The 255,422-nt window shown below is 44.0% G+C and overlaps 4 protein-coding genes and 2 long non-coding RNA genes across 25 annotated transcripts; 1 reads left to right on the top strand and 5 right to left on the bottom strand.

Moving 5' to 3' along the window:
* Nucleotides 1-11,405: 11,405 nt before the first annotated feature.
* Nucleotides 11,406-75,755, bottom strand: FNIP1 (folliculin interacting protein 1). Of its 3 annotated transcripts, none has more exons than XM_064724813.1 (18): nt 75,582-75,755; nt 48,542-48,668; nt 39,990-40,133; nt 35,712-35,812; nt 35,388-35,462; nt 34,814-34,905; nt 32,308-32,391; nt 31,235-31,306; nt 30,258-30,393; nt 29,535-29,736; nt 29,076-29,161; nt 22,874-23,020; nt 20,824-20,993; nt 18,090-19,515; nt 17,565-17,733; nt 15,875-16,072; nt 15,420-15,535; nt 11,406-14,605 (listed from the first exon to the last, which is right to left on the bottom strand). In XM_064724813.1, exons 1-18 carry the CDS (start codon nt 75,668-75,670, stop codon nt 14,527-14,529), a joined length of 3,513 nt encoding a protein of 1,170 aa, XP_064580883.1. In that variant the 5' UTR covers nt 75,671-75,755; the 3' UTR covers nt 11,406-14,526. The 3 variants fall into 3 exon arrangements, with proteins under 3 accessions (XP_064580883.1, XP_064580884.1, XP_064580885.1); XM_064724814.1 differs by lacking the exon at nt 75,582-75,755 and adding an exon at nt 55,251-55,914; XM_064724815.1 differs by lacking the exon at nt 32,308-32,391.
* A 3,797-nt stretch (nt 75,756-79,552) lies between these two features.
* MEIKIN (meiotic kinetochore factor) lies at nt 79,553-90,387 on the bottom strand. Of its 4 annotated transcripts, none has more exons than XM_064725058.1 (14): nt 90,059-90,387; nt 88,614-88,701; nt 88,313-88,391; nt 87,263-87,323; nt 86,207-86,347; nt 85,666-85,785; nt 85,366-85,405; nt 84,050-84,111; nt 83,174-83,268; nt 82,633-82,806; nt 82,215-82,295; nt 81,571-81,726; nt 81,155-81,284; nt 79,553-79,814 (listed from the first exon to the last, which is right to left on the bottom strand). In XM_064725058.1, exons 1-14 carry the CDS (start codon nt 90,300-90,302, stop codon nt 79,768-79,770), a joined length of 1,518 nt encoding a protein of 505 aa, XP_064581128.1. In that variant the 5' UTR covers nt 90,303-90,387; the 3' UTR covers nt 79,553-79,767. The 4 variants fall into 4 exon arrangements, with proteins under 4 accessions (XP_064581128.1, XP_064581129.1, XP_064581132.1 ...); XM_064725059.1 differs by having other exon boundaries at nt 79,625-79,814; nt 90,128-90,387; XM_064725062.1 differs by having other exon boundaries at nt 79,625-79,814; nt 89,942-90,060.
* Nucleotides 90,388-90,892: 505 nt separating this feature from the next.
* Nucleotides 90,893-148,511, bottom strand: ACSL6 (acyl-CoA synthetase long chain family member 6). Of its 5 annotated transcripts, none has more exons than XM_064725263.1 (21): nt 148,382-148,511; nt 121,561-121,781; nt 119,873-119,987; nt 119,021-119,085; nt 118,517-118,618; nt 118,296-118,395; nt 117,452-117,630; nt 116,556-116,588; nt 115,533-115,584; nt 110,577-110,650; nt 107,530-107,607; nt 104,971-105,105; nt 103,738-103,872; nt 101,902-101,997; nt 101,009-101,081; nt 100,517-100,605; nt 99,840-99,956; nt 99,458-99,601; nt 98,627-98,728; nt 97,587-97,658; nt 90,893-95,552 (listed from the first exon to the last, which is right to left on the bottom strand). In XM_064725263.1, the coding sequence occupies exons 1-21, from the start codon at nt 148,428-148,430 to the stop codon at nt 95,412-95,414; spliced, it is 2,172 nt and encodes a 723-aa protein (XP_064581333.1). In that variant the 5' UTR covers nt 148,431-148,511; the 3' UTR covers nt 90,893-95,411. The 5 variants fall into 5 exon arrangements, with proteins under 5 accessions (XP_064581333.1, XP_064581332.1, XP_064581336.1 ...); XM_064725262.1 differs by lacking the exon at nt 107,530-107,607 and adding an exon at nt 107,664-107,741; XM_064725266.1 differs by lacking the exons at nt 107,530-107,607; nt 148,382-148,511 and adding exons at nt 107,664-107,741; nt 137,333-137,365.
* Nucleotides 148,512-184,188: 35,677 nt separating this feature from the next.
* Nucleotides 184,189-186,209, top strand: LOC135453698 (uncharacterized). The gene is made up of 4 exons (XR_010441926.1): nt 184,189-184,361; nt 184,449-184,478; nt 185,137-185,265; nt 186,122-186,209. It is a non-coding gene; the product is annotated as an uncharacterized LOC135453698 (long non-coding RNA).
* LOC135453696 (uncharacterized) lies at nt 186,129-191,707 on the bottom strand. 2 transcript variants are annotated; one of them, XR_010441924.1, is made up of 3 exons: nt 191,554-191,659; nt 191,188-191,469; nt 186,129-186,225 (listed from the first exon to the last, which is right to left on the bottom strand). It is a non-coding gene; the product is annotated as an uncharacterized LOC135453696 (long non-coding RNA). The 2 variants fall into 2 exon arrangements; XR_010441925.1 differs by lacking the exon at nt 186,129-186,225 and adding an exon at nt 190,879-190,927 and having other exon boundaries at nt 191,554-191,707.
* An 8,696-nt stretch (nt 191,708-200,403) lies between these two features.
* On the bottom strand, nt 200,404-226,969 carry P4HA2 (prolyl 4-hydroxylase subunit alpha 2). Of its 10 annotated transcripts, XM_064724936.1 has the most exons (17): nt 226,786-226,906; nt 225,707-225,817; nt 220,118-220,210; nt 218,338-218,434; nt 217,078-217,229; nt 215,495-215,632; nt 214,439-214,678; nt 212,576-212,787; nt 211,639-211,815; nt 208,154-208,224; nt 207,823-207,922; nt 206,848-206,901; nt 204,454-204,513; nt 204,320-204,385; nt 202,151-202,219; nt 201,650-201,746; nt 200,413-200,913 (listed from the first exon to the last, which is right to left on the bottom strand). In XM_064724936.1, the coding sequence occupies exons 3-17, from the start codon at nt 220,197-220,199 to the stop codon at nt 200,843-200,845; spliced, it is 1,686 nt and encodes a 561-aa protein (XP_064581006.1). In that variant the 5' UTR covers nt 220,200-220,210; nt 225,707-225,817; nt 226,786-226,906; the 3' UTR covers nt 200,413-200,842. The 10 variants fall into 10 exon arrangements, with proteins under 10 accessions (XP_064581000.1, XP_064580999.1, XP_064581001.1 ...); XM_064724930.1 differs by lacking the exons at nt 204,320-204,385; nt 226,786-226,906 and adding an exon at nt 226,915-226,969 and having other exon boundaries at nt 200,404-200,913; XM_064724929.1 differs by lacking the exon at nt 204,320-204,385 and having other exon boundaries at nt 200,404-200,913; nt 226,786-226,917.
* Between the last annotated feature and the right edge of the window lie 28,453 nt (nt 226,970-255,422).

The raw sequence follows: 255,422 nt of genomic DNA on the forward strand, positions 1-255,422 counted from the left end.
GATTTTTCCTCGAGGGCTTTTGTTCCATATATAGATTTTTTTTCCTGAAGAGTCAAAGCCATGTACACAGAAGCAATTGCAGATCTCTTTGTGATAGTCAAACACTTACTTGTCAGCCTTTATCAACAATACAGAACCAAATGGGGAGCCTGACACCTTTTAAATGTGGGGATGGAACACTTTACTTACATTTTACCTTCAGTAACAATTTTCCTTGCTTTTCATGTTCACTGGCACACATCTGTGATGGTCTCTAATGTGCTGAGTGCTGTGAATGGACTGGAAATTCAGGGAGCCTCAAGATTGAAAGATTTTAAGATTTTATTAACATGCAAAGGGAGGGAATGACAAGCCCCAGCTGCTCCCAAGAGCAGCCTGAGCCATAGCTCAGCTGCAGGCAGTGACAATTTCCTAAGTCTTAGTCCCAATTGAAGGACACATCTCTCAGCTGAGGGCAATTTGTGGGGTGTCCACAGGAAAGGCTTCATGGAGGACAGGTGGAAATTCTGAAGTAACAAATATTTGATGCTTGAGGATGCACAATGTGTTGGGAACAGGTCACCCTGACCTTTGTGTCATGTAATCCTTGGCCAGTGCTTATGGAGTCCTGTTCCCAGGACAATCTGAAAAGGAAACAGCGAATTGGGTTATTTGCTATTCATTTACCAAGGTTTCTGTGAGCACAAAGGCAGGCATTGATGCACTCTCTGAAGGATTGCAGTGAGGACACTGAAAGCTGTTTGTGTTGAAGGAACGGTGGCTGTCCCGTGACACTGACATGTATGTTCTCATCTTTCTCATTTCCCGTCCTTGTCTGCATGGGAAACAGCAGGTATGGAGGAGGGCATTCCTGTCCCCTGCCACTGCTGAGTGACTTGTAAGGGTCCATCCAGGGCCTGCCACCCCCCTAAAGGAGTTACCAAGCCCTGATGAATGTGAGTGAGTGGGATGAGGAAAAAAAGGGCTCCTGCCAAATCACCGGAGCATCCAAACTGCCTGGGGCACGGTGTAGTGTACAACATTATCAACAAGGAATAAGAACTGAAAAAGAACCATTCAAAATAGTTACAAAATAACATCTAAACCCCAGCTGCTTTGCTCCAAGCCACGAGTTGGTGGCTTGCTACACACCACACAGTGGAACAACTCTGTCTGAAACAGTCTCTTGTATCAATTTTTTGTGTGTTTTCTGCCACTTTATTTTTACTACACACAACCTACAGATATGTGATTCCAGTCCCAGCACTTTGTTGACAAAACCCAAAAGAGCATATGGACCTGTCTAGATATTGGAGGTATCCAGAAACAGTATACAGATGTCCATGCTCAAGCCTGAAAAAATTAAAGATGGGGGTGGCGGGGGAGAACCTGCCCTGACAGCAGGCAATCTGGAGTCTGGTGACTCCTTCATTTGCATGTTCTTTGTTGCTAAAATCAGGTTACAGCTTCAGCTGAAAGATTTTCTTCATTTGTTGTCGGAAACACCATGCCAAAAACCATTAGAAAGTGGAAGGTGGGTAAAAGAATGGGTTGGGCACAGATAAAGATGAAGAATTAATTAAGAAAAAGAGCAATCTTGGCATGGGAAACTCTCCACCAGTAATCTGGTATCAGTTGCCAATTTAACATATCTTATTCCCATTAATTTTTCAGGGATGTAAAAAGCTGTACAACTATAAGCTGCAAGAAGATTTCACAAACAGTGAGGATTTTGTGTGTGTGACCTGTTATAACCCAGAGAGAACATGCAGTGGGATTTGTATTTTTCTACTGAGTAGCTATTTTCAGAGGCAAAAAGCCAAGCACTTGCATAACTCAATGTGACCATTCTGTGTATCTGTGGCATTTGTTACTGGACAACACTTTGACCGACAATGTTGAGCTGGTAAAAGAATGGGGCCTGCCTACAGAGAGCAGCCAGTTTAAATATGATAAAAATTAGAGTAAATAGGATCTCAGTCCTTCCCCTTTTTTAAGTAAATTGAGTAATTCTCTGAGCATGTGAAAAAATAATAAAAAACTTCTCTTCTGCCAAGGAACAAGCCAACGGTCTAGACTTTCTCTTAACTGGAAATCATCTGGATTAAGAAACTGTGAATAAACGCCTGACAGGCAATTTCACTGCTTTATGCAATCAAATACACTCTTGTCATTTGTGAAATCCTATGAGAAATATTACAGCATTTGAGTCAAGACCAGGGCTGGGGAAGACTTGCATTTCTTCCCGTTCTCTTGCTGCTGCTGTTAAGGTTCTTTGCAACCATGAGCTTTGCTATTGTAGCCTGGACCACAGTGGCGATTCAGGCAGCATCAGATCAGCTTTCCATTGTTTGCAGACATTTGGTGCATTTGTGGGAAGATACAGGTCCCTGTGTTTGTGTTTTTGTGCCTGTGTATAAACTATAATTTGATTACAAAGAACTGTTGCACAGTTTAGTAGACTCAGTCCAGGCCTGGGAGCCAGGAATGCTCGGTGAAGTCATTGCAAAGCTATGAAGGCCAAAATTCCCTGTATCATCCTCTGGTTTTAGTCACATTTGGATGCTGTCAGGGTTATTTTTTTGATGAGGAGGGGATAAACAGCTCCTGCTGACATGAGTTAGCAAGAGCTCAGTTCCTCCATGCTCTTAAACTGGGCTCCCTCACCTTGAAGCACTCACTGTCAGGGGCAGCTGCTTTATCATCTGTCTTTGCAGGATGTCATGCATCCTTATGATTCCTTATGATCTCTTCTTTGACTTTTAGTGACCCTACAGAGCTAATGAAATGTTTAGCTCCCCCATCCAAGCACAACCATATGGATGAGATGATATCAAGAAACTCACTGAAACCATTACATCTCAGGCATGCGGAATTTCCAGAAAGTTCCTGTTTTCAGCATTCAGTTTTAGTCTTCAAATGCAGAAGCATACAGCCTGCTCACATGATGACAGCAGCATAATAGAACAAACTGTCTTCTGGCAACAAAATCCTCACTATTTTTAACTTTAGAAAGATCTGCAGATGACTCTTCCACTCAATGTGGTTTTCCTCCCTTCCTTCTAGAGACCCTGCCCTTGGTAACATACAGTAATTCTGTGTTCAGGGATATTGATTCCTAACAGTGTCCCAAGCCTGTGGTGGCCTCTTCCCACCACCCAGAAGCTCTCCTGCATCAGACAGCTGAGATGCTCCTGCTCAGAGACCACTAGGGTCTCTCTTACCTTCATGCTTCAGAAAGTTGGGACATCCAGGGAGATGGCTGGGAATCTGCAAGGGAGGGACACAAGTGTGTACCCAGAGGAACAGCCTCACCAGAGCAGAGCAGGAGCTGAAGGTACAGCACCAGACAGAGCCAGCAGAGTTAGGCTCCTCCTGGAAGACCTGCTTACTTGTCCATACACCAAACAGGGAGGAACCCTCACAGCAAACCCCATCATCCCACCCTGAGGGGCTGCAGCATCTCCCAGCTGGGATTTCACCCAGGCTGTGTCCAAAGCACAGCAACTCCTGGAGTGTGTGTAGTCTGCAGGGGGGTAAATGTGAGGGGAGAGGGATGTGATACTTCATCCTGTGCTTTTTCAGTAGATGGCTGTACTGGTTGTTTTTTTAAATGCTAAAAGCACAACCAAACCTTGAATGAAAGGAAGCATTGTGTATGGAGCACAGGAAGAATTTCCTTTACTGTAACTGACAGGGAGAAAAGGAAATAAAAGCAGAGCAGCAGTTAGATGAAGGTCAGATGATTGTATGAATCAGAGGGTGATGCAAGTTATCAGGGCACAGCTGAGTACTCCGCCCAATAAAACAGATGTCACCCAAGCACACAAATACCACTTACCTGTCACTGCTTACCCCTGTGCAAGTAGTCTTCTTCATCAGAGAGGACTGAGGTTTTTTAGGAAAATATTTATTAGGTAGGATAGCAGTGATGGCATTAAGGCAGATGCAATTTCTTAAGATTTTTAGGCATTTCACTCCATGTAGCTGAAAGCTGAGACACAAGGAGGTGATAGAGGCTGCTGTTGGGGTATTTCCAGATTTGTGCCTGGAAATGTATTTGCAATTTCCATTGAAAAGGGAAACACAATGAAATTCCTGCAGTGACCTGCTTGGCCCATAGGAAGCACAATGACTTCCAGAAAAACCCTGACACCAAAAACAATCAAGGAAATATAATTTTCAATAGCTGCATTTGAAATTACTGTACAAGTAGAACCAGGAACCTTTGACTTTTCTAGAAAGCTGAGTGGAGCTGCCCTCCAAGTGCCCTTACCTCCCCTCCATGTGTCAGGGATACTCTCAGTGCCATACCAGCACACTAAAAGCCATGGATAGTACCAGCAGGTAACTCCCTACTTCTTTGATTAAAAAGTGACTTACTTTTTTTCCCAGAGCTTTTGCCAACAATGTGGCAAACATTTTCCATGGCAGTCCACTGTATTGGAACAGTTGGATTTCATTGCTATCTTTATCCAAGGCAAAATTGCCTTTGCAGTAGAAGTGTTTTCTTTTTTATAAACCATTGCTGTAGTAGTTGCTACTTTGTGAACCATCATTGAATCTCACACTAGGAGGGTGTTACAAAAGTGCTGCACTTTTGAAGGTACCAAGAGAAATGGAAACAGTTTGTGGGTTTGCAGTTAAGGAGACCCTGAGCAGGAACCACCCCACAGCTTTTTCCAGTTGTGGTCTAAAGAAGGATGTGCACACACATGGTAAGGAATCTGCAATCAAAATTGGCAAGAGTATTGCAGTAAGAAACTGCAGAGTTCTGCAGCACCTTGGGCCAGGGTGGGAATCATCAGTAAAGCCATGTCCTGGGGTGTGGCAAGATTGTGAGTGGAGACAGGTTCAAGGACACCCCAAACCTGGAGGTGCAGTGATGGTGGTCCAGCAGATGAAGCTGTCAGTAACTCATACAATAACAAAATCACAGAATGGTTTGGGTTAGAAGGTACCTTTAGAGGTCATCTTCTTCCAGCCCCCTGCCATGGCAGGGACACCTTTCACTAGACCACGTTCCTCAAAGCCCCATCCAACCTCACCTTGAACACTTCCAGGGATGGGGCAGACACAGCTTCTCTGGGCATCCTGTGCCAGGCCTCACCACCTTCACTGCAGAAAACTTCTTCCTTGTATCTAAATGAAATTTACCATATTTTCATTTAAAACCATTTAGTTTAAACACCATGGGCAAGGAGGGGGTGAGGGCTCTGTTGCAGAGTGTTTCCCTCACTGAGATAATGAGACCACCACACGCTCCAGCAATGCTGCTCTGCTGCCTCTGGAGTTGACAGCCTGGCCAGGAAACAGCCAAATCACACCTAATGAGCTTTCATGCTTTGACTGTAAGTGATGAAGGCAGAGGATAGAACTTCTGATGGAAGACATTTCCTCCAAACCTGCCTCTGTTGTTCACATCCTGAAAAGTGGGAATTCACTCCATATTTCTGAGACTAATCACTTGCACTGGACAAACCCTGCATGGGCTTCAGCAGAGCTGTGATTCCTTCACTGGAAGGATGAGCTGCTGTAGGAGCTTGTGATCCAGCAGGGTCAGCATCTTCCCAGCCAGCCAACCTGGGAAAAAAACAGACAAGGAGGCAAAGGTCAACCTCAAAATATCTGAAAAGTTGTATTTAGGTCAAGGATTATCTTCCCCTGAAAAATGTGTGTCTGAATTCACAGCTGTGAAGAGCTGCAGTTGCCAGGAGCAATGGGGATTCTTACAGCCCAAGAAAGAGCCCTTGATTTTAATACTAAATCAGATCAAGTCTACAGTTCTTTAAAAACTCTGTTTCCATGGGAAGGGCCTGCTTTTCACTAACCTATAATTTAAGAAATAGTTTGGAGAGTTAAGCTGTATTTTGAAAAATAAATTCTCCTTCATGCTGATGGCTTTTACAGCCCCAGAACAATGTCATGTGAAATGACAGAGATCAAGACCTTTAGTTAAACTGTACAAGAAAAACAGCTTTGGAGAATAAAGTGCATGATCATTAATTATTGCAGCACAAGGAACACAGCTGTAATTTTTTTGTTTGCCCAGAATATTTCCCACAAATTTTATCAGTCTTATTGTTAATACATGAAAATAGGAGTCCTTATTTTTTCATGTCTTTTGGTAGTGATCAAAATTAGACAAGATTTCTAGTTACAGCTGCTATTAATAAATCTACTCCTTGAAAATGTGGTAGTTAATGTCTTAGGATTCAGTGCACTCAATAAGCTATTGAAAACTATAATTGCTCATGGCTGTAATTTTGAAGTAATTCTAGAAATAACTATAGAAGAAATGCTGAACATAGTCTTTCTAACACACTGAAGTTCTTCAAAGTGAATAGCATCCCTGTCAGGAAAATCAAGCACATAAACCCACTGGTACCCTCTGCCCTAAAGTCACTGTTTATGGACACTTTTGTAGCATAGAGACTTCTTGCCAGTGCCACTCCAAAGGCCCCACATGAGGATGTTTGCTCAGGAGACATCCCACCTGTGGCCCTGTGTCAGCTGGGAGCTGGCCAAGGGACTTGCTGGGGTCACCCCTGCACAGACCTGGGCTTTGCCTCCAGGCATCCTCACCACTGCACTCCCTGCTGGCTCCAGGCTGTTTATAAACCACTTTTCTGTTGGTGACATTAGTGAAAATATTCTAGAAACTCATTTGATTAGTCAAGAAAACTAAATTAACGAGCCTTTGGGAAGGAAGATGCTTATTTCTCAAGAAAATGTTCTCACCCTTCTTCCTCAGGCCAGCTACGTGCACTTCTGTAAGAAACATTGCCTTCATTTTCAATGCCACTTAAGGAAAATGTTTGTTTTCCATTAAGAACCCAGGAGAAACTCCACCTTCAGCTCTCCCACCTGGCTCCAGCACTGCCAGCAGTGACACATTCATGTGTCCCAGAGCTGCAACTTCAGCCCATCCTGCTCATGCAGGAAATGATGACGAGAGCAGCATTGGTTGCGATTGCTCCAGCACAGCAGAGCCACACGTGATCTGCATGACCCCCATTCCTCCTCAGTGCTTTCCAAAAGGAAAAAGCAGGGCCTGTCCAACCAGTGGAATGAAAGCTCGTCTTAAGGAGTTAATGAAGAAGGAAAAGCAAGTTCTAGATTAAACAGACACTCTGGTTAGTGCTAGAAACTGAACAATGGAAGCAGGCAAAGGCATGGCAAAGGACAGAATTCCACTCCCTCAGCAGTTTAGTAAGCACAGGATAGATGAAATCTTCAAACCAAAAGATACCAGCAATTAAACAATGTTTTTATGGGTTAAAAGGCAGCGCCATGGCCCTGGGATGGCCCTGACCTCTGGCACTGTGGCACTGCAGGGCTCTCCCAGCCCGTGCTCCCCTGTGACCTGTGCCAGAGGAAGGGGCTCCCTCCCGCTCACAAAGTTTTGGTTTTTTAAAGTGAAAAGGCTGAGCCAGAACAGGACACTTCCATCCTGCCACCCCTGGCTCATTCTTCTTTAAGATTTTTCTTGGTCTATAATTTCATTTCTGAAAAGCTTTCTCTAGAGAAAAACTGTTACCAAAGGGGCTGGGTTGCAGGTCCTTAAGGAAGACAGCACCAAACTGAAAGCACGAAGGTGCAGTGAGAGGTGAATCACAGCATCAATCCCCACCAGCACTCGCACTGGGCGCTCCTCTCACAGCCGGAGGACTGGCCAAAGCTGGGACATAGGCAGAGCAGCTGTGTCATAAGAAACAGGCATCTGCTTATCGCCTGTGCTGCCTGGAAATCCAGGACGCGCCTGCGGCCCAAATACTTCCTTTGGGATGTTGCAATAAGGGCTGCTGGCCGGGCCGGAATGGCTCCTCCGTGCGGCCCGGCAGCACAGCTCTGTCTGCCCCGCAGTCACGGCCGCTCGCCCTCGCTGCTGTCTGGGCACCCAGACAGTGCCTGGCTGTACTGCAGGGCTCCGACATGGAGCTCTGGGGAAACCTGGCCTTGAAACAAAGCGAGTCCTACGCCCCAGTCAGTGCCAGCAGGAAGCAGCCCCGCGGCCGGGCTCGCCCCGCGAACCACCTGGGCCGGTTGTTCCGGCCGCAGCGCACCGCGGCACTCCCTGGGTGTCGATGGGATCCGGGGCACAGCCTGCCCTGCCCACACAGCCACGGCCAGCGCGGGCATTGCTCAACCCACGGAGCTTTGAGCAACAGCGGCGGGCACGGGCAGCGCCCAGCGCTGGCGTGCGGCTGACGGGCGCTGAGGGGAAGGGCGCGTGTCCCCGCCGCGGCCTCTGAGGTCATGCCGGACGTGGGAGCTGCCGCCTCACCACGAACCACTCCCGAGTGCTGCAGGTGGCCTTTCCCTATCACCGGCATCCCAAACCGCCGGACCAGCTACTTGTGTCACCTGCCTTGACTCCTGCACCTTCTCGAACCGTAACTCCAGCGACCGGCGTGAAGAGCTCTCTGGCCCTGCTGCGGCTGGGTCTCGGAGCTCAGGCACTGATCCGCACCCTCCGAGCACATGTCTTAAGCTCTAGCTGGGAACAAACAGCTGGAACACACAGAGGCTTGGACATCAAATTCTGCCGCTGTACAAATATTTTTGGTTATGAAAATAAACAAATACATGGGAGTAACATGCTGCTTCCTGCTACTATGCTGCTTCTAAGAGACAACAAGCTGCCAGAGAGCCTGAGCAAGACCCAAGTGGGTGACATGTAGGTGATGGCTCACATGAAGCTGTTCCTGTCCAGAGGCCACACAACTGCCCAGCCCTGCAGGCCAGCAGGTGTTGCTGAGGCACAAAATGCTGCCCAGCAGCAGTGCCTCGGTGCAAGGAGAGTCACAGCACCTCTGCAACACATAATCCCTCATGCCAGCTCTTCCACCAGGTTCCCGTGGGGACCACAGCCCCATGGGATGCTCCACATCGGCACTTTCTGTGCCAGTCGGGACAGGAGCTCTCACTCCTGTTCCTCAGTGCTGAGCTGCCTGTCCCGTAATGTCTGTTCCTTCCCACTGACCACAGCAGCGGGAAAATTAACCACCCCTTTGGGAGAGCTACCAGGCCCACTGGGCACAAATGATTTACCTTCCAGCTCCTCTGCCAGAGAAGTAAGGCCACTGCTGCTGGGGAATCTGGTTCTGCTCCAGAAGCCTGGACACATCCTATAGGACTTGAACTTGTGGTTCTTTGGCAGTCAAAATAGAAAAGCACTGCTTCCAGTAAAGAAGCATCTCCAGCCAGCATCAGCAACTTACAAAAACCCTAAGTACTGCTGTATTTAAATCTTGCGGTAGCAACAGCAAAGATGATCTTGTACAGGGGGAAGATAAGAAGGCTGCAGGGATGGTGTGCAAAGTCTGTACTGCTCCTGTACTACAAAATAAATGAGGGGATGGCTGGAACAGAATGTGCATGCTGCAGCACATAAACAGAAATGTTCCTTACAGCACAGAGACTCAAAAGTCACATGTATCTCCAGGCTCTCTGCTTACTTTTACCTCCAACTACGAGGCCACTGTTTTTTAACAATAAATGTTTAAGAGAGAAGAAAGCAACAGCAGCTCAGCAAAAAGCTGTTAAGAGCTCTGTGCTTTTGTGCAGCCAACACATCAAGCTGCTTCCCACCCCTGGATCCAGAAACTGTCCTGTGGTTACTCTGCTCTAAGCCACACAGAAAATAATCATATCCTCTTCAGCAGACCCCTGGGAATAATGTGGGAGATGAGAGACGCCATGGTACTCGGGTGCCTGTGGCTTCCTTCCTGCCTTTGCCTCAGCTAAGTGAATTAGCTTTCGCTTTTGTTTCAGGAAAATAAAGGGAATTACAGAAAAGGAGCAACAATACATTAAAAGTATTGCCTAGCAAGTGCTATGTCCCAGTCTTGCTTGAAAGTTAAAAAGGAAATCAATTCTGGGCATTAACATCAGCATTTTCTGGATGCTGCAGTGATTACACTGCTGAATTTACTGCTCACATCAGTGCTGCCAAACACCCACACAGACACATGACTCCAACTACTCTTGCCATCCCCGTCAGGAGGACACCTCATGACCATCTACTCTGGTAACACAAAATTCTCTGCCCTCTGTCAGGTGCACTCAGCCCAAGGAGCCCTGCAGGAGGTCTGACAGTGCACAGTGCACATCTCAGTGTTCCATGGCAGAACTCCCAGCTAAAGCCCAGCATCTCCTGCTGCAGACTGCTTGACACCTTCAGTGCTGCTGTGCCTTGTGAATCCATCATGGAACAGGCCAGCAATAACCCCCTGTGTTATCAGTATTAAAAGGGAAGGAACCCCATGTTAATTGCTTTTGTTGACTCACCCACACAGGGCACTGAGCCACTGACACAGTGTTACTTGGGATGCCAGCAGAGAAGGCAGGCAGAGCAATTCATCCCTGCACACAGGGAAGCCTCAGGGTGGTGTTACAGGACCAGTTTAAGCACCCAAGAGTCAGTTGTTGTGGCCTTCATTCCTCTGAGAGAGGACAAATTCCATTCTTCCACACACTCCCATCATGGGCATCCTTTTACAGGACTTGGCAGGTGCAAGTGGAAATCCTAGAAGGCTCCAGTGCTGTCTGGCTGTGCTGAATGTGGGACCCACAGCATTCCATCGTCACTGCAAGACAGGGCTTGGGGACACTGACCTCAGCTCATCCCTCAGCTCATCCTGCACCTCACATGTGGCAAGGGCACCTGGGGCAGGTATGTACCAGGGCAGGAATCCATGCAGCATTTATCAAAAATAGAAGATCAGCTGCTTCAAGCAAAGGTTTCCATCTTCTGCTTGTCCTTTTTCCATTCTCTGGGAACACAGGACCTTATTTAACCTAGATGCTTTAAAGCCTCATTTATACACTCTTCTACATCTTCCTAATTGTTTTTCCTGTTGTATGATTATTACTTCAATTTTCTTGGCAGCACTGCTATCACAATTTGAACTTAGACTTAATAAAACCTTATGACAACTCCTCAATAACCTTCATTTCTGTGCAGCAGCCCAGAGAGACAGAGAAGGGATTGTCCTCAGGCAGATGGGCACAAATGAGTGACAAGCACAATGGCAAACACCTCTGTGACAAACTTCCTTGCAAGTCACTTTAGGAATGAATGTATGAACCAGTGGAAGACAATGGCTTTCTGCTTTCTGCTTATGCTTGTTCATCTCACACAAAATCAAGCATTGGTACAGAGCATAAGGACCTCCCTCCCATCTCACTATTGCCTTCTGGGGGCCAACAACATTCACAGCTGAAGGGACAGCAAGTTCAAACACCAATTCCTATTTGAAACAATTAATTCCTTACGAGTTCCCAAATTAAAATGGCAGCAGCACTGAAAGTGCCAGAATCAACACCCCAAAAAGGGGAGCTGAGAAGAGACAGGTGTCAAATGTAATATGGTTCACTCACCCACAGACTCATAGCACATGTCAAGAAAGGGACACATAAGGTACCAGAACTAAACTGACATACTGTATTTATTGCACAAATTTCCCCTAAAATTGGGAATGGTTATTATAATACAAGTGCACATCTTGGGAAATATATACAAAAACAGAAGAGATAACAAGTATGTACATTTTACCCAGCATTTTACAAGTACCACCATCTAAATAATTTAGAGAAAGCAAAAAATTGTCATAAAACATTTCTAAGAACTAATAGGGAAAACATATGCAAGGTGTAAAATCTGTTCTTTTAAACAGTTTTTTGTTCTTAGCAGCCCAGTGTTTGCCAATTGCAACAAAATCAAATTTGCTAATTTGTGTGCCTAGTATAATTAGGTTTCAGCCAGAAAATTAAGACATGTTAATAATGGAGATTGGGAGTAGTGGAAAAAAATAAATCAAACATTAGTTTTCTATTCACATAAAAGAATAGTGATATATTTTAAAAAGTCAATTCTATATCCTGTAAAAATCCCTTTTCGTATTTAACAAACGGACATACGTACCACATTGTTCACGTACCCAAAAAGTTCATTCACAGGAAAACTTCCCATCACACAAGGGTTTGGTTGTGTTCTGCCCACAACACTGCTGAGAGGTGGAGGGGCTGCTGCCATGCCAGGAGGGACTGGCACTGTGGGAGGATGATGAGGAAGCTGCATCTGTGTCTGCTCCACCTGGGGCTGACTGAGCACACCATAATGCCATTACTGGCTGGTGCTGGGCAGAGGGCAGCAGAGAAGGTGCCACTCACAGCCACCTCCTTCTCCTCTCACATCAGTCATCACTGCAGGCCTGCAAGGGCCTTTCTGGAGAGTCAAACCCATTTCAAAGTGACCCCAACAATTTGCACAATAAAGGCTGAAATGAGGACCAGTATTGCCCTGTAAGGATCACTGTGAGCACAGTCCTGGGGGATGCCAGGGTGAGGGGGCAGCTGCCCAGCTCTCTGGGCACCTGCTGTGGATGAGCTCACCCACAGCACCCTCCTCTGCCAGCTCCAGCAGCACAGACACTGCCAGGTCACTGTGCCAGTCTGTGCACAACATGGTATCCAACTACTGCCCGTACCACGTGTCCTAGCAAAGAGTTAAACATCCATGTTCTGAGTGCAATCCTATATTTCATTAGAATTGTGTTTACACAACTGGGCCCCTGTTTTGTGCTCATTCCAAAAGCCAGATGTAATATAATTGTGTGGCAAGGAAAGGACATTTGAAAAATGGGAGAAACAAATCCTTGGATCACATATTAAACACGAGGTTTTCCCCTGCAGCAGTCAGCATTAGATTTTATATACAAAAGAGTTTCCAATGACACTGCCTGTATGAATGTTGGGGTCACTTCCTGATGTAGACTCAATCCTACATGGAAGGGAGGAGTGGGTTTGCCACGTAGATCTCCCTGAAACAGAGTTTTAGGTGACAGATTTTAAGTAGTACTGAAAAACTACTCCAGGTGAATCCTGGCCCCAAAGAAGGAAGGGAGGAGAGAGGTGGGGCAGGAATCTCTCCTATTGTTTTCAAGTTTATCAAATGGTTAAAATAAGATTTGTACTTAAAGTAACTCTGCAAACAACAATAGCAGGCGTGCTGTACTATTGAAAAGATGATTACAGAATGATGTATTTATAGAAATTTTATAGAGTTCAGCGTCCAGGTGAATACGTGTCTCCTACTTGTGTGGATAATCCATGAATTTCAATATGCTAAACCTAACAGATGAAAACAGAAGCTAAAAATCAGCAACATTAATTGGCTGCTAGGACAAATATGGAAAGCAAAGCCTAGAATGAAGTGTCCAGTTAAACTGAGGTAGTAGAGCCTTCGAAAACATAATCCACCTCCCACTGTCTATTTACATTACTTACACCAGGTTGGGTCCATCAGCTACTCGTACAGCTATTGTATATACAATGACAAACCAGTGATGGCTGAGTAAAAGAGAAATGCTGAGAATAAAATAAACAACATTTCCTGCTGGTAATTACACAAGTGAGTAGAAAAGGGATTAGAGTTATCTGCAGCAAGGGTATATTTGTCAAAAAATAATTTGGATATTATTACACTATGGTGTAATCAATGTTCTTGTTTTTTTGTTTGTTTTAAAAAATGTATCAATTTGTTACCTGAGCAATTAAGGGTAATAGTCTACTCATTCTTTCCCCAATGCTTTGGTACAATTATTTCTAGTTCATTATTTCAATAGCTGACTGACTGCTGTAAAAAGAATATGATGGTCCAAGATTTTATATATCATAAAAAAGTTAGAGGTAATTGTCATGTCATTCTGGGGAACCCATGGGGAAATTTCAGCCAACGTTCTCTTTAGATTATTTTTGTTTTTAACATTTTGATTACGTTGACGAAGAAAAGCATCATTTAGTATAAAGCAACATTTAAACATTATAAACATTTAATACTGGTTACAGCATCCAGCCAAGAATCTCCATCGCTAGTTTGTCTGTTGGCCTCTTCCTCCGTTCTCCCTGTCACCCTCTGTCCCCCACTATTTCCTCTTCCCAGGAGAAAGATCATAAATAAATTCTGTAGCTGACTGTCATTAATAAGCTCTTTACAAAAAAACCCAGGCCTCTGCCCCGTTATTCCTCTGGGAAGTATTCAGAATTGGACTATGATGTGAAAAAGTAGAAGTTGTTTACAAATCATTGCAGCTTGAGAATTACAGATCCTAATGTGATCCTCATCAGCTGCAGCCTGGCTGAAGGCAGCTGCTCTCAGTTCAGTTTATAAGGGGTGATGGCATCATGTATTTCTCAGAGCAGTTCTTCCTCCATTCCCCAGTGTAAGTCACAGTCAGCCATTGTGGCAGAAACTGCTAAAAAATGCATCTCTTCAGCTTTGCTAAAATCTCCACTTTTCTGTGGTGGAAATCGTGGGCTTACTCAGTTTTCCTTTCTCCTTTCTTTATCCTTTTTATAAGTTGCTAAGTGGGAGAAGAGAAGTCTCCAACTGTTTGCACACCATGCAGTCATATATGGAGGTGCTGCAAGCTCAACAAGCAGTTTGTTTTACTTGCTGCAAAGAGAAAGGAGCCAGAACAAGTTGTCTTCCACTTTGTTTCCAGAGAAGCAAAAAAGTCAAAGTCTGTGGCCTCTGGCATTTTAAAGCAGGATCTGGGCAACGTACGGAGAGTGAGTGCTCGCTACAGCTGCCAGCAAGGGGAGGTCGCTGGATTCAATCCTGAAAGGAAGCAGAAGAGTCATGTTTAATCCAGCCTGAAATGTCACTGGGCTGAACACGTGTCAGAACCCACACTGCCTGCTCGAGCCCCAGCACTTGCACTGGGGCCATGGGTTACACACTGCAGCTGCCAGATTGCTCCTCCCACCCCTCCAGATGTGCCTGCTCCCACAGTGTCAGCACTGCCTGAGCTCCCACCTGTCTGCTGGGGTTTTAACCAGGCCAACAAACTGGTGAGGAAGCAGATGGGGGAAGGAAAATTCCTGCCTAACTTCAGAGTAAAGGGAATAATAGTTGGGGGACACAGTTCAGGAGCGGAGGACCAGCTAAAGCCGCTATGTCCAGCACCACACATGCTCTGTGTGCCTTCCTGCTCACACTGCACTCCTCTGCAGGAAAACATATCAGAGCCTTCCTACAAACACCCCTTAAATAGCTCCTCTGCCCATGCCCCACTCCCACAGAGAGGTATTATGTGCCTTACATGACACAGAGAGTGTTTTCTGCCATGTAGGGAAAGTCAGCCTGGAGGAATCAGGTGCCCCATGCTGTTCAGTGACGACTGACCAGCTAAGAAGGGAGTTTGATAAGCTCCGGAGTGCTGAGCCCATCCTCCTGCCCGCAGGGAAGACAGAAAGGCTGGGGGATCCTTGTGACTGAGCAAAGCCTCAGGAGAAGCCTAAAGCCATGGGTAACTTAGGAGTTCCAGTCCCACTTAGGAATCCATTTTGCCATGCTTAGGAACAAGCCCAGGCGCAGGGTGTGGCACCAGGACACCCAGGGTAGCACTGCTGGGACAAGGCTGTGACCATACCCCAGCACCACGCCCAGCTCCTTGACATGGACTCTCATCTGGCCCTTGAGATACTCGGACAGCATCTTGCTTTTGAAGTAGAGCTCCTGCAGCCGATCTTCCAGGTGCATCACACACTAAAAAAAGCAAAAGGAGTTGTGTCAGGGAGAAGACAGAACCAAACCAGAGAGTACAGATCCCACACCCCTGTTGACTGTTCTGTGGCTGTGTCTAGGTGAGATATTCACGGGCAGGACTTTCATTTTTGAGCAGAAGCCTTTGATTACATGTTAAATCAAAATTAATGAGGCAGCTGTTTTGATTAGAGTGGCATTTCAATAGGCATCACAAACAGCTATACCAGAAGTTGCACTGGCTATGAAAACAAACACTAGGCAGAGCCTTACGTATCTCTAACCTGGGAAGTTAAAGGGTGCTTCAAAACCATTGCCCTCATGGTTTCCATTTAGACTTACAAAGTTTGGAGATAAATTATGCTTGTAAAGCTGAAGAGTGGAATGAAGCAGGTTGGAGACAAGACTGGAGACTAACACTTCTTTTCCTAGTTTGTTCTCAATCATTCGCCTCTGGCTACTGGCCACTTGCACCGTCCACTTGTCCGTGTCTGCAATAATGCACACAGCTTCTGCAATGGGCTCGTCCAGAACAGGGTGCTAGGAACAAAAAATGAAGAGCAGAGCCCCAAGAATGACAAATGACAGCACTCTTTTCACAAAACTTTTCACAGAAATACCCATCCTGGATATTAGGAGAGCATTGCTGGATAGCAGGATAGCATCCCAGACACTGCTTCACCTAAAATACATTTGCCCACTTTGCATTCCATCCATTAAAACCAGCAGGGTTTTGTGAACAAGGCACAGTCTTAGAAGGATAGTGACTATTTTATCTTTCCTTACAGGCTTTAAAGCATGTCACTGGCTGACAGTAACATCTTTTGGTATTTGATATAAAGAATTCAAACACATCTAAAGTGTATTTTAAACTCCTAAAACTGAAAGCACCAGAAATCCAACTTGCTGTTTAGTGTGTTAATGAGGTCAGATTATCCCCAGCTGTCACAGGTTTTCCTTCACGGGAGGCCAGCAGAGGGAGTTAGGAACCAAGCCTGTGCCTTGCCATTCCCCCCTGCTGGCGTTGCACCGCTCCAAAGCCACGAAAAAGGCTTCAAAAAAGGATCTTTGGAAACCCACTGTCCTTCCCTAATAAATTTTCTGGGCTGAACTGTTAGCAATTATCTGCTTCCAAGGAGTCAGCAAGGGCATGCAGAGAATGGCTGCAGGTCTAATGCACACTGTTGAAGTGAGTAGGGAAAAGAGGACTTTTTGGAAGCTCTCAGGAAAGTGGCTGCTCAGCAGCCTGTTTTTCCTTATTCTCTGGAGACTAAACTAGATGGGAGCAGATGCCACACTTTCAGTGACAGCCTGCTTTCTACTTCTTTCCTGGTAAAAGGGGGAGGAAATACCACACTTCCTAGTCATGGCCCAGTTCATCTAGGGAAAAACTGCTGTGGAGGAGAGATGATCTCCAACACGTCAGAAGCACAAGTTCCCTTCAGACCATTATCTTTGCATTGGTTTCTCCTTTTCCAATGAGGACAGTGCTGTTGGACACATGGACTACCATCCTAAAGAAGGAGCAATGTCTCCAAAACACTGAGCATTTGTGATGGAGAACACATTCTGCTGCACAAGCAGCAGCACATGAGTCAGACGTGCAGGGACAGAGCAGGGAGCAATGAGAGCTTCTGCACCACTGCAGAAGGACTCTGTGCCCAGGGAGAGAGGCACAACCTCGGAATATGGGCTTGTTTAACATCACTCCATCCTGTGGGGACACAACCATCAGCTGCCAAGCTACAGGAGACAGTGACAGAACTCAGCACTGAGATCCATCTTCCCAGGGCACAAGCCTCCCAGCTGGCTTCAGTGGGAGCCTCACCGTTCATGCTCCAGAACTGCAGTGGAATATCCACGATTTTCAGATACATTAATTGAGAGAGGAGAAAAATTGGTGACCTGGGACTGGAGAAATCCGACAGGAGCTGTGACAGGAAATATTTCCACTTCCAGCAGGTTTGTACCTTCACAAACATTTATCTTTCCCTACTGTGAGAAATACATTTACCAAATATAGCTTAATTACCTGCACAGCATGAGACAAATCTGACACCAAACAGTGCCTCAGCTTTTCATCACTTCCTATTCCTTGCAAAACAAAGTCAGGGACGTAAGAGGAACAGTAGCCTCCTAATAAGGATCTTCCAAAATTGGCAATACTGGGCTGGACAGAGTTGACTTCAACTAATTTTGACCTGCAAGAAAGGCATATCAAAAAGATGTACAACAGTAAACAGTAAATTCACCTTACATAGGATGCATTTCTACGTTTTTCATATCTCTTCCAACTTGAAGTCAAGCACTTTTAAAAAAGTTTACAGTCAGCTTTTGCAGTCAGCTTGTCATGGAAGCAGAGAATACAAGCCAAGATCACAATACACCATTAGTATTTTTTTCCAGACAACTGATCTCTCAATATTCCTCAACAACCAGCAAGCTCAAGAGACACTTTTCCAACCCCTGATGCCAAGTTAGGCTACAGTCCTCCAAATAGGTGACATGAGAAGAGGCTCCATCTTTTTAGGCTGTGTTAGTGCTGAACAGTACTTACCCAGGGAAGGGAATCTCATATTCCTCTGCCCAGTCTTCTTGCTCTCCTCCATAATAGTTACTGCCCAGTCTGGTTAGATCATGGCCTGTATCCTCACTCTCGCTGTCACCCAGGGCACTGTCTGAACTCTCATTTCTTGGAATGTCCCAATCAATTCCCGGGGCCACTTTTTTCTCTACGTTTTCCCTGTCCCCATGGGGGACGCGAATAGAGATTTTCTCTCTTTGGTCCTGCTCATTAAAGCAGTTTTTGTAGGTCTCTTGTCGAACAGAGTCCATAAATTTACAAAATTCACTAGGTGGTTTGCAAGCCTTTGTACAGAGCTTTTTAGAAAATTCTAAACTACTGTTGTGAGCAAGAAGGTTTGCAGCTGCTTGCCCTGGAATATCATCAGTAGTCTGGGTTTCAACTGAACTGTCATCAGTGAAATATTCATCAAACAGACTCATGCTCTCAGCACTGTATGGGTTTGAGTTCCAGCTCTGATGCTCACTAGCAACTTGAGGAAAGGGTTCAGCTGTCCCACAGTCTCTATTTTGGTCCTCAACAGTTTGTTTAGCTTCACAGTTCTGATCAGCAGACACTCCTGCCTCCGCTGCTGGCGGGCTGTGATGCCTGGCAATTTGTTCCACTACTGCCTGACTTCTCAGTTCAATGTCTGAGTCAGGTGACATGGAATCTCCGATGAGGAAAGTCACCTTTGTCTGAGCCTCGGCAGCGCTGCAGGGGAACGTGTCCATGAAGAGCTTATCAGGTGGCTTCTTCTCCACAGCAATGCCAGGTGTCCTTGTGCCCCCTCCTGCCTGGCTGCCCGCCTCCAGAGCATCCTCACTCCTCCATGTGCTGCCTGCTGGCTCCAAACAAGATTCTGCCCCCACACATTTCTCGGGTGAAGCTGACCCTGTGCACACCACAGTCTCCAGTTTGGCATCCAGGCAGGGCCTTGGCTGTGTCCCATCCACGGCATCTTCCTGGCCATCCTCAGGAACAATGGTTCTGTTCTCGTCTGAAGAAGATTCCAGCTCTACCTTAGGAGTGCTTTGCATGTCTTCTCTCTCCTGCTGTGCAACACCTTCTATGTTCTGTGCGAGGGAGATGGGACATTTGCAGTATTTACAGCTGCAGTTGGGAGCTCTCATCTCTTCAGACTCGGTGGGGAGCAAGTTGCCCCTGTTCTTGTGCATCGTGACAAGCACGTACTCAGACTCTTCCACTTCTCCTTTCTCCAGCGTGGTAGTGATCACAGTGCCAGGCATGACAATGGCCTCATCTTCCCCATTTTCCAGCAGGTGTGTCTCTTGAAGTTCAGAGCATCTGATGAAGTAAGTGAGGAAATAAAGCAACCTCTGGACGAGGTCATGTCTTTTGCCAACCACGACTGTTTTCGCTAATCTCACAGGTGATCCAATGGCCCCATACAGGTCACCTAGGACAGGAAATTAAACACACAATTATTTGGAATCTTTACAATAATTTATTCTTCTAACAGCCAGCTGTTGGGCCAGTTTTCAAAGGCCAGGTCTATAAGAGAGAAATACTGAAGCAGTAGAGTTAAAACAGCTATGCTGTATTTTGTTTTCAGTAAGAGAATCCCAAAGATGCTGTTGGTATGATCTGTAAGGTGAGCCACTGGTCAGGGGGACATCTGATCCCACACATCAGGGAGCATTCACACCACCTCACTCCAGCTTTGGAGGCTCATCTCCTGGGATCCTTATACAGCCATGGCACAGAGGAGGCGCCTGTGCCAAATTATCCTGGAGAGTCTGGAAAGTGGGCTGGACTTTTACCCACAAAAGAAAGCTGTAAAAGAAACAAACCTATGCCAGGAATGAGGACAAAAAATGACCATGACAGGTGTATGGCTGAAGCCAACCTCCTTCTCTTGCCCTCCTTGAGTTCTGCCATGGCTTGGATGGGGTGCTCTGGCTGTACTGAGTCACCTGGGCAAGTGGCTGTGTGCTCTGGAGGTATCAGGGCACTGCATGACTGCAGGGCTGAGGGGACAAGGAGTCCTCTTGAAGGCCACCCTCACCACCTCCCTCAAGCCACATGAGGCCTGAAATCAAGTTTTCTTGCCAACACCCTGGCCATTCCTACCTGTACAGAAATAGGACAACCTCACAAAACCCTCCTCACCTTCCCTAATCAAATCCTATGACTGAGTTTGTGTGGAGAGCAGGACAACCTGACCTCCCCTGCTCTTCTCTCCTGGGCAATTATCAGACAGTGTGACCAGCTACAGCACTGACTGGGCTCTGAGACCTTCCCTGGGGCTTGCCAAGCTTTGACTTCCTGTTCTGCTTCACCCTGTTGTATTAAAAGTATGTTCACTTCTGATCAAAAGATGAATTTTCTTGATTTTCTCATTCCAGAATGAGGTTTAGTGATAGTGGCATCTCAAAACATAAAAACAGATTTTCCCTACAGTTGGAGGAGGACCAGAGGAGGCCTGGAATCCTCCCCCAGCACCAGAGCAGGGAACCTTAAGGGACCCAACACTGAGGACTAAAGAGGGCTTTACTTTTTGGCCAACATTTTTTAATGGATAATACCTTAAAAACTTAGAGCATAAAAAACCACAGTGACCACCTCTAAGCTTGAAACACACTTTTCTCTCATTTTGTATTGAAAATAAATAACCTGGGAGGGGAGTAAGCAGCATGATAAACCCCACCTCATGCACTCCCATTTCTGTAAAGCTGCTGGGGGTTCAGAGGTATTTGCCACCTACCAAGCTGAGCCCACAGTGGGTTGTAGGGATGAGTTTTGGCCAGCATGTCCACACTCTGGGAAGAATGCTTCTCCAGGAAGATCCTTATTGGTGGTTGGCCATTGGGCATGACAGTGGGGACCCAGGCCAGGTGGTTGGTCAGCACTGCAGTCAGCAAAGCTGGTAAAAACCTGAAAGCAAAATGTTCAATATGTTTTTTCTTTTTCCAGAGATACAGTCAAGATGTTAAACTGACAGCAGCTCTAGTCTATATGGATCAAGGATTAAAGAAACAAAATCAGCAGAGATCATCCCTTCAGTCTTGGTTCCTTGGGGAGAGACAGGGTGGCTGGACCCTCCCTCCCACCCTGGCAAAGCTCTTTTTTAGAACACACATTTAAAGTAAAATGAAAAATTTTACCTTTGTGGCATCTCACTCACTCTGTTTGGCAACAATTATAAGACTTCCTATTTTGCAAGTTTTATGTTGTAAAACATCTCAAAACCAATTAATTTCACTCACTGTAAGAAAGCAGTGGCACTGTGTGGCCCCTGTACCCCAAGGAGATCCCAAACCCCTTGTGACTGTGGATGAGAAGGAAGACTATTGCCACCAAACCTGTAAAACAGCTGGGTGCTGTGTTCTTTCACCTAACTATTGTGCAATTTCAGCCCATACCCCTGCTCCTTTTCAAAAATAACCCCCACAAAGTTCTGTAGCTCAGCCAGAGAAGCTGTGTTCCTATGCTGGCAAAACAGTTTTCACTGGCTAAGCAGCTAAGGTGAAAAAACTTCCTGAAAGACATGAACTATCTGATTTACTGCAATGATGGAGCAAGGTTTCTGCTCTGTGGAGTCTTTCCAGTTGGTTTTCCTGGCAGGAGCTTGGCCCAAGAGGCTCCACACACCAACACATGGTGCTGTTGGCCACAGTGGCTCATGTGTGGGGAGGAAAAGAGCCAAATGTCTCAAAATGGTGTTATTTGAATAATTTACAAACATCAGGAACCCTACAGCTTCCATGCAGCCACACCACAGACAGCCAAAGGAGGAGAGATTTAAAACTAAATTGGGAAGGATAAAGGGCTTAATTTTTCTCTGTTTTCCATCACTTAAAATCTATTATATTTAAAATAAAGAGAACGAACCCAAATAAATGACTATTTAAATGTAACCAATATGTACAGAACTCAATGGCAGGGATGAAAGGAGACAACCCCAGCAAAGACATCCACTGAAGCAGGAACTGATCTTTAGAAAATACATCTGCACCCCTCACAACTCCCTGGGGTTTGTCCCATTGCCCTGGGGCAGGAGCAGGCAGACCACAGTGAGCACTGTCACCATCTCCTCAGGGGACAGAAGGGATGACAAAGGTGGTGGCAGAGCTGGAGGACGGCAGCAGCAGCCCCTTCCCACCCTGACCAAACATCTCATCTGCAGGTGCCATCCCCACCCAAACTAGGTTTGTGCTCTTTTTAGGACTGTAATGGAGATAAACCCTTTAAAAACTTCCCCTGCTCATGCCCTGAGGAAAGGGGATAGTGTTGACAAAAGAGTAAATTTATCAGATTCTCCCCAGTTTATCAGGAACTTTCTTTCTCAGTTTTCAGCATCTGCTCACAGCTGGGGCCTGAGGTCAGAGAGGTGAGTGAGCACTAAAGAGCACAGCAGTTCTTTAGTGGCATTTTAAAATGACATTTAAGGTTTGTGGTCTGACAGTATTACAGACACAGCTCTTCCTGAATGTATAATCCTGCTCATCACATGATAACTGATTCTGAAAGATAAGTTAATGCATTTTGTAAGGTATCTTCACCCCTTTCCAGATATCCACACATATCACACACTTCCTATGGACATGTTTCAGATGTTCAGCCTCTATCAAGATTTAGAGATTGTGAGGAAGCAGGAATTTAATGAGATAATTTCTTATTTGTTTCAGAAAGAAGGTATTTATGGATGGCCTTTTGATTATTTGATTATCAGGATTTTAATAACTAATTCAAAATTGGTTTGAAACAAAAAGGCACAATCACACATGTAATTTAGAAACTAAAATCCACCATACTGATTTTTAGAAGCATTTTCCATCAAGAAGGTGAACTCCTTCATGAAGCGATGGCACAGCTGGTTCTTCTCTGGTGTCCCTGACATCATGGTGAGCCAGACAGGCTCCCCAATCCGTGGCATCGTGTAGAGATTGCAAATAGTTGTTCTAGAAAACAAAACCAAAAAATCCAGGAGGTTAAAGAAAAAAACAAACAAAAAATCCAAACAAAAAACCCATCAGCCCCCAAAAAACCAACCCAAACAAAAAACCCCAAACAACAACAAAAAGTAGAAATCCCAGCTTAAAAGAATTCTGTGCAACATTTAGATCCAGCTCTCATTTCTATCAGAGACAAAATTTCTCTCAGCAACCATTCTCCAAGCCATGTTGTTCATTAAATAGCACAAATTCACCCTTGAACTCAGAGAGCTGAACCTCACAGGTTCCTCCTGCATCCACCTGACCTGATCCCAAACACAGCAACATTCCCTGGCAAAAGTCAAGAGCTGCCCTGCTCTGAATGGAGAAGGAATGGATCATTTCTTCTTATCTCCCTGCTTGTTCTTCATTTCATTTGAAATAAACTTCTGCTTTATTTATGACTAGGACAAGACTGTATGTATCTCACTTATAAAAATACCTTAACTTCCTCCTTGCTTTAAAAACTTGCTGAATCTCCAGGCCAAACCTATGAAGTGTGGGTGTGTAGAGCAGGGAACCAGTTCACATCTTTAGCTTTAAATAGAGAGGATGACAGTAAAGGCACCCTGTGGCTGTACCTATTACACACTCACCACATCCTTTTTGACTCTACAGAGGACAGTAAATGTATGATTAAAATTTTGCTCTGCAGTAAAATACCAGATTAAAATCCCTCAGATTACTGTTAAATATAAAGAAGCTATAGTTTAAAGCACAAAGCCTACATTATGACACTATGGGAAGCTGTATTTTTAACACAGTAAAAATGTAAGCCTGAAAAAGCCCAAAAGGACATGGGCAATGACTGATCAATTCAGGTTTCTTCCTGGCTAATGCACTACTTTTTCTAGGCAAAGTATTTTTGTTTTAAAAGGCAAAGATATACATTACCCCATTATCCCTAGCACCACCCCTGACTTATTAAGATCTTATATCTTCTTTTTTATAGCTATAAAAACTTCTGAACTTCTATTGTATCTTGATATATCTTCTCTGGATATTGTGGTCTCAGAATTTACAGACACTTCCAGCAGCAAAGCTGTGCAGAGTAGGCAGGCAAACACACTGGAGCAGCAGCTGCCAGATCCTCCATGGCTGAGTGTTTAAAGTGAAACTCCCAGAAGGGAGAGCTGCAGCAGCAGCAGCTCAGCCCATCCCAGCCTGGGGAGCAGGGAGGCACCCCCAGCCCCTGGGCACAGATCAGCTGGGTGCAGACCCCAGGGCTGGTCCCCAAAGGGCAGCAGAGGTGACTGAGCTCACCAGGGCTGCTCCTGAAGGAAGAAGGTGAGGGGGCAATGGCTTTCTCTGCTTTACTTTTCCTTACAATTTTCATCAAATACAAAATCCATTCTCTGTGTTCACAACAGCCAAAATCAACCCTGTCTTCTTCAAAGGTTACACCTTCAAATCCTCCACTGCCAGAAGCACGATGAGAGCGCCACAAAAGAGTCATGTGCTGGAGAGAGGCACAGCTGAGTTACCTCTGCCCTCCCCAGAGGCTCTGCTGGGCCACTTTGGAGCAGCCTCACCAGCTGCTCCCTGTTACCCTCTGCTGCTGGTCCTGTCCTAGGAGGGAAACCCAGCGTGGTGAGAGCTGAGCACCAGTCCTGCTGCCCAGACAGGAGTGGGGCACACAGCCAGGGACACCAGCCCTGCCTCTGGGGCACCAGAGGGTCTCCAGCAGCACAAACAGGCCTGGGGTACTGGGGGTTCGTTCCTCTGCAGGGGTAACCTGGGACTGGGGGGTTTATTAGGGGAAAGCTTTCTGTTCACAGCCCATTAACTGGAGCAGATGTTAAAGATGCCAAAAAAAAAAAAAAAAAAAAAGAAAGCTCAAGTCCACAGATCTCAAACTCAAGGAGTTTCAAAGCTCAAAACAAGTATAAAAACTTACAACCCCAGACACAGCTGACCTGAGAAGCTGAAGATAAACAGCACAACTTAATGTAAAACACAGTTTATTTCTCCATCCTATGCAAACTAACCCAAGACAAGCCTCTTGCAGCTCGGCTGTTTTGAAAAAAGAAACTACTTCTATACTAAAACCAACATATTAAAATACTTGTTTTCGTTGAAAAGATAGCCCGAGTCTTGTGACTCGTTATTTACTATTCTGGTAACCCTGGCTGCATCTGCAGCTGATAGTGTTTCCTCCGAGCCAGATCAGATTGCCCTGGCCCCTGGCCAGCAGGCATGTGACTGCAGCACAGGGAACCCTCAGCCAGCCAAGGCAGCAATGGCACACAGACCAAGGGCAAGGATTAACTGCTTCCCAGCTCTTCAAGCACCCAGGGAAGCTCTCCTGCCAGATAGCAAAGGGCAAAAACGAAAACAAAACAAAAAAACGACACGAAGAAACCCTCCTCAAACACTACGGGGAAGTTAACAGGATTTTAAAAATAACAATCATTAAAAACTCACTTGGCCACTCTCCTCATAGCCATCTGCAGCAGCACCCCCTCCCCTCCCTCCCTCCCCACACACACACACCAGCATGTGAGGGAAAGCTCAGTTAATGAGAGACTCTGCTCTTTTGAGGGTTCCAGTACATTTAAATTGGTTTATATTTGGAAACGCCTCTGGGAGGCTGAACTCCAGCCTGGAGCTTCCAGGCACCTTGGCCCCAGCAGTGTAGAATTGAGCACAGGGGCCAGAGTGCCCCTCAGGAAACACCTTCACATCTCACAGGGTTTGAGAGCCAGTGAACCCAGCCTGGCCAAGCAAAAAGGAAGCCCTGAGCCAAGCCCAGCTCAATTCCTCTGGGGTCTGCCTGCCCTGAGGGCACAGGTGGCACCAAGGTGAGCAGCCCTATCCCACAGACACCACAGCACAGCTGCTCCACCCTCACCCTCATACACCCCCAACCACCCTGGCTTTCAGAACCAATTTTCAGAACCAATCAAAGACATCTTTCCCTGGTGCTGTACAAACCAAATGAGCCAGACAGCTCCTCATGGACGAAAGCATCCTGCTACAGCCCCCTATTCCCCAAGGAAAACACACTGGCCCTCAGCACTGTGCCCCCAGAGCAGCTCTGCTATTTAGGAGCCACAACATAATGGCAAAGAGAGAAAACAATCAGTTGTTTATACAGCTTAATTCACATACATTTGTTTCCTACCCTCATTCCATCCTTCCAAAGATGATTTTTCCTTAAAAAGGAATAGCAAAACAAAGGCATCCCCACTGCAGGGAATGCAGGAGCGGGGCTCCCCCACAACTCAGTGCCCGTGCTGGCACCACTGAGCACACTCAGTTCACAGCAGCATAAGCTGTTTAAAAATTACTGGCAGAAAATGGGATCAAATCTGTCTGCCAGAGAGCAGAGAGGTGTTTCCCCAGGCCCTGCCATCAGGGTTTCCTTGCCAGCCAGCATTTGTGCCACACAGGTATTAGTCACATGCATAATCTGTGTTATCAATGTGCTGCGCTGGCCTCAGGGACTGGGGGAGCCAAAATGTTTATGCAAGTACAGTAGCTTATTTCCTAAGTCATGTGTCTGCACAGCTGACATCCACAGAGAGTTCTAAGCCTCTAAGTCAAGTGTTAATAGCTAAACCCATCCGTGCTTTAGAAAATTAAAAATTGCTGTAAAGTGACTAATGATGCAAAGGTAGGCCTGGAGCTGGGCACCAAACTGATGGCAAATTTATCAACAGCCTCCACTTGCAGAAGCAGCCTGGGCCTTTGAGAGAAGGCAGCTTTGTTTTCCAGCTTTGACCCAGCTCCCTTTTTGCAGGCAGTGGAGTGACCTACAGCCCCTTCCCTGCAGAGGGGACTCTGGGATGACATGCTTCCTTTCCTGATCAGCAGGGCAGCACATCCCCCATGCCCACTGCTCTGAGGTTATTCTGATCACCAGATGAGGGCACATCAGCTACTCTTGAGCACCTCTGAAAATCTGTGGGGAGGTTAAACAAAAACAAACAAAAAATATTCTCCTTAAAACAACCAGACTGCAATGAGTTAAACCAGCAACAGGATTACATTTTAGAATCACCAGCCCACTGAAGTCAGCACCCTTCTTCCCTCCAGCACAATTTGCTAAGAGGACAGGAATCAACACAAGTCTCAGGTTCACCAAAGGACTCGTCTCCTGACTTCCCCGTGACTTCAGTGGGAAAGCAGACACCTAAAGAGATAATAGTGTCCTAAATGGGTTTGCTGAACCTGTGCCAAAGCATCTTTGCATCCAGCCTTTGGTATTTAAATATACCTCTCTCTTCTTACCAGACACATCCTGCATTGCTTTGAAAAGCAAGGGGGTCCTGCATGTCACAGAAATGAGGATGACATGCATGTCACACATGTCACAGGGGCACAAGGACCCTGCCCAGGGTACCAGCTGTTGCCCACCTCTGAATGCAATCCCTTAAAAAAACCCAGCAAAACCCAAAATTGCCAAAGGCTGCTGCCCCAGGAAATTCATTTCTATGAAATTAAACTGGATTTAATTAACTTCATTACACTATTAAAGAGCAATATTTATATCACCATGGAAACCTCTGCACAGAACTGGTGGTTCAGCTCCAAGTGCTGGTTATGCAATGGCCATGTCATGGGAATGATCCCAGCTCCTGGTGAGCCCTGAGTGCCAATCTTCCTGTGTCTGCTGGGCTACAGTGCTTCTTCCTCACCCCATCCCAGCTCAGCACTGCTGAGCTCCCTCCAGGAGGGAAAGCCAGCACAAGGGATTTGCCCTGTGTTTTCAGGGTTTTTTTCCTGCTTTTGACTTGGGATAGGTGCCCCTCCCCTCCCTCTGGAACTGTTTAACTTGGAAGGACAAAGGAGAACGGGCAAAGTCCGCTGAGTGTATCTTGAGGGGGAATGTTTTGGGGGAAAGGTTTGGAAAACAGCTGGGGAGCTGGTGTTAACAGAGGGTGGGAAGGCACAGAAATGGCTCAGGGAGAGACCTGGGAGGAGAGGCAGGGCAGAGCTGTGGGAGTGGAGGAATCATTGTGGCTGCTCCGAGTTGCTGAACTTGTCTCAGGCCCCTGGGCTGGATCAGTGGCTCCCAGCAGTCATGAGCTCCCTCTGCTCCCTCTCTTGGCACAGCTTATCCCATCCACAGGCCCACGTGCTCCCTATTTTCTGCCTTCTGTCCCTACAGGACATATCCTCTGCCCTTCCTTGTGACTGCCTGGAGGTGAGCTTCTAAAAAAATTGAAAATACACTGTGCCTTCATCCTGCAGCACCACCCAATCCATGGCATTCAGGTAAGAAAATTGTGGAAAAATAAGTGAGCCCTCAGGATCCTTCTCTGTTCAGTAAAATACATCCTGATGTCAGAAATTTCTTTTTATAACATCAGAGAGCTGTCTTCAATAATGTCTCTAAAAAGTAGCTCTACAGTGGTTGTAAAAGGAAGCACCCTGCCACTCCCATCTGAGAGGAGATGAATCACTCCAAGCAGATGGATTTCATCTTAACTCCCTCCCCATGACTTCAACTATGGAAAGAAAATACAGCTAAATGCCAGGGATGTACTTATCTGTGTTACTTTGTATAATAACTATTGAACAGAGAGGCTCTGCAGGTACCAATAGCCAGAGATTACAGCACTGCATTTGACTGTGGGAAAAGACAGCTCTTCTCTTTCCTAACAGTTTTTCTGAAACACCTTTGGAGCACAGCTTAGAGAGGGGTGAGCTTTGTCACACATCAGGACAATACACACTAGAGGAGGATTTCAAAACAGGACTTTGCAATGCTTTTCCCCCTCTCAACAGGCCACAAAAGACCATTTAGGAGGTCACTGGGAGCTTTCTTATCACCTAAAGCACAGAAAACCCTGAACATCTGTGTCCTGTTCACCCAGGACTGATGGACACACACTTGGAAAAATCCAAAACCTCAGACACATTAGGATAGCTTGGTATCACCAGTCCTTTGCTGTACTGACTTTTGCAGGAGATTTTAGACATTTTAAGTTACTTATCCTGCACTAAGAAGATCCTTCTAAAACAGGCTCAGGTGCTTTTGAAGAAAGAGACAGAAAAGACAGGAGACGTGGCTCACCTGAACTCATTGAGGGCATCCACAATTCTGTTATATGCCAAACTCCGCTGGCTGGCATCAGCTGATCTCCGACTCATTTTCATGGCCTTGAAAGCAATCATTAAACAGATAAGTAACACACAGCTACAGGAGCACAGAAAATGGAAAACCAAGTCATGTGCTTGACTTTATCTTTTGTTCAACAGGTCATGCAAATAATTCTTTTAAGTGATAAAGTGACGGTCCAAGTGCCAACTTTCCCATCTGAGGGAAGACAGGTGAGGCACATTTGCAGCTTCTGCTTCTTTTATGCTTTTCACCATTCAAGGCATAAAAGTCAAAGTTTTAACTGCAGTGATGCAATTCCCACGCCCAACATCAACTTGATCCCACTTTTGTAACTAGCAACAGGAGTTAGAAATTAATCTGAGAGGGCTGGGAGAACATACACAAGTGCAAAAAGCCAAAGCAATTGTTTACCTGTTCTATTGCACTCTTCAGTTTGTTCATGTGACTCTCAAAAAGAGGGAAGTGTGAAAAAAAGAACTCGTTAAATTTGTTGTTTTCATCTTCATCTCTTGAGAGTGAAAAAATAACCCCAATTGCTATCTTCTTCTTCCTAACAATTCCTGGGTTTGGACCAGAGCTGTCATCTGACAAGTTGAAGCTTTCATCCATGGACCTTGGAGCAGGAACAAAAGGGAAAGTTAATGTAATCCACTGCTCAAAGTTGTACCTTGGTTTCCTGTGTGATTCAGTTCTTGAACATTTAACTTCAACAAATACCTTTTGCTTGAATGTGTTGTCAAATCATTATCGTTGATAACAATCCCTTTGTGATTTTTTACAAACAACTATTAATTGATTTTGCAATCACAAAACTCTGGAACCAGATTCAAAGTGTTTGTAGGATCAGAATATTGGTATTCTAGTTCTCTCCTATACCTGCCGAGAATTTGTGCTTTGAGTATGATATTAGGGCTTCTTATCCTGAAAACTACAGCCTACAGATTTCTATGGTGCTGAAGGCTTTCCAGTTAGTGAAAAAACATCGAATGCCATGAGGCACACAGAGACTGAAAAAGATCAGCCTGACTTACACCCTAAATACCCCAGTGAAAGCATCAGCAAGGGCAGATGCACACATGCACGAGCAGAATCAGTGGTGTGTGGCAGCAAGCAGCCCTGGCCCGGCCAGCTCACCATCGGGGGAAGACGCCGTTCTCCAGGCTGGTGGTCTGGCTGCGCCGCCAGCGCCGCTGGTAGCTGCTGGCACAGCTCTTGTTGAACGAGGAGCCCGGCGATGGGAACGGGGTGATGAGCAGGCTGCTGAGAGATGCTGCAACAACAAGAGCAATAAAAACCTCTCCAGAAAAAAGGGCATTCGGAATATAACACCAGCAACTAAACCAAGGCTCTCAGGAGATACTGATGTTGCTTCTCAAGTGCCTTCTCTTTTGCTTATCTGTGTTTCTAATATAAAAATAACCAGTTTATAATGACATTAACAAGCCATACAAGCATGACAAGGGTAGGACAGTCCTGCTGATTTACATAATAGGTAATGCACAGGATGCACCTTGCTCAGCAACCTGAGTATCAGGAAATAAATTCCTTGTGGAAAGGAGTAGTGTTGATCACATCCTTTAACAGCCTTTACAATCCTAGCCCAAATGTTCAACAACCTGAATTTGGAGGGAGGAAAGGGGTGTTGTTGAAGCCAATTCATATTTTAATATTACCATCATAGGAACACAGAATCACAGAATGATTTGGGTAGGAAGGGATCTGAAAGCTCATCTCATTCCATCTCCTGCCATGGGCAGGGACACCTTTCACTAGACCAGGTTGCTCCAAGCCCCATCCAACCTGGCCTCCTGGATTTGGAAAGGAGATGACAGCAAGTATTGCTTAGAAATGCTGCAAGCTCATTTCAATATTTAATCTGCCTTGCTTATTAGTAGCTTGTTTAATAAAAGACACTGCTGTCAGGTTACTGTGAGCTGCCCAACACACATCCTCAACACCTGCACCACCTGGACCTGTACAGAGAGGTGTCATTAATGTCACAGAGCAAACCAGAACAATCCCATTTCAGCACTACTTCATGATGTGCAGAGATCCCATGACAAATGAATATTTTTGGAGTTTACAGGGTTAACACATGGAACTGCCATTACCAGATCTTGCTATCCCGCTGTCTCTGTCCTCGTTCTGCTCCCTCCCAGGCATATCCATAGGGTTGCTGTGAACTGTAAAACAAGGAATACCAATTAGCAGGGGAATGTACAGTTCCTTTCTTGTTTGCAGATCTCCATGTAATTAATGAAACAAAAACATGCTCATTAATTCAGATCAACAGCACAGCACAAGGCCATCACCAAGAAAGGCTGCTTAGCTGAACAAACCAAAACACTTACCTGAGAAGCCTGTATAGGTTTTTCTCAAGTCCATACACCTATTTAAGTGCAAACTAAAACCAGGACTTCGTTTCTGTCCATAGATAATTTTCAATAAAATTTTACTGTACCAAGAGGATGCTGGTCACATTTGTAGTACCCAATGTATAGGCAAAACCCACCAAGACTCAAAACAAACACAACTTCATTCCTATACCAGCTTTCTCAGGTATTAGATATGTACTTTTAAAGGAATTTTGAATGCTGTCTTTAAGAAATAGATATTTTTAAGCTGTGAGCAGTGCATTGGTTGTTCAACTAAGCTGTAAGCTGTCCAGATTCACAGTCTGCATACAGACAAGATCAAAGGTGTGTCAGGCTCAACAGTCTTTAAATGTGATATATTTTACAAATATTTGTGTGAAATAAAGCTACTCAGCCATGGAAATAAGATCCACTAAAAGCAAGAAATGTCCATTTTGAATTAATCTAATTTAGCTCTAACTTTTACACTTTGGTTGAAACCAATCCAGATCAAAATAGCTTGACATCATTGTGAAATATTATCCCCATAAATATTAATTCCATATTTAAATATTTAAGTTTCCAAAACAGAACAACACAGACAATTGAAAGAGGACTATTAAATGCCTGCTGTCCTTTGGGGATTTAAGGAATGTGTCCAGAAAGGTAAGGGAGCAAACATCACTGTCCATTTTATTATTTTCTTTTTTATTATTTTTTAATTTTTTTATTAATCTGAGATCTTATTTACAGGGCTAAACTACAACTCCACAGAGTTTGTCACCCCAGCTAGACTAGCCCCACAGCACAGCACACAGCACACAGCAAACCTGCAAAGAAAGAGGCGCTCCGGATGAGGCGGAGCGGACCTTGCTCTGAGAATGCCCGCCTGGGGCTGCAAAGCTGGGAAAGACCTACACGGCAAAACGTAAAATACACATCAGAGAATGAGGTTAGTAAAGCAGAACAGTCCATAGGGAGGGGGCCAGGGCAGGGAAAGGTTTGAGCCAACATAAATGCAGAGTAACACAGGCAGGAGAACAGCTCTGAGGCTTTACCAGAACGCTGATGTGAGGGTGAGTCTCACAGCTGGGCTATACAGCATTTACAGTTTATAATAATAGACCCAGCTTTCCACTGTCTCCCATACAAGGATGGGGTTTCTCAAAGGGTTTTTTTTTTTAATTTTAAGGTTGAAAAATGATTAATTTATGCAGGCTCAAAGCCTAACTTGACCACAAACAGGAGATTCATCACAGAGTATAATGTTTGTTTTAACATCCACACTGGTGGGGTGCCTGGGAACACTGCTTCTGAAGAGGAGGAGGAAGGGGAGAAAGAAGGCAGGAATTCATCTTAGTAGAACCAACAGAATATTATAGGCTGAAGTAGTTCTGAGAATAGTCAGTACATAAGTTGAGTGAAATGATCACATAGAAAATAAATGTTAGCAGTCTCAGTAGTGCATTTTAAAAGTAATACTGAATTATAGATATACCAGGGAAACAGTGTATTTACTGTACATAGAGCCAGAAAAAACACATAAGTACTTTTAAAGAGTTAATTGCCAGTCCCTCTCCTATATTTGAGGCCCATGCTCACGCCAAGTTTTCTGATTATACAAAACACAAAGGCTGCACCTCAAAGCTCCCTTCCTTTCTCTGAGGCCTCCAGTCATTGAAGGGAACACATGACCAGGGCTGCTTTGGTTTTTTTTAACCAGCACATGTGAAAAATGCACCTTGTAAACAGTTCCCAGCCAAAACACATAAACCCTCCTCCTGTCAGCGGTGAGTGAGGAGCAGTCTCTGCTGCTGAGCACAGTTGTTGGAAATGCTGCAGTTATAGATTAACTCCCCTCCCTGCTTTAGCTTTACCTAGGGTTCCCTCTGTACTCAAATGGCAACTGTAAACAAACACTGTTGAAAACTTGTGCAGCTCAGTCACAAAGAAAACTCCAGCATCCACTTCTTGCTGACAACCTTGTGCCTCTTGCCACACACCCTCGCCCCGAGGTGCCCACAGCTCCTGCTCGGTTCTTGGGGCAGTCACCAGGGTCACCTCACAGCTGGACACAGAGAACAGGTGGCACTGGCTACACCTGAATCACTCCATGCCTAAGAGCTGCTTTATCTGAACTGGAACTTGCAGTTTAGATCACTCTAATGCTACAGCACACTCCTGCCAGGCACAAGCCACAGCGAAACCTTCAGCAGATGAAGGTGATCTCCTGTCTCTCAAATCAGGCACCACATTCACTGCAAAAATCACAACTGAAGCCTGAAAGGATGGTGGGAAATGCATTTGTAGGTTGTAAGGTTCTTACAACCTTAACTGGTTTCCCTTACAAATGGACTACTGCAAATTATTTTAATGAGGTGTACAGCTCATGAGCTTGAGCAGCATTTAAGCCCTTACCTGGGCACAGTCTTAGCAAAGTCAATGTGAAGGAAAGCAGTAAACAGCCCTAAGATCTAGAACCACCTCAGAGTCAGAAACCCATTTAAGAGTACCACAGTCATCAAATATACCCCTTACTTCCAACCCTATAAAAGCATATTTTACATACAGCAATTTCCTGGAAAGCAATTGTGAAAATAACCCCCTTATTCCACCTACAACAGACATTTGTTTGCTAAGTCAACAATCAAAATGAACAGAAAGGGAGGAGAGAGCCATGGATCGGGCTGCTACACTGGACAACCAAGCACTGAAGTCCAGTCCTATCTGCTCTACTGTTCCAAGAGGAAAAGCCCAGACCTTTGTTATCTAATGTTCATGGAGCCTCCACCCACAGGACTGAGGACACCAGATGGTTTCTCAAGACTGTTTAGCTGCTATGGTCAGCCAGAGGAGAGAACACACAGATATTCTGTCTAATCTGATCCAAAGCTGCAGCTCAGCTGTGCAAGGTTAACTGAGACTCGTACAGGACACACAGCCACAAGTGCTCAGGGGGGCAGAGTACAGTGCAGAATGAGAATTATTAATGGCAATAAAACCAGGGAACTGAGCCAGGCTGAATCAGTCCTGCCTGATCAGAGATATGCTCTTCAGGAATTTCTACAGAATGCTATTTTCCAACATTTTCTGTATTTGAACTTAAGTATATATAAATATTTCTATTATGTATTTTGTATACACATATGCAGCTGAGTATACTGAATAACTGCTAATTCCCTGAACAGTCCAAGTTATTCTTCTCCAAGCTCCATCAGCATTAATTTTCTATTACATCTTTAGCTTTTTTAAAAATTTATTTAAAAGATTTGCATGTTCTAGAATCTATGTTTACTCAATTAAAGATATCAGCAAATAAAATCTGTTTGCAATTACCTATATTCCCAAGAAGTCCATTCATAATTGTACTGTGGTCAGGCTTTAATGTATTGCTGTCTTGATTAATGAACTCAAGACTGTCCTGCAACCTATAACAAACATAAAACATATAACAAAACCAGTGATTTGCATTTCAGTAAAATAGAGAGATAGTTCATTATAGCCAAAATGAAACAGACAAGGTAAGAACACAGGATTCTACTAGAAAAAACTTTCATAGCCTAAGCCACATCTTCAGGTGGGTCGCTTGATAACAGAAAACAGATATTTTTGTAACATCTTTTTATAATATTTTTTATTTTGATGTTTTTGTATTTTTCTTCATCTTGGACTGAATCTCCAAGGTTGCAGGTAGGTACTTTTGTACCTTACAGTATCAAGCTTCACCATATCAGCATGGAAGGAATGGTTCATTCATTCCCTTAGAGCCAGCTGAGGTGAAGACACCACTGACAGGATGTAGCAAGGAGTTATTTTTTTAGAGAAAGAATCTGGAGGGTCCAAAGAAGGTCCTGTGTGTCCTTGCATTCACCTCTTTCTGTGCAATAGCCACAAAGGGCAGGGCACTCACGTGTTCAGGCTGCCGTAGATGCTGCTGCCCGTGCGAGCTGTGAACACCTTGCTGAGCATGAGCTGGGGAGGGGAGCTGAGGAACAGGAGGGAGATGTCAGTCACAAACAGTGCCAAGACAGGCTTTGCCTTCCATTTCACAGCCCTCCAGGTTTTATTGACCTTAACACGACATAACAGCCTTGTATTTCAAAAATGACATCAGACTGACTTTAAAGCAAACACAGAAATCCATTTTACTCTGCACTTGTGCCATTCAGCTCACTGTTTATAGCACTAAGGAGTGAATCTTCTGAAAACACCTGCAGCAAAAAGTTCATCTTACCGGATCTGATGGATTTTCAATGTGGAGCCCTTGTAGCTCATGGCCACAGAGCCAAACATCATCTCTCCAAGCATGTTGGCATCTGAGGAGCACCGAGAACCCTGCAAAAAATCAAACCCACCAAGGTTTGGTTTTAAGCGTTTTAGAGGCACACTTCTAGTAAGGCAACACACAAGAGAGAAAATATTCCTTATTTAGAAGATAAATATGCAAAATATCTTGCTGGAACACTGTTGAACATGGAAAGTTAAACAGTTTAATCAAGATAATGCTAACAGAGAAAGTGATCTTCACTGGCTGTAAGCTCAACCCTAAAACCATGCAACAAACCAAACCCACCTAGGTGGGAGGAAGCAGATTCCAACAGCACTGAGCCAGGGGACCAAACTTTTAACAATGTGTTAACACACCTCACTGAATTAAGCCTAAGCCTTGCTCCTGCTTGACAAGAAGAATCAGCAAGCAGTTCACTGGAGATGTCACACTGTGCAGTGGAGCCAAATTGGACCGATGTTTACTTGACAAAGACTGAGTCATAACTTATCCATGGATGATATTTTATATGGGATGAATCTCTCTCTGGTGCTTCTGTGATGGCACCAGGAAAGAGCTGCAGCATCACATTAGATGCCAGGCTGAAGTGGTGCAATTCCTGCTTCTCTGGTGGCAGGAGCTTGCTGTAAGGCACACAGGCTAAATACCAAGGAGGAAAGTCACTATGCTGCATCACTGGCTAGGGCAAATTCTGCAAACAAAACCCTAAAATTAAAAAATTACTCAGGGCAATCAACTGGAGACAACTGCTCTGCAGACAGACTTCTAATTTGTGTGTTTGCAATGACTGTGATTACTGTCCCTTTGTCCGGGGCTGTTTCACCTCCAGGCCAGCAGAGTGTAAGTGCTGGCTCTCCACTTGTACCTTGCCCTGAATAATTTAAAACGTGGTGATCGCTCCCTAACAGAGCTCAGCCAGTTCTCAAGTGAGGAGGTTTGGCACTGTGCAAAAGAGCAACACATTTCCTTCAAAGTGTGTGATAGCATGTCATTACTCCATTTCCTGGAGAGATCCTTCTAAAAGATCTCTTAAACCCCTCACAGAAACAACCCTGCTGGAAGATGCTCAGTGCATCTCCATATTCCTCTAAACAAACCAGAACCCCGAGTATTCTACACAGGACTGAAGTACAGAATGGCAGAATGGGTTGGGTTGGAAGGGACCTGGAAGCTCATCCAGTTCCACCCCCTGCCATGGGCAGGGACACCTCCCACTGTCCCAGGTTGCTCCAAGCCCAGTCCAGCCTAGCCTTGGACATTTCCAGGGGTAGGGCAGCCCCAGGTTCCCTGGGCAGCCTGAGCCAGTGTCAGACAGTGAGCCTGGAGCACCACCAAGGACAGGGTGTCCCCACCACAGACCCCTGCAGGCAGCAAGAACAGCTGAGAACATCCCACTCAGTGCTCCTGCTCACACCAGCCCACAGAACAAGGGCAGGAACAGGGAAATGCTCATCAGCCAAAAGGCAGCACACTCACAACGTTTCTCAATTTTTAGTTCTTTTCAAGCACTCTCAATTAAGCTGATGATACTTTTAACAGCCATGCTTTTAACCTCTGGAATCTATCCCTGCAAGGAGAGGGGATGACTGAAAGCAGAAACCACAACTGTAAAAACGAGGGCACAACTCCAAGGTTTGTAAGTGTTCAGTGACAGGACAAAGGCTGATCATTAGCTGGGCCTCAGTGAAATTTCCATCTCTGCCTCCCAGGACATCCCACTGCTCAGGTGCACTGTAGGCAGTACTGGAAAAACTAGAATTTAGAACCAGTCAGTATGAACCAGCAGCTCCAAGAAAATCTCAGCATAGATGTTAATGACTCCAGGAAATAACAGGTTTGCCAGCATCACAAAATCCTGTCTTAAGAACACTGCAAATTATTTCAGCCTCACGCTATGATTGTTGTTTTTAAATCTGTTGCAGATCTCCAAATGAAGGACACAATTCTGATTAAATGCCAAGCCCTTGATGTGGGTTTTGATTTCAACTTTCTGCTGTTGTGAAAATATAATTCTAAAGCTCAGTAAAAATACTTTATCTTAAAGTATTGATTTTCTTTGTCAGACAGCCAAATTAAAGTGAAAATCAGCTGCTTTCAAATTTAATTATAGGGGTTTCCCTTTCCTCTGAAAGACAGACAAGCCCTGCTGAAGGCAAAGACTGTGATAAGATGAGCCCATGGCCTGTTCAGTCTGGCATTTCCTCTACAATTAATAACAGTAATTTTATCATGCATAACCAAAGGCACATATTTCATGCATTTAGTATGGAAACACTGTTACAGCTCAGCTCTTTAGGCCTCTAATGCTGCAAAACTCAGGTCACTCAAGACCAAAGCAGAGTACAACCAACTGGGGAAAGGGGTTAAATATTAAAAACTCAAACAAAAAGTAGCCAAGGAGCATCTGGCAAGAAGGGCACAGCCTGGGGCACTGACAGCCTGGACACAAACCAACTCCTCAGGTCACAGTTTAGAGTTCCTATAAAAACTGATCATAAAATACCCACAAAATGTTTGTGATTGCACATTAGCATATTAGAGGTAGTAACATTTGCATGATTTGGAAATTACATGTCTGAACATATTTACAGCTTTTAATACTCCCTTTACTGTACATATTGTCCTGTCAATAACTAAATATATCTGTAAATTAAAAAGGCAATAAGAAAATAAGTGTTAAATATGGGACATAATTACAAATATGGAACCCTGGAACAAATCCTATTTCACCTTGCAATTAAAGTTGCTCATATATAATCAAAGTGTATTTAAACAAGAAAATATAAAATAGTATTTCAAAAGCCCCATAGTATTATATTATTTGAACTTCCATTTTATAGCCTTACAAAAAACAAACAAGAGAATTTATAAATACTCCAATAAGTAACTTCTGAGCCTACAGACACAGCAGTTAAAACATAGGAAATGCCAGGCTGAGTGAAGTCTGGACAAACTTACTCTGGCCCTTCTGCATACCCAATACTAAATTTTACTGCACATTAAAGAATTCTTGTAATTTTGTCTCTCTGCTCACTTGCTGGGGTAGCCTGGAAGGAGTCTGATGAATGCAGTAGGTAGTTCACAATAAATATGCTGTGGAAGACCAACTTCAGCTGAAAGTGTGTGGCACAGTCCCACAGCCACTGAGATTTCAGTTCAGCTCAGTAACATTTTGAGTGAGTGATACACATGAGGAAATGGGAACTTCAAAAGGAAAACTTTCCACAGCTTTAAAATGCATCCTCATGCCAAACACTAAAATTCATTTTCTTTAGTAGCATTGAGCATTGTTTGCAGAGAGCCTGCTCTGGAGCAGAGCCAGGTTCTGGGAGTGGGGGGCATGGTTTTTCTTGGGCACACAGTGCACAAAGGAGGTTGCTTTGTGCTGGAAGGGAGCTGCTGACAGAAACATCTCTTCCTTTCATAACCACAGTAAATGCCCTGCCAGGAAGGGAGGAACGGAAAACAGATCTTCAGCCACCTTACCCAAGCTGTGGAAAAGAGTGTGATGAGACAGAGAAAACAAGAATACACAGCTTGCCAAATATAGCAGGAGTTAACGTGACAGTAGGAAAGTCAGCGCTGGAAGCTTCTTCACTTCTATCTATGGGAGATTAAGACATCAGTAGTATTGTACTCCAGAGCAGGTTGTGGAGATAGCAGCTTCCCTCAAACACACAATTACTTCATTACAAAGAGTGAAAAGGGCTTAGTTCTATTTTAGGGTGGCTTAATATAAAACACTTGTGATCTGTGGAAGGAGAGATGACAAAAATATATCCGTGTCAGATGACTCTAGCTACTCTCATGGCCAAAATCTCTTATATAAAATGGAACTCAAGTGCACCAAATCCCTTAAAAAGCTGTTACACAGACCATCCTTACAGACAATGTTATTTCTCTGGCATTTGACAATGAAATAGACTACTTCATCTACACCAAGATATTTGTGCCTAGTCTGATCGCACCAAATGAGTGTTATCACCTGGGTCACAAAATGGAACAAATACCCTGGAGAAATCGCTGCCATTCAAGACATCCCAAGAGAACCAGCTGGCTGGTTTTAGACTTGATAATACCCAAAGCTGCAGTGTTAAACATTCCTGAGTCACCCAAGGTCTTGGTTCTCACTGCTCTCCACTGCCAGCCTCTCATTTCAAGTACTTTAAAACAGTCATGCCTCACCTGCTGTTAGCATCTGCCATGGAAAAAAAAGTGACTCACCTGGTATTTTGGGCATTGCTCTTTTGGATCAGAGAACGAGGAGGATGAATTGATTGAACTATCCAAGGAAGAAGAGCTGTCTCCTCCAGGCTTTAGCTGGCAACACTTCCCAAAAACTCTCACCTGAGCGTCACTGCAGAGTTTCTGAAATAAAGACAACACACGTGACACACTAAGTCCCATGACCTGAAATCATTGTTAGTATCATTGTACTTACCTGTTTAAGTAAGATATTTAGCAGCTGAAAGGCTCATGCCCCAGGAAACAGGTAATAGAACATATACCCATTTCTCTGCAGCCTGGCTGTCCAAAGGAAAGCTGAGCTCTCTTCCTTCCAATTAGCCAGAAGCCAACAGGTCACTACAACTCCATCTCCCTAAGTAGACTTTTTTAGACCCAGGATTAGGAGAGAGGGTGGTACCAAAGCATTTAAAGGAAGGATGGCAATGTCCACCTTACTCCCTGTGCCTGCCAGAGTGGAGATGACACAGGAGTGTAAGCAGCAGCTCACTATTAATTATCAAGAAAGAAAAACACAGAATTCAGAAGATTCATGTTACAAGGGCAAGTGGAGAGAAAAGATCCTATTTTTCACAGATCTCTCCCTAGCTGTGTCTAAGCCCCCTAGACTTTCTCAAGAGTGGCACAGAGGTGACACATTCCTTACGTTTTCTGTATGAGGGAATTGTGAGGCTGAAAATGGACAACACCGAAAAACACAGTGCTACAGAGAAGGCAGAAAATAGTCACAAAACTATGAAGAATCAATCCAAAAGGTAAATTTTGATAGAGATTCAGACAAAAAGCAGAGCAGAGAATAGAGTTTAGAGGGCCCAGATGGAGCTGGAACTGATGTACAGAATGGGCAGGATCTGTGTTCACGCTACACACAGAGAATTATCAATCATTAGCATGGGAGATGCTTTACTATGTTCCATTCACTACTTAAAAGCATTTGTGATTTCCCTTGAGAATGCCAGCATCCCAAGGAGAATCAGCATCCACCAAGTTAATGCAGTTTACACAGCACTGGCATTGCCAACCCTCCTCACCTAAAGATCTCAATGTATTTTTCACACGCTCGTTACACTTCAGCACACCCCCGTAAGGTTGGCATTATTTACATCTGCTGGTAGGCAGCACTAGGAGACAGAAATAGTCCACACTGCTCAAAATTCCACACTAACTCTGCCCTAAGACTTCCTTAATTACCATTTCCTACACAATCACCAAACCAGTAAGAGCAAGCTGGAAGCAAACCCTGCTGAAAGGAAGGTTTAAGGACAGATGGGAACACAGAAGTGCTGTTGTATGTCACAGCTTCATGTCTGGACTCACAGCTCCCTGCCACAAGCTTCCTCTTCATCCAAAAACATGGCCATGTCTCAGCTTTTAAGGAAAAGGCATAAAGAAAAGTGTGAGATAGCCAAGGCACACATTAGTAACTCCACAACTGCTCAATAATCAGCAATGGCTGTTGGAAAAGATGACTGGCCTGACTGCTGTGGAGGAATGGGAGGCCCATGCCTCTGTCCTAGGCTGTCCAGGTTATTTTTTTAGGGACAGGTGACTTAAATTTGGCCCTAACTGTGGCTCAGCAAAGCAGCAGAAAATGGCCAGGATATTAAAGCCCCACGTGGCAGCCTTCACTGCTGCTCCCTTAGAGAGCTGCTGCCACAGAAAGCCTCAAGGAAAAAATGTGCAGAGGAATTAGTAACAGAGGGGAGGGAAGTGTTCACTTTCCCCCAGCCCTGTCAGCTTTCCTGACACACAGCAGTGTCTCTCCTTTCCACACAGTGGAGAGCTCACTGAAATCCTGCAATATGCAGATTTGCTAATGGCTGCTGAGGATGTGTGGCTTGAGCACAGTGCACAATGGCTGGAACATGTGAACGATCATCATATGACTTCAGTAGGAGCTCGTGAACTAGAATTGCATTTTATCTCTGACACAAACAACAATGTCCTAGGCTAGGCAAGCATCATGTGATAAAACCACATACAATCCACAGGGTTACAGCAGCTTTTGCAGGCAAACCACATTTCAGCTTGCATTTTCCATCAGATGTTGAAAGTTCCTTCTAAAATGTTACAATTATAACTAAGCTTCCTTGAGACTGTAGAAATGCATTTACTGACTTTACAAGAGAAAATAAAATTCTATGCATTAAAAAGAATAGGCTGAGTTTGCAAATCAATTACTTTTACATAATTTCTTCTCATTGTCACTGTATTTTTCTGCACAGCAGCTTTTCCCAGATCCACTGGGTGGTCGGGTAACTTGCAGTAATAGTTGCCTAATTTAAATAGCAAACCAGGAAAATGGCTGTTTGGTCTTTGCAGTGGAGTTTAATGAACCAAAACTCCTGCAAGGAGTCTTTGAATGAGGTCAGAATTTTTTAGCTCTCACTTTTCAGACCCTTGTGAACAGTAAATCCCTCCTAAAATGCAGATCACTGATAAATTTTGGTGTTTGCTCTTTTACAAACTTAGCATGTGTTTAAGATGAACTCCTTGGACAATGAAATTAAGTACTTGCAGTGACCCTCCCCTCTGCAATCTCTGACTTCAAATGTCAATGAAATTTTAGATGCTACAGATCTCAAGATATTATCCATCAAAGGAGTAGGATTACTTGCATTCCCACATAATATTCCAAAGATATTCAAGCCAGGCTTCCAAAAATAAAAAAGTAACCTCATTATTTAAGAACTGTACAAGGGAAAGTTTCAAAGCTGTGAATTTTCTTCCCCATTAGACAGAGTTGCATCAAACCTGATCCCTGGGCAGGGTGGTGCTGGAGTGCTCTGAAATGCCCATTTTTGCTGGAGAGCAGAACATCTGCTGGAAGGATGCCTCTGCTCCTGGCTGCCACCCTGCTCTCCCCGCTGGGGTCACACTCTGTTCTCTCCCTGCCAGCTCACTGCAGATGCCACCCAGCTCCAAACACTTCTCGCAGTGCCAGTTCTGACATTAGAGGTCATCATTGCTGAAAGTCTTGGAGACCTATCAGGCAGATCTGAAGAAAACTTAAAGTAAAATGTCTTTACAGGGAACAGGGTACAAAGTAATTTTCTTCCTCAGTTCCTCTTCTGGAGTCTTTTTTCTCCACATCTGTCAGCAAAGCCTTTTAACTCTTTGACACAAACTCTCTGTTCTCCTCAGCAAGGGGGGAAAAACATGCCCAGTGCTGTGAATAGGAAGAGGAATTTCTGCTGGGCAGGTTTTGCTTTGGGGATAACAAGAAAGTTGAAAGGAGCCTGGTGTGTTGAACTAAATCAGAGTCTGTGTAGGTGTGTTAGGGCTGTGACTGAGTGACAGAAGGGAAAAGAAATGTCATCATATGCTTTACTCTTTTTTACCTCTCTGCAACAGCAGGTGCTCAAATACCACTGTGGTGGCAGTGATAGAGAAATCTCTATTTCCAAGCAAAGTTACTACTCTTCAAGAGATCTGTTCCTCATTTTCAAAACAGGCTTTCCAGAATAAAAAATATTTCAAAACAGATAAATTAACTCTTCTGCTATATTAATATGAGTTGGTCTGTATGTGCAATGAAATGTATGTATCCACCTAACACATGGGAGTAAACTGAACAGGCACTCATTACTCCCCTTCAAGTGCTCACGTAAAAATCCAGACATCTTTCTTAAAATGCAGCTGCCAAGTGCTGCAATTTTCCTTTATTTCTAGAGTTGTTGAGTTCCTCTATTACTCAGAGGTCAGTGAAAGAAGTCAAGACAACCCTGTGCTCCCTTACTCCACTAGTATTTTTCCATGTCTGTTTAGAGAGAATAAGCTGAGCTAAGAAGGTGGGACTTGATCTCTGTGCTTACAGCTTTATCCATCTGCTCCACTCTGCTCAGACAGAGTCCAGAGTCTCCATTTCACACAACTCACCTAAAAGCAAAAGGCTCACTATCCAATTACTAATCCCTCAAAGCAATTTGCTGTTCAACATTTATCCAGTGCTGAAGTCTGTCAGAACACGTGGCTAATCCTGGCTTGTTTCAAGCAGCATGCCATTTCTCTACTTTGGGATAAATATGACATTCAGAGTAAAAGAAATTGACACTGAAGGAGATGAAGTATCATATGACCTTTTAGAGGAATTATTCACAGATAAAGACAACTAGTGGAAGAGGTGAACTTTGCATTCTCCAAATTGAACTTCACTAAGGCACCTCTACATCTCAAATTCTGTACCCCAGGTCTCTCATTTCATCAGAACACCAAAACAAATGCTATTTCTGAAAACCTTCTTCTGCCTCTGGGTCCTGGCAACAAGTCACTGCCCTTCTCTGATTCCTTGTCTTTCCCCCTTTCCTACCACATGCCCAAACTCTACATCTCTGCTCAGCACAGTGCAGTTTGGGTCCTTCCATTTTGTTCCTCCCTTCTCTTCCTCATGGTCCCTTGACAGCCCCCCTTCCTCCCTGTACTTCAAACCTTCCTCTAGGCTGATCTTCAAACTTAGGAAATCTTTTAGCTCTTACATGTCCCATCAGCACCTCTCTCCAGCCAGATCCCCAATGTTAGCCACTCTATTGTCATAAATCCCCACTGGACAAAACAGAAAGGAAAATGAACATTAAAATGAGACAGTTAATCCCTGTCCCACTTTGCCTGCTCCAAGGGACGCCATGACCCAAGGTTCCCCTTTTCAGCTTCTTCTTTACTTCACTCCCCACTCCTCCCTCCTGGCACCATTCCTTATCCCAATCAATTACCAGCCCTTGGAGGCAAACTCCTCATCCTTCAGCTGGCCTTTGCACTCTGGCAGTTATGGGGACATAATTCCTGCACCACACAGTAAAACACAAGCCAGCCTCAGCAGCACAAGCTGAGTATGGATGCAGTGTCAAGGTTGGGAAGCCAACCAAGCACAGGGAAAGGCAGAGTGAGGCTGACAGCCCAGCACTGCCTGGGCACCTGGCTGCTGCACCTTAAGCAGGAAAAGGAGCTGCCTGTTGTGCTTATTTGAAATTCAAAGGAGGCCTGGTGCCACAGTTTTCTGAGGAGCACACCTGTGTTCACACACAGCTCCTGGCTCAGGCACTCAGTACAGCCCAGGGCACAGGGAGGAGAGCAGGGCTGATGGCACCTGGGAGCAGAGAGCAGGAGAGGAGGTGTCACAGCAAGAGGAGCAGATGAACACAGAACCTAACAGCAGAAACCAGTCATAGGTTGTAACATTATCACCTGCACATCAAGTAACACAGTCTCATTAGAAATGAGATACTTACTGCTATGAGGAATGAAAAAAAAAAACTCTCTAGAGGAGGCAGTGGCCCAAACCCACAAGCTTCCCCATAGAAGTTCTTTGATGCCCAAAAATCCAAGGGATGTGGATGCATGGGTGTGGACAGAGGCTGTTCAGTAAAGCCATCAGTAATGCCTCTTCCTCCTAGCACAGGCTGCCCTGTACAGTCAGTGTGCAAATGGCTGCTCTGGTGCATTTGCTCATGACCTAGTGCCACAGGGCTGCAAGGGGCAGCCACTCTCTCTCTGGGATACCCTGGCAGAGAGAGTGAGAACTCACACACTCCATTTTCTGATGCTTGGGACACAGCAGCCTTTCCCCTCTGCTTCCAGAGCCCATCTGATCAATAGCCCATCCCCTGGAAAGCTGGGGAAGGACCTCTCCGGCTCAGCACCAAAAAAGGTATAGGACTCACAAAGGGGATCTCTCTGCCTCCCACATGCAAAGTGCCCACAGCTGCCTGAGGCAGATCTGTGCCTGGCACAGCCTTGGGCCAACATTCCCGGTGTGGGGAATGGCCTGCAGCCCTCCTCCCTCACCAGGCTGCTGCTCAGCCTCCCTGGCACGTTTAACTCTAGCAAGGCTGGGGGAATCACCACTTCTCCTGAACAATCAGAATATTGGAATGGCCACTGCAAACTCCTGACTGCCTTCAGTGTCCTGCTGTGCAAAATCCTCCCCAAATTCTTGTCTATTTAATATTTACCTTTACTGAAGACATGAAGAGGCTGAATTAATATCCAATGAAAACAAAAGGTCCTTATTTGCGTTATAGCACATTTCCCTCACAGGTAAGATGAACCTACTAATGCTTTACTAAGGAGAGCCCCAGCTTGGTGTGAGCACAAACTCAGCAGTTTTCACTGGTCAAAAATCTAGAGCTTAATCTTTTATTTCTTGAAACATCTGTGTCTGCAAAGATTTTCTCTGATGCTCCCTAAATTTTATGACCACACCCTCTCTTACAGAATTCAAATGCCTGAGCCACATTCAACCTTGGTCCACCACACACAACTTTTAGCATATGTAGGGATTATACACATAAAACAGACCAAAATACATCTCACCTTGTCGGCATACAACTCTTAAATTATAATTGCTTTCATGTTTGATAAAAAACACAAAATGGGAACTGAAGAGCACAGCACCATAAAGCAAAGTGAAACCCTCTTGATTCTCTGTGCTAGACTGCTTTGACTTGAACCAGAACACTCTGGCCACTGCCAAGCACTCTTCCAAATGTCTCTCTCATGTTATTTGTAGATCCAGAGGTATAAGTCACATTAGAAAATGGGGGTGAGGGGGAAGAGATGCAGAAAGCCTTGCACAAAATGTGGGGTGCTGAACAGACACCCTTTTCAGAACAAAGAGTGCCCAGCCCACACATGGCTGGCTGCAAAAGGGCAAGAGTGCCTTGGAATGTGCTTAGAGCCAAGATCTGGCTTTGTATAGGCAGGGTGTGTCTTTGCTAATGAAAATCATGATAAAGAGCAGAGAAAGGAACAATGCAATTCCTTGAAAATGGCCAGTACATCCTGCTCACTGCACAAACCCACACTGAGCTCACATCAAGCCCAGCTGAAGACTCTCCTGCACGTTTTTACCAGCAAACTTTTGGTTCATGAGAAAAGTTTTGCCTGACATGACATTATCTGAATGCTGCAGAAAGCAGATACATGGCAAGCAAATGTTTCAATATATCCACTTTCAAAGAATACTAATACTATGAAAAACAAATGTATAAAGTTCCCAGAAATGACTTCTGGGTATTTAAAATGCCCTGGAAAGAGTTTTCCTCCACTAGTCTCGTGTGGAGATGGTGAGTACAGCTGTTTCCCTCCCCCTCAGCAAAGAAAAAGGGAACATTAATATGGAACCTTATCAGCTCCATTATCAGCCATTTATCCTGTGGCTGTTGAGATGCCTCAGTCAATGAGCTTTCTGAAGTAACCCAAAACAGTGAAGTTGGCAAGTACACATCTATCTTAAAGAGGTTTTAGACTTTCAAGAAATTAATTTAAATCTGGCAAGAGGATTTATACTGTAAGTTACTTTTATTAATGAAGTAATAGTGGTAACTACAGCCAGCAATTCATACCAATAAACCACTTCTAAAGATCTCCTGTCTTTAGAAACCTGTTTTCCTGGCAAGAACATCAGGAAGAACAGGAACTAACAGAACCATTCTGCAAGTTTAAATAAAAAAGAAAGATGCATTTTTAAACATTTTATGAAACTTGCTTTATTTCACAAATTCTCTCTAAAAACTAAGAAATTGGGATCTTGATTCATAGCTGTAAAAGCACTGCAGTAAGCAATGGAGAAGCCTGGAAGTTTGTGCCTGGTAAGACACAGATTCCAGAGGTTTGGATATTGGACACAGCATTTGAGACCAGGGTTAAGAGCATCAGGCTGGCAACAGGCTGGAAGAGTTTGGAAAGCTGGATGAAAAATCTTCTTGCTGTACTCCAATACCCAACAGGAAAACCAGGGCTTGGATGTAATGTGTTATTTTGTGTACTCCTGCTTACAGAAGGACCTCTGTAAGTCCTATAGGTAAAAGCAGCTGGAATCATTAATTTCAATTAATTCACACCATGCTTTCTGCTTGCAGAGATTAAAATGATTTGTGAATGTTTTTTGAAACGGTGAAAAGGAAGTTCAAAGCAGCTAAATAAGTAGTCCAGCCTTATACCACCACTTTCAGTAGCACTGTGGCCAGAAATTAATCCTCTGTCCAGAGCCCTTAAAGGAAGTATCCTCATCTGACCACATCCATTTCAGTTCCAATTAATAGATTACCATGCAAATCATGCCAAAAGGAAAACCAGAGTTTTCAAGTAACTTTGTGTGAAAAAACTGTCAGCAAAGCATACAAACAGCAATTGATAAAAGTTAACCAAACAGGACACAAGAGGACACAGGGCTGGGGGGACCTTCTGATTAAGAATGCAGACCCCACCATGGCACAAAACCAGATCAATAAATCCCAGTTCAGGCCCTGTTTCAAGTCCAGCATTGTTTGCTGCAGCCCCAGGAAGAAATCCTTCTCACTGCAAGAGCAGAAAATACATAAATCCCAGAACAGAGAGATCCCTACAGTATTTAAAACTGGTAAAAGTGAAACCCCTGAAGCCTGAATAATTTGCAACTTAACAGGCATTTAAATATAGCCCTGCATATAACCAAGGTTTAAATATCAATGTGAATAAAACAGAATGTATGCAATTCATCAATTTGGCCATTTGAAAAATACAACAATAAACATGTAAATTAGCAAAATACTCACCGACACTGAAACATCCTCTATTTTTCTTTTAGCACTGGAATCAAATAAGACATTCCGTCCTCTCCTCTCACAGTCCTGATACACGATCAGTCGGATCTGGCTTGGGTCAAACTCCGGCAAAGGCCAGCTTTAATTGAAAAAGAAAAGAGCAGAAGGATCAATTACCACAACTCTTTATTACATTGCTCTTTTTACATTATCTGTATATACAACTTGATTAAAACAGAGTCCAGAAAATTCAATGCCATTTCATCAAACCCTTTGATCCTGTAGCCAGAACTACAGCCTTTGTTTTCTTTTCTTTCCCCTACATTGCCAAATTACACTGTCATAAACTGCACCAATCCTCTACAACTGCACAAAATTATGTGTGCAGCATTACTAGATCTTGTGCTCTGTCTTGTGATGCTTTCTTCAAGTTCCAGCTATCTAAAATCAACGTCATAGAACTCAGCTTTTGTGTTTAAAGATACAAAAAACCCCAAGATGAATAATCACAGGGTGGTTTCAGAGAACCACCTGGTTCTCTCCACATCAGCCACTGTGACTCAAGGGCATGGTCAGCAAACCACACAAAGCAGTCCTAACACACCTATTCCCAAACTGGTTTCCAAGGGAAGGAGCTTTCCTGAAGCCTCAGAACCTTCCCTAGTGCCACTACTCCAGAGGAGCTCTCAAAGGGAGAACTTGCAGGGATCAGGCTTGGAAACCATTCTACAATCTCCTCTTTAAAGGTGTTTTGTAGTTACCATCTTAAATTTTCAATTTAAAAAGCCAGCCATCACTTTAAAGCCCAGCAAGCATTGTCGTCCATTGGCTTGGGAGTCCATTTTCACTGACACCATGTCAATTCTTGGAAGATAGGAAACAAGATACCTGCTGCATCCATGAAACCACCAGGGATCATCTTTCAGCTAGTTTACAAGCCATTTCCTAGATCAAGTGGAATTCTGTCTTCCTCATTCTTGGCTTTTAAACAAGCAGTGTTAGCATGAACTTCAAGGAGCCAGAAACGAGGCACTGGAACTTTCCAGCCATTAATGAAGGATACAGATTCCCAATTTGCATGAAGCTGAACATGTATTTCAGCAAAAAGACATCCATAACATGAGTTAAACCTGGCAAGTTACACTCCAAGACAACAGTAAAATTTCCTCTCCTCTAACTCAGCACCCCAAAGGTTTCCTGCTCTGCACCCATGCTTTATGTGACCAACAAGTTCTGTAACAGCAGAAAATCCATTTGATCACCAAAGCCATCACCACCTATCAGAAGTTTTTAAGGATGCTCCAGTATAGGTATACAATTTTTACAACTAGTGTAGTCCCAATGAGGTGGAACTAAGCATCAAGACATACAGTTACACGCTCTCCTGAGATGGAATCTATTTCCTAATCTGCCCATCCGCACCATTTAGCAACAAGAGAGAAAAACAGAAGCTGCAGAGAAGATGGTGTGCAACAAATGTCCAAATCAACTTATTACAAGAAAGAAAACCTTGAGCAACTTGAGCTGAAATAACTTCATGTCTAGATTTGGGGGCAAGGAGCCACACACCGTCTCATTAGGGCACCTAAAGCAAAGTGTTATCCACAGCATGAAATGCCCACACGAAGTGCAGACACCAAACTGAGCAAACTGCAGCAAAACCCAAGCACAGTGACAAACTCAGAGCTTCCACTTACTGGAGGCTCTCCTAATTAACCCCATCTTGCATTTCAGAAAATGTAAGAAAACAAAGCCCCTAGTTTGTCTCATGCCTGGGGTGTTACCAACTGAGAGGCACAAAAGGCACTAGAGCTGGGCATGGTAACTGCTCCAGAGCATGACTTTGGCTAGAAGTGAGGAGAACCACTGGATAAACTGGCTTCCTGGGAGAACAGCCTCCATATATTAAAGTGAAATCAGTGGAAGTCCAGAAACAAACATTTTCTCCAGATAGGCCACTGTGGTTCCTATAAAGAAGCTGTGTGACAATAACAATGACTTGCTTGCCAGGAGGGTGCTTTTGCTTGCTCCACCCTTGCAATGCGTTTGAATTTCCTTCACACTCAGACAAAAGCATGTCTTCCATTACCTAGTACTTTTGATATTTGACTTTGAAATTACTGGCAAAGAAGGCAGTAGCTGTTCCAGATCTTAGGAAAGTCTACTTATAAAAAGCTCCAAGAGCAGATTACACACTAAGAGGAGAGAAAGCTAAATATAAAACTCTTGCTGTATTCAGAAACATATTTGATGAAAGTAACAAGAGCTTGTTTACTTCTCAGCGTCTTCACATGACATTTCAACTTTCTCTAGACAAGCATTTAGTAGCTATTATCCATCATAATTTGTGATAATTCCAAAGAAGCGCTATCTCTGTTACATAATAGCATCCTTAAGCACATTTCAGCCTTGCAAAAACATTCCCTGGCAATAGCAGGCCACTTCCCAAACCAGAAGAGCCTTTCAGAGAGCTGGGGGAAAGTTCATTCAGACAGACAGTAAACAGAAGGCAGCCTGGCACCTCCAACTCACCCCCACCAGTGAGGGGGAAGCAGGACACAGAGCTTTGCTTTTGTTGTTAGCAGATTTAAAATACCGTTAAGCTTGATATCTGAATAGATTATCCCCAGAAACATAAAATTCCTGCATGCAAGAGGCATTCTCAAAACAAACATAACAGGGCAGCACTCCAGCGCTCCTCTTCAGCAGATGAAAACTGACCTAGATCTTCTGAATATAATTAGTTCTGTTTATAAATGGAAACTAACTTTGACATTTAACTGATGTTTTCTTGAGATTCCTACAGGAAAACCAGGAGACATAGAATGATATGTTCTAGCAATGATAACGAAAGGTGAGTCTCCATTTCCCACACTGCTCTGGAAATGACAGTTTCTTAATGAGGATTTTTTCCTGCATGAACTATCTGCCACTCTTTGATCTTGCCTTGAAACTTAGTAGAACTAAACAAAAACCCCAAAATTAACCCAGGGCAAAAAAACTCCATAAGAACCACTACCAAAAAACCCCAAATACCTTTCACCAGTAGAAGTCTTTGCAACTTTGCCACACAGTGCTGTGACCTCAGGCATGGAACAAACGAAAAATTGGTGACCATCAAATTCCTTCTGAGCAGGACACTGCTCCTGTGGAGATCTCCACTACACAAGTGGGGATTCCTCTAGAATGAGATGCTCAAAAATACCTGTTTGGAGTGGAAACCCATTGACATATATATGCTGTATAGGATGTTTCAGGAACAAAACCCAGCTCTCACACCACGACAGACTGGTAGAGGTTGGAAGGGTCTTCTGGAGGGCATCTGATACAATGCCCCTGCACAGACACTCATGCAAGTACAGAGTGCAAAAGAAAAGGAATTATTTGGGAGAGAAAGGGAAAATCCCATATTATTCATGACGGAATTATTAGAAACCAGCAACAATGAGACCAAGGTCTGAAAAAATGGTATTTTAATGCATATTCGCACTGAAGCCCTACTGTTGTTCAGCTCTTCGCTTTTTTCATCCTTTCTGCTTTTGTGCCTTTTTTACCTTCAATCACAAGGAATATCACCTGTAGCTTACACTTACAAATTCATTTCATGTTTCCTGACACCTCTACTAGAGAGATTCATAGCAATCCAGAATTCCAACTGCTCTCTAAGGATGAATTTTCTTGTGTTCCTGGAGTTTATTACCACCATCAACGTTTCTCAGCAAGAACTGAATGGCTGTAAAGTGGTATTATTTCACTCTGTGCAAGTTTTAATAGATGACACAACAGACACAGAGATCCTTAGTTACCACTCCAACAATTAAAATACAGGATTTTCCCCTGTAATTGAATCCCAGTACATTCCTTCCTCCTCATTCCCACCTAGAACATGAACACCACTTCTTCATTACATTAAAGGTTTAGCTTAGTATTATCTTCCCTCCTGGCTGAGACTACTTTTAAAACTGTTTATATTAACGTGGCTTAGATTGTATCTGGTTACTTTTTAATAAAAACAGATACTTTAGAAATCTTAAAGTAAAGCAACTGAAGCAAAATGATCAAGATATTTAGCAAGTAGGAACTGGAAAAGAGTTTTCTAAAAAGTAAGGCTGCTCAAAACCAGAAAAGGACTAAACATGTAAAAAGTAAGCTGAAACTATCAGTCAAACTATTGTTTTCCTACATCATGTTACCCATAGTTATAAAAATTGCCTGGTGATGAATCACTTGGAACTATTTTTAAATGCATCTACGCAAATGATATTTATAGTTTATGCCAGCTTATCTGTTCTGCATGGTTTACATGTTAGCACCTTTTTAAAGGGTGACAGAACAGCCCGGCGGAGCAGACGGGCCCACCTTGTCCCATGCTCCCCTCACAGGCTCTGGCAGGAGGAAACATCTTCCTTCACTGCTGCTGGGTGAGCACCAGAACAGAGGCACAGGGACTCCAGAGCTTATCCCCAGCACCTGCAGATGATTCTCCAGGTATTATCCTTGTTGCAGTGGTGCTTAGACCCAGCCAACTTGTCCTACACATCCTTTGACAGAGGCTGGTCAGTCATGAAGAGCTAACATTGCAAATATGAGACTGTTCCACTGAGGGCACTGGGATTTCAGATTATCTCCGCATTCCATGGAGATGTACATCCACATCACAGCCCACTCACCTGTACCCATACAGCCCAGTACACAGGATCCTGCAGTTACTTTGCTACAGGGAAATGTGATCAAGTCCAGAAGGAAAATGGTTCTTGCCTAATCCAACCATCCTATCAGACTCCTCTCAGCCCTGAAATGCCTTTTCCAACCAGGAATTCCCTTCTCCTGCCCAAACACCTCTGCAGATTTCTATTATCTGTTATTAGATTTTTTTTCTTTTGGCTTTGAAAAGATACAACAAAAGTTGAGTATACAGGATTAATGGCAAGGATCTTCTACATACTTTAATACCTTCTTACTGCATTTCAGTAATTCACTTATTATTTGATCATTATTGCACAAAACAGCTGCACAGACCATTCTGAAAGATCACAACTAATTTGGAAACAATGGAAACAGAACTGTAATGTGTATTAATGATGCTTGCAGCTTTGGAGGACCATCTTCTCCTAGAGGCATAGGTATGTTATTTATTTCTTTAGCAACAGCACCTGAAACACAAAGAACTTTCTCAGCATTCACAAGACAAGGATGATCCAGGCTGCACAGCTGATTTGCAAAGCTGGCATTTCAAGAGAGAGATTCCGTTTAAGTGCTGGTGACATAACACAACCATAAGGCTGCAAGGAGGAAGAAAGTTCCCTACAGTAGAGAAACTACAGGGCCTATACTTAGAAAAAATGTTGCAAGACATTTGTCTTTACAAGAGCTGAGGTCGTGCCAGGGCTGTGTGACTGCGGTGGTGAGCACTTGCTGGTTCTGCCCAGAAAAGCAGTGCTGGTGCCCTGGCCAGGGCAGCAGGGAGCCCTCGGGGCTGGCTTGCGAAGGAGCTCGCCCAGCACCCGGGGCACTCTGCCCTCTGCCTCGGTGACCTCGGCTGCGCTTCCACACCAGTCACAGGACCTGCCTTCTGGGGAGCACGGGAGGATAGACAGATGGTGGATCATCTCAGGGACGAGCACCCTTGGCTGCTTGCAGTGGTGACATGGGTTTATACCATGGAAATAATGTTTCTTTAAAATGCAAAAAAAGAAATCCAAGCCCCCTGCTTTTAATCTCTTGAAAGAGGGTGACATGCCCACAGGCACAGCAGCACTGTGGAGGTCAGCTCCCCGCTCCATCTCTAAGTCAGTCTCATTATTTACCAGCTTAGCAATCCCCACCTGGAATAGATGCACTTCTTGAGCTCCAGGAAACTTGTACTGCTTATACTAAGTACATATTGTACGCCAGGAACAAAGTACATCAGCCAGGTATTTCACAGGTAGAACAAACTTGGACCTGAACTTCAACTGCCTGCCAAGCTTCTTGGCTCTGTCCAATTCTTTATCAGTATATAAAGCTGACTTCAGTTTGTTTTCATTTTTTCTCCCTTCTAATGAGAGTCACTTGACTGTCATTAAGATACCTAATTTATACTCTAAAGTCTAATACATGAGCCAGATCCTCTTCCACAAGCAAAAAGACATAACATTGACAGGTTAGGTGCAGCCTAGTCAACACAGTAATCATAATCTGGGGTGTTATACTGAAAATAAATTGGTGGGAAGATTTTGTCAAAGCTGCGTAATATGTTGAATAACTTTGCAATTCACATACCTTGCAGAATTTACAATCACTGTTAATAATTTCATAAAATATTTTTGGGACTACTTCACTTAATGCCATTTCAAAAAGCACCTGTTCAGGTTTTAGCTGACTTAGGTACATGTATGCATGCAAAATATATGCACATACACACACAAGTTTCATGCTCTCTTGAAATACGTTTTAATTAAAACCACACACAAATGAGACACAGTTCCTTTCAGTTAAATTCACTAGCACTGAACAAAATTACATTATTCAAGCAGACTGCACTTCCCTTTGCAAAGTTACAAGATAGAATCAATTCAGGCAAAAAAAAATCACGTCCTTTAGCATAAAATCACAGTAAGAATCATAAAAAAATAAGTCTCTAGAAGATTCACATCTCTGGAAAATAAATATTTTCATCACAGGGAAAATAATAAGCTTTCAAATAATTAAAATTATCTCAAGAACTGTGCAGTGACCATACCTGGGAAGCATCTTTGTCCCCCGAGCAGCTCCACTTTTGAAAATCCCTATAAACTCCTGTTGTGCCTGGCTGCCAACTCAGGTTAATAATAGCAATGAGCCATATTCATCCAAAACCACAAGACTGTCAGGTGACATATCAAGAGGTCTGAATTTAACTCAAACAAAAGACTCTCCATGCTGCAACGCAAAGCCTTAATCCTAGCAACAGGAGCACAGAAACCACCTTAAGGACAGCAGTGTCGGGGTTTGCACCCGCCGCGTTTGCGCTGCCCCGCAGTTTCATAACCCAAATCCTGCCCCACAATTCTGCACCGCCTGGGATTGCTGCTCGAGGAAGGAGCGCCCGTCTTCTCCGCTGCTCCGTCTCTTCCAGGGCTTGCTGCAGAGGAGATCAGCGGGATTCAGGGGGAAGCCAAGCGCTGCCCTGGCAGTGCCATCCATCCATCCATCCGCGCTGCCGGCTCCGTCTCACGGCCGAGCCCCGGGCGCTGAGCCCGCCCGGCGAGGAGCGGGGGGCGCGGCACGGCGGCCTCGGGGCAGGCGGCGCCCCCGGCCCGCACACTCCCCACAGCAGCAGCGGCGGCGGCAGCGGGATGCTCCCGGCGCAGGCCGGCCGAGCCCGCGCTGACAGCCATCATGTGACACGGCTGTCACCGCGGCCACCTGCGGCCGCCAGCCCGCCCTGCACGGCGCCTTGGGAGCGCTGCTGCGGGCACGGCTCGGCGGGGAAAGGGGAACGAGGAGCCCCCGCCGCCCCCGCTCGCTGCCGCCTCTGCGGCGCGACTCCCGCATCCCGCCCGCTGCCGCTCCCCCTCCGCTCCCAACAAAGAGCGCTCTGTGCGCCCAGCGAGGGCTCATTAATATTACACGGGGAGAAACGGGCATGTGCAAGACAATTGGATGGCCACAGACGGGGAAAAACATTAAATACTCAAAATAATGGGCTGAAAGAAAACCCGAGCAAGCCGGCTGGCTGTAAACAAGGTTTCCCGATTGTGCGCCGGGTCATGCGAGGAAGGGTACCCAGACATCACAACAGCAAAGCGCGTTCTAACAAACATTAAATAGCAAAGAGCTATTTAACAAACTTTATCTCTAAACTGTGGGGGAGGAACGAGACAGATAGACGGGGAAGTGAAGAAGGAATTGGGCGTTCAAAAATGCAATGCGCATACATTAAAAGCCATCTAGTCTTGTGACAGGCGGGCTAATTACTCATACTATTAATTCTTTATGATCTTTAGATAAAACTCAAGTAATACATGATGGCAGAAGGCTACAGCATCATAGTTCTTTATTTTTTCCCCCCAGTGTCTGAAAACCTACAAGTTTTGCCAATATTTTAAATACATAAGCAGCAAAAATAGATTTATCATCAGGATCTCCTGTTCCACTGCATCCCACAACCCAATTCTATTGATGGTTCCCCTGCATCACAGAGTGGGTGAACTGGTGCACCTGTTCATGATTCCAAGACCATACAATCCCAAGAGGACAGATGTTGCTTGTCCTCTGGAATGGATTCCAAAGCAGAACACAAAGCTCTGCTACACATCTCATGGGTTAAGTTCAGGGAGAAACCCTTAATCTCTCGCCACTGCAATGGTTTTGTTGCTGTTTTATAGGATGGTAATATTTTTATGTTTGATGCTGGACAAGTGTTTTGACACAAAAGCAGCAAAACTAAAGAGAGATAAAACCATTATCTTTTCTTACCATGCTTTACAGGAAGTTTCTCATTTAGAAATGAAGAATTGAGGCCCTGATGCCACAAACACATACATTACAGACTTGGCTTTTCATATATGACTAGTGCCAGGCAATTCAATGGAATTACTCACATGAGCAACACTGGGCATGTGCTGGTTACAGGACCCATGCCTTAAGCCCAGATCTTGCCTTTAAAGCTTAAAATGCCAAGCTTTAGGAGACAAAACCAGTAACATCTGACCACTCCCAGCTACCTTCTTGATCGATCACAGTGAAGGAATGTGCTGTGCACAGTAACTTCTTTTACCTGTGTGGCAAAGGCACTACTCTCTAAAGGTTACTGATGTCAAAAGTGACCTTTTTTCTTAGACATGCAATGCTGAGAAGTGCCTCGTATTATGTAAACATTTATTTACAGGAGTAACATCTAAGGTTTCCATTTTACCTCAGGGTAACCTGATGCGTATCAAAAGAAGTGCTTTGAAAGCTGACCCAGCCTCCATCCAACAACTGACCAGGAAAAATACTGGAAGGAATTTCTCTGCAAATAGAGACAGACTCAAATTGTACAGAGAGTAAACAGTGCTTTAGCCAGATCAGTGAATATTTATTGCTTGAGGAAGGAATTCAGATATTCGATGTTTGTTTACATACACTGTCACCACTCCCCTATCCAAGAAAACACTGGAGCATCTTTAACATGAGATATGCACCATCCTCTTCTCTAGGTGTATATCCAGGCCTCTCTTTGAAAGGGTGAAGGCTTTCCTTTTTTTGTGTGTATAAAATCTGAGCTTGAAAAGCAAAGCTAGTAATATTACTCTGCTTTAGAAAAACACTCACATTCAAAAAAATGAAGCTATCAAAATCTCCTGTGATAGCCCATCACCTGCCAGGGACATATTTCAGTATCCATGCACATCCAGCCAGATGCAGATGGGAAAGATGTGGGTGATGGTGTTCAACCACATACAGCAGCCCAGAGCCAATGCAGACTCCCATGCCCAACTGGGGCTGGGGCATGTTCTGAAACACTCAGCCAAAACCAAACAGCACCAAAAATAACCACTTTCTTCACTCTAGCCAAAGGCATTTCTGAAAACACTTAAAACTAATGCAAAGGCTCATATACACCTTTTGGGTATAAATAATCTGATTTTAAACCAAACAGACAACAAAGTTTGCTCCAACCACAGGCTAAGAGTAATGAAATAATTAATTTTTGGTCTTCACTGCCTTAACAAGTTTTTTCAGTCTTTCTTCTAAAGGAAGGCTTCCCTCACACATGTTGTAAACGCACACAACAAAGAGCCAGGGAGTGAGCCAAGAAATATTTACTGCTTAGTAATGCACAAAGGTAGGAGCTGGAAGCCACACTAGATGAAAAGAGAGAAAACCAATTAGGATTTTATTTGAAATCTGACTAGAAATACTTGGATACCATTTCTCTACAAAATACTTGCCTCACTAGGATTACCACTGAGCTAGACTTCTAAACAAATGTGCTTTCTGTGCATTGTTGTATCCCTCCAAAAAATATAAAAATTCTCATTGCTGGAGAGGAAGAGTGGAGATGTTAAAACATGAACCTTCCATATATACTTGGAGCGTACTCAAACCTGCACACACAAACATAAGCCCAGCCAAAGGTCAGCAAGAGCCCAAACTATGAGAAACATCACTGCAAACAGCCCTCAGGAATTTCAAAACTTGGGTGCTCTATTCTTTAAAGGAAAACAGATTGTTAAATGCTGGAAAGAGTGCTTTTGATATCCGATTTAAAAATACACAAGTTTATAAACTCTCCATACACAGGATTCTCACTACCAGCACAAGGTCTCATGACTGGAATAAACTGTCTCTACCAGCATTGTAAAGGAGCATCAGCAACTACAAATCTGCCTATGATTTGTAACATTCTTAGAGGGTAGGACATGAAACAATTATCTCTCTTTCAAGAACATGGAGACCTCAGCAGACTGACTATCCACTGCTGTAATTTTTCACGTCATTATAAAAATGCTGAAAATAAAAATAACTATCAGAGTAGAAATCTGATGCATGGTTAGGCTACTGAAACATTTGTGCTCATTTTGTATCACATTTCCAGTTGCAATCTACTACAAGACACCAAACAAACCTCCATAATACCAACTGGTACTGCAAGACAACAGGGCATTCTCCCCCTGAAAAACAGTTCTTTTATTGTGCACACTTGGGTGTGCAGAGCAGACTCTTCTGCTGTAGCCAGTAAAAATGAAGTGTAAATAGCTCAGTGTTGTGTGTGCTTAATGAAAAGTTGGGGAGAAAAAGTTCCAATACAAGCTGCTTTTGATGAACATAGTTGGAAATAGCATAGCTGTTGGAAATAAAGACCCTCCTAAATCACCCAGAATGATGTAATGCAGCAGAGCAGGGTTATGGGGGGCAGGCTGTGTTCCCTCCTTTATGCTGGAGGGAGTTCTGGAGATGTCACGAGAGGTTCAACAATCCTTAAATCCACACACAGAACTAACTTGACAAAACAAAATCAAGCTCACAAGCTTGGATTTATCAACTGCAAAATTTGCTTACAGAACTTAATGGCGAATTGCTGCTTTTTATTTTGGAAACTGTGGATATTAATAGAAGAGACAATGAGGAGAAAAGACAAATGAGAGTCGAGGTTGACTGCAAGACCTCTCCTGTCATGAAAATGAAGACATCTCAGAGGAATCACTAAGGCTCCACTATTGTTATCAACACCAATATTAATAATAATAATAAACCCTTGAAAGATTCCTGATGGAATAAGGATGCTTTGGCTCAATACTCCTAACACTTTCCATTTTTTAATAGACAAATATTGAATTCCCTGTATTTATCTTCAGCTTAGAGTGTCTTTAAAGCTTTTATTTTCAAGTACTTTTCAGAAACCATAAGGATTACAGCAGTTTTATTCTTTTTGCACTGCTGAAAATTGAGATTATTAATATATTACTTCAGAAGACAGTAAAAGAAAAGCTGCAAGGTGCATAACCAAACTGCCCGTGTGCTCTAGCTATGCCTGACATGTCAGCTGCTTCTTGCAACAAGCATACACATCTAAATAAGCTTTTTTTTTTTTAAATCAGACAGATATATCTAAAAATAAATACATTTTTAAAGACTAAAAGACTAGAATGTAAACAGCTGCAATTTTTTAATGCCATGCTTTTTAACCTGCGAGCTGTACCAGGGTGGGCGATGCTGTGCCAAGGGTGCCAGGATATAGGGGTCCCTGCCAGGGTGCCTCCCCAGAGCCTGCTTTTTCCACCTTGAAACCCCCCATCCCAAGCAGCCAGGACACCTCCAGCCTGGAGATGCCCAAACCACTCCAGTGCCAGCACACGACAGCCACCAGACCTCTGGCTGCAGCCACTGCACCTGCAGCACAGCCCTGCAGCGACCCACGAGCCTCTGCTGTGTCAGGGTGCAGGCAGACATCTGCTTCTGCTGATTGAAACATCCTGCAATACTTGTTTTGTGAGTTTTATAAGGGGAAAAAATATGGCCTTGGTGGTGAAAGTCATCCAGCACAGGCAAGGCAGCATGGGGCTTGGAGCATTCCTTGGCTGCAAGCCACAGTCCTGTAATTGATTAAGGTGGCTGTGCTTGTGACCGAGTGATAATTGAGAGCCTAATAAATCTCCACACAAGCATTTGTCACTCAGAGATGGAAAGCAATTGTTATGGACCTTCATAACGAGCCACAAGTGGTAAAATTACAGCTAATATTAAAAATACCAAGAGAGCCCACAGATCACTGCCAACTTCCTTGCCCAACGTTCACATTTTCAGTTAAATTTCCAGGAGTGTCAAATGCACAAGGACTGTACTTTCAGGCTTTCAGCTAAATCATTCCCAGCACAAACTCAAATCATTCCAATTCCTCAAGATTATGTTGAGAACTCCCTAGTGTTCCTTCCCCCTACCCCAGATCTCATTTATCTGCAATAGGCAGCATTGCTTAAGCTGAGGTCTACGTGCTATTCTTTTCTCTGGGGGGGAAAAAAAAAGAAAAGAAAAAAGGCAGAGCCACAGCTGTTCAGTGTTGCTTGGAAAAGGAGGAAGACAGAGGTAAGTAGTTATTCTCCAAAGATTCACAGGGATCAGTGCCTGAACAGCATTTTACTCTGTCCCTCATGTGACTTTAATTAGGTGTTGATTCACTCAGTCATGAGACACAAGGAAACAGGGCTGCAAGCCCTAACGTCAAAGTAATGCCTGTTCTGCCAGTTTCTGTATTAGCAAAGCACAAAGGGGACATCCAGTTCTGAGAAGCAAAACTTGTGTTTTCTTGCCCATAAACCAATCCATCACATCATTTCAACCTTTCCATATTGAAAAAAAAAAAAAAAAGGAAAAAGAGACATATGAATTATTTCAGAGAAAGATGCTTGTGGATTCCCTGATTGTTCTTGCCTGTAAGAGCCAGGACCAGTGCAAGTGTCCACAGGGTGAGCTCCCCGGCCAGGCTCTGAAGCCCTGAGAGCAAAGTGTCCCCTTCCATCTGGTAATCCAGGTCCAAGCTGCTTCAGGATATCAGGGTTTCTTCTGGGGTTTGTTTGTTTGCTTTTGGAAAAAGAATACAAGCTATTTTTCCGTGGCTTTATTCCTGTTGTTAAGTGAATTTCTTGGCCTCCTTAGCACCAAAAAGCTTTTCTGTTATGGGGTCTGGTTCCCATAGCAACAGGCTTTAAAAATATCAAAGAAATTTTCAGGACATGGTAAACCAATTTCACAAACTGTGTATATGGTTGTAATAGGAAAAGCTGGCGGATAATTATTTATATGCACTCAGTTCTAACAAGGTTTGACATAGGGATAATCCCAAGGTGCTGCTCTCAAGCCTGGGGCTGTAGAGGACTCCAGTGGACTTTAGCTTGCTATGTTACCAGGTCATTTATCAAGATAGTCACACAAAATTAATAGATGAGGATCATTTCCCATGCAGGTGACATTTAAGCTCAGTATGTCCCTAAAATGCATTAAATGCCAAAAGCTTTTTTCCTGACGAATGCAGCCCCCTAAACCTTTGATTTTAAACACTCTGTGCTTGTAGTCTCACCCTCCTCATTTGTGTAGATTTTAGAACTTATTTAAAACACATGCCTAGTGCTGAGCACATCAGTGGGTTCACTGGGAGCAGTCAAACTACTTCCAGACTGAGAGCACATGCCTAAGCCCAGTGCTGACTCAGCCTTATTGCCCCTGAAAGCTGATGAGCTTCAACCAAAACCCCATCTCAGTTACACAGGAACAACTGCAAACTAAAGACAGAGGATGATTATACGAGCAAGTATAAGAAATTCATATCTATGGAATGAAACCCCAGGCTGCCCTATCTGTATGTGATGCTCATTAATATCAACATCCCACAAGTCCTAATGATAGCTACTCCCCAGGAATCAACAAGTGCCTGACATGAGTGTTGGTCACTTGCCACCTAAGCATCCTCCAACACCTTCAGATGTCTGATGTGGCCCAATTCTGCAATCTTTCTGCACACAGAGTGGTTACCTGCTGCCATAAGCCCCAGTAGACTTTAACCCATCTCTTTAGTTAACCCTCAAACCCCCTAAATGTCAAGTACACTGCATTTCAAAACTATTGCCAGGCTCTGAACCAGAAACAATTAGGAGTGATTTCACAGATCTGCCAAATAACACTACTGAATATTCAGGTGGACTGGATCTATCCTACAGCTGCTTTTCAGGAGGGAAGACTTTTCTAACTTGGCTCCAACCCATGCACTGAACATCCCTCCCTTACTGGCTCTACAAGTCAAACAGGCCCCTACTTAAATTGCAGAAGGCATGAGATCTTGATTTGTGCAGATATTGCCAGGGCCCCAAGACTACTGTGAGGAGCCTAGACTGCTTAATTCTCCAAGGCAAGAGTCATGCTGCTCAACTGTTTTCCAAATTAAGCATGTAAAGGTGACCTGAAACTATTTCAGGTAGATTTATATAGAGCAGACACTAAAGACATTGGTTGACTTCACTTTTATGTAACTCATAAGGACATGAGGACAAATAAAAATCAGATGCTGGAACAAGCCACAACTTCATTCATATTGAAAAAAAAATACAGACTATTAGAATGTTGGAGCAGCCTGGCACTTTCACGCAAATGCACCTTAACTGTGAGGTCCTAAATGTAAAAATGCATTTAGCTATCAGCTAAGGCCTGCTCAACTTTTACACCAAGCTTAACAAAGTGCTCTACAGGGTTTGCTCCACTGTGCTTTGCTCACTGCTGCAAGGAGCTCTGCACCCTCAGGCTTTCTGCCATCCCCTTCAGTGTTCTAAGTCACACTACACGCTCACGGTTTTGGGTTTCCAAGAATGGTAGGAATGGAAAATACAGGGCAGGACTGGCCATTGCCCAAGCTCTCCAATACAACTATCCATCTAGAGGGATTTTCCACAGCAGAAACACTGAACTGGTCAAGTATTACTGAGAACCCCACATGACAGATACATGGCAGCTTCGAGCGTCAGCTGAACATAGCCCTTACATGCCTCAGAGCTTTTCTTACTGCTAAAACCTGTTTGTGATAAAGAAAACTGCAGGTTCAGCTCAACATGCCCTCCCTGGGTATCAGCACTGAAACTCACTCCAAACACACACCTTCCTTATCACAGAGCTGAGCTGGAACACACAGTCCAAACCAGCTCTGCCTGACAGAATCAACAGAATCACTTGATAAAACCTACGTTGCTCTACTGGGAGAGGCTGTACTTAATCAAGATATATATGTATATTTAGTGTATGTTCAATAAACCCCTCTCTGCTAGTAGTAACCAAATTGATGCAAACGTAATTCCAGACACTCCCAGCCACCACAGCTTGCCAGCAGATTTCAGTCTGCCCACATGAGCATCCTTAAAATGGGGAACCCAAAGAAGCCTAGCGCTGCAGGTAACCTGCTGTGAACCAGCCACAGCAACACACAAAGCTATTTATTGCACTCCCTCAAGAGAAATGAAAGGTTCTCATGCTGGACAGCAATAGCTGTCAATGCCACCAGGACACTTTGGACTGGGTTGTTTCATTGTGGTCTTTCTAAAGAAGCTGTTCTCAAAGTAATTGCTCCCTTTGCTTTTTGTTTCCCTTTCCCTGCTCATGCACATCACTTGATGTGACCCAACAGTAACCCCAAACAGGATGCACACCACTGCTTGTGGCAGTGGAGGAAGGGACAGCACAGCACCCAGGGGAACCCTTCAGAGAGGAGAGGCAGCACTGCAGGCCTCAGAAGACACCAAGATGAGAGCAGAAGAATAGAAGGGAAAGCAAGATGGGCTTTAATTCTCTTCTTCTGTGTATGAGTGCTTGTGAGTAAATACAAGTTCCCAAAGCAGAGCAGCAAACAGGGACAGTGACAATGAGGGAGAACACTAGAAGGAACAAAAAATCCTAAGTAAAATGAATCACAGTATCACTGAGGTTGGAAAAGTCCTCCAAGATCATCAAGTCCAACCTTTGGCCAAATACCACCATGCCCACAAAATCACTATATCCTGTAAATTTTACGTATGTAATCACAGCAGCATCACACAACTGCTTCCAGCTGCACTCATACATCTACCTTTGTAACCTTCTGAACACAGGGCAACTCCAAATGCTTATATTTATACAGCATCTATCAGCCTCCAAAAACACAAAAATCTTACCATCATGGTTCTGATCTAGGAAGCAAAGGATGTGCTACATTACAGCAATTTAGGCTTGTCTACACAGTGCACACAGGGAATGAATTTACCTGTCTCACTGCTGGGGGAAACACCAGAGTCCTCCTCTCACAGACAGCAGCCAAGCAAGGCAGGCAGGTTTCTGCTTTGTGGTATCCTGATTACTGTGAGCTGAGACAGGTGCTCACACACTCAGAGCCATGGCAGCAAATGAAGACACCTGGGTGTATTTTCAAATATGCAGATGTGTGTTTTGTCTGACACAGACGAATAGATACCTACATGACACAGATCCAGCAGTGAGGTCTGTCCTGCTCCTGTGATCTCTTTTCTCCCAGTATGAATATCCTTCAGCAAAGCTCAAGGCTTTGGCACTGAAAGCCTTCAAACCCTAGTGAGGATGCTCAGTTCATAGAACTGGGCCACTTGGTAATTGTTTATTGTTTTTCTCTTTATTTTAATTTTATATAAAAACAATTTCTTGTCAAATTCCCTGCTCCCTCTATATTTTCTTCTCCTCCATCTTCTCTATCCATATAGATGAGAACAATTGCCATTACTGAATCTTACATTATCTTGCATGGGTTTTTTCTCCAGTGTGGGCATAGACTGATGTCACCTCCTGAATGCAATTCAGCTGATTTGTCCTGGTAGCTACTAATAGAAAAGATCAGTATTTAAATTTAATATACTAAACCCATGGGAGGAAAAACCCAACAAAATCCCAAACAAAAAACCAAAAACCCATAATACTTGGTGTGTTATCTTCTGACCCTAATGTGAGAAAAAGCCTTACACAACACACAAACATAAGCTACCTAGCAGTTTCTGAGCATGCTTCAATTGAATAAGGAAATCTGATGACACATTTTAAAGTAGCTACATATTCAGGCTAACCAAAATTGTTCATTTGCTGATAACTGCAGAAAAGATACTATGGGAAAAAACCCTACTAAATTTAAATAAAGTAAAATAAATTAGTCTTATTACAAAGTGATAGTTTTGCTTATCTGAAAAAAGTTTGATAAATATTTATTTATACAAAGATAAAATTCTGTTATAGTCTCAAAAGAAGTTAAAGTTGCCTTTTTTTTTTTTTTTTACTTCAATACTTATTTTGTCTGTTTTGGAAAAAAAAAAAAAAAGAGGTCAGCAGTTCATGATTAGCATCTCTTGTATGACTAGAAAATACACCCAGTTAAGAAACCATCATGCTCCTTTTCAGAGCTTCTTAGTACTCCATGCTATCAGTAGAACAATTTCCTTTTCTACTGAGCAAGTAGAGTAATTTCCAGTAACTCACAGCAGCTGAAATACGTTTAGGTACTGAAAAAACCAACCACTTTTTTCTGTCTGACTATTTAAGTTCTATGTCAGTTTGGGCTGCCTTTAAATAGAAACACAGTTAGTACTGTAAGCCAATTCACTGTCCTGACATTTGAGGCATTTCTTTAACTCTGTCTTAAGGGGTAATACTGTTATTTTTCCTGTAGGAACAAGAAAATTCTGGCAGACTTCTTCCCTAGCAGCTTCTCAGATGTTCAGATAATGCCATTCAAGCAGAACAAGCTTCTGAGAAGGAGCACACGCTTCCCCCGAGTTCCACAGCCTGTTCCCTGCACACCCAACCAACACAGCTTATCATCTGCACCCATTCTTCATTAACACCTGAACTAACACAGTTTTTCACTACAAATTTCTGGTATCAAGTTTCATGAAAAGGAGTAAACAAAGCATTCAGCTAACTCTCCAAATGGCAAGAACATTTTCTAGGTAATGCTTCACGGGGGCAGTGCGAGGAGAGTGCAAAAATACTCGACAAGAATCTCATTCATTTCCCATGAACTGCTCACACGTGATGTGCTTCCTTCTGCCCAACTGCAGTCTTCCATAATTACCCACAAACATGACAAACTAAGTGCTGAGCACACAGGCTTGGGAGGCCTGATTTTAACCTTGGACATGCACGAGACAAGAGAACCCTGGGTATGTAGCAGGCAGTGTGTGCCTTAATACTTGTCAGAAAACAAACTAATTTAGCTAACAGAGGTTTTGATACTCTGGTATTCACAGTAGTCCAGGGCTGGCCTTTCTTGAGGTCACACTACAGCTGTTCCCTGCAAACTGTGGAGCCACATGACCACTGTCTTCCTCCAACATGCCATCCTCTGGCTGTGCCACTGGAAACAGGAATGGCCAAAGTGCAGCCAGCTCAGAGCTGCACAGGTCCTCACGGGCAGGAGCCACCCAACAGCACCCACAGCATTTTCACTGAACTTAGAGAAACTCAGCTCACTCAGACTTCTGTTCTCACATTCTCCACCAGACATGACAGAAATCAATCAAAAGGTTTAGAAATTACTGAGGGGAGTGCAAGGCCAAGCACTGCAATGTGTGAGCCACCATTTCCACAGCTCCCGAGGCTAAAACAAAACAAAATAAGAAGGCATATAGCAAAGTAACAGTTCCTTTGGGCAATGCTCAGACAATTTACCTTCTCTCTCTTTGAGTGGGAAATGACACAGGAACTGTGGTGAAGATACTGCCCTGGCTTAAACAGGCACAAGGCCAGGATCTAAAGTCAGGGCTGAACTGCACTTGAAGTTTCTTCATTTATCAACTAAAACAGATGGAAGAGAACTGTAATTTGGCTCCTGTTTCTTCCCAGCTCTATATCACACAAACTGAAAGAGTAGAAGGTTTCTGGTACTATTACAAATTTTATGTTTTGCTGACATTTTAGCTGGAGCAAGGAAAAAAAACATTTGAAGGTGCTGAGAGTGAGGCACACACAGATCTGGAGGGGCATGAAACACTATGAATGTGCAGGGCATGATCAGTCCCCAGAGTAAAGGAAATGTGACTGTTTCTGTGATGTATTTGACTCAGTTTAGACAAAAATAACTAGTGGATGTTGTGGAATGATCCTGGAGAAACAGAGCAGGATCACTGCCATGCCTGAAGCTCACTGCTGTCAGCAGGGGCTGTTGCAGATCCACACTTGGGTACAGCCAACCACAGGGCACTGTTGGGCTGCTGATGTGGGCAGGGGTACCTACAGCCAGGATTGTGGCTACTGACACTGGCAACAATGCAGAATCCTCCACCTGTAGAAAATGGGTTCTTTCAAGAACCGAGTTCCAAAGACAGATGGAGATACCATGGGAGATGCCCTGATTATCAACACAAAAGCATCAGACAAGACTGTTAAATATAAAAAGTTTTTAGATACAGCCAAACTGTTTAAGTCCAAAGGCTTAATTGCTTGGTAAGAGCTATGAAATTAGAAAAGACTAAACATTTTATTACAAGCACATTTTATTTGCAGATGCATCTCACACACATGCACTGTTAATACTCTATATCTAGTTCATGTGGCAATTCACGTGTTTGAACAAGTTTCTCTGCAATGCATTGTGTTCTGAATAATAGTATCTCCAGAAGCTATCAGTTTCAGAGAAGAAAAAGATTTTTTAGGCAAATGTGCAGAATCAACAAGTAATAGCTTCAGGTGAGCCCTAAGCAACATTGTTAACCATGCATTGTTGTAAAAATAAATAAATCCTGTTCAATACAAAGACTACATAATAACCACTCACATGTCTATGAAGCAGAACATAATTGTATTGTGTGTATTGGGCAGGTATTGTTAGAAATTAATAATTGAACACAATGCTTATGGTCACATTCCTTAGGCACAAAAGAATCACATGAATTTTGTGCAAATATATTTCCCATATTTGAATATTTCCCATATATGCTACTACTCACTGTAAGGTGGAGCAGCCAGTGCATTAGCTAACTGATTACTGATTAATGAAATTATTTCCTGTTTTTGATGGGCATAACTCTTTTCCTCCAGCAGATATTTTACAGGTTAAGGTTCTCTATCTAACACCACAAATGCAAAATGTTTCAAGTCCTCAGAGACAAATTCTGCTCTTGGCTGATTCTGGAAGCACAACACAACCACACTGTGGATTCGCTGCTGCAACTGAGCTTTGCATTTTTCCTAACGTTACTCACAAACATGTGATCCTGCAGACATCCAGCTCCAGATGTAGCACTGGGAGGGAACACAACCACTGAGCATGAAACCACTGCATGCATTAGTTTCCACTTGTAAAACACACTGTTGAAGTGGTCACCTAGAGCTTTCAGCCAAAATTACAAAACAAGTTGCAGGCTCCAAGTCACACTGGTCCAGTTTATTCCAGAACAGAAGCTTGGATTCATCCGAGCTGTCACCATGAGCATACGCTAACTCGAAGCATAACAGAGCATGCACAGAGCAAGGGATAAAGCCCTTTGAAAATACAAGGACAATCAGTCAACCAGATGAGCTGATCATCCCAAGTCAGCAAGGTCTGGAACACGAGACACGTAAACACACCCTCAGTCACCTGAAAACAAATGGTGGAATCGTTTCAGGAAAGAAGACATCACAATGCACAAGCAGGTACATACACCCCATGCTCTTGGTACATCCTCATGCCTCATCACCTCACCTGGAGTAGGAGAGGGAAGAAACAGAACCCAAGGGTTTGTAGAAACACCTTCTTACAACACTTGCCAGCGTAACCCAAGTGTGAAGCACTTCCACTCAAGTACATCTATACGCACATGATTCACCCACCCCAACCTTTCCTGAAAAAGATTTCTAATTTAGAGGAAGGAGTTGCAATGCAGGAAGGGGAACCAAGAAAGTGACTGTTCCAAGGCTGCTCAGCGAGGAAGGAGACTGCAGCTATCCCCAGGCAGCCCAGGCCATGCCGCAGGGAGGAAGCTGAGCGCGCGCTGACAGCGCCGACCTCGTGATGGCCAGGACGGGCAGGGCAGCCTCGTGATGCCAAATGCTCAAGACACCACGAGCTCCCAGCCACCACAGGCTATGCCAGGAGGAAAGGCAATAAGGGTGACCCTTCACCTGTTAGCTCATTTTGTAATGAGCTTTACCTCCTTCTAACAAACGAGAGAAAAAATGAGCAGAGGGCTCTTTCACTCCACCATCCGTGTTCCCTGTTCCACTGGTGATGGGAAGAAGCCAAGGTGAAGCAAGGGCTAGGCAGAGGTCCCACCAGGGCAGGGAAAAACTTTCCAAGGCACAAAGCCAGGCAGACACAAGCACCCCAACAGTTTTCAAATTATTTCATTTTTTCTCTGCACTCACATGCACCTAGCATGCTGGGAATATCAATCCAACTTAATTCCTTCAGATCTGGTGATGATATAAGTAAATAATCACTGGATGGACTGCCAACCCTCTGATTATCACCTCCTTCAGTCACTGTACAGACCCAGGTTGCAGCACTGCTTCATTCATAGCTAGCACCTCATTTTCAAGGACATGCTGGGTGTTTTAGGAGCATCACATTCCTACCTAGAGAAGCACTGGGACACCTAGAGAATGGGCAAGGAAGGCTTGGAGGGTGGCCCTTTCAGGAGAAATTAGCAAAACTATCTCCAAGCTCCAGAGGTGCTCAGTGGAACCTTGTCGTTTGTATGTCTGTTTCCAAGATGAAAATTGACTTTAAGCACTGGAAGGTACATAAAAACTTACATGACAGGAAATGCAAAACAGATTTTGGCAAAAAGAAGTACTTTAGAAAACAGCAATATATTTCAAAACACAAGCCAAAGTCATCATAGCATAGAGAAAACTGTGCATAAATCAAAGTGAAGCATTTATTAAAACTTGGTGCACTCAAGCTAATGAATGCAACCAAAAAGCCAAAACCATACTCTTCCAAAGATTACAGAAGAGATGGATTTTTATAAAAAAGCAAAACTTAAAAGGACATTAAAGGGCAGAAATTAGCTCAATAAAAGCACAGTAACATTTGAGATGTTTAAGAATTCGAGTAGTCTTAAAAATTATGGCATGAAAGCTTTTTAAATTCATCAGATAACTGGAAAAGATAAAAAGCTGGACCTATTACAAAATGAGAGATCCAGTTAATGCTCTTTTGGAACAAAGACTTTGAGGTGGTGAAATTCCAGGAGTTTTACAAATATTGACAAAAAAACCTCACAGAATGCCAGAAATGAACAAACATCAAAACATGCTGTTTCATTAACAACAGGTTTTGGTCAGGCTGGCCTGATGCACTGCTGAGGAACAACTTTAAAAAGCCTTGTGCAGAAGTACTAGGATCAGGAATTTGCTGGCTGCGTTGCTCCCAAGAACTGACACAATTTGGCAAGAGATCTGCTTTCCTGGGCTCAGCCAAGCTGTACACAAAGCTACCTGCTCCTGAGAAAAGAGTTCTCTGGGTAAAACTTTTGACTGGAAATACCAATGTAAAGACAACTTTCATGTTCCTCCTTCACTGTACTCCAGCCTCCACTTTAAAAAGCTGCAGTAGTCTCTGGCTACACATTAATAAATGTCTCTGAGTCTCTTTGCACTTTTTTTCAAGAAATTAGCCTCTGGTTCAAGAAGCAATTATGCTTTTGTAAGAAAGCACGTACCATTTTTACTGTGCAAGAACAATAGCTCTGCAGAAGAACTGGCTCATGAAGCATCTCTGTATCAAGCTACCCATTTACAACTCTAGGTTTATTGTAATTCCCTTGATGAATGCCACTGCCAAAAATTATGTGAAAGGAAACAAATCTCAAGATATCATTTAAAGTCACTGCCACAGTGAACAGAAAGAGTCTGGGCTGATGGGGAATGCTTGCCTAGACAGATTTCAAGAAATACTACTTTACAGTCAGCCTGAGGCCAGTCCTATCTCAGGAACCTGGCAAACTATTCTCTCAATAAAGGAGCAGCACATATTACTAGAAGACCCCAAGAAAGCACATGTCCAGGACAACCAAAAATGGCTTTCTCTATCATAAAGAACATTTAAAATTATTTATTCCTGTATCTCTCCCAGGTTGAAAAACAGCTCTCGTTCTCAAAAATACCTAGATCACCAAAGCAAAGCCCTAAAGGAAGAATGTGCCCAGATACCCCATACCATTGGTAAGACCTGAAACTGGAAGGGGTTCTGTCAAGCTTGAACAATCACCACACAGCTGTACCTCTACAACAGGTGCTTTAACAAGAGCAAAACAGAGTTTGCAAACATCAGTGGAATGCCCCTCGGGGTGAGATGGTTCTTTAGAGTTCCCTAGATTAAAATAAAAAAAGAGACACTGAAGCTTTTATTGAGCTGTAGTGTAAAAAGAATTCCTGATTAATAATCCCTCTATCCTCCAGCTAGGCAGGCAGGATGTCTAGAGACAGAAGGGAACAAGTATTTGAACTTTACACATGAGATGGAAAAAATCCCCACTGAGTTCCCTCCTACATGGAGCCCCAGCACATCCCACAGCTCAGTGTTCCAAGACAATCTCTCTCCCTCTGCCCCATGCTAACAGTGCCCCAGGTCCCATCAGGATCCCAACCCTCTCCTGCAGAAACCCTGCTGCAGCCCTTGCAGCTGTATTTACCATGGGAAACGCTGCCCACACATCCTGACAAGGATATAAAGCCTCAGCCCTCTTGGTAATTTACTGAGCTTTGTGCTCAATCTACTGAGCCCATCCTGAAGAACAAAAAGCTGGTTGAGTTTTCAGTGACTTACCAGCTTCCTTTTCTCCAGAGGGCTGAAGTGGATCCCTGGAAAGCCAGGAAAGACACAGCAGCTGAAAATCCCTAACTGTGGCAGTCAGTAATGTAAATGTGCAGTGGAATGCTTTGTGTGCCCATATAATACACAGCAGAAATGCATGGCTGCTTCTGCTTAATTTAAGGAAGTTTTTGTAAGATTATTTCCATCTTACTGGAACAGAGTTTATTTATTTACTATTTTAAAGTGTATCTCCATTTTAGATACATACAGCTTACAGCTGATGTGAACACCCTTATGTATTTTTACAACAGGAATGCTTTGATTCTAAAAGTCTACAAAACTGCTTACCTGAAATTTTATTTTCCTAATAACTGTAACAGCCTGAGCCTGGGCTGAACTCTCCTGTCACCAGCAGCAGTCTGTGCCAGATGCTACAATATGGCCAAGAGATCCTATTTATAGTAAGAATTACCCTCAGGGAAAATCCACTCACATGAGTATTATTTGCAGTAGACAGCAGGTACTCTACATCTTGGAATATAAGGGCTTCATTTTTCCCTCCTAGAATACTTGCAGGTGTTTCTGTGTTTCTTGCAAACAGATTTTACCACTAAAATTTGAATATTCTTGCTCACCATCTGAATGTCAAGCTGTATCAAGAGATTTCAATCCAAGGACCAAGTCTGCAAATCACTCTGAATTAAATGGAAGAGCTAAAAAACTAACAAGCAGTGGATCTACTGTGATTTCCTAAAGTTTCTTCTGAAAAATAAACTGCATATATATATTATATTATAAATGACAAACTGGCACCTCAGCAAATATTTTAAAATTGCTAACTTACTCTTCCCATTACTAAACCTCTTAACTTCTCCAGCACCTAGTCCCAAAGGGTTTCACAGAGTTTGACTATACTTAGGCACACAAAATTTCACACACCCACAGCACAGAGAGAGATTCTTGGCAGGAAATTAAAAAAAAAAAAAATTAAAGCCCACCACAAACAAATTAACAACTAAACAAAATGTTTCACCTGAAAAGTATTGTTTTATTTTTGAAACAGTGTAAGGTCAGATAAATAGAACTGGTGAATAAGCCTGATGGAAACGTAAAATCATCCTTAAACGTTTTTTGCTATAGTAATGTCATTGCCAGAGTAATTGAGCTCTTCTCTCCAAGCACATATTATTCACAAAATATAGTAAGAGAATTTATGCATTTTTATGGTTACTCTACACAGTCTTCTCAATAAGAGACCTGTGTTTTCAAAGTGAAGACAGAAAAAAATAACAGTGCTCCAAATATTTAGGAAATACTCTGTTATTTAGACTGTAAACAGATATAATGTATCAATCCATGAAACATCACCTTGCCCTAGTGGAATTGATGAGGCTGTTGCATTCAGCTTCACTGGAACCTGCAACAGTCTAAACTCTAAAGTGCTTATTTCCAGTCTCCAAAGACTCAGGTGTCATAAATATCAGTCATTATTTTGTGTATTATCTGAAAGTTTCAGCAGGAATTGATAATCCTATCAACTTGTGATCTTAGCTATAAACTTAGCCTCATTTGGAAAATGAAGGCAGCCATCAGGTAATGTGCCTAGAGAGCATCTATATTAATCTTCAAAAATACTACTTGGCTCTCCTAAGTCAGAGCTGGATCTCCCACCCTCCCCAGAGCCTCATCAGCCTTTCCCTGCAAATTATACCTGTGGGTCCACCAAAAAAACCCAGCTGCAAATTCACCAGTTGACAATTCTTATCACAAAGTGAAACAGCACTATCAGTTTCAGACCCAGTTTGGCACAGAATGATACAGGTGACGAGGAAAGCACAGACCTTGCCAAGCACTCACTCTCCTTTCAACACGGGTGTGATTCCCACATTTCTGCCCCAGGTCTGCCCTGCAGCTGTTGCCTGAGCCACCAGTCTCTAGACAAACCCATCACTAAGGCAGGACAAAAGGCATGAACACGATACAGAGCAGTCCTAGTACCCCTTCCCTTCCCCACCAAGGGCTCTGGGCCAGTATGAAGCTGATTTGGGAAATAAGATGACGTTGACATTATTAAAATATTCTGTTTCTTAGAAAAGATCATTAAAGAAAAGGATTCACTCCACAGTGAATATCAGAGAGGTGTGAAAGCAGTTACGCATCAGTGTCTTCAAAAGTTGTGGGAGCTCCAGGTAATGTCCAGAAGCATGTCTTGACTCCTTAAGGACTCATACAGTCCAATCAATATTTTTTGAAAACCCTTGTGCTTAAAAAACTGCAGATAGACTGTTACACATTTAAACTGCTAAATACTGCAGCCAAAAGGGGTACCCACCACAGAAAATTAAGCCCATCAGTCAGAGATGTCTCTTTACAGAGCAATCCAAGGGCTGATCATTTGTAGTCAGTAAATTTCAAGGCAGCGAGTGGGAGAGAGCTTCACCACACTGTTACAAGTGCTTTAAGAAGCCTTTAACTCTTACTAATGAAGCAGATTTTATTTCCATCTAGGTGGCAAACCGCACTTTAAAACGATAGTGAAGGTTCTCTCTTTCCCAGGACGCAGACACGGCATCGCTTTCGAGCCTGACCATTATCCACGCGTGGAACAGCACAAAAGGTACCTGTTTCAAAGCAAACCAGCCCCGGCGAGCCCCGAGCCCCACAGAGCCCCCGAACGCAGCCTCTGCCCGCCCCGGCCCCTCAGGCACGGGCCCGGACCGTGCGAGCCCCCTCGGGCTGCCCTGGGGCCCCTGCCCCGCTCCCCGCGCTGAGCTTGGCCCCGCTCGGCCGTTCCAGGGCTGCTGCTGCTGCGCTCAGAGCATGACCAATTTCGCTACAAGCCCCACTCCTCTCTTCGCCAAAACTTCACGTTTTCTCCCCGTTCCTGGGGCTGCTCCCTGGGGACCTGCCCGCCTGTCGCCCTCCCCCGGCCCGCAGCATCCCCAGAGGGGCCCGCGGGGAGCGGGGCCTCACACACGCCGGGGAAGGGGAGGCAGCCGCGGGCCGGGGGGCGAGGCACGGCCCGGCGCTGGGAGCCGCGGCCCCGGTGCGGAGGCAGCCGAGCGGAGGCACCGCAGCGGCCCCGACGTGGCGGTCCCGGGGGGCTCCCGCCCCGCGCCCGCCGGAGGGGCCCGGCCGGGGCGGCCCCGCCAGGGCTCCCGCGGAGGACAGGGGACAGATCCCCCGGGGATCGGGGGTGCGGAGCGCGTCTCCGAGGAGCTGCCAATGGGGCAGGGAAGGGTCTGCCAGCCCCCGCGTCCTCCGGGCGGCGGAGGGAGCGAGGAACTCGGAGCAGAAGTTTGGGGCAAGGGAGGAGCGCGACCACGTCCCGGTTACCTGAAGACACAGTCGTCGCGGGCGTCCCTGGCCGGGGAAATCAGGCCGTGCTTCTTGTTGAAGAGCTTCTGGAAGAGGGTGGGCGGCATTTTGGGGCGCTGCCGCTGCCCCCGCCGCCGAGGCGCTGGGCTCCGCGCAGCGCCGTCCCTTCGCCGCGGCTAGTTCCGCCCGCCCCGCTCCATTCGGTGTCACAGTCATATGACAGAAATTAGTCACCCGGCGCTGCCAGGAGGGGAGGAGGCAGCGAGGGGAGGGACGCAGGCAGCGGGGGCCGGCCGCGGGCGGGGCGGGCCCCGTGGGGCGGCCCCAAGTGAACAGCGGAGCCCCGCAGAGCCCGCGGGAAGCGCCGAGCCCGGGGCAGTTCGGAGTTGTTCCCTTTCACCCGTCCCGGCCTTTCACGCTTCTCCGGCCGCAGCGTGTGCGGGGAAAGCGCCGCTCCCGCCGGGGCTCAGCCGGGGGCAGGGCCGAGGAATGCCCCGGGGGCGGCGATAACGCGCCGCTGTTGTGTTTTCCTTCTTCGGACGGAAGTTAAAGGCTGGAGGCCCAGGAAGGCGAGAGGAGGTCACGATCGAGGCATCAGATCCTTCCCGTGGCTGTACCCAGCGCCTTCGGGACTGAGCAGGGGTGCACCAGAAAAAGGTGACATCTTTTACCCCAAAACTCGAAAACCCAGCTCCTTCCCGCTCTCCTTCCAGGTACAAGAAGCGATTCTCCCACAGCTGTAGCAGAACAGCTCAGCCGAGATGCACTGGAGTCAAAACCTACAGGGAAGGTGGAACGCGTGTAGTTGATGGCAGAGGAAGCCATCATTACAGGTAAAACATCCATCCACAAAAGAGTAGGTAATAAAGCCCAGCAACTGATTCCAAAATTTAAAAAAAAAAAAAAGTGTGATGGTTTTTTTAAAATCAAAAGGATCCATGCCTTTTTACAAAACTCTTTATTTGTAATACTTAAGTGAAATAGAAACACTAGTAACAGCAAACAGTCTCCTTCAATGTCTCACTCTTCAGATACAATCCTGCTAGGAAGTTTAATTAAGGATTGACAAAACTGACTGACTCATCTGCTTTCCCTGGAAAATGGAATTAAACTAAATTAAACTAAAACAATGTATGATGTAAGATTAAATTAAGCATTATTATTTTTAAGGCATAATTTAGCACATGTGTAACGTATCTGCAGAATGATTCTTCACAATCATCCACCTGTAGGAACTTAGTTGTAGACAATTCTAACACAAAACAGGAATTAATGTTTAGGTGCATCTTTTCCCCCTTGTTCTGTATGGGAGGCACACGTGGCTGCCACACATTTACACATGACCAATCTTTACATCCTTTCACCATGTGAAAGCCTCCTGGCTTCAAGAGGAGCACGTAAGTACAGTCGCAAAGATAAAACGTCCTCAGGGAACAAAACAAAATGACAGAATTTTGGCCAGGGTATGTAACTCAGCTTTCAGTAGTTTCACAACTTAGAGCAATGAAGAATTAGCTATGTTCAAATGCATTGCAATTCAAGCTGATGGAGTCCCTTTAATGTAAGTGAACTCATGCAGACATTCAGCATATTTTGATCTGGGCCCCAGACATCTCTTCTGTGTCTGAAGATTATGAACCAAACCAGAACCATTTTCATGTAGGGCTTTGCCCTCCACTGGCCTGCACATGTACCCTTGTAGTGCTCCTGTACAAGACACATCTCCCACCATCTCTGAGTACTTGGAGTCAAAGTCTCCTAAAAGTGCACTCCAGATAACAAGAATAACTGAACAGTGTTAATGAAAAACCTCTTACAGATTTATGTACAATACATTTACTCAACATGCATCTGCCATGCACAATTCCTGCTGATAAAGGATTATCAGAGTTCTTGCATGGACTGACTCGCTGGAAGCAATTCCATTCAAGCCATTAAGACTTCATCATGTCTAGGATGTGACAGAGCAGCCCTGGTGACACTGAACAGATTCTTCTCTTGAATCACTGCACAAATAACCTCCTCAGTCCTACCCATTAACTGGCCATGACCCATAACCTTTATCTACCAATATGGAAGAGCCAGTTTCCACTCTGAATGAAATTTTATGTAGTAATTTTTCAGCTGAAAACCAAACTATGGGAAAATGCCTTTCCTTTGAGAACAGCAGAACAAGAGTAGGGATTGTCGCAGCCTCAAAATGAATTTCCTTCCCTGGGGCAAAGAGCTAGCCTGGTAATTAATTACACTTTCTCTAAGAGTCAGACAAAAGATGATAAGAAGCAGTGCTTTCATAACTGAAGGGAAAGACAAGAGATTGTGGTTCATGATATTTCTGTCCTCCTATACAGCCTCATCACATCAAGAAAAACAAAGACAAACCCCAGCAATATTCAGGCTGCTACAGCCAATTCCACAGTTACAGACCATGTTTTCCTCTCTTGTACTTTCCAATTAGTTTGTCAGTTTAAGTCTCTTTGTGTAACACTACCAAATGGCCTGGGGCAAAATAAGTGCTTTTTCCTAAGACTTCCAGAACATCCTTACAATAAACATCTTTATTGTGGACCATCCTTTACTTGAATAATCATCATAAGCATTATGATGATTATTCAAGTAAACTTACTAAATATGTAACTTTCATTTTTGCTTAAAGCTACATCAAGGAGCTCACCTCTGTCTCCTAGGGGCTCTAGATTCCTGCATAATTACTAGTGATTTAGTATTTGCAAGAACAAGGATATTGATAATTAAAAGCATACCCAACAGGACTCCAAGGAGTTATTGGCAGAACTCGTTCTATTAATGCTTAAAAGAAAAATAGCTTAATGGCATAATTTTTAACCTTGAGCCATTCAGAATGTTTATATAATACTTGTTCACAGACTAATCCAGCAGCAATTATTTGCACTTCCTTCTACCCCAGAGCAATGGGGAAAAGATCAGGGTTTGAACTTTTACAGGTATTTTCAAATGCAGTCAAACTACAGTTGTGGATTTTGTATGTCTTCTTTTAATGCTCTTTTAGGAAATACAGAACTATTTTCCAGGGTGATAACACTGAGAAACAAACTTAGACTTTTGAAAGCCATACTAGCATTTTGTAACATTGAAAAACTTCCTTTTTGTCCAGAGAAAGTCTGAGTAAAGGATATTGTAATGAGAACACTGTAGGGCTCCAAATTACTTAAATGTGCAATGAAGTCAAGCAGAAAAAAATTGTTCTTGACAGTGTTTTCTGAGACATTCAGCACATTAAGAACAACATTTATGAATTAACAATCCACAACCTGAACTGGAAGCACTGGGAATTTGAATTATGTGGACATAGTGTGAGCAGTAACCTGAAAATCCAGAACATCAATATCCATCTCTTCAAACAGTTCAGCTGTAAAAGGGTTTTTCCCACCATTGTGTTCACGTAAGGCATTTACTTGAAGTCTGAAGCCACTAGAAGGAACAATGACTGAGAGATGTGATATTACAAAACACCTGAGATGAAGCAGGAAGAACTCTGAGATGGCAGTGGCTGGGCAGTGGATATGCCCAGAATGGTGACAGTGCTGATCATTAAGAGCCAATTCTCAGAGATGATGGGGTGAAGATGACCTGTAGTCATGTTCAGAAATCAAATTACAGCAGAACTCACAGTCATCCAAAGTTCTGCAGACCTAAGCATTGAAGGAGTTTAAAGGTGGCATACTATTGACTTCTGGGTCTCCAAGAGTACATGAATGCTCTCATGGCCACTCCCAGGACATGCAGTTACCTTCACAGTCAATGTTAACACTTAAACAGAGGTCCCATCTTTAGATACTAATGCTGCTAGAGAAAACTAGAAATCTTAGCAGAGAGAGAGCCAAAAGTAATTCTATTAAAGGCATTTGGTCTGCTGTTCTTCAGTCAAACTTTTTAAAAATCTAAACAAACTGAAGAATCATCTTTATGGAATCCTTACAGAATAATGCCCAGAACAAGATCTAGCTGCTGTACAAAATCATTTAATATAAAGTATCTGAGTATTTACCAGCTTACTGAAACACGTAATACTAAATGTCAAACAACATACAATGTTGTACAAAATACAATACAATGTCAAACAACATACAACCATTATTTGCTAGTTAGGAGTTCTGTTTTACCACCCTGTCACAGCAGCAAGACAGTAATTTCTTCTGTTAACTCCTGTTGAGAGCCAAAAATCTCATCTCCGTTTATAGCAGATCCAATTCTTGGTACTCGTTATAGAATCTGGGGGGAAAAAAGGTAATAAATAATTATCAATAAAGTGGTACATTCTCACATGTAAAAGAAAGCTCAATGATCTGACCAGCTGTTCAGATGTTCACTAGATATATCCAGTGCTAGCATTTGTCTGGAAGAATGTGGATCTTGCAGATCTCATTTACCAGTGAGAAGAGGACAATATTTTTGAGTATATGTACATTCCTAATGGAAACCAGCATCATCTGAAAGACTCCTTGAGCAGAGAATAAAACATCCACAAACTCCCCATCACAGTGGAGTCTAATTCCTGATACCAGGACCCTCTAGAAAAGGAGTAAGAAAACCAAACTTTTGCTCTGGCAACACTACTTGCTGATTTCTGATTCACTTGCCCACCAAGTACAACCTGTGTTCTGTATTACCACAATTTGCTGGGCACATGACCCAGCACAATCCCAGCTCTTTGATCTGTACAGAAGCGTCAGATGACTGTCATTAATTAATACATAATTAATACATACACACACAAGCACTTCCCTGCATTCTAGGTGCTGCATATAACTGGTAATAAAGTAGGAAGACATTCGTACCTAAGAGAGTGCAAATGAAAATTTTTGTGTATTCAGTATTTTTGAAAGCTGCCACACTTATGCAGTATAAAGTGTGGCAATACTGAATTAAAATAAATGACACACAACTTACAAGCAACTTGGAGAAGAATTACTTTAAACTTTGGAAGACACGTGCCATCCAGTGGTACACCAAGAAACTTCATCAGAGATGGGAAAGGGAGAGGCTTCTACCTCTGTGTTAAGTGATGAGACAGTTTTGCTCACAGTTCTCATTTTTGTACAACAAAAACCAAGGAAGTGAATAAAGGAGCTTTCCCTATGTTAAGGGTTACAGGAAAAAAGAATAGAAACTGGTAGTTTTATGAGAAACTGGTAATTTTTGAAGAGAAACATTACTGATAACTTGAACTACTTTGGTGGAGGGGTGGTAGTGAATACCAAAGTTGAACTCAGGCTTACTCACCCTAGAAATAAAGCACAGAATAATAGTAAGGCCTTAATTCTGAAGTAGCCTACGACTGTATTAACTCCTATGCTAAAGATCCTTAGAGGAGAAAACATTAATGCAGTTTTAATAAAGTACTGTTGCACAAGAACACTATTAAGCCAGAGCTGAAATTTTCTGCATCTTTCCTTCTTTTTAGCCTTGTGATTTTTCCAAATATTCAGACTTTAAGAAAAAGCCCAACAACTCTTACACACTCAACTACCCAGTTAGCACCTGCCCAGTATAGATATACAATATGTATACTATATATCCAGGAGTATAGAACCAAGTCTGTACCCCTTTACCTTCAGGCAGTCCTTTGGGAAGGTAGCACTTTTTGGAGTTAACTGGGACTTGGTGCAGCCGGGAAGGCCTCGGCTCTGGTGACATTCTCACAATGGAGCAGATCTCCATCTCCCTTCTGTCACACTGAGGCTGGGAAGATTAATGACATTTCATTCACACAACTATTCCCACTAAGAAATGTTCTTTTAGCTTTCTTCTAGGGAAACTAGAGATTACATGCAGATTTCAAGGCAAGTCACTAGGAAACATTTAAGACTACTTGTGTATACTCAACATGCTATTGGAAAGGGTGATAGAAAGCTTCAAAGCTTTAAACATTCTCTTTAGCAGTTTTGATACTGTAAGGATTAAATATACAGTACAGTAGAAATTAGCATGACAAAACTGGATTTAAGAAGTGCAATAAAATCAGAACCTTTAAAATATTCTTTTCTTCTGGACTTTGAGGAGTCATTTCTTTTTCTGAGCTCAGAGATGCAGGAACAATTTCTTCTGAGTTAACAAAAGGACCTGTGGTATTCAGGAACAGGTCTTCCCCGGGTGAGGCTTTACACACCGGCGACAGGCTAAGCTACAGTTCCATCAAAATACAAAATACATAGGAATAACTGCCCAGTTAAATAACAGACAGCAATTCAGACTGGCTAATGCTTGTTGGCTCATGCAGAAGATATTCTATTGCTTAAATAAAAATTATTTAGGGATTCACCAAGACCCTGATATTCTCTATTTATTAATCTAGTACACACTAGCTCAAGTGTGAAGAGACAACTAGCAGTACTGTACAGCCAAAGAATTCAAACTGGCATTTAAATATCAATTTTGAATCAAAGAGTTTATGCAAGTAAGGATACTAGTGCTGGTTTTACATTACATTTGTAAAAAAGCAGAACAAATTCCTAGCTTGGGTTGTTTGGGTTTTTAAGTGTCCAGAATTATCAGTTTGTTGTGCAATTTGCAGTGTAATATATACATACACAGGCAAAAACGGAATGTGCCACAAGGAATGATTTCTTTGGTTTTAATAATTAAAAAAAAAAAAAAAACTCAGACACTCACATCTAGCTCGAGAGGCTGAGCATTACCAGGATTTTTTAGGACTTTATTTTCCTCCATGATTAGCATGGTGGAAGTCATTTGCTAAACAAAAACAGAGAAGAACTCAGTATCAGTTTCAAAGTCTTTGCTGTTTATTATTACTCTTACAGTATTCTCTTAATACACAATACTTCAAGAACTCCATTTAGAATTACTACTAGTTCTTCAGATTTAAGTACTGAATTCCTGTCATTCAGGGTTATTTTTTGGTCTTGTGATCTCCAAAATTAAAACAAAGAATCTACAAATTAGCGTACTGCAGCTCAGACATTTCAGATGTGGCACTTCCTGCCACTTTTTGTAACTTCAGTCAAGATTCACAACTCCCATTTCCATTCCATGCCAGGGTTAATCAGTGGGGCACAATGGGAACACTTACCACCACAGCATCTGTGGGTTTGCTTGGCAGAACTTCTGCTGTCAGCCCCTCTGATCGGGCTGACGTGTTTTCTGGGGCATCAAGCTGCCTAAATGATGATGAACCTTCTACAAAGGGATTAAAACTGCTTTCTTTTTTCTTCGGTCTTTTGGCTTTAGCTGTTCGAGTACCATACTAAATAGTAAAACAATTACATTTTGTGTTACAAAGGGAGCCTCTATAGCCTGGTAAGCAAAAGCCTGGTATAGCCACTAAAAAAAAAAAAAAAAAAAAAAAAGAGTTCCCCTTGTCATAGTCGAGCTCTACACAACCCATTTCAGTACCACTGACACAGCCAGTCTGAAAAGCAGTGAGCCTGGGGACAGCATGATTACTGCTCTCTCAAAAGGGAGAGGCAAGCTACATCTTCACTCTGCCCTGGCTGCAAACACCACTTTACAAGTGTAGCAGGAACTACTGTTCCTCTAGGTGGAGTTTTCCACCCATACAAGGAGGAAGTCATTTGTGCTACAACCTTGCTGATTTATTAAGAATCTTTCACCTTGCTTTCCGGTCCTAATGGTGAAGAACAGCGCATACCACTTTTTAGATCTGGAGTTCTCTCTCTTGCAGCTGTTATTTTACAGAGTTTTTTTCCTGTGACAGATTTCCAACACATTAATTAACTTTGAGACAAAGACTACTACAGCTACTCTCCACCCCATGTCTTACAAGATGGTTTCCAAAGAGGAATAATTCTAAAGTCACTCCTGTAAACACAATTTTCCCCTCCAATATAATCCTCATCTCCCCACCATCAGGACTGCTTTACCCCTCTCCCATTCTGTACACAAGGCTGCTTATTAAAATGGTCACTTGGCTATATACTGGGTAAACACTGAGACCTGCATAATCACAGCAGTCTTTACCAGAGGCAGCTTCTGATGCTATTACACTCCAAATTAAGCAGGGGGGAATTATGTGGTACCTGGACTGCAGACAGAATTGTACTGGTCACACATCAGAACTGCAGTTACATCAATGTATTTGTGAAGCTGACATGAAATTAGCTCAAGTAAAGAGCATGACACAAATAGTTGTGCTCTGGGTAAGGTAAATAAGAAATGTCAATTTTCAATGCCAATTTCACTGAGCATCATGGGTGATGCTCAGTGAAAACTGGAAAATGCAGGGTCTGAGATTTTAGTTGATTGGTTGTTTTTGTTTTCGTCTCCTAACACATTAATTAGAACCAAGTGTTGTTTGCTGGGACAATTTTTCAATTTACACTTTCCCTTCTAGAGCACAACTGAGTTTAGTCTGTGCTGGAAGACAAAGGACACAGTAAAAGCCTGGTTTAGATACTGTGCAACCATTTAAGTTTGGGTAGAATATTCTGTTCTCACAGCTAGTACAACTGCTTCAGGTCATATTTTACCTGCCAGTGTAGCTGAAACGCTTAATGCTGAAGAACTATTATAGCAACTTGACGGTCTCTTTCTAGAAGAGGAGAAAAAGAAAAGATTCTGAATGAATGTTAACATTAAAATAACCTATTAATAAGAAAATCCTAGGAAAATAGAGATTGAGTGAAATAGGATAAATCTTATTTAAAAAATATTGTTAAGGAGTTGCTTTATCACCCCTTAGAGTTATTTGATAGTTTATCAAGTCACACATCTATCTTGAGGACTGTTGCAAATCAAGACCCACAGAAGATTCACTAAATACTCAGCACTTCAGCATTCTAGGACAGAACACATTTAAGGAGGATGCAGGGGAAATTAGACTTGCAAGAAAATTCTGAATCAATTGTGTAAAGATCTGTAACAGTAAGATTGATATGCATTATGAATGAAAATGTCTGCATATAAAGACTGGAAGGAGAAGCACAAGGGTTAAAAGAAATGATGCTGTTCCCAGAAAAACACTCACGTTCCTCAGGTTTTTATGTCAGGACCTGAAGGCAGCTCTGTGACAAAGCCAACTACAGAAGACCCTTCCCTGTGATAAAACCTCACCACAGACAACTTGTCAGAGAAAAGCCAGCACCCAAAAACAGGAGGGTGTCAACAGGGTGCCAGCACAGCACACACACACACCCACCATTCTACTTCCTGGCAGATGCATTCTGAGTAAGCAAACACTATCAACAGGCAGTAACTTGGCCCAAGAGCATAGAATAAAGTCAGCAGGATTCCAAAGCAAAGGCTGCTCCCCAAATAAGCTCATAATTCCTAGAGAACATAAAAGACCTGCCCAAAACCTGATTTTTCTCTGGGCAAGCACAGAATGTCAGGCTTAATGAAGACTTGACAACAAGTAAAATATATATAGGCAAAAATGGCACCCTTCAAACTCTACTGCACAGACAAGCCTGGCCACACCACCTGAGCACACCCCTTCTTGCTGTGTCTGAATGAAATCTGACAGAATTAGTGCAATTGCATAAAAGCAACTTATTTAGTGATTTTGTAAATAAATGCCATCTCCTTCCATAAAACCTTTCATTGAGGTCTCTTGCATTGACTTCCCTACAGCTGCAAGGCCAAACTAGAAATCTGTAAGGCAAACTCTTCCCTGACCAACTTCAAATTCCACCCATATCAAAGTTAGTGAGGACACAGGTAGCTGAAACTCCACTGAAGTGTCTGCATGAGCAGAGGCTTATTTGTACTGGCCTTTCTTTTAAATACCTCTCAAAAGAGAAGAGTCTGAACATTTAGGTGCATCAGAGTCTGCTGTAGTGATTACCTTTTTGTGCGTTGGTTTGGAAAATCCTCTGGTACAGGTTCTAAAAAAAAAAACAACCCAAAACATGAAAGCTAAACTTTAAATGAAAAGGCTATGCCAGCTTAGACCAGACAATTTTTTAGTGCAAAGTAACTTATAAAGCACAATATTAGAAGCAAACACAAACCACTAGCAGGGAGCTGCTCTCCATTATGCTAACAGATGTTACATAAAATGATCATTACATATTTTATACAGGTTCCTCAACCAGAGTGAAATTTGTTTATGTTTATATCCTGAAGTATTGTAGAAAAGAATTACCTAATATTGCTGAAAGATTTGACATCTGTGGTATCTTATCAATGGCCATTGCTTTGCTGGAGTCCAGGAGAGTAGAGTTCTTGTACTTGCCAAGGTCCATAGAGTAAAAATTGCATCTTTCTGGACATAAAAGATAAAGTGCAGATTTCTTATGCTGATATTCATTGAGTTATTAAATTTGTGACCAAATTGAAAGCAAACACAATTGCAGGGCAGGAACTAAAAAGCAAAATTCAAGCACTGTCTTGGCTCAAACAGCTGCAGAAAAGTTTGGACTGAACTCACATTTGTGGGTCATTCCCAATAAATAGCTTGTGTCAACAGTGAATACTTCAGGTTTAAAGCAGGATTCAAATTACATAAGGACCTGACTCACACCAGATTAGAGGACAGATACACTGATTCCATGCTAAGCACAGGTTTCTAGCAAAGATGTGAACCTGGTGAGTCCCACCAAGGGAGGCCCCTGGTCTTTCTGTTGTAGTCTCCCCACGTTTTCTGTATCAAATAAAACTGAAAAAAAGTCACCCAAAAGTCTCACCCAAATCATCATCTCTGAATGTTTCAGGGGATGAGTAAGTTTGCAGGCTGTTGCTAGCAGAGCTATAATCTGCAGCTGAATCTTCATCTAAACACTCTATGAGGAAGGTGGAAACACCTGTGGGAAGAGTAATTTCTGTACCTAGAGAAAGAGACAAAAAACGTGGCTAAAAAAATCTGTCATCTTGTACAAACAATCAGGATTTCCTTATCTGAGTTTCATTCCTGTAATGAGCTAAATATTATCACTCATTATATAATAAGTCATAATACAGTTAAAGGGCATCCTTTGATTATTAGCATACACTACCACAAGCCAAGAGAAGAAACCTTCATTGCCCAAGGTTCACAAGGCAAATCTTAAATACACCACAAGTTTTTAGAAATGCAGGTTTGAGTAAACTGAAGAACTCATGTCCACAGCTAGCTGTGTCAATGATAAAACCAAGATCATGGTTTGTAGCAGGCTGGGCTCAAGACTGTCTCAGGTGCTGTGGGTCTCTCTGTGCTGCCAGAACCAACTCACATGAGTCCAGCCACAGGCTGCAGTAAGAGGCAGAAGTCCAGCCAGAGGTATCAGAACCTTCACTTTCTAATATCACACAGTCAGAACCTGTTATCTTACATACCAAGAGCTCTATTATCACTATAGTGCAAGGATTCCATATCACCAGAGTTTTGTACCTCCTCACTGTTTCTCGTAGGCAGCTCCTCTAAGCACTGACTGCTCCTGGTCCTTGCAGCAGCCATCTGGCTCCAGTTCCCACCAATCCACTCTCTTACAGCACTGTTCTTACTGGCTACAGCTGTGGCCTGTTATCATCAGGCCTGCTCCTAATCTTTAGTAATTGGTTCAGCTGCAACTCTTTAGGGGATAAGATTACATTCTATACTACATCATTTACCCATACTGTATCCCCCTACAAGAACCAGTACAACAACAGCACAGCACATGACCAGTATTTTTATAAAATAAAATTTTATCAGGAATTTTACATTTAGTTTATTATCAATGTCAAATATATTTAATAATATAATGTCTAGTCATTATACTCACTTGAAGTCACTTCAGCATTTTTCAAACTTCCTTTATTTCCAAATTTGATTATTTTGGAATCCTAAAATTAAAAGACCAATACAAACAACCTAAGAAAACTAAATGTAGACAAAGAAAGGCATTTATATCATCCTACATTAGCAGATGCTGAGAAAACTCACTGTCTGGTACTGCACCACTTCAGCCTGCTATTCACAGTGTAATTTGCTGTAGGATTTTTCATTAACAAATCTGCAAACTTATAGCTCTAAAATTTATCACAAATGTCGTACCACTTGATCCTGCGATCTTTGCTGGATGAGAGTGCCAATGAAGGCATGCTGACATGAATTGAACTTAGACACAACAGAACTGAACTTCACTGTCTTTTGATTTTATTTTTTTTCAGACACCAAGTCCTCACTTTCAGAATCCTACACTATTTCTGTAAATACAAACATCTACAATGTGTAGGCAATAGATTCTACAAAACTAGGCATTTTGTAAAAATGTAAATAATTGGTAAACTCTACAGAAGAGCTAACATTTTAAAGAAAAATAGTTTTCTACCAGTATCACCTGTGCCCTTTGCTGCAGCAGATTTCAGTTCAAACACCTGGTTCACTATTCTCTTGCCACTGCAGTATTAACTGTCCTGTAACACTTCTGCACCATCACCTCCAATCACTTTGTTCCAGTTTTAATAACACAAGAAAGAGCATCAATGATGTGTCAAAGGTCTGTGCCTGACCTAGAAGTGAGCAATTCTCTGGAATCACAATCTACTGACATCTCTTCCACACAACACAATTCCTACAGCCTTGCCTCATCCAAGATAATTAAATTAGTATTGATGTTTTCTCACGCTACCAGTACCTCAAACAGCTTTTATTCTGGCTAAAGACACAGAAAATGTAATCCAAAATACAGGACCAAGTTCAGCCTGAAAAATGTCTGGACTCACAGACATAACTCATAGGAAATTTTACCTGAATAGGAGAATTTAATGTGTCACATTTCTCTGATTTATCCTCCATCACTAGTAGATAAAAAGCAAGACAGCATTCTTACCTTCAGTGGTACACTGCTTTCTTCTGGCACCTCTTCTTTCCTCTTAAAGTCTGTTGTTTTCCTGCCAGTCACTTGATTGCTGCAGTTGAAGAATAGAACCAAGTTCACTCACAGAGCTACACTGCTTTAGACAAAAGCAACAACTCCAAAATGTATTTATAGGGTGTCAGTAAATAATCTGACAAACATCAGTGCTCTCATAATTCAGATTGCATTGCTCCAATTGCCATCTCACAAGACCAAACAATATCATTTACTAGCAAGTCTTAACAATAGTGTGTTTAAATGAGGTCCAGCTGACCTTTGGTTGCATGAAGAGCTCTCTTCAGTATATTCAACATTTTCTTTAATCTTTGGTAATTTTTTCCCACTGGACTTTTTCTTCAGACCTAGAGAATAAATATCTAGTTCAGTAATGATAATTTCAACATTAAAATTTAGATTATTATTTCTAATTTAGCTGTCCTCACCTTCTACACTCATAAAACTTTTTGACCCTATTATCACACACAATGTAAAATCTGAATTTACTTTTTTCAGCAGTATATCAAGACAAAATGAAAAGCAGACTTAAAGAAATACTTCTCATGTCTTGGAAACCTGTTGATTAAAAGGAAAAAACCTCACCACCCTGGAAGCAACCTTTACCTTGATTCAAAGTAGTTTGAGTACAAATCGGTTTTAAATGGTGTTTATTAGGAGTATCAAGGATTTCTACGTAAATTGGTCCTCACTGTATATAATCCCAAATGGCATTAACAACACAACTAATCAGTAACCAGCAAATTTCAGAGACATATTTTCTTATCCTAAAACTAATTTTATGAGTCATTTAGCATTGTGCTTTGCTTTCATTATCTAAAAGCTAGAAACAGTTAAATTTTCTAGAGTTACACTTTTATGACTGCAAAGGAGCGTCCATCCCCACACTAAAACCCGGGTCTGAGTCACTGCATTTCCTCAGGGCAACACAGAACCCTTCGGCTGAAGCTTCCTGGGAATTCAGGACAGGATGATATAAGGACAAGACTCATCCTTTCCCTTCTTTTTTTCAACATATGGAAGAACCTCCAGGCAGCTGGTCGCACCATCCAGTGCACTGGAGCACTAAATACATACACGAGCAGGAGCAAGGCAATAACAAATGTTTGCTGTACCCTCTCACAGCAGAGCTTTACTTTTAAATTACCAAGATCAGCCCAAGATCAAGACATCCCACGCTGGTGTTCTCCCTACTCTGTCAGGCTTCACTTAATTCCCATCCCTTCCCTTGAACTGCATTTTTTTCTTAACAGGCCTCAAATGCTTAGCTCGGTATCTGCTGCACTGCGTTCAACAACGAGGCAGCTCCTTTTCAGTAACGACTTCAAGCAATTCTTAAAATATTCTCTCTAAGCAAGACTTTTGTCTTGCCATTTCTAGACGCTCCCTTCCAACTCGATTAAATGGAGGGGAGGCACTTCACAGAAGGAAAAATTCTTCCTATTGCTAACGAGCAGTTAGAATCAACACTCCTGTTTCCAGAAGAGCAGTCTGCTTTCTCCAAGCGGTGAGGGACATGGATAACAAGAAATCACCCCCCAGCCTTACACAGGACCCGCTGCGCTGGGCACCCATGTGAGAACAAACCTTTGGGGGCCACCGAGGACGCTGCTGGCAAAAATCTTGACCTCGTCACCCTGCCTAGCATCTTTACCCATCAGAACACACCGCTGAAAGCACAGCACAGGGTCCTCTTTCTCCCACCTTTTCCCGCCGGTGCGGGCCCCGCCTCCTGCACCCCAAGCCCCGCCGCCGCCCGGGACAGGCGCTTACAGGCGGGCTCGGGCCCGCGAGGCCCCTCGCTCCCGAACAGGCGCCGCCGGCACATCTGAGAGCCGCCGGCCCGGCTGCCCGGGAGAGCGGCCGCCTCCGGTAGAGGGGACGAGCGGCGTTTCTTGCGCAGAGCCTTCCCGGCGCAGGGAGCGCGGAGCCGGCGCTCCCGCTCCATGGCAACCCCGGGCTGCCGCAGCCTCCGCCGCCCGCGGCCCCTCCGGTGGCGCCGCCCCAGCCCGCATGCGCGGGGTGGCCGTGCGGGCCCCGTGTGAGGGAGCGGCCGTTAGGAGACATCGCCCCGTGTGAGGGAGCGGTCCTTATGGGGGATCGGCCAGTGTGAGGGAGCCGCCCTCATGATGGAGCCGATGTGGGCAGGAGGAACGCGGCACACCGGACACGAGACACCTGCAGCGGGTCCGGCGGATCCGGGCATCGCCGCCCTCGCAGGGAAAAACTCCCCTGGTGAAAATGGAATCAATAAATCGTGTGTGTGTGATAATCCATGTACTGCTCTGACCCCGTGTTTCAGCTTCAGGCTGTAGACAGGAGGAATCTCGTTGCTTCGTTACCTTAAAAAAATAGAGCGTATAGAACCAGAATAATATGGGTTAAAGGGAGCCCAGATATAATCCTGTTCCCCCCTGCCAGGGCAGGGACCCTTTCTGCCACACCCTGTTCCAAGCCCCATCCAGCCTGGTTCTGGGCGCTGCAGGCATTTGTGGATTTCCAAGTGAAGGGAGATACAAGTGCACACAAAAACCGGAGTAGAGCCCATATGCTTTGAAACTTTATTGGTTTAGACACAATCTGAAAAAATACTATGCATTCCCAATTGCAATTCATATTAAACAAGCATATACATGTGGTTATATTATTATTGATTTTAAATTAAAATCGAAGCCATTACAGAAAGACTGCTGCATCTTCAGAGAACTTTGCAACAATTAGTTTTCATAGGAGATTGCTAAAATCAATCTCATGTCCCAATATGCTTTTGGTCGCTATTTTATTTTACATAATTTCTTATTTTTACAACACGTTTAGTTTAGCCACACATTCTGAATGACTTCATACCAATGGTGAGGACAAAGTACTGGAGGAACAACAGATCTTTTATAAAAGAGCTTTTATTGTATGTCAGTCCACAAGAAAATCTTATGAGCAGTTTTGAGAAAGGTGAAAATTTAGTTTTTTACAAAAGTTTCCATAGATGACTCTTTGATATACATGCTAATATACCAAAACTGAAAAATTTTTAACAACAGTTAGGATTTTTTTTTTACACAAATTTATATGTTAAATTTTACCCCCCTTCACTTTCAGTTGAAAATACAATAGGCAACACTTACCAAAATGCCTCATTTGTTGGCTGCTTTTACTTTGCTAAAATACATAACAAAAAGCTGAAATGAAGGGCTTAAAGGGACTCCAGATGCCTCAGAAAACATTTTTCTTTGGAAGAATTCAAGGGATCTAAAACTTTTTCATTTCTGGGCATCCAGATTTCTCTGAAAAGCTTCATTGTTTCACAGGTGCAAAGGTGGCATAGAAACCACCAAATGTGTAAAATATTGAAAAACATCAGTTCCAAGAAGAAACAATGATTAATTCTAACTCCCCCACCCCCCGAGAATACCAAAGTGAACTAAAGATACAAAAGGCAAGCCAATAGAATTGTCTTGAAACAAAATAAAACGCTTTTTCAATTTTTTTCTAAGGCATCAAGAGGTCTTTAAGTCACCTATTACCATGCAAAAATAGTATATTCTTTCCCATTTTACATTCATCTTGTAGCATTTATTTACATATAGATCAGCAGTTTGTGCTTTTAACACATGTAAAACTAAAAAAAACAACAACAAAAAAAAAAAAAAAAAAAACCAAAAAAACAAACAAACCCCAACTAAATTAATTAATTTTTTTCATTCCAGAGGTTAAGGTCAGATTATTTTGTTACACATGAGAATTTCATATTCATGGCAACAATGAGATGAGACTGGACTTTACTGTTGCTGATAGATCCTGACTAACAGATTGCAAAATGGTATTTTAACAATAAAAAATCACCCTCTCTGTCTCACCTGATGTGCATCAAGCATTTTAACTTGCAAATGTGCCTTTCAGGACAGAATTATTCCATGTATTTCCTGCCCACATGGGGTTAAAGACTCTGGTCTGGTTTCTGCTCACACTTTGTGCATTTTGGCAGAACAGATTTTTTCTCTGTGCAATATATCAAGCAAAGAACATACAAAATATATAACTAAGCAAGAGCTTCTTCCTGAAAAATGTATTTTATTGTGGTTTTTTATATATAAGACATTCTTCCAGTGATTCCACAGGCATAGCACCAGGCCCAGGAAGAACCAAGAATGAGTACTGCAACTCTAAAGCTGACTGCAAGAAGAGTTGCCACCTTTTAAGATGAATAACAGAAACTAATTTTGTAATTAGTTATCTTAAGGTAAAAAAAACAAATAAACCCAAAACCAAACTGGTTATTGGACAGTCATAGGGATTTGTCCTTGGTGGTCACAAGAAGTGTTTCAGTTGAAGAAAGCTCAGTATAAAATAAATATGCCTGGAATTTGAAGAGAAGCAGGATTGAGCCTAGCTCATGCTTTATGCATGTCTCTTTTTCAGGTGTTAATCTCTTACATCGTTATGATTGTGGTGAGAGAGTGACCTGCAGAGGAAAATCGGATATACAAGTATAAAAGATAGCTTTTAGTTCATTTATACAAATTTTCACAAGTTCTGAAAGCATTCACACTTTTGGTGTGACAAAAACCAACTCAGATTTTACGTCATCCAAGTGTGGCCAAGTCTGCATTTTTCCTTTCTTATTCTTTTGGTGTTCATATATTTGGCTCTAGTGCATCTTACATTTTGCATCAAATACCAAAAGAAGAATATAGATATATTATTCAGGGTCATATATGTAAAAATAACGGCCATCTAAGCTGTAAATAAACTCATATTGGAATCTTCTGTACTTATACAGAGTTTAGTTGTCTCAAAAAGCCTGAAATCACCTTAAGAGAAAAGTAAATCCAATTCAAATGGCAAAAAAACCCAGTGAAAAATAACTTTTCTCTACTTTCTTGGATGACTAGGTTTTGGGGGTTTTTATTTTAAAACTGTTGCATTAAAACAGACAGGAAATTGTACTGAATTTAATTCTCCATTGCTTTGAAGGTTGTGTATGTAATGACTGTCTTTTGGCTGATACAAAAAGGATATGAACTAAACTTCACTGAGATAAAAATCCTTTATGACTTGACCCAAAGAGCCAGATTTGCTGCAATAATCCCTATCCTCCATTGACGTGGCAAATTCCCCAGGGATGCTATTGCTGCATATATCGGTGAAAAATGATGATCCCATCAGATCTCAGATATTTCTTTACTTGGTTTGGACTGATATGAGTCACTGCACTGAAATCAAATGAGGAATCAGATGCATAAAGGGATTCAGACAAACGCACATTTGATAAATCAAACTGCCACATTCTTTGAGTCATTATGTTACTGATACAGTTTCCTCTGTATTATTCTGAAATCATTGCAATAAATCAGTCTTCGTAAAACACTAACTTATTAATTCAATTTATTTCATTTGGAAGCATGCAACAGAAGTTCAGAGAGAAAATAAGATACTGTTTACATTAAAAATTTAAACTTTTAGCTTCAGAAGTCTACAGTGGATTCCACTATAAGAGAGAAAATAAGTGTGCTTCCACTGTCCTAGCAAAGATCTAGCAGGCACAGCTCCATGCTAGCATGTACTGGTGCAACAAACATCAGCTAGTAAAAGACACAGATATTTAGGACCCTGTTTAGCAGAAAGAAGCTATCAACAGTCCAGGTATTCAAGCAACTTGACATGACAGTTTTCTCTTTGCCTTGTACCATGCTTTGTACCAAGAGAGAGCTCTAGAGTCTGTTCCTACTCCTTGTGAGACTTATCCCCTTTCTGATGACCACAGAAGTGTAAGGTTTTATCCAGACATCTTGCTGGTTATCCCAGAGAGGCCATTGGAGGTGATGCCAATGGGATTTGATGCTTCCAGATGCCTGACCATAAAGACGTTCCCTTAACAGGCCCTTCTGCCACCACATCCACTGTTCTGCCTTGCACAGCAATGGCCAACACAGCCTTTAGCCCATCCCCATGAGTCTTTTGGGGCACTATTCCTTCCCCTTCCATGGCCAGATAAAGGATAGGATGCCCTCCACTGCTGCATCTCAGGCTGGCCTTTTCCCAAACCTTTCCATTTTGCTAAGCCCCATCCAGAATCACAGCTTATTCCTTGTGCTCCATTTCTTTAGCGCTGTTTCTGAAGGGAGTTAGTCCAGCTGGACTATGCAGTATTAGCAGCATGTGAAGTAATAAATTAGGGATTGGGAGCATATGGATTATCGTGAACTCCCACCTAAAGCCACCACAGAGCCAGTGATGCTTTTCCAACCTTCTCTGAGCAGTTCAGATATCCTTGAGTGCACTGGACTGAAGGAGCCCTAATGCAGAATCTGCAAACCATGGATAAACTGTGTTTGGATGAAAAGGAAATAGAGGGAATTCTGTGCTATTGCTTCCTACCCTGTTCTTGTCATTTCCAAGTAACATGAATCCATTAGATGTAACATACTAATAGGTCTATTAAGTACAAACAGTGGGAAATTCCTTCCTATTTCTGTTCTGGTTGTTAAGTCATCGATGATTAAATCAAATCAATGTCATTTATGTCCTGAAAAATATAAAAACTATCACTTACTATATAAACCAATATCCAGCTTGAAGTTCCAAATCAGAGAAAATAGACTTTTACTTTCACCATCAGTCACTGATTATTTGAGGTAGACCACATTATTGAATTACTTATTATTTTAGTTTCTAATATATTAGGTTGTATACAATCAAATATCAACAGACATACCTGAAATTTTCCCTATTTTAACTAGAAATGTTTGTAGTTATTTAAAAGATAGGCTTCCATAATTTACTTGGTCATAGATTGAAATTTCTGCATATTTTGTGGCAATTTAGCATAACTTTTAGTAGTGCCTTACTGTATACCTAGAGTAAAAAAGAAATTGTATCACATCTGATGGCAAAAAGAAGGGAAAATATGGTTAGTGATGAAATCCTAGAAAAATGAAAGGCTCAAATGTAAGATTCAGATGCTTATCCATTTCAGCAGTGTCGTTCTGGCTCTGTAGTTTTTGAGTATTATTCTAATATTGCTATGAAGTCCATTACTCAGAAGATTCTTCCCATGATTTCAGATGGAGATGCTTGAATATAGCTCTTCTATTTGTTTTTTGAAGTAATCTCTCAGTTCTGGTCTCTTAGCCTTTAATGTTGGTGTCAACAAACCGTTTTGCACCGAGAACATATCAGAGTGAATATAAATGGCTTTGACCTAAAATAAAAGAGGAATATATTTATAGCAAAGGTTACAGGCATCACACTGAATAAACATTAATTTTTTTGCTGTGCTTCCCTCTGGTGGTGCCTCAAGTCCAGGGCACTCTTGTGCTGAGTCCCCAGGATTTCCATCCCCTGCCCACAGAAGGGAGCTCTCCAAGAGAATGAGCACATAAATTGCTTTTCTGTATGAAAGCAAGGCCAGAGCACAGTGAGGCAGTGCACAAGGGCCAGTGTGAGATCATCACTGCAGTTTCACACAGCTGAAAGGCAGTGGGGGAGAGGGCAAGGGCAGGGAGTTGTGGTAGGAAACCTCAGCTTAACCCCACTGCAAAAGCAAACAGCACTGATTCAATATTGCAAAGTTATCATGAAGCTTTTCAGGCACAAAACGTGTACATGATGATCATCTTTAGCTGATTAAAATGATACAGATCTTTCAGCCAGCGCAAATGGCATTTCACAGGGCTGCCCTTGTTTGAGGCAGTGGCTCTGAGCACAGTGGGGAGCCTGGCAGCACAGATGGGAGTGAGCTTTTCCTTCCCGTGCTGGTGTGGGGGAAAGCAGAAAACTGCTGCGTGACTGGTCAGAGCCCACTGATTTAAGACAAAATTCCCCAGCCATCTGCTGCTTTTGTGATTCCCCAAGCCAGACTGCTTTGCAGTTTGTTTGGCTGGGAGCTGCAGCAATATAGGCTGCAAATCCATTTTCCATTCCTTAGATATGTGATTCATCTTTCCCTGCAAGCATCGTGGTCCAGGCCCTGCCCCCATGCAATCCTTCATAAATCAGTGTTCACACTATTAATGCTCCCCTGTTTGCTGCACTGGCTTTCAGATCCTGGAAGCTGATGGTTATAGAAATCACACTTGTCATTCCAAACAGAAATCCAAGCTGCAGATGAGGATGGGGATGATAAAGAGTATCCCCATAAACAGAGAGGGGATTCCCATTCCATATGAATATTAGCCACAGTATCTGGCTCAAAATTTGGTTTTAAGATTACATATTGCAACAAAGATGAAATTTTGAAGCCCTTTAATTTTGAAAATGGTATCATTTTTTATTCTATTCTCTTATTATTTTATTCCAATTTTAGAAAGATGACAAGTCTTTCCTCACTACTTTATACTTTATTAATTGTAAACTGCTGGTGAAATCGATTACTTGAGGATATTTCATACTGTGACGACCATGGCAGAGGCAAACAAGGTTTATTGGCACAGACAGTTATGTGCATTAAAAATGATGCTTTATACTGAATTATTTTTAAATAAATTTCTTTTTGCTGTCATTTCATTTGCATAGGTAACTGAGGAATTAATAATAGGGTTATGTTTAATGATGCTTCTGCTCCACTCCAATATGGTGAATTACTCATTAGAATTATCACCCAGAAACAGTCTAAACAAAAGCAAAAAAGCCCTTGCTAATTATATGTAATGATTAAGATGTTTGGTTTTTTCAACTGAAATAAGCATTTGACATTTTAAAATGGGGTGGATAATTTTTCTGTGCTTTTAATTCTATGTAGACCATGGTTGATTTCAGATCTCCTCTGAAGTGTTTGTAGCTCTATTGCAGAAATATTTACACAATCAGGAAAGAACTAGTGCCCAGAATAAAGATAAAGAAACCAGCAGCATTTCCAGGTCAGGTGTAAGAGTAGTCATTAGTGACCCAATTTCTAACAGAGCTTTCAGTGGCAGGAAAGTCAGACTCCTACAGATGTTTATCTTGACCTCTGGTTTTCTGGAGATTATCCATGTCCCCAATTAAGATTTTGACCTCTGCACCCAAAACTTTCACTAAATTTAATTCAAATTTCAAACATGGATGGGAAGCAGAATCACAGCAAATACATTTTTCCAAAGGAATAAATACAGCATGCCAGCAATAAAGCTCTTTCCAAAAACATCATGTGCAGCTGCAACAAAGATTTGTAGTAACATGATAAATGCTGACAAATCCCTCTTCTATACAGACAGATGGCCTGTCTGAGCACACTGAAGGATGTGTTTCATTTTACCTGCTCAAAGGAGTGAAGCCCACTCTCCTTCCCTAACCGCACCATGTCTTCCATTATCGCCTGCTGCAGTTCCTGCATGAAAACACAGAAATTCCTCATGAGCTACCATAGCCAACCTTACATGCAATTAATGCTCACTGCTCATCAAAGTGTTTCTGAGCAAAGTTCAAGTGTCTTACTAACAGTTAGTATGTAATTAGCAAAATTCTGTTGTAATATATAAGCATTACACTTAAGTGTGGTGATGTTAAGTGTCTCCTTGGTATAAAAAGTAAGGTTCTATTTTCAAACCAGCAATGTGACATAGCTGTTAAATTTACAGTCCTTTCACCATCTGCCAGTCTTCAATGCAGAATAACTGCCCACAGACACCAGTGGAATGGTTCAGTGGCATCAGTATTTGCTGATATGATCCAATGCAGTTCCTCAGTATTAGAGAGCATGTGTTTAAGACTGAGGTCCTTTTTATAGAATCATAGAATGTCCTGAGTTGGAAGGGACCCACAAGAACCATGGAATCCAGCTCCCAGCCCTGCACAGAACAGCCCAAGAGTCAAACCACATGCCTGTGAGTGTTATCCAATTGCTCCTTGAGCTCTGTCAGAATTGATGGTGTGACCAGTCCCCTTGGAAGCCTCTTCCAGCGCCCAGCCACCCTCTCTGGGAAAAACCTTTTCCTAATATCCAAACCTCCTCTGATAACTTCAGGCCCTTCCCTCTGGTCCTGTTGCTGGTCACCACAGAGAAGACCAGCAATAAGTTTTGTTTAGTTGTCTTATTTAAGAAATCTGAGCCAACACCACCTCTCCTCCTGCTGTACTGTTGTTCTCTGCAAGAGACTCTTGCCCTCCTCCACCAGTGCTGACAGAAGTTGGTACCACCAGTCAACACATATCACTGGATCCAGGTCAAGCCTGCTGAATGCTCAGTAAGGAAATAATTCTTGTCACTGAAATTGTCATTCCTAGACAAAGTATTGTGCACACATCATGCTACAGCAAAAAATAATAATAAAAAAAGTCTGTACTGCAGATACAAACCTTATTTTTACAGAGTTCTGCATATGTTCCTTCAAACCCTCTTTTCTTTGCCCAACCTGGCATGACCTCAGAATCAGGCACCACAATTCCCACCAGGAAGGCCTGTAGGTAAAGGGGAAGGAGAGTTGCAGGTGAAAGCTGAACCACATTCCAGGCTCTACATTGAAGTGAATACACAAGTCAGCTGAATTTCTGCATGTTTACCACTTCCTGCTAACTATGTCAGTAATTTGCTAACATATTGTCATGAAGTACATTCTGATGCCTGTGCCTTTTTCTCAGATAAAAGGTTGTCTGTGACTGCATTTACCCGCAGTTTTAATACCCTCAGCTGGGTTCATTCTCCTCCTGGACATTAATAACTCACATGGCCCTGCAAATCCCAGGCAAACTCTGATGCCAAGGGAAGGCTCATGCTTGTGAGCCTTGAATGCAGAGGATGAATTGCCATGGCTTCAGAAGCTGTAAGTGTGTGTGTGTGTATAAATGTGCAAATTAACAGAACAAGATTGGTCAGAATGGGCAGGCAGTGTTGGGGCAGCAGTGACTTTGCCTTTTCCTGGCTTACCACAGGCATGGTGTCAAAGGACAGCACCGGAGACCCAAAGAGTGACACCAAAGCCAACTTAAAAGCTTGATCTTTGGTCACAGCATTCTCTAAGCTGCTCAGGGTCACACCAGCAGCTCAGTTCCTGCTTGGCTGTCAGCCAGCTCCAAAGCAGGAGGGAGACAGTGTGGTGTGATTCACTCACATTTTCCCTTCCTTCAAGCCCAGCTCTGTCTTCTAACTACTAAGAGTACAGTAAGATTTTCTGAAAGCTTGGTTTGTACCTGCAGGCTGTCTCCATGGACATAGATCTGAGCAACAGGGTCACTGCGGATGTAGATATTCTCGATCTTCTCCGGTGCAATGTATTCTCCCTGAGCAAGTTTAAATATATGCTTCTTCCGATCAATAATTTTAAGGGTCCCATTCTGTTAGGAGAAAGAAATGAGATTTCCCAGAGAAGTTATTTAACCACAGAAACTCAGCAAGCAGTGTGTCTTTAACGGAGCTTTCAATTGCCTGTTGTGCTTTCGAATGCTTATTCTGCCAAATATAAACTCAATCCTTTGTAAAGATAGACCTGCTTGGAGACCTGAGTTCAGCCCTTGAAAATTTACTTGGGATAATGCAATTGCCATAAGAACTCTGGGTGTGTCCAGTACGCACAGGTAACCATTTTCCAATGTCTCCTGTGTGAAGCCAGCCCTCCTGGTCCAGTGCCTCAGCTGTCCTCTCTTCATCTTTCAAGTAACCTTTAAACACATTGGGTCCTTTCACACAGATCTGCAAAACAACCAGGGGTGGTGATGAATTATTTTCTTATTCTGCTGTAAATATAAGTTAAGTAGTAACTCACTAAATTTGAAATATTTTAATGACTAGGCTCCATGAAACTAAAACAGATTGGGTTATTAAACTATCTATGGCTTTTTTTTAAGCAAATGGAAATATGAAGTAGGCTTTGCAAAACTGATTTGTTTGAAGTTGATTTGCATTCCATTTGCAGTTAAAAATAACAAAATTATTTCAATAAGTTTAATTTTTGTGTAGTATAAAAATCACAGCAATGTAGAGATCGCAGCAATGTAGAAATCAAAGCAATTCAGCTCTTCTTAGCTGAACTAATTCAGTCTTAGCAGTTTAAGGAATCAGGCTGAAAGTACTGCCACAGCTCCTTTTTCATTAATTCTTTGCTGCTCTATGGTTAAACTTCCATTTTCCTTTCCTGATTGCACGATGTAACCCATCAGCAACCATGCACGCTACAAAGGTCAAATGCTTCTATAAACTACTTCATACAGTGTTAACTAGTGAGAATTTGATATAAAAATGTGATTTGCTACCTCTCCTTCTCCTTTGGAAGCAAAATAATTCAGCTCTTCCACATCCTTCAATCTGATTAAGTTACAGGGCAAAGGGGCTCCTACATGACCTGGAAATCAAAGTTATCAAGTCACTTGTCATCTCTCCTATAAACAATAATTAGCATTTTATCATTAGTTACTTGCATAGTTGTAGATACACTGGATGTTCTTGCAGGAGCTGTGTCTGTGTGCAGAAATCATTCACTTAATTAAGGTTTTGCACTATTGAAACTAAATACCAACACCTCCTCTTTGGATATAAAACCTATCCTGAAATAGCACAGAGTGGTTTGGGTTGGAAGGAACCTTAAAACTCATCTCATTCCAACCCCCTGCCAGAGGCAGGAGCACCTTCCACTAGATCAGGTTTCTCCAAGCCCCATCCAACCTGGCCTTGATGTTACAGTCCATAATTTCCTAAAGGAATGTGCATTTCTTTTATTTCTTCCAATGGTGGAAGAAAATAATTACCTGATGTCCAGTCACCTGGAGTTGTAAAGGTGCATCCAGCTGTGCATTCTGTTTGGCCATAGCCTTCATAAACCTGACAAAGAGACAGGTATCTTTAAAAGATCCTAAAAGATTTTGCTATTCCAAACTGAAATCTCAAGCATTGCCCTGTGTTGCACAGTCCTGTGAGCAGGGGCTGCAGCTGCAGTGTGTGGGTGCCCATCTGCCATGGGGACACTGTCCCTGGCTTCTACTGTGTACAAAATTCCATTTACATAACTAGGAAAGACCATGGCTCTATATCATTGAAAATAGGGAGATGATGAGTTGAGCACTTAGCCTTTGATTCAGGACATATGTTACACTATGAGAGGAACTTATTAATGGGGAAAAAAAGGTATTTTTGTGGGACATTTTGAAAATCCACCCTTTATTTTTCTGACTAATTTTAGGCTCTCAAATGAGATCTCTCAGTTGCACTGGGCTTCCTCTCACAGAGAAATAATGCAGTGGACATCTCAGGTGGGTTAGGCTGATGTCTGAGGATTAACTCTCTCCATTTATATACAGAATAAAACTCGTGTAATGAAGTTCCCAGCACTTGCACGAACACATTTAATTGCACATACTCAGTTTGGTGCTGAGAGGTGGGTGGGATGAGCCTGGGGGTTTTTCTGGGAGATGCCCAAAGTGAAAATATCTCTTCCCTGTTCCTGCCATCCCAGAGCTGTTCCCACCCGCTGAGCTCTGGGTGTACCAGGACTCCGTGGCTCCCCCAAGTCCTGCTGTTTGATCCATCCTGGTACAGCTGGCCTAAATGCAGTTCTGAAGGTCTAACCCATCTCCTTTCCTAAACACCAGGTGTTCTCTTGCTAGCAGTGGATGAACATCCCTGAGCAGGCACACAAACCCACCTGGCACCCGAGGGCGGCGCGGAGGAAGCCCAGGACGGTCGGGGACGCGGGGGCAGCGCCTGTCACTATCATGCGGACACAGCCCCCAAGGCTTGCCTGGTAGGGAGCAGGAGGGAACAAAAGAAAGCATCAGAGGCTACTGCAGATGGCAAAACCATGAGCTTGCACAAAATGCTCTCTCTAGGATAGATGTGCAGGATCTCCTGCCCATGGCATGGGGTGAGAATTAGATGAACTTCAAGGAGTCTTCCAGCCCAGCCATTCTGTGGTTCTGTGATGAGGCCATCTATGGAAATATGAACTAACTCTGAAGCTTTCCTGAGGGATAAAACCCCATTCAGTGTACAGAGACAGGGGTGCTCATGTCCCTGGCAGGACAAGCTGCTCAGCCTAGGCTCCTGCAATTGCTGTGCCTGGGCAGGCTGCAGAGCTGGCTCTGGGAACTGCTGGGAAAAACAGACTCTTCCTCATCCAGTCTTCTTTGCTTATTTACACCTCACTGGTTTTAATGAATTGCCTCCCAAGCCCTCTAAAATAATGTTGTCCCTTTCTTAAGGCAGATGACCTTCAAATATTTCTGGAGGGTATTACATCAATTCCTGTGTCCTATTTCACTTCTTTCTCCTCCCCCTTCATTTCCTTTTCTTTATTCTAGAAGTAAAAAAGAAAACCCAGCACAAAAGAAAACAACTGCTGACTGAGTCTGCCCGTCTCGCCAGCCCTTGCATCAATATGCGGCCTGGCTCGCTCCTGGCTGGGTGAACTCTGCTATCTTTGCACACTGAGGACAACTAATCCACAGACCACAAGTACAGTCAGTTTCTTTAGTTAAAAATAAAGTGGCATGTCTCCAGATAAGTCATCCGATTAAAAAAATGCAGTAATTAGAGCCTCCTGGAGTAGTACAGAGCCCAGAAAAACCTGGTTTAAAGCCAATTTAATATCTTTTTTTACTGAGATGTGTGGGAAGCAGAAGGGCATTCTGATTTCTTTATTCATGGTTGCTAAACCATGATTCATGTGTGCATTTTTCTTTACAACTTTATTCTTTTCCTAGGAAGAAAAGTGGGTTTGAATATACCCAACTGCAACCCAACCCTAAGTCCAATACTATTTGTTGGGATTTTCCAGAAAACTTTGGAGCAGCATCTCTTTGATCCGTGACCTCCTTTTCATGACCACCTGTCTGAACTTCATCCCTAGATACCTTTCCTCCTCCCTCTCTCTTCTATCTGAGAGCTGCAAAAATTTTTTGGCACTCTTCCATAAATTAGTGATTTCTTGGTGCTGCTGAAGAGGGATGTAGCAAATGTCATCTTAGCTTGCCTTGTGTTTCTCCATTCCCTCTGGAAAGTTATCCCTGAGAGAACTGAAATTTTGACATTACGCATGGTGCTTAAAAACAAAAACAAACAAAAAAGGCAAAACTTCACTAGCAACAAACTGTGCTCAGTTCCCTTTTTCTATTCTATTTTCCAGTCTGTTGTTCACTATTGAGTAGTGATTGCCCACAGTTCATCATCAGGCAAGTGGACTACAATGACTTTAAGGAATCATAGAATAGTTAAGGATGGAAAAGACCTCTAAGTCTTACCACTCATCAAGTCTCACCATCAATCCAGCACCATCTTCACAACTAAACTATGTCCTCAAGAGCCACATCCACCCCCTTTTCTAACACTTCCATCACTCCCCTGGGCAGCCTGTTCCAACACTTGACAATCCTATCCATGAAGAAATTTTTTCTACTGTCTGAAACTGCCTTGTCAGAAAACCAGTCATTGCTGGAAGAAACGAGAGTTCTTTGACTTCAGACTCACTTCTTGAATCACTTACCTGTATCTTATTAAAGAAAAGTTTATCCCACAAACTGTCGTTTCTAATGATGCCGTTTCGAACTTCGGCTTTTTTCCGTCTGGCTGCAAATTCCAGAATCCAGCGCTTGAGGGATGTGTCAGCCTGGCTGAAGATCTGTGGGAGCACAGGATGGCAGATGAGGTGTCACAGAGGAGAGGGAGCACATCAACACCCTTCTCCCCATGACACCCACACAGCCAGGTGGGCACAGTTACATTTGCAGCACAGGTAAACAAGGCTACACTGGGGTTTGTTAGTGGGGAAAAAGGAATGATGTGTTTCACTCCATTCCCTATTGCACACGTGATTCCTTTGGGGGGAAAATACAGGATAGTGGTACAGGCCTCAACTGGATTGACAGGGCTGCTCTTAATATATAATTTTTGTGATAGGGTTCAGTGTAATACAGGCAACCTGAGCAACAGGGAATGAGCAACGTGAACAGGTATCAGTGGTGGCCAATGTGGTGATGGGGGCTGCATTTACCTGAGCTAAATCAGGCACCAGCACAAATTCCACTTCAACAAATGAGAAATCCCCAGTGCCTGTCCCTTAATAAAGCACAGAAGCCCTGACCTTTGGGAAAAATTACATCAGTAGCTTGTGCTTAAGCTTGTCTTTAGCAGATAAGTCTTCTGAGGAATAAATATTCCCAGCTAGTCAAACAGATTTAACATGATGACCAGACGTGCCTGTCTTAAATACCCTGCAATACCTTTACCTTAGTTTTAAAGATTTCTAATCCAAAAGCCACTGTCACATTTACGCTGCCTAAATCCTCAAAGGCTTTTTGAAATTTCTGATTTCCAGCTGTTGTTGCCACCAGAACAAGAGATTTGAGTTTCAAATCTGGCTGAAGGGCACAAAAAGTCCTTGTGCAGCCAGGTTTGACTGATGTTTCTGTGACAAAAAATATCCTGTATCTCTAGAAACGTCCCTGGTAATTTTAGTGAGAACAAGGTAGGAGGCTAGTACAGAGGGATTTCATATTCATATGGGATAGCTGTGTCTGGAGTCTGTGTAAGTCATAATACAGACTTAGACACTGAAGGAGCTATATCCATTACACAGGGTGAGAATGTGTCTGCAGCAAGGCAGAAATAGTGTCATCTGCTTGAGAAATCTCCATGGCTAAGGGAATTCTTCCACATGAGTGATAAAGGGACATAAACTCCATTGTTCCAAAAAGAGTGAAATCAAAATGCAGCTCACCTTGTCATACATTCTGTTCAGCAGCCGTGGCACCACGGGGAAGATGGTTGGCCGCAGTGCCTTCATGTCGTCAGACAGGAGGCGAATGTCGCCTTGGAAGAAGCCAATCCGCCCTCCGTGGCAGTACACTACAGACTGAGGGGAGAAAGAGGAACACATGTAACCCTTGGCTTTCAATTCCCTAAGCAAAGCATTCCTGTCCCAAGCGCAGAAGCTCCTTTTCTGAATTTCTGCTCTGCAACGTGGCAAAAATGGGACTTTGGAAATACAATAAAGTAACAATAAATTTTGCGCTGAAGAGAAATATCCAAATACTTCTGGGCGTTTTTCAGTACAAGCAATTCAGCATCTGCCAAATTTGCCACTTGTTCTGGAAGAACAAGGAATCAAAATTTTCAGAAGGGATTTCCCTTCATCCCCTGCATATGGGGATGGAGAAGTCCCAGTTAGGGTCAGAGTCTGGATCAGAATTTTCCTAAAGCCCAGCCCTGCCATAGCAGCTCACAGCATGAGGACCTATCGTTCAATACAGAAGTGCAAAGTAGGAAACATCATAAAACACGGAGCAGCAGCCTATTTTTAGATGTTAATACTTTAGTTTTGTTTAAATACAATATAAACTACGTTAGCAATACAGTGCCTGATCCTGTATCCCAGAAATAGAAGCCCACTTCAAGAAGGATGCTTGATTTGTATGGAAACTACAAATCCAGAAGCCTTGTACTTGACAACAAAGCAGGATGTTTTCCTCATCAGCAGAATGGAGCTCAACATGTGAGATGGGGCAGAGGGGCTGCTGGCCACGAGCCAGCTGGTAGCTGGTTACTGGTAACCAGTAACCCTGCCAAGGAGCCACCGCAGACTGGGTCACTCTGGCATTTTGTCACTGAACAACATTTGGAGACCAGCACTTCTCCCATGGTTTTACAGTGTATGGAGGAGAAAGTGTCCTCAGCAAGTGCCCCTGTGATGCCAGAGCTGAGCCCACCCTTTGTGAGTAGACTGAAAACTTCAGCCCCCTTTTGTGGGCTTGTCTTCCCCAAATAACTAAATAAGTTGAAAATTCCTTAAGAGACATCCACATCTTTTGTGCCATTCCTAAAAATCTGCAGTATTAACCAAATTGCTCTCACTGCTCTGTCAGACAGTTAGAGACTGTCTCCATCAGCTGAAACCACAGGAATTTTACACATGTGATGTGGGTTTAATGAAAATCACACTGCTGAATCTGTGCTTTACACTGCACATGAATTTAAAAAAGAAAGTAACCAGTGTGCTCATTGAGAATTGAAAATAACAACTAGAAATTTTTACTTTGAATGTATGATTTTAATTGTAAATTACAGGAATGAATAATGTTGGCTAAAACTAGGACACTGATGCAGTGCTTGCTGTTCAAAATGCTTTTGAAAATTACTTTTTAGCCCTTTTGAAAAAATCTATATATTAAGCTGTTTCAGATGGGAGGATAAACCTGGACATCCTTTGGAAGCTGTCCCTTTCAGTACAGCAACATCCTCTGAAATGAAAGCATTTTCAATGTTTCTAATTTCTTTCTGCCCACCCATCAGATGAATTTTGAATAATTATATTCTTGTTTACTGAACAGTGCTGGCACACTGACCAACTTGCCTTGCAGGTGGAGAAAGGCTGGGCTGTAATTCTCTAAATCTTTCATGGGCTTTTACTTCCAATTTGTGAGAGTTTTAACAGGGAAAAATATATTATTTTTGGCACAGATGTTACTAAGAAATGGGAGGTTTTTATTCAGCTGCTGGTCTGACTCAGAAAGTGTGCTTTCAGCCTGAAACAGGCCTCCCTGAGGAAGTACAGAGCTGCAACTGGATCCAGATCCAACCTTCACATACTGGATCTATTTTAAGTTTGCAGCTTCTCAGGCCAGGAGACCTGATGTGACTGTCTCACCTGACTTGCCTAACTCACCAATTGCAGCACAAGTCAAAAAGATATATGGAGTCAATTCTGTGGGCTGGCAAGAGCTTGGATCTGCCATAATTCCTGGGGGACACAGGCTCCAGTGAATGTCCACCACATGCTGCCCCACCAGGAGGATCATGTCTCACCAAGATCTCAGTTTCTTCCTTTTCAGTATCTGCCAGGTTGGGTTTTTTTTTTTTTCAGATCATGTTATTTATGCAAAAAAATCATTTTAGCTGATGTAGAAAATGGCATGAAAGTATCTTGACTCACACAACACCTCATCCCAGAGTGCTCTGAAAATCTGTCCCAGAGATTGCTCAGGTAGCAGTAGCCATGAGCTGAGTGAGCCATGAGTTTGGCTCATTGCTGAAGGACTGTTTCTCAATCCCTGAGCCAGGTGTAAGCTGGAGAGCTTGGGAAACTCTCCTGGCCTTGCTCTGGACTCACAGCCATGTCACTGAGACCATGGCTCTGGTGTTATGCACATGGCACTTCTGGAGTACAAGCCTTTTTAGTGCTACAAGATATCGCTGGTTATTTAGTATTTTATTCATTTTATTTTATTTTTTTGTTGTTGGCGTGGAAAAAAGATGATTTCCACTGACACCATGACCTTACCTGTACCATTCTCTCAAACATGTGTGCTAAAGGCAAATAGGAAATGTGTACATCCTCACAAGTAGGAGACCACTGACTCTGGAAGAAAACACAAGGAGCCCCACGAGGCCTCGTCAGTTCAGGCAGTTTCTTACCTGTATAACTCTTTCAAACATGTGAGCCAGAGGCAGGAAGGAGATGAGCACATCGTCCTGTCTCGGAAAGATCACTTTCTGCAGGTGGAGGGCATGGGAGACAGAAAGGAAAGAAACACTGACAGGAAGACAACAAGAAAGTCATAAAATAATAAAAAGAAAAATGGCACCAGAGGAGCAAAAGGGTAAAGATTGTCAAGAGAGGAGGGAGCGGCGGACACAGGGAAGCGTTAAAGCCACAGCATCATGGAGCTCAGTTAGCAGGAGGAGTAAAGAGCACGGAGATGTACACACAGGGCAATGCAGAGGGCTCTCCTTGGCAGAAGGCAGATTGTACCCACGCAGCTCTCGCTGGCAATGGAGGCTCACCCTGATGGAGAATCCCATTTTTATTCACTGCTTTCTACCAGGAGGTGCCGAGACCCTGATCTGTGCTCTCAGCTGTGCCAGGCAGCAGGATCCTGGTGCAAACCTGCAGGAGCCCCCAGGATCCCAGTGCTAACCTGCAGGAGCCCCCTGGACACCAGCAGGGATCTGCAGGAGCAGCACTTTCCCACATTGCATCCAGCCCATTCCAAAATCACAGTGTTACTAGAGTCAAAATTAGCCAGTTTTTCCTTTTCCTTGGGTTAATCATTGGTTTGAATCAATGTGTTGGAAAACTAATGATTTAATCTTAGGCTTCAAAATTACTTCTGTTAGTGTTTCTCATAATTTTAAATTATTAAAATATTATTTTAAGGGCATTATGACTATCCCACAGATGAGAAAGAAGAAGGGAATAGGGGAAGAAAAGTGACCAAAGTCTTAATTTTTCCAAGTTTTTAACTCTCTCTTGAAGGCTGGAATAAACAAAGGCCTCAAGAGCCTTACCTAATCCATTCCCCAAAATAAAATAACCTTTCTACCTGCATTTCCTAGGGAACAGCCTGCTGTAATATTATGGATTAGAAAAACTGAAAGGTTGACTACCCAATAATTTGCATCAAGGCCAGTGGTTAGTGGAAAATGGGTATAAAAATCTATCAGCTCACAGTGTTAACAGTTTATACCCACTTGCACCTCCACTGCTCAGAAGGAATCAATAGCCCATGACCTGGGATACAGTGGAGGCAGACACAGGAGTTCATGCCTCAGGGGATATTTTATTGAAGTTAACTCTGGGCTGGTCAGATTTGGGTATGGCTTCCCAGCCATCACCTACCAAAGTCAAACATCATTGACCATGGGGTGTTCTTAGCATCCCATTTCATATTATTGTGTCTGTCAGTCTCAATGAAGCCATTAGGGCCTGCAGATCTATTTATACATTATTTCAATTTGGCTTCATTTTCTGCAAGCACAGTAATGCAAAACCTTTAATATCAACCAGGGTTGTTCTTTTATTACTGCTCTAAGAGCCCAGACAAAATAATCTGGTTTTAAATCAGAACAAAATTATGCTATTGAATAGCATTTCACAGTTGGCACAGTTAAATATAAAAATGCAAACAGCTTCTTGCTATTTGAGAACAACCTTATAAAGCTTTGGTTTCTAAAAATCACTGAACTAAGCAAAACTGCCACAAGAACTTGTAAACAATAAACCCACAGAACTTCTCATTTTGTTTCCTTAATTTATACTACTTTCAAATGTTTCACACTTTATTTCATTACCGTGGTCAGACATTACCCAAATCTTGTGGATCAGCTACAGGCATTTACCCTCTGCTAGCAATACTCTGGTGACTGGAGATAAATTTACAATCATACCAGACTTGAGTCTCAATCTGATACCTTTGAGATTATTCAGGGTCCCACTCCATCAGCAAACACTAAATCCATTTTAGTGGACCAGTTCTGGAAAATGCCAAGTTCCCTCAGCTCTAAATTAGCACTGTTCCAAAATAAATGCCTGCCCATAGAAGCTCAGGCCTCTCCACACCTCAGCTCCCATTTGTGCCTCTTGCTGCCACTGAAGCTCCATGCTGAGGAGCCCCCACTGGCAATTTGTGCTGCACACTGTGGAGGCACAGTCCTGCAAACATTGGCACATGTGAGTTCAGTGGCATTTCTTACATCACATGTTGCACTTTCTTTACACCAGTGGTCCGGAAATCTCAGAAAATTCCAGGATTAAAGTAAAAAACTTCAGTAATTTCAACATCAACAATAAGACCAGTAAGGGGTATGAGATAACCAATTTTCCATCCTATGTGATTGTAATTATTTTATAGAATTCCTGTTCACTACCAGAAATTATTTAGATTTGTTTTATATAAGATGTATAAAATCCTTACTATGTAATGGTCAACTGATTTCGCTTCCTATATTGTTTCTAAACATGAGTTTACAGTTGTGTGAAACATATTATAAAGGCACTTGGCCAGCACTCTGCTGTGCTCTGTTAGAAATATGTATAACAAAAACTGAAATATACTGGAATATCAATGAAATTAACCATTAACCATTCTGGTAAAAAATCATGTATGTTCTTAAAAATATATATATATATTTATACACACATACTTTGTATGCAGAGAGGTTTCAAATAAATAGTGACATTTTTGGGCACAATGAGACACACAGAGCACAAGAGGAGCTTGAACTCCTCTTCAAGCACCAGTTGCAGCTGTACAGGGCTTGTGTGCTCTCCTAATTCTTCAAAAAAAGCTAATGAATTGATTTACAGAAGTCAGCATTGTTTCTCAGAAGCCCTTAGTGCCCTACAGAGCCTGGGAGCCAGAGCTGCAAAGAGGATTTAATGCCCTCCAGTACTGTAGATTCAGCCTTGCTCCATTCCCATGGATTTGGCCCTCTGAGCAGGAAAAATGTCATCTTTTATCTGCAAGAGCATCCTTCCAGCCCATGCAGGGCCACAGCTCAACCCACACCCCCTGCACATGGCAATGTTTTCTAGCTCAGGGTAATCACCTCTGTCACTTTCAAAAAGCCTGAAAAATCCGCCACCACGTTTCCATGGGTCAGCATAGCACCTTTGGGATTTCCTGAAAGGAAACAGAGAGGGAGTTTAAAAGATAAGCCAGAAGGTAACTTGCAAAAACTGAGCAAAAAAACAAAGCAAGAAAATTTTAAAATATTATGTTACTTCTTCAGTTTTAAAACACAGTAATTTTCACCATCATTTCTGTGCACTAATACATACCAAAAACACTTCAATACTCAAAAACTTAATAAAATGATACTGCAAACAGAAATATTTCTCTTGGAGACTTTGGAAAACAGGTTCCAGCAATAAATAGTCTAACTGCAATTTCTGAGAGTGCTCAGATGGAGCCACTCAATGAGCACAGCCATCAGACTTGGCTGGCTGTTCCAGCCTCTCTTGGGAGGATTTATTTCATCCAGATTTTGACTAAGAATGATCTTGAACACCAAGAGACACTGTTTAAAAGGCTGTTATACTCTTGCTTAACCAGTATTCTGGATAACATGAGAAATACAGAGAAGTGCAGGTAAAAATTAGGCTACAAGACCCTTTGAGACTACAATTAAGGGAAGTATGAATGAATGAATGAATAATATCAGCAGCAGAGGTGCTAAACAGCCCTAAATCAATCAGGAACCCAGCAGAGCCCCTGTGCTGTGTTCCAGAGCTGGGCACTGCCCCTGCAGCATTTCATCCACCTCCAATAGGCACCTCAGCACCACCAATATTTGCCTTTTTACACTCCTTTTACACCATGGTCAGCTGACCATGGTGCACCTCTTGCATTTCACATCTTTTGGACACAAAAACAGTGTTTGTTAAGCAAATCCACAGGCTGGAACCTCCATGTTCACAAAAAAGAGACATGGAGGGCTCTGCACATCCTCCTATCACAGCACTGTCCCTTTTCATCACCTTCCAAGGCTTTACTTGTGAAAATAAGGTGTAGCTCAGCTCAAATAAAGATTATGGGGCCAGCCTCTTTCTCTGCAACATGTTTTTAAGCAGATTGTTTTAATTCCATCACACCACTGCCACGTAGCTCCTGCTGCTCCGTGCGAAGGCAGATCAGGGGAGCTTTACCTGCAGGTGCCCAGAGTGTCCCCAGAACAGTGGGCACGAGCAGCCTGGCAAAGCTCCTCCAGTTAATGCAACAAAATGGTAAACCAGCCAGAATTTCATTCTGCCTTTCTCAGATTAGGAAGAGACTGCGGTGCTTTGTGAATATGTTTCAGCACAGGAAAGTATGTTTAATCCTCTCATTTCAGAGCAGTTTGAGGGCTGTGCTGCTAGCATGGGCACAGACATGGGCACACTCAGCACTGAGCCCTGCCAGCACCACCACCAGCACTCCTACTCAGCCTCCCAAGGAATTAAAGGCAGGCACAAACAGCAATTGTTGCATACATTTATTGCAGTAGAGTAGGATATTTTAAACACAATGTATTATACTGAAAATTCCTATTTGCTGCTCCAAGTGCCTTGAGTAATTCAGTCCCAAACACTTGCAGATGAAGATGGAGCACAGGAGGTTGGTTTGGTCCCATCTGAAGCTCAGGGGTGAAGCTGGCAGCTTTGCCAGCCATGGCTGCTCCCATGCCAACATGCTGAACCAGGCTCACAGGTGCCAAGGTTATTTTCAGCTGGGGGCACACATGGGTCCAGGCTCCAAGAAACATCCATGAACAAGTGTCAGCTGTGCATACACACCACAACTCCAGAATCACTTGTGTTACTGAGGTGTGTCCAGCCCAACACTGGTGCTCAGCCCCTGCAGTTCTAGAAGCAGCTCTGCTCCTGCAGTGTCACAGTGGAGAGGATGTGCTCAGTACTGGTTTGGAAACTCAAAACTGTGCCCTCTGGCACACTTCTTTCTGGTCCCTGCACCTTGAAAAAATTCTTCAGATGTTTTTTGGAGGATTTCAAGTGTTTAGTGCCAGGCTGGGTGGGGCTTGGAGCAAACAGATCTAGGTGAAAGGGTCCCTTGCTGTGGCTGGGAATTGGAACTAGACATGCTGTGAAGGTCTCTTCCAAGCCAAACTATTCTGTGATTCTATGAGATTTCTCAGATGTTTGACTCATTTACTCACGCCACCTCTGACTTGAATGCAGATCCAGTACCTCTGCTATGCCTGGAAACAGTGTTATCATCCTGACTCCTTCTTCTACATCCCTCTTCTCACACAGGCGCAATGCCCTGGACAGGCTGCAATGATGATGGTGTCTAAGCAGAGCAGCAGTGCTGGAGCCAGGGGAGCCTTCATCAGGAGAAATCCAGAACAAACCATGCTGTTATGGGACAGCTGCAGCTTTTTGAGTTGGGGAACTCCTGCAAGCTTTAACCTTCCTTAGTAGTTTTAAGAGTTAACCTAGCAAAAATAGGTGCTCCTTTCTATGAGCTCTTTCCCAGAATCACCACTTGAGAGAGGAGGGTTGGCAGGGATGCTGCTCTTGTATTTAAAAAAATCAATGCCATTTCTGTAACACTGCTCTTGTTTGAATTTCCTCACAAAGACAGGCCCAGTGAGTGTCCTGTTACAGAATGGATACCTTGCAATCCATCAATAACCCAGGAATGTCAAGGCCTCCTTATCTTGGTGCCAGGCTTGTTTGATAGTTCTCATAAGCAATAGCAGAACTTTTAAAAGAATAGAAGAACCTTTTCCACATTGCCAAAGGGTCTTTCAAGTGCTCCAGCACAAATGTGATGGTGTGATCCATCAGTGTTCTGGGATGCAAGCACTTTCCTCCCCTGGGAAGCTCTGGCAAAAAGGAACATGCACTGGCCATGCTGGGAGAAACCACTGGGAAGCAATTTTTATCCACCTGATCAGTGGATCCTTGAGGGAATGACAGTTGATTGATTTCTCTGGAGTAGCCAACATGAAAAATTGTATCCTGACAGTTTGGGGATATCTATATATCTTTGGCCCATTTCCAAGTGCTGATGGCTTCTTGGCACAGCCATGGAAGTTGCTCTTCTCATCCAAGATCAGTAACCTCAGCCTCTCTTTTCTCCCTGAGGAGGCATTGGGGCATCTGGTCCTGTCAAAGAAAAGCAAGTGTTAAAGTCTGCTCCTGGGGAATTCTTTGCAATTCTACAATTTTCAGGAGACAAATTCTAGAGCAGAGGTTTTTTTCACACCATACAAAAATATTTAAAGCCCTTTGGAACTGGAAAAGCCCTAGAGAATATATCCTTTGGAAGAAAATTCTAAATTTAGTCACTAAAAATTACATGGGCTATATAAAACTCTTACATCAAAGCACAATGTAGAAAACAGACCAGAGTGTTGATGCAACCTCTGGAAAAGGCAAAGAGTGATGTGCAAAGTCCTGCAGCAGCAGAGGATGGGCTCATGCATCACAAATCATTGTTATGAAATGTTCAGTTTGAGATGATTTGCAAAATTGGAAATCTCTGATTTGGATTGGAGAAGGGAAATGAACTTCCTGATTGTCCTATTTCTGTAACTCTGGCCATGCTTCTAAGAAAAGCACAAAATCGGAAACTGGCCCATGATTGCATCTGCAAATGAAAAGGAAAATCAAAAGAAACCTTCTCTATGCAGAATTTCTTATTTAGAAATAAAAATGTCAACAATAACGTGACTAGAAGAATAATTGCAGAATTTCTTATTTAGAAATAAAAATGTCAACAATAATGTGACTTGAAAAATAATTGCTCTGCACTTGAACATGCACAGAAACACACAGTGCCCTGCTGCATCCACAGCATGGCTCCTTCCATTTCCACTGCTCCCATTTGTGCCCAGCCACTTTGCACTCACTCTGTGCATGGCTGTGATGTTCATGTCCAGCACTGAGGTCAGTCCTTCCCCTTTAGGAATTCCCAGTGCTGGAACAGAGCAGAGTCACAGGCTCCTTTCCCTCAGTGCCCTGCCCGGGGCACTCTGAAGTGCAGATATCAAATCTAAGGACCATACACAAAGGTAAAATACCCAAACCCTTTTAATACATCTTGAGCTTGTACTTGGAGCTGATAAAGCAGTTGCCTACCTGGTCTGAAGCACAAGTCCTTTCTGGGATGTGGAGGATGAAGGTGTTCCCTTGTGCTCAGCCTGACCCGCCATCTGAGGAGCACCAGCAGCTCCCAGCATCTTCTGCTGAGACCAAACTGAGGATGCTTTGGTGTAGGACCAAGCATTAGGCAATCCCAAGAGCACAGGTGGATCTGGAAGAGCTGCTCCAGCAGTGCCTGGAGCATGGACCTTCTCTGCAGGCAAGTGTGAAAGCAGTGTCCCAAGCAGTGATGCCTTGTGCATCTGCCCATACAGCTTTCAGGGAGATGTTACAGAGGCTAAACTCCCAAGAAGAGGAAATTCCTGCAAGCTGATGAAGACCAGGGTCTGAAGAGAGGAGAAAGAACTGCCTCTGCTAAGAACAGGCAGGAATATGATGCTGCTCCTCTCTCCAAGAACAAGAGGCCAGCAACACACGAGTACCAGCACCAGGCTCATCCCAAACCTCTCCAGCACTTGGTGTCATGAGCAACACACAAGAGGTGGTGACAAGGACCTTGGTGAGGCTGGAGACATCAATGTGCTTAGGATACAGAGAATGGAAAGCTCTGGAACCACTTTTTTTTTTTAACATTTGCAAAAGATAAATACCAATCAACCAAGTGCGTCACAACTACACAACAAAATGGGAAGCAGAGACATGGGTGGATTTTCAGACAACTGGGAAATCATAATGGCAAAATGTATGTCAGAGAATTCAATTGAAAAATAAATATATTGTTATTTTTAATTTGCAATCTACAGAAGTATATAAACCTATATATTCTTAAATATTAAAAATGCCTAGAAATACCATTGCCATATCAGTATAACAGGAAGTTTGTATGTATTGAGGTTGGATTCATAATTAATTTCATAAGATAGTCTAACATTTCTAGATTAAAATGCCTCTTTTACCTGTAGTGCCACTAGTAAAACACACAATTGACAGATCTTCTGGTCGAGGAGGCTAGAAATACAAAAGGAGATTAAGAAAATCACATCAGTCAAATGCAGATGTGTCAGTGGTAGAGACTGTTGACATTGTAGAAACCTAAAGATCAAACCAATTATGTTTTTGCTCTGACAAGAGAAAAAAAAAGGTATAATTCCCCTCAGCATATATAACCAGGTTTCTTCAGCTGATGCAGGCTCTATTCCTCCCTTTATGCTGTCCTCCAGCTGCACCAAGAGCATGCCTTAGTTTTTGTCTCACAGTTAGCATTTTCCAATCCACCACCTGTATCTTTAGACACGTGGGACAGCTTGAGATAATTCATCAATTTCCAGGTCAATTTTGCAAACAACTCCACAACAGGGGACAAGATTCCAAAGCTGCTGATTGTTCCCATTTCCAGCAGCATCTCTGTATTCTCAGCACCGCCCCATACGTGCACTATTTTGGGTCATTAATGATTAAATAAACAGCTTGAATATCAGAAGCTGCTTTTGAGAGTTTTGTATGAATATGAGCAGCCAGTGAAAAATATCAAAGCAATTTTCCCAAAATATCCCATATAAATACTGCCAAGTAGTGCTTCTGAACTATACGAACCCCAGCAGAAAGTGAAGGGCACAGAGACATTCCAGTGCCACCAGGGTAAGGCAGTGGAATTAGGATAGCTTAACAATGGCATTTAATTACTGTCCCATTAACACATTCATAGCAGGATGAGCTATCTCAATTAAGTGTTCCAGGTAGAGGGAATAAAGGAAATACTGCACATTGTTCCCTGTGGGGGTGGTGAAGCTCTGGCACAGGCTGCCCAGGGAAGCTGTGGCTGTCCCATTCCTGAAAATGTTCAAGGCCAGATTGCACAGGACTTGGAGCAACCAAGCACCCATGGAAGGTGTCCCAGAATATGGCAGGGGGGTGGAACAAGAGCTTTAAGGTCCCTCCTGTGCAGTTGTAAGTGGGAAAAGCAACAAGCCAACACTCACCACAGGTACATGTCGATTCTCACGGCCACAGTCCTGGAAAAGATGAAAGCAACAAAAGTGATTTCCACCTTAATTCCTGCAGTGTAACCCATTTGCTAATAATCTGCAAACCACTAAGGGAGAGTGTGAGCTAAAGCAGACAAATTCCTAGGTGGCACTGAGGCCATCTTCATTATCCTGAGTTTCTTGCCTCAACTGCAGTGCCTTCCTTGGATTTCAGGTGGTGTTTGGGTTGGTTGAGCTGCATCCAGGATGTTTCAAACAAGTGTGAGGCTGTAGGCTTACATGTAGTGTGGGTGAGGGTCCATAGTGACACAGAGTCCCCAGGCAGGTACAAAGGAGAGCTGCTTTATTGCAAAAACCAGGCCTTTTTAAGGAGTTTGCCCATCATCAGTTACATAGTTTTAAAGCACAACAAACATAATTCAACCAACCACCATACAGCACAATGTGAACATGTAATTTTTATAACTTGTGAATACACAAGTTATATAACTTGTTTTCCTACCCCTATTTCAGCTGAGTCTCTTTCCCACAGTCCTTTTCTGCTTAGCTAAAGTAACTGAGCCATGACTTTACAAGGCCTTCCTTTTGTAAAGTTTTACTTATTGGTAACATTGCATGAGAAAAATGTCTCAAATAACAACCCCCTTCCCATGCTTAAATAGCAGCTGATAGCATACTTGAGGATCAAGAATTGAGATGTTGGCTCTGCTATCAACAAGGAATAACACCAAGAGGCAAGTGCACCAAGCATCAGCATTATCAGCCACAAGCTGCTCTTTTGTGCTCTCCAGACACTGAACCTGGCACACAACTCACAAGTCCTTGTGCATGGTAGTGTCTTTTTACAGATATTACAAAAAATAGTAAAAGGGGAGAGAGAGCAAACTCACCTCAACCTCCTGCATGGTCTGGATGCGAACCCCACAGCTCTTCCCTCTCTCTGTCAGCTCCTTCTCAAACGGGTCCATCAGGATGATAGACCTCAGGCCTGGTGTTTCTTTCCTCTCCACATGGTCAAGGAGTATCTTGGCTTTTTCAGGCTTGTCACAAATGACTGTGGAAATGTCAGCTGCAAGAAAAACAGCCAAACAAGCTGTTTGCAGTAAATCTTCTTTAATGCAAGACTGGCTCATAGCTAACACTATATCAGTTCTGATAGTCACTCCAGGATAAGCCAGAAATCCCAGCATACAACACATGCTTCTCTTGAAAAATGAGGAAAAAATGCAGTCTTAGGTAACCTAAGTCAATGACAAAGCTGTGGCTGACATTTATGATTATTCTGGGAGTCAGTTCAAAATACTAAAATTGGTCCCCACATGCATTAAAAAATCTAGGAGGCAAAATATCAAGCAACACAGGAGTGGGTGGACACATTCCCACATCCAGAGCAGCCCTTATCTATGGCTATGCAAAACTGGGCATGTGGAAAATGCAACAGAGGCAGCACAGGGACACACAGCTTCTCAGGAACCTCTCTAAGTGAATTTAAGACACTCAACAAGTAAAATCACAATGTGCCATCCCTGGAAGTGTTCATGGCCAGGCTGGGTGAGGCTTGGAGCAACCTGGTGTAGCGTGTCCCTGCCAATGAAGGGGCAGTTGGAACCAGATGAGCTTTAAGGTCCCTTCCAACCCAAACCATTCTTGAATTCTATGATCATCTGTCTTTTAGAAGCAGAAAATGAACCATTCTGAGCAACAGAACTGAGATCACATCAGTTTGGATGTTACCTGTGTTGACAATGTACCGAATGGCTCCAGGACCTAAGGTGTCATACAGGGGAACCACCACCATGGAATAGGTGTAGCAAGCCAGCTCAGAGATGATCCACTGAAGGAGAACATGGAAGCACAAAGGTGAGAAGGGGCCTCGAGAGCAGATATACCTTGAGAACAAGCTGACAGGTCAGGAACATTATTAATACAATATGAAGTTGGATATAAAATCTCACCTCTGGGCGGTTTTGAGCGAAGACGCCAATGAACTGCTTTGTGGATGGCTTGCAGCCCTGCTGCAAAAGGCCTGAACCCAGAGCTTCTGCTCTTTCAGCCACCTGGAATTTGGAGAGGAAAAAATACATAAAAAAAGAGGAACATAATGATACCAAATCAAGCCAAGACTTACAGGGAGGCTCTCAAAATATTGTATTTCCTATCTAAAAGTCCAATTTTTGTGTTATCATGAACCATCATTAGCTGGCTAGCAGTTGATGAGGTCGGCGATGCCCCATGGCTCCAGAGTGCCTCAGGGCTGCTTTCAGGAGTGGGCTGATGGCATGGAGCCAGCCCCTGAAAGTGACACACCCATGTAACACCTGGATGTGCCAGGGTGGGGACAGCAGGAGGCATCACATGCTGCATGAGCAACCCCCTGGTCTAACGTGCAGGCACCCCAACACCCCTTCTTGTGTTGGGCAGGGGAAGAGGACGCACAGTGGGTGCCACATCCAGCTCACCTCCTTGTAGGACAGCCACTGGTAGGGCTGCTTGGGCTTCCTGAACCCCAGGCAGGGGCCATTCTCTGAAAGACACAAGCAGAGATGATGAGTTATGGGAGGCGGTGCCAGGAGTTAACACATGGGGCCACGATGTGGGGGAGCCCTCCAGGAGTAAATCCATAGTTAATGGATTGGTTCTCACAGCAATCCCAAGCAAATTACACACACAAGTGCATCTGATGGGAGATGAGCTGCTGGGAACCCCCAAAAAGGCCTCAGTCCTCCCACTGACAGCAGCAGTTTGCCCCAAACAGCCTCATTAAAAGACACTTCTCCAAAGGTCGCATGAGCATTAGTGGCTGATAAGAGCACTCATCCCACTGCCTTTTGTGCTGCCTTTTGATTTAAAAAGGTAAAAACTACTATATTTAGCCCAGCCTACTCTGGAGGAAGGTAAAACAACACGCAGCAGTGCGTGACCAGATGAAAATTTGAGAAGTTTGAATAATTTGCTAATGGTACCTACATGCAGGAATCCATTCCTCCACACACCTACTGATTCCTTCATCTAGCCCTGTCTTGTGGGGCAGAATATGTGCAGATCTTCTGGGGTTCTTTTAATGTACCAAAAATACTAATCTGACCATGACATTGTTGCATCCAAAGAAGCAGAACACCATAAACAGCAGACATGGAAATAATTATGGAGCAGGGAAGAGTTATCATGGCTCTTTGGAGTGGGAAGTGATGTCTCAAGTGTGTGAGAGCTCTGTGACAATACCAGTGACCATGGGGTAAGAACACCTGCATGGCCTGGTCCCCACCTCTCCCAGCTTCTGCTCCTAGGCCTCCTCACCACTGTGCTCTCACCAGAGATGCTGAATCCCCTCCTGAAGACCTCGTACATGGTCCTGGCATCATCGTAGTAGTGCGTCAGCAGCTGTGGGCTGTCCCCGATCACCGAGCGGCGCGCCCCAGCCAGGCCCTGCGTGACACGAGGTGACACAAAATGACACAGCCAGCAGCACTGCCTGAGGGTGGGACATGGGGAAACCCCCACCATAAAGCAGCACACTCCCCAAATGCCAGCAAGACCTCTGTGACCACCACCTGCCCCAAGACCCACGGGGATGTGAGGGGGGGGACATTGACTTCAGCACCTCAGGGATAGGGAGAGCCCTCTGGTCACAGAGGAACACTTGACCCCTAGGGAATTAATAGGGAATTATGGATCTGGAAGTAATGGAGTGGGAATGTGCTGGGAGAAGCAACTGCTCTGGGCTCCCCAGGTCTCCAGGACTAGCACCATGAGCACTTCCACAAGGACATCCAGGCCAACATGAAAGATAGACCAAGGCAGAGCCCAGCCCCCAGTGCCATGAGCTCGGCAGAGGTGTTTTAGGAGTGGACAAGTAGAGTGAGAATGAGCAAACCAGGACTGCATGGGAGCAAAAAAAAACCCAAAAACTAAAGCCCTAATCACAGGGAAAAATTATCTTGAAAAATGTTAATTCCTCCCACCCTTTTAAAAAGCTGTTGCAATTAAAGACAATGCCGTCTTATGGGGAGCATCACAAAAGGCTTTAAAAATTCTCATCCCACTTTCAGATATTAAAATAAGTGGAGACAATACTCAGAAACATTTCTGTTCTTTAAGACAGAGCCACATCATTAAAGTAATTTGCAAGGATAACAATTAGTAACTCCTCAGCTTCTAAGCATGGGTTCAGGTTTACTTTTTCTTACTATTACCAAGTTTGCAGCACCAAATTCAGCAATGGGTGCACTTGAAGACTGCCAGGTGATCTGGTCTCATCAGCTGTTGCCTTTCAGTTGTTTCTCCCATGCAATGGCAATGCCTCTAATTTTTTGCAACAGATGGTTGAACAAAGCTAAGACCAAAATTTTACTGAAAATCTAAGAGAATAACATGTATTCTGTATTCTAGTTTTTTAGTTTACAGGAAAAGGTGAAGTGATGGGGTGAAGTGATCCCTGGCACAGTGCATTACATGGTTGATTTCAGGATGAGGTTGGGGAACTACCAAAACAAAAACAACAAAAAAGCCATTCTGGTGTGCCCTGTGGACATAGATCTGTAGAAACAGAGTCCAGAGGAGCCATGAAGGTGATTAGAGGAATGGGACACCTACCCTATGAGGAAATGCCGAGAGAGTTGGGGTTGTTCAACCTGAAGAAGATAAGGCTTTGGGGAGACCTTAATGAAAGGGGCAAAAGGGACTTTTTACAAGGGCACATAGTGATAGAACAAGAGGTAGTGGCTTCACATTGAAATAAAGTGGGTTTAAATTAGATGCTAGAAATAAATTCTCTCTTGTGAGGGTGGTGAGGCCCTGGCACAGGTTGCCCAGAGAAGCTGTGGCAGCCCCGTTCCTGCAAGTGTCAAAGGCCAGGCTGGATGGAGCTTGGAACAGCCTGGTCTAGTGCCCATGGCAGGCAGCTGGAATGAGATCATCTTTAAGGTCCCTTGAAACCCAATGCATGCTGTGACTTCCAGGCATGCAGACCCTGGGGAAAGCCAGCGGGGGTTGCCCTCACCTCGACTTCTTCCGACTGCATGCGCAGGTCGCAGGGCGGCTTCACGGCACGAGGCCGGCTGGCGAACCAGTAGGCCACGACGGCGGCGAAGGCGCCCAGGCCCACCAGCGCCGTGGCCGGCAGGTTGCGGAAGAACTGGCTGAGGTCATCGAACTCGGGCAGCCGCAGGCTCCGCAGGATCTCCTGAGCCTGCATCTTCTCCACCAGCGAAACTGCAACCTCTGCAAGAGCCACAGGGATGGGTCAGGCCGGGTGAGGTCAGGCTGCGGAGGGGCAGAGGCAGCGTGGGGCTCGGGGAAAAGGAGAACATGCTTTGCCTCATCAGCCATAGCAGACACCCTGCTCTGCTGAGCCAGGGGCTGCCTGCCAGTGGCCATCCTGACTGAGCATGTATGGAAGAGACAGAAGAAAGGAGGAAGCATGCATGGCAGGGTGAGCTGGAGCAGACAGCTCACTCCCTAAGGACAGCTGAGTACCAGTGTACAGGAGTGATGCAGCTGCAGTTTTCTGGAGCGAGATATGCTGGAAGAAGCTCTGGGATCCAGCTAGGACCCCTCAGGGCTGCCAGGAGCTTTCTCTGCCTCCCCTGAGCAGGACTGCCCAGGTAGTTGTGCTGGGCTCACAGAGTGGGAGCTGCTCCTGGGAAAGGCAAGGTCACGCTGTGGATGAGGCATCCATCTAGACTCTGCCACAGCAGGTTATCCTACTTTTCCCTTTTGCACAAACAGAAACAGCCACCAGAGAGAAGGAGCCAAACAGGTGGCTCACCGCTCCAGAGAGGTCAGGCGGTCCCCTGGGGACTCGTGTTTGGGCACTGAGTGCACAAGGAGCATTTTAAAAAACTCCTGTTTACAGTGAGAGCCCTCAGCTCCTCACTGAGGAGTCCCCAGTATCGGCCAGCCCTCTGAGGAATGAGCCAAGCAGGTGCTGCCCAGGGGGAATCCAAACAGTTCAGGTTTCCCACAGCTCTATTTATGACTTTACAAGAGTCAAGGTCTTAAAAAAGTTTTTCAGCCACATGAGCTGAGGCAGCCCTTTCCCTCTTGCCCTCTGGCCTTGCTCCAGCTTGTGGAGTTCAATGGCTTCACTTCCATGAGCGGGCCAGGACTTCCCACACAACAGCACCACTAACACAAACCTGCTTTTTTCCTCCTGGGAGCAGTGTCTGGGCTGCACTATCCTGAAAGTCCTGAGGGTCAGGACTACCCTCTAGTAGCCTTCTCCTGTGTTTGTGCCAAGCGAGCATTGGGGCTGGCACAGGCCAGGTGGTGATGACAGGGGCATCCCTTGCACAGGGCTCTGGAGAAGGTTGGTAAGTTTGCAGCCACCATAACAAACAATTAGCCTTACTCACTTTTGGGCTGTGAAATGGTGAGGGCAGCAGCAAGGGGACAGCAACACAGAGCCCATGTTCAGGGTCATACATCTCCCCCTGAGAGCTCTGGCCCAAATGTCCTTCTGGCCCCATGCTGCTCCCTGGTTCTGGCCAACATCTCACAGCCATCTCTGCTCCCAGAGAACTCCTGACTCTGCAAACGTCCGGGACCACAACCAGCCTCTTTAAGAATGGTTAAACCCCTCCAATAATCACATCCAGATGATGTTACTGGGAGATGTCCACCATCCTCCTGAGATCTGAGGACCTTTTCAGAAATTTCCACATGTGATAAAATACTGACTCTGGAACTGAATAATGTTGGTATGAACTGTGAGGGTGGTGAGGCACTGGCACAGCTTGCCCAGAGAAGCTGTGGATGCCCCATCCCTGGAAGTGTTCAAGGACAGGCTGGATGGAGCTTGGAGGAACCTGGTATAATGTAAGGAGCCCCTGGTCATGGCAGAGCAGTTGGAACTGGATGAGCTTTAGGGTCCCTTTCAATCTAAACCATTCTAGGATAGAATGATTCTATGGACTGAGACAGAGTACTGATTTCTCCCCTCAATATTTCTCAACACCAGACTATGAAAAGCAGCCTGACAAACATACTTTTACTACAAAAACTAGGAGAGCTTAGCAAGGGAGCTATTAATTTACTGCTGAATTGCCTATTTGTGCAAAAGCATTTCAGCAAGTCCCAATTAAGACAGTCTGCTCCCAGAAACAGCCTGTCCCACCAAAAGCAGCCACCCAGCTTGCTGGTTACACTGAAATCCTGGGAATTACTCTCTCAACAGCAGCCTGTAAGTGCTGTTTTGTATCCATCTGTGCAGTTAAGTTGAAAATGGAAAGCTGGGAAGGTGCCTGTGGGAACAGCACTGCCAGGGGGGATGCTTGGCTATAGCCATATACATCTGTCCTGCTTCTGTCCCGCTCCTGCCCTGTTCAGCTGCAGAGATTGCCTGGGTAGAAACAGGACCAGGCCTTTACACCCATCTGGGTCGAGGGCATCCATGGACATCCAGAGCTCATAGCATCAACAGAAGGGTCATGAGAGTCAGGGCTGCAATTTCTGTTCACATTCAATTTTGGCACTGCAGAGTTCACACAAGTTGCCTTTCACAAGAGTTAATCCTGGGTTTTGCATGCCCAGGTGATTCGTGATAAGTCCATACTTGATCTGCTCAGAGCAGCCAACCTGCCCTGGGATGGTGGCCAGGAAAGGGCCCAGGTGTGTTTGGGATGATCAGAGAGAACTGCCTCACCCCTCCCTATACCTACAGACAGAGGGGTCAGGGTGCTGGCTCACAGCCTCCTCTGACAGGTCATGACAAGCAGGTGAGCACCTCATGGTCACACGCTCTGGGAATACATTTCTCATGTGATCAGGAAAATAAATCATAGTAATTGAAACCCAGCACAGTTGGGCTGGGTTACCCATCAGCAAGGCAGTGTTGCACTCCAGACTGCACAGCTAGCAGCTGCTGCTGTCACCTCAGGCTCAGGATCAGCAGCAGGATGCTCTCCACACCCCTTCTCTACATTTCTGTTACCTTTGTGCCCCATTTCTGCTACCGCTTGGCCCCATTTCTGTTGCCAGAAGTGGATCTACCAGCCTGCTGCAATTCGTGTTCCCCACAAGCAAGCAGCCCTGGGTGCCAGCAAGCAGAGCATGGCACCCATGCATGTGGCACATGGAAACACTGACATTTCCATTTATTCCAAATGGCACTTCACATCAATGGATTTCCAAAATATTCCCATGGCAAAGAAAAGAGAAACAAATATGCAAGGAAGGACAGAAAAAAGTGGTTTGGAGAAAGGAAGGAAGAAGTGCTGGAGAAGTGCCAAGAGAGCACAGCCATGGGTAAGAGCTGGGGGTGCCTGGCACAGGGAAATTTCCCAGCCTGGGTCTGGGCTGAGCAGGACTCCTGCAGCCTTGGGGCAGCCAGCAGTGACACTGGGCTCCAGGGCACCCACCAGCCTGTGTTCACAGCAATCACCCCCAGAACAGGGCTTATTTATTTATTTTGGCAACAAAAGGCTCTCTTTTACAAATCAGTTTTCATCTTTTTCTCCTGGAAGTGATTCTGTAACTCCAGTTGGAGTTCAGTGACATAAGCCAGTGTGGGAACAGCCTCAGACTACTGGTGTGTGCCTAATGCAATTAAAATCTTACTGGTCCTGTGCAGCCACACAATCACATCCTCCCTACCATTCCATCAGTGCCTGCTTGGGAAGAACAACTCCTGTTGGGGCATCCATATCCTCCTGCCCCCTGCACTCACAGTGGGGTGGGGAAGAGGCAGGTGATCCATTTTATCCTGGAAACTGGGCAAAGTGTCCCATCACTGTCCCTTTATTCAAGCCCCAAAAACGACTATTTACATTAGACTTCCATAGCACAAAACCAAACCCAAATAAGCAGCTTTTCAATATGGCTGAGAGAATTAACAGTTTGCAGTGGGGAACTGCAAAGCAGAACCAGTGCCACGCAGTGGCTCAGAGCACAGACACCCTCTGCTTCTCCCAGAGCAAGCTGGAATATCCCTTCAGCCAGCAGTCACCATGGATCCGTGTCCTTGGCTACGGCACTGGCTGCTCACTCATTTCACTGAGGAAACAGAATTTCCAGGATCTAAAACATCTCAATCTAGACAGGCTGATTTAGAGGGATTTCACGCCAGTGAAACACTACAAGCCTTTTGAACTCTTTTCTCATGTTCAGTTCTGCAGAGCCCAGACCCTGAGATTTATAGTTGTTTTCCTGAAATGGGGTCAGTGACAGAACATTTGCACAAAGAAGCATCCAGCAAAACTTGAACCACACTCCTTCACCTTCCTGTGCAGAACAAAAAACATGCCAGTGCTCTGTGCAGAGGGCTTGGGGGAATTTGCAATAGGGATCCAAATCACAAATGGCACTCAAATTATGACTATGCACTACAAGAGAGTTTCCATTTGCCAAGGGGAAAGGGAAAATCAGCATTCCCAGGGACACATAAAATTATTAGTCAGACTGCATCACTGGAAACCATTTGTTTATTTAAATGGAAGCTGTTGCAATAATTAACATCTTCATGAAAACATGCACAGAGGCTGTCACAGCCATGCAGGCAGAGGCATTTGGGGATGTTGTGTATTGCTTGCAGAATATAATCATTCTTATTTTTCCTTTTTCCTCAGACTCCATGTAGGCTCCTGGGAGGAGCCCCTGCCATTAAATGCAGCTCGGTACCTCTGACCTTCTCCAGCTTGGCCAGGGAGCTCCTGGGACACCACAGGCTGTGAATTCCTAATCACTGCTGTAATTAAAACCAGAGAGGTGATGCCAAGTCAGCCTCTGCTCTGCAGCTCCACAAGTTTTCCCTGTGTAGGCACAGAGGATGAGAGGCTGGATAAGCCTTCAGCCCTCATCCTGAAGCCAGTGTGGGTTGGGGCTGGGCTCAGGTGAGGAAGGGGGACACTGACCACTCTGCAGCAGGAGGCTGGGCTCACATTCCTCTAGATTTTATGGGAACAAGTGATCTAATGAGATCTCCTGTTACAGACTGTGCTGTACCTCAGCCACAAAATACACAGTTCAATCCAAACCTGCAGATTTCTTCTCCCTTGTTTAATTAAACATGAAAAATTGGAAAACTCATGGCACTTGGTCACCTTTCTATTTTCAACTAGAGATCAGGTCAATTTATTGTTTTAATGATTTTACACTATAGTGTTTATGGAAATGGCAATGCCACGCTTTACAGCAGAACAAAACCAGTGTTAATTACAGAGACAAAATGCCATTACGTATTTGTTGGGCATTACAGAGAGCTACTGAAAACCTTACAGAACAATTCCCTGCTGTAAGAGAGGAAGCCAGGCAGCCTGCAGGCTTGCAAACTGCTTGAGAAAGAGTAAAGGGTGCGTTAAACATCAAGGGGAAAATAAAACCAGCAGAAGTGGGGAAAATAGGAACACCAGAAGTATCTGAAACAATGAAAGAATCGCTGAGCAGAAATCCAGTAAGCAGCCCCAAAATGAAGCAGGAGACAAGCAATACTTGGCTCACATAGTTGTGCAGGACATCTAACAGCTTCTGTCCCACATGCAACTGTGCTATAAACACATGACCACAACAGTGACCCCAAATACTTCACTGCTTGTCCTACATCCCTCCAGAGCAGCCTGGGCAAGGGTGACCCCACAGCCCTGACCCACCACACACACAGGGACCCTCTGTACTCTGCAAGGGCTAATCAGCCACACATGCAATTCAGCAATTACTAGGATTATTGATCAAACCAAGGCTAACATTACCTAAAACTTTCTGAAACCATACCTGCTTTTGCTCCTCTGAAGTGGAGGAAAATGTAGAGAACTTCTCTATTTCACTATAGCCCTTTTCTCCATTTAATGCCTCTCACCTTCAGACACATCACCCTAAGCCAATCTCTCACAGCCTCCACATGATGTATCACTGCTTTGATTTTTGGGACAGCACATTTTCATAAAAACTGTGTTTTCCATTAAAAAAATGCCCCCTACCTAACCAAACCCAGACCAAACTGAACTCCTACAGGTGCCTAATTTTACCCACTGAGCAAAATAATTGCCTCTCCAGTGCACAACCACAATTACTGTGTTTTACTTAGATCGTGCAATTCTTTGCAGGGTCAAATAATAATAGAGGACTCAAAGCCAAGGCATTTGGCCTCATTGACTGTGGTTCCACTACAACTCAATGAGTTATAATTTGGAAGGGGAAAAAAAAGAGGAGAAAGTAAAGGAACTGGTTTTGAGATAAAATTTCTTTTTTTGGATTATTATGCCAGTGCTCAGGCATCAAAAGAGAGGGTGAGAAGCAATGGATAGCAAACAAGGGAGGACAGGCCCACAGTGCCTGTGAGGCTGTGGCACTTCTCAGGGGAGCAGATGCTAAAAAAGCACCCCATGATCCAGAAATGTTATAAAAGCAGTTTATAACTTTTATATTCTATTTTTACTAACAAAGAATATCCTTCTCCCTTTCCTTTGAGAATCAGACCCATCCAATCTGTGAAACTGGCCTTTTGCCAGCATGACTATTAAAGAGCAGAGTTTCAATAGTACCCAAGCCTGTCTAGCTCAAATTGCTCTTGTGCTGGCAGAACTGCCTGGGGCTCAGTGCACCCCAAACTCAGGGTCTGGGCATGGGAGCACACATGGGGCTGCAGCAACACCACCATGGCCTGTCCCCGTGTCCCTGCCTCCCCCTCACCCTCCCTCCCACTCAGCAAGGCAGGGTTATCCACAATGGAAAAAGGCTTTGCATCCAGGTCAAGCCTTGCATCTGTAGGAGAATAAAGCAAATAAACTTTATGGCAAGGAGGGCAGCAGTGCTTTCCTGTGTCCCCTGGTGACTGAGTGAGTGGAGCACAGGGATGGATGAAAGAGACCAGTTCAGCATCAGCATGTAGTTGGGGCTGTGGTATAAACTTGGCCCAATGGTGCATTATTTTTTTGGAGAGACAGGCAGTTTCACTCAGGACAGAAGGAATGTCTCAGAGAAAAGGCTGCTGAAGTACTGGGTCCCATTTATACCCAGTATTTACACACATTATATATCTGCATGTGTGGATGTAAATGCTTGTGTGTGCATGTGCATTTATATATAAAAAGCAGAATTTCCCCCTACTCTCTGTAACTGATGATTAACAGCATTAATTGCATAATACCATGTGCCTCTAGCATTACTGTAGAAACATCTCACTCCTTAAAAAACTCTAAGTTTAAAGCAGCTGGTGCATTAACAGCCTGGCACCACATTTCCCCGTGGTTCCTGGGGACAGAGCTAATGGCAGACACAGCACTGGGCTCAGGAGCTTTGCTGACCTTCCAGCTTCCATCCACCTTCCTGACATCCCCTACCCCAAAGGCAGGGACCAGACAAAGGATGGAATCTCCAAGCAACCAGAGGAGCAGCACTGGCCTCTGCTCCCTCCTGCTCTGCACTGCTGGGAAATGTATTTGCAAAACAGAAGATCTTTGCAAGCATCCACTAAAAAGGGAAAAATGCTAACAAGGAGCTCAATGTCCTCAAAGAGACCAGTAATCACACATAAATAGAAGTATTTAAAGTATCTGAAATATCTACAGCGTATTGGTCGCTTGCCTAGAGAAATTATTCAATAAATAATTCAGTGCTATGCAGAGATCTTACTTTAGACATTTGAGATCTTTCAGAGAGCAAAATCCAGCCCCCAGCTGCCTGGAAATGCTCCTTGCTCAGAGCCATGCATGGACCACCAACCCATCCTCATCTCTCAGCACTGAGTCCCTCTTCATCCACTGATGCCAAATCCTCATGGGAAGCTCTGTCCTCCATCCCACACCTCCTCACCCACTCAGCACAGCTCAAACATGTGGACCAACATAAAAATACCTTTTGCACCCCTGAGCAGAGTGGTGTAGCAGTCCTCAGAAGCCACTATGACTCACACATATGGAAAAGCCATGACTGGGAATCTGCTCCAAATCTGCCACTCCTCTGGATAACAAAGCATCAGGAAGCCAGAGCAAGCATTTTAAGTTTCATACCAAAAGGGAAAAGCTCAACAACTCCGCTGTCTCTGAAGTCTGTCAGTTGCCTAAGGCACAGTAACAAAAAAGCTCCTCTAACTGCTGAAACATCCTGAAAAGGTTACCCAGCACCAGTGTGAGCCAGAGTCATGAGGTTTCATTGACCAGGCTAAAACCCTCAGCCTGTGGTTGCAGAGGATGGAGTTCAGATGGGAAAACCTAAATGGATATTTTTGTACTCAATATCCTCCCCATCACATTCCTCTTGTTCCCCTTATGCCAATGTAGCTTCTGTGTGCTCACCTCAAGTGAGCTCAGGCCATTCCTCCAAGCTAAAACATAACCCAGCCAGAAGGAAAAGCAAACCACCACAGTTGTGGGGTTTTCTGGCTGTCTTCAGCTCTCTGGAGCCTGCTCACAACTGTGCCAAAATCAGCACAGGGGCTGCAAAGTTCCATCTGGGGAAACCAGAGCCTGATCCCTCCCCGTTGGCTTCCCTGGCTCACAGGCAGCACAGCCCACAGGAGCATCCCATTGAGATGGCTAAAGCAGGAGAGAATTTGCCACTCAGCCTTATGGCAAAGCTTGCAGGTGGTGGCAGTGAACCCTGCACATGCTTTCTGGGCTTGTGCTGAAGTGCCACGTGCTGCTGGCATTGTCCCACAGGGCTGGAACCTGACAGAGCATTGTGGGGCTGCTTTTGCCAGGGCTGGGGCTTTGCTCTGCACACTGCTCACAGAACATCTGCAGAGCTCCCCCTTCCCAAAGGTATACTCATAAGTAATTGTCAACTTCAGTTCTCATGAAGAATGAGGTTTGTTAGGTTGGGTTTCAGTTGTTTTACTTTTTTTACTGACATTGATGGTTGATTGTCCCATATACTATATGATTCCTGAATACTCTGTGTCAGGCAGCAAACAAACAACTTAAAAATGTCATAAAAATAGTTATCTGGGGCAGAGTACAAAGAGAAGCACTGAATGGAAAGGGAGAAGGGAGCTGCACCCCTGACAGCTGGCTTGGCAGAGAGGAGATGCGAAGGTGCTTTGCAAAGAGCTGGATGGCTTGTTGCCAGGGAAAGTTTTGATGTTTGCCTTTTAATACTGAATTTAAATAAACCTTAGTACAGTCTGTAGAGGCCCTGGTCCAGCTAAGAACCCCAGTGACCTGAATGCTCTGCAGCAGTGTCGGTGCTGGGCAGTGCAGAGGTGCAGGGACCCAGGAGGGATGCACTCCCCTCCTCAGCTCACTGCCTGGCCCATTTTCAGTCTCTCCACATGAACATGCCCTAGCCAGGCTCTCTGTGGCCATCTCACCCTACAAAGCCCCTAGGCCATGGCTGGGTGGAGGCATTTGGGCACAATGCCAGGCAGGGAAGAAGGTGATACCACAAGCATGCATTGCCCAGGCTGCTGAGGGCTGGCTCTGCTGGCCCCACAGCAGGTCACTGCCACACAAGGACACACATGCAGGCAGATTCCTGCCCTGCCAGTTGCTCTTCATGACCGTTCACACCCTGCCCTTGGCTGCACCTGGAGGGTCACTGTGTGACACTGGTGACAGGGATACAGGGACAGTGATGAAGGGAGAGCCTGGCTGCTCTCCTGCTGCACACACAAACTGCAGGGGTCTGATTCCTGCTGGCAGGGTAGGATGGATGATCCCAACTCACCCCACTGCTGGACTGGGCCATGAGGGGTCCCTCACCTTATGCCCATGCTGGGGCACATGGCTGTTGGCACAGAAATTACTGTCCTGCTATAGTATATCAGAAAAAGTGGTTGGTGTATAAGCAAATCCCCACTTGGCATGACCAGATGGCATCCTGGGGCCAGGGTGGGGTCCTGTCCTCCCTGCATGGCTCCCTGACCACCACACACCCATCTCCAGCCCTGCCTGGAGCACAGCTTGTGGAGCCCACTCAGGCTGGGATGCCCCACCATATTCCAGGCCTGCCAGGGCAAGGAGTGCTCCTGAGCATCTGCCCCTTCCATCACTCCCACACCCACCCTGCCCTTCCCAGGCACCAGCACAAATATTTGTGCACCAGTCCAGGGGTACTGATCCAGCTGCAAACCTTCCTGGGTTCATTGCTGCCGTTTCTTTTGGCAGCAGCACCAGAATAAATGGTTTCTGAATAACACTCTGAGGATCCTGCCAGCCAGTTGCATTCAGGCAAGCATGGGAGTGCTTCATCCAAAGTGACACAGAAAACTAAACAAGCTCATAACAGAAAATCTTCCATAATTCTTAGGACATGACACAGTGGCATGCCCAGAGTTAATCCTGCAGGGAAGAACAGGAATGTTTTAAACACCTATTCCAAGTCAAGTGTTAACCTGCCTTGTCTCTCTGACAGCTCAGACTGGACCAAAACACTTATTTGGTCAAACTTCAATTTTGTGTTGCCTTCTGCAATATCAACAATTATGTAGCAAGTGTTCACAGCAGGGCTAAGCAGGCCAGACTGCAGCTGGCATTGACTCCAGCCATGAAGATCCTGGAAATTTGGCCTGTTGCTGTCTGCAGGAGGTTGTCTGTGCATTATCACACCACAGATTTTCATCTTCTGCTGCAGATGTAGAGAGAGACCTCACAGTTTGGGCCATATGACAGCCAAACACTGCCTTTATTATTATAAGGAGCAATTCTCTTTATGCCAATCCTACAGCTTGAAGAGCTCCAATACTTACTGACCTGCCACTGCAGTTAAAGCAAAGTCATATGAAAAAGGAGAGGCCTGAAAGGCTCTGCCAGCTCTGTGTCAAACACATGCCCATGCAGACAGTATTACAACTGTCACACTGGAAACTGAAACGAGAAAATGACATTAAAATGGGAGCATACAAAAAAGTAACAGTAGTGTCACTAACCATAACAAATAGAGTTGCATCCCTCTCTTAGAGTAATCTGACTGTAATTAGACCAGGTTAGTTAACAAGAAAGTGCCCTGCAAGTTCATGGGATCACAGATGGGTTGGAAGAGACACTGAAGATCACCCAGCCACCCCCCACACAGTGGGCAGAGATGCCCTTCACTAGGGCAGATTGCTCAGGGCTCCATCCAACCTGGCCCTGTAGCTGTAGTGCTTTTATAAAGGACCCTGTCTGCACAGATGGGAAGGAGTGAGGGGGTACCAAAGGTTAAGTCCACATGGAGAGAGCAGAGTTTTATCCAGACCCTGTGCACACAGAACTGTGACTGCCTGAATCCGCTCCAAGTTTTATCCCAAAACAAACCAGAAACTGAAGGCAGCTTTGAAAGTTGTTCAAGGCTTATTTGGCAACCTTGCAGTGCAGTGAGGGGCAAGAAAATAAAGAGGCAGGCCTTGTGCCAGAAACCCAAAGGAAGGCAAGTGCCCCCTGCCCCTGCAGGTGGGGGACAGCAGCAGGGACACAGAGGGGCAGGAGCAGCCTGATGCAGCAGCCTTGCCCTGCACAGACCTGCCGGCTCCTGCCGTGCCCTCTGCCTGCCTGGGCCCGGTGCCAGTAGCCTCCAGTCAGAACTGAAACACACTGCCTGCAAGAGCCAGAGCTTCTCAAAATAATCTCTTCTCTACTCAGGAGTATCACCATGCTTTTAAAGGAACACAACTTGATGTTTCTCTCTTGCGTGGTATCAGTAAAAGCAGAGTGATTAGTGCAGAAAGGCTCCTGGCATTAGGGACACTCAGTGCCCAGGTGCAGCAGGTTTTTCCAGGAGGCCCCACAGTGCCCACAGCCACCCCTGCAGCTGACCCACCACATGGCACAGCTCCAGGGGGAGGCAGGGACCCTCCACCTTCCAGGAGGCTCTCTGAAACTGCTGAAAGCATCATCCTCCCCTTCTCATCACATCTCCAACCTGCTCTGTCCCCAGCATGCCAAAGGGTGGGATGCAGCAGCAACAGGCACATACACAACAAAGCAAGCCAGAAAACACTCTATGTCAAGATAGGGCATTTCATGGCTACAGATAAGGTTTTCATGTTCTGTCCCTGACACCAAGGTGCACCCCCATGAGCTCTCACACCCCACACAGCAGCAGGCTCATCCCATGTGGATGGAGTATGCTCATGGTTCTATGCTTGAGGAAAGTGGGACAGCACAGCATGGAATTAGGAACATCACACACTACACTGAATGCTTGCAACCTACCACTGCTGCATAGCTTTGGCAAAGGCAAGTTTTGTCACCAGCTCCAGGAGCTCCCTCAGGCAGGGACATGCATTACAAAGAGCCTGCACTGAAGTCTGGATAGCTGAAAGTTGAGACACAGAAAGCATAGAAACCAGCAGGATGTCACAGAATTCCAGTCATTTAGGTTGGAAAAGCCCTCTAAGATTATCGAGTCTAACCATTCCCCCAGCACTGCCAGGCTTGCCACTAAACCGTGTCCCCAAGTGCCAAATCCACACGTTTGTTAAATCCCTCCAGGGATGGTGACTCCACCATTCTCCTGGGCAGCCTCCTCCAGAGCTGAAAAATTCTTCTGATGAAGAAATTGTTCTTAATATCCAACCTAAACTTCCCCTGGCACACCTTGAGGTCACTTAATCTTGTTCCTCCATTTGCTGCTTGGGAGGAGACAAACCTCCCCACCAGCTTCAACCTCCTTTGTAGAGTGATAAGGTCCCTTCTGAACCTCCTTTTCTCCAGGCTGAGCTCCCCCAGCTGCTCCTTATCCAGCTTGTGCTCCACACCCTTCCTCAGCTCCGTTGCCCCTCTCTAAACAAATTCCAACACCTCTATGTTTTCCTTGGAGTGAGGGGCCCAAAACTCAACACAGGATTTGAGGTCAACCACAACTAAACAGGTGTGCCGTGCCCCACAGAGCTCCCACTGTGGGAAACAAGCCTGGATCTGTAGGGTCAAGAGTTTGGGGCAATGAACTAAGAGGGGCAGCGTCCTCAAGGGAAGCCGCAGTGCCGGGCTCCGTCTCTGCATCCCAGTGAATTTGCCCCCACGCAGGCAGAGCTGTCCTCCCCGCTGATCCCAGGGCTGCCGGGGATGTCTCCAGCCCCAGGGCTGTCACCCCGCAGCCCACGCGGGACTGCGCCGGGAGCTCCAGCCGGAGCCGGGCAGGAGCTTTTCCCGCTAAGGCTGCTGGAAACGCGAACCGCGGGAAAATGTCAAAGCCACGTGCCAGTGTCCCCCAGGAGCTGTCCCGCATCGCCCCCAAGAACGAGCCCACCCCCCACAGCCCCGGCTCCCTCCGCACCGCAGCTCTGCCCCCGCTCTGCTTTGGCTTGGCTCGGCATCCCGGAGCCCGGCTCCGCTGGAGCCCGCGGGGCCCCGGGGATGGGGGTCCCGTGTGGAGCCCCCCGGGCCCTCCCAGACCCAGCAGAGCCCTGCCCGGACGCAGCTCCCGGATCCCCCGGCTCCTCAGAAGCACTGTGATAATAACAATGAACCCGCCGGGACTCACCATCCGCCTGTGCCGCCGCTGCCCGCTCAGCTCATGGCCGGGGCTCTGCCCTGCCGAGCCCCGCACAGAACTGCTGACTCCAGGCCGTCCCTCCCCCTCCCATCCGCAAACGGCCGAAAGAAGTTAAGCTTGGCTAATATCGGCTTAGGCTGAATTAGCGCAGCAGCAGCGGCAGCGATGCCCGCTGTAACCCTTGAGCTTCCACACCCGGCGGTGGGAGCCGCCTCCCAGAGGATAAACCCACCCTCTCCGCTCCTGAATATTGCAGTACTTTCGCACATCTCCGTCATACTGGAGGATTTACAGGCTCGAAGAAACGCTTCTGGGTGTAAAACTGTAAAACCTTTCTGCAACTGCGCAGTTTAAAATTAGAAACGGCTTTTTTTCTTTTTTTTTTCTTTTCTTTTCCTTTTTTTTTTTTCTTTAGGGAAAGTCATCATAAAAGAAAGTTTCTGACATTGAGAAAGTCTGTACCACCAGTTCAGGTCTGCTGAAATAGAAACTTCATAGGTCTGATATCGGCAGATATTTAAATGGGCAGATGGTGACAGGACAAAGAGAATGGCTTCCCACTGACAGAGAGCAGGGTTAGATGGGATATTGGGAAGAAATTCTTCCCTGTGAGGGTGGTGAGACACTGGAGCAGGCTGTCCTGGGAAGCTGGGGATGCCCCACCCCTGGATGTCCAAGGCCAGATTGGACAGGGCTTGGAGCAACCTGGTCCAGTGGAAGGTGTCCCTGCCCATGGCAGAGGGATTGGAACTGGATGACCTTAAAGGACCCTTCCAACCCAAAACATTCTGTGATGATCGAGTAGAATAAATACAAATCCCTTGAATCAATAAAATAATAAGAGTAACTATTGCCAGTAACATCATCCTTATACTGCTATATATATTAACAGAAAAAGCCCAACACCCCTGGTATTCCAGCCCAAACCAGGTTTTGTTAATTTACACTCAAAATAGCAAGAACAGAACTTTGAAATTCATTTGTCATGGTAAATTACTGACATTTACATTTGAGAGATCTGGCTGAGATACTCTCAACTACAAGAGCATTCCTTTCAACTGGAAACCACCAGACCAACAGGGTCTGATAGCTTCCAACTCCCCTCTCCTGAGCAAAGATAACATGGGTGTGCCACCCCTGGGCCCCCTTGCTCCATATCATCACTTCATTTACTGCTCATTTTTTACTGTTCAATTCCTGCTTATGACTCTGGCTGTTAGGAAGGCATTTGAGGAGTCCTCCCTTCTAGAAGCTGAATATCTGGCATTATTAACACTGAAATTATTGTTTTTCTCAACTACTTTTTTTCCTGGCTGGCTCTCCAGAACTGCTTGGCAGAAAAGGGGGTAGCAGAGGGTGAGAAGCTGACTTACTATTACCATAGTTAATAAAGTTTCTGTCTGACCTGTCCTAAATTTTACTTGTGATATTGGAGTTTGTAATAGAGAATTTTCAAAGAACACTTAATATCCATGAATGAAGAGACTGTTTAATGAGATTTCAAGCAAGATTGTAAAATATCGCTCCTTTGGGTCACATGGAGGATGTTCTGCAATCAGGCTTAATTCATCAAAGTGCCAGAGTGGGGCAGGGAGTACTAGACTGAATGGTCTGCAGGTGCAAATCAGCATCACAGTGCTGGCTTAATGGGACCTCAGCAATATTCACCAGCTCAGATTCCTGCCCCTTTGTTCTTTATGAGCCACAGCTTGACAGAATCTTTGTAGCCAGGAAAATATTTCAGGTGTGTGAACAGTTCTGGGCTGGCTGGGTGCTTCAGTGCCAGTAGCCCACAGTCTCAGCATATCTGTGTTCATGCTGAAATGCCCTAAAGGGGAGGTGGGAATCCTGATTTCAAATGAGTATTGGATTAAAACCACCATACTGTGCTATGGAACTCTTCTTTCAAGCTCCTGCTGGTAAGGGCTGGTCTTGCCTACCAAGATGAAGCTCACTATGGGCAATATGCCCTCAGTATAAGTGGTCAGACTGAGTAAAACACGTTTCATGGTAGAGTCTGACCCTTTTACCCGCTCTGTAAGTACCCTGAGCAGTAATTCCCTTTCTCTTGTTTTGCTTTCATTGCAGTACATACGCATATGGACTCACTCTCTGAAACAACCATTGGACATATCTGAGGGAGAACAAAGAGAGGAAGCTGGATGTGGGCTGCCAACTTTAAGGGAAAAATGATGCAAGCATACTTTTAAGTAATAAACTGAATAAAAGCTTTCACTCTGCCCCAGATTTTTCTGCCAGGTGATTTGCAGGGCAGAGTGATGGGGACAGGGCTTTATGGGAAGACAACCTAATTTTTTGGACTCACAGGCAAGAGAAAGCATTGAGTAGCAGGGATGTTTATACTAGTACAAAGGAAATTAGACTTCACCTTTTGTGCTAAAGTCTAAAGCCCAGTAAGACCCACTTACCAGTAAAATCAGTGGAAAGACTTCAAAGAACTTTGCTGGGATTTGGCTGAGACCTGACCCATCCAGAAAAAAAAAAAAAAAGATGTATCAGTAAATCACAGTGCATTTAATGCTCCCAGCCAGAGTCCTATAAAAGAGAGTAACCTATGGAATCTCTCTATGCTTTTCTACTTTATCAAAATTAATGAGAAACGCAGATTAAGATTGAATTTTAAACATTGCTGCTTTTAGCCAGGAGAATACAGGATAGGACATGGTGTAATAGTTTTAAACTAAAAGATGGCCAATTCAGACTAGATATAAGGGATGATTTTTTTATAAGGAAGGTGGTGACACACTGGCACAGGTTGTCCGGAGCAGCTGTGGATGCCTCAGCCCTGAAAATATTCAAGGTGCGGTTGGACAGGGCTTGGTACAACCTGTTCTAGTTGAAGATATCCGCTCATTGTAGGGGGGTTAAACTACTAGTTTACTACTAGATGAACTTTAAAGGTCCTTTCCAACACAAACTATTCCATGACTTTACACAGAGTCATCAGAGCAGCTAAATGAGGCTGTGCCACCAGGAAACCACACAGAGCCGAGATAGCCTGGGAGCTACCATTGCTCTGTGGAAGAGTTCCACTTCAAAATTCTGAGCATAACTCAAAAAACCCCAGTTGCTGCTATGGTTTTCAGGACATTCCCATAAACCAGAGTGATAGCTTCAGTTACAGAACAGAAATCCACCAACAGTATCTCTACATTCCTGAAGGCCCATCAGTGGAAAATTGTGCCTCAAGCAGAAATAAAAAAATGCCACTAATTCAAATAATGTGTAAGAAAGGGGAACTTTACTGCTTTGTGTGTCTTTTTAGTGGTCTCCTTTTCTATATCTTCTGGTCAGGTATTATGATTTTATGTTTATACAGCCTATATTTTTGACCATTTCCAAAGAGCAGCAGGAAGGAAGCATACAGCACAAACAGTGGATTAATTAAATAATTAGGAACATTAATATTATGTTACTGTGCTAGTGTTTCTGCCTCCTCTCCCTCTAGCCCTCAATTTCCTTACACCACAGGGATGCCAGCTGATGGCAAGGTAACAAAAATAAACCCAGGATGATGAATTTATTGCTTATGCATCTCTTCCCAGCTGTCATCCTCAGAACACTTTACAGGAACCCAGAAGCTCAGTCTCCACACTGCAGCTGAGCGTGGTAGGTGCAGCACACAGTGAGGTGCAGGGGCCGTGTCCTGGCCCAGTCCAAGGGGGTCTCTCCTGCATCCTGGCATGTCAGCAGGGCTGGCATCCACCAGCCAGAGACCCCAGCCACATCCCACACCCAGCTTCTGTTCCCCTGGCAGCAAGGGCCTGGCACTGTGCCGGAAAATGAGAGAAAAGGGGGGATTTGGCATCATCTCATGGAGAGTTTTTGAGAAATCTGTGGTTGGGCTGTGATTTGAGATGTCCTTAAATAGTCCAAATTAAATACTTCACTGAAGTATTTTTTTTCTCCTGACACTAATAACAAGCAGTGACATTGTTTGAATGATTTTTAAACATACGGTTTATGTTTCAGGATCTTTGTTGTCGCTTCAGAGTTTCTTATTTATTTCGTTAACTAAAGCAGCAATTAGGTTATTTTTATTTTTGTTTCTAAAAAGTTCCCTTCGCTGATGCCACATCCTCAAGCAGCCTGCACCTTTCTGTCCCTGACACAGCTGTAACTTGCTTTTGCTCTCCTGTTTTCACAAGTACTTTCAAATCACCCTGAAGACATTTCTGTCCGTGCTAAATTTTGCAAACTCTCTGCAAGTCAGTCTGTGGCTGTATTCACAGAAGTGAATTTTCAGTTCAAATGTATATGGCACATTTTTGCTGACTTTTGTCAGGGCTTTCCCTGTCTCCAGCCTCCTTCCCCATACCTGCTGCAAAAACAGCCTTAAAATCTCTTTTTCTGAATATTTTAAGCGTCCAAGATGCTGGAACCAGGTTCCAAAGGGTTAAGATGGAGGAGGCCCCCAGACGGCTTATTCTGCGGGTCTCAATGACACAGAGCTTTTGCCTTTTCAAATATATTTAACCAAATAAAGTGAATAGAGGATATGCAAATGCCTTTCCCGAAAGGAAACACAGCCGTGAATTGTTGTTGGCAGGTCAGAGCATCACACCACCCTCAGCAGCCTCTCAGCTGCGGGAGATTCGGGCTGGAGGAGGTGGCGGCACAAAAAGACCCTTTTCAGGCAGAAAAAAAAGCAGGACTCGGGTATTCCAAGGAGACAGAGGGAGGAGGTCACTGGGCATGGCTCCTTCAGCATCTCAAAGCCCTGGTTCCCTGTGAGGGTGGAGAGGCCCTGGCACAGGTTGCCCAGAGAAGCAGGGGCTGCCCCATCCCTGGCAGTGTCCAAGGCCGGGTGGGATGGGGCTTGGAGCAGCCTGGGTTAGTGGCAGTATCCTGTAGCAACACGAGTGGGTGTGCAAGGGAGACCCACAGTGAACAAAGGTTCAGGGGATGTCAGAATGCTGGCACAACTTGGGTGACCTTTTGCAAGTTGGTGCTCACAGGCCAGCCACAAGCTGCTCTCAGCTCCAAGGAGCTATTTGAACATTTGGCTGAAGAAAAGATAGTTCTGAATGAGATTGCCTGGAGTTATGGAGAAGGGTTTTACCTAAAACTGAGCTGTATTGGTATCTTGGTTTGAAAGACAGGTGTCTGCCAAGGAAGGCAGGAACCTTTCCTGGAATTCCCTCCAAATTATTATAACCTTGAAGTAAAGGAGCTTTCAGGCACAGGTAGGGGAAAGCAATAACAGCTCTTTGCCGGTGTGTGTGTGTAAGAAGGCAAACCAAGGGCAGCAGCAGCAGCAACAGCAGCCACTGCCATGAGCAGGAGCCGAGCGTGGCCTCCCCTGAGCCCAGGGCTGTCCCTGCGCTGCAGTTCCGGGCACGGCCAGCAGGGGCGCTGCTGGCTCCCGGCCGGGCAGGGGCACTGCAGTGATTTCCCCAGGCCCGCAGGGGGCGCTGTGGCGCGGGCTCAGCCCCGCTGTGCCCGGGGTGATGGTGGAGACCGGGAAAAGGGGCTTCCCTGGCAACTCCCCAGGGGCAGCCAGGCCCAGTGCCCTCCCAATGGCGAAATGTCACCATGATATTTTATGAAAAATCCCTTCGCCAGGATTTTTTCTCCTGGGGAGCTTCAGCTTCTCCCTGTTTTGTTGCTTTAGAATGTGATTTGGAGAATTGTTTATCCCAGCATGTGAATTGTCTTTATTTAATGACCAATCCCAGTCCAGCTGTGTCTGACTCTCTGGTCAGTCACGGGTTTTGATTATTCATTCTTGTCTAGCCTTTGGATGTATCCTTTCTTCTATTCTTTAGTATAGTTTTAGTATAGCAGTCTATCATATATCATATCATAATAAATCAGCCTTCTGAGAACTTGGAGTCAAATTCTCATCTCTCACCTCGTCCTGGGGACCCTCACAGCACCACAACAGCGGAACCCCGGAGCGGCGCTGGAACAGCAGAGCCCAGCACACCCACTGGCAAACAAAGTGCAGCATGAAACCCTAAGCAGTGGCAGAGGCAGAACAGCAGGCAGTCCTGGCAGGCATTGGGTGTCCGGCTAAAGTGTGGCAAAAACCCCAAAATAATACCAAAAAAATGGCCAGGGCTGTGCAGCAGCAGCTGGGCTCCCACAAGCAGCCAGGAAAGGCTCTCTCAGAGGGGCTCAGGGCCCTGGGTTTTCCCCTGGCACACCCCAGTAGATGGTGAGGGCTTTTTTCCAGTGAGGTCAGGGGTTGATAAGGTCTAACAGTGCTAATACAAGCAAAGGCTCACCCATGGTAGGAGAAGCATTAAAAGACTGAATTGTTGGAAACAACATAACTTTTAAATTTTTATTTTGTCTCTCTAGTTACGTTTGACTTGACTTTGCCTCAGAGAAAGGAATTTTCTTTAGTTTTTTTTAGATGTACTATCACTCTAAGGAGATGGGTTTAACATACCAACAGTCTGAGAGCAGCCCAAAGACACCCAGAAAGATAAAAGGCCATCAACGGAACATCAGCGGCCACCTACGAATATCTACCCTCACAGGAATATCTACCACCCTCACAGGAATATCTACCACTCTCTGCTACGGAAAGGACTGATAAGAAAATCGAAGAATCGAGATTTAATCTATATCAGAAGCAAAGAAATTTGGATCCAATGGAAAACTGAACATTAGGGCTTGCTCAACTCTTGACCAATGTCCTTTGAAACAGTGCATCTCTATGGGTTTTGACTGTATAAAGTTTGGGGAGAAATCCTGCAAAACACATGTCATGGAATGATTCTCTCTGCACACCTGGGCGATGTGTGGATAAGATTATTTCTGTGGTACATCCTGGCCAGATCAACATCCTGGCCAGAATAAATTCCCTCCTCCTCCCCGCATCGGTATATTTTGTTCTCTAAAGTACCAATCGTTATCATCTCTTGGGCATCGAATGGGACAAAATTCTCTGAGAGAAAGAAAAAAGAAGGAAAAAATCCCAATCTCCAATTTAGTAATTGGAGATGCTAAATAAAGTATATTTAACATCTCAAAAGAGGTTCTAATATATTTGTCTTTTTTTGTCCATCATTGCAAAGAATCTTACTACAAACTAAATAATATCCTCTCCACTTCTTACTAAGTACTGTTTTCTGCAGAAAAGACATTAAGTCTGCATCATTTCTGCCTTCTGTAATTTGACTGCTTAGATCACCTCCAACTAATTTCAATCAAAAGCAGAATGATTGACTGTTTCCTAGATAATTTTTCAGAGGAAAAAAAAAGTTAAATCAGTTTAGCAATCTGTGTGCTGGTTCCTGTGCCGAACAGCTCATACTTGCCCTTGGAGATGGGGGAAAAAATAAAAAGAATGCCAACTTAGCAAATGTCTCAGTGCTTTGCCCGCTGTAGCATTTGGCTGGGGCCATCTAGCAGCGAGTGGGACACCCCAGTGGTACAGCGATGTCAGTGTGGCTCCTGAAGCTGCTTTTAGGCATTTCATAGCCCTTGGAAAGGAATTGCTTGTTGCTCTGGAGGCAAAGAGGAGCAGGGCTCTGACCCTTACCATGTGCAGGCCTTCCCTGAGGAGGCTGTTCCTGAGCCCTGTCCCTCCCTGGGCACCATCACTGGCCCACAGGGGTGGGCACAGCCCAGGGGCTGCTCTGCCTTGTGCACGGGGACAGCTCAGCCCCAATTTCCTAAGAGGTGGGAGAAGGAAAGGTCATTTCAGCCAGCCCCTGTGATTCTCAGCCATGAACAAGCACAGTGGCTTGACAAGGAGAGGCAATTTTCCATCCAACAGCAGGTCAAGCAACAGCCCAAAGTGAGCCGTGGTGCCTTCTACACCCATCCATGCACTGCCTGTGCTCTCAGCAGGGAAAACTCATCCTTTCCAAAGGCAAAAGATGCCAGGCTGAAGAGGGGGCACAGCCCCAGGAGCAGACAGGACAGGGCAGATATCTGTCACGTAGGCAAGAGTCCCAGAGAAAAACAAATAGCAAGGCTATTGTTAGCAAGTCTCAACATCATGTTGGTATCCAAATAAGCAGGATCTGGATTAGTCGTATGCAAATATGAGAGGAAACTTGGAAGATTTTCCAGTAGTTTCTAGAACTTTCCCAAATGAAAATATGTTCACAACAGGGAGAGTCACACTTATGTGGAAGGATCAGCTTACATGACACCACGTACCAAGTCCCTGCCACCTCAGCACTTCTGCTTCTTGACCCAAAGTTGTACCTTAATAGTTACAGAATCATTATGGTTGGAAAAGCCCTCAAAGATCGAGTCCAATGGCTAATCCAGCGCTGCTAAACCCACCACTAAATTAAATCCCCTAGCACCACATCTACATATTTTTTGAACACTTTCAGGGATGACAACTCCAGTACTTCTCTGGGCAACCTGTTGCGATGTCTGACCACACCTTCCATTAAGAAATTTTTCCTAATATCTTTGTTCTGCCAGAGGAGGTTTGAATTAAAGTCCCATTGCAGTGACTGATCTGGCTGACAGCTTTGGTGTGGCTGTCATTCCTCTGTGGTCAAAACACAAACTCGGGAGGCCAGGTGAAGCATCCAAGTGTCTGTTCCCAGGTGTAGGACTGATGCTCCCCTCCTTGCCATCATCAAACCCCTCACCAGTGAAAGCAGTGAGGGGTCTCTTAGAATCTGGCCACTAAAAGATGGATTTACGCTGGTAACCCTTCACCTCTGCCACAGGCAACAGTGGGCAAAAGACCCTCTGCTGAGGTGGTTTTTCCAAATAACCCAGCATTTGGAATTTCTGCTCCTGGGCCAAGTGACGCACTTGGCCACAGAGGGAAAGGTCACCTAAAAACCCCCAGGTGCCTTTGGAGCTCTTACTCTCAAAGAGGTCAACTCATCCAGCGTGGATTTTGCAGCATGACTGCACAGTGCTTAGTGGAAACTCCTCACTGCCGTTCACATGCGGTGTCTCTGAGATTTTATCTACACAACCAAAGCCACTTTGTTGAGCAAATGGAAATGTGAGCTGCGCTCTTGCAAAACCATGGCACACAGGTCTGAATAAAAAGACTTTTCTTCCCTGAGCTGGGGCTTTCCTAGAGATACCATGATTTCCATTGAATGACACACTTTTTTTGACAAGTGACATTTTCTTCCTGTGGTGTGGAAGATAATGACTTGGACAGGTTGGTTGGATTTAGCTCCTTTCCATGTTTATGGGATTGGAATATCCCACACAACACAGAAGACAAAAAAACCCCGTGTGGCTGACTAATTCGGGGGTTGTGGGGGAATCACCATGGGGTCTTGCCAAAACCTTGCTGTGGACTCAGCCCAGGATAAGAAGGGGCTGCATTTTCAGCCATGCTTTTCTGAAGTATCTGCTACACACTGTAGCTGAAGCAGCTGCATCACTGCTTGCAAAAGCCCCAGCAGTGAGTAAAGGATGCTGAAGTGTGGCTGCAGCAAGGAGCTGGGGACCACCAGCTCGCAGGTGCTGAACTACCCCTGTGACTTTGGCACTCTTTCCTGACTAAAAATCCCCACTCATCCCAGTGTCTTACTTTCTCACCACCAGCTACCATGTTTTCCATAGTGCAGTCTCTGGTAGGATGGTAAAATATTTATAAATTTGCCTATGTACAGAGTGTAGGAAGAAGCGAAATGAGGCAAAGCCCCTGGTCTGCTTCCTCACCCACCTTCCCCAGGTAACCTTGGAGGCTCTGTGACAATGTTTATGGTGCAAGGAGGCTTTGACACAGCGAATGACTTGTCATCAGTAAGTCCTGGTGGCACACCACAATAAATCCAAGCCCAGCAGAACATTTCCCTGTATCATGCTCACAGAATCATCACTCAGTTCCTTGAAGTCTCCAAAAAGGATTTGCAAAGACTCTGAATCAGCATATCTGGGAATAAAAGCTCCTGGAGAGCCAATCATGGCTCACAGCAAAATGCAGGAGAGTGTGGAAAGGAGTGTGAGGATCCCTGCTGGGGATTCAAGGATTTTACATGTATATTTCAAGCATATTTATATATTTATGGCCACATGCTTTCTAATACACCTTTCTCCACTCTGTTTGAGTGGTTTCACAGGGTAAGAGGGTATCTGGGTTCCCAAGCTCATAAACCCTCCTGCACAGTGGGAGAAGAGGTGAGAGGATGGAGCAGTTTGGACCACCAGTGCCTTCTCCAGAGGGAACAGGACTGGTGAGCTGCAGGAGCAGAGGTCTGCACTGTCTGCACTGTCCCTCCTCTGAGCTGTCCCTGCTCCCGGCACTCAGAGCCCTGCAGGGACAACAGCAGGGACAGATGGGTCCCCAGTGCCAAGGACCTGCAGGGCTTTGGCTTCACACAGTAGCACAAGAGACAGAAATAGCAGTGAAGGAAAAAACCTCATTACTTGTATTGGCCCATCCCCAAAGAACGTATGCAGAGCACTTAAAAATAAAAGAACAAATTAACAGATTTTTTTTTTCATGTTGATTTCTGATCAGAAAGAGGGTGAGTAAGTTTCTTTATTTGGATCTATATGAAGAAATAATGTAGCAAAGTTAAGAACAAAGCCATGGGAAAGGAGCTGCCCTGGATGCCTGTGAACCCACCAAAGGATAACTGCCTGCATCACGTTACCCACCATCCCTTTCCATCTCACCCAGCCTTGCCTCCAGTTACCTTCAAGATATCCAGGTACTGACTGCAACTGTGCAGTGATGAAGGAAGAACAAGGTATTTCTCTGAAAGTGCTCTCAGAAATGTACTCACAATGAAACATTTAAACCCTCTGGTGATCTGCAGTGTTTGGTGACATCAAAAGGGCAATTATACCCTTATTGATGTAATGTTGTACTTCTTTGTTTCTGGCTCACTCCCAAGTCAGCTTTCCTATTTCTGAGAGTATCCAGTTAATTCCATTTACCATCTCTTTTCAAAGCTTCTCTCCTATTTTTATTACTTGAATGTAATTGTAATATCCACAGTTCTATTGTGGAGACAAGAATCAAATAAATGTCCAGATTAGTCAGGAGCAGCAGAGAAAAATTGCTATGTCCTATCTTGTCCTGTGAGGGAGCAGAGAAATCCAAATGTACCTAATCTTTCCTTTTGATAGCATCTAGCAAATGGAGCAGTACTAGAAGGATGGAAAATAAAAGCAACTAAATATACCTCAGCCAACACCATGAGCTTTGCCTCTGGTGCAGCACCTGGCACTCCACAGGCTGGGCTGAGCAGCCTTGAGCATCTCCTCTGTACACAAAGCATCACCAAGGACTCCTGTGTCACAGCATGAGAGCCAGGATCAGGAGTGGGATTGTACAAGTCCACTATAACCTCAGATGAACCTCCCAGCCCTTTGCAAACATGCACTGAGAAATGTTTGGAGATGCACTGGTGCTGGTGGGAATGGACACTGTGATGGCAGATTTCCCTTCTCGTGCCTCCACTCGTGAGTGCAGGTGCCTGGCCTCCAGCTGCTGCCAGGAGGCAAGAGAACAAAGACTTCCTTTCTGAAAGGCAGGGCTGGTAGGGCAGGCAAGAGACTCATGGCTGCAGCCACATGAAAGAGAAGAGCAGAGGAGTAAAAGCAGGAAATCCCAGAGGTTCAAGGGGTAAGGTGAGTTCTTGGACAATTTCAACCAAACCAGCAATGTTCAAGTCCCTAGGGGAATTTGCTATTAAGTTTGTGTTTTGTTTACTATTCCACTCTCTGCATCCATCAGAGCATCCAAGACTGCGCAATAGGAAACAATTGGCTTTGTCTTTCACTGACTTCTACCATTATTTCATTGAGATGAACATTATAGATCTCTTCTCAACTTGTTAAAACTTTCCTGATGGTGCCAGAAATTAATCTGAATTAAAGAAGAATGCTTCACTGGGCTGTGATGGCCAGTAAATCAGCACAGCCACTCCTTTGCAACATGACTGATGGGATGGGGCCATCAGAAAGCCAGAACCAGACATGAGAGCACCAGCTGCTGCTCCAGGGCTGAGCAGGGGCCACACTGCCAGGTCAGGCAGAGCCATTGGCTCTCTGGTGGGATCCATCCCTCAGAGATATCTCAATGCCACTGCCAAAGGCTATAACAGCACACCTCTCTTCTGAGGGCACCTGTTCTGCAGACAGAAATGTTGGGCTAAAGTCATGTCCACACTCAAATAAAGAGAACACAGCACTAAGTGAGGCCCCAGACACACACTTTGGGATAGCCAGATGCACAAGAGAGAGGAGCTGGGACACAGCAGAAACACTGAGATGTGAAGCACAGAAATCAATACCTCAGGGCCTATGTGGAGGACTGAGGGTAGGAGCTTACACAGGAGACCTGTTCCCAGTGGGTCTTGTTCTCCTGCTGTTGTCATAAACAAGCCTGGTGCAACAGTAATGTGGCTCAGAGCAGTCCTTGGGTCCTTGGGGCCCAAAACACAGTAACAAACACTTGCCCACAGCTTCCCAGCCAAGGCCTCCTTTCTGTTTCACCCATGTAATTCCCTCTGGGCCATATTTCACTGCATGAGTGTTGCTACAGTTCTGAAGCAGCTGATTTAAGCTGCTGATATAAGCAGCTGTAAGGCCAGTGCCTTTAATGAGAGCTAACAGGATATTTTCAGAGGCAAAATTCAGGCTAGCAATTTTAGGTTCCCTTTTTTTCAGTATGAAACATTCTTTTTCATAATCAAAAATAGCAAGTAGGCATAAACATAAATAATTACAATATTTTCCATTATCAACACTCCCCTCAGATCACCCACCTAACGATGCTAAGGTGTTGTCTTTTGAAATAATTTTCCCCTTTTTTTTCCTTTGTACTTCTTGGAAGTCTGCCTGTCTAGAGGGAAGCTCTTTGATACATAAAGGGGGAAATAGCACAGACATTGAACATTACCTTTCAAACAAATTCAAAGGAGTCAATTTCAAATCAGCACAGCAGATCAATTCAAGATGAACCTTTAAATACCTTACAGAAATCCTCCTGTTTCAGACTCGCAAGAATTTCCTAACGCAGACCCCCTTGGAATCGTCACTGCCTGCCCACAAAACAATGGGATCCAGCATCACCCTCTGCCCATCAGCTCACACCCCTCCAAGCGCGCCGCCCTATTTCACACACCCGCTACAGACAAAGTGCCCCAACAGATGTACCAGAGATGGACTGGTGGAACGAGCCAGCAGGACAGTTTGAGAGATATTATGTAATGCCTCCCGCCGAGCTCTCTGCACCAGTGCCACAGCGGCTCATGGTGCCGGCTCCGCCGCACGCATCACGCCGAGCATCATGCCATCCCCGTGCCGAGCGCCGCTCCCGCCTGCCTCCTCCCTTCAATCAGCTTCAATACCCTTTATCCCGGAGCACGGACGGCCATGGGGAGCCGGACGGCGGGCCCAGAGGCCGCTTCGGAGGGTTCAGGCCGGTCCCACCGTGCCGAGGCGGGCAGCGGGTCCCACCCGCTGCGGAGAAAGAAAGGAGCCGGGAAGCAGGGAGAGGGGCGGGGAGAAGGACAAACCCCGCAGCCGAGGCGGGCCGGGGGAGCACTCACCCAGCAGCAGCCAGCCGGAGCCCGCCGAGCCCAGGAGCGGGGCGAGCATCCCTGCGGCGCGGCCCCCGCGCCCCGCTCCGCGCACTGCGGCGCGCACTGCGCACCCCGCCGGCCCGGCCCGGCCCGCTCCGCCGCGCCCCGCACGCTCCCCCGGCGGAGGGCGGCGTTTTCAGCAGCCCTCCTCCTCTCCCCATCCAGCCGAGCCCTCCAGATCCCTCCTAAAAGGGGCTATGCTGCCGGCGGTGCGCGGATGCTCATCAGAACATCCCTGCCCCCTGGGATCCATGAGCGAGGCAGAGAAACTTACTCCTTTATAGCTTTATTTTCACCTTTGGCCGAGGAAATTGCAGCTGGCCGGTGACCTGCACAACAGAGGTACTAAAGATCATCAGAGATGCTGAAAAACAGCCAGCTTCATCAGCAGAGATAGCTCGGCATTGCCTCTAGACATCTCATCATCATACAGCTCGTGACTACTTAAACAAAAAAAAATCCAAAGAAACCAAATAAATTGCAATCTCTGTGTGATACTAAATACACAGAGAGAGGGGAGAAGAGCAGATTGGTGCTCTTGACTGTTTCCTGAACAAGCTAGTTGTTAAAAAACTGATGTCCCAGCTCCATGGTACATGAAGGGCTTTGCAGAAGAAGGTGTTAAAAGGGCTGCAGTAGTGGTGAGAACACATCTTGCATCCCTCTGGGAATCAGAGTGTGAGAGTGCCAGTGGAGTAAACAGGATAGGAATGCCAAAGGCTAGAAGAGATGATGTCTTTTTATTCAGCCCTTTGAGTCACTAACATGGCAGGTCTGCACAGCAGGCAAAACTGCCAGCTCCAAGCTGTGATATGCTGCTGTTTAACTCTTTGGGAACATAGGCCAAGATACACCAATACAATTCCCTGCTTGTACCAGGAGTTAGCACTAGTTCAGGTATGATTACAGCTGTGAAGGACACACATTTCCTTTGCAGATAAAAGCTTTTGGTTTTATCAAAGGTGAAAATGAAGCATATGAAAATTAAGAATTTCTATTCCATGGCAAAAAATTTTTCACCATGTGGTTTCCTTCTGATTCAATATGGGAAGGATTTAAAAAAACTTCCTGTGTACAGAAGCCCAGCAGCTGATTAAACCTGATGTAATTTGTATTAGAGCCATCACTGCCCACTTCTGAAAGCTGTTATAAAATTGTCATGTCCCTTTTAGTCAAGGGCCCTTTGTCTTTCAAGACTCACAATCTCAAGGCAGAAAATCATCATCAAGCACTCTAACAAGTGAGCTGGAAACCAAAGAGAACAGTATCTGCTTCCTCAGACTGCAATTCTCATACTAAATGCCTCTAAAGCAATTGGGACTTCAGCTACACCTTCAAGTGCCATCAAATCAAATATAACAGCTATAAACTAGGACTTGGCAAAATCATTTCTACTGTCATCTGTTTTGCCTGAGAGTGAGATAGATTATAGATTAAATATTGCACAATCTAATTTACTTAAGAACATTGGTAGCCTATTCCTGCAGCCTTCTCTTTCTTGAAAATGAAAAACAGTTTCTATGCCAATTTTTACCTGCCTCTCTGTGGCAATTTTTGTGTTGCAAGGCTGTTAGCATGTCTCATCTTCTGCAGGATCCTGGATCCTGTGTCTAAGCAAGCCCAGGCTTCTCCCTGAGCCACCAGTGTCCTTAACTGAGCCTTGCTTCTGGACCCCTGAAATCTGTTAACTGGAAATTGCAATACTGAAGCTAACAGATACAACAAAACAAATTGTCTTAGAAATATTCAAGGCCAGGTGGGACAGGGCTCTGAGCAACCTGATGTAGTTGAAGATGTCCCTGGTCACAGCAGAGGAGTTGTACTAGATGAGCTTTAAAGGTCCCTTCCAACCCAAAATGTTCTGTGATTCAGGATGTCTTGATCTTTGAGGAGATGAGTATTTTTAAATAATACTTCCTTAGGGAAGTTGAGGGATCAGAGGAAGCTGGCTGAAGAGCCAGCTCCCAAAACTTCACTGAGATTAATGCAAACAGATCTGTGCATGCAGTTGCACAATGAATCCTGGAAACATCTTTTGTTCATCTACCATAGGAGTGAAGATCATTGGCACAAAAAATCCCACCTGGACCTCCATGCCCTTGCTTTGGGGAGCCACAAGGTGTCTGCCTATGCTCTGCAAAGCAGAGCTTTCCTGACCTCAGCATCTCCTGCAGCAGCTCCTCCAAGCCCTACACAGATTAAAAAAAGACAAGTGACTTCCTGTGTTTCACCACAAACTTCCTGCCTCTCTGCAGAGTTCTCATAAACCTTTCTCTAATTCTTGACTATAAAACCTTTGCTAGTTTTCTACTTCTCTGTAACTACAGTCCAAGGCAGACTTGGCCAAACTGATTATCAAAAGGCCCATCTACAGTTTTCTGAAATTGTCCACACCTCAACAGCAGTTTAAGTGCTCTCACTTACCGGTATAATAGTAATGGATGTTCTGTCTTTGGAGATGTGACAGACACCTGTCATAATGATGCTGAAATTTTCCATGCTAGGAAACCACCCAGAATCTTATGATTCACAAAAGTGCCCCAAATCACCACTACACCAGAGCTGTCTCTCCTGCAGGGGACCTTCAGCCAGCAAGATATTAAAGCCACCGCCAGCATGACCTTCCTAATACAGCAGAGGGCAACATCAGGAAAAAATTGGCCAAGGAATCCGAGCTTACACCTCTCTGAAGTGTGTCAAGTTTTCCAATCCACCCCAGAAGCTGTTACTACCAGAACTCTCATCTTTTCTGTTTGCATCACAGCCTAGGCTGGGTTATAGGGAACAGGCACTCCATCACCTCCCCATGAATACAAGGCAGTTCCTACTTGCTCTCACAGTCAGATACAGTTACATTAGCCTAGCTGGGAATAGTTTATTTCCAGTTTAATAACTCAGTTTATTTCTTGCTTGAATACATTTATGTGTCTATCCAGTACTTCAATATAATCTATTTGACCCAAGTAACACTAATATAAAAAACCTTCAGAAGTATTCCATTCTGTTAAATAGTTTAAAAAGCATATGAAATGTATTTCGAGCTGGGATTTACATGTTTTTTATTTCAAGTTTTTCAGGCTGTCTTCATCCCCAACCAGCTGGTAAATAGTTACTATGGCAGCACCTAATGCAGAGTGACTCAGCACTCCCTCACATTCCAGTAGCAGCGCTGTCTACCCTTCTGGTTTCTTACGATTATAACCTTGTCTTCTCCTTATTGTTTCATTGCAGAATTATGATCTTTAAAGCATCATTCTTTCCTTGTGAAACTCAGCATTTATTGGTGGAATCAATGCAAGAATCTGCTAAAAAAAGATCATACCTATTGAGGATGCTATTTCTGCTTTCCTTTTGTTTTGATCATAAAGATGTTTGAATTGTTTCCATAATTTCTCAGTGTTTCTTTAGAGCTTTATATTGCTAAGTGAGTTTGTCTCATATCAAACCACAACACAACCAGCTCCAAAATATCCCTGTCTGATTGTGAGTAGAAGCTCCCCTTCCCTTTGTTAATGTTGAAAGCTTCTTGCTTTCTGTTCATGTGTTTGTTTTTTTTTTTTTTAATTTACGTTGCTTTGAAGGTTGTATTTACACCTTGGGTCTTCTCCTTTATTCTTTCTTTGGGTTTCAGTTCAACCCAGAGATGACTGGCCAACCCGTTACCATTGTTACCAAAACTCTTTGAGTGTGACCACCAGCCAATTCTTTATCTACTACAGTCATCCAATTTATCAAGTCTAAGCCCGCAAGTCATCAATTGGCAAGTCATCAAAATTTTAGAAGAATTTTTTTTATAACGGTGAAACTTGCAAAGTTTGTGGTTTCCCATCTCATGGCTGGATTTCCCCAGAGCTAGAAGGGTGTGAACTCTCCCATCATGGAGTTTTCTGTCATTGAGCTAGTTGTTTTACTGTATTATGACATTCTGGAAGAAAGTGCCTTTAAAGTGGCTGGCTGGGGATCTCAGCTGAGTTAGTTTCTCAACTTTAATTTTCTAAAATTGAAGCTGACAGATTTATGACAAATAATATAGCAAATATATGTGGGGAGAGCTAAGGTATTTTTTCAGTACACTTTATGAACATTGAGATAGTTATTTTAGACCTGGAATGCAAAAACATGTCTGAGGAAGAATAATTAATTTTTCTCTCTAGCCCTGCAGGCATCTTTCCTTTTTCCTCAGCCATTCCAAGCCCTCCCCACCCTGACGCCACGCAGGAAGCTCGAGGCCCGTCCCACCGGGTGTGCCCCTGCTCGGGTGTTTGCAAAAACAGAGAAATGAGGGATCGTGCCTGGGGCACGGCGGCTCCCCGGGGGCTCAGGCGGCACCTCCAGCACCACGGACAGCGGCAGCTCAGTAATTATCCTCTTCTTTAACAAACACTTTCCTTTCCCCGTTAAATCCCTGGCGGTTCTGAGGGACTCCCTGTTGTGTTCCACATTACTCCCAGCATCAGAGATAGCAACAATGATTAATGTGTTACCCTGGAAGCTGCAGTTGCTCCTTCCTTGTCTTCTGCTTCATCACCACCCTCCTCTTCTGCCATTTTATTTTTTCTTCCCTGTGGAAGAGAAGATATTTAAGTCCATTCTGCACCAGACTAATAGAAGCCTTTAAGTTAATAAATGCTTTTGAGATAATCACGGCCACCACTAAGCCATGCCGTCAAGATGTGCCACAGCTACACCTTTCAAATCCCTCCAGGGATGGTGACTCCACCACTGCCCTGGGCAGCTTCTGTCAGTGTCTGAGGAAATGTTTCCTAATAATCAATCTTAGCCTCCCCTGATGAAACTTGAGGCCATTTCCTTTTGTCCTGCTACTTGTTCTGTGGGATAAAAGACCAACCCACCTGGCTCCAAGCTCCTTTTGGGAATTGGAGAGAGAAAAAGTCCCCTCTGAGATGCCTTTTCTCCAGGCTGAGCCCCTCCAGCTGCTCCTCATACCCCTCAATGGCCATCTCATATAGAGGATTGTGGGTCTCTGCCTAAGGGCTGGGGCAGCAGGTGTGCTCAGGATGGGCATGGATTTATTTACCAGAGGGACAGCACACAGATCAGTGCTATCTGGCAGCCCAAATCCAGGTGAAGAGCAAGGACTGCCATGACAATAAATCTGTTTTGCATCTCACAGCCAAGAGAATGGTTCCAATTGCTGCTGAAAGCTACACAAACATGCTACAAGGTGCCAACTCTCCATATCTTCTTGGCCTTGAAGATTTAGATAAGTATATTGTGGTTAAATGAAGCAACAGAAGGTGAATCATTTTACCAAGCGCAAATTTTTGCATGTCTCATTAATTTCATAAAATTTCACCTATGCATCACTCTTAGCTGAGATCAATGACCTTAGTTCCAAAATCTTCATGGCTGTAAGGAATAGGCTACAGACAAGACCTCAACTATTCATAAGAAAACTCAGTTAACTGACTGTGAAAAACAAGGAAAAATAGAATATTTCATTTTGAGGATACAGAAATATCAACAAGCATTAGATAAGAAGTGGTTTGATGACCTAGTTTGTTCTCTTGGTTTCTGTTTACATCCGTTCATTACCATTAACTCTCTGAACCACTTCTGGTGGGGTTATTCAGGGAGTGCACAGGTGCTACTGCTGCTCTGCTGCTGCCCCAGCTGCAAAGACAAAGCAAAAAGAGGGGTTTTAGAAAAAAAACAAATCCCAGACCCGCTCTTTCTACATTACAGCAAGAAGGGAGAAAACAAGCAGTTCTATTATGGTTGTTATGGAACAAATGAAAATATCTGAGTTTGACAGAAATTATTTAATCCCACAGCCCTTCATGCCAGCTATGCTGAAATCACACTAGGAAAGTAAGTGATAGTCACTTAACCTCTTCTGGCTTAGAGGACATACTCACAGCTCAAATCCAAAAAGATCCTGTCAATAAAGCAGAGCAAGCTCTGGTCACACTTCTCTTGTGGCCAGAAGAGCTTAATGCTGCTGCAGGAAATTATGTTACACCTCCGACAGACTGGAAGCAAAGTTTCAACCTCTTTATATAGTTATAAACATACACTGTAATGACCTTTGAGCTTTCTTTACACAAAAGCTCTCCTCTTTGGATTTGGATAGTGAACAAATGCAGGTATTGTGGTTCAGCTTGCAGCTCACGAGCCACACCTCTAAAGTAAGTAAAGGACAAAGCCAAGACCTGAGCATATCCAAAAGCTCAGAACTCCTCAACTTTAGCTGGAGTTTTAAGTGATATCTAATGTATATTAAATAATTTTGCCACAGATTTTGGCTGGAGGCAGCTGAATGCTGACCTGTTCATGGCAGAGTGGTGTGGGCAGTGAGGTTGTGCAGTGGGTGCAAAGCAACTGACTGTTCCTGCTGTGAGCCACTGAAGTGTCACCCTATTATTTAAAAAGCATTCAGGCTCTTTCAAGCTGTAAGTGCTCGAATAAAGCACTGTGCCTCTCCAGCCTGTGTGAGCGCAGGCACAGAGAGTGAGCACAGGCACAGCACAGAGCCTGGTCACATTTTGCTGCTCCTCATGGCCACATTTTGCTGCTGATCCATGATGTGACCTTGTCAATGACAGCAGATTGGCAGAGCAGGGCAATGAGCTTTCCACCTTGTTTCCTCCTGTAGCAATCCCTTTTTGATTTCTGGTTTTGAGGAAGATGCCATCTGCTGTCAGTAGCTCATTCAGACAACTGGGAGAGAGTCAACTCCACTAAAAGCATCGGAAGTCAAAGAGCTGCAGAAATATCCTCATTGAGAGTGTAGGCTGAAATGCCTTTAATAAAATTTTTTATTACTATCTATCATCTCACATATTTATTAATGATTTTCTATTAGCTTGTACTCAAATGGAATATCTTTTAAACAAGCATTTGTGTTGCAGACAAAAAGCCCTTTAGCCCAGTCTATCAGGGCTTTTGATGTCATTTGCCTTCTTGCCATGATCATCTGCCAGCTGCCTATTTGTGCTGGTTTAATTAAAAGATAGAATTGATTGGTCATGAAATTTTTATAATAGCAAGGTTAAGAATTTAGAAAACCATTCAAAAACAAAGGTAAAAGAGGTATGGATATCAGAGATGAACCTTAATATGGTTTTTTAAAAATACTGTAGAAGCATCAGCAATGAGTTTGTTGCAGAGGGAAAACTCACTGTTTACCAAGGTAAGAGCAAAAGTAGCTTTTACCTAGGAGAAATAGTAGATTTTTCTAAATAGTAGATTTTTTCATTCATATTTTGAATCAAATATTATTTCTTGAAAGGGAGTAAAATAGACTGTATGGTCTAATGAAATGGATATAAGGGAAACAAATCCCAGTCTCAATGAATGGATGCAGGACTCAAAAGGGGGCATAAATAAAACCAAAGTGATGAGGGATTTGGATCAGTTCAGTCAAAGGGAAAAGTCCTTGCATGAAACAATTAATTACTCACAAGACCATGTTTCAGCAGCAGCATTTAAAGCCAGAATTAACAGTAGCAAACAGTAGCATTGCTTAATATCCTCTGCAAAGGGAGGTGGATGAAATCTGAGGAGTGGAGTGATGCCAAATACTCTCTTAATTTGAGTATGAGGCATCATAGTAGGATCTCACAATGATGAGAGATTGGGCAAGAAGATGGCACAAAAACCCCAGTGTTGGTAAGCAAAGACATGCACTCAGGAAATATAACCCAGATAGGTGCAACAGAGAATGAGTTGGCTTTTTTAATGACATGAGGAATGTTTCTGTTGAGCAAAACTCTTTATACCCTGGAGTGGTAACTCTCCCAGGTCACTGCTGCATGCAGGCACATGATGCTCTCCATAGCATAGGCTTTTATTTTCCATTTATGTCACTATTTTGAAAACACCTCTTGAATGTTAAAGCAGCTGCCTTCAAGCACTCAAGAGACCTCAAGATTTTTTCCTAGTAGAGATCAAGCCATTCCTTGGAGACCAATGTTTCCTTCTGCCTTCCAGAGGAGCAGAGTGGGAGCAGCTGGAAGTGCCAGCCAGCAGCAGTGCAGCAAAAGGCATGTTGTGCTGCCTGGGTAATGATGGTAAAGGCACTGTCTGCTGGTTGTTTAAAGTAACACACTTACCCCCAGAACCTACTTCTCTTTTCCCAAGGGTAAGAGCTATTGGAATTCAGTAGTTTTTTAGATAATCAAATGAGATCTAGAAACTATTTCTCAGTACTCAGATGTGGAAAACCAGACTGAAATCCTCACAGCAACCTGAAAATTCCCTGTAATTTTTCCTGAACAGAACAAACTGACATTGATCCATATTTGATTTCTCACCTCTGTGTTGTCACATCAGTTTTCTTGCAGCCATGGGGATGCTGCCATGGGCCCTGGCCTGCTCAGTGTGCACTGATGGGTATGGGCTGTGTGCTGCTCTCTCCATAGCTCTGTGGGGAAAGCAATCTGGGAGGCACAGAGTAAAAATATCCTGGTTGTTTGAAATGAGTTGGAAATAAATGGTCTATCTTCTTGTTTGTTTAAAACTAGCATAGCAATTCTAAACATTGATGTTCCTCTCAGCTGATCTGGAGATTCAGAAACTTCCAAAGGATGTGATTAATCTCTCAAGCAGGGTTTCTTGCAGCTGCTGGGGAGCCACAAAGTGCCTTGAGACACTTTGCTCCACAAACTCCATATTGGGCTCTTTGACCTCTGACTCTCTGCATTTTTGCCGTTGAGGAGCTGGGGTGCATCAGCAGCTCCCACACAGCCACAGGTATTTTTCCATCTCCCTGAATCCCACTGGTTGCACCAAGCTGGAGGTGATGCTCTTTCCTAGGGCACTTCCAAAAGATGCATCTTTTGCCTTTTGTGGGAAGCCTCATGTGTTAGCTGTCATTTTCTTTCTCAACAGACATATCAGTGTTTAATCTCCAGGACAACATTTTCCATGTTGACTGGGATGCTGACTCATCTTGAAGATGTCAGTAGGTTCTAAAAATAGGACCTAGTATAAAAAGATATTTAGTAAGACTGAGAACATGAAATTACTTTTTGTTTGAAATCTCTATGGCCTTATAGAGTGCAGTTCACTGAATTCTTGACCATGCTGGTGTCACTGTGACGCCACAAGGTACATTGCCTGGGATTTTGGGGTTTGGTTTACTTGGTAAAACAAACCCCAAAATTACCTGGGAAAAAATTACTTAAAAGGATTATTAAGCTTGCAAAAAATTGACTTAAAAGTTAGAAATGCTACAGAAAAACTGCCACCCAAGAGAGATCCACCCTGAGCAAAACAGATTCCACAAATTTTTCATGGGAAAAAATAGGCAAAATATAACTAAAGAAAGTTTCAAAGCACAATGTAAGGAGATTAATATATATGGTTGCATAAGCAAATTACATTTTAGGATTCAGTTTCTTAGGAATTATAGAATGATTTAGTTTGTAAAGGACCCTTAACATAAGCTTCTCAGAGTTCAACTTTGGTTCTATTTGCAATAAGGTATAAAAACTGGTCAAAGAATTCACTACACAGACAAGAAATTGGATTTGTGAAATCTTTTAGCAGGTCATTTTTATCTCAGACAAACCTGTAAAAAAACGCCCAGGTAAAATCTTTGGCTACAAGGATCCTATCAACAGCTGTGGCTTTGTGATGATAATTCCTTTCCTGAGGTTTGAAGGTCCATTCAATGGAAAATATTAATATATAAATTCACAACTACTTGTAAAAATTTATTTTTGTTTGTCTTTACAGTTACCATGCATGGGTGGCATTTTTCCTCTGAAACAGAAACCACCACATGACTTGTGAGCACCATCAGCTCACCATATCTGGGAAGAGGAGTTTCCAGTCCTGCCCACTCTCACCTGGGTCCCAGCATGCCCAAGGCTGCCTGCCACATCTGAAGGAGCTTGGAAGAAAATTCTCTGATTTTTACCCTCATTGTTGGCAGTAGTCTAATGACCATCAGATTCTCATCAAAACTTCAAGTCTGTTTGGCATTTTTAATGCAAAATATCCTGAACTACTTGCTGTACTTAAATCATTCATGTTAGCCAGGTCAGCTTCATGGACCTCTCCTGCTTTTTGTTTGGATGTATGGTTTCTGGCTTGTGTTCTTCCCTTTGTGCTATTGATAAAGTTTCTCATTCACATAGTGCTGCTGCAGCCATCTCAAGCTGATGTATTTATAAAGTAAATTATAATATGTATAAATATAAACACCCACTGTGTTTCCTACTTTGTTCACAGCCACTACAAATGCACCAAATTATTGTGAGTTTGAAAATAAGAAAAGAAAAAAAAATCAAAACCAGAAAAGCAGTGATAATAAATAGTTCTTCTATTAATGGCATAGATTGTCACAAAATGTCTTGAGTTACTTCTTGGCCACATGGGAGCAAATAGCACAAGAATCAAGAATGCCTATTTTGGGCTCCATTTTGGAGCAGTGGGATCCCAAAGGGATAGGAGGTTATGCACACAGGAGGACACATTTCCTTTGGGAAGATCAAGACTGATCCATCCATACACCTGATGTTATGGCTTTTGTTGTCACTGTCTAAATGGATCTGCCTAGACATGTCTGAGTGCAGTGGATGGTTGGATGGAAAACAGGGGAGCAGCCAGGCTGTAGCCCATTAGGAGACTCCATTTTTGCATTTACACATCAGGCTGACAAACCCCAAGACCCCAAGACAAAACCGCTCCTAAAATCTAGAATTCTTCACATGACTCTGAGCAACTTTTGCAGAGGTGCATTTCACAGCAGCAAGATTTGCATGTAGATCAGAACTGAAAGTTAAAGCTCTCATCATATCATTGCATCTTTGGTGTCTTCATTTGATCTCACAAAGGGTTTACTAATGACACAAGAAAGCACTTGCTATCTGCACTTGTGGTTTTTATGACAAAACCTCTGTAAAGCTTCCATGAGAAACTGGAAATAAAACCTAGATGAGATACATTAATTTTCTGACACAAATATTTCTCTTATTCTGCTCATGGTTCCCTTCCATGGGGAAGTGAGAGGATCTTAAGTTCCCTTCCAACCCAAACCTTTCAATGATTCTATGATTCTACTCCTTTATTCCCTCAGGAAATTTGTTAAGTACATGTAATTAACTTAATTACTTAATCAAGATGACCCAATAATTGGTCTTGATAGTTCCAGGAGAAAGTTTTATATGTTTGCAAATATATACACATTTCAAAATAAGTAATTGGAAGAAGAGTAAATAAATTGAGATTACTGAGCATGGAAGAAATGTACCATTTTGCACAAGCTCATTCCAAAGTGGGCACCCCAAAAATAACTAAATTTTCAGCTCAGTTTAGTGGGAAGCTGAGTATGAGAGTAATTCAGTGTCTTGCAGTACAACAGTTGGTTCACCCATGTTTCACCACCTGGTTTCCAGTAATCTCATCACTACTGAGAAATCAAACATTTCTCTATGTGACTGCATGTAGTGGACAGCAAGGAAGGCTGTGGGTGTGGGCCCACTTGCTACTTGGATGAGGCCTGAAACATACAGATTTTTTCACTATTTACTGTACTAACAGTGCAAGGTTAGTGCAATATGCTCTGTTCAGAGACATTAAATCCATCTCATCAAGATGAGATTCTGTTTGGAGCCAGAACTGAGGACATCCTCCCACCATGTCTTCCAGCACTGTTCTCCACAAACAAAAGAACTTCTTGGGCTTTGGACACCTTCAGGCACCTCTGAGCATACAGAAATAGCCCATGGGCTGATGAAATTGCCACTGATAACTGTACATAAATCTTCCTCTACTCCACTCTCCAATATAGGTCAACACAGCTCACTTGCCAGAGGTACCCAGTTTCCTAGAAAGGGCTTTTGCAGGTTTCTTAGAACAGACTTGTACCTTATTTGGAAGGAATTTGTTGTTTCACAGGTTGAGAAAACTGCCACAGTGGTTAAATGCTAATGATTTTGCAAAATGATCTTCCAGTTTGAAGTTTAAGGCTTTGGGGAGACTTTCTTTAAGTACAGATACAGAATATAGAATGAGCCAGACTCTGAGATGTCTCTGTAGAGGACAACCTGTTTGCTGACCATGTAGCCCTCTGTAACTGGGTTGTCTTTTTGAGGACCTTCCTTTGCCACAAACTCACAGCTGTTATTACTCATCCATTGCAGAATTTTGGAGCAAAGATTCTGTAAACCGGATGCATGTAAGAGAGCTGGTCAACAAAACACAAGAGCTGTCTTCATAAAAATATCCCTCACAGAAACTATTTAAGTAAAGTAACCATAGCCAAGTCTGCAGGATATGCAATTAATTTTCGAGCTTCTAAGGCTCTCTGCAGTGTGACTGTGGATGACTGCTGACAATCTGGGAAAATCCAGAGGACTGTGGGAATTTTTCTGGGAGTGGAGGAAGATAAACACAGCCTGGGACCAGTAGAAAGCTGAGGAGCTGCTTATAGAGCAATTAGTTCAGCCTGAGCTGTGGGAGGATCTGGAAACCAGTTCTCTATCAGTCTTTTCTACTAAAAATAAGGTGATTGATGAGCTTTCATATAATCATAGGATGATTTGTGCTGGAAGGGACCTTTAAAGCTCATCTATTCCAAACCCCCTTGAATGGGCAGAGACATCTTCAGACCAGGTAGCTCAGCACTGGCTCAGCCTGGCCTTGGATGTCTCTAGAAATGGAGCATTTTAAAGTAGTCAGTATAGAGCTGGGGGACACTGTTGCTCACAGTAAAATTGTTCTTTGATGTGGGTGAGAGTGAAGGGATTGCTGGGCTCCTGGCATTACAGGCTGGGGACTAAAATGTTGAAATGTTTGAAGGATGAAACGTTTCAGAGGATGTTTGAAATGTTTCAGAGGATGAAACGTCTTATCATTGTAGATAATTTCCTACCAAATGGAGTCAGAACAATTGAGTTTTCATAGGCAGTTTCCTGACCCAGATATAATAATAATAAAAACAGTAATAATGAACTTTTTGAATCATAAATCAGGGACAATCCTTGTCAGAATTGGGTGTGATATGCTCTTGGGAGGACAGGCATGAAGTGTAATGATTAGGGAGGCAAATGGCCAAAACACACACAGTGGCCATGCACCACTGAAGGATCACAGACATCAGTTAGGTTGGCCTGGTGCAGATTTTTGTCTTTTTTTTTTTTTCCTTTTGATTTATTTTCTTCCTGCTTCCCATTTTATAAATGTACACACTCCCTGCAGGATGTACAAGCAAGCTGTGGAGATGTAAGGCATGACATCTTATTCTGTCCAGCACATCTCTGCAAACATAATAAAGTGTCTTGTAAAAGCCTTTACCCAAAAAATACTCCCTCAGAGTGATGATGCTGACCCCAGACAGCTACACTGTTTTTCCACAGTCTCCTCAGCACAGCTATTTACTTACTCTAACGCTCTAGACTGAATCCAATAAAGTCATAGTCCTGGCATTTATCTCAGATTATCACTTCAGATTTTAACACTGGATTCTGTTGTTTCTGGCAAGCGTCCTGATTGTAGGATGTAACCAATTGTATGAGTAACTCCTTTGTACTCGCAGCCTGTTGTAAATCACTTGCTGCATCCTGAGTTTTCTTACTAATACATTTTACACTTGTTAGTTGGTTTTCAGCCAGTCTCCAGCCCTTGCCTGCACATCATGTCCCCTGCCTGGGGATGAAAGTATGTCCAGGATGGTAAAAAGTTAATCCTGAAATATGCATGACCCTGACAGCTGTACTAAATAATTTCTCTGGGAATTACCAGAGAAGTGTCATAGATTATTGATGGAATGTGGAAGGAATTATTAAGAACAGCTGAAATACTAGTAAAATTATGAGGAAACTATGGGTCACTGCTGGAAATTACCCCTGAGATGAACCATATAGATATGGAGAAACAGAGAGCTGGAAGAAAGCCTCATGATGTGATCTGATATAACACTGACGTGTGAGATATGCTTTCTCTTTTCACCTCTTACTTCACATCTTTTAAAGACCATCCAAATTCACAGTGTCATCTGTGTTTGTCATGGTGCAAGAGCTCGCATAATACAACTGCAAAAAAGAAGATTTTTATCATAGGGTTGAGTTTTCAGGAGAGGAATGTACTCAGTGAATTTGACAAAATACATCTGAAAAATGGAAAAATGCAAAATGGCATGTGACCTGAACATACCTGACCATACAGGAATGAAAGCAAAAGGAGCATCCAGTTCCCTGAGCTGGAGGTGATAAAGCACCTGCACGCAGGCTGAGCTTCCTTCCTTGTTGCCTTCCCTGAAGATCAGCTTGGTCCATCCAGAATAATGGCACAGCATGCTCAAGGGACAGTCTGATTTTAAAACTTCTTTCATTCCTAGAGAGCAATAATAAACACAAAGAGAGCAAAGCAGATCACATCATATGTAACATTTGTTTAAAAGAATTTGCTCCTTGGACTTCTGCTTTGATTAGTAGAAAAACATTTTTTGACATTTTTGTCCAAGGCTACAGCATGTTTTCATAAGCAAACTAGGTGAAAAAAAAAGGAAATTTCTGCATTAAATATATAATTTACAAGCAATTCATCATCACCTTGCAAGGTCATACCTCTCCTTGGCTGAAAGGATCTGGTCTGGGTCCAGTATTAGTCAGGATTTTCATCAGAAATATTGTATTAAAGAGAAAAGTACAGCCTAACAAAATTTCTGGATGACAGAGCATGTACTTCTACTACTGGCTCTGGAAGTGTGTTAGGTATGGGGAAAACACTGAGTAGAGGATCCCTTTCCTTCCTAGGATATGGCTACAACCTCACCCAGCACCCAAAAGTGCATCCTCAATAATCCAGGAGTGAATAAATCTCCTGGTAACACCCTGATTTGGAAACCTTTTTCATGTGTTACCTAGAACATGGAAAACTACAGCTTGGTTCCTCACTTGTAGCCCCGGGCTAAGTCAGTGAGAGATGACACAGCCATTCTGTCCAGGGAATAGTCGATCTGACCTCTCCTTGCCAGGGCTGCAGCATCCATGGTGATCTTCCTCTCATGCAACCCAGGGGACAGCTGTTCTTATGAAATCTGATTTTTTTTATATTCACAGGCCAGCAGACTTCTGAATCATTCTTTACTGAATTTCTCCACTCCATACTCATAATTAGCTTGTCCCGTGCTGCTCTACCCATATTAAATGAAGTCTGATTGCAAAATGTCTCAGTTACTGTTCAGTTTGTTTTCTCCACAGACACCTGAAAAATCTATCCTGAGGCCACAGTGCCCTTCCTAAGAACACCAACACTTTGAGGTCTCAGTCCTGACTCAGTCAGGTTGTACTATATGTACTGAATTAGACACAATTCCCTGTAGAAACTCTACTCAATAATTTTGGTAGTTTTATTATAAACGTTAAAAAACATAAATCTACTGATATTGAGAACTGTAACTCTAGTTTTCTGAGGAAACCTGAACATTTTCTTCAAATTACCTCCAAATTTTTGGAAGTGCTGAGAAACTAATATAAAGCAATATTTTAGTTTTCCAGCATCCACAACTGCATGCACATTTGTCTGCAGGTGTATGTATAGTCTATGAATACATACTCTAATAACTTCAGATAGATCCAGATATCTGTCTACACTTTATCCACACCAAAGGGTTGTACAGTTTGCCTTGGAAATACATATTGCAAAGGGGTTCAAGTTGATAGTCTATAAAATTGATGCACCAAGTACATAGACTCTTACTCATTTGGATAAAATTCCATTCTTCAGGTAACTCTTCCCCGCCTCCCCTTCAGCAAGAGCATGTTTGTGGTGAGATATTAATCATTTCCTGCATCACTGTGTATATAAAAGGAGCCCAAGGCAGAGCCACACACAGTTCACCCAGCTGAGGAGCAGAGCTGACTCTCAGAATGCTGGTCCAGGTTGTGGCTCTGCTGGGTCTGGGGGTGCTGGGCAGCTCAGCACCACTGAAGGAGGAACAGTCCAGGACTTCAGTGGGATTTATCATTCGAGAACTTCTCCAAGATATGAAGGAACTAAATTTAAATTCAGTAAGTTCCTTAAATTTGAACAACTTTTCCCTAGCTGCCCTTCTATTCCAGGTTCTATTCTGAAGTTACTGACTTCATTTTCTCTTGAGCAGGTTCCCAGCCTTGTAACTGTGAATGCTACGGTAAGCAACCACATACTTTTACTTAAAATTATTGTCTAAACTCCCCAAATTTCTTTCCCACTTCAGAATTCTAATAGCAGTAAGATAGCTTTAGAAACCTAGGGAAATGAAAAGTTTTTGCAAGAAGAGATTCTTGCAAAATTCCTGCTTGTAGCAAGCAGCTACAGAAAGCTGCTGCCAGTGCTAAAATGCTTCAGTAGTTCTCTCAATAGGCAAAGGTCTTAGATGTGCACCAGCATCTTCTTGGAAGCATTACAAATTCACTCTGATCCCTTAGTTTTAGAACAGAGTGTTTAGTCCATATCCTATACAGACCCATTCATTTCACTGACCTGTACTTTCCTGAAATCCAGGGAAAAAAAGAGTTTTTTATGGAGGCCATGAGGAACACCAATGAGAAACAGCTGCCCATCTCCTATTAAAAGTGAACAGAAGACAAATGGCATCAGTCTCTCTTTGTTTCAGGGAGAAAAGCTGAAAATTCACACCAGCAGCAATAATTGCTTTTATTTCATTAAGACAATTCTGATCCAGTTTCAAGAGAGACACAAAGGCAAGACATGAAGACCTAATGCAGAGTTGGCCCTCCTTTTCCTCAAGGAACAAATATCTCCAGAATTGAAGACATCCAAATTTTATATGTCCAGTTTCTAGAGGCACCTGCAACTTAGTTAAGGCAGTTGGGAGTTTTTGGATGCTGGCATGTTCTTAAATGAAAATGATAGATTGTACTATGATGTCCTAAATTTGGTGTCCAGTAAATGTAAAATACACAGGATCAGGGCTGGTGTTGAAAACAAGCACTTCATTCCTGTAGGTTATTCTTTTCCATGGGTATTTAAATTCCTGGGATACAATGTTTTATTTATATGCTACCAATTATTGCTGTTGAAATAACTCTTCCCTATCCCTGCAGATGGAGAGATGCATGTACAGCCACCTGAAAACCTTCATTAGCACCTTGACAGGTCTTGACACTTACAGCAAATTCATTGCCACAAAATTGACCACAATTGACACCTACAGAAACATCCTCCCCAAAGTAAGTTTGGCTTTGTGGTACTTAATAGCAAAATAATCAGCAAAGGCTGTTCAGTGATGGGGTGTGGCAGCTGGGATGGCACTGAGCTGCCTGCAGTGGACACTAGAAATTTCTTCTGAAAATGATATGATTAAGAAGGGTGTAAATACATCCACTTCCTTCCTTAGATCACACTCTGATATCTTTTCCTGTGGTAATCACAATTGCAAGGATGATAATAGTATGAAAAAACCCTCAAATGAGAGGAGAAGCTGGGACAGCTGGGGCTCAGGGCACCTGTGCTTGCTGCCAGGGGATGAGCTGTCACCCACACACCACTGCCCTGCCTTGGAGCCTCCAGGGCAGCTCACCCAGCTCTCCAAAACACACTGTGGGCTCCTACAGCCCACCTGTCAGTTCAGGTGTCAAATACCACAGGCTTCAAGGTGATATCCAAGTTACGTGGCTGAATTATGGTGTCTTTCTTTTTTAAAGGATCTGGATAAGGAATGTCAGACTGCACAAGTAACATGGCATGAGTTCCTGGACACACTAAACAAGTTCTTGAGATTGCTCTCTGAGAAAATTCAAAATGCCTAAATGGAGCAACTAGTTCCAAAGCTGAGAAGAAAAGGAGAACCTGAACTCTGTTGCAACCAAACTGTGACTCAATTAACTTATCCTCAGGAATGTGGTAGAAAAATATTTATATAGAGAGAGATACATTGTATATATAAATATATGTATAAAGAGTGATGTTATAACAGCAGCCATGTTCACTATAATGGATGAAACATGCTGATTTTTCGAAAGGCAAGCACTTAAATATTTAAATATTTTAGATAATTTTAATATTTTAACTTATGTCTTTTTCATTATGACAGAGCAGTTTTTATTTATTTATTTATTTATTTATTTATTTATTTATGAAGACTTTGAGATATTTATTGTAATGCTGCTGTATTTAAGTATTTGCTGTAGGAAACTGCTGTGTGATGGTGTGTGAGGAGGAGCTCTGGGGATGTGCTTTGGGATTGTCTATCACAATATTTGTCTCACAGTGTCCCAAGCCACAGCCCCAGGGCTCTCAGAGCTGGGTCAAAGTCAGTCTGTGGGACAGGGACAAGGCCACTGGTGCCACCCAGCCCATTCACTTCCCCTTGGCTCCTGAACTAGCTCCAGGACTGGAGATTAACTTCAGCTGTGCACTCCCACCTCCACTCCCTCCCTGAGGATTCAGATCCAGGGGGCAACTTCAACCACTACATGTTTCATTGTTGGTGAAGCAGAGCCATATCATCCAGCCAAACTAGGTAACACAAAAGCAAAGAGGTCTTGTTTGTTTTTCCTCCAGTTCACTCAGCTGATACGAGGTGTTTCCCACATCTCATGTGAGCTGAATTCTACTGAACTGAATCAGACAATACTTGTTTTCCAAACTGTTTAAGTAGCCATAGCTATGGCAGGTACTCACAAAGTGCATACCCATGTAAAGCTATCAGTTAAGATTCTGGAAGTTAATGTTTAATAAAAAAGCATTGAAGGGGAGTGTTCTGCAAGGACTGTTTTTTAAGGACTCCTGTCATGTGCCGCCTGTATTTATGTATCTGTTATTGAATGTTTGCACCTTTACAAAAATAAACAAAATTTCCTGCGTAATTTAGAGTCCTTTGTTTGTGAAGGGTGAGTGGTTTCAGTGCTGTTCAGGGGAGCTGTTTGATTTCCAAGTGGGATAGACACAACAGGTGCTGCCAGCAACAGGGGACATGTCCCTGATCAGGGTGAGCACCCCATATCTCACCTAACCCATCACCTTCCCAAGGCCCAGAGCCACCTGCTGCAACCTGGCCCTGAACTCAGCTTTACTGAGTCATGTTGTGCTTGAACTTTTAAAAAATATGTCCTCTTGTCCAGGGTAATTCATTCCTGGCTGCACCATGTCCCTGCAGCACTGTGAAAGAGGAAGAGCTTTCACTTGTCACAGCTGAGAACCATCCCCTCGCCTTCACTGGTGTGGAGAGCTCCCAGCCCTGAAAAACTAAGAAGTGCCCTTGTTCACCAAGAGGATTGGGGTGGAGGAACTGCCCAGGTGAGGCAGGAATGAACCCCCAAACAGCCAGAGACATACAGCCACCATGGCAAGCACCCTTGGAGACAGAGAATGCCTCACAGAAACCTCCAAAAATGTGCTTTTCCTGCTGGCAGCATGGTGGCCCTGGAGAGGGTTTGCTGCAGCAGGGGTTGGCTCCTATACACATCCCATCCCTTCCATGGTGCACAGCACATCCCATTTTTCAGATACACACAAGAGCAGGTGCTTTGCATTCAAACAGCACCTCCCCAGGCAAACACTGCATGTGGCAGAGCCCAGGCTTCATCTCCTGATACAGGGGCAGTGGCCTCAAAAACCTGCACAGTGGGGACACAGCCACCAGCCCTGGATGGGGGAAAGTGCCCTGACTGTCCCCGGGTACCACAAGCTGGCCAGGCTCCATGGGCAAGGTCATTGGGCATTGTTTTGTATTGAAGTCTTGTAAGAACTGGGGAAAATGGAAATCAAACCAAACCCTGAATCTGTTTACCATGATCAGAGAAATGAGTGAGTATCCAGCCAAACTCCCTGAGGTTAAACAGCCAGGAAAATCTCTGCTCCTGAGCTCCATCTCATTCAGTGCTGCACTTGTGCAAGAACCACCCTGAAGAAATCCTTCCTGAATTTAAAAGTTTTCATTAGCAATGAGGTGTTTAATATTTCAGATACATTATTTGAAATTACATTACGTGTTTTACACTAAATTTTAAATTCACCCTTTAGACAAATGGGAAGTCTCAGAATCATGGACAAGAGAAGAATATCAGGATTTTTTACAGTGGAAACATTAATCAGGCTCAGCATTCTTGGCACAGCAGTCCAGGAAATTCTGACAGACAGGAGGGAAAAGTGAAGCATTAAATAACTCCAAGTCAATACTGGGCTGGCCGCAGCAAAACGCAGCTGGAGCTGTTGCCCAGGGCAGCAGACTGCCAGGGAAAGCACCGGCGGTGGGACAGCTCCGGGCCCTGCAGCATGCACAGAGGGGGTGAGGGCAGGGGGTGAAGGCAGTGGGTGAAGGCAGTGCAATGTGGGCAGTGGAATGTGGGCAGTGGGGTGAAGGCAGTGGGTGAAGGCAGTGGAATGTGGGCAGTAGGGTGAGGGCAGTGGGGTGAGGGTAATGGGATGTGGACAGTGGGGTGAAGGCAGTGGGTGCAGGCAGTGGGATGCAGGCAGTGGGATGCAGGCAGTGGGTGCAGGCAGTGGAATGTGGGCAGTGGGGTGAAGGCAGTGGGTGAAGGCAGTGGGTGAGGGCAGTGGGTGAAGGCAGTGGGGTGAGGGTAATGGGATGTGGACAGTGGGTGCAGGCAGTGGGATGCAGGCAGGGGGTTCAGGCAGTGGGTAAAGGCAGTGGAGTGTGGGCAGTGGGGTGAAGGCAGTGGGGTGAAGGCAGTGGGTGCAGGCAGTGGAATGTGGGCAGTGGGGTGAAGGCAGTGGGTGAAGGCAGTGGGGTGAGGGCAGTGGGGTGAGGGTAATGGGATGTGGACAGTGGGGTGAAGGCAGTGGGTGCAGGCAGTGGAATGCAGGCAGTGGGATGCAGGCAGTGGGTGCAGGCAGTGGGGCGAAGGCAGTGGGATGTGGTCAGTGGGGTGAGGGCAGTGGGGTGAAGACAGTGGGGTGAAGACAGTGGGGTGAAGGCAGTGGGATGTGGTCAGTGGGGTGAGGGCAGTGGGGTGCAGGCAGTGGGTGCAGGCAGTGGAATGTGGACAGTGGGGTGAAGGCAGTGGGGCCACAGGCTTCCCAGCCATGATGCCAGCAGCACCCTGTAAAGCCCTCCATCATGGCACAGCCCTTACTCTTCACCACCCTGCCCTGGCAAGGGAGAAGTCCATTTGGCCCAGGCTTCCAGGGGTTCTACTATTATCTCTGATCCCCTGGTAGCTCCAAAATAACCTGATACCACGAAGCCAAGCAGAAACTGCTGTGCAAACAGCAATGAAGGAAATGCCTGGTTTCAGCAGGCGGGACAGTCTGACCGCCAGCACTGACAGCACCGGTGTGCTGAGCACAGCTGCCTGAGCATGATAACCCCAACAGCTTCATCACAGCTCTAACAACCCTGATAAGCATCTTGCATCATCATAATACAACAAAACACACCTGCCTTGATGTCTCAGTCAAGCGGTGACTTTGACTTTCGAGGGCTGCTGCAGATTGTTTGTATTGGAAGCAGCTTTCCCATGAACAAATGACAGTTGCATTCCTCACACCAAGGCAGGAAAAGCAGCTCTGTGAGCCTCAGCAGGGGACAAGATGTGTGAGCTGGTGGCACTGTGGGGGAAGGTGTGCTGCACAGAGCCCTGTGCTACTTTTAGAAGCTGTAGGTGTGAGTTATATTTAGCATTCCCCATTTGATAAGCAAGAAATTATTCACGGTAAAACCCATCTCCCCAACACAGTGACAGGAGCACAGACCCCCTCCAGTCTGCCAAACTGCTTTGGGGTACATACCACATGCCTAGACCTGCCTGTGTTTATGGTGAGCTCTCCAGGGTGGAAGATGCCCATCCACCCTGTGTAGGACCAGCCACAGTCTTTGGGATGCTCTCCAAATCTTTAAGGCTGGCAGCTGTCCTGTGCCACGACAGCAAGCAGGTCTGGGGGAAGGTTTGCCAAGAGACACTGGGCTCTGGGGACACACAATGTGGGACACAACACACAGGCACCAGCTTTACAAGGCCATGTTCTCCCCTTGGTCTGGGGGTGTCTCTCCTAGAGCTCCACTTTCCAGGCTGTAGATGGCTCTGGAGTAGCTGCACAGGGGAATGAGGCAGGGCAGCCACGAGGGAGGCAGCTGTGCCCCAGCCCACAGGCAAGCTCCCTGCCAGAGGGTCACCCTCATTTATGCCAGGGCAGAGCTGACAGAAAGCAGCTTGGACATGGAAACGCTGTTCCCATGCTCCATCCTTCTCCTGCCACCCCAGCACCACTTCTCTTGCCATCACTGCTTAGCACTACGGATGAGAGAAATAGGGATCAGCCATGGCATTGCTCCCCTGCTCAGCTGTGCACAGAGAAGGGTGATGCCATCACAGCCAGAGGAATACAGCCTCAGCTCCATCAAGGAGCAATCAGCAGCCAGATCTGGGCTTACTCTCTACAAGGGTAATTCCCCTGTTTTCTTTTTTTAAGCTTTGACTACTCATTTTCTGTTGATATTTTACTTCCTTTTCATCTGTAATTCTCATTAGTCACTTTTCAGGATTCACAAACCTTCTATTTTCTGCACAACATGATCCCACAGGCTTTGGAAAACCTCTTTCTTATTTCCTCATTCATACGTGATGTCTTTGAAACTGAAAAATTAAGTGTCCCTTTCTGGACACCACCTGTCTGGAGCCAAATTTCATCAGGTCAGTGGGTGAGGCTTGAAAAATACCCATTACAGACTTTTTGGATTGATCATCTGTGTTTCTCTCAGACTCACTTGATTTCAGACAAGTGACTAGGAATGCAATGAATCATCATTAAATACACAGTTGTCCTTCTTTGGGTTCTAATCAACAAGTGCCAAGGCCACTGCACATGGGTGACAGGCTCCAGCTTAAAGATGCAAGAGGTGCAAGGTGCTGGCTGCTCCCAGGGTGCACAGGAGTCCTGGGGGAACTTGAATGGCTTTTACACCATAAACCCAAGTCTAGAGACATCTTGCAATTTCTTCCTATGTGTGGGAAGATATAAGAAACTGTAGATAATTTAAAAAAAAAAAAAAGGGAGGACTATTCTCTCTGGAAGTTGAAGTTGTGCATGTAGTAATGTTTGTTGTCCTGTGAGCACCAGCCTGACTCACTGGGGCTGGAAAAGTGCCAAAGCTGCCTATGAAATCTTTTCTGATCCAACAGGCATCTCACTTCTTAGAATTTAACACTGAAATCCAAGAAGGTTTTCCTGAAAGGTTCCTGAGAATTTGTTGTGTATCTAATTTTTCCAGAAAGGTTTTCCTAAAGGTTCCTGAGAATTTGTTGTGCATCTCCAGGACACTTCTATGACCAAGTAGGGAAGTTTTCCTTCCTTTTCCAAAGTTGTGTAGTTACAAAAAGTTCTATCTATGAGTCCTAAAACATGCCTTTAACAGGTTAAAGGAGACAGAGGGAGCCCTGTTGACCCCCATCAGCCAGGGAGACCTTGGCAGAGCCTCGACAGACTAAGGGATTGCAGCAGAGGGCAGGGATGCAGGGGGTTGAGATGTGCTGGATGAGTCATCTTTGGATTAAGTTCTGATGTACAATTCTCCCACTGGCTCCTGTAGGGGAAGGACAGGCCTCTGTGACTCACAGGCACTTTTTTTGAGTAGCTGCAGAAGAAGTCATACAAACATGGGGAATACCTTCTGATTAAATAAAAAATCCTTCTCTCTCCAGAGACTATTTCAAAACATGTAGCTCTGCTCTCCAATTAGCCTGATTTGGCCCCATGCTCTAAGGGCCCCTTTCCAAGGATGACAGCCCACTGGCCAGACAGCTGGCCACAGAGCAGTGACCACAGCCAGAGCATGAAACACAAAAGGAATGTCCTGGGCTGGGGAGCTCAGCCACACATCTGCAGCAGATGCCCCGAGCAGGCACAGTCACCAGTGACAATGATCTCAGTTCTGCTGCTCTGAGCAGCCTGTAAAATCACTCTGCAGGGCAGGGAGAGGCATGGCTTCCTCCCTTCTGCAGGGGCAGACCACAGAGACACAACACTGCTGAACTCCTGCCCAGACCGAGGAGCACAGCGCCAATCCACTGGTGCAAAGGACGCTGTAAATCATTTCAGCCTCCCTGGTCAAGATTAATTAAAGTGAAAGGGCTAAGGAGGGGAAGAGGGAGGCCATCAAGGCTGGGAAGCCTGATGGTTTGGTCTGCTCAGAGGTGTGCAAGTGCAGCTGCAAGCTAGAAATGTGGCAAACATCTGGGAGAAATCAAAACACTTCAAGGTTGTGCAAGAATGCACAGAGATGGACTTAGCATGTGTGTGACAGGGATATTCAGAGGAGTGAAAGGAGAGGCTGATCAATCTTTTCACAGAGGAATGACAGCAAGAAGATAGCTTTGAGATAGAATGCCACAAATCAGTACTGTCAAAACTGTTTGCTTTCTCCCTGATAGGACAAGAAGCCTCACAAGAGCTTGTGTCACCCTTCAGCTGGCTGAATTTTCACTCTGGTGAGTTATATTGGTGTGACAATTTTATAATGGACACTTATGTGGTGATGAACCTGAAGTTCAGAATCCTTCTTGTCCAAATCCTTCTTCACAGGGGAAGAATAGTCTCTGTACCATTGCTGAGACCTCTCACCAGGATTTCTACTTGAGTTACATAGACTCACAGAACTGAAGCTCAACATCTCTCCAGGTTTAGAAAAGTGAACAATTCTGTTAGTTTTCAGTTAATTTTTCTATTATCTTTTCAGTTTTTTGGTTAATTTTACATGCAGCTTTTGGTTAATTCCTAATGGGCTGGGCTGGGTCATTCTCTGTTCATTGATTTAATTCCAAGGATATTGGTATTTCATATGGCTCTGCCTAGGACTGAAATCATATCAGTGATTTACATCTCATCAGTGCTCATCCTTGTGGGATGTTTTGGTGGAGGTGGAGGGTGGAGTTGGATGGAGGTACTGCTGCATGAGCCCTAGCTGGAAACTCCCTGCAGCCCTGTCAGATTCCTACAGCACTCATCCCTTCAGTACAGAACAAGAAAGAAAGGTCAATGCTGGTACAGCCTTGAGGGGAGCAGGGTGGTCACAGCAGTTTCACCTCTGAGTGAATATTTGGAAGAGTTGGTGTGTGTGAGATGGATGGCTGAATGTGCATACGCAAGTAGACCACAAATTTCATCTTCCTTTCTGGTTTTATCACCTCTTTTTTTTCCACCCTGCAATCTAAGCTGCAATCTAAGAAAGTATTTGCATGTCATTAGTGGTTTTAAAAAGAATAAAGAGAAAAAGTTAGAGTCCCAACTTCTAAATTTGTGGTTTTCCAGCAGTAAAAGTCCATCCTGCCCACACCTTTCCTTTCTGCCCTTTCTGCTGGAACTCTCATTTCTTTAGATATTTTGGAGATAAAAGCAAAATCCCCAGTGCTCACCAAAAGGTTTAGCTGAAGTCTTATCTCCTACTGCTTTTTCCAAGGGAAGAAATTCCCTGCACTTTGAACCTGGCTAGAATTTATGGTACCAGCAGGTACAGCCATCCAGGCAGGGTAAGATTAGATGAGGCTCAAGGGGTTGGAACAAACTGGCCTTTAAAAGATCCCTTCCAACCCAACCCATTCTATGGTTCTATGATTCAACACATACAATTCATTCCTTCCCTTTAAACCATGCTGTAATCTGTTCTATCTCCACTGCCACAGCAGTGCCAGGGACAGGCAAAATCCTGAACCACCCAGAGACAGGGACAAACATTCCAATGGATGCTGCCCCACTGAGGTAACACACAGTGGGTTAAGCTCAACTCTGGGGTAAAGCCAATCTTCTGACTAGAGGGAAGCATTGGGAATACCAATGGCAAGGCAGGAAAACCAGCCCAGGTCCCACACCTGCATTCCCAGGAAATAGAGAACATTCTGTTCCACACGTGGCTGCTGCTTTCCAGGTAGTTCATCCAGCAAAGGCTCCTGAAGGCTGAGCTGAAGAGAAGAGCAGGGGAGATGCCTCACTCACCAAATAAGTAGCCAAATGACTGAAAACAAAAAACTGGACAAGGTGGTTCCTCAGGGGAGAGAAGCGCCTGGCAGCATCTCGAAAACCTGGTTTGTAGCTAACAAGACAGTGTCTTCTGATTTAATTAATATCATGCAATGGAACCAATGGCACTATGCGTTCTGTGAAACATCAACTTAGGCACTAGTAGGAAAATGCCATGAGTGTGGAAAAAGCAGCATTTGGGCTCTCATCAACTTGGATGGAACCTGTGTGTGTGTGGGAGTCACCTGCCCTTGCTTCAGGGAAAAAGCAGAAATGAAGTCATCTCTCTAGCTATGCACCACTTGAGTTTTTTTAAGGGCAAGAAAACCTAATGCACATTAAAGCATGTCAGTTACATAATAACCCCCTACAGGATTGAAATAGCTTAATTTAAATTAAAGCAAAAACACGTAAACATAACATTCTGAGGTTTTGGATAGTAAAGACCTGATGTCCTGCAGGTGTAATCCTGGCATGGTGTCATTCCTCTTGGGACGAGTGAAGAGGAGCTGTGCAGCAGGGTCAAAGGCAGCCCTGATGGGGGACTGGGGGACAGGAGAGGGCTCTGCACACCCAGGATCCACTGTGGCCACCCCAGAGCCCACCTGCAGCTTGAGGAGCAATTCTGTCAGTGTCCTCAACAAACAAACTTGAAGTGCTATGTACCCCATCAGGCAAGCTTCCTGCAGACGAAGTAAAATTAGATACCAGACAAACAGTTTAAACCTCCTCAAGAGAGGACAGAAACTGGACAAATGCTCCTTGAAAAGAGCAGAGGAGCTGCTTTTCTGTCCCCCCAAGACACTGAGCTACCCCAGCAGTCCATGGCTGGTCCCTCTCCCCAGCACAGACCCTGCATTGTCATTTATGTCTGAGCATGGTACCACTGAGCAATTCATGGGGTTCTAATGACAAACACACAGAACAAGGGCAGAGAATCAATTAGTAGAAGTGACAGTATGATTTAATGTAATTGCAATATTAACTAGGGCAAATATGGATGCAAATATCCAAGAGACAGTTTCTTTGCATCAATGTTTAGACAATATCAGTTCATAAAGATGCTTCAGCATTTAAAATCAGAATGGCTCAAACATCTGCATTACGTAGCTCTCACTGAACTTCTGGGGGAGTCCTTATTTTAGAAACATGTAGTTTCCCCTATCAGATAAGAACAGCTTCCATTCTACAGGTGACTACTCGCCTTCAGTTTAAGCATGTTTGTGGTTGAGTATTAATCACTTCCTTGCACCAGAGCATATATAAGAGGCAGCCAGCAGGCAGATTAGCCAGTCCAAGGAGGGGAGCACAGACCCTTTGCCACCATGCTATGCCTGCTTGGGGTCATGCTGTCAGTGCTGTGCCTGGTGTCCCCTGCACCACACAGCACAGTCAAACCCTGTCCTGCCAGCGACCTCTTCAAGGAAACCATCAAAGACCTTCGGGTGCTAAGCTCTAAGGTTGGTCCATTTCCTCTGTGCCCCCTGTCTGACTTTCTGTGTTAGTAAGGAACCTGCTAATGTGATTTCTACCAATCTCTTCCAGGGCAGCAGTGAAATCATGCTTCGGGTAAGATCTCTCTGTGGTTCGCTTTGCAATGCTGTGGGCTCGTGGGGTGGCTAGCTGCTTTTTGAGAGGAGGGGGAAAGCAGATGTTGCTATACACCATTCAGGATGCTCTTGTGCTCTTAAGTCAGGTCTTAGATGGCAGCCAAGTCACCCTTTCGGATTTTTGGGAGCACCATGGTGGGGTTATATGCGTTGAGAGGTCACGTGCAGGGCTCTGCTCCCTCCAGAGTTATCAAACAAAGATCTCCCTGAAACAGCAGCCCTCAGGGCTCTGCTCTCAGTACAGCGGTGCAGAACAGCTGGCTCCCAGACACCATTGGTTAGCTCTCTTTTCACAGGCAGATAAACAGAACTGACTGTCTTCCAGAGTCAGATGGAGACAGGTACCTCACTGCCAATGGAAAGTGGGGAAGAGGCTGTTTCCCTGCCTTTTGGGGAAAAAGATACCCATGTAGTTAGACTGCAATGCCAGCAGTAGCAGTGTGTTTCTTGGGGAAGCTCGGGAGAGGCAAAGCCCAGGTAGCAAAGCTGGAGGTTAAAGATTCTCCTAAGAACCACTGCCTTCCCATGCCTGAGTCAACTAAGGAGGCAATAAAAATACAAATGATGCCCAGTCTTGCATAGATCCACCTCCGGAGCCTCACTGTGTAAATTGTGAAGGTAACATCAGCCTTGAGCAAAAGGAAAGCACTGGATTTCACAATTGCTTCTCTACTCTATAGATTATTATATAATTTTATAATAATTATTATGTAATTTTGGCCTCAAATAATTGTTCAAGATTATTTCTTGTAGCAGGCATTTTGACTGCATTAACGTGGTGTAATCTATGCCAGGAGTACAGAAAAGACAAAATTACTAAACTTTGTTATTCCAGACCAACACGATGGAGGCGGGAGGGAATGCAGCCACCTATCTGGAAGGATTTATTGAAGCCCTAAAAAACAGCAAAGAAAGTGTGGAGCACATTCTTGTGAAACTGAAGGACATCCAGGCTTATGGAGAGTCATGCACCGGGTGGATGGTATGTCTGGGCTGATTCCCTCCTCGCTCTTTCCTCCTGTCTTAGAGGACCACAAAGGATTCTGTGATTTTTCCTGGCTGCACTGAGAACAAGTGTCTGACCAAAGCACCCACTGCCTCCTGGTCCTGTGGCAAGGGCAGCAGCTTCCAGCCAGCAGCTGGCACGTGGCCCCAGTGCCTCCCCTGCTCTGGTCACCTCTTCCCAAAGTCTCCTTGCTAGGACAAAGCCCACCACCAAGAGGAGATGCCCTGGTGCAGGTGGGGACTGGAGCGCTGGCTGAGAAACAGCTGCACAAGGTGCAACATGTAACACATTCCTCAGCCATTCAAACCCCAGTATCGTCAGAAGACTCTTTCTGGTCTTAAAATTAATTATTAAGAAAAAAGAAAAACTAGTCAGAGAACAGAATGCAACTTACATGTCCTGATTCTTTTCACTCCTCTCCTTTCAGTCTGCCCTCGAGAAACGTCCCTGGAAGACACTGGAAGGGTTTGATTTTTTCGAGAATTTGGATGAGTTCTTAAGGCTCCTGGGTGAAAATGCCAAGCCACAGGACACAAACTAAGCTTCAAAGGAGCTCAAGGCACCTGTCCAGATTGCTAGAAGACCTGAGCTTAGCAGGAGGATACTCCTTCAAGCACTGCTATTGGGAGCTGTTATTTATTTGGATCTGTATTATTATTTATTTATTCATTCTATTTATTTAGAGAAACTTCAAATTATTTATTTTTACAATGAAGAAAGAAATACAATAATTATTTGCTTTAGAAGAGCTGCTCTGGGGATCCGGTTTGGGGGTTGATGTCACACTATTTCTCCTACGTGCTGTTCCAAGCCACAGCCTGGGCTCAGCTCTGCACCCCCGCGTGCTCTCTGAGGTGGCTCTGAGAGCCAACCTGTGGGGCAGAGCCATCCAAGTCACTCAGCACCTCCACCTCCCCTCTAGGAAGCTGAGGCCCTTTCAGCCTTATGAAAGAATGCACTTTTTCAAATTATACCTAAATACTTATTTTAACTGAAGACTTTTATTATGCACAAATGCAGTGACAATAATTTTAAAATGTTAAACATGTGAAGTGAAAATTGTATGAGCACGACTGTTCTCATTACAGCTGTGTGCTGCTGGCACAGCACTTGTACATTTTTTATGTTTAAGTTTTAACTTTCATGTTTAAGTTTTAACTTGGGAAACTTGTATGCAGAACTCTATGAAATGTACCCAAACTCTAACAGAATCTATGCAAAATAAATTTCCTGCACAAAAACAGAACTGGCAGTTTTTCTTTTGTGGCACATATAACACAAGCATAAAGACATTTTTTACATAAAAGTATATTGCATCATATATAATATATATAAAATATGTAATATGATATATATGTTTTAGATATAAAATATCTAGATGGCATAATATTTGATATACTATCTGTAGAATAATTGTTTTAAACACAATGTCAATGTCTCAATGTCTCCTACCCATGAGGTCTGGACAGTGTCAGCAGGGTATTATATACAGAAATCTTTAAGTTTATTATATTGGCTACAAATGAATGACAAAGAATTGTGTAGAGAATCATCATCCTTAGATCTAGACACTACCTAATACCACTAGTGTTTTCAAATTTGGGTAAAAGTAGCACTGAAATACTGCATCAGGATTTAGTTTCTTTCTTTGCTTTCACTTCACGATGGAGATCTCCCTCCAGCATCTCCTCTTTCCCATCCAGTTGGATATTCTGATTTCAGGAAAATTCACCCATGCAGAAGAAATCAAAATGTAGCTGTCTGAGCAAAATTCTCCAACATGTAGCGAACAGAAAAAAAATTTCCTTTTTGGGGCTGTGATGGGGAAACTAACAGGGACATCAGGGGTTGTTGGACACACGCCTTCCCCTCTGAGCAATCCAAACCTAGCCCATCGTATTTATGTACTTTTGCAGGCATTACTGAGCACCTACAAGAAATTTCCCTAAAACATATGATTCATGGAGAATTTAGCAGAGAGCAATGGCTGTGCAAGCCATGGTGTGCCTGTGGGATACCCCAAACACCACATCACCTGCAGGAAAAGGCAGGTTGAAGAGGCAGGGATATCCCTGCTGGAATCTGCAGGGATCCCTTAAGGCAACCCACAGTTTGAAAACTCAGCCAATTTCTGTAACAACACCTGAAGGGGAGTTCCTTGAGTGTGGGAGAAGAAAGTAGTCACTGTATGAACAGGGGAAAAACCACAACTCAGCAATAGGCTCAGTCATCATCTCTCTGCCACCCCAAAATAGTCAGGACTAAAACATTAACCAATACCTACAAAAAGAAAAAAAAATAGAATGCAGAAAATAAAGGTTTGACATTTTTAGTGGCTTTAGGTCAAAGCAGCTCACCCTGTGAGGAGGCGGGAGGAAGGTGACCCTGGTATGTCAGTGCTTTGGGATGGAGCTTGTAGCTCCTGTAATGACAGGACTCACGAGGGACCCGAGGGAACATTCTAGTCCCATCACCCCCAGCATGCAAAGCTGCTCTCTCCTTTGGGACTGGATGCAAAATAGAGGAATAATTAATCTTCTAAGGAGGGAAGGGGCCATGATCCAGTGGAATGAGAGAGGAAAATTTGCTTCTAAGGGAAGTTTTACATTTTTTAGCATAAATCTTCTAAGGGGGAGATAAAGCAATGGGCCAGGACTACTGGGAAATGCTGTGGACCATTGCTCATGGTGGGGAGGGAAGATCAAAAAATGGTGAGACACTGCAGAAAGCTGCCCTGAGAAGCTGGAGGTGCCCCATCCCTGAGAGTGCCCAGGGTCAGGTTGGATGGGGCTTGGAGCAACCTGGCATAGTGGAAGGTGTCCCTGCCCATGGCAGGAAACTGGGACTAAATCAGCTTTAAGGTCACTTCCAACTGAAACTATTCAGTGATTCCATGATCCTACAATAATGTTTCCCTTAGAATAGCCTGGAGAACAGCAGACACACATACTCCCAGAGCAATCATTTGCCCGAATACAAATACAATTATTACCACTATTATTCATCTCCCCCAGGCAACCCCTCAGGCTGGGATAAGTGGCAGAGTAGGCCAGCCCTCAGAGGGCTGTGCCAAGGTTTACCAGTGATATTTTCACCTGATGTCCATGAGGAATGATGAGGAGGACTCCATCTTATCAGAAGGCTAATTAACTACTTGATCATACTATATTATTCTATATTATATTACATTACATCTAAACAGAACCTGCCAAGCACTCAGCTCCACTCAACTGCCCTCATGACTGTCAGCCCACAGTCCCAACGCACACACACCTGGATCCAACTGGGCAGTGAATCACAACACTCACACCAGAATCCAACCACCAATTCCCTGCAGGTGAACAACCTTCCACAATGCATTCCACTTGTGCATTTTCCTGTGAACAACACAGGAACAGCAAATGAGATCAGAATTGTGTTCTCTTTCTCTGAGGTTCAGAGAATAAGAATCCCAGAGTAATCCTTGGGAAGTTGTGCCTTGCTTTTTTCTGTGAAGAGAAATGTGGCTACAGAGACTGGGCAGGGGTTTGTCCCCAGGAGCTGTTCCCAGAGGCCTGGCAGGGTTTCTCCCCAGTTTTCTCCCCAAAGCCCTGGCAGGGTTTCTGCCTAGAGGTTTCTCCCCAAAGCCCTGGCAGGGGTTTTCCCCAGTTTTCTCCCCAAAGCCCTGGCAGGGTTTCTGCCTAGAGGTTTCTCCCCAGAGCCCGGGCAGGGTTTCTCTCCAGTCTTCTCCCCAAAGCCCTGGCAGGGTTTCTGCCCAGAGGTTTCTCCCCAGAATTTACTCCCCAGAGGCCGGGCAGGGTTTCTCCCCAGAGGTTTCTCCCCAGAGGCCGGGCAGGGTTTCTCCCCAGAGGTTTCTCCCCAGGAGCTCTCCCCGGGCCGCGTGTGCCGGTGCCGGTGCCGCTCTCTAGGTGGCAGCCCTGGCCCGTTCTCCGCCGCAGCAGAGCCATGAAAACAAGCGCTGCCTGGGAGCTGCTCGCTCAGGCTTTTAATCTTTTCTCAGTATTACTCTGAAGAGCTCAGAAGTGTCACAGAAAGGTGAAGGAAGAGTTCAGATGAGCTGTTTTCTGAACGAGCTGGAAAAAGGGCTTGTGTGCCTCAGTTCCCAAACTTACTGATAAGGCATCCCCTAGGTGTGCAGCTGTCAGACTTTAACGTCAGATATTTTTCACCACTTTGAGAAATTTGGTGTTCTGCTTGTTTATCCCAGCTTCTCAAAACTCCCTGTGCCAACAGCCTTGAAACTCTTCAGCTGGTAAAAAATATGAGCACTCCTGTTTAGAGTATTTTTGGTATAAAACATGTTTTTATAAAAAACTCTAGATCAATAGGGTTTAATAAAGTCCAGCACCTCTCGTATAGAAAGAGTTGAAAGGAAAACAACTCTGTCAGTCCCCACAGATTCTAAGAGAAGGCTGGCTTTGAGCAGGAGTCAGTGCAGGCATGAGGGCTGGGCACTGACACCCAGCCCCTGCAGCATCACCAAAAGATTCATCCCATGCCCAGGGAGCTGTCTCTGAGCAGGAGCCTATTGATAACATCTTGCTGCTTCTCTCCAGCAGCTTCAAAGCTATTTGACACAAAGTCAGAGTATGTCTTCCAGTTAGGCATTTATCAAAAGGAGTGATACTGTTCCAAAAGGTATCTGGTACCAAAATAATTTGATAAATGGGTTTAGAAGGAGTCAGTATTTGCCTAATGGCTTAGGTGAACATACATAGGGCTTTGTATCTGGTGGGTCTGGTTATTAAATCCTTGTACACACTAAGGTGGTGGTTGAACCTCTCACCCACAGCCTCCCCTGGAGCAAATGATCCAGACAGAAGTGGGAGAAGGTAAAGGAGACTGTCCTTCCCTGATTTCTCCCACCTCCAGAGGTGAGGAGCAGAATGGGTTTCCTTGTTTTACCAACAGATGCTGAAACTCACATTGGAGAAAGTGCAAAGGCATTTTAGTTAACTATTTACATGTTTTGCATCTTTTGGTGTGCCAGTTCAGCACAATTGAACTTTCATCTTGGTAACTCATTTTAATCTGCTTTACCTCAGGGTGTCAGTTGAAAAGAGATGCATGCCCAAAGCTACTTGGTCTTGCAACAGCTTGGTTGGGAAATGAGGGGGCCTGGACAGCAACAAACCACGAGCAGCTTGATACTGAAATGTTGCCCTTTGAGAGAGGGATTCAGGCTTCTCATCAGAGAGCTGAATCAAAGCAGTGCTGGAAAGCACATCCATGACAACCATTTCCCATGTGCTTTTTGCTACAAGAACCTTTCACATAGCAATGTAAATAGCTTCTCCAGTTTGCAAAGCAGGTAAATAAACAGTGAATAACGTGCCCATGCTTAACGTGGATTAATTTTTATAGTAGGGGCAAACCAAAACAAACTCAGACAAAGAATTTAGAACATCATCCAGTCTCAAATATTCATATTCATATTATTAGTAGTAATGTTATTATTATAATTATTTAGAAGACTATCCAGGAGGAAACATAACCCTGACTCAACACAAAATTCCCTTTATCAAATCTGGAAAACCCCTTCAACAAACTCTGTGCTTTGTCAGACATTTTCTACGAAATTACATATCTAAAAATCAAATACAGACTTAGAATAGAAACTGGCCTATACAGGAAATATTCAGGAGAGACCCTAACACCAGCTGGCCCAGGCTGACAGGGACATTGGCAAAGTTTGGTGCTCTGGCTGGGAGCTTGGCTCTTCCCTCACCCTTCCCAAAGAGCACTTGCCAAACACGTTGCTTCTGGCACTGAACAAGGAGTTCCTCCCAGCTCTCTGCTGGAGCCAGGGCTGCTCCTGAGCACAGAACAAGGTGAGGCAGCCCAGCTGTCCTGGGGAAGGTTACAAAACCTCCCACTGCACTGCCAGGCATGGTTGGCACCAACGCTGATGATGAGTGATTTCCCTTTCCCTGGTGGCCAGAAATAACTTCACACTCAGAGCTCCCTTGATGACTGCTCTTTGATTGGCTGTAACATTAATTGCTACCTAGCATAGAACAAATTACTCTTTTTTGTATTTAGAGCTGCATTGCCTTCACGTTTGGAAGCGAACTGCCTCATGTGTTCACTCTGCTCTCAGCTGACTGTGCTGGGAGAGCTGCAGTTACTCTGAAAGCTGGGGGAGCCCTGTGGGACACTGGGGTCCCACCCCAAAGGACCCCTGACAATGTGGCACTGTCCTTGCAGCCCCTCTTGTCCCCATGTAAATTACATGAAGTGTTACATAAAGGCCCAAATACCATTAATGAAGAAGCAAATATTCCCTGTCCCATGAGAAGGAGAAGCTGTAATTGCCACCTGAGACTGCAGATTTGCACAGCATTATCATACAAATTAATTGTAAGGGTGCCAATTAATGCCAGGGGTAAGATGCAGCTCTCACAATGAACAAACAGCCTATTGTTTTCTTTTCAGGTCAAAGAGATGATATGTGCTCTAGAAAAGCAGTCAGATTTGCAAGGCTGCTATACATGTCTGTGCCCCCCCAGATCACACTGCAGGGATGTAGATTATTAATTAGGTCCTGTGGGCTCCATCTTTAGCTGATATTAGCTCCAGAGGTGCTGAAATTGTTGAACTGCAAAAATTTACAGCAATATAGATATAGTCTTATCTGAGGGGAAGCAATCCCCTTCATGGCTGTGTTACTACAAGTTTTCTCAGATATTTTCCTTGATAGGACAAAGCAGAACGGCTTCAAATTGACAGGGCAGGGTTAGATTGGATGTTAGGAAGAAATTCTTCCCTGTGAGGGTGGTGAGGCCCTGGCACAGGTTGTCCAGACAAGCTGTGGCTGTCCCATCCTGGAAGTGTCCAAGTTCAGGCTGGATTGGGCTCTGACCAACCTGGGCTAGTGGAAGCTGTCCCTGGCCATGGCAGGAGGTTGGAACAAGATGAGCTTTAACGTCCTTCCAACCCAAACCATTCTATAATTCTATTATTATTGTTATTTTTTTATGATATTTATGCCTTTACACATCACTTTTTCTTGCATTAAAGCATTGCTATGAAGTCAGAGACTTTAGGAAATTTACCAGAACTTTAATCACAGAAGTTTCTCAAATCTGATATGCTGATAATTCAACTTCTTAAGCTCTTGTTGTTGACTGATTTGAATGATTTATGAATGAGATAAGATAGCAACCACATCCTGCATTTACCCATCTTCTCTATATAAGCCAGCCTCCTATCTGCCTGGAGAGAAGAGCTTGAATTCAAAACCCTTTTCAGATATCAGGGCTCAAGCTCCCAAATTAACACCTTTAAAATGCATCCTCATGTATTCTTGCTACTATTGAGTTCTGGGGTGTCCAGTTACTTTCTCCCTCAGAAGGAAATGCCTCATTGGTTGAACGAGGTTAAATACCCACTGGTTGATGAAATGCTTTGTTTGCTGGAGGGTGAAAATGCACGCATAAAAGTAAACAATTTCCCTGCTGCCCTGACACCAGATTTGCTTTTTGAGATGATTTCCAGTTTGTGACTAACAAATTTCTATTGTTTCCAGGTGAACTTGTCCACACCGGTCTACGTAAAGGTAAGAACCTGTTGATTCCCTTCTATTATTTTCAGTAAGTCTCCAAAGGGTACTTGGAGTGTAACCTCTGGCATAGCAAGTCTGAGGACATTTACAGCAAGTTGTAATTGTTGCAGATATAAGTGGTGTCCCAAAATACTGATGCAATGACCTATTTTTAAAAGATTATGAGAGCTACTAACTGTTCTAATTGCTCCTAAAGATAATCACGCCGTAACTCAATTTTTATCAGTTCTTTTTGATATTTTTCCAGAGAAATTTCTGCTGGTGATTGCAAAGTCTGGTCTTCAAAGGGCTGGCAATATAAAGAAAATGTTTAAAGTAGCTCTCCCTAAATGTCCTACTTCCAAAGCAAAGACAAAATTAATCACTCTCTGACTTAGATGGAATCAAATCAAATTCCCAATGTGGTCACATCCTCCACTGACAGAAACTGGACCCTTTTTATTTCAAAGTTTCCAGCTATGATAGTTAAGAAAACTGTCCTTATAACACTTCTGGCAAGAAGGAAGCAAAGAGGAAATCCTAAAAAGAATGAAAGAAGTTTAGATTTTCAGAGAAAAATGGTGTATTCAATATGATTTATTAACAGTTCTTTTAAGAAAGAAAAGCTTTCTTGTTGCGCGAGAACACTATATATTTTGCATTTTTCTCCTAGAAACCAGACTGTGCACATAAGAATGCTGAAGTATTTATTCATGAACTAAAAAAGCTTCACAAATGGACATGCATGAAAAAAGTGGAGAAAGATATGAAAGAGCTAGAAAGAAATTGCAGTATTTTCAAGGTAAGCTTCTACTATTTTTTCATTTGCATTTCAAACTTTTTTCTCATTGTTATCCATTTATCCAGGGTTTTTAAAACCAAGTGATTTACCATTCTCACCTTTTATCAAAGAAATGATCACTCATTTTTAATTTTGAACCAGCTGCAGCCCTAGGGAAGGACATCAAGCTTTCTCTCCCACACACAAATTCATTCTTATGGAGACCATATCAATATGGCTCAGTTAGACCTGCAGTAATGAAGATTATCTATTAGGTGCAGTTAATAATGACCTGTACAGCTTGTCCTTCAGAAAGAACAAGACAATTAATAGCAGAAAAACCATATCAGAAATACTACAGAGAAAGAATTGGATTTTGAATCCAAAAGAGAGAAAGACAGAGAAGTTAGGGGATAGAAAATTGTTTTGCATGGACCAGTGGCTAAATTTCCAACAATAATTGTGTTCAGGTAATCCCCTGCAATAGAGAAGCAGGCTTTAGGAAGAAAACCAGATAAGCATCAATTTTCTGTCTATTGCAGCTGCAGAATAAGCCATGTCGAAGTGACCCACACTGCTGCAGCTGGGAGTGTGCTGGGACCCAGCCAGTGTCCCTCACATCCCCAGGATCTGGTATTGTGACAGAAATGTTTTTCACCTTCTTGATTGGCAGATGACTCCTCTGCCCTCCCAAATCAACTCAGAAAAGTCTGCAGTACTGTGAAAGTCACAGAGAAATAGCTAATGACTAGTGATCTCTACGAATTGAGTGAAATGGTTTTGGGGGTGTGAAGGACAACATCCTCCATCCCAGTGAGCTGAGACCGAATGTGCAGCATCTGTAACTCATTCATCAATACCTCCTTTTTCCTCTTAGAAATCTTCATTCAACAAGAGCTGCTCAAAGAAGTCAAATACTGATTTCTCGGAATTTAAAGCGAGTCTGGAAGAATTCCTGAGATGGATCAATCAGAAGCAGGACTGCAAGAATGTTGGGAGAAGCAAGTTCAGTTTCTACCCGGTTAATAGAAACCTGGATGGTAAATGCAGCTGCCATGACCCCTGGAAATCCCACCAAGCCTTGGGCTAGGGAAGAGCTGCCCAGGCACTGAGGGGCTGGCTGGGAAGGGGAGGGGGACATATGGCTGTTATAAAGTAGAGTCTTTACTAATCAAGGCAAATATTCTGATGCTAATTAATGTTAAATTTTGATGACTAATGCAAGGAGGCAAATTAAAACTCTACACAGCAATTAAAACTTCATATAACAAGCATGACCAAGTGTCATCGTTTATTTTGTTATCAAATGTGAAGTGTGTTATGTCACTAGAGTTTTATGGTATAAGGATACACCATAGCCTTATACCACATGTGAGGGAAAAAAGGAACAGAAAACCAAACACTGACCCACAGACCAGGAAATAGAACCCCCAGGAGGGTTGAAGAGACCCAACAGCCACCATTCCATGTTCTTTTACCTGAGCACAAAATTCATGCTTCTAGTTTCCACTGCTTTACAATGAGCTTTAACATGAGCCTAACCTAATAAACCTTGATGCTCCATGTGTGACTGTGGCTGCAGAGTCTTCTCTCAGTGCACTAAACAGACTTTTCTTTGAATTTTTCACTTTTTTACAATACAGAATTGTACAGGTTATGACTAGATCCAAACTGATGCTGAATATCATGCCTTAAAAAGATACTAAGCATAATATTCCTTGCACAAGATCTCACACAGCTCTGTGTAGGTCAGTATAAACTGGATGCCAATGCTGTTTTTCTGTTATATATCTGTGGGGTTTTTTCTACTATATATCTGCATTTTTGAACAAGTCTTAGGTAGAGACTTAAATGGGAAGAAGTTTTTAAAAATGCAGACTACCTCAAGGTAGTGGTTAAGGCCAGTTCCAGTCATGGCAATACCAGCACTCCTAGTCTGCACTAACAACACCAAGGTAACAGATAGAAAAGGTCGTGGATGATGGGTTTCCCAAGGGTTGCTGACAACTGTTCCCATGAGATTCAGAGACACCACAGATTTAAAGGGTTGTGTCCTCACAGCTAGAAAAAAGGGGGGAACCCAGACTTCTCTAAGTACAGATAGAGCTACAATTTGCCATAAAATTGAGCCAAAAAACAATTGGCTTGTATAATTACAAATCTAGCCAATGTCAGTTAAAAATCCATAGCTCTTCTAAGCACAGAAAAAGCTGGACCTAAATTTGAAACTACTGTGATAAAACATAATGGAGTCGTTAATTGGTTTTCTAACTCTGAAACATGACAGATATTTGTGTGCTAGATGAAACTTACCTTGGTGCTTAGAACACTGAACATATTTCACCCCTCCCACTCACAGCCTACCTAAGGTTGGTGAGCTTTGGACAAGGAATGGTCAGGACCCAACTGATTAAAGTCACTAACAACCATGGAAATTCCTTGTCATGGCAGTACAATTCATCACAGATGTAAACCTTGTAATTCATACACACAAGCCAGAAGGTTTGCACCATTTCCCATCATGTCTGGATCACTAACCAATACCCAGTCTAGACTGGACCATCAGAACTAATTTTTGCAGCTGATGAAATAGTGGTAAGAGGAAGGAAGAGAGACAGCATTTATAAAGCATGTGGAGAAAAATATCTGTTCTATTGTCACGCTTCAGTCCCAACATAAGGAGTTTTCTGCCATGCTCAGCAAGCCCTGAACCATCTGGCATCTCCAGGTTAAAACAGCAGTGGTGATGGGGTCATACAGGTCTTGCTGAAGCTCTCTGCATCTTTTTGCATACTAGGCAAGATAAGCACTCTGGAAACCCCCACATCATAGACAACCTTGAAAACTGAAACAAAATTATAAAGCTCAAAGTCTACGAAAACATCTGATATCCCAACAAGATCTGAATTGTAGCAAGATTCTGTAGGGCCATATTCACACAGCCACATGAAGGATGAGTTTCTGTGGTTGTGTGAGAAAGGATGGGACTACACAAAGAAACAAATCTGCTGAATTGCTGTCTTAAAATTCCTCACAGCACATACAGTAAATGCAACCAACTCCTGGCCTTCCTCTCAGAGCAGCTGCTGAGTAATACATGAATTTGCTCATATATTTAGCCTTGCCTCAACTGCCAGAGGACCTCATAAAATATTAGAAGATACCCAGTTTAATAGTGGTTTGTTTTAAACCTAGTGTGTTTCTTTCTCTAAGTCGCTGTTTAATGTGATGTATGTGTGATCTCACCTTTGCCCTGGGGTTTTCCTCGAGGTCATGCAGCTCCTTTCTCTGCCCAACCATTTCAAAGCAGAGCTCAGTTTAAAAACAGAAAGAAATTGAACAGAACTTTGTTCAGTTTCATGAACCCTAGAGATGACCAAAGTGGTCCTGCCCAACCCCATGAAAAATAACAAGTCAGCCCACAATATTTCCTGGAGCTGGCCTTGTTCAAACACACCCTAAGGGTTTCACAAAACCCCACAGAATAAGAGATATTGCACCAGTCAGTGTTTGAACTGGGATGGTAAACAGAAAAGTCACATTATCATCAGGAAGGTATTTATTCTGCAGAAGTCTATGATTTTTAGGAGCTCTTGCCAGAGGACATCTTTTTATTACTACCTGTGGTCAGGTTGGCTGAGATACAGTTGGGTTTTCCCACTGAGCCCCTCCCTACTCAAGCAGCTCCTCCAAGGTTTAACCTTAATGTAATTCAGTTTAACTTTTAAAATCCCAAGCATGGCATTTGGGCTTAGTATTCCACTGACCTGATCAGAAAGTCCTGTAGCACTCCCAGAATGACTCATGTTTGGTTTTTGAAGTCCATAAAGAGAGAGGGAAAAACCCCTACTCACCTACTCACACTGTACTATGCCCACTCTTAAATTCAGGTCACTCCTCCTGTATAAATGTTTATTTTTCCATACATCTACTTGCAGCCCTTGCATCAAGGAAATGCAGGAAAGGAAACCAGATTAGAATTAAAATCCGAATTTCAAACTGGATAGGCGGCAGCTGCATTTTCCTCACTACTTTATGAATGCATTTATCTTGCATGTTTCCTGCACACATATGTTGCCCTCTCACATAAAGTCCTCAAGGTCAAAGCCTTGCTCAGTTATTCCTCATGTTTTACAATATGAAGTAACCAAGTAAAGTTTACAAACAAGCATAAAAATTCTACACCAGTGCCCTGATGTTTTTTCAGGTCTCAGAGTATGTATAAGGATAAACCAACCAAACCTGGGCAAAGCTTTTAAAATACTCTGATGAAGCCTATACTTAAAGCAAATGCTTCTATAGAAAAAAGAAAACATATCATTTAGGATGATTCCTGATATCACCCATCAATGTGAAGTTATGAGAGGACTCACACAAGTTTAACTCAGAGGATTTGACCCAAAGGAAGCACAGGCAGATAACTTCAGCATGTAAATTCTTCCCATGACTTTATCAGAGCACGGAAATAAACCAGGCACTGAGGCTACAGTACCTGGTTACCATAGCTGACATATTTGAAACTCTTTTTTTTGTGTCTTAAGATACAAAGAGCTGTTAGCCACATCCTTGAGTCACAAGTGCTGTGAGCGGACAAAAAATGTAATCTTATTAAAAGAAACCATAACCTTCAATAACAATAATAGAACTAACTACAGGACAGAATAGAAAATAATTTTAAAAGCTCATATTAAAAATGTCAGTGGAAGAAATGGCAAGTATTAAAAAATTTGTTTGGACTAACGGCACATCAGCAATCCATAGACTATAAGCCTGGTTATCATTGACTGTAACCTTATGTAAAAGATATAAAAGAATTAATTTCCCAAAGATGTAAGGCCTACAGAAACCCCATCTGATTCTGGTCAGAAACAATCCTGAACCAACCCTAATTTTCTATATACAATTTCCTAAGTTATTTGAATCTTCATCCAGAATTTGAAACTTCTCAAGTGCAATGCACTAAATACTCTCAAAGGCAATGGAAAAAAAAAGAAATCTGGATCTAATGTTCTTGGCAGCAGCACAATCTGTGTTCTAATAACTTCCATAAGGACCGGGCTTGCATGTCTTGAAGCCTATTTTATGTGATACTCTTCACATGCAAGGAGTCTTAATTTTTATTACTTGCAATTAAATGCTTCTTATCTGCCCTCACAAAGGGTCTAAACTTAGGGTGCAGGACAGAATGCTCGAGGGACCTGAGTGCACTTTTAACCACCTCCCATGAGCAAACAACAGAAAGAATGGGAAAGCCCCCTCCCTGCCTCCCTCTGCTATCTGCAACAGCATCGTCCCTGTTCTCTCTCCTGATCTGAGCAATCCTGCTTGCAGAGAAGCAGGAGGCACATCCCATCCACCTCCTACTGAGTCAGCATGGATCCACTCTACAAAAATCCAGACACATTAGCCTTGAAAAGTCACAGTTCTCCCAGAACCTGGTGGCAAATACAAATGTATTGTAATAATAGTTGCTCTTCCTAAACTTAAATGTTACTCTCTAAAAATTGCATATTTCAAATAAATTGTGGAAAAAATACAACAGCTAGAACCAGAGGAACAAATAATTTTTCTGGTGGCCAGAAGGCTACTGGATGTATCTGGTAATTTCCAAAGTACAGCACAAGAATAAGCTTACCTTATTGCTTCTTTTTTCTTGCCAAGGTGTTACTCAGAACAGAGTCACCTGTGATCATCGACAGCGTACAATGGAAGAAGTGTAAAAGGGGCTTTAGCTTTAGAAAAGTTATAAAGGAAGATAGAAAATAAAACACAAAGAGGTGTGATAGACTGAGACCTCCCTCCCTGAGATGGAGGGGTGAGATAAGGCTGTGGTTGATGTGGTGGGAGCTGAGCACAGGCAGTGGTCATCGCTGCACCCCCACTTCCTGCCCCATCCAGAATTCATTCCCCAAAAGCACATAAACCAAAATTAAATGAGCTTACTTCAGTTTCTGATGTGAATGGAGTGCTGCTGGAAGGTTGGGGATGGATTACCCTGGATGAAGTACTCAGCATCCCAGGCACAGGTCCTGCCTCCCCAAACCACACAGCTGAGAGCAGATCTTGCTGCAGTGTCCACCTGGTTCCCATCCCCTGCCAGGCTGTGAGTGCAGGGCAGGCTCAGGCCCACAGTGCCAGGTCTGGTTTGCAGACTGGAATCCAATCCAGCAGAAAGTAGAACATGATTTCCCGGAGCTCAGAGGAGCTTCTCGTTCTGTGATCTCACTAGGATTCAAATCAATCATCAGAAACCTCCTTTATCCAGTTGTTACTCACTGAGCCTCTCAGTTCTAGAGAATGCATCCCTACCAAGCAGCTCTTCTGCCAGTGTGGCTTTCCAGTTACAGCAGCATCCCTTCAGTTAAGTGAAAAGGCACTGAAATGTAAATCTGAGCACTAACCAGTGGCCCCAGAGCCAAGATTAATTACTTGCAAGGCAGTTGAAGCTTTGGTTGATCAAACTAACAATGTCCATGGCAGGTAGTTGCACACCTGGAGGTGATGATCAACTGGAAAGCTTTGCCCAATGACTGACACTTGCAGAAGCTGCACAGCTGATCTCCCTTAAATCATCACCACCACCAGGCCCAGCTTTAACAAGCACCAAGGCTGGTTCTGAGCAGCTTGTACAGGTGCTGTTTCACACCTGGTGCAGATCAAGGTTATGCTAGCAAAACAACGGCTCTTGATAGTAAAATTTCATTTTAATTTCCACCCCATTTTAATGAAATATTAGTTCCAGCTTTTACATGTAAACCGCGGCCTGGCTCAGAAACAGAGCTACCAGCCTGCAGCAAACAGCAGGACTGGGGAAGGACAGGACCAAGCTCTTGGAGAAGAGCAGAGCCTCCTCTGTCAGCCCCGTGGAAAGCTCCTTTGCACCACACCACTTTGCCTCTGAATTATTTACTTTTGCCAGAAGGGTTGAAAATTGTTTTGTCAGTAAAAACCAAACCAACCACACGCAGGTGAGCAGTGCTCTCAAACAAATTAAACTCCTCAGGCTCCACTCTGCCTTGCTTTGATGTGCTGAATAACAGAGGTGCCAGGTGTGCTTCCACTGCAAGGTGCCTCAGATCCCACCCACCCCCTCTTCAGCTCAGGGAAACCTCACTGTGAGTTATAAAAGCTTCTGGAAGTGTAAAATAACCTATATTTACTCCAGGTAACATGTTAAGGAAACAAGGTCACTTGTTTCTCCTGCCCCTCTCCAAAGGATATTGCATTAACTTACTGTGTAGATTGAACACAACTATCTGATACTTTGTCCTGTTCTCTGGAAAATAACTTTTTCCAGTTTTGGAATCCACAACAATCACTTTGTCCTTTCACCCAGCTGTGGCTCAGGGCCACCACAACAAGCTAGCCACTGCTCCCACTGCCAAGCACTGCACAGGCTCCTCAAAGCACTTAAGGGATAAACATCACTCACAAGTGAGAATTCAGCATTTTATTAAAGGAGTTTTTTTTAATAACACTTAGCATATTTTTAAATTGTTTTTGCTTTCTTGGGTTTTTTTGTTTGTTTGTGGTTTTTAAAAACAAATATGCTTTTAATAAAGTTGGTTTCTAGGAAACAACTCAGTCCTGGAGTGGCCAAGCAGTTGGACCAAATGATTGCTGCAGGTCCCTTCCAGCCGAATGATTCCATTATTTTCTCCCTCCCAAGCTCCAAATGCTCCTTCTCACACGATTCTGGTGGCTCTGGCCAGCAGCTGGCCCAGCTGCACAGGATCAGCCTCCCAGTTCCCCACACAGCTCTCCAGCCACGCTGCAGCTACGTGGCAGCCTGAGCACGAGCTGGTGGCACATCCAGAGGACAAGCAGGGGACACCTCAAGGGTGGCTTCAGAGCCAGCCATGGTCAATCCTGCTCGAGAGGAAATGTTCAACAGTGCTGTCTTTGAAGAATTTCCCAAGTTATTATTTCCCATAGGATTAAACCCAAACTGCAAACTCATTGTAACTTTACAAACAGAATTTGGATAGCTCAAGTGTCCAGCTAAAGGGGGCTGTTATGTATCAGCAGCTCAGGAAGCTTTTCTGATAACACAAGCTTGGCTGGGTAAATCCTTTCTTTGAGAAAGGGATTTCTTGGTCATCACTGTGGTACAGGACACATAAGGGATTTAACCTGAGAGATATTTAGAAGAAAAGCAGAGCCAGCATGGTGCTGCTGGGGCAGCTCTGGGGGGCTCCTGAACCATGAGGTGCAGCTGCTCAGCCCTGCTGGGCTCACTGGCTGTTATCCAGCCCCGCAATCACCTCGGCTGCACGAGTGGCTCCACACATCCTGGCCTTGACTCTGAGAAGTGCTGAGCTGTGCACCTGTGACTGATGGGGTGGAAGATGCAGCTGCCTTTATCTGTGTATCGAGCCCTGGAGCTGGGCTGGGGCATTTCTTAGAGAACATTTACTGCCTGATGGTTGTTTCTTCATGCAGCAGCATCCCATGTTGTGCTGCCTTTGGGCAAGAATTCTGAGAGACAAAAACCTTCCTGGCCTGTTTTATCTGCTGTCAGCTCTTAGAGTAGTTTTTATGCTGTTTCAATAAAAACCAGATAGGTGCCCCAGAACAGCCATGAAAAGTGAGGAAGGGGTTTTTTCACAGTTAGGTGGATCACTGTGCACTTGTTCACCCCAGCCTGATTGTGCCTAATGGAGGGAGAGGTATTTTCCAAGCTATTTGCTGTTCCCTCAATGCCTGTATCTTTCCTCCTCCCTAAGGAGGCACCTGGCACTGGGTGAGACAAACCCCATCTGGCAGCAGCCCACCAGGATGGCAGGAGCAGAGCAGTGCTGGAAGATGAAGTTAAATCTTGGATTAAAATACCCAGGAGAGATGAGGTAGAGGAGCATTCCTGGGAACACCCAGTCCTGCTCCAGACTTGGGTTTGTAAAATCCAACTTCCCAGCTGGGTATAAGACACACTTCAGACTTCCTGAACTCAGAACTGCTATTTCTGAAAGACATCAAAGTGCAAGCAGCCAGAGCAGCACCTCAGCAGAACTGAATGCCAAGTGTCAAAAAGAGGCACTGATTGCACAAGGGTGAGTAAGAAGCTTCTCATCAGTCTGGAGCTTCAAATTTGTGGCTTCCCAGATATAACTTAAAAATGGCATTTCATCATTTAATGGTTTGCAGAAACAAAGGTCTGGTACTCTCAAGGGTGACTCTCCTTGACACCTTTGCTTGCTTTGGCTGCCTGGAGCCACTGGGGACAAATCACAACTAACAGAGTATGGCAATATTACTTTGAATTCATGCAAAAGCTTCCATTAGCTCTGACTCCAGCCCTGGCAGTGCTGCCATGGGGTTCTGGTCAGTCCTCAGCACATTAGACTGACATTCTGGTCAGTCCTTGGGCACATCACACACTGCTGCAACGTCACTTGGTGCTGGATGAGGTTCTGCTCACCGAGGCTGCAGTCCATGGCTGCTCCCCTCCACCTTTAAGCACACCCGAAGTTCTACAAGTGTTTCCTCTGTACTGCTTCAAAACCAACTCCAGCTTGCCATTTCCTCTTTCCTGTGAGTAAACCCAGACTAATTGTCTTGAAAATCCAAGCTATCATTTACTCAGAGCAAAACACAGAGATGAAAACCACAGCAGTGCAGCCTGTGCAAAGCTTCTGACTCAAAGAGATTTTTTGTCAGTGCTCTTCTTTCATGGGAAGTTCAGTCATGGGCAAGCTCTTGTGAGAAGCAAGATTCAAAGCTGGGAGCGTATAACAACTCAGATGCTCGTCTTACTGAGGTACAAACCTGAGTCATTGAGCAGTCTGAATTCCTAGGCAACATGTCAATGCAGAAATAGTTTCTTTTAAATGAACTATGTGATGTACAAACTCTTTCTTACTAGAATGTGACAAAGTACAACATTTCCTCATAGCGACAGTGCCCAAAAATGTGTCAGACCAGGCCACTGTACCCAGCTGGTTCTCTGTGTATGGAGTGTCCATGGGGCACACTGCTCAGTGAGCAGAGCCTCAGCTGGCCAGAGGGCTCGCTAGGAGGTTTCTGTCATTTATTTTGGCAGGGGTAAAACGACATTAATAAGAGCTCAATTACCTCAGACTCTTTGCTAATTTGAAACAGCTCTCTCTTTCTAAGTCAAGCTACAGCAAGCCCTGTGAGAGGCTGAGCTGCAGAAGGTGGGGATCCAATTGTACTCAGCCCATCCAGAACAAGAGCATGTGCTTCTGGCTGCTGGAGAGGCTGGAGAAAGCCATGCTGGAAACACATCAAACACACGGTAAATGACACCTGTGTTAGAAACAAACTAACTTTTAGATACAATTTAATTCGGGACAAAGTCGTGAAAGAAAACTGTTTATTTGTACTGACTCAGCTGAGCCAGCTGTGAGCCTCTCTCACCAACACACCCTCCAACAAAATGGCAACTTTTTATGCCCTTTGGGGCCGGGGCGGTCCCTGTCCCCTTTCCCATCAGCTGGGCACTCAGGAACCCACATTCTCTCCTGACCACTTATTTTTGTGTCCCCTCCCCTCTCATCCCACTTCCTTTTGGTCAGGTCTTCAACCTCACTCCTCCCCCAGCTCACAGCAACACCCAACAAATTAACTAAAACAAATCCAAACCACAAATAACAACACATAGAACCAACAACTTTCGTTCTTTTACCCAATAACCTTTTGGCTGCAGCAAAATATTACCTCATCTCTCACACCTGCAAGAGCCAGATGTGGCTGCATTTTAGCAGGGTGACATCCTGCAGGCTGGGGACAGCACAGCCAGCAACTGCCTCCCATCCTCCACGCATGGGTGAGTGAACACATTTTGCAGTGTTTCTCCCACCAAAATACGTATGTGGGGGCAAAGTGAGAGCTGAGAGGAGAGCATGACTAAATTAACACTTGTTAGGAAGTGACAGCCTAAGGCCACAGATGGTACTAAGGCTCACAGATTCCCATACCTCACTGAGTCAGAAACATTTCACTTGTCTGTGCCTACTCAAAGAGGAGGAAATCAGTGCGCAAACAAGCAAAACCATACTGTAGCAGGAGGAGGTGAGCTCCCGCTGCCAGCCTGCCCGGGGTGCAGCAGCAGTGCCTGCATCCTCCACAGATGGCTCAGTGATGCCACTGGGGCTGCCACACACCTGGAGTGCAGGCGGGTAATGCTCACAGCTGACTGCAGCTGCCCCTCTCGTACCAAATCCCACACATCTGCTCCAGGGCCAGAGGAAGGAGCCTCATGGATGCAATTCATCTTCTGCAGAGGAAGGGATGAGTGCCAGGATCAGCTGGCTCCTCTTCCAGGCGATGAATCACTTGGAGACTTTGTCCAGGTCTACAAATGGATGTGGTCACAGGACTGCTGAACCTCGGTGGGTGAGTCACTCCACCCCAGCCCAGACAAGCAGAGAAAATTCAGAAAGTTCATTAGGTCTCACAGGGTCTGAATGTTCAATGTGATACATCGATCTTCCATCACCTTTGCAGATATGGACTCTGACAGCAATATCCTCCGAAGCCATAAGGAATGAGGGAGTGCCCAATGTCCTGAACAATCAGCAACCACACAGGGGGATGCTGGTGTTCCCCCAGCTCACTCCTGGCTCGTTTCACACCATGCTCGGGGCTCAGCAGCGGCAGCGCGGGGGAATCACTGCCCCGGCCGGGAGCCAGCAGCGCCCCTGCTGGCCGTGCCTGGAACTGCAGCACAGGGACAGCCCCGGGCCCAGGGGAGGCCGCGCTCGGCTCCTGCTCACGGCAGTGGCTGCTGCTGCTGCCCTTGGTTTGCCTTCTTACACACACACACTGGCAAAGAGCTGCTATTGCTTTCCCATACCCTTGCCTGAAAGCCCCTTGAATGCAAAGTTATAATAACTTAGAGGGAAGAGAGTCAAATTCCCTATTCCAATGGTGGTTCCTGCCTTCCTTGGCAGACAGCTGTCCTTTAAATCAGGACATGAGGTCTGCTTTTTTTGACCCAAATCTTGATGCGAAACATCTGATAAAGTATATTTCTAGCCCAAAACAACACACCACCAAATAGCTTCACTCATACTCCCCTTGGCCAGCAAATAATCAGCTACACAGCTGCTTTTGTTAGCTGGGCTTCACTCTGGTTACACGTGCCCTTACACAGCAAGCTGCTGCCAGGTAAGCTCAGGGCACCATGGCCCCAGTTCCCTACATGCTGCTGATACAGCTGAGAGGCCTTAGAGCATGAAAGAAAAACAAATTTCAAGGAAAAATAATTCTTACTCTGTGTGAGTTTTGACCCAGCTGATCCTAACATCAAATGAGTGGTTTGATTTTATCCTTGACTTTCTCTCAGGGCCTCATCAGGAATTTCATAAGAAGCATCCTGATGTGCATGCTCGAGCTAAGGGCTTCTCTGAAAGCTGAAAAATACCTGGGGGACATTTCTCCCAGGGCTTTGCAAACAAAGTCTGTCCTTGGGGAAATCCTTACCAAGCAGAGGTAAGTTTGGGGCATGAACTGCCTGGCTTTAGTGACAGGTCACCTGCTGTGCTGAGCCACCCCAGCACCATCTCAGGGTGCAGAAGAACAGAAAGAGGCTTGGAGGACAGCTAGATCCTAGGCTGCCTTTTACACATGCACCACCCTCATCTCAAACACAACTTAGCATCACTGAAAAAGGACCCTTCTTCTTACTGAATTAGGCAGTCCACAGCTCAGCCAAGGTATAGAACTGTCTTGCATAACACAAATGTGGTTCCCCTCTGAGCAGAGTATGTCAACTGCTCTCTGCCAGGGCTTGCACCCCTTCCCACGTCCATCCCAGCCAGACCCTTTCACCACTCCCTCCACACATTTGAGCCTGGATACCAGTTTTTTCATCTAAGATGATTAGATTGATGGTTTTCACATGCTGTTCTATTGTAACAGGAAAGACAAGTAATTTTTAATACAGGCAAAAAAAAAAAAGCAATTCACTGAGTCTGTTCAGCTGAACATGAATATTTTGGGTCATTTCTCAACCCAGCTGGAGGGCTGCACAACTGCTCAGTGACCCAGTTTATATCCACCTAAGCAGCACTCAGGCTAGAATGTGGATTACTGGCATGGGCTGGGGTGGTTGCTCCTCCTATGACTACAACATCTACAGAAAATAAGAAATCACCTTTCCATAAGAGCTCATATGGTGTCTGCCTTCACCAGTATCTGTCACACAGAGCAGCACCTTGCAGACCTCATCTCCAGCTAATTCCACCAGATGTGGCCAGAAAAGGTCCAAAGCACTTCAAAGTGACTGGTAGCCACTGGTCCAGAGTCAGCCTCTGCAGTGTCTGTGCAGTAAGTACTAACCCTGTGAAATAGAGAAGAACACACATGATGCCAGGAGAAAAACCACTGCAGTCTCAACAAGAGAGTACTAAGTACTTTCCTTACCAGTAATACACTGGTAGGAACTCCCTGTGCCTATCTGCAGGAAGGCTGATTTGCTCCAGCATTTGAAACTTCTTTGGTTTAGGTCTGAGAATTGTCCTTTAAACAAATTCAGGCTCAAATTTAGGTTAACTGCCATATGCTGTTCATCTTCTGCAATGACAGGAGTCAGAATAGGGAATATAATGTGACAGACTACACAAATATGCTTGGGAAGTTACTGAATCTCAAAAGCCACATATGCTCTTTTCTCTCAAATTATGATATTTATTATCTATTACTCTTCAGATCAGATTAGCAGTAAGCAAATCCTGCATAAAAACCAAAAGCAGCTTGGCATTCAAGCAGTTCTGCATCCACACTCATTGCCTCCTACTTTAGGTGGGAGCAAGGTCAAAGACAACTGGGAAGACAGAATAGGATTTTTCTGAGAGAAAATAAGCAAGTAAAATTATCCTTACAAGTTCAGTATGATAACACACAGTTAACAATGGTGTTTCCCAGCCAACTATGCTATTTCAGAAGTGGGATATGCAGTTTTTGGCCAGAGTCCTGATGTAAACTTTATCTGTCAACATACCACGTCGACAAAGCCTAAGAAGGCTCCTCTTCTTCCCCTGAAACCCAGAGTGCTCCAACCAGAGACTGTGGCTTTGGCTCATCATCACTTCTTCATATCTGCAAGACTGTCATACATTGAATACTTTGTTATAAGGCAAAACTCCTGATTTCTCAAGTTTGTGTTATGCTCAGACATTTTACTAAGAAAACTGGAGGTCAACAATGACGTATTCTGAGCAGCCAGCCAGCAACCACAAGATTCATGGCAAGCAAAGAAGGGCCCTGGGAGATTAGAGAGCAGTTATTGAGCTCTGCTGTGCTGGGTCTACAAATCTTATAGGAAAAAAATGGTGCAGTTTCTATAGCTACCTACATTAAGTATTCACACAAAGCTTAGTCACAAGTCTGGATTCTCATTTCAGTATTATTAACAACTTCAGCTCAGCAAGTCTCTGTCAGGACAATGCAAGGCCTCTTTCTTCAATCAGTTGTGCATGTTTAACAGAAAAATTAAAGCTTTAGTGAGTACAGGTGCATGCTGCACCTAAATGAAGGAATAACCCTCAAATTCACCAGTTCTTTACATATAAAATATAAGAGCACATGAAGATGCATTGCTGAGGCACACTGCTTTAATACTGATAGAATAAATTAATGACATTTGTTATATCTAACATGTAAAACTCTCCCATGCTACCAGTCTCTCCCAAGAAGACAGCAGGATGTGGTTCCAAAGTCAATTCAGCTGCACAGCCACATACTGGTACAAGAGACTAACACCAAGCACCCACATTTCTAAAACATTGCCTTGTTCCTCCACAACTTTTGCTTTTTTTTGTCAGCAATTAACTGTAATTTCTTTGTAAATAATTCAGAAATGGGAACTCATTCCAGTCCTCCATGTGTTGGCAAGGGGCCAATACTCACATGTTAACAGAGCAAAAGGGCAAAGGAGAATCACAGGGAATGATTATTCCCAGCCTCCCTGAAGGGCATGACAAAACCCTCCTCCAGTCTACAGAAGTAGATTAAGATTTGCTTGCAAGACATCCTACTGATTTCCATATGTGTTGAGACAGAACACTGATTAAAATCATGATGCATTTTCTACAAGAAAAGGGCAACAAGGCAACAGGCCTGCAGAGGAAAAAGTAAAAGCCCAGTGTTCCTTAAATCCAAATACTGATGCACCAATCAAGGACTCCAAATAGAGAATCACTTTATGGAAAGAATATTTATTTTTGCTTTAAAACTTGTGATCCATAGAAATACAATAAAATCAACATGTACACAAAACTTTTTTTTAAAAAAAAACTTTGGTTCAAAGAAATATTTAACATCTAAATCTGAGGTACAAAAGGCACAAGACCAAGCACCCAAAGAAACAGAATTGATCACAGCACTGTTTGCACCACTACTACAGAGGGAGACTGTAGGGAGGAAGGCAGGGAAAATGTGGAAATAACTGCAACCAAAAGACATGAGTGTGTACAATGCCATTTACTTTCTTTCACAGGTGTTACATATTTTATTGTTCTTTTGTAGTAAAGTGCCAGGACTCTTGGAGAAAAAGATGGATCATTTCTTAGAAATGAACTGGAACAAACAACAGTAGAAAAGGAGACAGAAACAAAGGTCTGCAGCAGGCTGGAGTTCAGTCAACCTCTGTTCTCCCACAAGGTCTTAAGAATTCATTTCCTCTTTCATGAAACCATTTGTTTGAAACTGTGGAAACAGGGAACTGAAATTAGTTATCACCATGTACCCAGTGTGGATATCATCACAACCTAGATGGATACTTTAGGTAAATCTTTCAGTTTGGGGATCCATGCTTATACTTCTCTACTCCCCCAAGGGAAAACACACAGAAAGATGCAAAAGGCTGGAGAAGAAAGGATCTTCCCCAAGGCACAATTCTGGAGCCAACACTAAGAGAGCAGTGTATTCTGGGGCTTGTGTCACTGACAGTCAGCATCTCTGGCACTCCAGGGACATACCCTGGGGGCTAGGGGATACAGGTATGGGAATAGATGATACAAAGCTCGATAAGCTTTCAGCAGGAAGCAGAAATTCCTGATGTCCAGACACTCCCATTTACCTTACAAGGAGCTCTCATCCTTTTGCAGCTCAAATTATGGGCAGATCTTTGTAGGAATAGACCTGATTCTAGTCAAGTGACAATTCAAGTCATTCTGATGCTGATACATGACACAAACCCAGTGACAGTCTTACACTTTGTGCTGCCATTGACACAAAAGCTCACTAGAAAAGCTGTAGCTGTACAATGCAGCTGCTGAATACTTCATGAGATCAATGGCAGGAAATTTCACTATGGCCAAATGACTCCAGTAGTTGAAGGGGTACCCAGGTTATTAAATGCCTTTTTAAGAGGCCAGTGTATCCCCAGCTTTACATACATGAGCCTTCCTTCAGGATTTGTTTCCAAACAGGAATTACTTACCCCATTTACACCCTACTAGTACTGGACAAGCTGCATGTCTTGTTCTATAATCCCCCTCACCACTTCTGAAGAGATTGTACCAGAACACTGCTGTTCCCTGAAAAGTGAGATCAGATCTGGATTAGTCAGAACCTAGTCAACATAACCAGGTTTAAAGTAAGGGGAGGAGGATGCCCATGGATTCAGCTACAAGCAGCTGGAAGCACTTTAACAGGTCACCATCAACAGCACACGAAAAACTCTTAGTCCTGTTTTAGTACAGCCATGTTCAGAGGACAGAGGAATTCTACTGAACACAAGTTTACTTTGTTAAAACAGCTCTGCAGAGAAACTGTTCATTTCACAAATAGCCAACACAGGGAGATGCCCTTTGGTCTGCAAGATCACTGCAGCTGCAATGAACTGCACTTGTCACATCAGCTGACCGACACAGACTGTGCTGAGGGAGAGCCAGGAAGTGGAGAGAGAAGGAATAAACCCAAAAACATCAACAGACTTTACCTTCTTGGGCCATATTGCTGCCCCAAAATCTGGGAAAACTGTAGCTCCTCCAGCTTCTACATCACTCATCTGAGAAAACAAAGTCCACAAACTGTACATTTACAAGGCTTTTTATACAGTTCCACAAGCTATAAATGTCCCAAGGCCTTTCCACACATTTCCACTTGCACCTCTACAAGCAGCACTGATGAGGAGGGTGCACTTCAACCAGCAGAAGCTGCAGTACCTGCTGTTGAAGCATTTTATTTCAGCTGAAGGCTTTTGTGCAGCTTATGTCTATCTGCTCTGTATTTCCTAGATTATGTATCCTCTACTTTGAACAGCCACTAAAACTGTGTACCTGCCATGTTAAAAAGCTAATACTCTAGAACAAGAGAGAGGACTTCAGAGTAAGCTGGTTTCAAGAATTTCATTCTACTTTATGATCCAATTAGGAAAACAAGTGTCTGTTAAACCACATATTTCCTTGTAAATTGAAACCATGCCTTTGGAACTCATTTTCATAATTTAGTTTATGCATCTTGGTCAACCACTTCAAAAACTACACAAACTATTAGAAAAACCTCTTTCTGCACTGTTTCTGTGCTGTTCACCAACAGTCTTATGCAACTTCAAGTGCTTTAGGCAGCTCAAGCTTCAACAGCTACAACTATGAGATTCTAAACAAAACCATGTATCTTTTATGTTTTACACTTCTACACTGGAATGAATTTAACCCTATTGTATTCATCAGTAACAAAGGATTTATTGTAAATTCTAGACTTGACTCAAACCCCAAAGTTTCTAGAAATGATCCCATTAAAAATAGAATGTCTTTCCACTGAAATCAGTCAGCTTTGGGTCAGATTCTAATTAAAAGAAACAAATTAGTCAGATCCAACTCCCACTAAATTTAAAACTACTATTAATACACTCCCCAAATCCCCACAATCCCTATTGTAACTTGGATTTCTGTTTATAGGAAATGTTGTTACCACTCTGGTGTCCTCCTGCTTGGTACAATAAAAGGGCATCAGATGCCACAGGTGCACAGGTTTTTGCCCCTTCCAGCTAGAAAGCATGTTCATGCAGCCTTGCAAGTTAATACACGTCTTAGCCACAAAATGACTCTTTTTAGTAAGGCTGGTGGTACATGTATGATGTGTAATGAGTTCTGTATGGGACAAACAAGGGCAAAGTGCCTTTGACCATGTACAACTGGCAGAGATACGTATTGTTCCTTCTAAATCAAAGCTCATCCAAAATTCCAAGAAGCAAACAAAATATTGACTCAATTTAAAATTTCTTTGCAGCAGAATATTTCAGTTACCCATCTTACTCCAATTCTTGTTTTGAAGATTATATCCCTCCCCACTATACCAAGTTGAAAGTGTTTCTGATTCTGTTTTGAGCTGCATTTCACTCAAAATATGATGTCGGCCAACAAATTTAAAATCTGTGAGAAAAATATTTAAACTATATCACTAAAATCCTAAACACAGAACATGAGGTGATCCTAAAGATACAGTGGGTACAGGTTGATAGATAAAATAGTGTCAGAAGACTACTGTGAAAACAAGGCCACTATTCCCAGTGGCAGCTGTTTAGGATTCCAGTGTACATGGTCTGTAGGCTGCATAATGCATGCAACTAATGAATCTTTCAAATCTGCACTGTAACCTAGTTGCACCAAGTTTATCAGCTCTGCCTGCCTTTGTTGAAGCAGCACCTGTGCTGAGCAACTGAGCAACTCTGGCTTTGCCACACAGCTGAGGAAGAGGATCACAGACCACAACATCACGTGCTGTCAAACAGTGGTGGAAAAATGTGACTGTCTCACATGAAGTGGCTGCTAGTCAAGTTCTCCAAAAGCACACCACATGAGTGCCCCACGTATTTCCCTCTCAGAATTAAGCCAAAGTCTCCTTTCCCCCACGGAATCCACTTAGGTAAAAGATTCCATAGCAGAGTGACCGAAAGGAGAAGATGGGTCCTGTATTCAAATTTTCTGCTCTGACGTTAAATACCACCAAAATTCTACCAATTCAGATGAGACAGCACCTGATGCTGCAGGAATAATGAAATCCCTACTGCCAGATGCCAGGAAATCTCTACAAATAACCAACTGCACAAGCTGTAAAAAGATGCTGCTGAAGTTACACTCAATGCATAAAGGATCATCATACTTACATAGTTTAAAAAAGTGGCCACACGATTTCCAGTCCCTAACCGCTTGAAAGCATCTGGCTCATCTTTCTATAAAATTAAATGAGAATAACTGCAAATTTCCAGCTCCCAGACAGCAGACAGACAGAGGTACTTACATAGTTAAGAAACGTCGCTAGCCTATTTCCTTCCGATTTGAGTGTGCTGTCAAAGGGTCGCTGCAACAGACAACAACTTTAACCCAGGCTCCCAACAGAGCTACCCACGTGCAGCTCTGCAGAGATCCTCAAGCCCAATTTAAAGAGTTGGAACAGGAAGGGGACAAGTGATACAGGGCAATGTTAAAGCCATCACAAGTTGCAGCCAGGATGCACAGCTGCATGCACAGAGCACTGGGATGTGACAAGGAGAAATTGCACTGAACAGTTCTGGAGGGAGAATGGAAGCACTGATTTCAGGGCCTGTGGCACAGATGTTATCCCAGTAAGGTCAACAACAGGCCATTATTGTTCTGGGCACTGATCCAAAGTCAACAACTGACATGAATACAAAAAATTAATCTTCAGTGGGCTTTAGATAACAGTCGTGTAAATGTAACAACTCAAAGAAATACTGTCATGAGAAGAGCAAATGCATGTTTTGACAGCAGACAAAACTATAGAGTAGTTTCAGGTGGTTGCCTGTCTAGGACTAAAGACCACATCAAAAAGATCAAATTGTCTTTAGTCTGTAAAAAACATTGACTTTCATTTGTTGAAGTTGAGATCACACTGGTGCCAGTGTAGAAGCAGAAAGAACATCTAGAATACCAGTGTCTTTCCTTCAAAAGAGTGAAATTAGAAATTTATTTACATTGCTAATAGTCAGGAAGTCCTTCCAGTCAGGAGATATCAAGCTGCATTTTTACACACAAAAGCAGTAATGTTCAACATTTAAAGAAACCAATAAATCAGTATTGAAAAAGAAACAGCAGGGAAAACCACAGTGACCATATCTAAGATGATGTAGTTCAATCTGCTTGAAGCATGTTTTAATGAACAAGTGGTCTTTCCTGAAATGTGTTCACAAAAACCCCAAACTTGCATATGCAAATCCAATCCAAAAAAGCCAACATAAGAACACAGATACAGAAAATTCCCTGGTTACTGCCACTGCTGTGAAACCCAGGTCCAACTATGAATTTCTCAACTTCAGCAGCAAAAATCTAACTTGAACAACCAATAAAATCTCCAAGTTGTAGTAGGCAGCTACTAAAGTGCCTCTATTTGAGAACTGCAAGGGAATAAAAAGCTTCAAGGCTGATCAGAAGCTGGGGAGACAGCAGCACCTCTATTTCAACACAAAGTCTGTGATCCACAGAGAGCCTGCAGGACCAGACCAGAACTGAGGCAACCTCTGCAAGTGCCTTGCCTCAGCTGACAAATGCAGCCAAGGTTATGTTCCAAGTGGAGCTCTGCTCCAGCTCCTAATCCAAAAGTAAAGTCCACAGTGGCCAATTTGATGCCTGAGGTCCTTGAGTTCAAAGGATTTGAAGAGAATTTAAGAACACTTGCTCAACTCAGGAAACTAAGCAGACTTGAAGTTAAGAGGAAAATTCTCAGAATGGGCCAAAACTAATGAATACAAACTTCCATAGTGTTAAAACTTGGATTTTTTTTTATTTTTTAAACAGTGCTAAGTTGGGAGGCTTCAATTCTGCACTCAATTATTGGGTTGTATACTCTGGCTGCAGCAATCCCTCCTACCTGGGACAATCTGAATTATGCCAGATCCCACTGAAATACCACGGAAACCAAGGCATCACATGGATTTTATATTTGAAGTTAACAGTCACCACAGCTCCTCAGTATGCTTATGAACTTGTTGAGGGTCATTATTAACAATCTGCTCTTCTTTTCTCCCACAGCAAAGCAGAGCTGTTCTTTGCCAGGCAGAGCCCTCTAGTGCCTCGTGAAGACCCAGCACCAGCACCTGTTCATGCAACCTGGGCTGGAGCACTGCCCTCAAAACCAACCCAGGGAACTCTTTGCAGACCCCAGTGCTGCAGCCACTCTCAGGGGTCTGCCAGAAGGGCTGGACAACCCACAAGGATTTCCATAATGTTTACTTTTCAGGAGGAAGGTGGAAGGATATCTCCTCCTCAGTCAGCTCCTGCAAAATGCTTTAAGGCACCCAGCAAAGCAGGGTTTGGACAACATCACTGAACTCAGAGGCCTAATGGAACAAGGCAGACTCACAACCCAGGGCTTGCAGACCTCAGTTTACAAATAAAACAATGCAAAGAGCACATTCAAGTGCTGTATGACTCTTTTACAGTCTCTGTACTGTGTAAAGAATCAAGGTCCCAAAGTAAGCAGGGACGTTTGTTCATGATTCTTTTGAACTTGCAGCATCAGAGAAAGCAGTGCAAAGGCTTTTCAGAATTCATAATTCATCCATGCAACAGGGCTACATATTAAATGCTCTAAAAGAAAACACCTCCAAAATTTATCTCAGACCAAACTGCTCCCTCCTCCCCACCCCATTAAGAAATAATACAAGTGTGATCTTACCCTGGAAAAATCAAAGTGTGGCTCGTACTGCCCTCCCATTCCATAGTTGGCAACCTACAGCATGGAAGAAGGAAGCACATAAATATGTATTGAACTGCAAGTGACTGCTGCAGAACAGCACTTGCTCTCAGAAATCCAAAGCAGGCTCTGAGAAACAGCACTTTGTGGCAAGATGATTATCTAGAGTACACTGGATTTATTTTTAGATTGCCGGAACTGAGGTACACAGATGAGAAACAACTTGAGTGCTTTTTCCCTTTTGTAGCTTGAGGGTTTGTACTTATCACTACAACAGCCTGTTTAACATTCAGCAGCAATAGTTCCACCACATTTTTTCTTCCTTCCTCTGAAGGAAAGGCAGATCAAAGTGTGCAACTCTGGGAGTTCGGCCTAGGGGACAGAACTGGACTCTGTGCCACACATGTATGATCTGTTACATACTAATGCCTCTCCAGTTTCACAGAAATTTACTTAAAAGCATCTCTTCCCTCACTTTATAATCACATAACATGCTTTAGTTACTCTGAGGCTGTACTTAATGTGTCTCCCATTCACTAGACAATTACCTGGTTTCTATGGATAGCCTGTAACCAGAGTATTTCTATCAAGTTCTGAAACAGAATTCAAGGAGCATGGAGGAAGAGAAACAGTGAATAGACTAACATACAGCTATTCTGGCAGTGCTGTACTACTGGCACTCTTCTTCCCAACAGCCATCCAAAGATCAGAATTCATATCAGACTATAGCAAAAAAATACTTGGGTCTTAGAAACATTGAACTAGGACAGAAAATAAGCTTTTGCAGACTTGAAAAATAAGCTGCAGGCATTTCCCTCAGAACAAACTGATAAATATCAGATTTCTGCATGAAGTTATCTTATATTGCTTTGGTCTCTCCACCCTTCTCTGCCTGGCACACACAAAACATCTGTCTGCAGCATTCCACCTTAACCAGGGTGAAGCCAGTGCACCAACCTGCAAGAGCTCAGCTGTTTTCACTGTTAACCCTGTGATCTGCTGCATTCGCTGGTTCACCTTGGCCACAACAGGATCATCATCCTCCTCCAACCACGAGCTAAGGAAGGACAGCATCACATTATTTTACAATACCAATCACCACATCCCATTTCCCAAGGCAGAAGGGTTCTCCTGCCCTTTGTCAGATGGCTAAAAGAGCCATTTCCCATGCATTTGTTGGGGAAGCTCTGGTTACATGCAAAGCAGCTCAGGTTTTCAGACATAGGAGGTAGCAAACAACAGCTGTTAAGCACAAAAACCTTAAAGCTCAGCCCTTCCCTCTGCTTACCTCTTGGATACCCTGTAGCTGGCCACTGTAAGGACACCAGTTTTGGGATCACGTACTGTGGCTCGTGCCAGCTGTGCCAAAAAAAATCCCAAGGGGGAAGAAATACATCAGCTACAGGAGAGAAAATTTCTCATATCTTACCAAAAGCAACACCTGATTTGTCCAACTTCAGTAACTCACTGGATAAAAGAGCTTCAACCTGGAATATGATCTGACTTCATGGTGAAACAACACATGCAGAATCACAAGTACAATCCATCACCTGTATTTGACCCTGGAAAAAGAGTCTGAGGGACTGCCCAAGCCATGATATTGATTAAATCCTATCCTGTTAAGTTGCTGGCTTAACAGGTTTTGAAGGCACTTTTTTTAAACAGCTGGAGTCAATATTAGCAAGAGGGAACAACAACAAAAGTTAACAACATATGAAGTCCAAGTTCCTAGCAAAGAGAAAATCATTGGATAGTCCATGAATTTAATCAGCCTGCTCCTCATATGGACTAAAACCCCAACCTCATTCTCAGATGTAAAATAACAAGTGAAAACTTTTACAGAACAAGTTACAAACTATGGGACAAGCAAGTCCCCAGTAGTAGAAAACTCTCAAATACAACTCTCAACACTTCCATGCTCAAATTTTCCAGCTGAGAGATGCCTGGAACATCCAGCTCTGATGAAGGCAACTCTGCAAAAGCACAGCACACCTAGACATTTTAAACAGTGAGTATCATCACATGTAGGCCATATGACTAGATATGTAGGGGAAAAAAAATGAAACTTGACAAAATTGATAGTTTGCTGTAGTGTCAGAGTGACAGATGACTGCTAACAATACACCAGCTCACTTTGGTTTCATTCTTGCAGCTGAGAACAAGAACTGGGATACTCTTTTCTTTGACTGTAAACTCAGACCACATTTAAATTTAACTCCTGTTAACCACACACACTCTAAATCATACCTCTTTTCTTCCACTTAATTATAGGTCATAGAAGGCCTTTTTATTTGCCTCTTCTTCAGGGAATGCAGTCATTATTTCCTTCATTTTTCCTCAAATAAGTCTCCAGCCAGCTTTACACTCCTTGTCAGCTGTCTTGTCCCTATACAAGAGTTCTTGGCACAGCTGTTGCTGTAATTCTGACTCACTGTTATTTTGTTCCAGATTTTGCCTGTGTAAATTATAACAGAAGAGCCAGATTGCCTAGTTGTTCTTCACTGGTACAGTGAAGCATAGCTTTGGGGATATATATTTTGCTTCTCAGACTTTTCATTCTGCTGCCATTTTCAAGCTTGTACATGCTTGCTTGATTTCTGCACCTAGCATATGATCTAAATAAATCAGAACACAAATAAGCCTGACTGCTTTGATATTATTTCCTTTCTGCTCTGACAGGCAGGTTTCTTCATTTAAGGCACACAATCTACGTCTCAGTTGGTACAAGCAACTGATAAATGTGAGGCTTCCTCTCTCAGGGTGGAGAAATCAGCCTTGTAAGAGGCATTTGCTTTCAAAAATCATCATAATACCCTTCATTGGTCAGAAGCTTCACTGACTGTTTCAGAGTCTGTTTAGTTTAGCAAACTCTGTTGTTATTTCCTTCTGAAATTCTGCATTGCTGAAACCCTGTAGCATGAGCTCAGATATTTATGCCTCCCTATTTCTTGCCATGTTCTTGCCTGTTCAGACAATCCTGGCTTGCAGGTAACACTAAGATTTTAGGAATATGTTTCTCATACTATGATGGACCTGCCTCAATGCTATCCACATCAACAGAGCTAAGAATTTTCTTGACTCTCCCCAGCCAGTTCTGATGGATTGCCTGAAAAGCTGGATCTACTTTTTGGAAGTGGAATAACAGTGATTGCATTTTGCAAAACAAGCATAAAAACTGCAGCTACTCCCAATCACATACAGATGTTCTTTCTCTACAGAAAGTATTGGCAAGTGTAAACTGCAGATAATGTTTAAGTGCTTGGACTCAAAAGTAAAATTGTCTTGCAAATGCATTTTAGAATAAACAAAGTGGTCACCTTTCTGAGCCTTAAATAAAATAACACTTCACAGTTCTGTCTGAAAGCTTCCATGATTCCCAACTAAAATTTCCAGGCTAAAATTAAGCTGTATTTATTAAGGACCATCTCACCACAGGACTTGAATTTTCCATTCTTTCAGTAGTAGTGCAGAATTTAAAGTTACTCCAGCAGCTAAGGTTTAGAAAAAACAACTCATAAAGAAATGGCTGCTTTTTTAAAATTGACAATTTTCATCTGAATCTTAAGGCTATAATATTTACCTACTCTTCTAGGACTGACTGCAGTTCTACACTACACAGATTACATGAAAAATTCCTCTAACATTAGTAATATATGCAAAATTCAGAGACCAAGCATTAAGACTTTCCGTAAAACTCTGAATAAAAAAGAGCAATCTTTAGACAGTGCTTTTATTTGATAAAATAGATTAAGTGATATGCTCTATGTGAATACTTCCATTTTATCTGAAGCTCTTGAAGTTTTCTACTATGATGTAATAGGAAAAATTCTCCATTTAAGGAGGTGAGATTCCTCACTGAGACAGGAGTGTTCAGCCAACACTGGATAGAAGACCAGCTTCACAAACATCCCAAATTATTAATCATCTGGGGAAGCATCAGTTTCTCAATCTGTTTCTAACTATTTATGCTTACATTCAGAAATACAGAAAGCTAAGTCTTCACTAGAATTTTTGTACCATATTTCATAGTGGTAGCCTGAAGAGTGCTAAAATGAACCACTCCTCTATAAGCAAAGATTTTTGTTTTACATTCTGCTCAGATCTGACAGAAAAAGTATGGGGGCGTCTACTACTATCACACTGCCATACTACTTTTTGCCAGAAAGGTGACAGAAAATTCCACCTCCAGAAAAAACAGATAATTACTAGCTTTGCATGAGGTAGCTGTCACCAGAACTCATATCATGAGTAGCAAGAAATATCTATGGTTTAGAACAGAAGCAGTGGATTCCAGGATACACAAACAAAACAAAACCCAACAAAACTCAAACCTCTAGGTATTATTCTAGCACAACTTACATTTTTATCTTTCCTCTTCTCTTGAGATTTGGGGGTTTTAAATATCATTTAAGTTTGGCTCCAGTTCAAAAGACAGATTCAAGACACATTGCACACCTACTCACATCATTTTAAGTCAGCCATTTATCTTTTCAAGTCTAGTCTCTAATTTCTTAAAGCTTTCTAAGCCATTTAGTAAGAACTTTGCATAATTAAAGTACAAATAAAGGTACAATGCATAAGTACCTTTGGGAGCCTGGGCTTTATGGTCCTACATCACCAGGCAGTTTCAAAATCTTTCCTTTTAGGCAACAGCTGCAGTGTACCATCTGTAGTATGAAACCAGATCTTTCAAATCCTTTGCTTAGCCCTTGCTAATAGAGACTGAAGCATGGAATTGGCAGTTATTAGTGAGATGGAAAAAGGGAAACTTACCCTTGGCTTAGCTAGTTGTTTAATCTTCTCGATTTCTTCATCAGACATGACATCATAGTATCTCACAATGTGAGGACTGTCCCATTCATCTTCTTCTTTAAAGGGAGCTATCAGCAGATGAGGGTTTCTGTTTCCATCATGGTACCTACAAAACAGCCTTTTTTGTCTTCGAGGTGTCTGAAACAAAATGCCAAACAAAGCACTGTTTGCTCAAACACTTTTCTTGGACTTCAAACAGGCAAGGCAAGAAGATGAGCTTCATTCCACACAGACTGTAAAAGCCATCAGGTGACCAGAAGATAGAAGAGGTAAACAAGAACAATTCTGCAATTCACTGCAATTAAAAACAAGATATCCTGCTCCAAATACCACTGAGCAGCATCTGAAATACTCATCTTTAGGGGAATTAAACCATAATAGGTTACAGATTAAGAACTATGCAAGCAGTGAGCTGTAAAAAAAAGCCTGGTTTTCATAATTAAGACTATATGGATGAAATAAATTGGTTCTTTTCCCAGGACTAAGAATTGAAGTGATATTTGTTGAGAGGTACTGGAAATCACTTGGTCAAAATAGTCATTCCAGAATACATGTCTATGATGCAAAAGGGAAGGAATAATGTGATTCCCTGAGTGTGGTAAAGCATAATCAGCTCTCAGGGGAAAAAGCCCTGTATGGCTGACTTAGAAAAAGCTGAGTAGACAGACTGAGGAGAATCAATTTTCAACAACCCTTCAGAGGTACAGCTAAGAGTTGTTTGTGTGTAACAGCTGAAGATTGAGAAGCCAAGATGTAAGATACAAATCTCAACCTGGACAGAAACAAACTTAAATTTTTCTTAAAAAAAGAGCTTCACAGAAGGAAAAAACAATATATTCCACCAAGCTTGACCACCCTTATGCAAAGGCAGCATAGTCAGGAAATTCTTGTCCCTTACCATTTTCACCCCTTCACCTCGGCACAGGGCCTCGTAGATATCACGCTCTGGCAAGTAGTCCAGAGGCCTCTCATAGGCTCCACTTTGCACCACAGCTTCTGTGCTTGTCACAGTCTTGTTTACTGAATTTTCTTTCTCCTTCTCCTCTCTTTCCTTCTCCAGCAGCTTCTCGAAGTACCGCAGATTACTGCCTGCTCTCTCATGAGTGCTGTCTTCATTGGGAGAAAACCAGACAGAAATGGTGATTGTTGCAAACTGTTAGGACAAACAAGCCTTGTATCAAGACAGCAACAATTCTTCCCTTCCTAAAGCATTATCAGGCAAACAAAGGCATTGGCTTCAGTCTGCACTGAAAATCCACACTGGGAAGCTCCTGTCTTTGCAAAGGAGAGCTGCACTAAGGATACAAAAGAATCCTTCCTGGAAGAACCCATCATAAAACTTGTATTCCAAGAAAAAGAACACAAAGTTTTTGTTGTTCACATTCCTCCTTTTCTCTCAACTTTTCTGGCCAGTTCTACCCACGATGAGCAGAGACCAAGGCAGCCCACTTGCTGTACCCCTCCTCTCCACCATGCTGCTCACCCACACTGCACAAGCAGACTTTAGTCAATACTGTGGTGGAGTCCAGCCACAGTCTTCAGTCCCAAAGACTTCTCTCAGGTTGGGAAGCTCTGGGCCCACCTACAGCACCCATCTGTAGCTCTAACAGGGTTATATGGGAGGGAGCATCTTTGGACACACTAGTGATTTATTATTGATGTTGGTAAGAATCAATTATCATCATCAATAGACCTTTATCCCAGATAACTAAGAAGGAACGATTCCTTGTTCATCTGTGTTTCTGGATGCTACTACCTACAACAGATTCTTTCCTTTCTGGCCTTCCCAACTTCACTGTGTTTATCTCATGGAACCAACCCAAAAGCTCACTCCAGTCACCACTCATTAGAGCACAGGATAATAGTGGCCAGAGAGGGAAGTTGAGCCCAGAGCAGAGGAAGCTGCTCCTTTCACAAGGGACTGCCAACTGTGCTCCACTGTTTGCTGCTGATAAGGATTTGCATTCTGCTATCAGTGCTAAACCCCTAGAGCTAGATTCAATGCATATTCATATTCTTGTAAATTTTAAATAAAGAATTCTAGTTCTGCAGAAATTAGACTAATAAATATTTTTCAATAGGAAAGTTTCACCCACTCTCAGGATGCTGCTAATATCTAAACTAGCAACCACAGCTCATTAAAAATCCCATCAAATACCTAACACAGGTAATGTTAACTCTATATGAAGAGGACAGACCTTTCCACTGCAGGAAGTAGGCAAAGCTGGATAGAAAGCTTATTTGCTTAGTCAAGGGAAAACTAAAAACAGTTCAGAAATAAAAAGAGGTTTTAAGAAACTCAGTTTGTTCTGAATATTCAGAAATATTGCAAGATCTCAGGCAAAGTATTCCAGCATCCATGAGTACCTGCACTGAGGAATAAAGAGGTATATGTAAAGTCAGTAGGACTTCACAGAAGGTGCAGCACTGCCTATATCTGTGGTAGCCTTGACCTCTACTTGAGACAAGCAAGGCTTTAACCACTGCCAAACAAAGCATCTCAGTACGGTCCAGCAAAGCACACAGGCAGTGAGTGCAGTCAGACACACCAGGGCCTTGGGTAACAACAGCATGGACCATAAGACAGCTTGTTAAAGACACTTCATGTATAAATAGACTTTTTTCCAGGACCCACATTTATTAAAGTGATCTGTCAGGATATCCTTTCCAATCACCTCACCAATGTGGATGGGCCATGACTGCTCTCAGCTCTGCTGCTGGCAGCACTTCCCTGCTAAAGCAACGCGGTCTCTGTTCTTACCGAGGGATATCAGGCGCCTGGTGAGCTCCATGGCTCTGTGCAAGTCCCCAAACTGGAAAACAGCATAGCTGAGATAATCTAGGATCTCCACTTTGCTGACTGTTGTATCCTCCCCCTCATCATGCTGTTTTAAGGCCTGCTCCATCCAAAGCACAGTGTGGTAATAGTCCCCATCGTTGTAGGCTGTCTTCCCCATGCCAAAGCAGTCACCAACTGTCAGGGAGGATCTATATTTTGTTCCTAAAACCAAAAATACAGCTTTCAGCAATCCACACAAGCACCTTTGCCTTAAATACATGGGACACACTGAGAAGTATCTGTAAATACACACTTTTATCATCCAAAAATGTTTCTAAGAAACAATGCTTTGACAATATCTTAGGTTCAGTACTAAAATGATCACCATCAGAATTAAAGAGTAAACTGCCTTAATTTTATTCTAACCCATTCCTTTGGAAACAAAGAGAAGTTAACAGAAGTTACAGTGGTAAGCTACTGTGTTTTCTGCTGTAGACAAAGGAAGAGCAGACTAAGACTGTAAAACAGATTTCACCTAACCTACAGGTTAATACTGTTAGATGATCAGAGAAGCCTGACTACCTGCACAGCCAGCTTGTTTCTCTTTACTATAAATCTGTATTTGTGCATAAGCAAGCTGATGTTGATTTAAACAAACTGGGTGTCCAGTTGACTGCACTGATTTCCAGTTGCTCCAGCTCAGAAGATGCACATGTAAGACTTAAAATTTAGCTAATTATTAATTGCTAGTAATACTTACAACAAATAAAAATATTGTGTCACCTCATTTACCCACACACCAATGAAGCCTATTCAGTTAGTAAACACCATGCAGGTAGCCACCATAACCTATTCTCAGCAGCAGCAAACATTAATCAGGACTCTGCTAATAATCAGACATCCCAGCATTTCTTGAAATTTTCTGAAGCATCTGTGGCAAAATCAGGTAATCCTCATTTTATAAAGGACTTTTGGAGAGAGTTTGAGGATGTTACCATTTCCTTCCTGTTAAAGCTGAGGAGTCCTTGGCACACTTACCTGGCAAGTTCCCTCGAGAGAGGGTTTCAGGATCCAGTTTGTAGGTGTCCTGCAGGCGCATCAGAGCCTTGGCCGCTCCGGTCTCGTCTTCTTCAGTTGGAAAAAACTGACGCTGGATCGTAAGATTTGCAATAAAGCCTTTGCAGTAAAAGGGCAAGATGTTACTTCCAGAGCTTGAATAAATATGAGCACAAGATTGACACAGAAGAGGAAACATCTGCTCTGGCTTGAGAATTAAGTTTCAAATAACCCAGATTTAAAGCCTCTTACTAGGTTCAAAAGTTATAAACACATTGTTTTCTGTCCCTTTTCAAGAAATACAGCTCATGAGTAAAAAATAAAGAATAAACAGCTAAACTCAAATTTCTTGTGCCACAAAATTACTGATGTACAATGTGAATCTAATGATCTTCATTGTCCTGTAATATCTCTTTCTGACATGAAAACTTAACAGCTTTCATCAAATCTCCTGCAATACCCACAGAGACAGCTGATTTCAGGTTGTAGTACTGGTCAATGATCTCCAACTTGGTATTCCAACATCTAAAGCTACAAGAGCTTTTCAAGTCTCAGTTCCAGGAGCAGAGACCCTGATCCAGGATCCCCTCACTAGCATAGAGCCTCACTCAGTGAGAGAATGAAACCTGACAAGTAAACCAGGTGATACTCAGAAATAAAATTAAATGCACTAAGTAAACATGTCAGGGTTACACAGCAGGTTGGTTGGACAGAAGAGGAAGCCATCAACTGAAGGAAAACAGCCCAACCATTTCTAATCATACAGAAAGCCAAACTGGAAAAAGAAGCATTTAGAAAAAATTAGCAACAGACATATTCAACAGACATGAGTATTTTATTTCCATTCAGGATAACTATTCCAAAAGGCAATAAAAGCCTTGTCTGGAAAAAACTTTCAAGTACCTAAACTGTAGCATATGCAGAGTAGAAAGGGAAACCATGTGGTGTTCTGCCTGAAAAACACAACCACCTCTTCCTCACTTTCTAAGAGTCCAGTAAAAATAAACCTCCGCTTAAAAAAGGTATGCAGGCAGACATGTGAAAAAATGATGCAAACCCAAGGATTAGTACTGGAAACATTTGATTTAGAAGGACAGATTTAGAGACAGCAATCATATAGCAATCCTGGTTTTGACAGACTACAGCATCTGCCAACTCTAACACTGAGGCTGATACAAGTTTCTCCACCAGTTCAATATGGGACTCATTTTGATTCTTAATCTTATTTTCTGATCAACACTATCAAAAAACAGTGATCATCAAGAGAAGCAACAGACTGGGAAATCAAATAAAGCAGTTTATATACAAGAGAACAATAACACTCATCAGTTACCAGCACAGCTTTAGCACATCCCATTCTCCCTTCTTCCCCAAATAAAACAGTTTGATCTTGACTGAGACGTGTTCAGTCGCAAGTCTCACTCACTTGGGTAATCAGTACACACAAGTCAAGTCCTTAGCTGCTTTTTAAACAAACTTGGCAATAATATTTAAACCACAGACAAGCTTGTGGTTTTCCAGAACACAAGGCTGCCTCCCAACAGCAGTCCCCTGTAACTCCTCACCATTTGTTGTGTCCTGAAGAACCAGGTTTTCCAATTCCAGCCAGTCAGTATTCAGACGCTTGACGAGCTTGTATGCATTCACAGGGTGTGCCAGGTACCCTTCTGGATCAGAGGCTGATTTGCTGGTCAGTACATCCATCTTTTCAGCCCAGCTGGAATGAGAAGTGTGCACATGATTTAAGAAGGAAGATGTGCATTCATAAGTTGTTCTCAGGCATTTATGAATGCACATCTTCCTTCCTAAATCATTCAAATTACACATCTAGATCAAATTATTGCTGCTTTTACTGTCAAAACTGGCTTTCAATCTTTCAAGTTCACAAGGATAAAGTGGAGGTTTTTAAAATTACAATAGTCTCTTTCAAAGAGAAAGTATTTCCCTGCTTAGTATTTTAAACCTGACTTCAGCAGGCATGCATCTCAGTTGTAACAAGCCTTAAAAATACCAGTTTATTCATAGACTGAACAGATATTCTCTTTACCAATACTTGAAAAGGATATTGCTTTGCCTCCGAAGGGCAGCTTTTCAGGAAAAGAACATTTTGTGCCTATGTGACCAGAACTCCTACCATTCCACTACTCCATAGCTCTATTCTCATCCTACACTCCCACAGGAAGGTCAGATTGACACATACAGCCTCGAGCTGCAAGTTTTTTGGAAAGCACAAGTTCTCCTAGAGGCACTTGGCTCTTCTGAACCTGGCCCTCATGTAGCCCATCCTCCTGTCACACCCTAGCATATATTGCTTTTGGCTAGAGCAGAATTAATCTTCCTACATGACACAAAGTATCAGCTGTCAGCAAGAGCCTTTCAAGTGATCCAAGCAATCAGGACAACATCAGAGATGTGCTGCAGCCAGGCTGGCACCTGAACAGGGCAGAACTGCCCCTGAGGGCAAAGCCAACACAGGAAGGAACCCAGAGATTTGGTAAATGCCACTGGCACACCTGGCTCCTGTAAGCAGGGCTGGTGGCATGAAACAGCAGGCAGCACAGAGCACTGGCACACAGAGGCATTCAGCTCTCATGACAAGACTGACATGACTGATGTGTCCTCTTTACAGGAGTCCTGTAGTGGTACAAGGACAGGGCAAAGTGGGGAGATCCCACCAGAGCACCATTTCTAAAGAAGTAAATTCTAAGTGACACCTGCAATTATCTACTGAGGAAATACCGACAAGATTTAGCATCACAAAGGTGGGGTGTGACTGAACACAAATGAGCCATTTTGTCACCCTTCATTACACAGATCTCCCCTACCTTTTAATCTGAGAGAGCTTTTTCTCTTCTGCACGGATATATTCCTGTAAAGACTGTACCAAGTCCTTCTCCGCATAAATCAGGTCTGTCATTTGACCTAAAAAGAGTAGGAGCAAATATTCATCAGTCCTAAAAAAGTAACAATTCCCAAGTGCACAGAAAAGAAACCTTAAATGCTCCAGGGCTATTAAAACCATCACAAACAACAGACAAATTAAGGATGTGCACTTCAATGCCTGTACCCCACAAAAGCTATCAGACACACAGGTCTGGCATTCAAGTGCTTCAAGGGGCTTTTAAAGTCCCAGCTTCAACAGTTCATGCAGCTTTGCTCTGACCCTTCCTCTGCCTCTCAATTACTTTTAGTACTACAAGTGCAAGCAAGACAATTAAAAAAAAAAGGTTTGACACTCCTACAGCTATGGAGACAAGGCAACAAAAGATGCAAATGGTTGCCAAAGCATATGTTCTACATATGGACACAGATTAGGTCACACTAACAAATTGCTAGTGTAACCACTAACATCATTTAAAGTTACAGCTTTACAGTATGAGTAACCATGGGAACAGCCTAACATTACACAGAGAGGAATTTCAGACTAATGTTCATAGACTCACACACACTCTCCTGATTAGCATTAGTGGAAATTGCTAACATATCAGTCCTAATTGCTGTGACAAACTTGGCTTTTCAAAGCCCAAACTGAAAGAACATTATTAGATTCATAAATGCAACCACAGTTCCAGCATTCCAAAGTAATTATGAATGAGGCATGATTAAGCAGATAGACGGCAGCAGGATGTGCTGTTTTCAGAGTTAGCAAAGGTTCAGAAATAGGTAAGTTTAAAGAGAAGGTGATTCTTTGTGGAAGCTTTGTATAAAATGCTACTTAGAAAATCAGAAGCAAATAATACACATGTAGTTAAACATTGTTGAGCCAGCCACAGGGCACGTGAGGAGCTTGGCAGCAGGACTGGCTGAGCAGTTCCACACAGAGGTGCACAACAACCCACCAGGAGCTCTGAGCTTTGCCATTCAGAACCAGCTCCACTGACTCAAAGAACATTCTGGAGAACAGCCAGTGGCAGTTAATCAGCCTCTAATGCCCTTATGGAGGGCAAGTCCCCAAACTGCTCAACAGGAAAATGTTACAGCAATTAACAGCAGAAAACTCAGTTTGTGCTCATTTGAAGCTCTACCACAATCATACATGATTGGATCTTATTAGAACACAGGAACTAATTTGTCATAAAAATCAAATTATTTTACAGATTTATTACAGTGCAAATTCTTTAGGATTTAGTCAGGCCTAGCAAAACACACCATGTAAGGGAGTTACTGATTTTTCCTTCTGACACCTAACTTCTGCTTTTTGAGAAGACAGGACATTTTGGCTGCTGGGGAAAAATAAAAACTTCACATATTTACCACTTAAACCATTTTCATAACTCAAATTCAAGAGACTAAGCTTTCTAGCATAAGGTGGTGTGCTCTGTTTAAAATGACAACAGATGCACAAACCCTAATAGAACACAGAGCCCATCTTATTTTACTGATAGAGGCCCCAGAGAAACTTGGATCATGCTGGTCAGCGTTCCAAGTCAGCCAACTGCAAACAAATTGCACTGAGGCTGCAGAAGAGCAGCTTCCCCTAATAGAGACAGTGTTGGCCAGGGCCACATTTAGAAAACCATATGCTTCAGATGATAACTTCAGCAGTTCTAGCAATCACAATAACAATAACCACATCACAACATCATGCACTGGTTCTTTCCACACCTATGGAGGTGAAGAACTCTGCCTCTGCGTGCCAGATCAGGAAAACACAAGGGAAGAACATCAACTGCAGCCAGGGCTTCATCTTCCAGATACCTGTTAAAAATTAAAAGGAAAAGGAGGAATAAAAATAATTAACTTATTTGTCAGAAACAAGCCAAAGCATTAACCTTTATCTTCATTTTCATTGCATTTTCACCTCATGCAAATTATTTAGACTCCCTGAATTTTTAAAGCTTGAAAAAACTCTTCTTCAACCATAGGAGCTGTTACTTAACAGCATCAAATGCTATACTGCATATTCTTTGGGATTTACATGGGAGACACTGGAAAGCCCACAAGAGAAAAGGGAAACTACATATACACATTGTCCACTGAGAGTGAGAAAAAGCTCTTTTGCAAGAGCAGTTCAGCACCTTCCATGTCAGACATAACTAGAGCTGGAAAATATGAGATCCACAAATTATATTCCAATAATAATAAAAGTCTAAATTAAATGGGTTTATAGCATTCTATAAAACTCAGTTATTTAAAAACTGTCTAGAAACACAAATAGTGAGAAAGCCAAATAGAGGAATAGAACATTTTGTAGTGTAGAAGTGGCAGCAATGGCTGGAAAAGTTAGAAGTGAAATTTCCAGTTCTGCTTATTCAAGATGCATTATCTCAGCATACTGGCCTCTGGGCACAGCCCTTATAACTCCTGTATTTCAAAGGCTGTGCCAGTTTAGAAACCCAGCCCCAGAGAGGGATGGTGAAAGCAGATTGTTCCACTTCCAAGAGCACAGCCCTGCAGTGTCACAAGGGAGGTGACAACTCCCCACCTCAGCTCAGTGATTGCTTTTTCCTGCTCAATGTAACTGGGCAAACTGGTGGCTCAAAATTACCACGTGCAACCCAGTAACTTGAAATACAGTAAAAATGTAACTACTGGGGACAAAATGGAATCAACCTGAGAAAGGGGAATGGAAGGGAAAAATTAAAGAAAAATACAAGGAGTGTCCTGAAATTTCAAGCAATGCAGCAAATAGGAAGGACTCAAGATAACTCTGTGATAACTCTGACTTGTTCCCTTGGGCTCCACACATCTGCCTCCAAAACATGAAATACCCACAAGACAAAAACTGAAGAAAGAATATTTTTTTCTTTCAAGCCCACAGCACAACTGAAACTCTCTCCCTCAGCTGGGCTCACCAGTGCCACAGAAACAAAGACCAAATACATCCTCAGTGACACCACCACCACAAAATCATTAGGAATAGCTCTGTCCTCTGTTGTGTATTATCACAAGGCAAGATTATTATTTCTAAATTATTCTTTTGATTGCTTTACAAGACTACACAAGGAATCAGAATCATTCACCACAACAGTTTGCAAGCATGAGTAAGCAGGAAAATGTCTCACAGTATCATAAAAAGTCTTCTCCTTTCCCTCTTTTGTTTCTCACCCTCCTGCAAACCACATATTCCCAAACTGCTTGTTGAAGTTAGTTAAGAACTAGTACATGGGTAATCTGAGAAATGAATAAAGCTGAGCGAACAGTGCCATGCAGAGGTCTGCCAACACTGCAAGCCACAGTAAGTGATGTAGCAGAAAGCACAGCAAGTGCACTTGGGAAGTACATTAATTTGGATATATTGAGCCTCATCTGTCCATCTGAATAGTCTGCCATCATTTAATGGAGTGGTTTTTTGGATGCACAACATAAAGCCTGGGAGAACAATTACAAGTGAATATTCCAGTTAAAACAACTGTACACTTTCCTGCACCTCCTCACCATGTTCTCCCATGGCTGAGGAAATCTGCCAAGAAGTACTACAGCTACCAGCTTGTCTTTACAGCAGATCTGCAACAGCTTTACCATCCTACTCAGCTTTACTTGAGTCAATAAACAGAGACCTCAGTAAAAAGAGAAAGCAGCTCTTGCTCAAACAAGCAGGACACCTGGCTGCAGGGTTGGCAGATTGTTTGTACATTCTTTTGACAGCTGTTACTGGGAAAACCAGCACAAATAATGAATTACAGGAGGCTGAATAACCACAGGCTTGGCTGGCAGGAGCGTGTGTGCACAGCAACACGTACATGTGCCCACCCCACTCAGCTGAAAGGAGGGCAAGAGGGCAGAAGGGGCATGAGCAGCTCATGCCTCAATAAAGGAGCCAAATGTTTGTAAAGCAGTATGTTTTATTCAAACAGAAATGCCAAACAAGCATTTGTATAACAAACACTGCCTACATTTCTGGCTTTTCTTTAGTGGGTTTTGGGTTTTCTTACTTCTTTACAGTACAAGACCTCAGTGAATCATTACTCCTATGGAAAGAGTGCTGTCAGGCCCAGGGAACACTGGCAGAGGGAAAAAAGTCCTAGACAAAATACATAAGGATGGAATTTTTCTCCACAGGTTAGACTAATTTTTTTTATTAAATAAGCTTTCTGAAAACCTCATAAGCAACAAGATATAAAAATAGACTTGACCTATTAAAGGGGAATTGCTTGCATATCTACCATGATTCTCAGTTTCTCATTCACTCTGAATTCCATATCCAGTCACAGGGAGCATAGGCCAAAAGGGAGCACTTTTTTCAGGTCAGAAGAGGAAACAAATATCTATTACATCCAGTGCCTTCAGGACTCAACTTCTGCTCACACTGATATGCTATGGTCTCCCTTATGCACCAAAGTACAAGAGAACTCCACTTCCTGACAGCCTAACTAAAAACAGGGACAAAAAAGCCAGTCCTTCATCCAGCTCCAAATTTGCAGACTTCTCTGCAGGGAAATTAAATTAAGTGGAACCAACATAAGATCAGTCTGTACAACATAAAGAACACAAGTCATAGCCTTTATTGTGGTAAATCAGACCAGAGTGTTACTTGTACTCATGTGAACACTTTTTGATCACATTAACAGCAGAAAAACAGTGTCCTTCCACTCCTCAGGTAAAAGTGGCAGCACTCCCTCTGCCATGGGGCTTCTTTAGGGGAGCTGGGGAACTGGGGTGCAACCTAACTGCTCCAAACTGCTACCAGCAAAGTCACCTCTTCTTCCAAAGACTAGCTGGGGGAGATTTTTTCAGAGCACACAGAGCAATGGTTTCTTCTAAGTCATTAAGGCAGAGTACTGCTCTCTGCTTACAGACCCAGAGGAATAAAGCTTGGGAGACAAAGTAACATAACCAGATACTGTCAACATCTGATTAAGATACCATTTTTCTGAGCTCCTGGAATACAGCATGCAAGCTGCTGACACAAGGAAGGGTTAGAGCCCATCTCCTTGTCTGTGCTGTTAAAGACACCTGGGAAACCACTCTTAAAGCAGCTCCTTCCATTTAAGTACCACGGTGAAATCCAACAAGCAAACCACAATTCAAGATCACCTCAGGCCACTGATGAGCTCTTGGTGCATGTCACCATCATATTTTCTGGAAAAACCCCCTTGCCCAGGATTTTTCCCCTGGGAAGCTGAAAAGCCTCAGAGAAAAAGGAAAACAATATCTCATTTGCTTCTCCTGTGTTTTGCTGCTTTGGAATGTGGTTTGGACACTGTTTACCAACAGGTGCATGTTTCATTGGTTTCATGTGAATTGATTTTACTTAATGACCAATCACCATCCAGCTGTGTCAGGGCTCTGGAGAGAGGCCCAAGTTTTCATTACTATCTTTGTAGCCTTCTCTCTGTATCCCTTCTCTATTCTTTAGTATAGTTTTTGTACAGTATTCTTTAATATAACATCATAAAATAATAAATTAGCCTTCTAAGAACATTGAGACAGATTCATCATTTCTCCCTTCACAAGGGACCCCAGAAAGAACCACAGGTGCCCACAAAGTTGAGGCTCTGAAATTTGATCCATACTGAAACAGCTATTTGAGGTTGGACTGTTGGATGAGACAGAAATGTCTGGGGCTCCTCCAAATGCCACTGTTTTCCACCCATCCTCTTGCCTGGAGACACCCCAACGGGTGCTTTCAGACACACTGAACTGGGGCTGCAGATGGCTTCATCCCTTTCCCCTCCACAAACAATGGAGCTTCACAAGGAGGCATTAAGCTGCTATCAGTTAATGCTATAAATAGCTATAAATAAGGTTAATGATATCCAAGTGGAAAATTATACAAACCAAACCTGCAAGGCTGCTTATTTGTTAAGAGCCAAAAGATTGGCTTAATTCTAAACAGGTTTTCAAGATGATGCCAAGGAGGAGCCTCTCAATATCAAGAAAGGCAGCCATAAAACCATTCACCTGTAGCAGTATTTCAAGCCTTGCAGATTCGCCCAGCACAGGATAGCAGCTATAAAACATTTTAAAAGTTATTAAATACTAAGGAAAGAAAACCTACACCATTAGCTGAAGACTTTGAACCAAGTAATTCAAAGCTGCAATTCATCATCCACATGAACTCAGATGCACCAGTGTTCAACCCAGCCCCTTCCTCCAGAGCACACTTGTTTTACTGCTTGAAGCAGCCTATGCCAACATCACTGCCCTTCTTTATAAAGCATTTTAATATGCATCTAAAACCAATTATAATTACCTAGCAAAACCAGCAATGTGATTGCCTTGTGCTTCTCAAGGCAAGCCAAAAGAAAATGAGGAAAAGCTGTTTATTTGCAAGCATTAACAAGGACACAGCACAGTCATGCAAAACTGCTGGCCTTTCTTTTAACATAAATTATAACCACCTTAGAAGCCAAAATCATCCTGATTAGCTCCCAGTAATTTTTTAAAGCCATAATAAAACATTTCTTCCACACTCCAGTAGAGAACAAAACTGATGCAAGTCTAAGGCACAGCAAATCCTCTTCAATGTTACTCTGCAAGCTCTGCTTTTATAAAGCAGCCTGGAGTCAAATCCCACAGTGTTGGTGAGACAAAAAGACCCTGGGCTTTTTCCACTACAGCTTATTTTTTTAGCATTAATATCTAGACTGCATTTTACTGTGCAAAGGCCATAACTTTAGTATATAATCATACTTAACACAACTTGGAATAACTTATCATTTGCCATATAAAGCATTAAAAGTATCTTCTTGTTCAGGAATAAGAGGAGTTATTTTCATATTAAAAGGTCTGCTGTCAGTGAACCGTTTCTTTCAATTCAATTTAATTAAAATCAGGCATTATCTCAGAGGTTGATTCTGTTCTAACATTCCCCTAGAACATGCCTGCTTCCACACTCCATGTTCTCACATCTCTGACATATAGAAAACCATGCACAAAAATCAGAACTAGTCATAGGAAAAATATCTATGTTTACAGCTTGCTTCTTTGGAAGTTTGCCAATGCACACAGCATGGAAATCATAAACAGATTGGATTCCTGACTTAAACCTCCAGTGAAAAATTTCTTATGCTTACTGGTAAACCCAGCTCCCCCTGCTGTTACTTTCTTTGAAGTGTGTAATTCCTGCACTGCTTCCCAAAGTATGATTAGTCATATTAAAAAACGAATCCCAAGAAATTATGGCATTAGCAGGATGCCACATTTTTGTCTGTTAGTGTCACAGCAGTGCCAATTTACCAATGCAGAATAATGTTCTGCTTGTGAAATATGAATGGGAGTTATTGATTGCTATATATATTCACAACATACCTGTGGGATTATTTCCAAGTCCTTAATGCCAGAAAGATGAAATATTACCCTGGTAAAGATGGCCACAGCAGCCTTCCAGCTCCACTCCACCCTCACAGGGCACCTATAAAGCTAAAGCACAAGAGGTTTTGTTACAAAAATGTCTGCTGGGGAACACTACTTTAATACTGAGGAAAAGGGATGATTATTGGCTGGAAACACCAAACATCACAAAGTCAGACAGTCCCAAAAATAGCCTTTATTTACATATCCTCTCTCCTCCTGGCTTCCAGGTTACAAGGACATTCTTTGCTTCCTGAAATAAAATTACTCCTGTCTAGTCAAAGGCATGTTTTGCCATCTTATGACCTGCCAAGCTGCTGTGCCCCAGCTGAGCTGTGGTAACACTTAGGTAGTGCCTTCAGTTTTCACACCAGCTGCTCTCCCCTGCCTTTGCTCAGCCTCTTCCACCGAGGCTTGGGTCGCGGCATCGCACAGGTCACACACAGCTGCCTGCGCTCTCCTGGCTTGTCCCCAGCTCAGCTGCACAACTGTCCAGGGACAGGCTTTTTTTTTTTGTAAACAAAGCTCAGAGTAAAATAAAATGAGACGTGAGCAGAACAAGTGGGGTTTGAACACCTCTACGAAGCTCAAGCCATGGCTTGCTCTGTGTGAGCCTGTGGCAGGCAGGGAACACGCACAGCCAGTTAACGCAGCTGGCAAAGTCAGCTGGCAGTGATTTACCCGGGAATGCCAGTCCTATCAAACCCAAACAGCGCGGAGAAGGGCAACAAGCTCTCGCACTGTTTTAGCGATGAGAGCTCTAACGCGCTAACAGAGACGCGGGATGTTTTGTGATAGCGCCGTCCCCCCGAGCCCGGCCCGCGGGGACCGCCGGCCCCAGCAGCGGAGCCAGGACCCCGGAGAGGATCGAACCGCGTCTCGCCAGGGCTGAGCAGCCTGCAACGCGCTCGGACCGAGCTCAGGGCTCCGGCAGCGGGACCCCCGCGAGTCCCGGGGGGCTGCGGCAGCGGGCACAGCGTGCTGCGGGCTCCGGCCGTACATGTGCCCCCAACCCTCAGCGCGGACTCCGGCCGTACCTGTGCCCTCAGCCCTGCCCCGCTCGCCTCAGCGCGGACTCCGGCCTTACCGGTGCCCTCAGCCCTACCCCGCTCGTCTCAGCGCGACCGGTGCCCTCAGCCCTGCCCCGCTCGCCCAGCCCCGCTCACCGTGCAGCCGCCGCTCCCGCCGCCCGTTCTAGAAGCGCCCCGGCCCTTCCAGCCCCACCTCCCGCCGGCCCCGCCCCTCTCGGACCGCCCCCGCCCGAAGCCCCGCCCCCCGCAGTAATGCCGCGAGTAGCGGCGCCCCAGTAGCGCTGCCCGGGCTGTGCCGGGGTCTCGCAGCGGCTGTTCCGCGGTGCAGAGCGGATCCAGAGGGAACCCAAACACCGCTGGAGCCCCCGCTCCACCCCTGGAGCAGCCCGCCTGGCTCTGGACGGGCTCCCTGCAGGCCGGTGGCGCTGCTCACAGGACCGCCGAGCCAGCGCGCAGCAGCTCCGGGGGAGCCCCAGGCAGCCGCCGGGCTCGGGGCAGAAGGAAAACGATGAAAATGAAGGAAAATGATGGAAATGAAGGAAATGAAGGAAAACAGTCTCAGTGCCGGAACGTGGCACGGCCGAATGAGCAGGCGATGGGTCCACCTGCCTGGCTCCGCCGAGGGCAGCAGCAGCCGGAGCCCCACTGGGTCTCCCGGGACCGCGGCACCGCTTGGGACGAGGGCGGACCCGACACAGGCACGGGTGGAGCTGAAACAAAGAGAAAGTCATTCCCCAGCCCACTAAAACGTCTAATTTACTGTGTTTCCTCTCCAGAAACCAGTATTCGCACCAATTCTGAGTGACCATCATCACTGCCAATCATCCTAACAGTCACCTTCCAAAACTTTCCAATATTAAATAGGACCAGGAACCTCATCAGACCAAGCAAAACACCATGCACAAGCTACCTCTTGCTTTCCAAATTCACTCCGTCGCAAGTCCATTTTCTAAAGAGAGATCTGGTGAACTACAATTGCAAAAACAAGGTTGTGGGAGATGACTCACTGAAGCACAATCCATAAGAAAAATAGAAAATAGAGAAATAAATATCTAACATAACGGGGCAATTTCACTGAGGCTTTCAACAACTGCTAATATCATAAACCATAATAAAAGGGTCCAGCTGTCCTGACACCAGAGCATACTAACACAGTACCATATGTTGCACATACGTACACTTTGTACATTAACATTTATTGGGTGAATTCAGAAATGATTGCATCATTATCCATGAGAGAAGCAAGCTGTGAGTCTGTGATGGCATTAAAGATATTAGTACATTTTAGAGACTGTAAAAACACCATTGGTCTTCAGACCCAATGACATGAGTCAGAGCCAGATTTCTTACTCAGTTCTGATACTTCTTTTTGAACCTATTTTTACTACAGACTTCTCACTCTTTTGTTTGGGAGATACAGATCTTTTTTCCCTCTTTTAGCAGAAAGATATTTTAAAATATGTTTTTGTAGAGATGTGTTGCGTTTGTGTGGCAACATTTTGGTAGTGGAGGGCTGCAGGTGTGGCATCTGTGAGAAGCTGCTGGAAGCTCCCCCCATGCCTGATGGAGCTGATTGCCCACTGCTGCTGGACTATGCTGAGCCCATTGGCAACAGCAGCTGTATTAATGTACTTTAAAAGGGAAAAAAGCCCTGCACAACTGCAGACAGAGAGAGGAGTGAGAATATGTGAGAGGAACAACTGAACCTGGAGTTCTGCTTTAAAACCAGGAGAATCAAACATCCTGTGGGTGTTTGAAGCTCTTACGTTCCTTTACAGTAAAAATCTCTTTGCAGAGAGCTTGTCTGCAGAAAATGCACACAAATATTTTTGGATGCCCCCTTGTCTCTCATATTACAAGGGTTTGGTCAAAACCTAGGCAGAGGAAATATTAAAATTATCTGAAGAGCACTTATGTCATGCCATATAGGATTTTCCATAAAATAATGCAGTGAGTCAGAACAGAGGAGGCAGGAATATGCCTGGATAACAACTCTTTCTGACCTCAGCAGAGCTCAGGTTTCTCCCTGAAACTGAAGCTAAAACTTACATGTGTAAAAAGGCCTTGTACAGGAACGAATTCTAAAATTAGCTGTGTCTGTTGTGCTTCCTTTTTGTTTCATGAATGAAAAAATAATCACACCAGATCCTAGAAAAGCAAGGATGGAAGCCAAAAGTCAAGGCATGCCAACATCCAGTGTCTGCTGTTCAAAGATCCAGCCAGAAGTCTGAGCAAAGTCTTTACATCAGCTGTAGATAAAAGATTGTGCCATGTTGAGGAGGTGCTGTCTGCTGAAGTATCATCTCATTTTTAATCTTCCTGGGTACAGGTGGATTTCACAAGCTGAGGATTTGGTGTACCAAAGGAAATACAAACTGTATTGCTGATGATGGGCAGAAGCCAGGGGGCTTCTGAGGCGAGGGAAGGGTACATGGACTGGGACAGGCCTCCTGTGCCAGGTGTACCTGAGGGCTTGGCACTGCCAGGTACCTGACGGCAAAATCACAGAGCATTTCCAAACACCAAAATTCCTGAGCATTTGTCAGGAAGCCATCCTGAATCAAACCCTTGGAGCATTACAGAAACATCCCCGTCACAAGAAGGTGGGACTATGATGCAAACACTGGAAAAAGGCAACATGGCCAGACACACACCTCACCATGAACAGACTGAGTACATCCTCCTCTTGGAACAACACACTGCGCACAGCAGCAACAAAAAGCCACATCAGGTTACACAGCCCACTGCTCTACATGCCCCCACTGCTCCCCACTGGGCATCTGCTGTCCTGATTGCAGGTAACTTTGTCCAGCAGCCAGCCCAGGCCAGCCCAGGCCAGCTCAGGTGTCTCTGCATGGGGCTGCCTGCACAGGCTAAACAAACCCAGTGTGTGAAACACAGAGGTATCAACTATACCATGTTTTGTCCTCTGACAAAACTCAGAGACCCTGGCTGTAAACAAACCCCTGCTCTGCAGGTTTCCTGAGCAGTCTGACTCGTGCCAGGATTCTCCTGCAATGGGCAGAAGGCTTTCTGCTGACAGACTGTTTTGGGATGTCAGCCCTGTGAGGCCCTGAGCCACCCCAGCGCTGGTGCAGCTGAGCTGAGCAGACAGGGAGGCTGCAGGCAGTCATGAATAACTCAGTGTTATTCAAGGCTGCACCCCTTGGGGACACTGAAGTGCAACAGAGAGAAGTGAAAGGATAGGATTTGTGCCTTAAATTCTGCTGCAGATAATCTAGACAAGAGGTGAGATAAACACACAGTGTTCAGATGGAAAAGGTCTAGCACACAGAGCGGGACCTCCAGCTGTCCCTGTGCCAGGCTTGGCAGATAAAGCTGGATTCACCAGGATCCTCCCAGGGAGGGACCTGACAGCTCCTGCTCCTATTCAACATAATTATGGTCTGGCAGGGCTCTGAGACGTGCCCAGCTGCACATTCACAAGGCCATTTAAACTTCTGCAAACACAGAAAAAACTGGTAATTGCCTGACTGGCTTATTTAAAACTGTACAAGTGCACCCATACAGAATTTGAAGGGTCTGACTGCAGAGATGGAAAAAGACACATATTCTCCCCTTTTTATTTAAAATTGCATTGCCCGTGTTTTAATTTGATTATCCAGGGATGCCCGAAAGAATCAGGGGATGTAGTGATGCAGACTGCAGTCCTTGCTAAGCATCCAAGGGGCTTGCAGGACATGAGGCAGCTTTTATAAAAGATGTTCTGATATTGTTCCTTGAAATCTGTCAGGGAGCATTTGGGGTAGACAGCTCTGAGGACTGTGACCTCCATCATTTGCATGCAAAGGAGGCAGTGTCAAGGCTGAAATATTTTTTAACCATATCCACATTTCATGGTTTTTAATCAAAACTTGGCCCCTGCCTCAGCAAATGAATAAACTCTTTTGTAAACTTGGCTAGCAGGAATGATGAATCACCCTGTGTTCTCTGTTTGAACTAAGAAGGAAATGCCCTAAATGGCTGGAGCCTGAGGAAGATGCTGATTTGTGCAGAAAGACACATTCCCATCTCCCTGTGTCACCACAGCTGGGGTGTAAGTGAAGTGGAATGCACCTGGGTGGCTGCAAGCAGGCACCTCTGTGCACTGCCCACCCAACCCCTGTGCTCTCCACAGAGCAGTGACTTTCACTAAAAGAAATGAAGACTTTGAAGTAACACAGATGACCCTGCCTGAAGGTCAGAAAGCAAACTGCAAGGGATTTAAGCTTGTGACACATTTAACATAGGGGCTTGTGGAGGAGAAGCACATTTCCTGCATAATAAACTCCGAGAGGGAATGGGGAAGAGGATTGGGTCATCCCACACTGCACTGGGCAGGCCTCTCTGTGCATGCCCTGGATTTCAACACAGATTCTGTACAAGGCTATGCAGCCAGTGGAAAGGCTCTGTAAGTCATTCCTTCACAGACTGCAGCATAAATCAAATCCAGAAATAGGAAAGGCCAGCCAGTCACATTATTCCTTTTAGGTTTAGAGAAAGATGTCATTAAGAAATATGGGTAAAAGACATTACAAACCCACGAAAAAAAACCACAAAAATCTCTTTATTTTATTTAGGCTACTAATTAGTGAATGAAAAAGCAGACCTTAAAAAACCCATATTGAATCAGTCTGAAGTCAGACAGGATGAAGTATTTCTCTCTGGAGAGATGGTAATTTGCAGTCACTGCTCTTTAGGTGGCAATCATCTTCTGGGCATAGCTCCTGCTATGTGTGTGGGTTTTCCACATGGAACTGAGGTATATTTATCCAAAAAAGATTCTTCACATGGAGAAAGGGTCACTGCATCTGGGTTTTTGTACTAAAGAGAGCAGCCTGGGCAAATGCTGCTTGTAAGCTCTGTGGTTTCACTGCTGACTGGCTCCAGCACTCTCAGCTCCCTGTCCTTACTCATTGAGCATCAGCCTGTGCTGGCTTTTCACATCCCATCTTTGTAAATATAATTTACAGACACCTTGGAAGGGAAACCCAGCTGGTGAAAAATGCTTGTGCAGAGGGCTGGTTAGTTTTGTGCTGAGATTCTGAAATCTCAGATCTTAGAATTGAGATCCTAGGGAGGATGACAGCATCCTTCCTAAATTTGATCACAGAGGTGTAAGTTCCACTCTGACAGACTCATGGCCTCCAGTCCTGCCAGTAGCCAGCCAAGCAAAGCAAACATATCTTTCTTCCAGCTGCAGAATACTTTGTCTTTTAGCTTTTCATCATTCTCACATAACATCCCTTCATTAGCGTTTATCATTCATGATTCGTGCACAGCCATGCAGGCCAGGGGGGGACAGAGTCAGTCTTGTTCCCAGAAGTGCCTCCTCTCCTACCTGATCTGGAGCTGCTCCTGCAAAGAGTCTTTGAATTCCCATTTCAGTGCTCAGTCAGGCCAACCCTGGCACTATGAGTCCTGATCCTTCCTCTGAGCAGCAATATCTGCACAGCAAAACGCAGTGGTGGAATTGTTAACTTCTGGAGTTCCTGAAATCCTTTCTGCCACATGGCTTCATTTTAAAAATATTTGTCTGACTTGAACAGTAGATCTTTATTCCTTCCCAGGCAGAAGAAGAGGCACAGTGTGTGCACTGTATACTCAGCATAAGTAAACAGTGAATACCTGAGCATGAGCATTCATGTAGAGCTATTAAATAAGGCAGTGAACTCCTTTCACTACAGCTGCTGGAAGGGAAAATACATCTTCTGCATGTACCCATGCTACAACTCCATAGGTAAAGTCACACCATTCATTTGCTGGTGTTATTCCAGAGCAAATGCTTTTTCTTGCTCTGCCTGTGATAGGATACACAAGACAGTTCATTTTTGCATGATCTGGGGAAGTGCAGAGGCAGAGATTTCTCCCACAATGACTGGTTCTGCAGTAAATAGTGTGTGGGGAAGCATCTTCAGCTCCACATTTTCTAAGCACATTTAAATAACTCAAAGTATGGGCTCTGTTCTTCCCTTACACTAGAAAATCAGCAAGAAGAGGAAAAAAAAGAAGTAGAAAGGCAATGGATTTAAACTGCCCCTGCAGAAAATGAAATGAAAGAAAGAAATGAAATGAAAAAGAAATGAAATTGCATATCTCTAAAGAGTACAGACATTTAACAATTTCTGTCCCTTGAACAGATTCCAGTGTTCTTTATAGGCATTTTCATAACTTCTGATATAATTGCAATGATGTAATTTGTGGTTTTATGTTCTAATCTGCTCTTTCTTATGTATGTCTTCAGCTCTGTTGAGCAATTACTGAACTAAACTATTCTGGTTAATGAAGATTTGAAGATTTAAAGCTCCATGGTTAATACAGAAAAACAAAATGTTTGGAAAATATGTAATGCAACAAAGAGGCCAATAACAATATTTGCTTTAACATAAAAATGTTCCTTGACTTTTTCACTTGCTGTAGAGTTGGATGGAAATTCAGAAAAAAATTAAATTTTATTTTCTCATTTGTAATTCGACAAACACATTAAAAGATCATAAAATAAATATTCATTTTCACTCTGCTCAGTCTGGCCTGTACTGAATTGTATGGGTGTGACAGAGGAAACTTATCACAAGGTAAATAATTTTGGTCCTACAGACAAATCCTCAGCTTATACAGATTGTAAACCCCTAATAATTTCTGGAGAGAGACCCTAATTAGCAAAGTTTCAGGTCCTAAGAGATGAAGCTATTTTTAATCAATTGTGGATCCAACCCTAACATTGTGCCCTAATTTGCTGTCCCTGTAATGATTTTGGGAAGTCAAAAATGAAATGACTCACCCTGGGCAGAGCTAGTATTTGTGCTCAGTCTTCCTGGAGGGTGTAGCCTGCGGCACGGCTCTGCTGCTGTGGTTTTACACCCTGTTGCACACATTTACACATTTACATTTACACTCTGGTCATATTTACCCATTTACATTTACACCCTGCTGCCCATGGGCTGCCAAAGGCAGCCAGGAACGTGGCCACGGCAGAGTCTCATGCCTGGAGCTGCCCTTTCAGCATCATTTTACTGTGAGGAATTCAAGGACATTCTTGGGCTACTGGAATTACAGTTCTTGTAATCATAGAATATCCTGACCTGGAAAGGACCCACAAGGATGATGGAGTCCAGCTCCTGACCCTTCCACAGGACAACCCCAAAAATCCCATTATGTATCTGAGCGTTGTGCACTCTTGTTAAAAGAGTTGTATCTTGTTAAACCCAGAGCCATGTGGCTGTGCGAGGTGACTTTTGGTGCCTCGGTGTGGCACTGTTCCTCTCCCGGAGCAGTTTCGGAGTGACTTTTGGTGCCTCTGCGTGGCACTGTTCCTTTCCCGGAGCAGTTTCGGAGTGACTTTTGGTGCCTCGGTGTGGCACTGTTCCTCTCCCGGAGCAGTTTCCAGCAGCCATGTGGTTCGCACTGAGGCCCCAGCTGCTGCCCAGCTCCCCGGCATGCAGGGAGCCTTGCTCACCTCGTGCTGCTCCAGCTCGGTGGCACCCCGGGTTCTGTCCTCACCAAGCGCTTCAGCTGCCATCCCTTCCTGAAGGAAGGCTGGAGCCGTTCTGCCCCTGGCGGCTGCCCAGAGCGCTCACCCACCGTTCCCACGGGACAGAACTCCGCTCCAGGCTTCGTGCATCGTCTGTGTGAGCGCGGCTGTTGTGCCTCGCCATCCTCCTGGGCCCAGCCTAGGCGGGCACCAGTGGCCGACAGCCAGGCCCTGTGCCCGGGGCGGACACCGGCGCTGACTCCGGCTCGGCCCGGCCCGGGCTGCGATTCCCGGAGCGGCCGGGAGAGAGCACGCCGAGCCCGGCTCCAGCATCGGCCGGGAGGGAGCACGCCGAGCCCGGCTCCAGCATCGGCCGGGTTCACCAGGATCGGCCAGGTCCAGGATCAGCCGGGCTCACCAGGATCAGCCGGGTCGAGGATCAGTCGGGTTCAGGATCGGCCGTGTCCAGGATCAGCCGGGTTCACCAGGACCAGCCGGGTCCAGGACCGGCTTCACCTCTGGAACAGGCTGAGTGGCTGCGTGCCTTTCTCTAGCCCTGCATTCCCGTGCATCCATTTCCAGCCTAAAAGCCTCCACAGCTGAGACTCAACATCAAAATAATAAACACTCTGTGGAAACCCAGGGTAGCGGGAATATTTCTCTGTTTGCTCTTGGTGCCCTGACCCCCAGGGGAGCATGGACTTTGATCCTCATTCATGGAGAAAGTTTCCTAGACTTCAAGATAAATTAGAATCCACAAAAGTGTGAAATAGATGACAGAGAGTAGTGTAGGTGTATCACTTGGTGAGAAATTGAGGTTTGGGGATTTTAGTATGTTGTGGATGGCAGCAAGATGGAGGGCACAGGGTGTCATCCTGGGTTTCTTCTTCATGCTTCTTCTTCCTTCTTCTTCATGGGTTTGGGTGGCATTTTGTAATTGGGCAGGAAAGTCCACATTGGGGGCTCCTTGGGATCAGTTATTGGGTTAAAAGGGAAGATAATCTAGGTGTCAGTTCTTAATTGGATAGTTTAGTCTTAAAAGACCTTGGAGCAAGAGATTGTTGGCCATTTTGTGCCTTCTAAAAAATAGCTGCCAAACTCACAGTAATGAGACTGCTTTGCTGATAAGAAATAATAAACACTTGAGTACAAACACGAAATACTGCCTCAAGTGCCTTCGATCCAGACCCAGAAAAACCAACGACTGATACCCCCACAACACTCCTCTTGCTGTAGGTGCTCAGAATAAATCCATTCCCCCCTGTGGGTAGCTGTACTAACTCCACATGGCTGTGGTAAAATGGTTATTACCCTTTTACCACAGCCATTACCCTCGAAGTGAAGAGTCCTGGCTAGCCAAGGAAGCAGCATGGGGTAATACTGAAGTACTTGTTACCTCACATCAAACTGAAATAAAAACTCACATTCTGCTAACATATTGTGGCTACACATGCAAGCAATATATTTCACTATTCATTACACAAATCTAACACGATATCAGCATCTGCCACACATAATTGGGTAGTAACAAAGTAACTAGGAAAAATCCCAGAAATTAGATTCAACAGTTCCAACAGTGCTGTTATAACCCAACTGGAAAACAATGGATATTTCTGTACTTAGGATGTGTGGCATGATTATTTTAAAGTAAAAGAATGGAAATGTGTTCTTCAAAACCCGAGGATCTTGTCTTTATCCCTAAAAGCATTAAATATACACAAATACAGACCAGTGACTGACTCAGCAGCTTGACAGTGAAACACAGAATTAGCAAGATTAATAATAGGCTTTCAGGCATCCAGATAGGTAATGCCATTGTTACTCTCCTTATCTTGACAGAATCATTTTGATTCAGTTGAAAGGGAAATCTGCTGGCCATGAAGGGAGGGTGGTTTGTGACAGCCCCTGTGAATCACTGGGACAAGCAGAATGAGGTCCAGATGGCATCACTTGCTGTCATAGCTCCTGCTAATGTAGCCTTTGTTTCTACTTTGACAGGCCAGCCGTGAAACAATGAGCAGGAAAGAATGAGTTCCCCTTTGGCATCACTCCCTAGGGACCTACAGAAACTTTGTAGCCTGAGACAATCTCTTTCTAAATTAATTTACTTAAATTGCACAGTCACTTTCTGTGTGGGAATTCAGGTGAGCAGGAAGTCAGCACTAGCTGCTGGGTCTGACCTCACACCAGTGAGCCAGGAGTTGCATCACAGACTCTGTTGGGTGAAAAGATAATTGAGACACAGCAAGACTGTTTATTTTCATAGTTTTAGAGACACTTTCTCAAGAAAGGCAAAGTGAGTAGAGACCAAAGTTCATCCTATAACTGCCTGAACATTTCCCTGCATCCCAATGCCTCTTTTGACTGTGAGCTGACCAGAACCCTCTCCCTCCTCTTCCTCCTGGCCTCCATTTGGATTGGCTGTGGAAGGAAGGTGTGAAGGAAGCAGAGAGCAATCATGCAGAGGAGAAGGAATGGGGTCTCCTGCACAGCCTCTGTGTGCATCCTGGAGCATCACTGAGCTGGCAGGATGCACTGCCCCCTGCTCTGGCTCAGACCTTCCCTTCTCTCCCAGCATGGTCACCACCAGCCACTTGCTCATCATGAGCAGAACCCAAAACACACACTCTATATGTAACTCCCACCCCCTGGGAGAGAGCAGAGCATCCAGGGCTGAAATCCTTCCTGAAAGACCAAGTACAAAAGAAATTTAACGCCGCTCTTGACAGCTAACACAGGTACCCAGTGCAATGGGCAACGAACAGGTTAAAAATACAGCAGGAATTTGGCTGGTGCTGAGCAGACACTCCTGTCAGCTGGGCAGTGTGTTTAACACAACCTCCCTGCACCATTTTTCAAAAGCATTCTCCAAAGTGCTGTGGAACGGGGCCAGCGGCTGTGACGCTGCCTGGTGTTGGCAGGCCGTGCCGGGAGGCCCTGACAGGCCCATCCATAACCTCTCTGAGCTGCTCCCTGGGGCAAGGCCCCAATGATAAGGCTGACTCAGGGCCCAGGCCCCGCTCAGCGCCTGTCACAGCCTCGGGCTCCAGGCCGAGGGACTCATGGTGTAATCGCCCCACCCTGCCTTGGAAACCTCTCCTGTATGCTGACACAAGCTCTGTGCTCCTCCTCCTCCACTGCTACGGTGTTTGGCCGTGTGTTTTGGGGATACATCACAGATGTGCATGCTGTAAGCCAGCAGAAGACCAAACTCCCAGCAACTTTGAAGAAACAGTCCTTTTGAGGGTTCATCATGGGCCTTGTTGGGACCCGCTGCTTGCTGGGTGTTTTCTGTGCCCTGACACAGCTGAGATGGCAGCTGAACTGGAGCATCAAGGCCTTGCACTGACCTGCCTCTCATTTGTGCAGGTGGAAATGCCCCAGTGAAGAAATTACGGGAACTGGCTCCTCGCCATGGCCTGGCTGCAAAGTTGTGGAACTTAGTTTGTTCTAAACACATCAAACCAGCTACACATTAGCAAAGAGTGGCTCCCAGTGGTGGAAAAGGAGTTTGGAGACAGAGAACATTGGGTCTGGAGTTGGGTATGAGACTGAGCTCCATTCTGTCAGCATTGATGGGAATCAGCCCTGGCTATTTAAAGTACCTCCACGAGCACAGGGAGATCAGCAGGGGCCTGCTGTCTGCAGGACACGTGTGGAGCAGTCTGACCTTCCTACTCCTTCATAGCTTGCCTTTTTATAGCTCCAGATGTGCTCATTAACCACAGAATTATTCACCTCCTCTTTGAGTCCTACTCATTCCTAAATAAAAGCAACCCAGTCATCAGACTGAAAGATAAAAAGCCATCACGGCTGACATCTGGGTGCAGACTGCAGATGCTCATGCATTAGTGCATTAACACAAGATATTTATCTGGGCTGAAGGCAAATAGTATCTTTCATCTCTCAAGAAAGTATTTTAATCATAGAAGGTCACAGAGAGAGAAGAAGGGGAATACATCATCCCATTTATTAATGCAAGAGCATGAAAAATTATGTAAGATAGAAGATTATATTATGAGACAGTCATAAGAGGGACAATTTATAGTTAAAGGTCAAAAGAAACAGAAAACTAACCCACAGAGCAGTTCTTGGCCTTCTGTGTCTCATTCTTTTTCCATGTCATTGTTTAAAGACAGAATTCTGGGCATCCTTCACAAAGGGCAGCTCCTGTTCCCACAGCAACAAAATTCAGCAACATTATCGGTATTTTCCATCTCAACATGCAATTTTCCCTGTGCCCAGCACAGAGGGCTCTGTCTGTGACTGATGAGGAGATCCAAGCATGTGGACAGGCAAGAATACTGTAAGTGTTGGATCAAAGAGAGAAACAAATTAAAGGATCAGCTTTATGGGGTAACATCCTAACACCATGCTGGACAGACAGGCAGAGCCCATGAGGCTTCTCATGTTGGTACCTAAGCCCAGGCTGCTCAGGCAGCTGAGAATTGCCTTACATGAGGACAATGAATTGAAAACAATGGATTAAAAGGTGTAAACCAGATGGAAGTGATGGAGGTCAGTTCTGCCCTTGCAGTTCTGTTTCCAATCCTTTCATTTACAGCATGAAAAGTGACGAATATCTGTCTTGGGATAGTTCTCTAGTCCAAGATGCGCCCTCCTCCACTAAGCTGGGAATGTGTTATGACATGACACATCCCCAGCACAGAACTGTGACCAAGAGGATTAAGCTGTCCTCAGAGTGGTTATAATAAAACTGATTTACACAGAGAGAGCTGTAAAGGCCACTTTTGCTCCCTAAAGAACAGATTTTAAAAAAACCCCAAAAGCACAGAGAGGAAAAGCCTGATTTCAAGCACTAGTTACAAACCACAGAAATTGAGAGATCATGCCCGGTGTTTCAAAAAGTGGAATTGTCAATGAAAAACTGTCAAAGTCCATTTGCTTTGTGCCTCTGCCCTAAAAAGGACCAGCTTGCATGACACACATCCTCACCAGCTGGGGCCTCTCCCACAGCAGGCACAGAACAAGGGTTCCTTCAGTCCTCTCACATCCAGCTCTGCTTCTGTTCCAGCACCATACTGTGTGTCCTGGCAGGACCTGTGCAGATGGGATTTGCTTGCCCCCCACTCATTCTGTGCCCTAAAGAGTTAGTCCAGAAAGCTCACCCCAAAGCAGCCATAGATGCACAGCACTTACCCATCAGTCAGTCCAGCAACTGGCCAAAATTCAGCCGCTGGTCTAACATCTCTATTGTTCTGAAGGGATTTTTTCCTGGGGGTTTCATACTGAATGAGTCACTTTTCCTTTTAACCTCCCAACTCCAACTGCATGGATGTATATCTGTCATCCCAGCCACAGCTGGGGTAATGCAGAGGTCAAAGGGATAAATAGCAGAGAGGCTTTATGAACTTTCTCCCCCACAAAAAAATCCCATTTGTAGCCAGGAAATAAAAATCACACAAAGTCCATCCAATTGCTTGCTTGCATCACTGCTACTATAAAAAAATATTAAAAATGTATATAAAATACCCTTGTCTTTCTTTTCCTTTTTTTTTCACCTTCTTTCTTAAAGTCTGTGGAATAGGATTCCCTATTCTCCATGTTTTCTTGACATGGTGCCAAACAGCAGAGAGCAGCTGAGGCCATATTTTGTCAAACAACCCAAAAGCCAACATACTTGGCAATGAATATGCACAAGATGCTTCTGATACAATGAGTGGGTTTCATTCCAGCCCAGTCTGTTTTCATTGCTCTTAGAGTTTTCATGGCAATGGTCTGGCAGGGTGATTATTTTTATTCACAACCAAGTTAGCAATTTGGTTCTTGCTAACACTATTATTACACTAAATTATCAGGAGAGCTTGAAGTCCCTGCTCACATCTGCTGTCCACTTCAGAGAGCTGAAATAAGGTCCCAGTGCTCCTAAGTTTGCAAGATATTGTCTGGAGGTGAAGTCAAGTGCATTTCTGTCTCTCTAAGTGTTCCTGACTTCATTAAGGAGCAGTTTGGAAAACAAAGCAGAGAGCTGGGACCCAAGGAGACCTGCTGGGAATTATTGGGGTGCAGAGCTGAGGCAGGGAAAGCCTCGCTCTGCTCCTGCAGAGGATGAAGATGAGAACGTAGGTGTAGGTCCTTTCAACAAAAAGACATGGATTTGTTAGAGGAGGTCCAGAGGAGGTCACAAAGATGCTCCAAGGGCTGGAGTCCCTCTCTCTCAGGAGCTGGGAGAGCAGGGGTTGTTCAGCCTGGAGAAAAGCAGGCTCCAGGGAGACCTTAGAGCCCCTTTCAGAGACTAAAGGGGCTCCAGGAGAGCTGGAGAGGGGCTTTGGACAAAGGCCTGGAGTGACAGAACAAGGGGGAATGGCTTCAAACTGATGGAGGTTGGCTTTAGATTGGCTATTAGGAAGAAATTCCTCCCTGTGAGGGTGTCAAAGCACTGGCACAGGTCGCCCAGAGAAGCTGTGGCTGTCTCATCCCTGTGGAAGTGGGGAGGCCAGGTTGAACTGGGCTTGGAGCAGCCTGGAGTAGTGGAAGATGTCCCTGCCCATGGCAGGGGACTTGGATGGAGATGATCTCTAAGGTCTCTTCCAACTCAAACCATTCCTTCACTCTATCAGGAGGAAGCCACGTGTCCCACAGGGACAGGGAGGAGGAGGCAGGGCAAAGGGCTGTGACCTGCCTTAGCCCCTGCACAACTATCCTGCACTGGGCACAACAGAGAGCAGCCTGTGTGGAGCTCTTTGCACAAGGGGATGTTTGCAGCAGAGCCAGAAAGCTCTCTTTGACAAGGATGCTGACTGTGGAGCGGAGTGGTGACAAGTGAGGACGTGTTCCCTGCTCTGTCATGGGAAGCAGTTGGGGCCCCCTGCACCTCTGCCCTCCTCAACCTTCCTGCCCCCACTGGGCTGCTTTTAGGAGCCTTCTTGTTTCCCATGCAGATGGACACCCTCCTTGATTGGGATCCCTGTCTGAGCCTGTCCCCTCTGTCATGTCTGGGTTCCTGGGTGAAATGGAATCCAGACTCCTGTGATGTCTGTGCCAGTAAAAATCCACATGTCAGAACCACCTCTGGTTCCTCAGAGGAATAATTAGCAGCAAGTCCCTGTGTGAGGCCAGCAGTGAGCTGAGACAGATTGGCAAAGCCTCATTAACTGAGGGACTCTCCAGACTAAAGCAAGCAGAGAGTGAGTGAGCTGCTCACAGGAGCTGTGGGAGTGACTAACTCCACGGGCGCTTTGCAGCCACAGGGAAGGCAGTGAAGGAGCTGCTCCCTGCACTCACTGCTCCTCAGGATGCAGCAGCCCCCTGAGGTCAGCGCTGCTGGCTCCAGCCTCTCAGGGTTGTTCTTCCAGGCCAGGACTCACAGCTGCCACCACCGTGAAGGTGGTGACAGGAATTTGGGGGTTCTGGCTAAAATGCCTCTGTGCATTTCACGCTGGGGCACAGCAATTCAAACAGCTGGAAGGGGAGGAGAGGGCAGCAGCTGAAAATAAACAGTGTTTAGCCAGGGCGAGCACAGCCCAGGACAACCAAGTGATGTAAACACAAAGCATATCTTCAGCATTTAATTGGCAGGATTCCTAATAAACAACTCTGATGGCAACCTGAACTTGTCCTCTGCTGTAAAAGCAGCCTCTGATACCCAAAATGCTGCAGTCAGAGACTTATAACGTCCTTTTTGGCTACTGTCACACACAAAAAAGGCAAAAAATTTGCTGGTTAGCCTCAATGAATGAATAAATAAAGAGCAAATATTAAAATCCTCTAAGGCTAATTCAAAAGTAAAAAAATACATCCAAGTTGAAGATGCATTCATTTAAATGAAACATTTACATGAATTTATTAGAAACTCAGATTCTGTAGGACATTGCTGTTGTCCTGAATTTAATTCCAGCTGCAGATTTAGTAGTCAAACACAGATTAATCAAGATTGGTTGGATTCAACTCAAGATACACACAATACACTGAGAATTGTGTAACATGTTTCTTAACAGGGTCAGATTATTTTTTCTGGTCAGGTTGTTATTAATAGTAGCACTATACCAACAGTGTAGACCAGCCTACATACATTTGTGAGCACCTGGTCCTAGAGCAAAAAAGCAATAAGCCTCAAGCTAAAGAATAAAAAAAAACCCTAATATTTTTTCCTTGGCAATCACAGCAAGTGGAATATATGATTTTTTTCACATTAAAAAAAAAGCTTTTCTCAGGGTTATCCTGAAGTGAACTCCATTAGGGCCCCAGCACAGCCTCAGCAAGTTAAAAGCCATCTTTCCACTAACTTTGGTGGGAACCAAGGATTTGTGAATAAAATGTTGGCACATCTTTAACAACACAGGAATTCTGTATTGGGTCCTTTAGGGAGTAATCCCTTCATTTAATGCAGCAAAATATAGGATTGTGTGCTAGTTATTGTCCGTGAAGAGAAGCAGGTGCTCCTAACGTGACTTCCAGACATGGAGGAAATGGAGACCCTGCACAGCCTGTGAGTTCTGCAAGCAGGCTTTGTGGGGAAAACATCTACAACAGCATGCTTAGTTCTCTGTGTGCTTTGGAAATACCCAGCTGGAAGATCAGGGAGCACTGAGAGGAGCTGCCAACCTCTCCAGGCACATTCCCTCCAGGCTGACTCCTGCTGCTCCTCCTAAAGGATCCACTAGTGCCAGACACAGGGACAGGAAGGATGGGTTTCTGTGAATTCACAGGACTGCAATTGGAAAGACATGAACCATGCTTTTGTCCCCAAAGGCCTCTGTCAGGTCACTTCATTTCTACATGTCTCAGCTTTGCAACCTGGAAAACAGTTCTTCCTTCTCTCCACCTCACAAGTTTTCCCGTCTCCATCTGTTGGCCCTGGAGTCACCAGGGAGGGGGACATACTAGTTCCGGCCTGGGGCCAGGTCTGTCATCTGTCTTGGCTTAAATTACTTCCAGCAGGGCAGGAAGAAAAGCCAGGACTGCAGCTGTTGACACCAGGGTTGACAGAGCTGCCCCAGTGACAAAACACTCCACCATCAGCCCGGCAGATGGACAATCATTGAATGATAGAATTGTTTGGGATGGAAGAGACATTAAAGATCGTACAGTTCCAGTTCCCTGCCTTGGGCAGGTTGCTCTAAGCACCACCCAACTGGCCTTGAATATTTCCAGCAATGGAGAAGCCACAGCTTCTCTGGGCAACCTGTGCCAGTGCTTCACCACTATAACAGGGAAGAATTTCTTCCTAATGTCAAATCTAAAACTCTCCTCTTTTAATTTTAAACAACTTCCTCTTGTCCTATCACTATCTGCCTCTGTAAAATGTCATTCTCCCCTTTTTTAATGGACATCCTTTTAGTACTGTAAGGCTGCAATGAGTTTCCCTAGAGCCTCTTCTTCTCCAAGCTGAACAACCCTGACTCTGTCAGCCATAGAAAGAGGAACTATCGCCACAAAAAAAATCTCCTTACACTAAAAGCTCCATTCCAGAATATCCCACTCACACCCACCATATGATTTTATTCAGTATATGATTTATTATTTATTATGATCACGGTTTATGATATAGTTGTGTTTTGCTTCTGGAGGAGATAAAGCACTATTTTCAACAAAGCACATGCATTTGCACTCACCCAGAAATGTTACAGGCATTTACACATCCAGTTGTACTGTGGGATAGAGCATGGGGCATATCTGGCTGAAAAAGGCCCATGGAAATTAGGAGTAAACATGTGCTGTGGCATGAGAGTGACACATTCCTGACAGAGCAGGGGCTTGGTGCCTGTATGGGACACACCATTACACCATGGCAGGCAGTGTGTGCTGTGCCTGCACGGGGTGGACACTGCATGAACACACCAGCATCACCCAGCTGCTAATGCCCTGCAGCAGGATCAGCCAGGCCTGGGGGTCCAGGGAGACAGGAATGTAGAGAGGGGCTGGCCTCTGTGATAATATCTGCTCAGTGGTGGTCTTATGGGGGAATTTATTTCCAGTCAATGCAAAACAAATGGGCTGGTTTTATGTGTCACGTAATGCTGAGCTACAAAAAGCAAAACAAGGGCAGGAACTTCATTATGCTGAGAAACATCCCTGTTTCATTAGAAACCAAATACACTTTGTCTTCAGTGACTATAAAGCAAATGCCTGGGAAATATTGCAAGCAATCCATTACTGCTCCTGGCTGCTCCAGAAGCCACACTGACGGGAATGCTCACGTGGCTTGGACTGGAGCCAGTACAAAGTCTTTAGGGGCCCCTCAGAGCATTCAGCAAAGTAAACCCCATTTAGGCTCCAGCCTCACTCAGAAACTTCATTCTCAGGCACATCCAATGGGCCAGAAAGGTTTTTTCTACACCTCAGAATTACTTGGGGGCATTGTTGCAGGATGTATCACCTGGAACTTGTGTCTGTGTGCGGACATCCACCTAAAATGTCCTGTTGCTTTTAGTGAGTGGGTCAGCAGAAAAGGGACCATGTGTCCAACAAGGAAAACCCAAGTGTTATACAAAGCATCATAGAAGTGTCCCCATGCATGACAGGGCACAGCAGCCATTTGTTAAAAGTCCCCAGATTGATGCTGGCTCACAGCATATCAGGAACTGACCCTATATGTTTTATACAATAGGAAACCTTTTTTTTTTTTTTTTAAAGGGTGCTTAGCATCTATAATTAGAAGTTGGAAGCTTTTCATGCTGGGGAGATTTAAAAAACCATTGGGCTGACTATTTTTGGCACTCAATTTCACACTTTCATTCTCCTGTGGTGATGGCTGCCAGCAGCCAAAGGTTGAGGCACCTGCATTTCCTACTGACACACACCCAGGAATGCAAAGGAAGTGCCTGGGAAGGGCGATGGAAGAGAACGAGATTTCTTTATAAACTAACATGCCTCAAATGAATGCCCAAAGGAAATTACTTTAATTTCTTGCATAGAATGCTTTAGGTGAATGTGATTTGGTTGCCTATGAGAGGAAAAAACATAAGACAGAAAAAACCTTCCTAATAACACTTCATAGTGGAGTTACACAGTGCTGGGAGTGGGAGCTGGGAGAAGGGGAGATTTCTAGATTTCTAGCTACAAAGAATCAGAGTCATGGAATGGTTTGGGTGGGAAGGAACATTAATGCTCATCTCAATCCATAAGCAGGGACATCTTCCACTAAACCAGGTTGCTCTAAGCCCCATCCAACACTAGAACATGAAAATCCTTGGGCAAATTGCTAGCTAGCACAAATCAGCAGAGATGAATAGGCTGGACACAACTACACAGGCTGACACCAGCCAATCAGCCACCCATTAGGAGGATTACAGAAAAAAGGCCTCTGAAAACATGAACAATAAATTTGCCACCTGGGTATAATTTGTGGAATTTGGTATTTGTTTAGGTCATCACATATTTCCTCTCAAATGAAGCAGCCATAAAGTAGCTTAATATTTTGTCTGACATCAAACAACTCCATAAATAGAGATACATTAGCAGGAGTTCTGTTCAAACCAGAATTAGGCTTTGTGGTTTGTTTGGGTTCTGTGTCCTGCCTTCTCCTCCACTTGGAGAGGAGGAGGAGTGATGGATTCAACAGCCAGAAGTCTTTTCTTGACATCAAGCCGAGGCTCAGACATGATGGGGTGTTCAATTTTATCTCTTTTTGGCTTTTTACAGTGGGCAACCAAATCTGATGAGCTAACAGGAACCTTACATCATTACAGAGGAGAAAACTCCCCATGGGGCTAGGCTAAAAATACCACATTTGGTTGTCCAAAAGGAAAGAAAAAGTGTGCTTCCCTCAGCATGTCATAACTGTTGAGTTGGACACCAGCTGTAAGGGCGTCTTACTCATTAATTCTGTCTTCATAGTTACAAAAATACAGAAAAGACCTAAAAAGCTGCACCACTCATTCAGTGAAGAATATTTTCCTGACAGCACTGTCCAAATTTTTTTTGCCAAGTCCAGCGAAGGGACTTCCCCTATTTCCATTGTCAAATCCCTCACAGGAGCAGAAACGCTTGGGGATTTTCTCCTGTGGTATCTATTGTTGTCAGCTGGACTCATCCCTGCCCGACACCATGGAGACATGTGTGCAGCCAGGGGGGCAGTGGGAGTGGTGGGATGGAGCCTTTGTGCTGCCAGCAGAGCATTTCCAAGTGACTCATCAGCAGTTGAGCTCAGTGGCTGCAGATGCAAACAAAGCTCTCTGCTGTTAACTCAGCTATGTGCTTGCTCCCTCCCAGCTTCAGTTTACGAACCACCAAGATGCTCGAGCTTTCTGTAGCATTTCAAGAGCACTATACATCTCTCCCTCATAGAATCAGGGACTGTTTTGGGTTGGAAGGCACCTTTAAAGCTTATCTAATCCAACCTCCTGCCATGTGCAGGGATACCTTCTATTAGACCAGCTTACTCCAAGCCCCATCCTACCTGTCCTGGAACACTTGCAGGGATCAGGCATACACAGCTTCCTTGGGCAACCTGTGTAAGGGCCTCAACACCCTCCTGGGAAGAATTTCTGCCTAATATGTAATCTAAACTGACCTTGTGTTGGGATGATTCCTGTGGCTGCAGTATGGCTGGCCTGAGGCTTCCTGGGGAGCCAGGAGGGTGAGGGGCTGGAGCCACGCTGGGCTGCCTCCAGCACTAACTCAGCAATTTCACTTCCTCTGCAAAGTGTGCTCTGAAGGATATTCCTTCTGTCCTCAATTATTTTTTCAGTCTCCTTTAGAAGAACAATAGTATACCTATTTGAAAAATTTTACCAAAGCACAACTTGGAATAATACCTGGGGACCCATAAACTAAAAATCTTCCTCGAACACATGTTTAAACTATTCATGCTTCTCCTGAGACATTCTGCACAGGCACAACTGACTCCACATCCATGAAAACAGAAAAGTAAATGTCCACCTGTGCCAAGTATTTGTATTCTCTTTCCCTAGGCAGTGACACTGATGGTTTTAAAAGTAGCGCTGAAATTAAGATACTGAAGAAAGCAGTGAAAGGTTTTAGGGTGAACTAAACAAAACAATGGCTCTTGATCCAGGTGAGATTTTCCTGGGAACAGGCAAGCTGGGGCCATGGCACAGGGCTGCACAGCAGGGCACCCTCTGGCTGAGCTCAGCAGAACCATCCACAGATTGATGTTGGGGTTGCTGAGAATAAATAAAGAGTTTTAGAGCTCTGTGAAGATTTAAAGCTAACCACAAAAAAACCCCAAAAACCCCCATATTAAATCTTTAAATTAGAGTCATGGAAGAATTTAAAATGCTGAGTGATTCATCCTTCTTGCTAATTTTACGAGCATCAGAATTGCTAGGTTCTGTTTGATCTTGTGACACCTCACCTTGCATGCCTAAACACTCATAAAATATCCTATTCTTTGGCAACCAAGTGTTATTTCTGTGGTATCTTTAACAGATGAAATACCTTTGGTGGAACATCATTAGCTCTTGCTGCTAACTGGTTCTTTATCCTGTTGGACCTCAGGACAATTGATAGGACAGAAGAGGACCCTCAGTCCTTAGTGGGTTTTTCAGACACATCCATCATTTGTTTAAACCACAGTAGAGTGAACTAGGAGATTTGGTACAATTTCTAGCATGACTGTTTGTCTAGGAACTGGTTATTTAACCATTTGATGCCACAGTCTTATTTATTTGTTAAACATAATTTATTGTATGTGTAAGGACAAATTTGGGGCTAATGTTTGCAGAAGGCTCTTAAGTGCCTTGGTTAGAGAAGCAGATGGGTGCTATTTTCTTAGTAATAAATTAAAGTACAGACCTATATTCATTACCACAGTGTAATAATGTGCTTGAAGCAGACAAACAGTTCAATGTTAATAACATTTACTTTTCATGCTCCTTGGATTTTAAATGATTTTTATTATTTTGTCAGACATAAGGCATTTTATTCCATAGTCAGGTCGAACACTTTCCTAAGAAAAGCAGAATAGGCTGAAGAACATCAGGGGCCACATGTGTTAAGAAAGAAACAGTGAGACCTGACCCTATTTTAGGTGGAATCCCTGGTGATCCTAATGCCCACTGGACACTTGGGATAATGGCCAAAGTGCTCACTGACTCAACCTCCCACCACCACTGGTGGGATCTTTTCTACTGACATCACTGAATCCTGGATCAAAGTTTGCAGAGCTGCTAGATAAGGTTTAGTGCAGTATCACCAAACAGCCTTGCAGATTCTTAAATATCATCCAGGCTCTTTAAGCTCCAAGGGCAAATCCTCCTCCAAATCATGTGACACAGCTCTCTCAGCCTAAATGAGCTGCCCAGATGGAGCCCAAGGCAGAGCTTTGGCCTGGCTGAGGCAGCTTCTGAGGAACCCATTTTGTTCCCTCCACTTCCTTGCACTCAAGTGAATGTCAGACCTATTTCTCTGAGTAATGACAAATCCTTCAAAGTACTTTAAAGGTTTATTTCAGGCTCAGCTTTTCCACAACCCAGTAACTGGATACTTGGAATGAGGGGTAAAGGAAAATTAAATTAGCATTTGTGCAGCATCAGTTTCTTCAAGGAATATGATCCAGAAGATATCCTGGGGCAATGTTCTGAGAGAGCAGAGGAGCATCTTCAGCAGCAGGATCCTGCAGCTGATCAGCCACAAAACTTAGCTAAGAAGCTAATAATAGCAGAGGAAAGATGTGCTTGAACTTCTCTGAACAGGGATGTTGATGCATGCTGTCCTCTGACTGCAGCCACCACGCTCCCAGTCTCAGCCTAGACTGTGTCCTTTTAACCATCATTGCAGTCCCCAGTGTGAATGCCCTGTGACAAAACCTGCCAAATCTAACCTTGCTTGGCTGAACCCAATTCAACCAGCTGAGCAGGTACAGGAGGAGTGCTGAGGAACCTGAGCAGTTCCTGCATTGCCCACACAGCTCCAGCTGCAAAGGGTGAGCATCTACACCCTGAAACAGCAAGCATGGGGGAAATCCAGACAGCTCAGACCTGGGGAAACAGGTATGGAGCTGTGGGCGGGCGGCTGGAGGGCCTGACAGATGAAAGGAGCAGTGATGGATGGTGTTGTAGCAACAGTCACTGCAAAGGCAGAAAAGGAAACAAAAGAAACAGGATATGGCTGTTTAAGGAGGCTGATATGTTACATTCCTGCAAGCATTTATGAATTCCTGCTTATGTGCTAGAACACTAGAACATAAATATTGGCAATTACTTTGAAATTTTTTTTTTGCTTATTCAGTAAAGTCACTGCCTGTTTTCAGGGTTTGGAATTTATGCTGTTGTGTTTGTGAAATCTGGGTGCACAAGTGCAAACTTCAGAAATCTTAAGAGAGAACTAAGACAAGACATACTAATTCAGAAGACTAATCTTTAACTGTTACAGAAATATTTAAAAATCTATTGGCATGCTATTTTTGGTCTCAGCTGGTGCCCAAGAGATTCTCTCCCAGAAATAGCAGGATTTGGACACCAAAGCATTTTAATTCTGGCCTGCAAGCCCTAGTAATGAGATGAAGGCTTAGTGTATTTATTTCTTTAGAGTAACCAAAAAAATAAGGAGTAAGCAAAAGCCTATGACATCAGGAAGGAGTTTCTTCATTGTGTATTATTCAGTTTCTTCATTTCTTGCTCATGGATGATGAATGCCTAATCTTCTGTCCAGCGTGAGCACCTCCTAGCATTTCACCTCAAAGTTCAAGCACAATATTTTTCAAAAGATTCTTGGAAATCCTCCTCTGATGAACCAATGAATTCAGGAAATTGGGAGAGTTCAAACTGTTAAACATACCTTTCTCCTCCAGGATAAACGCCCGCAGTTATGCACTGCATTTTCCATGTCCTTCTGGGGGATGTTCCCTTCCCTAAGATGTGATATAAACATGCATTAGTGAGTAGAACCTTGATGTGAGGAGATGTCCTGGGCCTCTATAGACACTTCTGAAAAAGTGTTGGAAGTGATGAAGCACAGCCTGAGTGGAGGGAGAAAGGATCTGCTCCAGGAGCGGAGCTGTGTCCTGCTCTCACACCCTGAGCTATTCTGCAGCATTGCTTTGCCCTTACCATGCAGTTTACACTTTGCAGAGCACAGACTCTTAAACTAGATGAGAACTGATCCCTCTGGATCCTCCCCAGGGAGCGTATGGAACACCCTCAGCACAGCAGGAATGCTTTACATGGGGTGAGACAGCAGTGATGGACTGGGCTAAATGAATTCCAGCAGAACATACTGGGATAAGACATCACAAAACTTGTTCCCTCTTTCTTAGCCTACTGTTTGTCCCTCTGTCCCTATCAGTTTAAGGCTGAAATGAATGGGGAAACTCCTGTGAAATCCATCTTCAGGAATCTTTGTGATCACTGAATCTTTTTGCTGGCATCTGTGGAACTCAGCCTTTCAAAAAGAGTTAGTTTGCTGTACTTATCTCTGCAGGATAAAAGGCAAACTCTCCTTGACCTGCATAAATTGGGAACATTCAGCTTAATTCTCTCCAGTTGTCTGCATTCTGGAGCTGTACAACACCCAAAAAAGGATGCATCAATGTAAACAGAGTCAAGAGAGAGGGTGATAAATGCTGAGATCCCCAGGAAAGGCCGGGGAGCTCTTCTGTGGATAGGTACAGTCACTTGGATTCTACTGTGTGAAAGAAAAATGTGCCAAATTTGTTTGCAGAATATAGCAACAGCTGACATCTGTCATGATTTCACAAGAGAAAAACCAACAAAATCTCAGTGTTTAGCTGCTCAGTGAAGTGACTCACATTAGACCAGAGGTTTTGACTTTGTTCTTCCAGGCACCGTTTCTGATGGGAAATCAATCAGTTTAATCCCATAATGGGAACAATTATCCTTGCAGAAACAGCAAATTGCTTGTAATCTCATCTTCTTCTTGCAATATTATGCCAGTATTTCTTTTGATTTTCTCAACTGCCATTCCCTGGTCACAGTGGCATGGCTGTGAAGAGGTTACAGCTCTGGCAGGGTGAGAGCCAGGGTTAATCCTGCCCTTGCTGTCAGCAGCAGCTGAACCCGCCAGAGGAGGTCATGCCCCTTCCAAGCAAACACACCAGCTCCTTCCATCTGCTCCTGTATTCCAGGCTTGCAGCTACACAGGTGAGGTGAAAAAGACCCAGGGATCTGCTCTGGTGTGGCAGCAGGACAGTCCCCTGCCTGCTCTGTGCTGCCTGGCTTGTCACAGCATTAGTCTCAGTCTGGGGATTAAGGTGAGGAAGGTCAGGTATGACCTAACAGGCACTTGCTCATCTGTTTGCTCTGACTTCTGAGATGGAAAGTGAGACTGAGAATATGGTGAACATGAAACCAACTCATTTTCCAGCAAAATTGGTAAGAAGGGAATATATATATATATTTTTAAAGTGGTTTGTTTGCAACATTTTGAACGTGTTGTGACCTTTATTTGAGCCCTGATGTCAGCCTTGTCCTTGTCCACAGCCTTCTGCAGAGCTGCCATTATCAAGGACAGGCTGCTGTTGAGTTCTGATGTGAGCTGGCCACGCTGTGTCATTGCTTCCTGGTGCTCCCCTTGGGAAATCCATCACAGGCTCTTATCTTGTGTTTAGTCTGCATTGTTAGGGAGGTAGGGACTTGTCCTTGCTGCTTAGGGGGTCGCAAAACCCCAGCACATGAAGTTCTGGTAGATGACTGGTAGTCTGATGAGCAAGACTTAGAATATTGACCCATGTACATTTGCCAGAATAGAAGAATAAACTGCATTTGGTGACAAGCCCTGCTGCATTTTACTCTCTGAACACATATAACAAAGAATTTGCCTTTGTTCCTTTTGTGACTCTGCTCCTGCTGTACAGTGTTGCAAATCAAAGCTTAATCTGACCGTGCACAGTGAAGGTTCTTAGTTTTTATAGACTCATAGAATGTTTTGGGTTGGAAAAGACCTTAAAGATCATCTTGATCCAACACCCTGCCATGGGCAGGGACACCTTCCACTACTCCAGGCTGCTACAATCCCTTAAATCTCCAAAGCCCTGGGAGGCAGCTGGCTTCTTCACCTGAACATGATTACAGAGAAAAAACTCTACTGGAGGAATAAGTTTTCTTTCATTACCCTAATGGTTTCTATCACAGCTGGGTTTTTCTCTGTGGGATGCTTAGATCCGTGAGACAAACTTCTTAGAAATGATTTAGACAAACAAATGAATTAAACAGAATTCAGAATGACAGTTCCCAACACTTGGGCATCTGCCAAGGAACTTTCAAAAGCCAAAATAATAACTCAGATCTGAGAGATCCTGCAAAGCCTATAAATTAAGTAATCCTTTGGAAACCTGCAGCTAAAGCTGCCATAGGGTTGAGATTTGCCTGTATTTAATCCAAGTAAGGAGTTTCAAATTTAATTGTTCACAGGATGTTGAGGCTTTGGATTTTTATTTTTTTTAAATCTATTAAGTGAAGGAATAAACTGGAACCCTTGAGAATCTGTTGTATGTGAATCCTCTTGGGACAGGAAGGCACCAGAAAGAACTCATTCAGGCAATGGAAATCAAGACGAAAAAAATCAAGGATTACTGATTAATGGAAGAAAGGAAAAGAGATTGTACTCTGAGAAGCACTGACTACTGGGAGGGCAAATTGCACAAATGCCATGAAACATTGCTTGGAGTTTTTTATTCCCACGAGGATTTTGAACTCATGTGATCAGCATCACTTTTAGGGACCTTTTCCAATCAAAAATATGAAGAGGAGTAACCAGCATTAAAAAATAAAAATAACCATTCACAACAAATGATTTCCAAACACAAACCATGTGCCTCTGACACACAATTTTAACTGAAGTGTGGCTGTTGGTAAGGCCAACCCACAGGCTAATGGTTAGTTTGGTGCTTAAAGCTACTTTTAAATCATAGAACCACAGAATGGTTTGGATTGGAAGGGATCTTAAAACTCATTCCAGTCCCCTGCCATGGGCAGAGGCACATTCCATCAGCCCAGGTTTCTCCAAGACCTTTTCCACTTGGCCCTGAATACTTGCAGGGATGGATAACTCATGACAAACTTCAGCCACTGAAATGGCCCAAAGCAGAAACAACCAGAGCCCTGATGGCAATTGGTACAAGCAAGAAAATCTCCTGACCTGGAGAAGAGCTATCAAGCCATAATGATGCTTTAAATCACCCTCATAAGGACACATGTTCAAAAACAAAGCATTGAAGGGTCATATCAGGACTCTCAGATAAACACGAACCTCTGCTAAATATTGGGAGGGTGGCGGATGGAAAACCTGAATGTTCATTTTCAGAATGGGACACAAAGATCCATAGTTTACCCAGTCAGTCTGTGATAACAAAGGAAGGAAACTGAGAATGTCACCAGTGGTGAAGTAGAGCCTGAATGGGATAGTCAAAAACAGAAACAAAGAGGTGATAAGTCTCTGGGGTGGAAAACTACTGAAAACAAATATCAAGGAAAATATCGGGGAGGGGAAAGATAAAGTGAACAAAGTGATGAGATTGAATTCATGAACATGTTTGACCTCCCTTTGAATAATGTGTGGTCTTTGTTAGAGCTCGCTGTCAGGTTTCAGCATTCAGCTGAAGAATGAGCACCTTGGCAATTCTGTATTTCAGCTGGAAGTTGAGGCTTGCTCCCACAGCAAGGTTCAGCTGCTGTTGGTCCTGTTAATTTCTCTTAATTAGTTCCAATTAGATTTTAGAAATTACCTAAAATAGAATTGAAAAATTCTCACTGAGCAACCTGTTTTAGAGGAATGTGGCCCTGTCAGTGGGGATTGGAATAAGCTGATCTTTAAGGTCCCACCCAACCTAAGCCATTCTGTGATTCTACGATTCTCTCAAAGACAAAACCAGAAATTTATGAGGCCACTTTAGGTGGTTGAAGTGAGAGCTGATTGAGTCCTTTGTAGACTGCAGAGTCATGTTTGCTTTGCTCAAAGAAAGCACATGTGAAAAGGTGTGTGAGCAGCTGAGAGAACACGGGGCACCTGTGAACCATGGACCTCTTTAGCTAATGCTCTCATTCCCTGCATCCTGGGGAAAAACATCTATTGTAGAGGGGTGCAAAATTAGTTCCTGATACAGTTCTGAATCCTGAGAGCTGCTCTGCATGTGAACACTTTCAATCAGGAGCAATTCAAATGCATATTGTTTTCTTCATAGAAAACTGCCTCTACTTCACACAGTGTAGTGTATTCTGGAATATAGTCTCATTTGGAATAAACACACCCACAAATTTATACCAATTTGGCTATTTTGTTTTACTTGGGTTAAGTCTTAGATGAGGCATCAGTTCCATAAGGAGTGATCTGGGCTGAGCATTCAAAAAGCCTTGAAGAGAAAGTGCCTCGGAGGCAGCAGTTTCCTGTCTGCTTTTGAAATGAATACTCTAATGGAGGGGATTTCTGTGTTTTGATCATCTTTTGCCTCTGCCAGCGAATTACTTGGAACCCCTGAAGCTTTGCTGCACAGCAGAGCTGCCCTTCCCAGCAGGGTGCAGTTCAGAACCCACCCGGGGAATGGAGCTCCAGCGAGTGGCAGTGGGAAATATTTGACTCCACAGAACTGCGGGTTTAGTTTTTTCCTCTTTTTTTCCCATAGCTCTGGTTTATTGTTGCTACTTTCCAGTAAACTCAGTGCCCTTCACTGCAAGAATTTTTTCTTTTCCCTCCTAAGAGGAAGGAGATGCCATTGCTGACACGCTGCATTTGTGCACATTTTTAGCTCTGTCCTTCAGAGAATCCTCTTCATCACTGAACAGTGAGAGCAGGAGAGGTGGGACACAACCAGTTCCTCTGTGAGAGGAATTTTGCTGTTTGGCTCGGTGGATTTTCTAACACAAGCAAGAAACCTCAGACCAGCCTACTCCCAGGCTTCTGCAGGCTGGGTGATATCATGCAGGAATAAGGAGGTATGATTCATCACCCAGACAAAGTCAGCCTGTGTAGCCTCTGTTGGTGAAGGCAGACTCTTGTGAGGAACAAAGAGCAGGGAAAGCTCTGCTGGTATTGGCTGCAGCTGGACCTCCCCTCTGCAGGCACCTTTCTAGCAGAGCAAACCAAGAGTATTGTGTTTCAGGCTTGTGACACAGCATGCAGACTGTACTCATGCTGCTATACCCAAAGCTGCAGGACACCTCAGAGTCACAGCTGTGACCCCTGTCCCAGACCAAAGCCCAGAAAATGGGCTCAGCAAAGAGCCAGTCACACAAACCTTCCTGTGTCACGAGCGAAGAGCATTCACAGCAAATGGCACATAAATCAAACTCGCAAA

This window comes from Zonotrichia leucophrys, chromosome 13 (assembly GCF_028769735.1).
Source record: "Zonotrichia leucophrys gambelii isolate GWCS_2022_RI chromosome 13, RI_Zleu_2.0, whole genome shotgun sequence".
In the NCBI taxonomy this organism is placed as follows: domain Eukaryota; kingdom Metazoa; phylum Chordata; class Aves; order Passeriformes; family Passerellidae; genus Zonotrichia; species Zonotrichia leucophrys.

Excerpts from the sequence above, each read along its gene's own strand:
- MEIKIN (XM_064725058.1), bottom strand. The coding sequence starts at position 90,302 with ATGGAGCGGGAGCGCCGGCTCCGCGCTCCCTGCGCCGGGAAGGCTCTG. Across the intron at positions 88,392-88,613 it reads AGCTCTTCATGCAACCAAAG|CAATCAAGTGACTGGCAGGA; the intron begins GTCAGCTGGACC and ends CTTCAACTGCAG. Across the intron at positions 85,786-86,206 it reads ATTCAGAGATGATGATTTGG|AAAGATGCAATTTTTACTCT; the intron begins GTGAGACTTTTG and ends TTTTATGTCCAG.
- FNIP1 (XM_064724813.1), bottom strand. The coding sequence starts at position 75,670 with ATGCCGCCCACCCTCTTCCAGAAGCTCTTCAACAAGAAGCACGGCCTG. Across the intron at positions 30,394-31,234 it reads CAGCGGGATAGCAAGATCTG|CATCTCTCAGCAGCCTGCTC; the intron begins GTAATGGCAGTT and ends TTGTTGTTGCAG. Across the intron at positions 19,516-20,823 it reads CCCACTGTGGGCTCAGCTTG|GTGACCTGTATGGGGCCATT; the intron begins GTAGGTGGCAAA and ends TTCCTGTCCTAG.
- ACSL6 (XM_064725263.1), bottom strand. The coding sequence starts at position 148,430 with ATGCTCGCCCCGCTCCTGGGCTCGGCGGGCTCCGGCTGGCTGCTGCTG. Across the intron at positions 99,602-99,839 it reads ACATTGGAAAATGGTTACCT|AATGGGACCCTTAAAATTAT; the intron begins GTGCGTACTGGA and ends TTCTCCTAACAG. Across the intron at positions 98,729-99,457 it reads TCCATGGAGACAGCCTGCAG|GCCTTCCTGGTGGGAATTGT; the intron begins GTACAAACCAAG and ends CTTTACCTACAG.
- P4HA2 (XM_064724936.1), bottom strand. The coding sequence starts at position 220,199 with ATGAAGCCCTGGCTGCAGTTGATGTTCTTCCCTTGTGTTTTCCTGATC. Across the intron at positions 204,514-206,847 it reads CACACTTTGATTTTTCCAGG|CGACCCTTTGACAGCACACT; the intron begins GTAAGATCACAC and ends TGTCTGTTGCAG. Across the intron at positions 200,914-201,649 it reads ACTAGTAGGGTGTAAATGGG|TTTCAAACAAATGGTTTCAT; the intron begins GTAAGTAATTCC and ends CTGTTTCCACAG.